The 288,358-nt window shown below is 47.0% G+C and overlaps 1 protein-coding gene and 1 pseudogene across 1 annotated transcript; one reads left to right on the top strand and one right to left on the bottom strand.

Annotated features, from left to right (window-relative positions):
- Positions 1-68,820: 68,820 nt before the first annotated feature.
- Positions 68,821-261,125, bottom strand: LOC146829675 (diacylglycerol O-acyltransferase 2-like). The gene is made up of 8 exons (XM_085608348.1): positions 260,742-261,125; positions 221,598-221,726; positions 211,270-211,377; positions 205,059-205,129; positions 202,433-202,637; positions 118,230-118,404; positions 94,480-94,682; positions 68,821-70,180 (listed from the first exon to the last, which is right to left on the bottom strand). Exons 1-8 carry the CDS (start codon positions 260,779-260,781, stop codon positions 70,026-70,028), a joined length of 1,086 nt encoding a protein of 361 aa, XP_085464474.1. The 5' UTR covers positions 260,782-261,125; the 3' UTR covers positions 68,821-70,025.
- On the top strand, positions 134,225-134,343 carry LOC146829676 (5S ribosomal RNA; annotated as a pseudogene).
- Positions 261,126-288,358: the final 27,233 nt, after the last annotated feature.

Below are 288,358 nucleotides of genomic sequence, written 5' to 3'. Positions count from 1 at the left end.
CACAGCGCCCAGAGCATCTATAACCAGCAAAAACAGAGGAGACACAGCGAAAAATGGAAGGGAGACTCACGCCAATGGTGCCAGGTCTAACACACGTCCCCTCCAGCTGAGATGTAGGGAGAACTACCCATCCCCTGGGAAGTTCTCATCACTAAGGCGGAAAATTCTGGACAGACCATCAGCATTGGCGTGTTCTGTACCAGGGTGATGTTCCACCATAAAGTCCATACCCTGTAGGGAAATGGACCACCTTAACAACTTGGGATTCTCACCCCTCATTTGCATCAACCATCTGAGGGGCCTGTGGTCTGTCTGAGCCCAGAAGTGAGTCCCAAACAGGTATGGTCTCAGCTTCTTCAGTGCCAAGACCACAGCAAATGCCTCACGCTCAATTGCACTCCACCTCTGTTCCCGTGGAAGTAACCTCCTACTGATGAAGGCTACAGGTTGGTCTAGTCCCTCCTCATTCACCTGTGACAGAACAGCCCCCACCCCATGCTCTGAAGCGTCTGTCTGGACAATAAATTCCTTAGCAAAGTTGGGCGCCCGGAGTACGGGTGCTGTACACATGGCAGTCTTGAGGGTATCAAAAGCTTTTTGACAGGTGTCAGTCCAGTTCACAATCTTTGGCTGCTTCTTGGAAGTCAGCTCAGTCAAGGGTGCAACAATGTTGCCATACCCCTTGACAAACCTCCTGTAATAACCTGTGAGTCCTAAGAAGGCCCTCACCTGGGTCTGGGTCCTTGGGGGCTCCCACGCCAGGATGGTTTCAATCTTGGGCTGTAGGGGTGCCACCTGGCCACTCCTTACCTGGTGTCCTAAGTACACCACAGAACCCTGCCCAATCTGGCACTTACTGGCCTTGATTGGGAGGCCGGCTCTGCGCAGCGCCATCAACACTTCCCAGAGGTGGTGTAAGTGGTCCTCCCATGAGGAGCTAAACACTGCAATGTCATCCAGGTAGGCGGCACTGAAATCCTCCAGCCCAGCCAACACCTGGTTGACCAACCTCTGAAAGGTGGCAGGGGGCATTCTTCATTCCAAAGGGCATCACACGGAACTGGTAGTGCCCATCTGGTGTGGAGAATGCTGACCTCTCCTTTGCCCCATCAGTTAAGGCGATCTGCTAGTACCCAGACGTTAGGTCAAACGTGCTGAGGTACCGGGCAGCCCCTAGCTGATCTATGAGCTCATCAGCTCTGGGGATGGGGTGCGCGTCGGTCCTCGTGACCGAATTGAAACCTCGGTAGTCCACACAGAACCTAAGTTCTGGAGTGTCACCAGGCGCTGCAGCCTTTGGTACCAAGACCACAGGGCTGGACCAAGGGCTGCTAGAGGACTCAATCACTCCCAGGGCAAACATTTTGGAGACCTCCTCCTCAATGCAGGCCCTTACCCTGTCAGTCACTCTGTAAGCCTTGTGCTTGACAGGAGGACTGTCCCCGGTATCTACCTCATGGACGCACCAATCAGTGACACCAGGTACCAGGGAAAATAAATCCGGAAATTGCCCCAACAGCTGGTGGCAATCTCTCTGCTGCTCTGGGGTCAGTGTGGTGGAGAGGACCACACCCTCCACTGACCCATCCTTCTCTCCTGCACACAGGAGGTCAGGAAGAGGCTCACTCTCCTCCTCCATCCCTGCATCTGTGGCAAGAAGCATGCCCACTTCAGACCTCTCAAAGTGGGGCTTTAGGCGATTCACATGCAGGACCCGCAGAGGGTTCCTGGGAGATTTAAAGTCCACCAAATAGGTAACTTGACTTTTTCGCTCCACCACCTCAAATGGACCGGTCCACTTATCTTGGAGCACACAGGGCTCCACTGGGGCCAGTACCCAAACCTTCTGACCAGGTTGAAACTCGACCAGAGTGGCATTCTGGTCGTGCCAACGTTTCATCTTCTCCTGGCTGGCTTCCAGATTTGCCTCAGCAATGTTTCTGAAACGCCGAGTCTGGTTCCTGAAGGCCAGGATGTAGCTAAATACATCCTGGGGAGGTTTCCTGGGAGATTGCTTTCAGCCTTCCTTGACCAGACTCAGAGGCCCTCTTACCGGATGGCCATAGAGCAGTTCAAAGGGACTGAACCCTAAGGACTTCTGTGGCACTTCACGGTATGCAAACAGCAGGCATGGCAAGAGGACGTCCCACTTACGCCTCAGGGGCTCTTCCAGGCCCATGATCATGCCCTTCAAGGTCCGGTTGAACCTCTCAACCAGACCGTTACCTTGGGGGTGGTAAGGAGTGGTGTACTTGTAAGTCACCCCACACTCCTTCCACAGAGACTTCATATACTGGGAGATGAAGTTGGTCCCCCTGTCGCTCACCACCTCTCTGGGGAACCCCACACGGGAGAAGATCCCCATCAGTGCACGTTCCACGACGGGGGCCGTCACTGTCCTGAGCGGGATGGCTTCAGGGTACCGGGTGGCATGGTCCACCAAGACCAGGATGTACCTGTTGCCCATGGCTGTCTTGGGGTCCAGAGGCCCCACAATGTCAATGCCCACTCGCTCGAATGGGGTACTAACAACTGGAAAGGGCTGGAGTGGTGCTTTGATCTTCCCCCCACTCTTCCCGCTTGCCTGGCAAGTCTCACAGGTCCTACAATATGTATCTGAACTCTTGCGCATCTGGGGCCAATAAAAGTGGGTGACCAGTCTTTCAAAGGTCTTGGTCTGCCCCAGATGTCCTGCCAATGGAATGTCATGAGCCAACCCCAGTAGGAAGGCTCTGAAGCACTCGGGTACCACCAGCACACGGGCTGACCCCGGCTCAGCAGCCTTAGGCTTGCTATACAGGAGACTGTTCTCCCAATAAATCAGATGTGAACCGGACATATCACCTGCTGCCTGGGCTGCAGCCTGTTGCCGCATACCCTCAAGAGAAGGGCAAGTTCTCTGCTGCTCACAAAACTCCTCCCTGGTGGGCCCCCCTCCCTGCTGCCACTGGGTCAGCTCAGGCAGGTCCCCCAGGTCGGTACTCTGCTCCCCGGTAGGCTCCAGGACATCCCCCTCAGGGTCTGCTCCCTCCTGGGCCGTGGGAACCAAGGGGGCCGGCTTCCCGCGCCCCCTGCCCCTTCTCTCTAAGGCAGGGACCTGGGCCATACTCTCAGGCTCCAGGTCTTTCTCAACACCCTCTTTGGCTGCCATGGACCGAGTGGTAGCACATGCCCACTCAGGCAGACCCAACATTTGCAAGTGAGCTCTCCTCTCCACCGTAGCCCACGGTGAGTTCTCTAAATCATTGCCCAACAGACAGTCCACAGGCATGGCGGGCCTCACAGCCACCTGAAGAGTTCCTGAGACCCCCCCTCACTCAAAGGGAACCTGAGCCACCTCACATTGGCTCTCTGTGTTGTCTGCAGACACTACTGGGTAGAATGCATGGGGCACAACCTGCTCTTTGGATACCAACCGGTAGCTGACAGCAGTTACACTGGCTCCTGTGTCCCTCAGAGCCTCCACTCTATGGCCATTGATGGTTACCCACTGCCTGTATTTTTTAGTGTTATCAGGCAGTGCAGGCTTAGGAACCATTTCAAAGTCTCCTAGTGAGACAAGGGTCAATTCTACGGGGTCCCACCCACCTTGGGCACCCATCTCCTCCTCCCCCAGGGCTACACTAGCAAGCTGGCGGGGCGGTGCACGGGATGGTGCAGGAGTATCCCTTTGGGAACACTGGGGATCAAAGTACCTGTGGCCCACCTGGCCACACTTAAAACGGGTAGGGGGCCCCCTTGGAACAGGCCTACCTGTTGGGGGCATTGGCTTCTTATCTTGGGGAGGCTGGGACACCACTACCTGGTTCCCTTGGGAATTATCTTGGGGCCCTCGGTGGAACTCCCTTGGTTTACCCCTGTCCCCCCCACCTCTCTCCTGGGGACCCTGCCCACCTTTGGCGAAGTCTCCCACTGGACCCTTGCGAACCCGGGTGCTCACCCAGCGGTCCGCCTCCTCAGCAAGCTTCCTAGGGTTAGTCAGCTTGCAATCTATCAGATGCTGGCGTAGCTCAGGAAAACAATTGCTAGAGAAATGCTCCCATGCAATCAAGTCATACAGTTGCTCAAAAGTTTCTACTTTGCTGCCTTTTACCCAGCGCTCCATTGCTCTGCCAAAAAAGACACATATTTAACCCACGTGGTACCCTCTATCTTCTTGCAGGTTCTAAATCTCCGCCTGTACATTTCAGGGGTCAAACCATAGCGGGTAATCAAAGCTTCCTTCATGTGGGCATAAACCATCCTACTTTCTGGGGGTAGGTCCAACAAGGTATCCCTCCCCTCACTCACAAAGTGTCCCCACAACCCCGCTCCCCAATCCTTCTCAGGGACCCGGTGGGACACCACGGCTAATTCATAAGCGGCAAACCATTGCCCAATATCTTCACTTTTATGAAAATCCTTAATAACCTCTTTAGGTATGTATACTCTACTCTCAGTATGCACTACTGGTATGCTGCCACCAGAGGGGGAGATCTCCATACTCTTTTCTTTAATCTCCAACTCCCTCAAAATTCTCTCATGTTCAAATTTCATCTTCATCATCTCAAATTCCAACTTCTTATTCTCTAGGTCTCTCTGACCATCCAATTTAAGCTTAGCCATCTCCATATTATGCCGCCTATCTCTCTCTCTGTCCTCCATCTCTTCTGGAGTCAGGCCCCTTGAGGACACACTAGTGCCCGGGCTGGAAACTGCTTTATCCCCTACCAAATCTACAATTTCTTCCTGCTGCTCTCCTGCATTCTCTCCCCCCTCCACAGGCCCTTCCATATTCCTAGGGGCATCCCTGGCTTCTAACCAGGCCTTCAGCGCCTTGTAATACTCTTCCCTTCTAGTGAGACCTGTGATAGGGACTGTGAAGCGTTTGCAAACATATTTGAGCTGCTTGGCATTGTAGGTTTCTAATTTCTCTTCTTCCCAGGAGAGATCCTCAGAGGCATTGGATCTGGGCTTGCCCATTGTAGCAATAACTGGCAATAACAATAAAAAATAGAATCAAAAATCTCAAAAACGTACGTGGTTATGTTATGGTCTGCACTCACAGTAGTGTACACTATGATTACTGTATGCAATCATAAATGCAAGTCCAGATCCTCACCGCTGACCACCAATGTTAGAAATGGGGGTTTCTAGTTGGCAATGGCTGGCCACTGTCCAAGTAGGGACCCTTCTTCCTAAGTCAGAGTAAGCAGCCTACACCCTTTGACAACCCCTGCTCAACCCTGTGGTAACTTAGCACGAGCAGCTAGGCTTATCTCAGAGGCAGTGTGTGAAGCATTTATGACCATACACAGTAATATAATGAGGAACACTACAAATGGACACCACTCAAGTAGTTATAGAAAATAGGTATATTTTATATAGACTTAATCACAAGACCAATAACAGTAAAAATCCACAATATTAGAAAAATATAATTACTTTTAGAAATGCTGCAAAAATAGTTTAAGGTGCATAAAATGCTGTTCAGTTCAATGCAGTGGTCTCTGCGACCCTTTTACTCACAAAATATCTGGATTCCGTAGCAAAGCAACAAAAATGTCGCTAAGGAGTTGTAGCGATAAATTTCCTCACGCTAACCAGCGATGTGTTGAATCCTTACTGCAAGGGAGGATGATGCGCTGGGTTGCGTGCAGGAGAAAGCGACGAACTTCTTCACGCTAAGCCGGTGATGCGATAAAATCCTTCCCGCGAAGGGAGGATGATGCACCGAGCCTGTTGCGTGTGCGATCTTGCTTGCGATGAAAGAAAATGGCGCTCCGCGAGGGAGCGACGATTCGGATGCGATGCATGGAGGAAAATGGCGAACGCTCGGCATCCGCGCTGCGATGAGCTTGCTGCGATGATTTGGGGTTAGCGAGCGCTTTGGGGCCCGCTAACAAGCAATGCGACAATCTTCGTGATAGCTGGCGTTTTCAGGCCCGCAGTCAGGTGCTGCGACGAACTTCGGGATAGCGGGCGTTTTCAGGGCCGCTGACGGATAATCTTCGGGGTTAGCGAGCGCTCGGCGACAGCTGAGCGACGATTTTTCTCACGCTCACCTGCTGCAGCGGCTCGCTAACGGGAGGTTAGCAACGATTTTCAGCACTCTCTTCTCAGCAGTAGAACTAGAGGCCCTGGAACTCACAGGAGCCTCACCTGCAGATAGAAATCCTCGCTGGGAGGAAACAGGAGGCTGGTAGAGGAGTCTGATGTGCCTGAGATTCCAGCAGGAGGCTAGCTCTCTTCTAGCCCTTGGGTGATTGCTGTAGCAAAAATAAAAGTTCCTTCAAAGTCCTTTTCCTCTTCTGCCAAGTCCAGTAGTAACCACTGCAGGCCAGTCCCAGAAACAGCACACAAGGACAGTCCTTCTCCTGCAGATTCCTGTAGTCACACGGACAGAGGTTCTTCTTGTTGCCCAGGAGCAATACAATTTGTAAGGGTTTGGGCACAAATATTTATACCCCCAAAGTCTTTGTTCTTAGGGGTCACAAGTCTCTGAACCCAGCCAGAACGGGTTCTGCCCAGCCCTGGAGCACTTTGTTTACCAGGCTGCATCCTTCCTTTCAGAAAGAGGGGGTCTGCCTTCAGACGCACAGTGGGAAGTGGAGCCAGCATTCACCTTGCCAGGCACAGCCCTATTCAAGTGCAGGAGCTACCCCTCCCCTCACTCCAAGGCAGATCTCTCTATTCAACCCAGGTCTGACTCAGCCTGCCCTGTCCCTCCAAAACCAGACAGCCAATACACATAATAGCAGAGCAAACTGGAAGGCTTAGGCAAGAAAGTACCTATACTCTAAAAGTGGTAGTTTCAAACACAGAATATAAAAATAACCTTCACTAAAAGATGTATTTTAATATTCCGAGCTCAGGCATACTAAATTCGTTTTTCTACCATGTTCTGCGGGTCAGTTCGGACTATAGAATGTAATAGCCCAGACCTCCCATTCTGGCCTATGGAGAACAGGTAGCCTTACAGTAGTGAAAAACGAAATTGGGTGTAGTTCACTACTAGGACATGCTACACACATCAGGGCATGTCCTACCTTACACATACAATGCGCCCTATCATAAAGGGGGCTTACAGGATGCCAAGGGAAGGTTTAGGGGCTGGGAAGTGGGTGCACTTCACAGCCAAGATGGCAGTTCTGGACTGCACGCAGACACTGCAGTGGCAGGTCTGAGACACACTTTACAAGCTGCTTCTGTGGGTGGCACAAACCAGTGCTGCAGGCCCACCAGCAGCATTCGGTTTACCAGCCCTGGGCACACACGGGCCATGCTACTAGGGACTAACAGGTAAACCAAAAAGGCCAATCATTGATGTACCAATTCACATGTCATCTTTACAAAGGGAGCATTCGCGCTGTGGCACTGAATGGCAGTGGCACAGCGCCCAGAGCATCTATAACCAGCAAAAACAGAGGAGACACAGCGAAAAATGGAAGGGAGACTCACGCCAATGGTGCCAGGTCTAACACACGTCCCCTCCAGCTGAAATGTAGGGAGAACTACCCATCCCCTGGGAAGTTCTCATCACTAAGGCGGAAAAATCTGGAGAGACCATCAGCATTGGCGTGTTCTGTACCAGGGCGATGTTCCACCGTAAAGTCCATACCCTGTAGGGAAATGGACCACCTTAACAACTTGGGATTCTCACCCCTCATTTGCATCAACCATCTGAGGGGCCTGTGGTCTGTCTGAACCCGGAAGTGAGTCCCAAACAGGTATGGTCTCAGCTTCTTCAGTGCCCAGACCACAGCAAATGCCTCACGCTCAACTGCACTCCACCTCTGTTCTCGCGGAAGTAACCTCCTACTGATGAAGGCTACAGGTTAGTCTAGTCCCTCCTCATTCACCTGTGACAGAACAGCCCCCACCCCATGCTCTGAAGCGTCTGTCTGGACAATAAATTCCTTAGCAAAGTTGGGCGCCCGGAGTACGGGTGCTGTACACATGGCAGTCTTGAGGGTATCATAAGCTTTTTGACAGGTGTCAGTCCAGTTCACAATCTTTGGCTGCTTCTTGGAAGTCAGCTCAGTCAAGGGTGCAACAATGTTGCCATACCCCTTGACAAACCTCCTGTAATAACCCGTGAGTCCTAAGAAGGCCCTCACCTGGGTCTGGGTCCTTGGGGGCTCCCACGCGAAAAATGGAAGGGAGACTCACGCCAATGGTGCCAGGTCTAACACCGGGCATCAGTGCCTCCGCCATTACTGTGCACAATGCATTTGAGTGTCTATGTATCGAGCCCCCTAGCACCGGGCATCAGTGCCTCCGCCATTACTGTGCACAATGCAAGAGTGTCTATGAATCGAGCCCCCTGGCACCGGGCATCAATGCCACCGCCATTACTGTGCACAATGCAAGAGTGTCTATGTATCGAGTCCCCTGGCACCGGGCATCAATGCCTCCGCCATTACTGTGCACAATGCATTTGAGTGTCTATGTATCGAGCCCCCTAGCATCGGGCATCAGTGCCTCTGCCATTACTGTGCACAATGCATGTGAGTGTCTATGTATCGAGCCCCCTGGCACTGGGCATCAGTGCCTCCGCCATTACTGTGCACCATGCATGTGAGTGTCTATGTATCGAGCCCCCTGGCATCAGTGCCTCCGCCATTACTGTGCACAATGCAAGAGCGTCTATGTATCGAGCCCCTTAGCACCGGGCATCAGTGCCTCCACCATTACTTTGCACAATGCAGGAGTGTCTATGTATCGAGTCCCCTAGCACCGGGCATCAGTGCCTCCGCCATTACTGTGCACAATGTAAGAGTGTCTATGTATCGAGCCCCCTAGCACCGGGCATCAGTGCCTCCACCATTACTGTGCACAATGCATTTGAGTGTCTATGTATCGAGCCCCCTAGCATCGGGCATCAGTGCCTCCGCCATTACTGTGCACAATGCATTTGAGTGTCTATGTATCGAGCCCCCTAGCATCGGGCATCAGTGCCTCCGCCATTACTGTGCACAATGCATGTGAGTGTCTATGAATCGAGCCCCCTAGCACCGGGCATCAATGCCTCCGCCATTACTGTGCACAATGCAAGAGTATCTATGTATCGAGCCCCCTGGCCCCGGGCATCAGTGCCTCCACCATTACTGTGCACAATGCAAGAGTGTCTATGTATCGAGTCCCCTAGCACCGGGCATCAGTGCCTCCGCCATTACTGTGCACAATGCAAGAGTGTCTATGTATCGAGTCCCCTAGCACCGGGCATCAGTGCCTCCGCCATTACTGTGCACAATGCATGTGAGTGTCTATGAATCGAGCCCCCTAGCACCGGGCATCAGTGCCTCCGCCATTACTGTGCACCATGCATGTGAGTGTCTATGTATCGAGCACCCTGGCACTGGGCATCAGTGCCTCCGCCATTACTGTGCACAATGCAAGAGCGTCTATGTATCGAGCCCCTTAGCACCGGGCATCAGTGCCTCCACCATTACTTTGCACAACGCAGGAGTGTCTATGTATCGAGTCCCCTAGCACCGGGCATCAGTGCCTCCGCCATTACTGTGCACTATGCATGTGAGTGTCTATGTATCGAGCCCCCTGGCATCAGTGACTCCGCCATTACTGTGCACAATGCAAGAGTGTCTATGTATCGAGCCCCCTGGCACCGGGCATCAATGCCTCCGCCATTACTGTGCACAATGCAAGAGTGTCTATGTATTGAGTCCCCTGGCACCGGGCATCAGTGCCTCCGTCTTTATTGTGCACAATGTAAGAGTGCCTATGTATCGAGTCCCCTGGCACCGGGCATTAGTACCTCCGCCATTACTGTGCACAATGCATGTGAGTGTCTATGTATCAAGTCTCCTAGCACAATGGCATCAATGACTCCGCCAATAATGTGCACAATGCAAGAGTGTCTATGTATCGAGTCCCCTAGCACCGGGCATCAGTGCCTCCACCATTACTGTGCACCATGCATGTGAGTGTCTATGAATCGAGCCCCCGGGCACCGGGCATCAATGCCACCGCCATTACTGTGTACAATGCAAGAGTGTCTATGTATCGAGTCCCCTGGCACCGGGCATCAGTGCCTCTGCCATTACTCTGCACAATGCATGTGAGTGTCTATGTCTCGAGTCCCCTGGCACCGGGCATCAGTGCCTCTGCCATTATTGTGCACAATGCAAGAGTGTCTATGGCTGCAAGTTGAGTTATACCGCGCGACGGGCGGGCAGATGGTCACTTTTGTCTTTATTAAAACACATAGAGAACGCAGAAGAAATATTCCGCTTCTACAGAGGTGCAGGGGGGGCTGGGGTAGTTTAGGGTGCACTGGTTGTCTGACATGGCTGTGCACAGTAACATCAGGGTTAATGAGAAACACATTACAGGAGACCCTCCGTGTGTGTTCTCTCATGTTATGATGTGAAATATTCCTTCTGAGGGTCGCCCTTTTCGTTCTGAGGGTCGCCCTTCACTTGCTGAGAGTCATACCATCGTTGTCCTGGGTACTCTTGTCTATGCATGGTATGCGCGTGCCAGGTGTTTCGCTGGCGTGTTCTTGCTTTACAACCAGTTAGAAGTATTTTCCTTGACACAGAATGAGTTAACCTTGTAACTGAGGTCCAGTGATCCTCATTTCATGAACTCATTTGCATTGGTGGAGCAATTATAAATGTTTCACAGTTTTTTATATCATATACATGTTATTGATAATATTTTTGCCATTGTGGAAGGAGTCAATGTCATTCTAAAATATTTGTCAGTCGTTTTGATACAATAGATGTAGAATCCTGTAAGTAGTCATCAACATTATGAAATTATGCTCCGGTCTGTTCTAGTTTCTCCATCAACGTGCGCCATACCCGGGTCGCGCGTAGGGTTAAAGCACTGACTGCATGTAACTACAGCCGTAGATTGGGACTACAGTGATTGGGGTGCTGGAGGGCAGGGTTGAAGGGCATGGACAGAGCCGGCAAGGTCATAGTGCAGGCATTAAAGGGCAGGATTGAGATTCAACGGCACAGCTTTGTAAAGGTTGCAGTATTGGAACCACAACTGGCTCCACTGAGGTGCCAGGGCAGAGCTGTGTGTGGGACATTGGCACATCAAGGCTGCTTTAAACCATGTGTGCCATGCGCTGGCAGACCTCTGAGTTGAAACAACCACACTACACACTGGTCTAACCGGTAAAGACTTTCTAAAGCCCTGGCATCACAAAATGGATGCCACTGCCACAAACATGGGTCTGGTCTCCTGCTGCTGACCGAGACTCCGGCAGGGGAGGCCTGGACAATAGGTTTCCTGTCACAGGGAGGTGTAACCACCTCCCCTGACAGGCAGATGTGTATTGGGGCTGGGCAGGAGCACTCTCTAGTGCTTTGAAGTCCTGCACTGGGGTCACACTTGGTCTCCCTGTGCATAGTCCAGTTCAAACCGGTTGCAGGGGCTACCTGCCCCTGCTCTGGCACGAAACTGGACAAAGGAAATGGGTGTAACCACCCCTCTTTCCAAACCCTCCCATAGGTGGGTCCCCAGAGTATGTCCAACCCCCTATCTTAGTATTAGTATAGGAACCCAGTCCTTGAGACTTTGGATTACCCTGGACAAAACTCTGCAACATATATCCTGGACCTTCGACTTTCTATTTTGACTAGAAGACTGAAGAAATCTCCCTTGGGGTCAAGGAGTGACTCTCCTGCTTGGCAGGCACCAAAGAAGCAACTGACCGGTCTGCATCGCTGAAGCTCCCGCCGGACGCCGAAGTCTTTGCATCACCAGAGGTGGATTTCCAGACTTCCCCAAGGCTACCCTGAGTCCACAGCAAAGCTGAGGCCCGTGGCTATCGTGGGTGACATGGAACCGTGACCCCTGGACACAGTGAACGTTTGCCGGTACATCATCTTCCTGGTCTTCCTTGAAGTTGTGCTTTGGGCTTCGAGTAGCCCCAGCCTTGAGCACCTCCTGCACCGAAGATCTCCGGCCTCCACTCCACGAGTGACCCGTGGGCCAGTTTCCAGTGCGACTGCTCGAGGCTCCTTCACGATTGCTAGCCCATTGGTTAGCGGGTCCCCATGAAGGTAACTCCTTTTCTGCTTGGGCTTCCCTGGTTGCTCCAGATGTGCCCTGACTTACCCTCACTGGGTGAGTCCTCCAGACCTTGCTGGTCTGCACCGACGTCTTTCTTCTATTTCCACTTGACTTGCCGTTGCCAAGGCTTGTTGGGTCCATTCTGGTCGCCGACATCGCAGCACTCGACAGACTTCATGGGCAGCTCAAATCCAGCTCCTGGTTGTCGTTGACGCCTCTTGGACCTTGTGGCTGAAAAGTCAAGACACCCGTCAACTCACCTGAAGCACCCAACATCTGTGGGCATTGGACTATCGTTCCCCTGGTCACTGGTAAGTGACCCAGACTCTGTCCCCTCTGCTTTCAGGTTCCTTCTATCTTCGATCCAGGCTTGGGTCTCTTCGAACACTTCTCCTCTTCATGGCAGCAGCACTTCTTTGCCAGCTTCCATTGAAAACGACGCCGCAATCCGTCACCAAAAGACACCCGGCTTCCCTGGGTGAGGTAACACAAGTACTCCGGTGCTCCCGTGGGTGTTGGCCCTAGACACCTCTAAGTGCAAAAGGGTTTGCTTGTAGTCGTCCTCTAAGTGTCCTTAACTTGTAATTTTCCAACCACGACTTTCCCCATAGAAGTTAACGGTGATTCGCGCCTGTGTTCTAACACTGCACGCGTACCCCGTGGGTCCCCTATTTCACTACCTTGGGGGGTTCCTTGGGGCCCAAGCACTTCTAAAGGCTCTAGGCCTTGTGTCTAGTTCAGTCGTGGTTCTTATACCGCTTTATTGGTATATGGTTTGGTACGCCCCTAGGGCTCAAACGTATATTTGTGCTTTTATTGTTGAATACTGACTTGTAACTTAAGTACTTCGAACTCTAGCCTCATAAAGAGACTAGAGGGGTGTGTTTTATCTTAAATACATATATTTTGAGTATATACCTGGTGTGGTTGTCCTTTCATTTGGTCATTCAAGAGATTATAGACTGGTAAAACAAGCTGCTTTACATTCCTTCAAGACTCAGCCTGAAGGCTGCTCTCCATAGCTACCACTAGGATAGCCTTCAATAAAGGTTGTCTTTAACCTATCACCATAAGGGGTTGTTTGGACTAGTACAGGGTGCCCACTTGAATTAGTGGACAGCATATATCCACTGACAAACAGATTGGATTCATCGAATAGGTGGTAGTTAGAGGCCTTGTACGGGTGGTAAATAGGTTTTGGAACCTACTTTTAGTTAGTATTTTCCTTTTTTTCTTGTATGCTACACCACTACAATCTCCTCACTGTGACAGGCAATCCCTGTCTCCACACCAACCTTTTCACTCTTGAATCGTGGAATATCCAAAGCGCCTGACTACAAAATTGACGGAAGAATATGTAGAGAAATTGGTAAGCTTTCAACAAAATTTAATGAAGGATAGTGTTGAAGGTCATCAGGTAGCATGGTACGTGGATAAAATCGCACAGGCTGTGCAATGTCTTAGAGTGTATTTAAAAGAAAAAAAAACGGTTAAGGTAAAAACACAAGATAGCAAAGGAAGGCCGAGGTGGTTTAACCCTGTATGTCTGAATAAAAAAAGGGCGATTCGTAAAACAGAGCGAGATCAGAGGAAATGTTATGATCATGGGAACTTAGAGATCCTGCTCAACCTGAAGAAAGAATATAAATCCTTAGTAAGGAAGCAGAAAAGGATTTTCAAAGAAAAATGTTGGGCAAATCTACTCGAGACAATAGAAAATAGAAATATAAAAGGATTCTGGAGGTTGATACAGGTTGCCGCAGGAAGGTCTCCGGGTAATATGAGCTGTGTCGTGGAAGAGGTGGCCTGGGTAAATTACTTAGGAAATCTATATAAAGCCAGTAGGATTCCGGAAAAAGATAAGGAAAAATCAAGTTGGACAGTGTGTGTAGAAGGGTTAAAATCAGCATTTAATGAAGAGAAAGTTAAAGAAACAATTAAGAAGTTAAATTTATCTCGTGCAGCAGGCCCCGATAATTTTCCTGCCATCTTAATTAAAACTCAATTAGATTGGTGGGCAGGCTTTTTATCCCATATGTTCATTGCCATTCTGGACTCAGGCTGTATTCCTAAATCCTGGAGAAGTGCCATAATTAAACCCCTACATAAAAAGGGGGAAAGGAAGGACCCAAGGAACTAAAGACTAATTAATTTATTGGATATTGGAGAAAAGGAATAATCCTTGGTAGATTAAAGGAGTGGGTGGAGCGGTGATCGATAGTTCCAATAGAGCAGGGAGGCTTTAAGGAAGGACATTCTACTATCGATCACTGCTTTGCCCTGTGGGCTGTAGCGCGGAAGTCCATGGAGCTGCAGGGCAAGTTGTATTGTTGCTTCGTGGACTTTGGCGCAGCTTTTGATCTGGTGGATAGGGAGTGTTTGTGGGAAACCATGAGAAATTATGAGGTCCCTGCGGATCTTTTGTTGGTAATCCAGGAGCTACACAGCCAAAACTGGGCGCAGGTAATTAAAGACACTTCTGGCGGCCTGACTCCTGAGATAGCAATAAACAATGGATTAAGGCAAGGTTGTGTTTTGGCACCGCTCCTTTTTGCCATATTCTTAGCAGATTTGCCTCTCACCTTGGGTGAGGTGCAAGCCCAAAAGTAAATGGAAGGCATTTGTCCTGTTTGTTGTATGCCGACGATCTAGTAATACTGGATCAAACTGAGATGGGGCTTCAAAGAAAGCTGAATATATTCAGCGAATACTGTACGGCAAAACGACTTACTGTAAACATGGACAAAACAAAAGTCTTGTGCTTTTGGAAGAGAAATATGAAGTTTAATTGGTACTTGGGCCAAACTAAACTAGATGTTGTAAATGAATACAAATACCTTGGAATATGGTTTACGAACTCCTTGAAGTGGGGCATACATCTGGAGGCACAGAAAATAAAAGCACATCTAGCGGTATGTGGGCTGAAAAGATTCAATCACAGTTGTGGTGATATGTCCCATAAGCCTCTTTTGACGGCTTATAAAGCCATGATCCCGCCGCAATTCCAATATGGTTCAGAAGTCATTTGTATTGATGGTAAAAGCTCCTGGGATAAAGAAGAAGGGAAATGTCTGAAATCATTATTGTCGCTTCCCAGCTCGGCAATGATTCAGGCAATCAAAATGGACTTAGGCCTAACTGCGCGGAACATTCAGGTGCAATTAAGTTTTCTCAGATTTTGGAATCGTTTGAGTCGTGGGGAGGTCACAAAGGTGTCCCAATGGTGCATGAAAGAAATTTAGGCCAGTGAGTTAAAGTGGGCTAAGGCCACAAGAAGTAAACTTCAGACCATTTGTGATCACTTGAATGTGAAAATTGACCCCATGACTCTACAAATTAATGTAATAAAGAGTGTACTTAAAATGCAGGGTAAAGAATTGTCTAGAGCAATAGACCGAGAGTATTTGAGCAAGAAAGATTCTGTAAAATTCATGCGTTCTAGCTGGGAGAAAGATTCCAGCTTTCCCTACCTCGATTTATTACCAAACTACTGGTTAAGAATGGAAGTTCTTAGGATAAGAATTGGTATTAACCCAGCCATAATAAATAGCGCAATAAAATCTGTTTTAATGCAACCTGACGGCAACTGCATGTGTAAGATAGGATTGAAATGCAACATTTTACACATTTTATTGGATTGTCGAAGATTTTAAAATTTACGTAAATTATTCCTCCGTCCGATATTTTTAAAATATGGAGTAAGGGCGCGCTTACAAGCATGGGAACTTCTTGCCGAGATGGAAAATTTAGATATTGCAATAGCCATTGGGAAATATATGCAGGGCATATATAAGTTCCCTGCCTCATTAGAGGCGTAAGAGTAGCTAGTGCCTTATAATTGGAAATGAAATTATCCGTTGTAAAATTCTTTTAAAATCGTTAAGAATGATCTTTTAAGGATTTTATGATTCTTAATGTTTAATGTGGAATTTGTATTTTTATTTATATGTTAATGTAAAAGTTGTGGTTTAAAGACCAAATGGTCTAAATAAACATTATTTTTTAACTGAACTGAATTGAACACTCTTGAATCCTGGTTTCTTCCAGGAGTGACTCTTACTGCGATGGATTACTGGTCCGGCCATGCCATAGCCTCGCGGTTTTCCTGCCTACAGACCCAGGGGTATACCCATCTCCTCTTCTGTTGCCTAAATGCTTCCTGCACCTCCACCTTCTTTAGTCTACTTGGACACTTCTCTCCAGAGCCCAAGGGCTGTGAACCTTTGTTCCCATTATGCCATCTTAGCTGGTGGATGCCCCCCCCCCCCCCATGCCTAGTGTGCAGTGCTCTCCCTCCATCCTCATGTAAGTCTTAAATGGCTCCTTTTGGGCAAAACTCTTTCTTGGGGCTATTTGTGTCGGCCCTTTGACGGCTAGCCTTCCTAGACACTCAGTAACAAAAACAAGGAGGTGAGTGGGACGGGGACTGATGGTGCAGCTACACTTCCAAAGGGCAGGCGTCAGGCTCTCCTGCTGGGCAGGTTGGTTCTGCCTGCTAGCTTCCTCAGCGTGACCACACCACGGTTGAAGGAAGGGTAAACATTGATGGCATGTTTGATTAGTGACTGTTTATTACTATTGCTATGAGTCTAATTGCTATTGGATCTGTGTATTGCAGACTACACCCTCTCACGTTTAAATTCAACATTTGATTTAAATTACTCCCATTGACTCTGTTTGTCTTTGATAACAACAGTATTTTTCCTTGCAGAGCTGCGCATCCTAGTCCACCTGTACTCTCTGAACAGAACATAGTGCATGCACCCACCACAATACAGGCATATGTATATGAGTAGGTGGGGAGAAAGAGGGAAGATGTATTTAAAAGGACAAAACAGAGGCTGGCCCTTTATACCTATAGATAGCAAGACCCCTACTCTAAATGACGCAGGCCTTCACCCACCCTAGGGTGGCATGCTCCATCATAAGACCCTCCTCACCCTTCTATCTATGGAAAATAGAGGTGTGGGCTACTCCCTTCGGACGAGGGGAGTTCTTTGGCTGTTTTACAGAAGGGGGTCCTACTGGTTATAGGTGTGTGTGTGCAGAAGAGTGCAGAGGTATCGAAAGGATAAAACTATCTCCCAAGTGACCATTTATTCTCCTCCTCAGTGGGTAGAGGGTAAATGCCTGCAGCATGTAGGATGCCCTGAATGGGCGCCATGGTGGAGTCTGCAAGGCCATAGAGCAGGGTGTTCCCAACATCTTTATGCAGGAGAACACGGGCTTGAATAGCAATTATGAAGGATCTTTCTCACCCCCACTACTGACATTGGCTGAGCACTGCTTGGTACGAAGCAGCTGAGCCCCTCGTCAGGGGCTGGAAGCGCTCTAGAAGCACTCGTACACTGCCATAGTATTTTAAGAAAAAGGTGTACGTGGATTTTGAATGTATGCATATATAGGTCTGGTGATGTATAGTAGGAACCATTATGCGACGCAGACACGTGGTGCATGGTGTAGTGCACTTCCTAGTGTAAAAGAAGCTAATTGAAAGGAATTTTGTGATAAATGGAGCTGGAACAACAGTTCATGCAAATGCATTTGTTGTGGATTCATTGCAGCTAAAAGCTGTTTCTGCACCCCAACAGTCAGTACTTGGAATCGAGCAGTGTGTACTTACATTTTGGTTGATTTTCCGTTTTAATGAGAGTCGGTCAATTCCAGAAACCACGTTTCTCCTCTCCTCTCCTCTCCACCCCCACCCCCCCCCCAAGTCTCTTGTGTATTACTCTTTTTACTTTAAAACGCATATTCACCTCGAAAAAAGTTATAGCCAGAAACGTATTATGTGATGTCTGTAGCGCCCAAAAGCCTTCCAATCACACTGGCCGTTTCCTTTATCGCGCTCCATGTGGCCGCGTCGTAGCCCCTTGGCCCCTCACCCATGTTCCTGCTTAAATCAAGCCTTATATATCTGCTTAACAATATCAATCTGCGATTTGCCCTCTTGGGACTTTTTAGCCCTCATACTAAACGTTTTTCACTCAAAGTGCAATTCTATCTATTTCATTCACACATATTTGTAATTCAAGTGCTTTGAGGTACAGTAATTATTGATCTCCTTCTCTTGGCTCAGTGATTCTATTGAAGAAACCCTTGCACTCTCAAAAATCTCCCAAACCCTCGTGCCTGGCCCGCCTGCAAGCTCTAGAAAGGAGCTATATCTGGTCAGAGTAGAGAAAGTCGTATGAGGTGTAGAAACGACGAAGCCACCTTATGGGGGCAGGGGTGGCTTCCCTCAGCACCTTTGAGGTGGCGGTGGGTGGAATTCAAAGTTCCACATAGAACATTCCAGAGCGGGCACAGGTGCACCAACCACAGGCCACCTGCCGCCAATAACCTCCTGCTTTATTACTGCCATACGCCGCAGAGGCCGGAAAACCAAAGCCCTACACTGAATGAAGGAATGAGTCCTATCGTGTCTAGGCTCTTGGTGTCGCCTTCCCTTCATTTCAAAGACCACGTAGGTTCACGGAGCCAATAAATGATAAACTGAAAACTTAAATTTGCGCAACAGAACGCGACACTTAAAACGTAACGAACTAGGGGGCATATTATCAAGAAACGGCGTTAACATTATCGCCACTTTAGCAGCAGAAAACTGCCGCTAAAGCGGCGAAAACGGGCTTGATAATGTGCCGCAGAGAATTCCCATAGAAGCCCATGTTGACACCAGAACATGGGCTTTAACGCCGTTTCTTGATAATATGCCCCTTAATCACGTACCAAAGAAAAAAAAAGTTGGCATGTAGTGGTGTGTTTTATGACACATCTCAAAATCCCAACAACACAACATAGAATCGGCATTAAAATCCAATCGCAAGGCCTGAAGATCTACGACCTACCGCGTGGCAGTCACATCCACCCAAACATTCATCCCTGCATGGCTTGAGCTCTCCTAGCACAGTCCATTTGCACCGTTTTGCCACTTAAGAAATAATGGATGATCCAAACGATATTTGCACAATGGCAAAGCGTGAACCCACATGTGTTTTCTATGTTTATTTAATAAGAACCAGTTCAGTTTTACGCCATTTTCCCTGGTTGGGTGATAGCAAAGGAAGCAAACAGGTGTATCCCAATTAACAGCGCATATATATTAATTATGCACTGTGGCATAAAAGGCGAACAAGCAGCGTTTAGCTGTATTTGCTGCCTACTTCCCAAAAAAAGTAGACTTTGGACTTCCGCACGAACCGAGGGCTGTCTCTCAGATGGTGACCAGGGAAGTGTATCTGCTTCACTTCTCCTTATCTAACTACCAAACTCCTACAAGTCCAGTTCGCCCCCTTGTGTTTGTCCTGGTGCAGTGCTTTGCTAAAGGTGGCCTCTGGGTTCTGGTGTGGGCCTTCACAGATGTCTTGGGCAAAATACTTGTTTTCCACCAGTGGTATTCGGGCGGGCTTGAGCACTGGTTGCGCCCTGTGCGACAATGATTTTTGGCGCCCCCCCCCCCCTCCCCTTCAATGACCACCTCCACAATGGATTCGTTTATAGGGGGCTCTTGAGCCTGTCGGATATACACGTGCGCGATGTACTGCTGCCGAGAGGTTTTGCTCCTGGCCAATGTTGCGCACCCAATCACATTGCAGTATTTCATGAGCTCACCTCCAGAACTGCCTGTAAGACCTGAAAGCTGCGCGCTTGTGGTCGATATGATAAAACTCTGCTTTAAGATGCACCAATGAAATAAACTCTTCTGGCAGACATGCTGGCTCACTGTGCCCCCTCCTGCCCTGAAGATGTGTCGTGGGTGTTTTGGCCCCACCCGTTTTGAAGGTGAACAGCAGCCCTGGGTGAGTAGCTCACTGGTGTAGACAGTATTTAGAGTGACTGGTGTTAGATCACTCAGTGAATCACTCCTTCGGAGGCCAGCCGTCTCTCACTCATTGCAGCCTCTGCTTCTCCTCCTCTCATGCCACGGAGCATTGGCCAGTGTGAGCCTGACGTCAGTCCCCCCTGCTGGGAGGCCCTAAGAGAACGCCCTGCTGTACGGGGGCTGCATGCAGAGGGCATTCCGTGGGCATTTTCAGTTCCAAACCCACCACTGGGCTCGGTTGAGTGGTGGTGGTGGGCGGCCTGGGGGGGCGGGGGGTGGGGGGGTTGAGCAAATAAGTAAATATGGCCCTTCCTAGAATAGTTCTTTTCACCCGCCCACCCCGCCATCTATCGATTCGTCCACTTTCCTATCCATCCGTTCATGTTTCCAACCTCCCGTCAATTCATCCAGGCAGGCATTCATCCATCCAGGCAGGTAGGCATCCATCCATCCATCTATCCTTCCACCATATCTGCTATCCTTTTACCAACTGATCCTTTGTCCTTTTAATCTGTCCACCCCTTCACCCTTCCATCCATCCACTGTTCATGCTATCTCTAGACAAACCCTTCCTTCCATCCATCCTTTCTTCTTTGTAACTATCCAGCCTTACACCTTTACTTTGTTCTTTTCATCCTCCCTTCCCTTCTCGTGTCCTTTATACTTTCTTTACTTTGTTTTATTCTTTCTTCCTTTTTCTTCCCCTGTCTTTCACTCTTTTCTCCTTCTTCCGCTCTTCCTTTCCAGTTTCTATCATTGCTCCTTCTTTTCTCATATTCTTTTTTCTTTGTTACCTTTCTCTTCTCCCTGTGTTCTGTCTGTTGCTCTCTGTCCTTTATAGCAGGGTCGGACTGGGAGAATACATAGGCCGGGGCAACAAAATAAAAGCGGCTCCTAGCAGCGAAGCAGAGAGTTTAAAAAAAGGTGATAATGTCAGGGAAATCAACAAGAAAACCAGCCCTTCTGGCTTTAACAGTGGCCGAAAATTACTAAAAACCCTTGCCCATACACTGACCTGTCCTGTCAGACCAGCCCATCGGCACTGCCTGACCGCCCCATGGGCCTGCCCCGCCCTGCTTTTAGAAGGTTTCATCATTTACTTCTGTCTCTTTCTCTGAGCTTGACTCACTGATCAGGCCTTGAGACCCACCGCATTCACTGCTGCTCCCACCCTAGGCTCATACCATGTTTAGGAACCTGTCTGCAGGCAGAAGAGGCCAATATAAAACAAATGAGCTTTTAGTGGGTCCCAGATTACCAGGCCATCGGGGGCAGTGGCACCCCAATTTAAAATGTAAAGCATTGGATTCAGACCCCATTCCTCAGTTATGTCCATTGAAGGCCTCTGCCTTACATCACCGCTGCTCACGGCCACAAGGGGGCTCTCGAGTGCAACAAATGGCTCAACATTGCGAGAGGAACGAGAGCTCCAAAACAACTCAACTGTTACCGAGTCTGGGGCTCTGGAAGTCCTCGCACAGAAGCCGGTCTGTTGAAAATACTTGTAAACAGCCTACGGAATAGATGACCTGCGTGTCTGCAAGGCCAGGGCAGGGTTTATGGACTCAAGCGAGTTTGTCTCACAGGTGTTCTAAACCTCTGCTTTCCTCCGTTTTTCGTAATATTCAAGTCCTCTCTGTTTCCGTTTTTGACCAGTCAATTCCCCTCAGGCTGCAGGTTTGTGTCACGTAGTTAATTGCAGAAAGCCTCAGGCCGGAACTTATGTCATTTAATTCAGTACTCAGCATAATCACAGCAACAGCGCCACCTGGAGCATTAATGGCACAACTACAGACCAGGGAAAAGTAAGTTGCTCACACAGACACGTTATTTCATCTACGTCAGGGGTCTCCAGCCTTTTCTGTAGTGACAGCTACTTCTGATCCGTGAACATCATTGTGAGCTACTAAAGGCCAAGCAACTCACGCATTGTTACCAGAGACCCTCCCTTCCCCCGCCCAGCTTCATTGACTGTAAGCCTAATGTCCATACAGCCAAAAACTATGGGTTGAACAAAATACTTTGACCAGGGGCCCTATGACAGGGCTCCCATGTGTCAGTGAGAGCGTGGTCTTTGCGGATGCATGGACATGTGTGTGTATGCCTGGGATATGTGTGTATGGTTGACTGAGAGCCTGTGTTTTATGTACTTGTAGCACAGGAAAAACCTTTCACCATGTGTGGCACCGTTACATGTATAACACAAACATACAACCATTTTTTTTTTTTTAAATAGGAGAAATTTAAAGTGCAGAAAAATGTTCTGCAAAAATGTTCATAATATAGAACATTCTGCACTTTACATTTCTTGCACTTAAAATAAGGGTGAAATTTTCAATTATAAATATGGCACATAGTCTACCAGCCACTGAGAGCAAGATGCCTGCTGAATCTAAAGGCAACATTTTGAAATGGGAGAAAATTGAACTGAAGAGTTAGCTTTATGTGCATATGGATTCTAAAAAACAAAATGTCTCATTTACAAACAGCAGGCATCTTGCTCCCAGCCCCGTCCAGATACAGTGCCATATTTATAACATACCAATACTGCCATTTGTTTAAATCTGAAAAATGTATAGTGAAGAAACATGTTTATGAAACATTAGGACGTAATTGGCTTAATTGTAAATGGAGAAAAACATTAAGACTTAATGTTTCTTAGAACTATTTTTCTTCACTTAAAATTTTTCACATTTAAAAAAAAATTACTGCTTTTTTCAGCTACAAACATGGCACAGTTTTTTTGGCCACCGATAGCAAGCGACCTGCTGTTTGTAAATGCAACACTTTGAAGAGGAAGAAATAAAAACAGCTAACTTAATCATTAAGGAAACTTTTCCTTTTTATTTTCTCTCATTTAAAAGCATTCAGAAACATCATTTTGTTCTCACGCTCCCATATTGAGTTGACAAGGACATTTATTTAAGAGTTAATTACCTCAGTGCTTCAGTTCTTCGCCTCTGTGCTCCAGCCGAGGTCATGAATCTGACTCCAACACTGCTCATTATCAGGCCCTGCTATCTGGAGCCTGATGATGATTGTGGTGAGCCAAACGGCCACTACCAAACATTGTATCAGCATTCACCTGAGGGTCAGGCTCGGCTCCTCGTCTATAAATATATGGTGCCGGGTCACTTGTGGCTCGCGCACGGACTAGCATAACTTGCCTGGGTACTGTGTCTGCATCATCTGCGTACTAGGCCTTAGTGTACCCCTACCCCGACACCACATTGGAGACAAGGGGGTACTCACCCCATGGGTGCAGGCACAAGCTGTAGACATGCAGCTGTGGATGTGAGGCGTTCGGAGGCTGGTGTGCGGATCATCGCTGTGTCCACGTAAGACAGAAGCAGCGAGACATGCAAATGGTGTGCAGCCCGGTGGTGCGGAGGGCCACCCTCAGCAAGTGGAAAGACAGAGGAGAGAAGGATCGCTGTTGGTGCCAGCATGAAGAGGGCGGCGCGATCAAGAGGTGTCCGGCAGGTGAGGAGGCCTCAGAGACATGCCCGAGAGGAGCAAGGCAGCTGTGAGACGCCTGCTGCCAGTGAGAAGTGCCAGCAGTGACCAGAGGAGTCTGGGAGGAGAGGAGGCCTCGGTGGAACATCCGGGTGGAGTGAGGTAGCCGCGCGCAATATCCAGTCCAAGCACGTGTGCAGAGGAAGGGGCGTGGCATCCACACGGCACCGAGGAGAGTGTGTGAGTAGGCCGCAGGAGCAGCGCAGTCTCGCCCAAGGTGAGGAGAGGGCACCCCAGCCACAACAGAGCGGAGTGGGTGACAGCAGGGAGCTGTGACAGCCCTGAAGTGGAAAAAATTAAAATAAAAGAAAGACATAAGGAAATAAAGGAAAGGAAGAGATATAAGGCATAAGATCACATCACACAGGTCCCAGAGAGAAAAGAAAAAAGGGAAAACAAAGAAACAATAGAACAATAAAGAATTAATAAGTGGCAGAAACAAAAAAGAATGTCTGTACAAGAGAATGAGGATCAAGAGTGGCACTGTGACAGAGGTGCACAGTCCCCGTTAGCGGCATTACCACCATTCAGTCAGCTGGCTGACCCTGCTACAGCAGCGCCAAGTGGGGAAAAGGTCAACCATGCGCCACATGGGAGGGGACGAACGGTATGACTTATTCCAGGACTTGCCAAACATGGGAAACCACGATGATAACGATGCAGGGGTAGCTGCGCTCCACAGGTACTTCGATCCTCAACCAAATCCCGATTAGGAACACTTCAAGCTGAGTCAGGCGCTCCAGCATGATAGAGAATCGGGAGACATGTTTTTGCACATCTACGAAAGCTAGCAAGCATGTGCACAGGCACTGATAAGCAACTGGAGATACAAGCGCAACTAATTCAGGTATGCCTGTACGCCAAGCAAGAAAGTGAATCCTCCGTCAGCCAGGAATATCACTAGATGAAATTTTGATTCTGGGCAGATCTCATGAACTAGCTGATGTGTGAGCGGGAGAGGAGGAATCAGCCCTGGGCCACAGGAAACTGACGCATGAGCAGGTGGCACCGGGAACCATCAAAGAGGAGCGGGTGGACGCCATCTGAAGAGAAGCTGGGCGAGGAAGAGTCAAATTCCCAACTGGAGCAACACCAAAAGTGTGTGGGAACTGTGGATTTGCAAGTGACCTGCTGAAGAACTGCCCGGCAACAGGGAAAGCATGCTTGCAGTGTGGGAAGATTGACCATTTCACAAGAGTGTGCCGGAGCGAAGAAAAAACAAAGAAGGCTGGGAAAGTGAGGGCCGTCTCAGAAAGGGAAGAAGAACAAGGCTCACCAGTCATGGTAAGCCAGCAGATGAAACACCTAGAGGAGGAGGAAGACGATGATGGGATAGTGTTCACTGTGTCATTTGCCGGAAGACAGAACCAGAAGAAGAGGCCTCCACCCATCTGCACTGTCGAAGGAAACAGGGCAATGATGAAAGCGCTTATTGACACCGGCGCATCGGTGAATGTACTAGCCGGGGAACAGTACTTGCAACTGAAACCGCATCCACCACTGGAAAAGACCAAGGCCAAGATATTTAACTATGGAGGAGACAGTCCCATACCCCTCCAAGGAGTTATCGAGGTGAATGTGCTAAATGGGCCCACTAATGTACGAACTAAATTCTACGTCATGAAGGAGAGTGCAGGTACTCTGTTAGGGTGTCACACAGCAGAGGATCTGGGATTTGTATTTTTTGTGAGACAAGTACATTGGTCACATGCCAAAGAGATCATGAGTGAGTTTCCACATCTATTCAAGGGCCTGGGATGCCTAAAGGGGGCCAAAGTCAAGTTGCATATCGACAAAACAGTATGACCCGTGGCACTGAGACACCGACAAGTGCCATTTCCCCTATGACCTCATGTTGAGGCGGAACTAGACTGACTAGAGGAAGAATGTGTTATCGAGAAGGTGTCTGGACCAACCCCGTGGGTACTGCACCTCGTCATAGCTCCCAAACCCAAGCAACCGGGGACCATCAGGCTGTGCGTGGATATGCGATTTCCCAACATGGCGATAAAGAGGGAACTGGATATAACCCGGACAATCGATGAGATTGTAACAAACAACAACGGGGCAACGTGGTTTTCCAAGGTGGATTTAAACTCTGGCTATCATCAGCTGTTATTGGACGAAGGACGTCGATATAAAACCACTTTCTCTACATGCGTGGGCCTAAGATGGTTCAAAAGACTGAGTTTCAGAGTATCGTTCGCCGCGGAGGTATTCCAGAATGCCATTAGGGAAACGCTCTCAGGATTGGTGGGTGTCATCAATGTAAGCGATGACGTACTGATATTTTCAGAGACGCTGAAGGAGCACCACACCAGGCTGAGAGGCATGTTACAGCGACTTGAGGAGCAAGTACTTACACTTCACAAGAACAAGTGCTTGTTTTACACCAGTGAGGTGAAGTTCTTTGGGTATTGGTTCTCAAAGGAAGGCTTGCAGGTGGATCCAGCAAAAGTGGAAGCAATCCGAGCAGCAGCCATACAACAAAATCCCATGGAAATGCAAAGCTTCTTCGGGATGGTCAACTACTGCGGGCGGTTTATCCCTCAGTTGGCGATCTTGACGGAGTCCCTACGCAAATTGATTAAAAAAGAAAAGCAGTGGGAGTGGACTGAGGAAATAGCACATGCCTTCAATGAAGTGAAGGGAGCCTTGCTTCGAGGGGCAACCATGGCCTCCTTTAGATCAGGAGGAAGGACTGAATTGATGGTTAATTCCAGCCCGGTGGGGCTGGGAGCCGTCCTCCTACAGCAGAAGAAAGGGAATGAGTGGTTGACCATCCATTGCGTACGCCAGTAGGGCGTTAACGGCAGTGGAAGCGCGGTACGCACAGATTGATAGGGAAGCCCTTGCCATACGATGGGTGTGTCACTATTTCCATATATATCTGTGAAGGCACAAGTTCAAGGTTATTACTGATCACAAGCCTCTCGTGGCTCTGTTTGGCGGATCAGCGAGAAATGGACCACCACGAATAGAAAGGTGGGCAGTGCAGCTACAACAATACGACTTTGATGTTGCCTACCGTCCAGGATCGAGGGATGTATGACGTTACAACGCATGCTATTACAACGCATACCTTTACAACGCATTTTTTACAACGCAAGTACTACTACAACGCATTAATTTACAACGAATACTCTTACAACGCAAAACCTATTAAAATACTGAAAAGTGCTATTACAACGAAATCTATTACAACGCATACCATTACAACGCGATTTATTTTTTTTTTTAAATTAAAAGTTCAATAAAATCTGGCACGGGATGCAGGGAAATTAGGGGTTTTAGGGTGGGGAAGTGTATTAAAATGTGGAGAAAAACTGTACGTAAATCGACTGAAACGCATTACCAAATTAATACTCGAGTATTAAAATTAATACTCGAGTATTAAAATTAATACTCAAAATCCCCCATAAAATTCAGTTTTCACACATTTCACAGTTTTACAAAAATAACGAAAATTAAAATAACAGTACATAGACATTTTTATCATGATTAGATCGGAAAGTAAGTAAACAAAGTAAAACATAAGACACATACACATAGGCGCCATTTTAACCATCTCACTTGTAAAACTTGTCCTACCACAGTTTCTATGTAAACAATACCAAAAGACATGTTTCAAAATGGATGCCAAAACGGAGCAAATGAATCAAAACAATATTTTTTAAAAAGCATTTTTAAATTATCATTTTCCACAGTAAAACAAAGCATTTAAAAAAACACAACGAACGCAGTTTTTAAAAAAATTAATAGTGACACAGAGTAAAACTTATAAATACAAGGAAGACACCATTTTGCACTCAGTTGATTATCAACTAGCAGAGAGACCAGACGTGAAAAGCTGACCCTCTGTCACCTCCACTGCGACCTCCTCAGAGAGAGCACGGAATTCATTCGTAAAAGCATTACAATAGAGCAACTACTAGTAAGTCATTATAATATTTTTAAACGTTGGTTTTGAGGAAAATATATTTTCTTAACCCAAAAAAAATTTAAATAAAATTCTTAATAATAACTTTTAAAATGTACTGTTTCTAATTTATTATCACTAAAAATATACACCAACTTAAAACAAGTTTTTTTTTTTACAAAAACAGAAACTCGGAATATATTGAGATTCAACAATTGGTATACCTAATTGAGCATCACCACCACGTTAACGACTGACATATAAAATTGTGAAGGTAAATGTAATTTATTTGTAATGGTTTTACTTGTAAAATATATTTTAAAAAATTACCTAAAGTGATGTATGGCAATGGTGTGTTTTTTTTAAACCTCAATCTCAGTACATCATAAACGAAAAAATACCATGATGCAGGAGTAACAATTACTAATAAGACTTCAGTTGGGTACTACATCTGGAAAAGCGATTCATATTACTAGGGCAACTATTTCTATTCAAAGTCCTAGAATATTCTGCATTATAGTAATTTAGTGATAGTATCGGATTAACCTTTTTTTTTTTTAGAAAAATGCATTAAATGTGTAATATGTTTTCTTTCACCAATTGTTAATCATACTCCTTTGTCATATATCAAATTGTTTATAAATTGTATTTTTTTTTCCAACCAACCTTGGCTAAGGAACATTAATTTATTCAACTTTTTTTTTCCCCAGAGTACATCTGTACCCAAAAAAAACTTTATCCTGCTGCAAGCATTACCTTGAAGGCACGAAAACAAACAATAACAGAAAAAGGTATGTTACCTTTTCAGTACTATTTTTACTATACAATTTTTTATCCTTCCTTTTGCAATTATTACTCCTCTAACGTACCAAATTAGAAAAATAAAGGATAGTTTAGAGTAACAATATACTATTTCTACTCCAGGAAGGTGCAACATTAGGGAGATTTTTTAATAGTGTAGGGGTACATATCCCTATTTCAACTACAGGAAGGTGCATTGGTTAGTACAGTGTTATGTAGTATTAGTTATATTGTATGTCATTATTAATTTAAATATACTCAGATTTTACATTTCAAACCAACGTAAAAAAAAATTTTATCCTCTTTTTTTTCAAAAGACAACAATTTGATTCCTTACAGAAAGATTCTTTCCACCACACACGTTAAATCTTGAACCAACAGACCAAATCATCTTCAGAAGCCTCATCCAGAAAAGCAAGTTCTACAAAACAAGGTATTGATTTTCATGATGGTTTCTTAACCTTCAATATATTAGACTAGCTATCTCATTGCTAATGTTGAAAAAAAAACCAATTTAATTATGGTTACATTTGCAGAATTCAGAATTTTATTTCATGACTAAAGGATGGTGTAGCATTAGGGAAAGTGTTATCTACTGCAACTTATACCAAATATACAATTTTTAAAAAATTATTGTAAAATCGCATTTCTCAACATCGTTCAGTTTTCTCATTCTTTTCTTTTTTCACTTTCCCAGACATTTATTTTTCCATTCGAAATCCAATCACCTCATAAGTGTCTACTCCAGCCTACACGCCATTCCCACTTAAGAAGAGTCAGCAAGAAAAGCAACTTCGAAAGAAAAAGGTAATTTTATCCAACATTCTAAGGTGAAGCTGTTTTAAAAATGTACCATGCTGTAGGGGTAACAATTACTATTCTAACTCCAGGAAGGTGCAGCAGTAGGGAAAGTGTTGGATGGTGTAGGGGTGCAATTTACTATTCTAACTCCAGGAAGGTGCATCAGTAGGGAATGTGTTGGATGGTGTTGGGGTGCAATTTACTATTCTAACTCCAGGAAGGTGCATCAGTAGGGAATATGTTGGATGGTGTAGGGGTGCAATTTACTATTCTAACTCCAGGAAGGTGCATCAGTAGGGAATGTGTTGGATGGTGTAGGGGTGCAATTTACTATTCTAACTCCAGGAAGGTGCAGCAGTAGGGAAAGTGTTGGATGGTGTAGGGGTGCAAATTACTATTCTAACTCCAGGAAGGTGCAGCAGTAGGAAAAGTGTTGGATGGTGTAGGGGTGCAATTTACTATTCTAACTCCAGGAAGGTGCATCAGTAGGGAATGTGTTGGATGGTGTTGGGGTTAAATTTACTATTCTAACTCCAGGAAGGTGCATCAGTAGGGAATGTGTTGGATGGTGTAGGGGTGCAATTTACTATTCTAACTCCAGGAAGGTGCAGCAGTAGGGAAAGTGTTGGATGGTGTAGGGGTGCAATTTACTATTCTAACTCCAGGAAGGTGCATCAGTAGGGAATGTGTTGGATGGTGTAGGGGTGCAATTTACTATTCTAACTCCAGGAAGGTGCATCAGTAGTGAATGTGTTGGATGGTGTAGGGGTGCAATTTACTATTCTAACTCCAGGAAGGTGCAGCAGTAGGGAAAGTGTTGGATGGTGTAGGGGTGCAAATTACTATTCTAACTCCAGGAAGGTGCAGCAGTAGGAAAAGTGTTGGATGGTGTAGGGGTGCAATTTACTATTCTAACTCCAGGAAGGTGCATCAGTAGGGAATGTGTTGGATGGTGTAGGGGTGCAATTTACTATTCTAACTCCAGGAAGGTGCAGCAGTAGGGAAAGTGTTGGATGGTGTAGGGGTGCAAATTACTATTCTAACTCCAGGAAGGTGCAGCAGTAGGAAAAGTGTTGGATGGTGTAGGGGTGCAATTTACTATTCTAACTCCAGGAAGGTGCAGCAGTAGGAAAAGTGTTGGATGGTGTAGGGGTGCAATTTACTATTCTAACTCCAGGAAGGTGCATCAGTAGGGAATGTGTTGGATGGTGTTGGGGTGCAATTTACTATTCTAACTCCAGGAAGATGCAGCAGTAGGGAAAGTGTTGGATGGTGTAGGGGTGCAATTTACTATTCTAACTCCAGGAAGGTGCATCAGTAGGGAATGTGTTGGATGGTGTAGGGGTGCAATTTACTATTCTAACTCCAGGAAGGTGCAGCAGTAGGGAATGTGTTGGATGGTGTAGGGGTGCAATTTACTATTCTAACTCCAGGAAGGTGCAGCAGTAGGAAAAGTGTTGGATGGTGTAGGGGTGCAATTTACTATTCTAACTCCAGGAAGGTGCAGCAGTAGGGAAAGTGTTGGATGGTGTAGGGGTGCAATTTACTATTCTAACTCCAGGAAGGTGCATCAGTAGGGAATGTGTTGGATGGTGTAAATGTTATGTTTTTGGTAATTTATAAATATATTCAGGCTAATTTTTTTGTGTTTTCTCCTCTTTTCAGATAATGTCTAGCCTGGGAGCTGCCAACTTTATTAAATCCAGGAAGGGCAAAAATTTATTAAACCATGGTGGATACATATATAGTAAGGAAAGAATAAGTTTAACTAGAAATCATTGGAGGTGTGTGCAATACTACACTACCCATTGCAGTGGCAGAGCGGTTACTGTTGATAATTTGGTTGTGAAAACCACAGAACATAACCACTCTGCCTCTGCAATGGATGTAGAAATTCGAGAAACAATAAACGAGATGAAAGCTATTGCAAGCACCTCCAATGATTCTACAGGATCAATTTTAAGAGAGGTTGCACAGCATGTCCCCAGTCATGTTGCTAGTAACATGCCTATAATACCTAATTTGAGAAGAATTATTCAGAGACAAAAGCAGGCAAGTAACATTCAATTATCTACACCACATACTTTCTCTGACATTAGACTTCCTCATGATCTTTCTATTTCTTTTTCTGATGAACCTTTCCTTCTGCATGACAACGAAAACCCTCAGAAACGTATTCTAATTTTTAGTACCCCACGTAACCTTGCTAAGTTAGAAAGTAGTGAAATTTGGATGATGGATGGGACGTTTAAAAGTACACCCCATCCTTTCACTCAAATTTACACTATACATGCTAAAATTAACAATAGTGTAATTCCCTTAGTTTATAGTTTGCTACCTGATAAGACTTCTGCAACATACACTGAACTTTTATCAGTGATTAAAAGTAAAACATCTTCAAGTCCTCGAAAAATAATTATTGATTTTGAATTGAGCATGATCAATGTGATCACTAAAACGTACACGGATACCCAAATTCAGGGATGTTTTTTCCATTTTTCGCAGGCATTTTGGCGTAAATTACAGAAAACATCCCTAGTTGCAGAATATTCTCGGGATAGCAAACTACAATTTGAACTTAAAAAATTAACTGCACTTTGTTTTGTTCCTCCCGATAGTGTGGACGAGTACTACACTGCAATTATAGAATCTGTTTATTATACGAGTAACGAAGAAAAATTGGCACCCATTCTAAATTATTTTGAGGACACATGGATTGGACACCTAAGCAGATCGGGTCGCAGGAGGAAGCCACGATTCCATGTGGAGTGGTGGAACTGCTACACGAGTTGTTTAGAGGGAGAAGCAAAAACAAACAATGCCATTGAGGGATGGCATAACTCCTTCAACCATACAATTGGTAAACCACATCCTAACTTCTACTCATTTTTGGAAACTTTGAAGAAGGAGCAAAGTTTCCAAGAAATGAGAATAGCACAAACACTCGCAGGTAGTCTAAACCCACGAGTAACAGTCAAAACAAGGGAAATGTCTGAGAGACTATTGGCAATTCTACAACAATTTTCGTTGTGTGTGGCTATAGAATACCTGGAAAATCTTTCTAACATTCTTTCTTTTTGAAATAATGTAATTACTTACTTTCCTGCTTTGCTTTAAATTTTACTAATTTTCAAATTACAATTGGCATACCAAGGTATTTTCTAAAAATTTTTTCAAACAAACAAGTCGGGTTCTTTTTTTTTAAAACAAATCTTCATTTCAAGCAAAAACTACCAATGTCTACAAATTTAATGTCCCATAGTTTTTGAACTATTGTTCGACATCGGAACTCCATTAATTAAATTACCGAAAAATTCCAATTTAATTACCGTCAAAACAAATCACCAAAACTCAAACATATGTAAATTCTACAATTCAAACCATATTCCGAAATGCACTTTGCAGCTTAATCATCATTTTGATAACATTCGTTATTTTTCAAAATTTGAAAGTACGAAACTTTTTTGCACTTAGAAATGAAGATCGACATTACTTTTATTACTTCCTACATAAACAAAACAACTTTCTGAACAGTAACTTAATTTTTTTACAGTTACATACTTTTTTTAACTAAATAAATAACTTTTAGCGACCCGACATAGGCATACATTATTGACATTAATGTGGACATGTTTAAAAACAATTTAGTAATCAATTAGTTTTCCCGCAACCTCCCCTTATTCTTTACTCACTATATATGTATCCCTTTTAAAGGTTTATTCTACAATTACAAATTTAAATATTTCCTACCTGGCCGCAGATCAGCTTCCTGCTGCTTCCTCCTCCGATGCTCTGCAAAATGGCGTATTACGTCGACGCTCACGTCATTACGTCATCGCGTGCATCTAAATTTATAGTGGACTACTTTTTTAACTAATCTGTAAATAAATGTTTATAAATGTTAATAAAATATTTATATTTTGTTTTAAAAATGTTACTTACAATGCAAAATTCATTAAAAATATTGTTTATTTTTTCATGATTTTTCTATAAATAAAAAATGTGAAAACAAAAATTGTTTGCTGTCATTATTTTTTCAATAGTTATTTAAACATCAAAATTGTAACTAATTAAATGTTAATTTACTAAATATGTTCCTTACCTCGTCTCTATTGTCTTTTCCCTTCAAAACTTTCTCTTTCTTCACTTTCTGATCCTTCTTTTCTTGTTCCGCGGGTTGTATATTCTGATGCTGCCAAAATAAATAAAGGACAAAGACGCTCATAGACTTCAATGGAAAAGCGTGGGAATTTTTTTTAAAAAAGTAAGTAATTATTTTCTTTTTTTTTTTTAAACTATTATTGTTTTTAAAATGCATTTTTTATTACTCTTTTAATATTTCAACTATTATTATATTTTTAATTTTTTTTAAAAAATTTATCTAATTTTTATAATAAATAATCCAAAAGTACTCTTCTTTTTTTTAAAAAAAATGTTCTATATTTTTTAAACTTATAAATACTCTAGTATTTACATATCTGATTATTTAAATTTTTGATAGATACTGTAGTATTAATATTTTTAAAAAGTACTCACAAACTTTAAATAAATTAAATTTAAAATATGCTGTTTCTTAATTTGAAAAAACCAATGAACTTAATAAATTTAAGAAATACACTTTAATATTTTAAAAATACTCAAGTATTAAAATTTAATTACTCTCTCTTATTTATTTTAAATAAAATATTAAATACTCTTTCAATTTAGAATAATTATCAATTATTTATTTAACTTTATAAATACTCACTATTCACTGTAATATGTATAAAATTAAATATTAAAAAACTCATTCTATTTTGAAAAATACTCAAGTATTAATTTAACTATCCAACAAAACATTTCTAGTATACAAAATACTCAAGTATTAAGTTTCAAGAATTAATATTAAAATACTCAAGTATTAATTTAACTATCCAACAAAACATTCCTATTAGACAAAATACTCAAGTATTAATATTAAAATACTCAAGTATTAATTTAACTATCCAACAAAACTTTTCTACTAGACAAAATACTCAAGTATTAATATTTTGATAAACTACTCACTTTTTTTCTATTACAATTTTTTAAATAAAAAATAATTATACAATATATATTTATTTTAATTAAAATTACAACATTAAAAAATGCGTTGTAATAGTATATGCGTTGTAAAAGTACTTACCATATAACATCTTGCGTTGTAAATGCATGCGTTGTAAATGCATGCGTTGTAAAGGCATTTTCAAATAATGCGTTGTAAAGGTATATGCGTTGTAAAAGTACTTACCATATAATAGCATGCGTTGTAAAAGCATGCGTTGTAAAAGTTTTTGCGTTGTAAAAAATGCGTTGTAATAGCATAGCGTTGTAAAAGTTGCGTTGTAAAGGTGGTTCCCCGGATCGAGCAACCCTGCAGATTATCTGTCAAGGCATCCGATGGGTGACGACCCCACAGCACAGATAGAAACAGATGGAGGAGTAGAGGATTTCGTAAAGTTTATGACTGTAAATGCATGCCTGAGAGCCATGTCAATCGAAGAACTGGTGGAAGCAACGAAAATGGATAGTGGTTTACGAAAAGTAAAGGAAGCTTTAAAGGCGCACCAGTGGAAGGATTTCCTGTGGGGAACAAGGGATCTCATCACAAACCTGTGGAAATGCATGTTCGAGTTCATCAAAAGTGCCGGAGGACTCATATTAAGAGGCCAACAAATAGTGATTCCAAGAAGTCTATGGAGATGCAGAGTAGAACTGGCCCATCAGTGACATCAAGGCCTAGCAAAAACAAAAGCACGGCTGCGGTTGAAAGTTTGGTTTTCTGCGGCCGACAGGCTGGTGGAAGAAAAAGGTGAGGGGATGCAATTCATGCATCATCACAGGAGCTGAGGGAGCGGTCCCTCCTGCCATCACGGAAGCGCCCTGCACAAAGTTGTGGTCGATGGTCAACCTAGATTTTGGTAGCTTTCCGGATAGAAGACTATCCTTGGTAGTGATTGATAGTCATACCAAATTCCCAGTCATGGAGCTCGTACGCTTGACTGCATTTGAATACGTCAAGCCAGCATTGGAGAAGATATTTGCAATGCTAGGAATCCCGGATGAGGTCAAAACGGACAATGGGAAACCCTTCCAAGGGCGGAGTTCAAAGACTATCTACATAGTCTCAATGTTTGCCACCGGAAAATCACTCCTCAGTGGCGGCAAGCAAATGGGGAGGTAGAACATTTTATGAGGACTTTAAACAAGGGATTGTGAATTGGAATAAACCAAGGAGAAAATCTAGAAGTGTGCCTGCACCAGTTTCTAAGGGCATACCAGCAAACTCCGCATTCCACGACAGGTTGTGCTCCCAGTGAGGTACTCATGAAAAGACCAGTAAGAGACCTGGTACCTGTCTGCTCAGAGTGGGCACCAGCTACCCTCGATCTGGAGGCGGTACAGAACAAGCGAAAAACAACCAATGAGCAGGCAAGTAGGGCAAGAAAGGCCCAGGAGGCGAACCTAAGACTGGGTGATTTAGTAGTGGCCAAAGACAGACATCCAGGTGGAAGTACCATTCGAAAAAGAGAAGTGGGAAGTAGTTGGAATTAAAGGAACTATGATCACTGCAAAAAAGAGGGAACGTCCTTGTCAAGAAACAGTTCATGGTTCAAGAAAGCGGGAAACCCCAATAGAGGTGAGAAACCAAACAAGCGAAGAGATAAGAGCTGATTGCCACAGAAATGCAGACAATGATCAAGACATTCATGAACGGAAAGAACATGTATTGAGCTATCTCGCTCAGCCAGAACTGAGTCAACCTATACAGGACACTCCATAAGGGGTAGGTTGTGCTGAGGAATCTTCAGAGCAAGCACGTGGGCATCCGCACCAGCTAAGACCTAATCCTCTACTGAGCCAATGCCTAAAAGACTTTGTATGCTAAGAGGAAAAGGAAGCTGTCTCGGCCACAAGGGTGCACGTCCTCTTGCAGAACTGTAAGAGTTGGGACCTGAAGTAGTATTGAGATGTTCTACATTTTAGTTTGTATTTTTGTTTCAGCCATCAAGGTTAGGAGGGATGTAGTGAGCCAACCGACTACTACCAAACGTATCAGCATTCACCCGAGGGGCTGGGCTCGGATCCTCAGCTTTAAATAAATGGTACCAGGTCGCTCGTGGCTCGCGCACGGACTAGCATAACTTGCCTGGTTACTGTGTCCACGTTGTCTGTGTAATAGGCCTTAGCTACCCTCCAAAGGGTATTCCTACCCCAACACCACAATAATAATGTAAAACAAACACAGCTTACCTTAATTCTAAAAGGAAAATATGACCCTGTGCTTATTTAAAAATGAACTCAAGGCTGTGAGCTACTCTGAAGGTGTCTGAGAACAACTGGTAGCTCCTGATCGACTGGTTGGAGACACTACGTTCTGCATAGTAGTATACAACAGCGCATGCATTGCATAGGTTCTAATCCGCTTTTGTCATCACAGTTTTTTCTTCTGTGAGGAGACCAATGCACGATCCTGCATCGGAGATGCGTCGTGCCCAGGAGGTTCCGATGCTGAGCTGCGAGAAGATGCATCACGCTGCGTCAGTTCTGCAAAAGTGCCCAAGATACACAGCTGGAAAGGCAGAGCACCTTTAGACCCACTTCTAAGGGGGCAAGATGGGGGTTGCACTACTTTGGGGAGCAAAACTCACAGGAGATGGTCCGGGTGCTGGGGTCAAGGTGGTTGGAACCTTTTGTATCCCTGAAGCTCTGATTAAGAGGCCAGCCAACTAGCCCTTGGAGTCACTCTGTTGGTCCTGGGTTCAAGATGCAGGCCCAGTCCTTTTCATTCAAGAAGCAGGGCAGCAGGGCAGCAGGGCAGCAGGGCAGCAGGGCATCAGGGCAGCAGAGTAGCAGAGCAGCAGGGCAGCAGGTCAGCAGGGCAGCAGGGCAGCAGGGTAGCAGTCCTTCTTGCAGCAGAGCAGCACAGCAGTCCTTTTGAGTCTTCCACAGGTCCAGAGGTGTGCTGAAAAGTAGGGTCTGAGGGGCCAATATTTATACTTGGTGACAGCTTTGACGTACGAGAAGGTTATAGAGGCTTCCACCCCCAGAGGTGTTTGGAATTTTCTACCTCCCTGCCCTTGACCCAGTTTGTCTGGGGCACAAAAGACTAGTGTCAACCCCTTTGTGAGTTTGCTGAGGCAGAGCCCTTATGATGTGGAAGTGTGGTAGATGACAGCTCCCACCCCCATCAGGGCAAGGATGGCCCATGCTGCCAACATGTATTCCCCCTTCTGGAAGTAATCTACAAAGACCAGCTGCCAGCTACACCTAGGCATGTGACTCAGAATACAGGCTTTGGGCATCAGATGGTTGGGACAAGAAAATGCCTACTTTCTAAAAGTGCAGAAGAAACAAATGATGGACGGGATGCTGAACAGTGCAAACATTCACCCGCAGTCAATACATCCGAGTTAAATCCATCATCCTTTTGCTCATCATACCACCTCAGTTTGGACCCAGCCATATGCAAATCAGCCTTGACCCTGTGCCTCATGGGAACAGTCCAGCCCGAACTGCCAAGCCAGGACCTACCTGGACCGTAAACAAGCATCCTCGGACCGCTTTCTCCCCTCATTAGCCAGCAACTCTAAGACACCCACTGAAGAAGATTCCCCCCCCAACACCTCTGTTGACTCACTCTAAGCGGAGTAACATATCACTCACGGGTAAGGAGCAGCCAGACCCGCACCGAAAAGGGTCTCCCTCCCTACCCCCTCCGCCTCTGTTGCACTGTCCTTGATCGGTAACATCTCCACATCCTTCCACCACAACTTGTCCACCACCACTGCTATCTTCAGCACTCCGTGCTCATTGGCTGGCCGTCCTGTCTGTCTGCTCCTTCCATTCCATGCTCCTCTTTCTTTCTTTTAGTCCATGTACCACTTCCATTTTTCTCTTTACAGTCCCAGCTTCTTTAGCCCTCTGTGCTTGCAGCTTCATGTCCTTCATTGCTCCTCCTTCTTTCCTCACCCTGTTTCTATCTCCCCTCCTTCCCAGGGTATCCTCCACTGAACCTCCCCTCCTCCTACAACACCAGCCTCACTCCCCTCTCGCCCTCTTCCTTTTACTCTACCAGCCCCGTCCATCTCCCTCCATCTTCTCTTCTTCCCCCATGGCAGAAGTCACCGGGATGAATTTGACACGGTTGTTCTTTCAGACAGCCTAATGCATTGGGGGGGTGATTAAAATGCCACTGATTCATTCTCACGGTTAAGTTATGAGGACGCACTAGGAGGAGACTGGATCACATGAGGTGAATCCAGGTTTGAGTTAAGCTGTTAATGAACCCTCGGGGTGGGATCCTTGCATTCTCTCCATGTAAATGAATCCAATGTTCTCCCATAGCTGACGCTTGAGAGCGAACTGAGGCCCAGTGACAAAGTGATCTGCCCAGGATCACACAATTTGACCAAATTAGTAAACTTGGATTTCAATCCAAGACCTTAAGGTTTAAACTCTGCCACTTGGTCTCCAAAGCACATCTCCGCCCTAGGAACAAAAAATGCAGCCCAAGTCTCTTGCAACTCAATGCAGCATTGGAGAGGCCCTTGGAAGCAGGGTTGGACTGGGATCAAAACCAGGCCCGGGCACTCATGTGTGGATTGTGCTTTTTCGCCACACACTGCTTTCGTGTTTTAAATATTATGAAGGGGGTGGGGGAGTCTCTAAAAGAGGCATGATTTCTTAAATTCACTGAGATTTTTTTTTAAATGCCAATATTTCTAGGACTCTTTGTGCACGGATGAGTTCAGTGTTGTGAACCACACCTGAACATAAGTGGGGCCATTTCTGCCCAACCCCCCCCTGCTCAATCTACATACATTAATGGGTGGACCAGTCAGAGACCAGGAATGCCACCTCTGCCCTGTGGTAAAAGGAATGGTAAGAGAGGCCACTGCCTCGGAACGGCTGCTAAAGCCCCCCCACATGGCGGCATCTGAAGAGGACAAACAGAACCCAAATCGGCCACCACGCTGGCCAAAAATTGGCCCACAGCTGCAACTCCGGTACCGGCCCCTCGCCCATGCCCGAGTGTCCGCCTTACCAACCCGACTCGGCTTGGAAGATCACAGAACGATAAACGCACAGGCCAAATCGTCGATTTGTTTTTGAAAGATCTGAGTTTCGCTTCTGATAACAATGGGGCATATTAGCAAGGCCTTTATCGCCGCTTTAGCGGCACTTTTTGTTGCTAAAGGAGCAATATTTTTATCGCCCTATTAGCAAGCTGTCACTAACAACTGTTAGCGACAGCTTGATGGCGATAGCAGCCGTTTTTTTACCGCTTTGCATGTCCGTGATATTTATCGCTAATGACATGCAAAGTGGGCGTTCCTCACTAAAAGTAATAGGAAGAAGTCACTAACACAACTTCTCCGTATTAGCAATGCCCCCGAAGCGATAAAAAAATTCACGCTAACCGCGATTATCGCTGGATTTTAACACCTGCTAAAATCCTGACTTAGCCATTGTTTTCTATGGGAGGTGGATTCTACGGCTGAATCCTCACCTGCCTATTGGCAACCTTTTCCTTAGCAATGGGAATTCATCGCTGGTATTCCCGCGTTATTGATGGAGAATCACCGCTATCGCTGGTTTATTATCACCTTGGGGATAAACGTTGATAATAACGCGTTATCTCCACAATCTAAACCAGCGATAGCCGGCGATAAAAAATACAGCGCTAAGCGCGCTTTGCGATGATTATCGCAAGTCCTTGCTAATATGGCCCCAAGTCCTGTAAATGGGATTCCCGGAAGGCGATAGTCAATATCCCCCCAGAAGCCTCCGTAGTTACAGCAATCTGCCTGGTTTAACGCCGCCCTACCGTGGCACAACACTTCTGCAGGTTTGTAGTGTCTCAGATCATGTCTGGAAAGTACATTATCTGCCATTTTCAGAGGGAGGGAATTCTGGAAAAAGAAATGTGACAGATTACTTTTAAATGTACATTGGGGCATATCAGCAAGGCGGCGCTATGGAATTATCGCCGCTTTTGCGTCCGTTTTCGGGTGAGAAGCGGCGATAATTTCATCGCCTTATCAGCAAAGACACGCTATTGCATGTTTTGCTGATTTAGCGCCCCTTACAACAACGCCCAGCTTTGCATCTCTAATGAGATGCATAGTGGGCGTTCGGTGCCAAAATAACTGGAGAAATGTCGCAAACCGACATTTTCCCAATTATCAAGCTGCACGCAAACAAGCAAAGGGATGAAGGCTGGGTTGAACCACAACCCCCAGCATTCCCCTTTGCCCCGCCCACTTACGCAGGACTACGCGCCCGGAGGCGCTACTTGACCAGAGGCTCCCTCGGTGGAGCGGGGGGACAACGCTCAGAAGCAGGCAAGCGTGGTTTGAGCGCAACGCAGCACCTACCTGGCTCTTGGGGCACGCATAACCGTCTCCAGCATCGTGTGGATGCCCGGCTCCCCTGCCGCTGCCGCCTCGCGCTACCTGAGGCTGCCGCAGGGTTGAACCACAACCCCCAGCATTCCCCTTTGCCCCGCCCACTTACGTAGGATTACGCGCCCGGAGGCGCTACTTGACCAGAGGCTCCCTCGGTGGAGCGGGGGGACAACGCTCAGAAGCAGGCAAGCGTGGTTTGAGCGTAACGCAGCACCTACCTGGCTCTTGGGGCACGCATAACCGTCTCCAGCATCGTGTGGATGCCCGGCTCCCCTGCCGCTGCCGCCTCGCGCTACCTGAGGCTGCCGCAGGGTTGAACCACAACCCCCAGCATTCCCCTTTGACCCGCCCACTTACGCAGGACTACGCGCCCGGAGGCGCTACTTGACCAGAGGCTCCCTCCGTGTCGCGGGATCACGCGCGGGTCGGCACCGGGAGAAGCCCGGGACAAGGGCGGGACCGTCTGTGGCCGTCCGGGGCCGGAAGAGGCCGGGCCGGGCCACCCCTCCAATAGCTACGGCCATAGAAGGTAATTAGTGTGATTGTGTATAATTGGTAATTAAAATGGTGAAAGGAAAAAGCACCAGATCAAAAACACCCGCTGGTGCTACACTAGACTCATTTTTGGTTAGGGCAACGACTCTGCTGGCACACGAAATAGAGTTGACCGAAAGGAGATTGTCCTTGGAACCTGGATGTCCCTCACTGAGATGCCAGGGTTCGCCCGCTCATTCAAACTCCCAAATTAGTAATCAAGCCTCCCCAGGTATTCCACGAGATCTAGTTGGCATTGAAGATCCTAATCCACATCCGACCCCAAGCGTTGGAGACTGTAATTCAACAACTGACATTCATCCAAGTCCACCGATCTCTATTGAGTCTTTAATATCACCGCCCAAGCAAAGAGAGACCAGAACCAGGAACACGTTGATTGTCCATAACCCCAGGGTCCTCAAAGCGACCTGTGCTACGAAAAAGAATGTTCTGCAAAAAAAACCTACCAAAAAGCTTCATCAGCCTAAAGCAACCCTTTCAACATCCAATCTACCTGTCCCTTATGTCATTGACCAATCCTCAATTTGGGACGATTTACTCAAGAAATTAGACTCCATCATAGACCCGATAATCGACAAATTGGCAAGCATCGAAGTAAGGATCTCCAAGTTGGAGTCACGATTTGATAATTTTCCAGCAATAGCTCAGAATAATGCTATCCTTGATGGTCCTTTATATGGGCCTCAGCCAACTTCAACGGAAAATACTCCTTTGCCAAGGTCTCAAGCCGCCCAACCTTCGATCATAACCTCCCTATCCATAGTGCAACCAGAAATCACTAGGAGCTTACAACTTCCCAATGCCCCCCAAAATAGAACTGAAGGGCCCTGTGCACTACCCCAGTCGGAAACATCTAAAGCTACACTCAATACGATAAATACAATACAAGTACAACCAACATTTCATTTATCTCTTCTAGCGGCTCCTTTGGCATTGGTCCTGGCACAGGTACCTCCGTTATCACCTAATCAAAGTGAGACTACTACCCATTTAATGGACAAATGTGCACACTGGATATCGTCCAATCTTAGTGCCCCTGAATGGGTATGCCAATCACTCGTAAGAAAGATCATCATGGCGAGAAGAGTTGACTGGGTGGGCTCTCAGGAGAAGAAGCTAAAAGGGGACTGTGTTATTGTGCACTTTTCGAGCACTAATGTTTTGCCTGTACTTCTTAGAAACTTTTTCCCCCCTCAAAGGAGATCGTTTGAAATAGTGCCTCTAACATATCATTACTTTTATAATGAACATCAATTTAAAATTCCAAGCTTGACCAGGGTAAAAAACTCTATGGCACAGTCTAGTGCCCCCACCATTGTCAGTTCACCCTGTGTTAATACAGTATCACTGTCCAATAGATTCGAAGCACTTTCCAATTTGGAAGAATGTGATTGACTCAGGAACAATTCTTTACCTCTTACACAAATCCCAAACAAACACATGAAAGTACATGCTAATGCTATTGGACCTTGTTTTAACCTATATACTCCAACCCATTTGTCAACTTATTGTGTATTGCCTAGTTTTAATGAACCAGACGTAAGCGAAGAAGCTAGTAACCCAGCTAATGTGGAGACTCCTTGTACCGAATGTCAACCAACCATAGCCTCCCCCTCAGATCTTAAAATCAGGATCCTATCATGGAATATCGCTGGTATAAATTCAAAGATAGACAACCCAGATTGGTCTAAGTTTATATCAGAACACGATGTTGTATTATTGCAGGAGACCTGGTCGCTTGTGCCTACACAGTTCTCTGGGTTTTCGGCACATACTATAGTAGCAACCAAGGGGAAGAGGGGTAGACCTTATGGGGGCCTCTCCATATGGGTTGCAACACATTTAGATTGCACTATCTCTGAACTAGATCTGTTCTCAGTAGATATTCAAGGTCTGGCTCTTTTATTCAAACCCAATTTTAAACTAATTCTTATTAACGTTTACTCACGTCCATCTAGCCTATCTCAAGATTCTCCGATTTTTGACTTATTATCTACTAGTATACCAGACTTACCTAAACATGACAGACTAATAATTGCGGGTGACTTTAACTGTCAATACGAACCGCTAGTTGATCTCCCATATATATTAGAAAATGAGGAAGATAATTGTAATCTAATACCAGATCCCCAAATCCAGAAGGTAAAGGCTTGGACCCCATTAGTTATGCAAATTAATGCATTTGTCCTTACACATTCATTGAGGGCCTGTAATGGTCGTTTAAAATCAGACCAGCCAGGGAAACCTACCTTTAAAAGGGACAATTATTCCTCTCTAATAGATTATATTTTGGTGGAGGTATCTTCTTGGAATAGCATTGTAGACTTTACCGTTATTTCTAGATTTGACAGTGACCACGATGCGTTGTTGCTTGAGCTATTAATTCCTGTCTCTCAAGCATCTTCTACTATTGGCCCTATGCCTGACCGGAATCTTTCTCTGGTCAATAATAAAAGAAGAATTAGATGGGATGCAGTTAAACGCACCCCGGACAAAATTCTAGAACTTTATGGGCTGATTCTCCCAGCGCTTCTAGAAACGGAAAGGTTATTTACCCCACTTCCAAGCGACTGGGACTTACAAGCGGTAGAATCAACTTACCTGCATCTTGCCTTGGCTCTTAAAATATTTTTTAACCCCCCATCAATTAAGCCCAGGCAAAATCACTTTTTTAATTCCTGGTATACTAAAGAATGTAGGCAGGCAAAATCTGCTCTTATTAATGCAGTAAAAACAAAAAATAAGGCTATATTGAAGCCGTCCAGGAAGCTTTATTACGAGACTATTAAAAACGCAAAAAAATCATGGGAGTTTGAGAAATGGGAGGCCCTCAAAATCGCCCTATCTAATAAGGACATGAGGGGATTTTGGAAAATTATCGCCAATTCGGGCAATAAGGACGAACGATCCCCAACTCTACCGAATATTGCAGCATCTGCCTGGGAAGCCCATTTTAAGTCATTGTACTCAACTGGAGATGATCTGATCCCTATGGAGGGTCCTCCTCAGCTAGCACAACTTGACTCTTTAAATGAAATAACGGCCCAAGAAGTTGAGGGTGCTATCAAAACCCTCTCTACATCTAAAGCACCTGGCCTAGATAAAATCCCCGGGGACCTATATAAAGAAGAACCCTTGATCTGGGTTCCTTATTTATGGACCTTATTTAACGCCATCATAAAAGGTATGAATATCCCAGATACATGGCTAGGAGCTGAAATATTCCCCATTTTTAAAAAAGGATCACCGTTGCTTCCTGCAAACTACAGGCCAATCAGCCTAATAGATGTAGCACAAAAGCTGTTTGCTAGAATTTTACTTAATCGCCTGCATTCCTGGATGGAAGAGATGAATATCTTGAGTGATCTACAGGCAGGATTTAGGAAAAGGGTGTCAACTGTTGACCAGCTCTTAAGGCTACAATTATTATTCTGGAAGACAGTATCAATGGAGGGTGGCAGCCTCTATCTGATATTTGTCGACCTGAAAGCAGCTTTTGATATGGTCCCAAGGGATAAGCTCTGGGAGGTACTGCACAAGCTGGGAGTCCCCTTGGATCTATTAGCTATGATCATTAGACTGCACACTGGCAACTATGCGCAGGTCCGATATGGTAAGGCAGGCCAATTAACCGCGCGCTTTCCAGTCAATAGAGGAGTCAGGCAGGGATGCGTACTAGCCCCTACCCTGTTCTGTCTTTATGTTAACGCTTTGGTTAATCATATTAATAAAACGGACCGTGGTGACTCCCCTAGACTTAATGGTAGAAAGGTTCCAGTCATGCTATTCGCAGACGACACCCTTCTGCTATCTAAATCCCCGATGGGCGTCCAACGTGTTTTAGATAGTTTTTTAGCTTTTTGTATTGACCATGGGCTCGAAATAAACATTTCGAAAACTAAATACATGGTTTTTAACCCAGCTAATACAACTCGGCCTAATCCCACACTCAATGGAACAACTCTAGAAAGGGTCTCACTATTCGATTACCTAGGGATCACACTTTCTGAGTCTTTTTCCTGGGCTCCCCAACTAGACAAAGCAGCAATGCGGCTTGCCCAACTATCTGGCGCGATATTAAGAATGGCTAAATATACCACACACAGGGCCCCTGGCCCCGCAGCAGAAATCTACAAAGTGCAAGTAAGAAATGCAGCTCTATATGGGGCAGAGTTGTGGGGCCATTCTCAGTTGAAAGGTCTTTCTCTATTAGAGAACAAGTTTATTAGACTTTTATTGGGCTTACCGCAAAGCACCCCTCTAGTACCGCTACGCCTTGACCTGGCAATACGACCAATAGATGAAGAAGCTGGCCTACGTCCTTTAACATACTGGCGAAGACTTTGGCTCACAGATGAGCTAGGGTCCTATTGTTGTGATCTTAGTTCAATAATTTCAGTTAGTACTTCCAAGAAGTTTCCCTGGCTTGTCTATATTAAGGAGATGTGCTACAGGATTGGTTTGCCTGAACTCTGGACTAGCCCTGGGGTATTCTGTTTGACGCTCTCTCGTGTCAAACTGGTCCAGGTATATAGGCAGCATAAGCTAAGTGTATTACAACAAAGCACAACTCTTGGCAGTCTTTCGAGACAGTTTTTGTTAAATAAAGACCAGTATATCTTTGAATCATTCCTGAATGAAGTGCACCCATCTCTGGCAAGGACACTATATATCCAATTTAGGATGGGCACCTTACCTCTTAGGGACTTTACTAAGAACTGGTCCAAACAAAGAGAAAAAATTTGCCCTGCCTGTGGAAGGTCGCCTGAGACAATAATTCATGTATTGTTTCTTTGCGTTGCATATAGAGCCCCCAGGAAGTATTGGCTCATTCCTCTATGTAGGAACCTAGGATTTACAAGATGTATCGAAGCCTATCGCATCTTAGCCACCGACACAAGTACTGTTGTAGTGTTTGCTGTTTCACGTTTTTTACATGCAATGTGGATTAAGCGTCTCAAGTACTAAGAAAATTGTATGCTGCTATGTATATTTTCCATGGTCTATTTTAAAATTAATTTTTTTATGTTTTTTACTATGCTCAAGTTTGCTTTTTATATGTATTTTATGCAACTTTTATGATCTTTTGATCGAAATAAAGTTTACAAATGGAAATGGAATGGATGAGAAAAGTAGCGCTAACCACAGTTATCGCTACTCTCCTTACACCTACTTGTAATCTGATTTAAGCAAAACCAAAGGGGATGATGGATGGAGTGTTGAACATTGCAAGCACTCACCCCCAGTCAACTGATCTGGGTTTAATCCATCATCATTCTTTAGCTCACTCCGCCACCCCAGTTCAGACATGGCCATATGCAAATCAGTCTGACCCTGTGCCTCATGGGAACAGTCCAGCCCGAACTGCCAAGCCATGTCTTCCCTGGACCGGAAACAAGCTTCCTAGGACCGGTTTCTGGCTAATCAGCAGTCATCAGCCAGGCTTGCTTGAATCCAGTGGCAAAGTGAGCAAGGGACCCACATCTGGGCATACCCTGCCAACTTAGGTTGAACAAAGCAAAACCAAAGGGGATGATGGACGGAGTGTTGAACATTGCAAGCACTCACGCCCAGTCAACTGATCTGGGTTTAATCCATCATCATTCTTTAGCTCACTCCGCCACCCCAGTTCAGACATGGCCATATGCAAATCAGTCTGACCCTGTGCCTCATGGGAACAGTCCAGCCCGAACTGCCAAGCCATGTCTTCCCTGGACCGGAAACAAGCTTCCTAGGACCGGTTTCTGGCTAATCAGCAGTCATCAGCCAGGCTTGCTTGAATCCAGTGGCAAAGTGAGCAAGGGACCCACATCTGGGCATACCCTGCCAACTTAGGTTGAACAAAGCAAAACCAAAGGGGATGATGGACGGAGTGTTGAACATTGCAAGCACTCACGCCCAGTCAACTGATCTGGGTTTAATCCATCACCGTTCTTTAGCCCACTCTGCGACCCCAGTTCAGACATGGCCATATGCAAATCAGTCTGACCCTGTGCCTCATGGGAACAGTCCAGCACATGGATTCCTATCGCTTGGGAGATAAGCGTTGCTGATAGCATGCTATCTCCGCGATAGAATCCAGCGTTAGCCTGCGATAATTATCCTCGCGCTAAAAGTGCTGAGCGATAATTATCGCAGGCCCTTGCTGATATGCCCCCATTGTTATTTGAATAAAACGAACGATAAATTGCTTCTTAAATTTTTTTGTTTTTTAAGTACCAGTCAGTCTCATCCCCAGCCGGGGCATCCCGAATGCTGAGAATAGTCCCCGGAAACAATTCTGACCCCAGGAATCGATGGAAGATGGCGCATCTGTCTAATGGGCACACTCGGTGAAGCAGTGCCAGTAAGAGACACCGTGATACCAGAGGCCCAGGCTGGACGGGGCCACTAGGTACAGATACCAGGGTCACAGGCTGGACGGGGCCACTAGGTACAGATACCAGGGTCCCAGGCTAGACGGGGGCCACAAGGGACAGATATCAGTGGCCAAGGCTGGACGGGGGCCACGAGGCACAGATACCGGGGGCCCAGGCTGGAGAGGTACAAGAGACGCCGACATACCAAGGGGCAAAGGCCCAGGCTGGTCGAATGCTGCGAGACACAGAGAAAACAGGGGCCCAGGCTGGACAAAGGCAGCGCAGCACTGAGAAGAAGTAGGCCCCAGTGTTCTGAGTGAAATAGGAAGGGAAAAAGAAAGCATTTCTTGTTCAAGGGTGTGGCGCCCTCTAGTGGTTGGAGCGTTGTACGCTGCTTCATTGGTTCCATTAGTTTACACTAACATTTAGCAGCGGGTAGGCTGACAATTCTTGCACTCTGGCTGGGCCTTAAGTGGGCCGCCCCGCTATAGCGGAGAGGCGTCGCCCAACTGCCTTAAAGCAGTGCAAAGGGAAAATAAAATGATAATAACGAACGTTATTATCATTTTTTTTTAATATTGCAGTGACACTGCAGCTGGGTTGTTGGGGTGGGGCAGGGCCGGGCTCCCCTGAAGTGGTGGCTGCACCTTAAGTGCGTATGACGGTTTCACCGGCCGTCTCGGGCGCGGTCAAACAGGCACTTCACATGTTCTCCACAGGCTGTATTGTACAGTCTGGGTGGAGAACATTCACAGGCTCCGAGTTCCTGTCTGAGCGCCGAACCACGATTCTCAGACCAATCACAACGCTGCTGTAAGGCAGCATTCTCATTGCTCAGGGGATTCTGGGAGGCTGTGTGCTTCCTGGTTCCTTCTGGAGGAGAGGCGTCGGCTGGCGACACCGACCCCCAGGTAAGTTTTCTTTTTTTTTTCTTCCTAACCCACCTCCCACCTTTCCCCGCCGCTGTTCCCTACCAGCCGCCACTGGCCGCCCTCCTATCCCCACTGGGTCTCAAACTCGCTAATAATAAAAAATGGACATTGAAACTGGTACCTATCAATGTGCTTAGTTGTATTGGCCAGGGGTGCTCTTCCACTAGGGCCAAAGAGCGTCGCCTACTGCTTTCTCGCAGTGCGAGAAGCAGAAACATAAAATAGTAATAACATTCAGTTATTACCATTTTATGTTTGGTTGCGGGCGGGCGTGCAGGTGGGCCGGGCTGCTCTGCGAGCAGGGCAGGGGAGGAATGGTGTGCCTGCCCACTCCCGAGTGCGCAAAGACTGTTTGGTCGACCCTCTGGGGCCGCCCAAAGCAGTCATATGCACTCTGCCCTTCTCCATGCAGACTGCAGTGCAGCCTGCGTGGAGAACATGGCCTCCCCATAAGCCCCTGGCTGGGCGGCGGCCCGACTAATCACAATGCTGATTTCAGCATTGTGATTGGCTTAGGGGAGGGAGCCTGGCTGCCTTTGTCTGCTTCCTGTTCCTGCCGGAGGCAGGAGAGCAGGAGCAAAGAAGACGCGGGACCCGGCCTGCGGAAAGCTAAGTTTAATTATTTTTTTATTATTAACTCAAACACCCCCTTTATCCCCGCGCGACATCCCCTCCCTGCGCGATCCCCCGCCCCCCCACCTGCGAGCCATGCTGGCTGCGACTGGTAATGGCAATAGTATAATATTGGAGAGGATGTGGTGTAATGTCCAGAGCTACTGACCTTGGAACTGGGGAACTAGGTTCGAGTCTTGGCATCGGCTAAACATCCTGTGATTCTGGGCGAATCACTTTATATCCCCATGACTACCGAAAAATGAATGTATCCTTGTGAAATGTAACTGGTGCTCAGATAGATCGTGGAGAAGTGTGGCTCAATGATTAGAGCGGCAGACCCTGATGCAGAGGTCTTGCCCGGGACCAGGGTTCAATTCCCTGCCTCGGCAGGTCTTGGGCTCAAATATTCCACGGACCTGATAATTCTCGCCTCGGTGCCATTCCAATCATGGAGTCCCACTCTGCAACTCTGGGCAATAGCTTGCTTAATCTCCACAATGGCCCCCACAACGCTAAGGATACCTGGCCTCCACCTTGGGGGTGCCCAGGAGTGGACGCCTCACAGGGAAAACCAGGATGGGTTCCACAGCGGTATTTGTACAAGCGCCTTGAGACCCTTGCGGGTGAGTAGTGTGCTATACAAGTATCAATTTATAGAGCGCCCAAATACCTTCCCGCTGTATAAAACTGCAAAAATACAAACAACAAAACAATGAATGTAAAAACAGTAAGTTAATGACAGCGATTTAGCTCCTGTTTATCTTTCACGTTTTTTTAAATCTTGAATTCGCTAAGGGTTCTAGGATGTTGCGTTTCTATATTTTTTTCTTGTAGCATATTTAGTCAGCTCGAGGTATTTAACTGATAACCCGATTGAGAGCTCGGAGGGGGAGGCTGAAGGCAGTGCGAGTTGCTCACAGTGCCCGTCACTGAGTCAGAAAGGTGTCCAGAACGCAGGCTCTTCCAATCCTTGGCCTCTCTGCCGAGCACTCAGAGCAACAGTCACATATTCCAGTGCAATTGTGTGTAAAGGAGCCACACATTTGTCAAAATACTGATAAGGTCAGCTGATGGGGGAAGGCAGGAGCCCCAACTCTCCTGGGACTTCTGAGGCGTCCCTCTGTACAGAGAAGGTACGTTTTATGTTTTTTGTGCAGGAGTACATGTATGTATGAATGTATGTGTATTTGTTAGTGAGTTTTGTTAATGGATGTGTGTGTGTGCATGTGTGAATGCATGTGTATAAGTGTTTGAGTGTGTGTGGCCCTTCAGACGCCTCCCTTGTAAAATTATCAGCCACCACTGTTGGCTACCGTTGGCGATATTGGGCCTCTTTAGGGGTGGTGATGGCCCCGCAGTCATGGGAGAGTCTCTGCACTCGTGGCGGAGGCCCCGCAGTCATGGGAGAGTCTCTGCACTTGTGGCGGAGGCCCCGCAATCAGGGGGGAGCCTCCGCACTCGTGTTGGAGGCCTCGCAGTTGTGGTGGAGTCTCCGCACTTGTGGCGGAGGCCCCGCAGTCGTGGGGAGTCTCCACACTCATGGTGGAAGCCCCGCAGTTGTGGGGAGTCTCCACACTCGTGGCAGAGGTCCGCAGTCATGGGGGAATCTCTGCCCTTGTGGCGGAGGCTCCGCAGTCATGGGGGAGTCTCTGCACTCGTGGCGGAGGCCCCGCAGTCATAGGGGAGTCTCTACACTCGTGGCGGAGGCCCCGCAGTCATAGGGGAGTCTCTGCACTCGTGGTGGAGGCCCCGCAGTTATGGGGAGTCTCCGCACTCCTGGCAGAGGCCCTGCAGTCATGGAGGAGTCTCGGCACTCGTGGTGGAGGCCCTGCAGTCATGGAGGAGTCTCCGCACTCGTGGTGATGGCCTTGCAGTCATGGGGGAGTCTCTGCACTCGTGGCGGAGGCCCCGCAGTCAGGAGTGAGTCTCCGCACTCCTGGCAGAGGCCCCGCAGTCATAGGGGAGTCTCCGCACTTGTGGTGGAGGTCCTGCAGTCATGGGGGAGTCTCCGCACTCGTGGTGGAGGCCCCGCAGTCATGGGGGAGTCTCCGCACTCCTGGCAGAGGCCCTGCAGTCATGGAGGAGTCTCGGCACTCGTGGTGGACGGGGGGTGGGGGGAGATATCTACTGTGGACATGAAGCCTTCTTTGTACCAGGAGTCTTGCATAAGCATCTTTCTGATGAGGACATGTAATGTGTACTTGAAACATGGCGGACCGGTATCAGTCTGTTATAGTTTCCACGGTTCGTACTATTGACGAAAAATGAATTAAAGAATTTTCTTAAAAACACTGCAGACACCACTTTGAGCTTCGACTCTCAGTCCATGTTGTCTTGTGATTATTGGTCTCAGAGTGAGGTGTGCGTCACCCAAAGCCACACCCCCTCTAGGAGCGATGTGTGCTCCGTCACTCATTTCTCTTTAAATGGCACAGCAGGGTGTACCTCAAAACAGTAAGTGGGAAAATTGGTGATTTAGGGCGGAGTCATACTGTCAAAGCTGCAAGTTACCCACACTCGAAGCTCACATGTAGGTTAGGAGGTCATCACGTGTCTTGAGTTTAATAACCTCCTGTTCAACCAATCACTGTGAACCTCCCTCGTCACACTCTGTGACCCTCCCCCTTCTCCAGGACTGCACATTGTCCCATTTCCTGCTGCTGTGCAAGCTCACACAGTGGCATCTATCGGCCACATGTCCCAGTCACTCATTTCAGAAGAGCTGTGACTACTCTCAAACAATTGTCCCCGCCTCCCTGTCGAAGAAGGGCAACGCTTCACTACTCACAACCACAGCACTGTACAGTGCACATGCGCAGTCACTGAGGACGATTCACAAGGGGGGTCCACACTCGTGGCAGAGGCCGGGCATTCGCGGGGGAGTTTCTGCACTCGTGGCAGAGGCCCCACAGCCGTGGGGGAGTCTCCGCACTTGTGGTAGAGGCCCCGCTGTCATGGGAGAGTCTCTGCACTCGTGGCGAAGGCCCCGCAGTCAGGGGGGAGTCTCCACACTCGTGGCGGAGGCCCCGCAGTCAGGGGGGAGTCTCTACACTCGTGGCAGAGGCCCGGCATTCTCGGGGAGTTTCCACACTCGTGATGGAGGCCCCAGAGTTGTGGGGGAGTCTCCGCACTCGTGGGAGAGGCCCCGCAGTCATGGGGGAGTCTCCGCGCTTGTGGCAGAGGCCCTGCAGTCAGGGGGGAGTCTCTGCACTCGTGGTGATGGCCCCGCAGTCATGGGAGAGTCTCTGCACTCGTGGCGGAGGCCCCGCAGTCAGGGGGGAGTCTCCGCACTCGTGATGGAGTCCTCGCAGTTGTGGTGGAGTCTCCGCACTTGTGGCGGAGGCCCCGCAGTCGTGGGGAGTCTCCACACTCATGGTGGAAGCCCCGCAGTTGTGGGGAGTCTCCACACTCGTGGCAGAGGTCCGCAGTCATGGGGGAATCTCTGCACTTGTGGCGGAGGCCCCGCATTCATGGGGGAGTCTCTGCACTCGTGGCGGAGGCCCCGCAGTCATAGGGGAGTCTCTACACTCGTGGCAGAGGCCCCGCAGTCATAGGGGAGTCTCTGCACTCGTGGTGGAGGCCCCGCAGTTATGGGGGAGTTTTCGCACTCCTGGCAGAGGCCCTGCAGTCATGGAGGAGTCTCGGCACTCGTGGTGGAGGCCCTGCAGTCATGGAGGAGTCTCTGCACTCATGGTGATGGCCCCGCAGTCATGGGGGAGTCTCTGCACTAGTGGCGGAGGCCCCGCAGTCAGGGGGGAGTCTCCGCACTCCTGGCAGAGGCCCCGCAGTCATAGGGGAGTCTCCGCACTTGTGGTGGAGGTCCTGCAGTCATGGGGGAGTCTCCGCACTCGTGGTGGAGGCCCCGCAGTCATGGGGGAGTCTCCGCACTCCTGGCAGAGGCCCTGCAGTCATGGAGGAGTCTCGGCACTCGTGGTGGACGGGGGGAGGGGGGAGAAATCTACTGTGGACATAAAGCCTTCTTTGTACCAGGAGTCTTGCATAAGCTTTTTTCTGATGAGGACATGTAATGTGTACTTGAAACATGGCGGACCGGTATCAGTCTGTTATAGTTTCCACGGTTCGTACTATTGACGAAAAATGAATTAAAGGATTTTCTTAAAAACACTGCAGACACCACTTTGAGCTTCGACTCTCAATCCATGTTGTCTTGTGATTATTGGTCTCAGAGTGAGGTGTGCGTCACCCAAAGCCACACCCCATCAAGGAGCGATGTGTGCTCCGTCACTCATTTCTCTTTAAATGGCACAGCAGGGTGTACCTCAAAACAGTAAGTGGGAAAATTGGTGATTTAGGGCGGAGTCATACTGTCAAAGCTGCAAGTTACCCACACTCGAAGCTCACATGTAGGTTAGGAGGTCATCACGTGTCTTGAGTTTAATAACCTCCTGTTCAACCAATCACTGTGAACCTCCCTCGTCACACTCTGTGACCCTCCCCCTTCTCCAGGACTGCACATTGTCCCATTTCCTGCTGCTGTGCAAGCTCACACAGTGGCATCTATCGGCCACATGTCCCAGTCACTCATTTCAGAAGAGCTGTGACTACTCTCAAACAATTGTCCCCGCCTCCCTGTCGAAGAAGGGCAACGCTTCACCACTCACAACCACAGCACTGTACAGTGCACATGCGCAGTCACTGAGGACGATTCACAAGGGGGGTCCACACTCGTGGCAGAGGCCGGGCATTCGCGGGGGAGTTTCTGCACTCGTGGCAGAGGCCCCACAGCCGTGGGGGAGTCTCCGCACTTCTGGTAGAGGCCCCGCAATCATGGGAGAGTCTCTGCACTCGTGGCGGAGGCCCCGCAGTCAGGGGGGAGGCTCCGCACTCGTGGCAGAGGCCCCGCAGTCAGGGGGGAGTCTCTACACTCGTGGCAGAGGCCCGGCATTCGCGGGGAGTTTCCGCACTCGTGATGGAGGCCCCAGAGTTGTGGGGGAGTCTCCGCACTCGTGGGAGAGGCCCCGCAGTCATGGGGGAGTCTCCGAGCTTGTGGCAGAGGCCCCGCAGTCAGGGGGGAGTCTCTGCACTCGTGGTGATGGCCCCGCAGTCATGGGAGAGTCTCTGCACTCGTGGCGGAGGCCCCGCAGTCAGGGGGGAGTCTCCGCACTCGTGATGGAGGCCTTGCAATTGTGGTGGAGTCTCCGCACTTGTGGCGGAGGCCCCGCAGTCGTGGGGAGTCTCCACACTCATAGTGGAAGCCCCGCAGTTGTGGGGAGTCTCCACACTTGTGGCAGAGGTCCGCAGTCATGGGGAATCTCTGCACTTGTGGCGGAGGCCCCGCAGTCATGGGGGAGTCTCTGCACTCATGGCGGAGGCCCCGCAGTCATAGGGGAGTCTCTACACTCGTGGCGGAGGCCCCGCAGTCATAGGGGAGTCTCTGCACTCGTGGTGGAGGCCCCGCAGTTATGGGGGAGTCTCCGCACTCCTGGCAGAGGCCCTGCAGTCATGGAGGAGTCTCGGCACTCATGGTGGAGGCCCTGCAGTCATGGAGGAGTCTCCGCACTCGTGGTGATGGCCCCGCAGTCATGGGGGAGTCTCTGCACTCGTGGCAGAGGCCCCGCAGTCAGGGGGGAGTCTCCGCACGCCTGGCAGAGGCCCTGCAGTCATAGGGGAGTCTCCGCACTTGTGGTGGAGGTCCTGCAGTCATGGGGGAGTCTCCGCACTCGTGGTGGAGGCCCCGCAGTCATGGGGGAGTCTCAGCACTCCTGGCAGAGGCCCTGCAGTCATGGAGGAGTCTCGGCACTCGTGGTGGAGGCCCTGCAGTCATGGAGGAGTCTCCGCACTCGTGGTGATGGCCCCGCAGTCATGGGGGAGTCTCTGCACTCGTGGCGGAGGCCCCGCAGTCAGGGGGGAGTCTCCGCACTCTTGGCAGAGGCACCGCAGTCATAGGGGAGTCTCCGCACTTGTGGTGGAGGTCCTGCAGTCATGGGGGAATCTCCGCACTTGTGGTGGAGGCCCTGCAGTCATGGAGGAGTCTCCGCACTCGTGGCGGAGGCCCCGCAGTCATAGGGGAGTCTCTGCACTCGTGGTGGAGGCCCCGCAGTCATGGGGGAGTCTCTGCACTCGTGGTGATGGCCCCGCAGTCATGGGGGAGTCTCTGCACTCATGGCGGAGGCCCCGCAGTCAGGGGGGAGTCTCCGCACTCCTGGCAGAGGCCCCGCAGTCATAGGGAGTCTCCGCACTTGTGGCAGAGGCCCCGCAGTCATAGGGGAGTCTATGCACTCGTGGTGATTGCCCCGCAGGCATGGGGGAGTCTCTGCACTCGTGACGGAGGCCCCGCAGTCATGGGGGAGTCTCTGCACTCATGGCGGAGGCCCCGCAGTCAGGGGGGAGTCTCCGCACTCTTGGCAGAGGCCCCGCAGTCATAGGGGAGTCTCCGCACTTGTGGGGGAGGTCCTGCAGTCATGGGGGAATCTCCGCACTCGTGGTGGAGGCCCCGCAGTCATGGGGGAGTCTCTGCACTCGTGGCGGAGGCCCGGCAGTCATAGGGGAGTCTCTGCACTTGTGGTGGAGGCCCCGCAGTCATGGGGGAGTCTCTGCACTCGTGGTGATGGCCCCGCAGTCATGGGGGTGTCTCTGCACTCATGGCGGAGGCCCCGCAGTCAGGGGGGAGTCTCCGCACTCCTGGCAGAGGCCCCGCAGTCATAGGGGAGTCTCCACACTTGTGGCAGAGGCCCCGCAGTCATAGGGGAGTCTATGCACTCGTGGTGATGGCCCCGCAGGCATGGGGGAGTCTCTGCACTCGTGACGGAGGCCCCGCAGTCATGGGGGAGTCTCTGCACTCATGGCGGAGGCCCCGCAGTCAGGGTGGAGTCTCCGCACTCGTGCTGGAGGCCCCGCAGTTCTGGTGGAGTCTCCGCACTTGTGGCGGAGGCCCCGCAGTTGTGGTGGAGTCTCCGCACTTGTGGCAGAAGCGCCGCAGTCGTGGAGGAGTCTCCACACTCAGGGTGCAATCTCCACAATGAGAATTCTCCTCAGTTTTCCTGAACCCAAGAGTCGCTCCTCACACACTCATGCTTGAAAGAGATGCTGCACAAATGGGGAAGAATATGTGCAGAGGTGACAAGTTTAGCACAAAGAGAGACGGGATGACGTGATTAAATGTCCGGCCCCTGAAATAAGATAGGCCTCGGAGTGAAGTAAGGCTCACGGTGATAAAGCCTGTGCCAGGTCCTCTGGTCAAATCTTCTCTTGAGAAGATCCTCATCTTTGAAAAAAGGAAGTTTGCAAAATGACTCCTCTTTCTCCAGTCTTGTTTTTCAGAAACTCTTAAAACACGTTTTTCTTAGCTTCCCGTTAATATTGTCCTACAAATTAGTATTCTATGTTTGGTACTGAGTAGAATATGTTTATCTAACGTTTTCCTTGGCTATTTATTGCTGTTGCAGCTTTCTGATTCTTATGCTATTATTTTGATAATTGTAATTCATTTGTTTCGTCATTTTTCATTTTAAAAATATTTTGTACTTATATTATTAAAACAATTTATCCTTGCAGGGCTTCATTTGTCTTTAGGATTCGGTTTTGCTCTTTACAAAATTCTGAATATGAAATAAAGAACATTAATATAAGATCTAGATACACGTTCCTTGTTGTCCCCCTTGCCAGGTCTTCTAGTTCTTTCAAAGTGCCATGTTTTCTGTTATTAGATGAGCATACATTGTTGGTATCAATGCTTTTCTTTGCCTAGCTCCTCCTTCAGAAGCACATGTATTCTTTGATGGAAACCTTCCTGAGAAATGCTTACTCTATTCTATGGCACCTGCGCAACTAACTGGAGTATTGACGTCATAGTGGAAGGCCCTTTAAATTTCAGCTGGGTCCGTAGGATTGCATTTTGGACATCTATCATAATGGCCTTGTGTATCCCTCATTTGACTCATCCCAAACCTAATTTTACTACTATAATCTTTCTAATCCATTCCTAGAGACTCTTCCCTCCTCCACCTCTCCCTTTACGCATCCCAAACCTCATCTTACTACTATTATCTCCCAAATAACACTTTCTAGACTCTTCCCTCCTCTACCCCTCCTTGGCTCACCACAAACCTCATTTTACTACTATGATCTCCCAAACAACCCTTTCTAAATTCTTTCCTCATGTATACTTCTTTGACTTATCCCGAACCTCATTTTACTAGTTAATCCCTTTCTACTGACTCTTCCCTCCTCAATCTCTACTATTACTCATTCCAAACCTCATCTTTCTTTCGACACTGTCTGCCACCGCACCCTACGCGCACGCCTCCACGACGCTGGAGTCCGAGGCAAAGCACTGGACTGGACCTCCTCCTTCCTCACTGACAGAACACAGAGCGCCCGCCTCCCCCCCCTTCCGATCCAAAGCCTCCAAGATCATCTGCGGCATACCCCAAGGATCATTCCTCAGCCCGACACTGTTCAACATCTACATGGCCCCACTCGCACACGTCGCCAGACTCCACGACCTCAACATCATCTCCTACGCCGACGACACACAGCTGATCCTCTCCCTCACCAAGGACCCTCTCACAGCCAAAACCAACCTACACAAAGGAAGGAAAGCCGTCGCCGAATGGATGAAGAACAGCCGCCTGAAGCTGAACTCAGACAAGACGGAGGTCCTAAACCTCGGTTCCACCCCCACAGCCTGGGACGACTCCTGGTGGCCGACCGCCCTGGGAGCAGCACAGACGCCCACCGACCATGCACGCAACCTGGGATTCATCCTCGACTCAACGCTCTCCATGACCAAGCAAGTCAGCGCCATTTCATCCTCCTGTTTCAACACCCTCCGCATGCTCCGAAAGATCTACAGGTGGATCCCGACAGATACAAGAAGAAAAGTCACCCAGGCCCTCATCAGCAGCAGGCTGGACTACGAAAACGCCCTCTATGCGGGAGCCCCAGCCAAACTGCTGAAACGACTGCAACGCATACAGAACGCCTCCGCACGACTGATCCTCGACATCCCACGCCACAGCCACATCACACCCCACCTGAGAGACCTGCACTGGCTTCCCGTCAACAACAGGATCACCTTCAAGCTCCTCACCCACGCACACAAGACACTCCATGACACTAGACCAGCATACCTCAACTGACGACTCACGTTCTACACCCCGACCACGCCCTGGCTACCGTCCCTCGCATCCGAAGAGCAACCTCCAGCAGCAGATCGTTCTCCTACCCCGCCGCCAAGTCCTGGAACACCCTCCCCATCCCCCTACAGCAGACCGAAGATCTACTAACCTTCAGGAGGCTACTCAAGACCTGGCTCTTCGAGCAGTAGCAGCACCACCCCCCAGCGCCTTGAGACCCTCACGGGTGAGTAGCGCTCTCTACAAATACCTTGACTGATTGATTGATCTTACTATTATGGTCTTCCAAATAACACTTTCTAGACTCTTCTCTCTTCTATCCCTCCATGATCCTATTCAATGGAAGGAAGAGACTCATGTGTCCACCACTCAGGTGGAGAGGTGTGGTACAGTGGTGGAGAGGTGTGGTGCAGCAGCCAGGGCAGCAGACTTCGGATCACAGGGTTCACGGTTCGATCCCTGGCTCTGGCGGCAGCTCAGCACCATGTGACTCTGGGGAATAGCTCACTTAATTTCCACGACGGGCCCCAAGCGCCTTGAGACCTGTAAGGGTGAGTAGTTTGTGCTTTACAAATACAGAGGTTTTACTCAAATGAACTCATATTTCCCTTTGCTAATCCATCACGAATACTTTTTGGGTTCCGGATGAGCGTGATACTTGCCAAAAAGTGCGTCAACGCCTCGTCAGTGGTAGCAAGTGCTGTATAAATACAATTAAAATGACAATTACACCAATGGCCCAGGGTGCAGTGAACAGAACTCAATTCATTTAAATAGCTGCGGGCTGGGGATGCCTTTTGCGGGCAACATAGGGGTGGGTGGCAACGATTAGTTGTTCATCAGGGTGGAGGGCGGGTTGAAGGAGTCCAGCTGCGCTTTTACAGGTCAACTAAACTCCAGACTGGTGTAGGGCACGTGTTTTTTAAACACTGCAACAATGGTTTGTTCGTTTGGAAAAAAACGGAAGCGGTCAGTGCATTCAATACTAATTTTTCTGTTGCTGTTTTCAGCAGAATTTTCTTAGGAACATTTCCTTCAGTAACCTTAAATTGTTGTATTTAAATGAAAACACAGAAACTAGCTCTTGATTTGAGGGTCTTACATATGAGTGCTTCTTGTCTGTTTTTAGCATGTGATAGGATCACAGCAGCCGTCAACACACAGCAAGAACACGTCAAGCACCAGCGAGTCTTCACGGTGACTCTCCACGGCGCCCCCTGTGGCTGGTGGTTTAAGTTCCCAAGGACCTTCACAGGTTTGTTTCTCTCTCTTCATCTATGGACTTCTCCTCAGTATTTCTAGTATCATGAACAGGCAGCGGGTATGGGGAGTCCCGCAGGATCAAGCGTGATACGCATGCGCCTGTGCATCTGGTATATTATGTTATACGCACTTATAGAGCGCATGTACACCGAACGGCTTCTTGGCGCGCTTCAAAGCCAGGCTTCCTTTTAAATCTGGTACTTATACTACCTGCCACCTCCATCACCAAAGGTAGGAGCAGCTTGGATCGATTTGGATGGAGAGAGAGTATTGTTAATGGCTCCTGCAACGAGCAATTATACAGGAACTAATAGTCGCTGGATACAACGTTAGGAGTCAAGCCTGCAGCAGCTGGAGGACTCCGGCCTCCTGGGCTCTGGACATTGGACGGGCCGCCTCACTGCTGGCCACCCTCCTGCGGGGTCCAGCCGGGTCAGGGGGCTTGTGGCCACCTACGAAGCTGCTGAGCTGTGCTGAGCTGCACCCTCTGCCACTCAAAGTAAACACCCCGAGGAGCAGGAGCGCCTGGGTACCACAAGGCGCGTCATTTTCAGGCAGGAGGGTAGGTGGCTTGAGTGACACCCGGCAAGGCTTAGCTTTTGCCCGTAGCCCTTTGAATTGTGGGACTTGTGGTTTTCATATTGTTCATGTCAAATGTGGGCCTAAAAGACCCAAAGTGCAACACCACCTGAATATGTCATACATGCAAGGAGGCCCTTGGCAAGTATGTTTGCTTTGCGAAGGGGTACAACATATGTTGACCAGTGTGACTGGTATCAATTGAGCATTAGAGAGGCAGACATTCATATAACTGCCTTTGGCTTCTCACAAGCATTTGTGGTTTACATACAGCATTTCCTGCCGCTGGTTTGCAGCTTCGAAACACATTATTAACTGGTGTTATCTCACTCATTCTATCATCCTTATGAGAACAAGCCTTTCAGCGTTTTGCCCACCGTGAGTTTGTACCCGTGACCGGCAGGTTGTGATCAAAATACTAATGCAGAGGCTCCAGACCAGAGGCGCAACTAGAGCCCAATTTCGGGGGGGGGGGGGCGGAGCAAAAATTTCGGGGGGGGCTGAACTTTAAGCAATAGGCAGAGTGGAGCTGCAGGGGCTCTTAGAAGGGGTGAAACAACAGCAAGGCCTCATTAACATGCAAATGGTCGTTTAAAGACCTGTGAAGTGCTCGGGTGCGGCTGCTTTTTTGCCCGGGAACACGACGGGGGGGGGGGGGGAGAGGCTGAAGCCCTTTGAGTCCAATGGGTGTTGCGCGCCTGTACCTGACCCCTTCCCTTTGGAGGATAGATTACTTGACGACTACCCTCCCAGCAAGGCAACTTCACTCACGTACCACAAACTGATGAACAACTCCCCTGACACTCTCCAATGTCTACGGGAACACTGGGACCTAGATTTGGGAGGTTTGGAGGATGACGAAAAGACACGCCTGAGGGCCTCGCCTCTCTGAAAGAGACAGAGATTAGGTCTGGGTTTCACTTAGTACAGCTTAAGATGAACCCTGGGCGGGTAGCTCGGCTCCGCCAGCGGAGTTTGCTGAGATTTGCCTACTCCGCGCTCCGTGCCGAACGCGGAGTAGGCAAAAACTCCGCCTCCGTGGCGGAGCGGAGTTAGCCACTCCCTACCCCTCCCAAATGCTGTAAAAGGATTTTAAAAAGGCACCTGTGTTTCTGCCGCCTCCCATGCCAGCCACTCTGCTTCCTGCTACTCTTGCATTCTCCATTGAAAACAATACTACGCTGTACGTCAACGTAGTGTTTTTTACAACGGAGAAGGAGTCAGGAGGATGCGAGGCAGCGAGGAGCAGGGAGGAGAACGCGGCCAGGCTGGGGAGGCGGCAGGAACACAGGTAAGTGCCTTCTTTTTATAATTTCAAAGCATTTGGGAGGGGGGAGGGAGTGGGGAGGGAGCAGAGTGATGCTTAGCTCCAAAGAGTTTTTTAAAAACTCCTTGGAGCTACACATAGAGGCACTACGCCAGCTCCGCCCACCCTTACTTAAGATACTCCGTAGGTCACACTATGCACGCACCGCCATGGTGAAAATGGGTAGGGCAACAGATGCAAACTTCCACCGGCAGCATGGGCAGCAGGGTTCCTTTTATCGTATCATATGAGACTGCCCCGCTGTGCGGAACTATTGGGATGCTGTGGTAAACTATATGAACAATCTATGCAGCAGTAAGATGCCACTCTCGGCCAAGAGATGATTGATCAATATTTGCGACGTAACAGACTTGAATTGTATGGAGCAAACCTGTATGACCATGGGTCTGGGGATCTCCAAGCGCAATATTGCTCGATTGTGTGGGGTGGAAATGGCGCCATGCTTCAGAGACTGGAAGCGAGATATGGACTGATGCATGCTGAGAAGGTGGACAGACGGTCGGGGCTGTCCAAAAAAGTCTACTGCAGATGCTTCATATTGTTCAGAGACCCCAAAAGACGTTTGCTGTGGAGTGAGGGGGACTATGAGCCTTGTAGTGCATTTTTGGGGTTTCATTTTAAATTCCCCTCCCCTAAATCCGGCCATTTTAAAATCTGCAACTCAACTAGTGTAGTATCAAGTGTGATTACTAGTCATACTGGAGTAAGCCTTTACTTCTTGCTATTGCAACTTTTGAGAGACAAGGCTCATACATGCCAATGGACCCAATTCAGGTGTCTGACATTTCCTCTGCTTCAGTACTAACCAATGGCGAAAATCCATTCTCCGAATTTATTTTTCAAAATCTCCCACTTACCTGTTCTAAAATGTTGGTGTGTATGAAGTTTAGAAAATGAACAACTGTAGTATCCAAATGGAATGAAATTATCTCAAACTTTAACTATCAACATACAGCCACAGATACTTGACAATAGATATGAGAATTACCGCTTCACCTAAATAAGCTGGAAATAAACATGGGGCCTCATTTATGGGGATTTGGTGTAGGGCAGCGCAGCAAGGTGAATGCCAAAGTGAAAGGGCAGGAATGCACTGTATTTATCCAATACACGCATTCTATCCTTTCCCCCTGCGCTGGCACTGTTTCGGCAGCCTAGCGCCAATGTAGGCACCCTTGCACCATGGTGCAACCGTGCCTGTGCTGTCAACAGGATTGTTTAAGTGAAGAAGGGGCACCTTCCTGCACAGAAACAATCAATTGAGGCTTGTTCCTGTTTCTGCGTGTGCTGCAGAATGCAGCACACATAGAAAGAGGAATAAACGAGGAGAAGTTATTCCTCCTTGTTATGCCTCATCTTGGGAGGCCTCAGGTTTTGGCACATCCCCATGTTTACATGGTCTTGTAAATCTGGAGAAGCATCAGAATCCATGGGTGGTGCGTGGGAACACCCGCTGCAACACCCATGGACCGCCTCCCGGACGCAGAGTAAGGCGACGCAGCAATTTGCGCTGCCTTGCCGTACCCCATATCTATGAGGCCATTCAAAGCCACACAGGGCAGCTGTGAGGGGCTTCATAGATGTGATTTCCAGGTTTGACCCTCTGGAGCATCACAAAAGGTGACACTACGGCAGTGCCGGGGCTCATAAAAAAAGCCCCATGGTCTTCTGAAGCTGGGCAAGGACCATAACACACTGACACTTCCCTGAGGACAGCAGCCCCTTGGCATCAGAATCGCTGCCAGCTAAGTTGTGGTCTGGTGGACTATTTGGAAATGGGGAACAAGGAGACTTACAATCAGAGATGTAGTCTTGTAGGTTACAAAAGATGTAGGTTTATTAGCTTGGTTCTAGGTTACAGGTAAATCAGTTAAAGCTCCTGCAGCTCAGTCCTTCTCAATGCAGCTGTCCGCTCATCCGAGCTCAAACACTCTCAACGTCCCAATCATCCAATGACCTCACTCACCGGCTGAGCAGCAGGGAACATCAACACTGTGGGGAGAATCCAAAAGATAGCAAGAGGCCACACCACTCAGAGTGGCTTTGAGTGAGGTTTTTCTCACCGAAGCATCACAAAAAGTGATGCTACGGGGCGCACGGCGCTCATAAATATGACCCATGATCTTCTAGCTGGGCCACGACCAAAACACACTGACATTTCCCTGACGAGAGCAGACCCTTGGCGTCAGAATCACTGCCAGCTAAGTTGTGGTCTAGTGGACTATTTGGAAATGGGGATCAAGGAGACTAAGGGCCTAATTATGATGGCGCAGGTTGGAAACTGACCTACATGTAGTCAGTGGTTCCACCTGCCAAATTAGGAAGCGACCGCCATGGAGGCGGTCGGAAACATCACCTTTTCCATTGCGGCTTGTGCTGCGGCCCGGAAAAGTGCTGCAGCACAAGTCGCAGTGGAAAAGGGGATGTTTTGGAACATCCATGCCCGTGTGCCATAATGGAGACCCACAGTGGACAGAGGCCCCGCTAGGGACCCCTAAAGTCCCTTTCCAACAGCCTTTCAATGGCGGTCGGACCACCATGGAAAGGCTGTCAAAAAGGGGCATAGTAATCCCCTTGGCAGTGCCTGCGCAGGCACCGCCCCTATTGTAGGGATCACGATCCGCCCAACAGCCCAATGAGCTCCCTCAGCCTGTCAAAGGCGTCAGTTGGTTCCTCCGACCGCTGCGGTCACACCGACTGCATCATAATGCGGCAGTTGGACCCCTATGCTGGATGGTGGTCAGACCTCTACCAACGGCATGTCGGAGGCAGTGGGACCGCCATCCTAATCAGGGCCTCCGTTCTGAACCCCAGCCTCTCCTGTGGTCAAATTGCGTGCTTTTAAGTATTGATTTTTGCACTTTTTTCACAACCATAAAATTATTTACATAAATGTGTTTTAGAGAAGCAAGCAAAGTAGTTCGCTCCTTATGCATCGTGTTTTAGCAATAGTTACTGTGCATTCATAAAAAAATTGACGTTTTTTAAAAAATTGCAATTAATTTCAAAAAGTGATTTTCTGCAAGGAGAAAATGTCAATGCAAAAAGTATGTAGAAAAGTAGCATTATAATTCATAATGTGCTATTGACTAGGACGAGTTTGGTCCAAGATGTGAGTAGGACACTGCTTGCAAATCCTCCACAGTTAAGAAAAAACAATCTCATATCTTTATTAAATACTAGTCTGCGGGTACCACATCAAATTGAGCATACTCTGGAATCACTTTGAGCAGAAAGAAAGGTATAAAAGGGGATGACGTCTCTCCTTTCAGACTTCACAAACCTAACCTTTTGATTATCAGCTAGTGGTTTAGCAGATCTCTCTTTTATGTTTGCAGCTACTTTTACAGCACGAACCTGGCCAGTGGGGATTAGAGCGCTTTACGACTGAACCAGATTACGTTTCACTTTTGTTTTTCATTTTTAGGCATTGAGAGACAAAGAGACTTATTACGAGCACGGCGTTCCTAGGACTGCGGTACTTGTGGTGGTGGTCCGACCACCGCAACCACTGCTGGTCCGCCTGCAGTATTTCGAGTGTGACAGTCAGACCGCCACAGGACTGCCGCGTCTGCCGGAATCTAGCATCCCGAGGTGGTGTCACAGCGGTAAGGGGTAGGAATATGCTGCCGGTGCAGGACAGGAATCAAACCTGATTCCCCATGTACTAAAGTCAGCACCTCTTACGGATAAGGCCATGTCATCTTCGCCTGCTCTGGATTACACTTGCTAGTAAAAATCCACCTCTATAAGGCAGAGGGACATCTCAGGAGCAGAAAGTCTTCTATCGGCCTATTGGACGATATGGTTGAGAATGTTCAACACATGGGTAGTCTCCTAATGTGGTCAGTTAATGGTCACCATGTGGTGGGTTCTCGGGATATGCAAGATGGAGGCACTGTATGAAAGTGACCTCACAATACACAAGAAGTGGATTAAACAAAATGGATGCCCAAGAATTAGGCAGGGTGTGGGTATAAAAACAGGTCTCCTATGAAAAAGTAGTTAAAACAACATGGAGCTCTAGGTATTATGCAGGAAATAGATGAACCTGGCCCATGAAATGGTTATAACCACAGGCTCCATCAGGGTAACTCAGGAATTAGGAAACCTACGAAGAGTGCTTCTGAATGCTCAACATCTGCTCATGATATGATCAGTTTCATATCACATTAAGGACGTGGGCACTGCATATTGAGCCCATGCTTCCAGGGAATTCAAGAAGTGGTCACCTAAAAGAGAGTGCCACGTTTTATTACAGGCTTTAGGTTCACTAAATGGTTGGGTTACTCAGTGCCTGCAAGACGTTGTCACCAAATCGCTGGTTCAAAGTTTTTATCTGCTGGTCTTGCTGTATGTACAGAACTAGTCACAAGAGGGCCAATCCACACACTACATTTTGCTGAATGTTTAGTAGCACTACACTAGTACTACTCAATTACTCCAAAATGCTGTTCACAAACCTATGAGTGTACATCTACACCTACACCGCTCCTATCTTTTCTATGGGGAGATCCTCACACATGTAACTTTTCTACTTAGGGGCCGATTCCAATCCGGGTCGGAAAGCACTCCGACCGAACCGGATCCGGAGTGTTTTCCGACCGAGCCGGAGTCCTGCAGTCTGACCGAGCGAGTACGATGCGGCCGTATGCTGCCGGACTCGGTTCGGTCGGACTCCCATAGAAGTCAATGGGAGCCGGTCGTACGACGCGTACATGGGCTCCCATTGTCATAGGGCTGCGGGTGACAGGGGGTCCGATGCGGACCCCCAAAGGCAACCACCCGGACAACATTGCGATCCGGACACTCCGGCTCGCTCAGGCCGTCCGACGCGTGCATCGTACTGGCTCAGTCGGGAATCCCATCCATTGCATGCCACGGTTAGCTTACGACCGAGACGTACGGAGCGGTTCAGACCCGGAAACAACTCGGTCGGTGAATTTCATGTAGCTCGCACTGTACTTGCTCGCTCGTACAGCTGTACAAGTCGGCCGGAAAACACGCGTACGGCTCATAGTTATTCCGGCCGGATCGCGTTCGTTGCCCTTCCGACCCGGATTGGAATCATCCCCTAAATAGTAAATATGGGAGGGACCCAGGGAGTGGCTCGAAAAAGGGGCATACTTACTAGAAAAGGACCGATTCCGATTTCGGTCGGAAGGGCACTGAATCGGGTTCGGCTGTAGCGGATCCGATAAGGATGCTACTTTCCCGACCGATCCGTACATGGGTCTGGACGACGAAGTACGATGCGAAGACGCGCACATTTTCCGACCGACTCGTTCCCGGCTCCGACTCAATCCGTCCGACTCGGTCGCACGCAAACTGACACGCGCAATGGAGATGATTCTCGACCAAACTAGTACGATGCTCGAATCGGACAGCCCGACCGAGTCAAAGCGTCCGGCTCGCAAAAGCTCCCGGAGTCGGACTTCGGGGTCCACGTCGAACCACCCGACACCCGCAGCCGTACAACTCGCACACAGGGGGAGACCCATGGGTCTCCCCCACACAGGCATGTATGGCGCAGATGGCACCGACGCGTACCCACTGTAGGGGGCACACTTGTTTGAGACGTACCCATTCAGTCAATGGGAGCGCATGTACGCGTCGTACAACTTGCTCCCATTGACTTCTATGGGAGTCCAACCGAACCGAGTCCGACAGCATACGTGCGCATCGTACTCGCTCGGTCAGACTGTAGGAGTCCGGCTCGGTCAGAAAACACCCCGGATCCGGCTCGGTCGGAGTGCTTTCCGCCCGGATCGGAATCGGCACCTAAATGGGAGTGGTTTAGGGAGCAGTAAGAAGGGCTTAGGTGGGGTTAGCGTGTGGTTTAAAGAGGGACATGCACACACCCACAAAAGAGTAAACTCATTGCTATTCACAGGCTGCACTTCTAAAATACTACAGTCATAAAATGAACCTGAACACTAGTAAATTATTCCTGCTCAGAAGTAGAGTAAATCCAGTACCATATATGGCCAAACATGGATAATGCTATACCCTTTCATAGAAAATAATGGGACTTAAAATAAAACCCCACATTAAATAATGGTAAATTAAATTAAATTAATTTAAACTATTTCAAATAGTTAAACATATAAAAAAATATATGACAGAATGTTAAAAACATCTGAAAAGAAAACATATTCATAATTTAATTGTAAAATATTTTAACATCCTTTTTGAATTTATAAAGTAATGTAACATTATTTTTTACTTAAACATACCTTTTAATATTTCTATACATCACTTTTAATAATTATTAATGCTAAATAAAAAATGTATTTTTACGTAAGGTAGACATTTCTTTTTTAATTCAAATTTCAGAAAAATAATTTGCATTTAATATATGTAAATTATATTTTTAATTCAAAATTAGGTTAATAGTGCTTTTTTAAAGTTTGTAGCATTTTTCTATTGGTTCTACATTTAAAATTTAGATATAACATGATTTTACATTAATATTTACAATATTGTTACTCAGTTAAATAAACTTTTTTACTTTTCTCTATACTTTAATATGGGGGAAGCGTCACTGTTGTGGTGAAGATCTCCTTATGGTTAAGTGTAGGAAAAATGTAAAACGTCTATTAACTGTTATAATATATCAAATAGAAATATTTTATATTAAATACTAATGCAAACTAATTATATATTTTTAAATGGATAAAAAATAAAAAATGCTACAGCACTATAAACCTAATTTAGAATTAAATCTCTAATTCATTTTAATATATGAAATAACTAAAAAATATGTTTCTGAAGTTTTAAGTGATGTGTAGAATTAAAAGTAGTTCAAATATATTTTAAGACATTTTACTGTTTCATTGATTAATACATGCAAAAAAGGTAGTTCAAATATTTCATGATTAAATAAATGATTTATTTTTAGATGCTTTTTAAACATTAATTACATTTATTTATATTTTGACTATTTTAAATAATTTAATTTAACATTATTTCCAACAGGGTTTTAGTTTAAGAGTACGATCATGATGTTGGCAGACAAAGTCATCTCCGTTACCCTGCTGGAGAACTTTACGTCCACCAGGCCAAGACTACTCGTCCCTCCAAATTTATAAATGACCGCCAAGCTTGTGGTCATTTATAAAGCATTGGCAGGAATCGTCATCTCGGAAGTTCCTGCCAATGCCTTTTCCTGTTTGGTCCAGGTTCAGTCAGTGGGACGCAGCCCTGCACCAAATAGTTTACTTTTTTTTATTTTCAAAAAGAAAATCCCTAAAGCTTTTTTATAAACATTAAAAAAAAAAACAATGTGTCCCTTGCCATGGGAGTTGTCTTCCATGGTGAGAGGAGCATTTAGCAGTTTTCACTGCCCCTTACTGCCAGGGTCTTCCTGGCGGTGACGGGTTGTGAAAACTTACCTGTAATTTCACCCATCTAAATTAGGTGGGCGGACTGACAGATACCCCTTTGCCGCTGCAATGGGGTATCCGTACCGCCAAGAATTAAATCGGGTTCTAAGCCCCTACCGCCATTATTTTCTACGGGAAGGTTGCACTACCAGTGGTTGGCCGTGTGGTGCTGGTCTTACTAATGGTTCTTTATATAAGTTTGACTCCACCCCTTTCTCGGGGTGGGGACATGTAAGTCTACAATTTTGAGTAACTTTACACTCGGATTTTGTGAATATATACATGTCAATTACTCACAGGTGTAAGCTACCCTTGCGAAAAACCCATAACTGGTTGCATCTGTGATGCTGCACAAGTTGCCACTATATAACTGGTCCCCAGAATTCTCAGGAACAAAGCATTATGTCATTTATTTGAAGTATGAGCATGAAGCAGTCAAAATGTTTGTTCCCTTGATTTGCAAACAAAGAGACTTTTATCTGGAGAGTGTGGCCACTAACTTCACAAGATGTGATCATGTATCCATTGATTACCTAAAATTTGTAGAATTTTGGGACTGGTTTGGAGTTTGGCGGACAGGTTACTCCATCAAAAATGTGATGGATATTCCATCCGCCCTATTACAAGTGCATTAGAGCATAATTAGAACATAATGGACTGTAATTAGGTGGACATGATATCCGTCACGTTTTTAACGGCATAACCTGTCCACCAAACTCTAAATCAGGCCATTTATCAGTAAATGATTGGTAACTTTTTTATTTAGACCCTAAATAATTCATCCACCAATTTCTGAAAGAAGACATGCAGTTAGCAATAACAACAGCAGCAAGAAGGTTACCCCTCCCCCATCATTAACTTCATGAAGTTCCCACAAAATGATTGGTCCCTCAATATTTGCAAGAAGTGGTTGCTATGTTATTGGTCCCCTACACCTACAGGAAATGGTCATCAACTGATTGGCCTCCTACCAATATTTGCAGAAACTCTTTGCTCAAAATTGGTCCCAAGAGCAAAGGACTGGTCCAAATGACCAATAGGATGTGGTCACTAACTGACTGGCTCTTAATATCTGCAGGGGTTTGCCACTACACTATTTGTCTCTCAAAGCTGGTACAAAGTGGTCACTATATGATGTCTCCTTTAGTACGGAGAGGACATATGATTGATTTACAGAAAGCATTGGCTAAAGAATTGATCATGCAAAATCTGCAGAATATATTCTCTAAATAATTTATCACCACTCCCACAAGTCTCGGCAGGAAGTACACCCCACATCCATCATAGCTTATTGTTCCAAGAAAGTCCACGCATTAGCATTAGAATGAGATGAACACCTCAGCCGCAATTCTCTCAGTCGTGGGGAGCTCGATGTTGCCAACACATGAAAGTCAAGCAAAAGCTCTTGAATTTCATCGAGCGGTAAAATGCAGGCTGCATCAACATCATTTCAAGCACTCTATGTGTCCAATAAGCAAGAGTGGCCTTCCACAGAGGAAGCTCATAGCTCGGTCCATCAATGCTCTCCTCTGTTTGTCACCTTGGCATAGCATTAATCCCGAGAGGTCCAGAAATTTCACAGGGGGCCATCTCAGATGATGCATAACGTCTCACTCTCTGCGAGGCCATATTTGGTCTTGTGACTGTTGAAGAGCTTGACGAGGGACTCGGTGTACATGGTATGGTAGCGCTCCACCATCTCACGGCTCGGATTCTCGTACTTTGGCACAGTGATGGGTTCTCCCACTGCAAGAGAAACACAGAGAAAGAGGACAACAGTCAGAAAATTGCAGCAGGAGAATGGGAGTGATAGAACAGAATGGGAAGCTGTAGAAGACAAATCTGTAAAGCTGTGACTACATTTCATGTCATAATGCAATGTCCTCAAAGATCACCAAGCCTATGATGCGTGCAATAATAAACTTAACAATGGTCACACACTGCAAAACATTCCAGTTTGGCACATGTGCAATCTTGTGACTTCACATCTTATATTGCAACATTATTAAGTAAATTAAAAATAATAACTGATCTATCAGGCCCCATTAGATAGACCCCCCATTAAGATCCTCTGCGGCTTACACTGGAGCTCCAGCCAAGGGTTTGAGAGAACGTTCCGTAGGCCCTGATACACTTTTGTTCCCCAATTAACTCATTACAATAGTTGCTACGTCTTCTAGTGTGTAGGATGTTTATATACGGAAAATGTTAAGCAAAGGGTTAAGAATATAATGCTTGCATATGAACATTGCATATCTAATCCTTCCCGATTTGAGTTTTAACTTAAAAGTACTAGTTAAATCCCATTAAAAGAGTGGAAAAAGATAAATATTGATAAACACAGATTTACAAACATGTTTTCACAAAAATAATAGTTATCATTTTCACATTGTGGAGAGTTTGAAAGAATTTACATAATATTTGGTCGTTTGGTAGTGTTTTTCTTGTTTTTTTGGGGGGAGTTATATAAAGCGCAAACTAGACCAGAAGGTATCAGAGCGCTTTACATGAGCACCAGTTGCGTTACAGACAGACACATTCATTTTTGTTAGGCACGGGAAGATTAAGTGATTTGCCCAAAATCACAGAATATTGAGCATTTCTGCCGAGACTCGAACCCAGTTCCCCAGCTCCAAGGTCAACCCTAGTCGTTAGGCCACACTCCCTCTTCTTCTGGTGCTAATTGGCAAAGTGGCAGGTTCACAAGAATCCTTGATCAAAAGCCAGTGTCCGATACTTTCTAAGAACCAGTTTTCATTGCAGCTTGGTAATCTGTTATCATGGGTGATATCTTCAACCAGCCCTTCCTTCAGGTATGGGGCACCCAGGTGCCTCTCAGTGACTGGAGATTCAATATTATAGATACATGTAGAAAGGTGGAGTATTATGTGGGAATGCTGGTTAGGCCTCACCATGCAATACTCTAACAATATCCCAAAGATGGTCCTTGGATGCACGATAATAAATCCTTAGCTCAGTCCTGGTAGAGCAGCAAAGACCAGTCAGACTTTACTAGAGGAACGTGTTAAGGGTTTCAGAGTACCCGCATGGACTCAATAACACGACTCAATAGAAATCTGACACCAATTTATAAAAATATCACAGATTTTTATACTAATTTAGTCACCAAAATGGATGATATCAGATACAAATAACGAGAGTTATGGACTTTAGAGGAAAACATAAATCACAGCAATTCACTACTGCAGGACTTTTGCACTGTGGTCAATGGGAAAAACTGGTAGTGACAATCAATCAATCAATCTGCCGATTTGTAAAGCGCACTACTCACCCGTTAGGGTCTCAAGGCGCTGGGAGGAGGGGGGGCAACCGCTATTGCTCGAACAGCCAGGTCTTGAGTTGCTTCCTGAAAGAGAGGTGGTCCTGGTTCATCCGTAGGTGGGTGGGGAGGGAGTTCCATGTCTTGGCTGCCAGGTAGGAGAAGGATCTTCCTCCGGCTGTGGCCTTGCGGACACGTGGGACGGTGGCGAAGGCGAGGCTGGCGGAGCAGAGTTGTCTGGTGGGTGTGTAGAATGTGAGGCGGCTGTTGAGGTATTTGGGTCCCATGTTGTGGAGAGCCTTGTGAGCGTGGGTGATGAGTCTGAACGTGATCCTCTTGCTGACGGGGAGCCAGTGCAGGTCTTTCAGATGGGCGGAGATGTGGCTGTGGCGGGGATGTCCAGGATGAGTCGTGCAGAAGCGTTCTGTATGCGCTGGAGTCTCTTCTGGAGTTTGGCTGTGGTTCCCGCGTAGAGGGTGTTCCCGTAGTCCAGTCGGCTGGTGACGATGGGGATCCACCGGAAGATCTTTCGTAGCATGCGCAGGGTGTTGAAACAGGATGATGAGACGACGTTGACTTGCTGGGTCATCGTGAGGGAAGAGTCCAGGATGAAACCCAGGTTGCGTGCGTGGTCCATTGGCTTGGGGGCGGTGCCCAGGGCAGGGGGCCACCAGGAGTCGTCCCAGGCAGAGTGGGATGGTCCCAGGATGAGGATTTCCGTCTTGTCCGAGTTCAGTTTCAGACGGCTGAGCTTCATTCATTCCGCTACGTCTTTCATTCCTTCCTGGAGGTTGACTCTGGCGGTGGTGGGGTCGTTGGCGAGGGAGAGGATCAGCTGGGTGTTGTCGGCGTAGGAGATGATGTTGAGGTTGTGTTGGCGTGCGATGGCTGCGAGGGGGCTCATGTAGATGTTGAAGAGGGTGGGGCTGAGTGAGGATCCTTGCGGGACGCCGCAGATGACTTCGGTGGCCGCGGAGCGGAATGGGGGAGGCAGACTCTCTGGGTTCTTCCGGTGAGGAACGAGATGATCCACTCCAGGGCCGTTCCTTGGATTCCGGTGTTGCTGAGGCAATGTATCAGGTGTTGTGTATGTAGGTCATCTTGCGGTGAAAGAACCAAGCGAGTGAGTCGCAGAGGTCTTGCGAGGGTGTGATGTCGTTGCTGCAGGCGCTGGGGTCGGCGAGCTCTTTGATGATTCTGAAGAGTTCCTTGCTGTGGTGGGTGTTGTTGTCCAGACGTTCTTTGAATGCTGTCCTTTTGGTGGTGCGGATCAGTTGGTGGTGATTGCGGGTGGCGTTTTTGAGGGCTGTCATGTTTTCTGTTGTCTGGTTGCGGTGCCAGGCTTTCTCGAGGGAGCGGCAGGTTTTCTTGGAGCTTTTGAGGTCGTCGGTGAACCACGAGGTTTTCTTGCTGCTTGGTCTGCTGGAAGGGTTCTTCAGTGGTGTGAGGTCATCGGCGCAGTTGGTGAGCCACTGTGTGAGGTTACGTGCTGCTTCGTTGTGTTGGTGGGAGGGTTCTGGCTGAGGGAGGTGGTGAGCTGGTTGGTGGTAATCTTGCTCCAGCCTCTGCGGGGTGCCTGTTGCGGTTGCTGGTGGGTCGTGGTTCTCCTGTAGCTGAAGTGGACGCAGCTGTGGTCTGTCCATTGTAGTTTTGTTGAGTGGTTGAAGGAGATGTGCTTGCTGGAGGAGAAGATAGGGTCAAGCGTGTGGCCGGCGTAGTGGGTGGGGGTGTTCACCAGTTGCTTGAGTCCGAGGTCGGCGAGGTTGTCCAGCAGGGCGGCGGTGTTGCTGTCATTGTTGTTCTCCAGCTGAAAGTTGAGGTCTGCTAGGAGGATGTAGTCTGGGGAGGATAGGGCGTGCGGGCTGACGAAGTCTGCGATGGCTTCGCTAAATTGTGTATGCGGTCCTGGGGGTCTGTAGATGAGGGTGCATCTGAGGGTGGTTTTGGGGTCGGTGTGTATCTGGAAGTGGGGGTGCTCGGCGGTGATGAGGGTGTCGTCGGAGTTGGTCGTGACCCGGATGGTGTCTCTGTGAATGATGGCGATGCCTCCTCCGGTTTGGTTGACGCGGTCCCTCCGGGTGATCTTGTATCCCTCCGGGATGGCTATGGCGATGTCGGGGGCTGAGGCGTCGTTCATCCAGGTTTCTGTGAGGAAGGCGACGTCTGGCGATGTTGTGTCAAGGAGGTCCCAGAGCTCGATGGCGTGCCTGTGGATGGAGCGGGTGTTGAGCAGGATGCACGTGAGGTGATTGTTGCTGGTGTCTGTCCCGGCGGGTGCGGTGTAGGGTCGGAGGCTGGTGAGTTTGCAGGCTAGGCAGGTGAAGGGTCCGTGGGTGCGTTTCGGGGTGGCTAGGTAGCAGGTGGGGATCAGATCGGGGTTGAGTGCGTGGAGGGCGGCGGCCGTGTAGGTCCGGCGTGTGGGCTGGCATCGTCCTGGGCCAGGGGTCCTGGCGCTGGGCGCGGTCCAGGTGTGGACAGGCGCAGACGGGCTTGCCTTTGGCGCGCCAGTGGCGCGGCCGCGCAGCGGTCGCCATAAGAGGGAGGAGGGGAGGAGGGGTCAGCTGGGAGGCGGGAGGGAAGGGGGGGCAGAGCCACACGGGAGGCACCAGCGGGAAAGACGGGGAAGCAGGAGGGAAAAAAGGACCAAGAAGCACGGGACGCTCACACAAATGCGCGGGGTACAGAAAAAAAGAGAAGGAGCGGCACACGAGGCACTCACTCAAAATGCGGGGTATAGAAAAAAGAGGCAAGGGGGGCAGGCACACGAGCAGGCACACGAGTACAGAACAAGGCAGGCCAGGCGGCGATCGAGTAGAGCGCTGATCTGGGAAGGATCTGTCGGCAAAGCGGGCAGGCAGGCAGAGCTGCAGCGGTGGGGAAGTGACCTACCCGAGGGTCAAGGGTCACTGTCTCTGCCGCGCAGCGGTCACCATAAGAGGGAGGAGGGGTCAGCTGGGAGGCGGGAGGAAAAGACGGGGGAAGCGGAAGGGAAAAAAAGGACCAAGAAGCACGGGACGCTCACACATCGGTCTCTTGCAGGTCGAGTTGCATGGAACCCAAGGAGGGTATGGGTGAGCCACAACAGTCATTTAAATTTTCCCTCGCTCAAGAAGTCCGGCTGTAGAGTTGTCCTGGCTGTCCGTTGTGCGGAAGCGGGAGCCACGGGAGAGCTGCTTTTACCACTTACACAGTACTGCTAGGAACTGGATGCAAAGTTTCAACAACGGAGCTGCTGCTGATTTTGAAAGAAGATTGTGCAGACTTCCCTCGAAGTGTAGCATCGAGTAAAGGGGTTAGTTGTCCGACTGGTGAGCAACAAGCATTGGCAGCGGTAAGCACAACAAAAAGCTATTACAACGTACGGAGGTCCCAGGGAACACGGTAGCTACCTGTAATTTCGTGGAAGGAGGGACATTTCCCACAATGCACTGGACCATCTACTTTTGGCAGATTACTCGGAGGGCCAGGTGGCCAGCAATACTTTGGTTCTGGTACGTGGTTTTACCTGAGGACTGCAGGGGGCTAGTGCCAATAGTCCTGGGGAGTCTGGAGTTGCATTTGGCTCTCAAAGGGGTCTCTCTGTCAGGTGGGCTGAACTATGGTCCAGGACGAGTCGCTGTCATACAGTTCCAGGAGTGTTGTCACAGGTGCAGAGTATCGCACATTTGGTTTGAGCAGCTTCTGTTGTCACAGACAGGGGTGTGTTTTTTTGTCCTTCTTGCAAGTCAGATCAGAACTAAGATTCTGGTGTCACGGGTAGCCCTTAAATGCTAGATTTAGGACCATTAGGGGTGGGGTTGCAAGTGGCCAAGGGGCTATTAGCCCCAGCGGCTAATTCGCCCCTGAGGTGACCACATCTGGGGAGGGGGCACCTTTTCTACCCAGAACCCCTATTTCCACCACCTTTAAAAATGGCATAAGTCTTCCTTAGCTGTACAGACCAGGTAGCCCACCCTAGAGGTATGGCTAGCCTCCAAGGGGTGAACAATTCCTGCATAACTAATTTTCCACCTGCCCAGGTGTAAGTGAGCCTGGGGGCAGGGGAAAGGTTGCTTACTTCTTTTGGAGGCAGCCTGGATGCATATCAGAGGCAGTGCCACCTTTAAAGCTCACCTCCTTGATGGGCCACTTCACTAGCCTTCCTGGCAGGGAGGGAGGAGCAACCTCCTTCCTGTCTAGGCCGTTCCTGACTCCTGGGAGAGTTCATGCTCCCTGGCAGGCGGTCAGAATCCAGTCTTGAATGCAGCATTGGTGGGCTGGCAGCCAGACACACAGGAAAGGCTGGGGAACCAAGTGGGCAACCTCTAAGGTAGCCACCTGGGTGCATGCCACACCATCCTCAACACGAGATTTATGTCAGGGGTGAGAAGGCACTTTGTTTGATACCAAACATGACATATTTTGGCGGTACCATAATGGAGCTGGTGACCTCAGGTTTGCGTGGGTGCCTTCCTACGTTATCCTATGAACCGCCTATCACTTATAGCAGCCTTTAATGGTAGAGGCCACTACAGGGACACATACATTTGCACTTACATGTCCACACCTTTAATATAATGCACCCTGCCTCCTGGGCTCAGGAGGCCTTCCTTAGAAGTGACCGACATGTATTAAAAATAGTGCATTGACTTTGCCACACATGGTGAGGTCAAAGAGGAGAGGAGTTTGCCTAACGGCTAGGGCGCTCGACCTCAGACCTGGGGAACTGGGTTCGAGTCTCGGTAATGACGCTGAACATCCTGTGGGCAAATCACTTAATCTCCCTGTGCCTAACAAAAAATGAATGTGTGTCCTCATGTAACGTAACTGGTGCTATGTAAAGCGCTCTGATACCTGATTGGATTCGGGTCAAGTTCGCGCTATATAAAACTCTGCAAACAAAAAAAAAAGATGAGTTTGAGCAGTTTTCACTGCTCCTGCAATCTGTAATGGGAGGCCTGTTGTCACTAGTCTACTTGGGTCACTCAGGGTGGCACAAATAGTGCTTCAGGCCCTGGAAACCTCTTTAACACTCATGCCATGGGTACCACTGGCACTACATACTATGGACTTTTGTGAGGGTTAAAGTATTTGCCAATTGGGGTTACCAATTCACATGTATCAGTTTTTGGGAGAGGGCAGTGGCACTGGGGCCTGGCAGGACGCTCCAGTGCACTATTAATGCCATAAAAATAAACATTGGAGCAACAATTGTGGGGGTGACCATACAAAAAGGGCCATTTCCTACAAAACATGTACCAGTGCTACAAGTTGTAGCTAGGCAGTGATTCAATTCCACCACTCACCTCTAATGCAACTTCACAGAACTAAAAAATCAAAAACAATTATTATGCTATGTGCACCCATATTGTGTATACAATGTGAATGTGTGGTCTTTTATGAACAACAAAGAGACAGTTCAACAGTGTTGCACCTAATAATGTGATACCCACAGTGTTTCTTAAAGTTCATGTTATATTCAATATTTCATTTGGCAACAATCCATATTTTGTGCAGCGATGGATTTTGAGGTGGTTTAGCCCTTGGTGGCAACTTATGTGTGACTCCATCAGGGTGACTTCTCCCTAATCCGATTCCCATCTGCCTCTATCCCTGCTCACCCTTTTTGCTACAGTTGTGGTAGATACTTAAAACAGCCTGACTTCGCCCTGCTTCATTCCCTCCTCTGCTCTCTTGGTGGCTCTTTTCATTCTCTCGACTGCTCTCCCACTGGCTCTTTTCATTCTCTCGACTGCTCTCCCACTGGCTCTTTTCATTCTCTCCTCTGCTCTCCCACTGGCTCTTTTCATTCTCTCCTCTGCTCTCCCACTGGCTCGTTTCATTCTCTCCTCTCCCACTGGCTCTTTTTAGTCCCGCCTCTGCTCTCCCACTGGCTCTTTTCATTTTCTCGACTGCTCTCCCACTGGCTCTTTTCATTCTCTCCTCTGCTCTCCCACTGGCTCTTTTCATTCTCTCCTCTGCTCTCCCACTGGCTTGTTTCATTCTCTCCTCTCCCACTGGCTCTTTTTAGTCCCGCCTCTGCTTTCCCACTGGCTCTTTTCATTCCCGTCCCTGCTTGCCTACTGGCTATTTTCATTTTTTCTCTACTCTCCTGGTAGATATTTTCATTCCCTCCCCTGCTCTCCCGGTTGCTCGTTTCACCCCCTCCCCTGCTTTCCCACTGGCTCATTTTATTTTCTCCTCTGCTCTCCCACTGGCTTTTTTCATGCCCTCTCCTGCTCTTCCACTGGCTCTTTTCATTCTCTCCTCTGCTCTCCCACTGGTTCTTTTTACTCCCTCCTCTGCTCTCCCACTGGCTCTTTTCATTTCCTCCTCTACCCTCCCGGTGGCTCTTTTCATTCCTTCACTGCTCTCCTATTGGCTCTTTTCATTCCCTCTCCTGCTCTTCCATTGACTCTTTTCATCCCCTCCTCTGCTCTCCCGGTGGCTCTTTTCATTCCTTCACTGCTCTCCTACTGGCTCTTTTCATTCCCTCTCCTGCTCTTCCATTGACTGTTTTCATCCCCTCCTCTGCTCTCCCGGTGGCTCTTTTCATTCCCTCTCCTGCTCTTCCATTGACTCTTTTCATCCCCTCCTCTGCTCTCCCGGTGGCTCTTTTCATTCCATCCTCTGCTCTCCCTGTGGCTCTTTTCATTCCTTCACTGCTCTCCTACTGGCTCTTTTCATTCCCTCTCCTGCTCTTCCATTGACTCTTTTCATCCCCTCCTCTGCTCTCCCGGTGGCTCTCTTCATTTCCTCCTCTGCTCTCCCGGTGGCTCTCTTCATTTCCTCCTCTGCTCTCCCGGTGGCTCTCTTCATTTCCTCCTCTGCTCTCCCGGTGGCTCTTTTCATTCCCTCCTCTGCTCTCCTGGTGATCTCATGAGATACTATGTTAAATCGAGTAGGATCAGGGCTGAGGTGTTGCCCTCCTCTAAAGAGCCTCGCAGGTGTTCAGTGACCACCAACAAAGTGGATTCAGTACTATAATGGGATCTAAAGCCATTCTGTGAAGAGTCCAGGATATCATTGGACTCCACAAATTTGGTTAGAATGGAGTTGACATAGGAATCCGTAGTTTTAGCCAGAGGGATAACTTTGGCATGTTTCCATGGGACGGGTACCAGTGCTGTAGACAGTGACAGATTTAACAGCTCACGGCAGACCGGTAGAAGATGTTCTTGACATTTCTGGAACTGGTCTGGTTTAAGTGGATCAGCCGGTGCGCCTGATTTAATTTTACTGCTAAGGGTACGTAGCTCTGTGTAAGAAAGGGGGGGGGGGGGGAAGGAAAGAAGAGAGGAGCCTAGGGGATTCGTCTGTGGCTTTCGGCTCACAAAGCTAGTAGTGGCAGGGAAGTTTTTGTAGATATTCTCTACCTTACTAATAAAATAGTTCGCCAGATCATCACACTGAGTGTTCGAAATGATGGTAGGCTCTGCTACCATGATGGCTTTCCTCAGATCATTGAGATCTGCAATCAGAAGTTCTCCTGGCGAAAGGAGTGGACATCTCTCCAAGCAAAAGTGTCTCCTGTAATCCTTATCTCATCCGTCTCTGTCTTGACTCCTCATCGTTTCATGATAAAGCCAGGGTTTATCATGGAGCGATGAGGACTCAAGGCATTATTTAGGTAGTCAGGAGAGATCTCAAGGCCAAGAGTCCACAAGAGTTTTGTACCAAGGCCAAGAGTAAGGTTGTTGATCAAAAAGTGAGAGTCACACCCAGAGAGTGAGCGTGAATTCCAGTGGTGTATGGTTCACACTATGGGGCCTATTTTTGTTCTGGTTTGTGTCGGTCTTGCACCACACAGCGTGGTGCAAGAGCAACGCAAACCTTGAGTCAGATGTATAAAGCCACTGCATGGCCCCGAGTGGTTTCATAAATCGCGAGTAAAGCAATGCTGCGCAAATCGATGTTGCCTTACTCTGCGCTAGAGAGGCGTTCCATAGGCATTGCGTGGGTGTTCCCTTGCAACTCCCATGGATCTTGACGCTTCCTCAAGTTTACCAGAACTGGTAAACATAAGAATGCACCAAAAAGATACACCTTTCCAGGAGAGGCGTAACAAGGAGGGATATCTTTATTTATCCTCGTCACTTCCTCTTTCTATGTCTGCTACATTCTGCAGCAGACATAGAAAGAGGAAAATGCCTCTCGGGATTGTTTTCTTGAAGGAAGGTGGAACTTCCTGCACAAAAACAATCCTGTATGCAATGCAGGCACCCATGCACCATGGTGCAAGGGTGCCTGCATTGACACTAGACTGCCAAAAGGGCACCAGCGCAGAGGAAAAGGTGGGAAAACGTCATTTTGACTTAAAACATGGCGCATTTCTGCCCTTTCCCAGTCATGCAGTGCAGCACAGCAAGGTGTTGTGCTGAGCTGCACTGCGTGATTTTTTCATAAATAGACCCCTAAAAGAATGAGACTGTGCACCAACGTAAAGGATTCATACCTGATGAGTGAGACATTGCACCAAAGTAAAGGATTCACACCTGATGAGTAAGATTGTGCACTAACATAAAGGATTCACACCTGAAGAGTGAGATTCTGCATTAATGTAAAGGATTCACACCTGATCAGTGAGACTGTGCACCAACGTAAAGGATTCACACCTGGTGAGTGAGACTGTGCACCAAAGAAAAGGATTCATGCCAGATGAGTAAGGTGGGCCCAACTAAAAGGATTCATGCCTGATGAGTGAGACTGTGCACCAAAGAAATGATTCAACCTGGTGAGTGAGACTGTGCACCTACGTAAAGGATTCACACCTGGTGAGTGAGACTGTGCACCAAAGTAAAGGATTCATGCCCGATGAGTGAGGCTGCCCAAATTAAAGGATTCATGCCTGATGAGTGAAACTGTACAACGACGTTAAGGGTTCATGCCTGAAGAGCGAGACTGTACAACGATGTAAAGGATTCATGCCTGAAGAGCGAGACTGTACAACGATGTAAAGGATTCATGCCTGATGAGTGAGACTGTGCACCAACGTAAAGGATTCACACCTGGTGAGTGAGACTGTGCACCAAAGTAAAGGATTCATGCCAGATGAGTGAGGCTGTGCCCAACTTAAAGGATTCACACCTGATGAGTGAAACTGTACCACGACGTAAAGGAATCATGCCTGATGAGTGAGACTGTGCACCAACGTAAAGGATTCACACCTGGTGAATGAGACTGTGCACCAAAGTAAGGGATTCTTGCCAGATGAGTGAGGCTGTGCCCAACTTAAAGGATTCATTGCCTGATGAGAGAGACTGTGCACAAAAGAAACGGATTCACACTTGATGAGTGAAACTGTACAGCGATGTAAAGGGCTCATGCCTGATGAGTGAGACCGTGCCCCAACGTAAATAATTCACACCTGGTGAGTGAGACTGTGTACCAATGTAAAGGATTCATGCCAGATGAGTGAGGCTGTGCAAGAGCTTAAAGGATTCATGCCTGATGAGTGAGACTGTACAACGACGTAAAGGATTCATGCCTGATGAGTGAGACTGTGCATCACCGTAAAGGATTCACACCTGGTGAGTGAGACTGTGCACCAAAGTAAAGGATTCATTCCAGATGAGTGAGTCTGTGCCCAAGTTAAAGGATTCATGCCTGATGAATGAGACTGTGCACCAAAGAAAAGGATTCACACCTGATGAATTAGACTGTGCACCAACGTAAAGGATTCACACCAGGTGAGTGAGACTGTGCACCAATGTAAAGGATTCATGCCAGATGAGTGAGGCTGTGCACCAACTTAAAGCATACATGCCTGATGAGTGCGACTGTGCCCCATCTTAAAGGACTCATGCCTGATGAGTGATACTGTGCACCAAAGAAAAGGATCCACACCTGATGAGTGAGACTGTGCACCAACGTAAAGGATTCACACCTGATGAGTGAGACTGTGCACCAATGTAAAGGTTTCACACCTGGTGAGTAAGTGTGCACCAATGTAAAGGATTCATGCAAGATGAGTGAGGCTGTGCACCAACTTAAAGGACACTTGCCTGATGAGTGGGACTGTGCACCATCTTAAAGGATTCATGCCTGATGAGTGATACTGTGCACCACAGAAAAGGATTCACACCTGATGAGTGAGACTGTGCACCAACATAAAGGATTCACACCTGCTGAGTGAGACTGTGCACCAATGTAAAGGATTCACACCTGGTGAGTGAGACTGTGCACCAATGTAAAGGATTCATGCCAGATGAGTGAGGCTGTGCACCAACTTAAAGGATACATGTCTGATAAGGGAGACTGTGCACCATCTTAAAGGATTCAAGCCTGATGAGTGAGACATTGCACCAAAGTAAAGGATTCATACCTGATGAGTAAGATTGTGCACTAACATAAAGGATTCACACCTGATGAATGAGATTCTGCACTAATTTAAAGGATTCACGCCTGATCAGTGAGACTGTGCACCAACGTAAAGGATTCACTCCTGGTGAGTGAGACTGTGCACCAAGTAAAGGATTCAACCTGGTGAGTGAGACTGTGCACCAACGTAAAGGATTCACACCTGGTGAGTGAGACTGTGCACCAAAGTAAAGGATTCATGCCCGATGAGTGAGGCTGTGCCCAAATTTAAAGGATTCATGCCTGATGAGTGAAACAGTACAACGACGTAAAGGATTCATGCCTGAAGAGCGAGACTGTGCACCAACGTAAAGGATTCACACCTGGTGAATGAGACTGTGTACCAAAGTAAGGGATTCTTGCCAGATGAGTGAGGCTGTGCCCGACTTAAAGGATTCATGCCTGATGAGAGAGACTGTGCACGAAAGAAAAGGATTCACACCTGATGAGTGAAACTGTACAGCGACGTAAAGGGCTCATGCCTGATAAGTGAGACTGTGCCCCAACGTAAAGAATTCACACCTGGTGAGTGAGACTGTGCACCAATGTAAAGGATTCATGCCAGATGAGTGAGGCTGTGCACCAGCTTAAAGGATTCATGCCTGATGAGTGAGACTGTACAACGACGTAAAGGGCTCATGCCTGATAAGTGAGACTGTGCCTCAACGTGAAGGATTCACACTTGGTGAGTGAGACTGTGCACCAAATTAAAGGATTCATTCCAGATGAGTGAGGCTGTGCAAGAGCTTAAAGGATTCATGTCAGATGAGTGAGGCTGTGCCCCATCTTAAAGGATTCATGCCTGATGAGTGATATTGTGCACCAAAGAAAAGGATTCACACCTGATGAGTGAGACTGTGCACCAACGTAAAGGATTCACACCTGATGAGTGAGACTGTGGACCAATGTAAAGGATTCACACCTGGTGAGTGAGAATGTGCACCAATGTAAAGGATTCATGCAAGACGAGTGAGGCTGTGCACCAACTTAAAGGATACTTGCCTGATGAGTGAGACTGTGTCCCATCTTAAAGGATTCATGCCTGATGAGTGATACTGTGCACCAAAGAAAAGGATTCACACCTGATGAGTGAGACTGTGCACCAACGTAAAGGATTCAAACCTGGTGAGTGAGAATGTGCACCAAAGTAAAGGAATCATGCCAGATGAGTGAGACTGTGCACCAACTTAAAAGATGCACGCCTGATGAGTGAGACTGTGTCCCATCTTAAAGGATTCATGCCTGATGAGTGATACTGTGCACCAAAGAAAAGGATTCACACCTGATGAGTGAGACTGTGCACCAACGTAAAGGATTCAAACCTGGTGAGTGAGAATGTGCACCAAAGTAAAGGAATCATGCCAGATGAGTGAGGCTGTGCACCAACTTAAAGGATACATGTCTGATAAGTGAGACTGTGCACCATCTTAAAGGATTCATGCCTGATGAGTGATACTGTGCACCAAATAAAAGGATTCACACCTGATGAGTGAAACTGTGCACCAAAGTAAAGGATTCACACCTGATGAGTGAGAAATTGCACCAAAGTAAAGGATTCACACCTGATGAGGGATACCGTGCACCAATGTAAAGGATTCACACCTGTTGAGTGATACTGTGCACCAATGTAAAGGATTCACACATTGTGCTCCAAGTGAAACTCACACCCAGTGAGAGAGATGGTGCACCAAGGTGAGGGCTTGATACTCAGTGAGTGACCATTATCCAAGGTGTTGCACTCACCCTCTACGAGTGTCACTTGTGTGCAAGAAGTGAAACTCACAACCAGTGACTGAGATGGTGCCCCTATCACGATCCTAGCACCAAATGAGAGAGACTGATGTGAGATTCACATCTAATGTAATGTGTGGAACTCACATCAAATGAGTGAGTGAATTTGTGCTACAAGGTGTGTGACTCACACTCAGCTTCTTGTCCCCATTGGCCGCCTCTCTGTCCCTTGTGCATCCGTCCAGTTCGTATCATGCGCTTTTTGACCCCACTGGTGACTTATCTTCTACCTCGTGTCCTGAGCTCTTTCTTGTCTGGGTCAGTGCTTAATTTGAGGGGGTGGTTTCTGGTGCTTGGCACCTGCACTTAATTGTCAACACCAGCGCTTATACAGTTTGCCACAAGGTGGCGCTGTCTGGAAAATTTAGAGCAACAGTTAATTGTTAATTCAATATATATTAACAAGCATTTACAATGCAATGGTCTCGGCAATATTATAGGTAGAGCTATTGGTATTGCTCATAATTTTGTTATCATTATTGTATCCCTAAATAAATGGCATTGTCATTTCTATTGGCATTAGCTTTTTTTTTGCATATGTGATACCTATTGCATTAGCAGAGAGAGAGAGTGAGGTAGTGAGATAGAGAGAGAGAGAGAGAGAGGTATTGAAATAGAGAGTGAGGTAGTAAGAGAGAGTGAGGTTGCTAGAGAGTGAGGTAGTGAGATAGAGAGTGAGGTAGATAGAGAGTGAGGTAGTGAGATAGAGAGAGTGAGGTAGTGAAAGAGTGAGGTAGTGATGGAGAGTGAGGTAGATAGAGAGTGAGGTAGTGCGATAGAGAGAGTGAGGTAGTGAAAGAGTGAGGTAGTGAGGGAGAGTGAGGTAGATAGAGAGTGAGGTAGTGAGATAGAGAGTGAGGTAGATAGAGAGTGAGGTAGTGAGATAGAGAGAGTGAGGTAGTGAAAGAGTGAGGTAGTGAGGGAGAGGGATGTTGTGAGGTAGTGATATATAAGCATAGAGTGATGTTGTGACTGGCCTTTCTTGTGATTGGACTCAATCCTATTTCACGTTGGATATTACATTTTACAACTAACCTATTATTCACTATGAATATATGCCAGCTACTAATTGCTCATCTTATCTTTCAGAATGACTTGAGTGTAGTATGAAGCCCACAGATTTTAATATCAGTTCATGAGTACATCTGGAGCGATGAGGCTCAGCAGACAGGGTGTACTGGCTGCCCGTGCATAATATGCGTACACCTGGATGCTGTGCTTTGTAGCCATTGCTGCAACCCCAGTACGCATACTTTTGAAATGTATTACGTGTACCTTTTCATACTGTACAGTGCGGTCATATCGCTATTTAATAAAAGTGTTCTAGTGAAATAAGGCAACTGTGGTCATATGTAAAACAGAACGATAGATAACACGGGGTTTTGGAAATACACAAACCTCTCCCATCAGTTGTGCTGCCTCTTTTTCAGTGCATTGAAAAATAAAACCAATACAAAGAGAATAGCTGTGGGAAACAAAAAGCAGCGTGCTAACAGTATAATTTGCCACCCTTCCAAATAATCAGTTCTCACCCCCTCCCACTAACCTTTCCCTGTCAGATTGCGTTGTGACGTCCTTTGTTATTGTAGCTCCACCTCACTCCCATTCGCCCAGCATATCCCACGCCGCACCCAAGCACCGACATGCTTATCTGAGTGTTCTGGTGAGACGGGAGCGCAGCAGCAGGCTGCACTTACTCCTGTCTGGGGGAATGAGACTAACATGCACTTACTCCTCTTCGAGGGGGTGAGGCAGACGTGCAGTTACTCTTTGCTGAGGGGATCAAATGTACCAGGAGTGTACTTACTCCTATCTGAGGGGGTAAAACGGGCGTACACTTACCCTTACTTCTCTCTGAGGGGGGATGAGACGGGCATGCACTCCTCTTCAAGGGGGTGGGGGTTAGGCAGACGTGCACTTACTCCTCTCTGAGGGGGTGAGACGGGCGCGCACTTGATTTACTCCTGCCTTCCAGATTTAGCAGGGCATGCGCAGGTTAGGGGCGTATTGTATCCTGGGCATCTTCCCCTCATTTGAATGAATGAATGATTAAACACCAGAGGGAAGCTGTGCTGACTGCCGATGTTGTGTCTGCAGGGTGATAGTTTAAAAGCTTTTTTTCCCCAAAGGATAAACTGGTACGTGAAATCCTATCCTGGCGAATCCGGTGCCAATGCTGGGTGCCTGCAAGATCGGCCCGCTATACAAACACACTTCACAAACTGAATGCCACGGACGTGGAGTCATCCACACTGCTGGGGTGGGCACAGTTGGCACGGCGTGGCATCCATCTATTTGTTTATGTGAACATTCCACCGTTATAATGGATTTCCGCAACAGCCAATTGAGTCCAAAGGGTGGGCTCGTCAGCGTCCCTTGATGGTCACCTGTAAAAGGGCACCCCTGGAGTACAGCCCCAGCCCACTGGCACCCAGAACGGTGTTTCACGTGAAGATGAAACGCACATTCCCGAATTTTTTTCTAGAATGACTATATAACACCGTCAACACAGGCTCTGGAAACCTAGCACTAACGTATAATATACAATCTATATTGAACTCCTGCATATTACATTATCCAGTAACTATACAGTGGATCGGGCCTGCGCTTGACACCCTGGGTTGTGCATCCTATATTCCAATAGGATCAAAAGAGCTTCCACCGCATGTGTGATCCACTGCATGTGTGTGTGGCAAATATTGCAGATCACACACTGCGATACAATGCTCACGGTCTGCAGTACGGCTGTGTAGGAGTCTAGAAGCCACGCGCCTCCTATATATGGAACGCTCACAAACTGAAGGACTCATATGCTCTCAATGGTTTCACCGCGTGCCAGTGCCACACCAACTGTCAAAGATTTTTTTTTTAACTCAAATACACAAATAGCACGATATCTCGTGACAAATCTGGACCATCATAACATCACCACAATACACAACATCTTTGCAAAAAAGCCTGCAGGAAGGCTCGGTGAGCTGAGCGCTCCCTGCTGACAAATGCGGTGTTCTGAAGATCAAGAGTTCGAATCTGGGAAGGCAGACTCATCCTTTCAACTTTAAATGTATTGCAATACAGAATAGTGACATCTTTCATTTACAGTGCTTAGAAATGGCACTAGTGCTGCTTGTAGCGCCCTATAAAGCGTTGGCTAGGGCGTCCGACCTCGAATCTGGGTTCGAGTCTTGGCAATGACGCAGAACATCCTGTGATTCTGGGCAAATCACTTAATCTCCCAGAGACAAAAATGAATGTGTCCTCATGTAATGCAACTGGTGCTATGTAAAGCGCTCTGAAACCCGATTCGGGTCAAGTTTGCGCTATATAAAACTATGTACAAAAAATATATCTGAACGTAACACAATAACAGGTAACACATCCAACCAAAAGGCAGCAGCACAAACAGGCAAGAGATGCAGTGTGTGTGTGGACATGTATACGGGAGATCAGGTTGTGTGATCTTGGGCCTTTAACGATTGTGAGCGCTTAGAATTAGACTAAATGCTTGGTTGCCGTTTGTCCAAAACTGGATATTTACAATTACAATATATAATGGGTACCTTCATGCCCACTGACAGTTTTGTGACTGAGAACCCTGGCGTCAGGCCCTGTGTTTTTGAAACAGTAATGGTCTGTGTTTAAAATGGACAGCATTTCAATAGGTGCGCCAATTTAAAGCACTACTGTGGGTACATCCAATAATGCCCAGGTCTAACAAATGAACACAAAAAGAAAAGAAATGTGAGTGAAGGAGATACAGAGAGTTCTTCTCAATTCACCATCAGCACTGCCGTAGTGACCAAAGCAGAGAAGATGGAGGCGTAAGCCGCGGGCAGCTGCAAAAACATAAAAACACGCTATTATTGCGTGTCCGATCACAAGGTTATTTTTTTTATACGTGAAAAATGAATTCTTTCATTTACTTGAAGTGCCAGCTAAGAAGTATGGATTACATGAAATGGAGAGTCATGGTTGATCAATTAAACACACATTTGTCAACGTTACTCATTTAAAAAAGCTCCCCTTTGGAATGAGGTTTGAGGTATTTAATCCTTAAGAAAACATTTTACTGTCAGTTTCCAAAAGTAAGGAATTAAATCCTCCCCTTTCAAAACCTTATCTGCAGCCTCGCACAGAGGCCTTTAATTCTAGTTAGGTCTCGCATAAAGCAGCGCATGCGCTGCCTCTGCGAGGCATCAAGTAATAAGTATTACTACTGAAACTCCACCCATTGCATCTCACTTTGTTTTGTCACTTGCCATTGGTTACATCTGGCATTGCTCTTTTTATGTAGCTCATTCATTGGCTGGAGGTCCGAAACGTCACTTCCGTTTTGCTTCCCTTGTGCAGGAAGCAGCACTGACCAACTACAGTTTAGTTCCGCTGCTCCGCATTATCTACTCAATTTGGGACTACTTCCTTGTTTATTTTCAACCGCCGTTCACCACTAGCTGCTGAGTTTGGAAGTGTTGGCATTTACTTTTCCTGTTCCGCCCCCCTCCCGTTGGTCGTGTTATCCATCCTCCCGCCCTCTTTCCCGTTGTCAGTGTCACCGTTCCCTTTGTTCCCGCCCCCCTCCCGCTGTCCGTTTCCCTGTTCACTTTGTTCCGCCCCCCTCCCGTTGAGTGTGTTCTCCATCCTCCCGCCCCTTTCCCATTGTCAGTGCCCCCGTTCCCTTTGTTCCCGCCCCCTCCCGCTGTCTGTTTCCCCGTTCCCTTTGTTCCCGCCCCCTCCCGCTTTCCGTTTCTCCGTTCACTTTGTTCCGCCCCCCCTCCCGTTGAGTGTGTTCTCCATCCTCCCGTCCCTTTCCCATTGTCAGTGCCCCCGTTCCCTTTGTTCCCGCCCCCTCCCGCTGTCTGTTTCCCCGTTCCCTTTGTTCCCGCCCCCCTCCCGCTGTCCGTTGTTTGGCAGCTTGTGGCAGTCATGGAGGCGCGCGCTTGTTTTTTTATGGCCTCAGCGTATTGCGGCTGTTTTAGGTTAGGGACTCCATGCCGCTCCGGCAGAGGCTGAGTTACTCCACCGGCCACTTCCTGAATAACCTGTGCCCTTCCATGTGGTTCACCTACTTTCTGCTCTACTACCACTTGGTGCTGGGCTTCAACACCACCTACGCGTGGGTCCTCCTCCTCCTGGGCCAGGTGGCCGCCGGCATCTGCACCCCTCTCGTGGGCTACGAGGCAGAGAGTTTCCCCGGGTGCAGCCGGTACTGCCGCCGAAAATTCTGGCACGTGGTCGGTAAGTTTGTCGTTTTGCCATTTGTGTAGTGGTGTACATCTTTCAGTGTCAATTGTGAGTACCTCCGATACCCAAAGTCTAAACAAATCGAAGTAAATCATAATGTTAATTTGTTTTCTGGGCGGGTCTGGAAAGGACGTTGTCTTTAAACCTGCCTGCCTGTTTCATTTAGGGATTTATTCCATTCTAGCCCATACCTTTAGGCTTTCAAATTAACAGTAGCTTTCAGTTTTAATGATTTGTGTTTGCCCTAACACCAACAGCAAAAGCCAAAACCAGCTTCCTGCCGTTCCCGCCCCCACCTTCCTTTCTATGCCCTCTCGTGCCTACTGTCCATTCCCTACTCCCAGTGCCCCGTTCCCCTGCTCTGCCCAGGTCCTTGCTCTCTGCTCTCTCTTCTCCCTTCCCCCCCCCCCCGTTTCCGGCTTTCCCATATCGGACGGTGTGTCCAAAAATATTAATTTTTCCAAACTTATCGCTGCCTCCAAACCACTCTTGCCAGGGGCTGTGTTTTTTTGTCTTTTCTAACTTTTGTGGGGTTAGCGGAGGCGTGTCATTACTTAATGGTGTCTGCTGAGTTATAACTGCTCTCAATTGTGGAAAAGTGCTGCTGTATGTGTGAGAACATGGGCTTATTTGCTGTATGTAATACTGTCGGGATGCTCTGCTTGCTCTTGGTAATGTGAGAGGGATTTGCCTGTGTCTATCAAAGAAGGTGGTTCATATGTATGTGAGGGACATCCTGCTTGCTCCTTGATCTTGGGTGTCTGTGTGTTTTTCTTCTTCTTATCTGAGGGAGGCTGTAATATCAGATCATGTTTCAGCAGCGCTGCTTCCCCCATCAGTGTCCAGCTGCCCCTCTGGAGGCTTGCCTCTCACAGTTCAAGGACCCCCACACCCAACAACAGTAATACATGAGTATTTTGCACTCTGTGCATGTTTTACTTAAAGCTTTTCAACTTCTAAAAAAGGTCATTTAGCCCAATAGACTCGGTGCCAGTGCTCCATAAAAACCTCTGTAGGCAGCTGCCTCAGGGTACCACCTCAAAGGGCAAATGCAGAGCGCCAGACTGCAATGAAGAATTTTAAAAATTGCCCTACGTCTTTGGAAGAGTGAGCGCCCAAGTGGCAAACTAAACATTTTGCCGGTAGTTCTGGAAATACTTGCGGCAAGCGGACCAGATTGCACGTACCAGGGCCCATTTTACCCAGGCCAAAGTTAAATGAAGTTAAGCAGCTGAGAGGGAGAGAAGAAGGCGCCCTGTCCAGTGATACCTAGCTTTGTGGTATATTGCATCTGAGTTTGATATGTATTCAGTGTTCTGTCTAATGTGTTCTGTTGGTGGCAGGCGCGCAACACCCATTGGGCTTACCGGGCTTCAGCACCCCACCCCCCCCCTGTCATGTGTGTCAGCCCAGCTGAGACAGCCTCGCGGGCTGGCGCCCGTCTAATTGCAGCCGGATCCGAGTACTTCACAGGTCTTTAAAAGACCATTTACTCGTTAATGAGGCTTTTGTGTTTTCACCCCTTCTTACAGCCACTCTGCCTATGGCTGGAAGACTTAGCCCCCCCCCCCCCGAAATCTTGTCCAGCCCCCCCCCCCCCCCCCGAAATGTGGCTCTAGTTGCCCGCATGGTTGGTGGTGTTTGCTGCCTAAAAGAACAGTTGTGCCAGCCTCAACTTAAAAGTAATAGTATCAACCCTAACACCTTCATGACTTGTACACACAAGTGCAGGTGCTGTATTTGTGCAGTTGTGTACCATTTATGCCACTGTTTCCCAAACTGTGAGTCGCGGCCCACTGGTGGGTTGCAAGCTGGTTTTTGTTGGTTAACAAAAGTCCAGCAAAAAATAAAGATGTATTAACATTTGGTGCCCCACCACCCCAAAATTTGTGTCTATTTGCGCCTCTGACTCCGAGTGTCCCACAAAAGGGTGTAAAGTGAACGGGAATTATCCAATGCAAATAAGAGCCACTAATTATTTGGGAGACTCGGCAGGAACTGGTCTTTGGAAGAAGGGTCAGCGTTTAAGTTAGTATTTCACTATGCTGGATATTTATTGCCATCACATGAGCAAAGTAAAAAAAAAGCATTTGCAATGCAATAGGTCTCACATTGACACAAGTTTCAGCTATTGCTATTATAAATGACTGCGTTTTATTTATGTATTTTTATTAAAAACAAAAAAAAGGCATTGTCATTTACAATGCGAGAGTTTAAGCTATTGGCATTGTAAATGACAATGCCGTTTATTTATCTGTTTTCAAAACCAACACATAGATAAAAGTTTTGTCATTTACAATGCCAATAACTCAAACTTTTGCAAATGCGAGACCTATTGCATTGCAAATGCTTGTTTTTAGCTTGGCACAGCATGCGGCGAGAAGGGTGCTTGAAAGCAAGGACTGGAGGCGCTGGACACGGGCCTGCGCACCCCCTCCCCGTGAGTGCATTCTTCCGGGGTTGACGTGGGGTCTCACATAGAGTGTTTTTCTAACGTGCGCCTGAGGGTTTCTTGGCACAGTATAACAGATGTTTATTACACCTCAAACGTATTCATTTGATCAGCCTCAGGAGGATGAAAGCCCGAGCGGCCCTGCTGTGACAATGGGGTCACACACACTCCCAGTGTCCGCTGAGCCCATCAGCCCGTTCGGCTGGGGAGGCTTCTCCGGATACATGCAAACAATATATATATATATATATATTTTCTACTTTATCTCGCTTTGCTCAAGTTGTGGTGAAATAAATGGGGTGCCGAGTAGAAAGCTGCGGCGCTTGGCTATACGACCCATCCTTGGGAGGGCCTTGGGGGTGAAGAGAGCCTTTTGCATTACCTTTCCCTGGAAGGGGGGGGGGGGGGGGCATGCCTCGGCCTGTGGGCACACACCTCCCCCATCTGTCATCCTGCCTCCCGGGGCCTCAGCAGCCAGGCCTCTTCACGGGACTTCAAGCTAATCCCGCGGCTCCTGCCTGTGACAGGTCATTGTTAAACACCCCTTCCCATTTCCACCCCCTCCCCATTGTCATGAAGGTGTGACTGCAAGGAAGCCCTCCCCCTCTCAACGCTGCCAGCAGCAGCTCTTGGGAGCCATGTATGCTGTTTTCTGAGGTTTGGAAGAGTTGCCAACTTGACACCATGCCTTGAGACATCGGCTTTCATGTCATTAATCAGTGCATTCTGGGACTTGTAGTATTCCGTTACTTCACTAAAAGCAGCTGGTCAAAGTGATCTGTTAACAGTGATTTGTGAAACGAGAGCACACGACTGACTTTGGTTGCACATCCTGCGTGGGCCTTTGCTAAGTTTCTGGGGCTTGCAAGTGTGTTATGCGGGTACTCAAACACACATGGCAAGTACGGATCGCTTGTGACCTTCCGTGTCTAGTGTGTGTAATGGCGGGGTGTCCCTGGCGCTCATAAGAGCTCACTTTATCAGATCGCAGACTCGACAGGTGAACACCGCTGAGAAGGGCACAGGCTAGGGCAAACCACACAAACACGAGACCTGGACCCAAATCTCTACTTCCCCATCATACTGACCAAACTGGGTGCTCTTGGGCACCTCATCCCCGTTTCTCGTGTCAATTATATGCCAAAGTCAGCAGCTCTTAGAAACAGAACAGAACACACACACACACACACACCGAGCAAGGAAGTGTCACATTTCCATTTATTAAGTGAAGGGGCGATAACTCCCGCCCTCACATCCTTGCATCTAGCGAGTGAGGAAACTCAGCGACGCGTTTATTCACTCTAGAGACTGGGTGTCGCGGATTTCAATTCTGGCAAAGCAAACTCCGGGTTTCAGTCTCCTGGGACCGCTTTCATTTAGTTGCGATTTTCCTGTGAACGCGCCTGCGGATTAAACGAACTGCAGATTACTCCCCAAAAAGCTTTTAATAGCTCTAAAATTATTGTTTTACGTCATTTGGTAATGCCGGTGTTATAAACTTAAAGAAGACACGGAAACCAGCACTAAATACATAGTATGACAGACAACTACCTCTGCCATTCCCCCGCGCATCCCAAGCGGTAAACATAGCATTTGAAGCGACTTTTACACTCCATTCCGCTCCCTATATCGATTGCTTCCAGTCTACGGTTTTACGTAGCATTCGCTGCTGTGGTTTCTGTTCATGCAGACCAATGTTCATATCGCACTGACGGAGGCTGCTACCCCACGTCCCCTGGTTCCTTTCAGTAATGTCCACTCCTTCCTTGTCTTCCCCCTAAGCCATTAGCAGCCAATTGATGTTTACTAAGGTGCTTAGTGTGCCGCGGCGCGGACGGCACTGGAAGATAGCGGCCGGGCTGAGGGTGGAGCGCAGCCACCGGGATCCTCGGGAGGAGGCTGTCGGTCTGTGATGTGCACAGGGCAGCCGGGCATGGAGCAGGCTGCACCTGGGAGCTGTGCACAGGATTCCCGAGCCCGGCGCCGCCGCAACGCACTCGGAGCTTCGCGTGATTGCTCAAAAATGGCGGATGGAAGCTTCGAAACTTTTTCGGATTCGGGGGCGTGTTCCTGCTGTTCAAAAGGGCGTGGCTAAAAAGTGGAAAGAACAGCAAGGAACACGCCCCCGAATCTGAAAAAGACGGAGCCTATTTGGAGGGACGGCTCTCTCCTCCAACGGCTGGCCTCCGTTTAGGAAGCCAGCCAATGGAGGAGAAGCTAAAAGAGAGGCGGGCTAAATAGCCACTCTAGAAAACATTAAATCTCCGACTTCCGGTTCTGCCTTCGGCAGACCGGTAGTCCTCGACCTAAAAATGACCATATCCTGCCACCCAAGCCCTTCTTTCTAGCTTTGGAGCCCTGAAATATTTTGAATTGTTACACTTGTAGTAGTGATATGGTTAGTAGTTGAGTTGGTATTACTCCGCTCCGCCACCCGCCTCCACTCCCCCTATTAAGAATTAATTAAAACTACATTAAAAGTAAAAGAATAAAGACATACCTTGGCTGCGGCGTCCCCGGCCTGCCGTCCTCCTTTTCAAAGCCGTCTCAGGGTGAAATGCGCGCGCGCCCGTGCATGCGCATTCCTTGTGAGAAATGTGCATGCGCGCGCGCATGCGCAGATTACCCTGAGATGGCGATGAAGAGGAGGACGGCAACGTGGGGACGCCGCAGTCAAGGGAAGTCTTTATTCTTTTAATGTAGTTTTAATTAATTCTTAATAGGGAGGTAGAGGCGAGGGCTGGTCAACTCCGCTCCGCTGCGGAGTGTGCAGAGATTTGCCTACTCCGCGTTCTCCACGGAATGTGGAGTAGGCAAATCTCCGCACACTCCGCGAGCGGAGCGGAGCTCTCCACCCACGCCTAAACATAATGCTTAAATGTAACCCCCCCTGCCTTTGTAGTCCAGCACACGGGATCCTGAACACAGACAGAAGTAACTTACTGACAGTGCTGATGGGCTTGGAATAAGGCAGGAACCCCTTGGAGTGCGCAGAGATCAGACCCCTGCCGTAGAAGAAGCAGGGAGCGAACCCCACCATCTTCCGGAACCGCTGCTGGATAGCCTTCATCCAGCTACCCTCCTCGAAGACCACCTGCTGGTACAGCTCGTTCTCGCCAAAGGAGAAGGCGGGGACCAGATCAGCCCTGCAAGAAGCAACAGCATGCGGTGAGAAAGAGAAGAGTGTACCACCTGTGCAGCAAAGCAGGGGTGGGGGGATGCACAGGCGGTGAACACTGAACCGCCCATGTCCCTGCACCCCTGTGAAGGTTGGTGCCCTTGAACTGTCTGCTGCCCTAACACCTCCCCACATATCCTGTTCAAAGACTAGGAGCTCACTCCTACTGCACCCAGTACAAACTCCCTAGTAAGTCACCCCTCAAATTCAACAGACGTAGCCTGCTCCTGCAGGGTCGAACCGTTGACGCAATATTAGTGCACTGTTTTTATTTTGATTCTGGACCATTTCACCCTGTGTCAGAGTGTGTGCCAACCACTTTTGCATCCTGGACTTGTCACTGTTTATGTACATAGACTGTATAGCACAAGTTGAGGAATGAAACCAATCTTTTGGTGGTAAAAATAATTTTCTCCAAGGAAGTAGAGGTCCACACTTCCCCCTTGAGGGACCACAGTTTTTCTTTATTACTTGCGTGTTGTAAGCTTAATCTGCGTGCAACAAAACCGTCCACATCTCTAGTTACTTCGGGGCAGATTTACACGCCCCCTGTGACACTTTTTTGCCGCCGTTGCGTCACTTCTGTGATGCAGCAGCAGCGTAAACCATGCGCCACGTTGCGCCTTATTTACAACGTGACGCATCTAGGGAGATGCGTCACGTTGTAAAGCCCTGCGCCACATGAAACCTACGTTAGGTTTCATGTGGGCGTTCCTGCGCAGGGTGGGCGTTCTGTCTCAGGAACGCCTCGTAAAAGTGATGCAGTGAAATATACAAGATTTCACTGAGTCACTTTTCCATCCACGCTGTGTCAAAACCCTGCGCCTGCTTGAAGCAGGCGTAAGGAGTGACGCAGCATGTTAGGCATAGGGCGCCCCCGAGCATTGCTGGAGTTGTGTTGCGCTTGCGACACGACTCCAGCAATGCGCCGCCATTACGCCATCAGACGCAACACGCATCGCCCTATCCTTGCTCCACGGTGCGCCGCATTGTAAATGCGACGCATTTGTGGTGGCGCAGGGAGGGAATTGCATGTTGCATCTTTTCTGGCGCATCCCTGCTGATTTGCAGCGATGCGCCAGAAAATCTGCCCCTTCGACTCTCACACGATCACCCCTCCATTCCAAGAACTTCCCAGGGACCTGGATTGGCCAAAAGACACCATCACCCAAGCTGCTCATCACAGATTCTACCACCTTCTCTCTTTCATCCAGACCTCATGCAGCAAAGAGGCCTTGGGATCCTCTTGAAATATGAGCTCATCACCTCTCCCCCATCACTGACCTTTGCTTCTCCCAGACTCAGTCTTGAAAATCGCCATCGCTATCCTCGCTCCATCCTGCCGCCATGTTGTGACCCTCAGATGACTTGAATGTGATACTGGACTCTGCACCTCATGCCACTTTTGTGGTCTTGGTTGACTTCATTTAGATCTGAAACAACTCCAGCCGGCCTCCCTTTTCAACCACCTCCTACCCCGAACATCGGGTTTTCAATCTCCTCATACCTGGCTTGTACCCTAATTAGTAGGCGGAGTTCGCTGAGTTTTGCACACTCTGCACTCCATGCTATTTGAGTATTGCGGAGTTCCGGCAAAACTCTGCCAAGCGCTGCGTGGTAGAGATTTTTCTCACACGCAACTTGCCAGGCAAACAAAAGTTTGCATCTCCTGCTAGAACGACTCCTGATGAGATTTTCACAACACAGGCAGTTATGGCAGGCCATGACCGTTCGTGGTGAGAAAACTGCAGCTTGAGTAGAAAATCTACTCGAGCTGCAGAAAGAAGGAGCGCCCTCTGGCAGCTGCATGGTGCCATTCACACAAATTTTACAGTGCCAAAAGAGCTCCTGGCGCCAAAAATCAGCGCAACGTGCCGAATACTGCCCACCTGCAGAACTCTGCAGAATTTCACAGTTTCTATGTACCTCCGCTGAATTCTGAGGGGTGAAACTGCGTGAGCTCCGCCCACCACTACTAATCAGCCAGCTGCAGTCAGGGTTCTGCCATCTGGATTCCACAAAGATGGCCCTGCCGCGCCTCAAGCTTCATCACCTTCACTCATCATAATCAGCCTTTCTCCACTCTCTCATCCTCTTTGACTTTTCAGTAGCTCTGACACTTTCGCCCGTGATACCACGTTAGCAACCCTTGACTTCCAGGGGATCGCAGGCCCGGCTTTGGAGCGGCTCTCCTCTTATCGGAGCAGTTTCGTCTTCTGATGCTCTGCTCTTTCACAACTCCCTTCTCTACCCGCCACCATCCCCGTCTTAGGGGGAACAACCTTTACAACGCAACTTTTACAACGCACTACCTTTACAACGCATTTTGTACAACGCATAATCCATTACAACGCATGACATTACAACGCATGACACTACAACGCATTTTTAAAAACTACCTTTACAACGCATTCCATTACAACGCATACTACCATTACAACGCATACCATTACAACGCATAATATTACACTACACTATCCAACACTTACCCTACTGTTGCACCCCCTGGAGTTAGAATAGTAATTTTTACCCCTATACTATCCAACACTTACCCTACTGTTGCACCCCCTGGAGTTAGAATAGTAATTTTTACCCCTATACTATCCAACACTTACCCTACTGTTGCACCCCCTGGAGTTAGAATAGTAATTTTTACCCCTATACTATCCAACACTTACCCTACTGTTGCACCCCCTGGAGTTAGAATAGTAATTTTTACCCCTATACTATCCAACACTTACCCTACTGATGCACCCCCTGGAGTTAGAATAGTAATTTTTACCCCTATACTATCCAACACTTACCCCACTGTTGCACCCCCTGGAGTTAGAATAGTAATTTTTACCCCTATACTATCCAACACTTACCCTACTGTTGCACCCCCTGGAGTTAGAATAGTAATTTTTACCCCTATACTATCCAACACTTACCCTACTGATGCACCCCCTGGAGTTAGAATAGTAATTTTTACCCCTATACTATCCAACACTTACCCCACTGTTGCACCCCCTGGAGTTAGAATAGTAATTTTTACCCCTATACTATCCAACACTTACCCTACTGTTGCACCCCCTGGAGTTAGAATAGTAATTTTTACCCCTATACTATCCAACACTTACCCTACTGTTGCACCCCCTGGAGTTAGAATAGTAATTTTTACCCCTATACTATCCAACACTTACCCTACTGTTGCACCCCCTGGAGTTAGAATAGTAATTTTTACTCCTATACTATCCAACACTTACCCTACTGTTGCACCCCCTGGAGTTAGAAAAGTAACTTTTACCCCTATACTATCTAATACTTACCTTAAATGCAATTTAATATTATGCGTTGTAATGGTATGCGTTGTAAAGGTATTATGCGTTGTAATGGAAATGCGTTGTAAAGGTAGTTTTTAAAAATGCGTTGTAGTGTCATGCGTTGTAATGTCATGCGTTGTAATGGATTATGCGTTGTAAAAAATGCGTTGTAAGTGCATGCGTTGTAAAAGTGTGCGTTGTAACGTCATACATCCCCGTCTTAGTCCCTCTTCTCCATTTACACACTGCTCTTGGAGACATCATTTCCTTTCTTTGGTTCTCCTATCTCATAAATGCACATGAGCACTAATCTCTACTTTCCTTTCTCTCAGACCGATCCTGCATCTAATCTTTCAGACTCTCTTTTGGCCACTAACGCTCACCTCTAACACTTAAATTCCCACGTTTCTTGACTTTTCTGCCAACCACTCTTACTTTTTCCATCTCCTTCCCACACTCCCTGACCACCTATACCAGAAAATCTGGTTACTGCAAGTGGTGGAGTTTGATAAGTAGTATTGACTGAAAAGGAGTACAACGTACGATTAGGGAGGAGGGGCACTCATCAGCTAGGGTAGGGGTAACTTTAAACTCAAGGAGGAGGGGGTGCATTGAGCTTGGTACCTGGTGGAGAGCCAGCTGGTGCTTTGAGGTGTTGTACGTGGTATGACTTTGTCCAAGGTGAGAAGATATGTTGGGGAGACTTCTTAGTAGGACAAATATTGGGGGGACTTCTTAGTGGCCAAATATCGGGGAGACTTCTTAGTAGCCCAAATATTGGGGAGACATCTTAGTAGGCCAAATATTGGGGAGACTTCGTAGAAGGTCAAATATTGGGGAGACTTCTTATTAGGCCAGATATTGGTGAGACTTCTTAGTGGCCAAATATTGGGGAGACTTCTTAGTGGCCAAATATTAGGGAGACGTCTTAGTGGCCAAATATTGGGGAGACTTCTTAGTAGGCCAAATATCGAGGAGACTTCATAGTAGGCCAAATATTGGGGAGACTTCTTAGAAGGTCACATATAGGTGAGACCTCTTAGTAGCCAAATATTGGGGAGACTTCTTAGTAGGCCAAATATCCGGGAGACTTCTTAGTGGTCAAATATCCAGAAGACTTCATAGTCGGCCAAATATCGGGGAGACTTCTTAGTAGGCCAAATATCGGGGAGACTTCTTAATGGTCAAATTTTGGGGAGACTTCTTAGTGGGCAAATATTGGAAAGACATCTTAAAAGGCCAACTATTGGGGAGACGTCTTAGTGGCCAAATATTGGGGAGACTTCTTAGGCCAAATATTGGGGAGACCTCATAGTAGGCCAAATATTGGGGAGACTTCATAGTAGGCCAAATATTGGGGTGACTTCTTAGTAGGCCAAATATCGGGGAGACTTCTTAGTAAGCCAAATACTGGGGAGACGCCTTAGTAGGCCGCAGTAATCACGTTTAATAATCGCCGGAGTGTTTCTGACAGTTCTTGTGCTCATGTTGAGCAGGTGGAACCTTCCACCAGTTGAGAATATAAATCAATACTTCCAGTTGCCACCAGGGTCAGGTCATGGCCCTGCCAACTCACTGGACCTCCAAACCTTCCCATTCATCCTATGACTGACCTCACAATCTCTTCCACCGGGCGTTGACCCCAAAACATGTAAATATTAATTATTCTTTAAATAGAGGCAATCTAAATACCTTCTATAACATTCTCTCTCAGTCTATGTTTCACCAGTGTCCATACCGTATATCATCCATAAATTTAAGAATAATCACCAAATGATGAGCATGTGTTCATGTGCCCACTGGTTACCAAGTACAACACTTCTGTCTAAAGGGTTCCCAAGATTCAGCAAAGATGGATGGATGGATGGATGGATGGATGGATGGATGGATGGATGGGTGGATGAATGGAATGACAAATAGGGAGAAATGTGTAAATACTGTTTGCAAAGGTAGTCAGTCAGACAGACAAACAATTATATGAGCTAAGTGGTGGAATGATGAATGAATAGATGTCATGAAGGGTTAGCAAAGGCAATACACAACAAACAGATGGATAAACGATCAATATGTAGATTAGATACTGTAATATAATACAGCATTATGAGGCATAACTTAAAAGACTGTACTTTACAAAACATAGCGTAAGGTAACTTAAAATAGCATAAAATAACATTGGTAGAGCACACATTGTCACTGAGGTACCTTGAAACTATTGACAGATAAAGAATATTTATTGATGAGGGTAGAGACATCCGAGTTGATAGACCAATGCCACAGAGAGAGAGAGAAGGAGGGCAAGAAAGAGTGATAGGCAGATAGACAGAGAAAGCTACCAGAGAGATGAATATGACTGTATAGATACAAAGAGAGAGACAAGCAGTAGGGTGGTAGAAATAAGCAGGACATTTGCAAACAGGGCAATAAATCATTGGAGTGGGATTAAAAATAAGAGAGGTAAATACTTGGTGAAGTTCACAATTTACGTCATTCACCAGGGCAACAATATTTCAGTAGGGAAGGGACACTTTTCTGATAGACTCCATCGCGTGATCTACTTCATTGTGTTCTCGGAGATCAATAAGAGTATAAAGAAGCATTGGCAATGCCAAAAGGTCTGGCCTATGAATGGAAGTGCCGTCATTGATGAGTTTAGGCACTCAGTAAGTCATCATCCATGCACTCTGTCAGTTATCTTTGCACTGACACATCCGTTTATCCATCCACTGATTCATTCTCATATTCACCCTATGACACAATCACAATAAAACACACACAAAACCAACAACACATTCAAGCCAATTTAAAAAATACAAATCGAAAAAAGAATGCATGTTGCCATCTAAACATCGCGGGAATAAGGTTGGAATAACAAAACTAAATATAACAATGAGTGTTTGTCTTCCAGTGCTGTTATACATAATCTATTGTTGTTTTAACGCTCCAGAATGGCAGCACATTTTAGAACCAATATGTTCTCTACCTTGGAGTGGTAAAACCATGATGCACTATGGACAACAGCTTTTCATAATGATAATGGTAATGATAGTGTTAACAATTTTAAGATTTCAGATTAACATGTGATGTGGTCAAATGTCTCATTGTAAGGAAGACAGTTATCTGTTTTAGTCCTGAAGAAGGTGGATTTTATTAAATCTTCTTCACCGAAACATGTAGACAAAATATTGTTTTTACTATATATATGCACTGGTGATTTTTACATAAGGATTACGTTTTATAAATGCTCAGTGACAGTGAAATAATTGTGTACATGTTAAAAGACATGTTGATTGGTTTAATTCAATTTTTTCTTTTTATTCATTTTTTGTAACGATTTGGTTGTATGAATTTAATTTTAATAAGATGTATTATACTTTAATCAGACTAAAAGCAGCTATATTTTTCTAGCACTTTGGAATTACAATTTGTTAATGTTTGTGATTAAGGTTATTTATTGTGGGGCTGTGGGAACTGATTGCATGTGTATCTGTGATTTAGGTTTGATTGTACATTGAAGGAAGCTGACCGTTGTCTGGCTCAAGAGGCTCTCAGCTGTGACCTCCTTGTCTAGTCTTCCTCCTCCCAGTCCTTACTAATGAGGCTGCCGTCTTCAGTGGTAGACCCCGGTTACTTAAGTAGCACAAAATATAGTCTATCTCTGAAACGCAGCCCATCTTCCTAGCACAATTCTAAAGGTGGAGCTGTCGCCAGGATCAGACTGCTGTCTTCGACTCGTCTGGAGCTCGGGTTACTTACTGAAGGTAAGCTCTTCTAAGTTGTTGTTGGATTGGCTGAGCTCTAGCCAGCGCTCGTTTCATGTCTGTGCACTGTAGGCCTGCAGTAGGGGTGTTGTCAGTGCTCAGTTTCTAAAAACATAAGTGCCAGGTCCCTCGTCAGGAGGCTACTGCAGTGTGCACCACCCATTGCCCCCGCCAGCGCTGCCAATGACAGTACCTTCAAAACTTCTATCCATTCCACTCCTACAAGTGTGAGATTTAAGAATTTTCCAGGTCCCCAAAGCTGTAAGAATGTCTAGGGCGGCAACTATTAGTCATTTTAATGTATATTAAATTAATAAACAACTTTTGTTGCACTTGTCTCTAAAATAAACAAACAGCGCCACCATGTGGTAGACTGTCATAACTGCCGGTGTTGGCAGTTAAGTACCGGTGCCGAGCTCTGGAAACCACTGGCTCAAATTAAGCACTGGGTGTTGATTTTCTCCTGATTCAGCTCGACTGCTTAACCACGGTACCTGGGGTGGGCAAAAGAGTCTTGTACTGTTTCAGGTTCACCCTCCTGGTGGTCATGGAGGTGCTAACAACACAATGGATGGCCCTCACCTCACATGTTTCAAAAGCGGCGAGGAGTGCTTTGCCTGCTGCTGGGCTGGCACAATGGAGGAAGCAGGGATAAGAGGCAGCCCTCGGAGGAGTCAGTTGAGGAAGGTGAGGTTGCCCCATCCCTCACAGCAGCATCTGCAGGCAATGATCAATAAAGGAGCTGCTGCTGATCTGAGAGACCTTGAGCCTCCTGCACCAGGGAGAGTTCCTTTGTTGGATGAAGACCAGACAGAGGAAGACACTGAACAAAGAGGAGATATGTGCAGGGCCTGAGATGAAGGAACCAGTGTAGCATTTTGGATGTCCTGATCCAGTGATGCGCGAAGAAGAGGGCGCTTTTGCTCGATATTATAGGGAGGACCTAAGGCTCGTCTGGTCTTTACAGCACTAAGGAAAGTCTTACAGAGGCAATGGAAAGTCATTCTCCCTGGGTTTCCTGCTTGTAAAGACCCTTCAAAACATTTTCAGGGCTGTAAAGGTAGATAAGCTCGTGGCGGGTTTGGCATCTGATGACCCCTCGTATCTGAAGATGCGACTCCTGGATTCAGTAAACAAAGAGGTGGAGGCTGCAGTAGAAGGGCTTTTAGTGCACCAGAATTATTCGTGTCCGCTCTTCTTATTCCTATGCAGTGTAGCGCTTGATGCAGAATCTTCAGAAGTTAGCAGAGGAACTTCAAGAAAGTGCTGATGTTGCTCCAAGTTTGGCTGTCATTGAGCAAGAAGTAAGGTCCCTCGCTCATGTCTATGTTGACTGTTAGCGAGCCTCGATTTCAAGATCCATCGTCTCTGCATAAAGCGCATTTGGCTGCACTCATGCAGCGCAGAAGTCCCCGTTGAGACACCTTCCATTCCCAGGAACGAAGCGCCTTGGTGCGAAGTTGGAGGAGTTTGTTCAGAAAATGTGCAGAGGATAGAAGACTAAGGCCGCCCACTAATCCTCTTCCAGAGGGTGCTGGTTTGGAGCAAAGAGAAGATTTGGTCCAATTCAAGACCATTCCAAGCTATCCAGTCCTTTCCAAGGAGGGGCGCGGCTGGGAAGTCCTTCCCTCAGGTCTGACCCACACAACCTGCTCCCCCAAACCAAAAGATATTACTATGTGGGGCTGGTAAGAGGTCGACATTCTCTGTTCTACAAGGATTCCAAAAAGTCAACCTCAGATGCCTGGGTGTTGGTATCATGAAAGAGGGTTACGGGATAGAGTTCCAGTCCATGCTGGGAAGTGTTCCAGGGTAACCCCTTGAAAGGTCAGACAGTTCTTCAGGGAGTCCAGGACTTGTAGAAGTCACCCCTAGTTCCAGTGCCAAAGTCTAAGGGGAGGAAGGGGTGGTGCTTCCTCATATTTCTTGTCAGAAACCCATCTGGAAAGTAGAAGCCGATTCTGGATTTGAAGGAGATAAACCCATCTTTCAAAGCAGCTCTTTCAAAATGATAACACCACAGACAATTCTGCCTTCATGTATCAGGGACACATGCTGGCGTCCCTGGGCTTGCTGGATGCACACTTACATTCTTCCATCCATTCTCAAAGGTACATGAGATTCTGCATTTGTGGACGCTTCTATCAGTTCAAAGTACTACTTTTCGGCCTTCTCTCCCACCAAAGGTTGTCACCAAGATTCTGGCACCTTGGTGTGTATCCTACATGGCGGAGGAATTCAGCTTTTCCCCTCTTTGGATGATTTATTAAACCCTCCTCTTCTTTTTCGGAGGCACAAGAAGATGTCAGAGAAGTGTCAGAAGTTCCCTAGATGCACAGATGTTTGCTCCGCCTCATGACTTATCGGGTGACTCCAGCACAGACACCTCTATACAGAGGTGTCCCACATAAGACAGATGTGGGGAAGGTTTCTCCTCCCCTAAGAGAGAAAAGTGAAACTGAAATAGAGCTGAGGGAAAAGTATCTATTCTATTTAGCAAGGATTGGGAGAGAGTCCAGAGTGAGATCCCAGAGTGAGAGCCCAGGAGAGAGTCCAGGGTGAGATCCCAGGGTGAGAGCCCAGGAGAGATCCCAGGGTGAGATCCCAGGGTGGGAGTCCGGGGTGAGAGTCCAGGGTGAGATCCTAGGGTGAGAGTCTGGGGTGAGAGTCCAGGGTGAGATCCCAGGGTGGGAGTCCGGGGTGAGAGTCCAGGGTGAGATCCTAGGGTGACAGTCTGGGGTGAGAGTCCAGGGTGAGATCCTAGGGTGAGATCCTAGGGTGAGAGTCTGGGGTGAGAGTCCAGGGTGAGATCCCAGGGTGAGAGTCCAGGGTGAGAGTCCAGGGAGAGATCTCAGGGTGAGATCCCAGGGTGAGAGTCCAGGGAGAGAGTCAAGGGAGAGATCCCAGGGTGACACTCCGGGGTGAGAGTCCGTGGTGAGAGTCCAGGGTGAGATCCCAGAGTGAGATCCCAGGGTGAGAGTCCAGGGTGAGAGTTCAGAGTGAGATCCCAGGGTGAGAGCCCAGGGAGAGTCCAGGGTGAGATCCCGGGGTGAGAGTCCGGGGTGAGAGCCCAGGGTGCGAGCCCAGGGTGAGAGCCCAGGGTGAGATCCCAGGGTGAGAGTCCAGGGTGAGATCCCAGGGTGAGAGTCCAGGGTAAGAGTGTGGGGTGAGATCCCAGGGTGAGAATCCAGGGTGAGAGTCCAGGGTGAGATCCCGGGGTGAGAGTCCGGGGTGAGAGCCCAGGGTGCGAGCCCAGGGTGAGAGCCCAGGGTGAGATCCCAGGGTGAGAGTCCAGGGCGAGATCCCAGGGCGAGATCCCAGGGCGAGATCCCAGGGAGAGATCCCAGGGTGACAGTCCGGGGTGAGAGTCCAGGGTGAGAGCCCAGGGTGATATCTCAGGGTGAGAGCACAGAGTGAGAGGCTATGGTGAGATGGCATCATGTTTAGCCATTGTCCTTTATGCTTGTTTTCATCCTCACCCTCCGAGGCAGCGTGTACGTCTGTGGCGCAGCTGGCCACAGGGTTATGGGTAATCTCTCAGATTTTCAACAACAGAGCAGTGGTTGAATTTCGAGAATTTGGATAAGATTGTGGGGCACATTTACAATGAAGTGGCGTAGCGCGGCGTTAGCCTCCTTGGTTTATAATATTATGGCGCAGCCCGTCATTTCCGCCTGCGTTGGTGCTAAACTTAGCAACCTACCGCCAACGCAGGCCCCCTTGCACCATAGCGTAAGGGTGACTGTGTTGAAGGGAAGATTGTTTATGTGCAGGAAAGGACACCTTTCTGCACATAAACAGTCAATGGCGTTTTGCTGTTTTTATGTGTGCTGCACACCGCAGCAGGTAAGTTTGCTTGTCTTTCTTTCTGTTTTTCCAACCCCTCAACAGTCCCCTGCCACTCTTCCCCATCATCCGCCACTGCCAAGGGGTTGCTTTCCGCCTTCCCTACTATTCCCATTCTTGCGAGAGAACTCAGAAAAAGCAAGAAGGAAAAAGCTGAGAGCCCCTGTCTCTACTGACTCTGGAACCAGCCAAAGCTTTTCCTTGCACCTTCACAGGAGTTCCAGCCCCTCTACGAGCCCTTCTGTTGTTGGAGCAATCTCTGCTGTGGCTCTGGTTGGGGTTTGGAAATTGAGAGGAAGAGACTAGTTGAACAAAGGTCTTCAGAGGACAAGGCGCAAAGGCAATCCAAGTGTCTAGAAGACCATCCCGGTCCGCTGTTATTCTAGAGAATTTGGAAAAAGTTTGCTATCTGGTGTATATCTAAGGGTTTGAGGTCATAATGCTGTCCTTTTATGTTAGTCCTGATATTTTTTATGATTGTTTTTTGCTCGGTTTATCAATATAAACCTTTTGTACTCTGTGAGCTGCTATGAAAGCTTTTGGAGTTTTTTCATCAAAAAAGTAGTTGTGTGCTCTCTTGTTCCAAGCTGGGATTGAGCACTACTTTAAGAGCATCCCAGGATCCTACTTTTGAGCCCCTTGATCCAATTACACATAAATATTCAAGGTTGAACTGGTTTTCCTAGTGGAAGTAACATCTGGTCGATGTCCGTAGGAAAATTGGGGCTCGTGAGCTCCAGGACCCCTTGTTGAAGTTTTTTCCTGATATGGTGGTTCTTGTGCCTGACAAGTCTTTCTTACCGAGGATGTTTTCATCCTTTCCTTTGCAAGAGGAAATTGAAGGAAATTGCCCTTCCGTGTTTTTTCCCTTCTCCTATTTTAGAAGAGCAAGAAAGAGGCCCCTCTTTGATGCCCGCAGGACTCTGTCAAACTACATTTCCAGAACTTCAGAATTTGTGGAGTTTCAATATCTTTCGTGGTTCACTCTCTATGGCGGATCCTGTGTTTGTGCAATCCAGTGTTTACAGTGCATCATGTGCAGCTGTGGTTCACTCTATACTGTGGATCCTGTGTTTGTGCAATCCAGTGTTTACAGTTCATCCTGTGTAGCTGTGATTCACTCTATACTGTGGATCCTGTGTTTGTGCAATCCAGTGTTTACAGTGCATCCTGTGCAGCTGTGGTTCACTCTATACTGTGGATCCTGTGTTTGTGCAATCCAGTGTTTACAGTTCATCCTGTGTAGCTGTGGTTCACTCTATACTGCGGATCCTCTGTTAGTGCAATCCAGTGTTTACAGTGCATCCTGTGCAGCTGTGGTTCACTCTATACTGTGGATCCTGTGTTTGTGCAATCCAGTGTTTACAGTTCATCCTGTGTAGCTGTGGTTCACTCTATACTGCGGATCCTCTGTTAGTGCAATCCAGTGTTTACAGTGCATCCTGTGCAGCTGTGGTTCACTCTCTACTGTGGATCCTGTGTTTGTGCAATCCAGTGTTTACAGTTCATCCTGTGTAGCTGTGGTTCACTCTATACTGCGGATCCTCTGTTAGTGCAATCCAGTGTTTACAGTGCATCCTGTGCAGCTGTGGTTCACTCTATACTGTGGATCCTGTGTTTGTGCAATCCAGTGTTTACAGTTCATCCTGTGTAGCTGTGATTCACTCTATACTGCGGATCCTGTGTTAGTGCAATCCAGTGTTTACAGTGCATCCTGTGCAGCTGTGGTTCACTCCATACCGTGGATCCTGTGTTAGTGCAATCCAGTGTTTACAGTGCATCCTGTGTAGCTGTGGTTCACTCCATACTGTGGATCCTGTGTTAGTGCAATCCAGTGTTTACAGTGCATCCTGTGTAGCTGTAGTTCACTCTATACGGTGGATCCTGTGTTTGTGCAATCCAGTGTTTACAGTGCATCCTGTGTAGCTGTAGTTCACTCTCTATGGTGGATCCTGTGCTAGTGCAATCCAGTGTTTACAGTGCATCCTGTGCAGCTGTGGTTCACTCTATACTGTGGATCCTGTGTTTGTGCAATCCAGTGTTTACAGTTCATCCTGTGTAGCTGTGATTCACTCTATACTGTGGATCCTGTGTTAGTGCAATCCAGTGTTTACAGTGCATCCTGTCCAGCTGTGGTTCACTCTATACTGTGGATCCTGTGTTTGTGCAATCCAGTGTTTACAGTGCATCCTGTGTAGCTGTGGTTCACTCCATACTGTGGATCCTGTGTTAGTGCAATCCAGTGTTTACAGTGCATCCTGTGTAGCTGTAGTTCACTCTATACGGTGGATCCTGTGTTAGTGCAATCCAGTGTTTACAGTGCATCCTGTGTAGCTGTAGTTCACTCTCTATGGTGGATCCTGTGTTAGTGCAATCCAGTGTTTACAGTGCATCTCGTGTAGCTGTGGTTCACTCTCTACTGTGGATCCTGTGTTAGTGCAAACCAGTGTTTACAGTGTATCCTGTGTAGCTGTAGTTCACTCCATACTGTGGATTCTGTGTTAGTGCAATCCAGTGATTACTGTGCATCCTGTGTAGCTGTGGTTCACTCCATACTGTGGATCCTGTGTTAGTGCAATCCAGTGTTTACAGTGCATCCTGTGTAGCTGTAATTCACTCTATACTGTGGATCCTGTGTTAGTGCAATCCAGTGTTTACAGTGCATCCTGTGTAGCTGTGGTTCACTCTATACGGTGGATCCTGTGTTTGTGCAATCCAGTGTTTACACTACATCCTGTGTAGCTGTAGTTCACTCCATACTGTGGATCCTGTGTTAGTGCAATCCAGTGTTTACAGTGCATCCTCTGCAGCTGTGGTTCACTCTATACTGTGGATCCTGTGTTTGTGCAATCCAGTGTTTACAGTGCATCCTGTGTAGCTGTGGTTCACTCCATACCGTGGATCCTGTGTTAGTGCAATCCAGTGTTTACAGTGCATCCTGTGTAGCTGTGGTTCACTCTATACGGTGGATCCTGTGTTTGTGCAATCCAGTGTTTACAGTGCATCCTGTGTAGCTGTAGTTCACTCTCTATGGTGGATCCTGTGCTAGTGCAATCCAGTGTTTACAGTGCATCCTGTGTAGCTGTAGTTCACTCCATACTGTGGATCCTGTGTTAGTGCAATCCAGTGTTTACAGTGCATCCTGTGTAGCTGTGGTTCACTCCATACTGTGGATCCTGTGTTAGTGCAATCCAGTGTTTACAGTGCATCCTGTGTAGCTGTGGTTCACTCCATACCGTGGATCCTGTGTTAGTGCAATCCAGTGTTTACAGTGCATCCTGTGTAGCTGTAGTTCACTCCATACTGTGGATCCTGTGTTAGTGCAATCCAGTGTTTACAGTGCATCCAGTGCAGCTGTAGTTCACTCTCTATGGTGGATCCTGTGCTAGTGCAATCCAGTGTTTACAGTGCATCCTGTGTAGCTGTGGTTCACTCTCTACTGTGGATCCTGTGTTAGTGCAATCCAGTGTTTACAGTGCATCCTGTGTAGCTGTGGTTCACTCTATACTGTGGATCCTGTGTTAGTGCCATCCAGTGTTTACAGTGCATCCTGTGTAGCTGTGGTTCACTCTATACTGTGGATCCTGTGTTAGTGCAATCCAGTGTTTACAGTGCATCCTGTGTAGCTGTAGTTCGCTCTCTACTGTGGATTCTGTGTTAGTGCAATCCAGTGTTTACAGTGCATCCTGTGTAGCTGTGGTTTACTCCATACTGTGGATCCTGTGTTAGTGCAATCCAGTGTTTACAGTGCATCCTGTGTAGCTGTAATTCACTCTATACTGTGGATCCTGTGTTAGTGCAATCCAGTGTTTACAGTGCATCCTGTGTAACTGTGGTTCACTCTATACGGTGGATCCTGTGTTTGTGCAATCCAGTGTTTACAGTACATCCTGTGTAGCTGTAGTTCACTCCATACTGTGGATCCTGTGTTAGTGCAATCCAGTGTTTACAGTGCATCCTCTGCAGCTGTGGTTCACTCTATACTGTGGATCCTGTGTTTGTGCAATCCAGTGTTTACAGTGCATCCTGTGTAGCTGTGGTTCACTCCATACCGTGGATCCTGTGTTAGTGCAATCCAGTGTTTACAGTGCATCCTGTGTAGCTGTGGTTCACTCTATACGGTGGATCCTGTGTTTGTGCAATCCAGTGTTTACAGTGCATCCTGTGTAGCTGTAGTTCACTCTCTATGGTGGATCCTGTGCTAGTGCAATCCAGTGTTTACAGTGCATCCTGTGTAGCTGTGGTTCACTCCATACTGTGGATCCTGTGTTAGTGCAATCCAGTGTTTACAGTGCATCCTGTGTAGCTGTGGTTCACTCCATACCGTGGATCCTGTGTTAGTGCAATCCAGTGTTTACAGTGCATCCTGTGTAGCTGTAGTTCACTCCATACTGTGGATCCTGTGTTAGTGCAATCCAGTGTTTACAGTGCATCCAGTGCAGCTGTAGTTCACTCTCTATGGTGGATCCTGTGCTAGTGCAATCCAGTGTTTACAGTGCATCCTGTGTAGCTGTGGTTCACTCTCTACTGTGGATCCTGTGTTAGTGCAACCCAGTGTTTACAGTGCATCCTGTGTAGCTGTGGTTCACTCTATACTGTGGATCCTGTGTTAGTGCAATCCAGTGTTTACAGTGCATCCTGTGTAGCTGTAGTTCGCTCTCTACTGTGGATCCTGTGTTAGTGCAATCCAGTGTTTACAGTGCATCCTGTGTAGCTGTAATTCACTCTATACTGTGGATCCTGTGTTAGTGCAATCCAGTGTTTACAGTGCATCCTGTGTAGCTGTGGTTCACTCTATACTGTGGATCCTGTGTTAGTGCAATCCAGTGTTTACAGGGCATCCAGTGTAGCTGTGGTTCACTCTATATGGCGGATCCTGTGTTAGTGCAATCCAGTGTTTACAGTGCATCCTGTGTAGCTGTGGTTCACTCTATACTGTGGATCCTGTATCGGTGTAGTTCACTGTAGATGGTGGATTCTTTGCAGGTGTAGTTCAATTTATACGGTGTATCCCATGTAGGTGTACTTCACTCTATATTGTGGACCTCGTGTAAGTGTAATTTACTCTTTACAGTGTATCCCATATAGGTGCAATTCAGCCCATATGGCAGATCCTGTGTAGGCGTAGTTAACGCTATGCAGTGGATCATGTGTAGGTGTTGTTCAGTTTATGTGGTGGATTCCCTGTAGTTCATTATATATGGTGGATCCAGGTTGCGGGTAATTTACTGCTCACAGTGTATACCGTGCAGATGTAGCTCACTCTATATGGTAGATCCCATGTAGGTGTAGTTCAATTCTTATGCCGGATTCTTTGCAGGTGTAGCTCAGTCTATATAGAAGATCCCATGTAGGTGTAGTTCAATGTTTATGGTGGATTCTTTGCAGGTGTAGCTCAGTCTATATAGAAGATCCCATGTAGGTAGAGTTCACTTTGTACGGCAGGTCCTCCCACAGCTCTGTTCCCATCCTGACAGCCCAGGTTGGGAATAACATCTTGGAGCTGACCTGGACAACAGTCAGCTCCACTGTCCAGTTACACACATATATAAAGCTGTTCCCACCACACGTCCTGGTGGAGGCTGTAATCTTAGAGCCCTTGTGGTGTTGACTGATTGTTCCTTTCCCAATGTTCACATATGGTTGTTTACAAATCATCAGTTCTTGTTTCTTTCTTCACACCCACTCATCTGCAGATGGTATCTTGTAAGTATCTAGGGGCTGTGGCGAACAGCGTATTTCATGGTGGTAAGGCTATTGTACCACCTCTTTATGCCCTTCTTCCATATCACCTTGAATGAAGCCCAAGTGTTGGTTATTCCTCCTGTGCTGCAGACGTGCTCAAGGTCGTTGCTGACAATCACTGATGGTCTTTTTGATATTATTTGCTCAGCTTTCTTACACTGCCCTCTGGTGCCCTTTGGGGCATGGCACTATGCAATCAGTGGGGTCTGCCACTATGAAGCCATTGGGGTCTGGCACTGTGCACTTATTGGGGCTGGCACAGGGCACCTGTTGGGGCCTGGTATGATACACCCATTGGGCTGGCACTCTGCACTTGTTGGGGCCTAGCACTATGCACTACTGTAAGTACCAGACAAGTCTCACAGTGCCCTCCGGTGGCTTGTGACACAACTGGAGTGTGGGCACTTAGACTATGGCTTAAAGCTGATTCATTAAGAACAAGCTGCCAACACTTTCCAAACTGCTATACTGTCGTATGTTGATGTAATGATACTTACATTTGCATTTCAGTCCTAATTTGTAACGGTCACAGGTTCACATAAAGAGTCAGTTGTGAAAATTGGCTTGTGTCAGCGAAACACTATTGTAACACATCACAAGAGAAGCTGAGATAGCATTAGAATAAAAAAAAGAATTATGTGAGCCCCTCGATCATTTACCAGGATCACACATCTGTGTGCGCTGCCCTTTCTGTACATCTATTGTAAGGTGCGTGGACATATCATTTTACGTTGTGACACATGCGGCTCCTTGGTGGGACAGATCTTGATTGTCAGTGACATTCTCACGTGTCTGCTCAGTGCACCGTAGGGTCTGGACTTTAATACATATAGTGTGATGTCATGATTGCTTTGTTGTAGCGTTACATTACTTGTCGCCTTTCTCCCCCTTGTCATTTCATCCTTTCTTGTGTGTGCATTGTCATTGTCACGTTGAAAGTTCGGGGACCATTAGGCTATTTACTGAGCTGCCTTGACTGCAAAGACATGTATTGAAGGTACCTCTGTGCCTCCTTACTGCAGTGCTTAATTTGAGCCAGTGGTTTCCGGGGCTCGGCACCAGCACTTAATTGTCAACACCGACACTTATGACGGATTCCACAGGGTGGCGCTGTTTGTGTGATTTAGAGATGAGCGCAACAACAGTTGTTTATTAATGCAATATACATTAAAACAATTAATAAGTACCGCCCAAGCCATTCTTATAGCTTTGGGGGTCTGAAATAGTATTGAATTGTCACACTTTTAGGAGTGTAATAGTAGTTGTGTTGGTGCTGTCATTGGTGGTGCTGGCAGGGGCAGTGTGGGGTGCCAGCAGTGGTGGCCTCCTGAGGAGGGCCCTGGCACTTACTGTTTTTTTACATATTAAGCAGTGTGTTACTGCTAGGTAGGTAGGTGGTCTGCGGGAACGGCTCATAAGCCTTCTTTATGTCTTCAATTAATGTTTTGTTGTGATTTCTATTTTAGCTTTGCATACTGTCGCAAAATAATGAATACTTCAACATTTGTGACACATTTGTTCCAAAGCTGGGCAATTTCCTACGTGTGGGAATTGTAAACCACACGCACTGCACTGTTTTTTCTCCTTATTGACTATTCACTTTTTCATATTGATCTGCCATTTGTCGAAGTTGTTCTCGTGTCTTTAAGCGTGTGTGATCCATGTTTGCTGCATTACTCTTTGCTCTTACTTCTGTACGAGCCATCTTTATAATGGCCGGTAGATCATATGTCTTCTCTAATAGCTTTTTTCTGAACTCTGTTGAGTTGCACCCTTCAGTTATTGTAGGTCTTATAGCTTCCTCAGTATTGAATTTATCAAATGTACAGAATGTGACTAGTTTACCCAACCTAGTGATAACATCTACTCATCTTCTGTTTGACTAGCAGTATTGAAAGTGTCTCTCACAAAGGCTTTAAGTCGTTGTGGGTGAAATCTTTCATTAAGACCTTTTATTAGTCCTTTGTAAGTATTTGCATCTTCTTTAGAAAATATCAAAATTAAATCTTCTACTTCTTCTCCTATTAAATTAAGTAATAAGTCTCTAGATCAATTAACAATATTTGTTGCATGTGGCCTTCAGAGAACGTTCAAATCTTCTTGTCCGTCCTTCCTATCTTGGAGCTAAAGTTTACTGATCGAACATGTGGAAAGGAATCCGCCTGCGACAAATAACAGAAGAAACATGTTCTTGCTCGCTCTCCCTTTCAATGCATTTGTTCAGTCTCTGTTAGTTTTAAAGATGTTGATGTTGATTTTTATTCTTAGAGAAGAAAACAAAATGTAATAGGTTTTGATATTTGTTTTGTTTGCCTTATTTTGATATTGAAATGTGCCCTTTTATTTTCCTTAACATTATTTGATTGTTTAAATGCAAAATCCGACTAGAAACCAAAGGGCCTGATTATGATACTGGGTGACGGAACCGCCGACCATCACGGCAGTTGGAAACCGCCTGACATGAAGGCGGTCGTTCCAACCACCACAATGTGGTAGGGCCACTGGCGTGGCGGTTGGAAACTGTTCTTTTCCATTGGGGCTTGTGGTGCGACGCAGGTACAGGGCCACAGCACATGCGGCAATGGAACAGGACAAGATGCGCACATCCATGCACCGTGTGCAATGCACCAATTGGTGCATGGCTTTATGTGGAAGCACTACATGTGCCCCAGGAGTAGTACTGAAGCTGTCGGGTCAAAGTGGTGGTGGTTGTCATTGTGCGTGTTGGGGAAAGGAACTACCGTGGCTGGAGGGGAAGTACAGCAGCAGTTGTTGCGGAGTCTGAGGTCCAGGGCTCAAAGCTCAGCGGTGGTGTATCTGCAAGTTGCGGGAGTGCCAGGGTTCTTGGTGCTGGGTGTGGTCCAGGTGCGGACGAGCGAAAACAGGCTTGCCTTGGATGCGCCATTGGCAGGCATGCTGTGCCACTGCACTGAGGCCTCCATCAAGTAGGTCCTAGGAAGAGACAAGTGTGCTGGGAAGCGGGAGCGGCAAAAACGGCAGGAAAAATACAAACGGCTCAGAAAAAAACAACAAGTACAGTGGTACGGGTAAAGATAGCAACAATGTATCAAACAGAAAAAGTTAAACAAAAAATTAACAACACTGCTACAACAAAAATCCGTCTGTTATGGTTAAACAAAATAATGACAAACAATTGCAATGCTAAAGGCTAAAGTTAGAGGCAAAATAGTAGAATGGCAGTATGCTAACTAAGCATTAAACAAGGACTGAGTGGCAATGCGGGGAAATCAAGCGGCAGCAGGGAGACACGATAGGCAGAGTCACCGAGGCCTGCTGATCGTGCAGCAAGAGGGAGGTGGCTTAAAGGCCTGCTCTGCATTGCTCCCTTTCAGCTGGAAACAGGTAAAAAAGGAAAGAGAATATATTACTAAGCACCTGTGGTATGTAAAATGTACTTTACATAGTTCTTATGGATATAGACAACTATGTAATATTTGATTTTATTACATATACTTCAGTTGACAAAAAGATATATTTAAATAGGAGGATTATGCAATGAAAGTTCTGACATCACGATTTTAACATACAAATTATTGAAACCTAGGAGGACAGTAGGTGAATCCTGAGGCTTTGAGCATCTATAACCCTACATGAAGCTTGAAGTTATCATTACAGCCTTAATATAGCAAGCCTCTGTAAAAGACATACCCACTTCGAGTCTCAATCTGAATATGCTTTGTTGAGAGAATACCATTAAGAAACTGAATTGACTGAGGACCAGATGCACATTGTTGAGGATGCAAATGGCCTGATTCATAGAGTCGGGCTGTTAGCAAACTCAAAAATGCTTTTTTAAATGTACAAAAACCAAATTGTGATTTAGGGGCATATGTATCAAACGATTTTGGATTCACAAACGCTGCGATTCGCAAAAAAACAGCGTTTGCAAATACAAAATCGCAAAATGAAATGTATGAGCCATTTTCGCATCGCATTATTAAGGAATCGCTAATTTTGCGATTCCTTAATTTTGCATAAGTATTTAAGGAATCGCAAATTGCGATTCCTTAAATGCTATGTAACACGCACCCAAGGTGTGCGATTTCTCCTTAAGAAATCGCAAATTACCACCAACTTCAAGTTGGTGGTAATTTGCGATTTCTTTGAAAAATGCACTTTTTGGCATTTTTCAAAGTGCCATGTGGCGCACATACATGCCCTTAGGGCATGTATGTGTGCCATAGGCGCACACATGCTAATTTCAGGGGTGCATCAGGGTGTCATCATGACACCCTTGCACCTTTGAAATTATTCTCAATTTGCGATTAGCAAATTGCGATTCGCAATTTAAGAATGACTTCCCATTCATTGCTATGGGCCTCCTGGCCCATAGGAATGAATGGGAAGGTATTCCTTAATTGCAATTTCGCAATTTGCTAATCGCAATTAAGGAATTTTAAGAATTCGCAAAATATGTGCGAATTTTTAAATACATCCCGTTTTGCAATTCTCAAATAGCGATTCTCAAAAAATCGCTATTTGAGATTCGCAAATGGAGATTTTGATACATATGCCCCTTAGTAACTTGTTACCGAACGACAATTTATGTTTGCAACCTAATTCCAATTCGGTATTTCAAAGAGCGTGTTTACAGTGCCCCTTCCAAATACCGAATCGCAGTGATATATATTAATGTTTTGCAAAACAGTAATACTTTACCACAAACCCAATTGCAAATGGGAAGGCACCTCTTTTCCTTTGAGAATATTCAGCAAAATATTTAAGCGCAAACAGTGGTCACACGGACCACTGCCTGCTCTTAAAAAATTCAACTTGCACCTTTTTATTTCCTTTTTTAAAACACATTTCGGTTTCCTTTAAGGAAGATGGGCTACATTTCTTTTTTTAAAATTGCTTTATTTAAAAGTAATTATGGAGCAATTGTGGAGAAGTGTGGCTCAATGGTTAGAGCGGCAGACCCTGTTGCAGAGGTGTGGCCCGGGACCAGGGTTCAATTCCCGCCTCGGCGGGTCTTGGGCTCAATTTCCTCGGACCTGTTAATTCTCGCCTCAGTGCCTATTCTAATCATGGGTCCCACTCTGCAACTCTGGGCAATAGCTTGCTTAATCTCCACAACGGCCCCAACAGCGCTGGGATGCCTGTCTTCACCTTGGGGGTGCCCAGGAGTGGACATTTGTTACACAGCGGTATGAGTACAGTGCCAGGACACCCTAGGGTAACAGTGCGCTATACAAGTACAACACATTTACATTTACAGATATAGTGCTCTGCTGATCCAAGCAGGCCACCATCCCTGTGTGATGGCCATCATTCCTAATGGGCCGTAAACTGCTGTCTACTTCATTAATATTAGAATAGCGATTTCCTAAATGCGAACTCGGAGATAATCACAATTAAAAAACTGCAGTTCGTAATAGCGAAGGGCCAGGGCAGGCTGAAGCAGAGAGCGAGACAGCTGCCAGAGGCAGTCACAGACCAGGGCTGGATGAAGCAAAGACAGGCAGTGACAGGCCAGGACTGGGTGAAGCTGAGAAAGACAGCTGCCAGAGGCAGCCCGGCTAAAGCAGGGCGAGACAGCTGCCAGAGGCAGTCACAAGCCAGGGCCAGCTGAAGCAGAGAGAAACAGCTGCCAGAGGCAGTCAAGGGCCAGTGCCGGCCACAGCAGAGAGAGACTGCTGCAAGAGGCAGCCATTGACCAGGGCCAGCTGAAGCAGAGAGACAGGTGCCAGAGGCAGTTAGGGGCCAGGGCTGGCTGAAGCAGAGAAAGGCAGCTAGCAGAGAAAGGCAGCTGCCAGAGAGAGCCATCGGCCAGGGCCAGCTGAAGCAGAGAGAGAGACAGCTGCCAGAGGCAGCCAAGGGCCAGGGCAGGCTGAAGCAGAGAGAGACAGCTGCCAGAGATAGCCAAGGGCCAGGGTAGGCTGAAACAGAGAGAGACAGCTGCCAGAGGCAGTCAAGGGCCAGGGCTAGCTAAAGCTGAGAGAGAGCCAGCTGCCAGAGTCAGTCAAGGTGCAGAGCTGGCTAAATCAGGGAGAGGCAGCTGCCAGAGGCAGTCACAGGCCAGGGCCAGCTAAAACAGAGAGAGAGACAGCTGCCAGAGGCAACCATGGGCCACGGCCTGCTGAAGCAGAGAAAGAGTGACAGCCGCCAGAGGCAGCCAAGGGCCAGGACCAGCTAAAGCTGAGAGAGAGACAGCTGCCAGAGTCAGTCAAGGTGCAAGGCCGGCTAAAGCAGGGCGAGACAGCTGCCAGAGGCAGTTACAGGCCAGGGCCAGCTGAAACAGAGAGAGAGACCGCTGCCAGAGACAGCCACAGGCCACGGGCGGCTGAAGCAGAGAGAAAGAGACAGCTGCCAGAGGCAGTCAAGGGCCAGGGCTAGCTGAAGCAGAGAGACAACTGCCAGAGGCAGTCAAGCGCCAGGGCCAGCTGAAGTAGAGAGAGACAGCTGCCAGAGGCAACCGTGGGCCATGGCTGGCTGAAGCAGAGAGAGACAGCTGCCATAGACAGTCACAGGCCACGGGCGGCTGAAGCAGAGAGAGAGAGACAGCTGCCAGAGGCAGTCAAGGGCCAGGGCCGGCTGAAGCAGAGAGAGAGAGACAGCTGCCAGAGGCAACCGTGGGCCAGGGCTGTCTGAAGCAGAGAGAGACAGCTGCCAGAGGCAGTCAAGCACCAGGGCCAGCCGAAGCAGAGAGGCAGCTGTGAGAGGCAGTCACGGGTCCTGGCCAGTTCCAGCGAAAGCAGGGAGGCAGCTACATTTTGTGATGGAGACAAAAGGGACCTTGACACTGGCTTCTCAGGGGAGAGGCTGAGGCTAAGGCAGAGAGATAGAACAGACCAGTGAGGAGGGGAGGGAGCGTGGATACGGAATAACTGACACTTCACAAACCCGTGCTGTAGCGCCATCTTCACGAATCCCTTGCGTTCCTTGAGTATTATAGTCGTCACTCCGGGTTTGCAGGACAAGGACTCGGCGGCGCCCCCAATAACTATGGCCACGGCGTTCCCAGTGCCATTCTGGGACAGCAAGAACTCAATGGAGCTTCGGTTCACAGGGCACAGACCTTGGAAGAAACGACATTTTTGTTATTTTTGTTACTTGTTTCAAGTATTCTTTGTCCCCACTCCTTCCTCTCTGCAGTGGCTACTGTCTAATAGAGCAGCAGAGAAAACCCAACCTAATCTGTGTGTATTCAAACAATCATTGTTTATTCAGCCTTTTCGTTCTCCCTGCCTTCCCATGTAGGAAGCTGCCTCCTTCCATATCATTCAGTTCCTCATTACCCCACTGCAGAAGAGTCACCATCTAATGCCCAGCACCAAGGGCCGTCACATACGTTAAATACTGTAAAACATGCTTCCAATCCAAAGGTCTGAGATGCTTCCATACTGCACCAATGCACCCACCCCGGAAGTAAAACGGGAGATTGAGGAAGTACATTTTAGGGAATCTGTATGTAAATGGTGTCGTGTTCTCTGCCCCTAGGAACAAGCCGGAGTCAGGTAAGGGTTTTTATATTCTTCATTGTTACAATTGTGTTGGCCGCTGCTGATGCTGCCCACATGTGACACGTCCTCCTGCCCTCCTTGATCTGGTCCCCTCCCCACTCCCTTGACCGGAAGGGGTGTCCGGTTTCTGTCCCCTCCCCACCAGTCGGGTACAGGGTCCTAGTGCCCCTTTACCCAGGTCACAACATCTCCCCTTTTGTTGCAAGAAATTGACAGTGAGATTGGTGAGAGAGATAGAGCTATAGAGATAGAGAGAGATAGAGAGAAAGAGAGAGAGAGAGAAACACGTTTCGTTGTCCCCACCATTACATTTCTTCAATCAGTCTTTTTGGACTTTTGCTCTCTCTTTTTGGATAAGGTCCTTTCCTGTCTTTCTGCAATTCTTCATCTAGTCTCTCATCTGTGTCTGTGTTTACTGCTGCTGTGTCCTCTCTGTCTTCATCCATGATCTTTAGTTCCTTGAAGTGAGAGCTGTTCCTTGTTATTTGGTAGGGGCCTGCTGCCGCTATTATCATAGGCTCCTTGACATGTGTCACTGTCAACGGTTCTTTTGAGAACGGACTGTCTGACTTTCTCAGTTGCTGCTGACGCACCACCACTGAGTCCCCTTGCTTGAGGTGCGATGGAGTGGCATGTCTCCTAGTGTCAGCGTACACTTTCATTTTCTCTTTGGCCTCGTGGTCTCTGACAGCAATGCTGCTGTGTTCTGGTGGCTCCGTTGCTTCTAGTTGTGGTAGCCTCGTCCTGGTTGTTCTGCCCAGCACCAATTCAGCGGGGCATCGTCCTGTGGAGCTGTGAGGGGTGTTTCGAAAATCTCTTAGTACTTGACAGAGTGCCTGTCCTATTGATTGATAAGAGCTTTGCTCTTTGGACAGCCTTCTTTATGTTCCCCATCTTTATGTTCCCCATCTTCCTGTGATGAATGCCTAGGTAGTCCATGAATTTTCAAAACTCCTCCCCTGAGAATGGCGGACCATTGTCCGTTTTTAGTGTTTGTGGGGAGCCCCAGGCAGCGAATATGTCGTCCAGTATTGGCAGTGTTGTGTTTGCTGATGTCGATGAGACTTATTGCACGATAGGAAATCTTGAATATTCGTCAATGATCACGAGCAAGTAGTTGCCCGTGTCTAGAGGTCCACAGAAGTCTGATGCCAGTGCTGTCCACACTGCCCTTGGGAGTTCCAACATTTGGAGTGGTTCAGGCTTTGCTGGCTGCCCTGTCGTTTGGCAGATGTGGCAATTTATGATAGTGTCCTCCACCATATTGTCTAGGCCAGGGAACCATACTTTCTCCCGTAGCAGTTTCTTTGTCGCGGCCATGCCTCTGTGAGATTCGTGTGCCAAGTTTACAGTTTATCTGCGTAGAGTACTGGGCATAACTATTCTTGTTTCTCTCATTACTATTTCGTTCACAGTCTCTGATAGTTCTTCATGAATTTTTTTGAATGCTAGCATCTCCTCCTTGTTGACTCTTTCATGATGCTGTTGTTGTTGACGTGTCTCCATCTCTGCTGTCTTGTCACCACTTTCACCGCTTGCATCGTGGCATCCTTCCCTGTTTCTTGCTCAAGTTCCGCTATCGTTATTGATGCCGGAGTGTTCTGTTTTAGCACAAAGGTTAGATATTCCTCTGCTATTGATGTGTTCTCAGGTGTCTGCGGCAAGGGATGTCGTGACATGTAATCAGCCGGGTTGTGTTCTTTTCCCGGTTTGTGCAGGATCTTGAATTCATAGTCCATCAGCCTTATGCCCCATCGCTCAATGCGTGGTGGTATCTGTGCATTTGGATTGCCGTATATTGCAACCAGGACCTGATGGTCTGTTACGATGGTGAATGGTTTCCCATAGATGAACATGTGGTAGTGTTCACATGTGTCAGCAAAAAAGGGGACAAGAGGGTAAGATTAATGAGGTCCAGTGTACATACCCTATTAACTAGTACAACCCATCCCAGGTCCGGCGGCAGGGGTAGGTTCATCAGCATTTGCGTCCACCGACGCGGGACCCATATTGGAGTCCTTTTCTCCGCCGGTCACTGCTGCAAGATTCTCTTGTTAGCAGGATAGGTTACTTTCAAGCACCTGTTAGGTATGTGATATTTACACTAACCTTCTTTGTAGATAGTTCTATTTCTTGATCCTGAAGAAGTGCCATGACCATTGTTTTGGCTACCAAGGCACGAAACATGTTGATCTTTGTGAGTGTAGGGCATACATAACTAGTTGCATAATCACTAGTGCTTATACCCACCTCAATTTATTTTGGTTTTAATTAGGCTGTTCACCACGTAAATAAACCTTATCTGTGGACCAACAGTACCTATTTTACACATTTTCTTCACATCTACATTTTCTAGGGCCCCTTACCCCCACAGCACCCTACGGCAGGAACAAAAGATCCCCGCCAAAGAGCCCCATTCGTGGAAGCCCGTCAGGAATTGCAGCGCCGACCTGACGAGGGGCAGGCTCAAATGATGAAGCATGACACCTAGCTTGCTGGGTGTGTGAGAGCCCTAGTTCCAACTAAGGGTCTTCCCCCTCCCCCCTCCCCTTACACATGATAATCTAACTCTTCCTACTCTCTCCGACCAGAGGAACTTTGTACCTTTTTTTGTTGTAGTAGTGTTCACATACCCATACTACTGCTAGGCTCTCTTTTTTTTCTGGCTGCGAGTATGCCCTCTCAATGTCAGACAGACTTTTGCTTGCATATGGCACAATCTTTTGTGGTGAGTCGCTGCCCGGCATGTGTTGTGAAAGAATTGCTCCTAATCCTACCGGGCTGGTGTCCACCGTCAGTTCCGTGCACAGCAGTGGATCGAAATAGGCAAGATGGTCCACCGCTATTACAGCATGTCTGATGGCCTCAAACGCCCTGTTGCACTCTTGTGTCCATATGAATTTCTGACCCTGCTTCGTTAGTTCTTGAAGCGGTGTGCTCACCGTGGCAAAGTCTTTTTTGTATCGAGCACAGTAGCTGGCAAGCCAAAGAAATGACCTCACTTCTGTGACTTCTGTTGGAGGACTCGCTTTTTTCAGCGTCTCTACCTTGCTGTAGTCTGGTCTCATTCCGTGTTTGGAGAAGATGTGTCCGAAGAACACCAGTTCATTTCTCCCTAGTTCGCACTTATCTTCATTCAGCGTTAGGCCTGTTTTTTCCAGATGCAAGCATACTTCCCGCAAAGCTCTGTCATGCTCTTCATCTGATTGACCAAACACCAAAATGTCGTCACTGTAGTTTAGGCTGTTCTTTACTGGCCTTATTACCTGCCTTATGGTCACCTGAAATATCTCCGCTGCCTTTGAGATGCCAAAACTCAATCATTTGTAGCTAAACAGGCCCATGTGTGTGGAGAATGTGGTAATGTACCTTGACTGTGGGTCAAGCTCCAGTTGATGATATCCTTTGCACAGGTCCAGCTTTGAAAACCGGCATGCGCCCATGAGGCAACTGATCATGTCATTGAGGTGTGGTCCAGGGTGTCTTTCCCTTTCAATTGCTGTGTTTGGTATCCTTATGTCTACACATATGCGAATATTGGATGTGTTCTTCTTTGGAACTGCCACTATTGGCAACACCCATGGGGTCGGCCCGTCTGCAGGCTCTATTATGGTTCAGTGACTTAATATCGAGAGACAAAATATCGACTACACAAAATATCGACGCAAAAATATAGAAGGACAGAATATCGACTCCCTATCTACAAACAGGTAAGTACTAAAATATCGATTCCAAAATATAGAATGTTAAAATATAGTTAGCTAAAATATCGAATTTTTTAAATGTATTAAAAATTATATAAAAGTAATTAAATACTAAACACAATTAAATAAAACATACATAATATATTATAAATAAGCTTAAAATGTAAACATAATAAAAGTAATGTAAAAAAGTAGAGATTTTGTTGGATAGTGAGAGCGTAAAAATTACTATTCCCACTCCAGTGAGTGCAACAGTAGGGAAAGCGTTGAATAGCATAGGGGTAAAAATTACTATTCCCACTCCAGTGAGTGCAACAGTAGGGAAAAGGTTGGATAGCGTAGGGGTAAAATTTACTATTCCCACTCCAAAGAGTGCAACAGTAGGGAAAGCGTTGGATAGCGGGAGGATAAAAATGACTATTCCCACTCCAGTGAGTGCAACAGTAGGGAAAGCGTTGGATAGCGTAGGGGTAAAAATTACTATTCCCACTCCAGTGAGTGCAACAGTAGGGAAAACGTTGGATAGAGTAGGGGTAAAAATTACTATTCCCACTCCAGTGAGTGCAACTGTAGGGAAAACGTTGGATAGCGTAGGGGTAAAAATTACTATTCCCACTCCAAAGAGTGCAACAGTAGGGAAAGTGTTGGATAGCGGGAGGATACAATTTACTATTCCCACTCCAGAGAGTGCAACAGTAGGGAAAGCGTTGGATAGCAAGAAGGGAAAAATTACTATTCCCACTCCAGTGAGTGCAACAGTAGAGAAAGCATTGGATAGCGTAGGGGTACAAATTACTATTCCCGCTCCAGTGAATGCAACAGTAGGGAAAACGCTGGATAGTGTAGGGGTAAAAATTACTATTCCCACTCCAAAGAGTGTAACAGTAGGGAAAGAGTTGGATAGCGGGACGGTAAAAAATACTATTCCCACTCCTGAGAGTGCAAAAGTAGGGAAAGTAATGATTTATTTTGAAAATAAGATTACATTAATTATCAATACCAATAAAAAGTTAATTAAAAATAGTTACCAATTAATAACAATTAATTACCATTGAAAAAAATAAATTAGCAATTAATAATAATTAATTAATAATTAATAATTAATTATCAATTTTTATCAATACACATAAAAAAAATTATTATTTACTTTATTATAATTAATTTACTTCCCACCCAATTCCCCTATAAACCCACAACCCACTCCCAATAATGAAAAATACAATTAACATTATCAATTATTCAATTAATAAAAATAATTTTGCAATTAATAAATATTATACATTCATACAAATTATTTACCCATTAATACAAATTAATTACCAATTAATAATTAATTACCAATTAATTATCAATACACATAAATAAAAAAATAATTATTTACTTTATTACAATAAAATTACTTCCCACCCAATTCCCCTACAAACCCACAACCCGCTCCTAATAATAAAAAATACAATTAATATAATAATCAATTAATCAATTAATATAAATTAATTACCAATTAATAAAAATTAATTACCAATTTATATTTAATTATCAATCAATTAATTATCAAAACATATAAATCTAATTAATATTTAATTAACCATAATTAAATTACTTCCCACCCTATTCTCCTATAAACCCACAACCCGCTACGGAATTAAATTACGCAAAAATCAAATTATATAACATTCATTAGTTTAAATAAATTAAACATACATTACAAAAATAATACATAATGTTTACACATATACTACCATAAATAACACTAAAAAAAATTCGATATTATAAATATCTTCTTCTTTAAATCTTTATTTCGGCAATATTTCAGCCATAAAAGAGTACACAACATGTTATACACATTAAAATTACAGTGTTAAAAGAGCATCTAAAATGACATAGGCAAATGCAAATCAGGAATGTAAATCAATGTCAGTATTAATATTAATTTTAGGACACACATTGTATCTGTAACTGGCGTTACACAAGCAGAAAACATGCCCGGCTACTAGGCAGTATTAGATAGTATAAAACTCCTTTTAATCCAGAAAGCATGCAGATACTTGGCTAAGGCAAATACAATGTGACCTGCAGTTTCAGTCTTAAAAACCCTTAATGCGTCCGAGCATTTCCTAAATCCAAGGTTCCTACAGATAGGTACGATCCAATTCTGCCTTGCTCTGCTATAGAGTGGACAGAAAAAAAGAATGTGACTTTCATCCTCTTTGATCATGTCACAACCAATACAGTGTGAGGACCTAGTCGGGTACCATTTGCTTGTTAAACACGCTAGGGGGAGTGCACCAAACCTCCATTGTATGTATAGCTTCCTAGCCATAACAGGGAAAATTACATCCAAAAAATCTTCGAATGAATAAACAGATTTGATCTCTATGAATGCTTTCACCATGGTACCATTCTTTGAATCATGGAGCCACGCATTAGAGCATCGAAATCGGTATAACTCAGTGAATGTTTTCCCAGGGATCTCTCTGCAAGCTATTGCTGGATTCACCCACATATCTGCAAGACCCAGATTCGTAAATTCATCTTTGATATAGGAAAGCCAGGGGATATGTGCTGCCCTGCCTAATCTCAGTATTTCTTGGAGCTCTGTTTTGTACTGCTCCAGCTCCAGCCAGATCCTCCTCCAAAACCTGAGAGGTTTGATGGCTAGTTCCTCCTGGATGGGGAGTATACCTAAGTCAAGCCCCAGCGGTAGTAGGGGTGTACTTTGGGGGAGCGCGAGCAGTTGTCTCAGGAAGTTGTTCTCAACCTTAGTCAGTCCTGGTCTATTAACGTGCCCCCATAGTTCCCCTCCGTATAGTGCAGCCGCTCTGGCCCTCATCTTGTAGATTTCAAGACTAGGGCTGATGGGTTTAAGAGTAGAGGCATTTGTCATCTTTAAGATTCCCCCAGCTATTTGGGTCAGTTTAAGTTGGGATTTTGCAAGATGTGGGCCCCAGGAAAGTTTTTCACCTAGGGTAACACCAAGATATTGAAAGGTGTGAACTCTCTCGAGTGCAACTGAATCAAGGGTAGGTGGTGGCCTAGTGTGTATTGGGGGATTAAAAATCATGTATTTGGTCTTATCTACATTGATCTGTAGTCCGTGCTCCCTACAGAAGTTGCTAAAACCCTCCAATATACGTTGGATGCCCATTGGTGTCTTGGAAAGGAGCAGGGTGTCATCCGCAAACATTATGGCTGCTACTTTCCTACCTGCCAACCTGGGTGCATCGTTGTTAGGGACTGCATCCAGGCTGGCAATCAATCCATTCACATAGATACAGAACAGAGTAGGGGCCAAGACACACCCTTGCCTAACTCCCTTGTTTACAGCAAACCTGTCAGACAATACACCTCCTCTTGCACACCTGACCTGGGCAAAATTCTCAGTATGTAACCTCACCAATATACCCAGTAAGGAGATGGGTACACCCAGATCGCGTAAAACAGCCCAAAGTTTGCCCCTAGGAACAGTGTCAAACGCAGAGCGTAAATCAACAAATACCATGTGGAGACTGCCACCCTCCAACGACACAGTCTTCCAGTATAACATTACTAGGCGGAAGATCTGGTCCATGGTAGATGTTTTACTTCTGAAACCAGCCTGATAGGGAGAAAGGATATCATTCTCATTGATCCAGTCCTGCAAGCGATCTAAAATAAGTCTTGCCATTATTTTTTGGGGGACGTCAATGAGGCTGATAGGCCTATAATTAACGGGGAGCAGGGGAGAACCCTTCTTATATATCGGTACGATTTCCGCTCCCAACCAAGAGTCCGGGACCTCCGTACCGTGCAAAATTGAGTTGAAGAGTGCACAAAGGTACGGTGCCCATATCTTAGGCTGATCTTTGAGCAAATCCCCGGGTATCTTATCTATGCCCGGTGCTTTACCCATTGCCAGTTTCCCTATGGCAGTCGTAACATCATCTACGGTGAATTCCAGGGCTTCGGCATCCCCCGCAGACGAAAGCCGAAAAGGCAAGGGATCTAGATCAGAAGTGGCAGCATAAAGAGTTTTAAAATGGGATTCCCACACCCCCGGGTCAAGATTAGCTTCGATGGCATTGCGGGGTTCCGCGCACCCAGAATTCACAATGGCCCAGAATCTGCTCAATTCCTTGTTTGCAAGGGCTGATGATAAACTTTCCCATCTCTCCCAATCCCAATCTATCTTAGCCTGTTTTAAAACTTGTTTGTGGGCAACCCTAAGTGAACAGATTGTTAGCTTGTCACTGCCGGTTTTGATGGCATTAATCAAGACAGTTTTAGCACTCCTGCATGCGGCATTATACCAGGATGGCGGGATAGTCCTTGGTTGCCTAGCAGGAACTATAGGGTTTAGAAAGCCTGCAAGGGTATCAACTAATTCCCGGTGGACATTGAGGAAGCGTGCAGAGTTATCCTCGGACTGCCCTTTGTCCCAGATATCACTTGCCATCTTGAGCAGGGGGAGAATAGATGAGTGTAAGCTTGGCAATGCATCCCGCCTTTCACATAGGGTTTCCCACTTAACCCTCCTCCTGTTGTTGGTAAGAACCAATCCTAGTTCAACAGCTGGTTCCGTATGGGCTTTAGCAGAGTTTGGCATTTCCATTCTCAACAGTAGGGCGTTATGATCGCTGTCCGATCTATTCACGACCTCCAAATCCATAATTTTAGACCATAACCTGGTCTGGACCAAAAAGTAGTCCAGATGGGATTCATTGTCTTTTTTGTTATAGGTGCATTTGGATGGAATGTCCGAAGGCATTCGGCCATTAACCGCCCTAACTGAAAACTGCAAGGTTAAAGTCATGACCTGGATAGCCAATGGGGTCCATGCCTTTGCATAGGTGGACCTGCACTGTGGGATACCCCAAAACTCATCTTCTTCCTGCAATGCCCCCTCACCCAGCCCTGGAAGGGGCTCAAAGTGGCAATTAAAATCTCCTGCAATCACACAGTTAATATCATGGTCCAAGGATTCCAGGAAAGATGATAGTTCCCCTACGGTGTTTGATTCTTTAGCCATAGCAGTAGGGCGTGAATATACATTCACAACTGCCAATTTATATGAGTTGGGCCAGGACAGTTGGACACAAAGGATGTCATCCGAATTGGTCTGGATCAAATCCACACTGCAACCCAGGTGTACACCTATCCATGTTGTCAGGCCACCAGAAGGGCGGCCCTTGCCTCCCCACCGAGCTGCGATGTTAAAGGAAGCAAACCCGGCTCTATGAACCACCTCCCTGGCCCAGGTCTCCTGCAATAGAATCACGTCAGCAGTGTCCACAAAAGAGCCCCATTCAGGACATGCTAGCTTATTTGTTAGGCCTGCCACATTCCATGATAGTAAGTTCATACATTGGTGGCGAAGTGTGTGCTGGGATGGGGGATCTGGTACAGACGAAATGCTACTCCTCTGGTGGGGATCAATTCTCCCTATAAGGGTGGAACTAGCACTATGGGAGGCGGCTGACATTGGAAGGGAAGCAGAAAACTGCAGGGGGTGCGCTTGGGGATTGCCATTAGTACTACTGTAACTGGTCTCCCCTGTACTAGTGGTGCAGCCCATGGTGTCAAAAGTCAAATTCCCTTCCTCATGCAGCCCAGGGGGTTCTAAACCTAGAATACTATCCCCCATAGAACCCTGAGCTACCTGGGTTGGCTTGGCCAGTCAATCGACCTGGTCGAGGCAGTTAAACCTGTTTGAGCAAATAGGATAAGCCCATTCTGCGTCGGAGGGCAGATGCCTTGATTTCCCAGCACCTCCCCTTTGTCTATGCGGAATATATGTCCAACCGCTCTCTTCTATCCTCAGATGATCATTTGGGTAGAAGTAGGAGAGGGGGCGCACCCCAATGTTGGTGTCTAAGCGGGGTTTTTTCCAGTTGCAGATATAATCTGCTGTCCTGGCATCCCGGAAGTTAACTATGACACAGTCGCCAGTTAAGTTTTTAGGAGTGTGCCCTACCCACCCCACCCTTCTAACCATGATGATCTCACAACTAACCTGCGGTGGCAGGGGCCTATGGTTTGAGAGCCAGTGGATTACCTTGTTTTTTAGGTTCAGGAACTCCTCAGTATTATGATCATTCATTTCAGGAACCCCTGTTAGGACAACCATGTATGGGCTAGCTTCCGGGGGCAGGTCTATTCTAGAAGTCATCCTAGTAGCCTTATCCTGGGTTCGCTTTCTCACTGTCCTCATATTGTCACTATTATTACCCAAGGGGGCCTCTCCCAAGGTGTTACTATCTGTGTGATGGTCAGTAAGAGGCCTAACTCCATGATGTTCTAGTGAGGGAGTGTTAAGTGTGGCTGGAATTGCCAGTGATGTAGCTTTCGGGACAGATGGTAGCCGTGGAGCTATGCAATGGGCCGCCGGGACTGGTAAGGCCCCGGCTATAGTGGTACAGTGGCAATTGCAAAAGCATGCAGGGAATACTTTATTGTTGTTGGCACCCTCAGTGTGATCCTTAATTCCTTGTTCAAGCTTAGTCAGAAGGGTGACTATTCCCTCCAACCTGGATTCCAGGGGTGCCAGTAGCGCACGCAGCATTAGATCTAATTGTTGCGGAACTATTGCGTCCCCTTGTGACTGTGTCATCAATTCAGGCAGAGCTGATGCCTGAGCAGGGTGATCCCCAGGAGACTTAAAGGAAGACGAAGCTGGAGGGAGGGAGCAGCTACCCTGACCATCTCTAGCCACCGAGTCTGCCATTAAAGCTGCACCATGGTGTGCAGATTTAGCTCCCCCTGGCTTAGAGCGAACTTGCCTGGTGGCTTTTGACTTGGAGTTTGCGGACAGCCCTACCTTAGTGGCCCTTTTTTCCCGTAGAATCGGTCCCGACCTAGTCACTGGGGGGGATGTAGTTCTAAGGTTGACCACAGGGTCGTTGTCACTAGAAGCTTCACTGCTAGAAGTCTCATCAATAAATTGGGTAAGAGGAAGGGCATTACTACCAGTGCCATTTGGGGTGCGTGCAGATGCAAGGAGGCCCAAGGAAGATCTTCTTGCTAGGGCCAGATCCTGCGACACTCTGCGCTCCATAAGGACAATACCCTGGTCAATCACCGAGTTGGCTCTAACTATGAATTGATCTAGTGTACCAGTGAGATTGCCTTTAGTCGCTTGTTTCCTACCCTCTTTGGCTGCCATGCTCAATTAGGATGCAACACAGTGCACAGTTACTCTAATATAGCAGCGATGTGTCCTCCACAAGACAATATGAACAATACAACCACATGCAATAGAAATGACATGTAATGAACACATACGCACTAAAGCCGTAGGTAGCCCGGTCCGGTCTCTCTCGGTCTCGAACGGGCTACAACGGGCCCGCCCTTGGCCCGGGCTTCGCCCGCGCTGCGATCCGCGCTGCGGATTCACATGGACATAGTTAAATAGTAAGGAGGGCGGGTCTTCAGGAAGAGGAGCAGGTGAGCCTGGTTAGCGGAGCGCAATGCTCCCCGGTCCTCGCAGTCCTGTTGTGTTCAGGCGATCCTGGAGCCCCACAGCAGCGTAGCGTCCTTGCACAGGGAGAGAAAGGGAAACCCAACCTTCGTAGCACAAGCCGAGTTTTTAAATGGTGATGGAGCCTTCGAGCGGCTCCCGCGCAGCGGGGGCCGCGAGGCGTAGCGTGACCTGGGCAAGATGGTCAACGGGAAGAGGAGCAGGTGAGCCTGGTTAGCGGAGCGCAATGCTCCCCGGTCCTCGCAGTCCTGTTGTGTTCAGGCGATCCTGGAGCCCCACAGCAGCGTAGCGTCCTTGCACAGGGAGAGAAAGGGAAACCCAACCTTCGTAGCACAAGCCGAGTTTTTAAATGGTGATGGAGCCTTCGAGCGGCACCCGCGCAGTGGGGGCCGCAAGGCGTAGCGTGACGTGGGCAAGATGGTCAACGGGAAGAGGAGCAGGTGAGCCTGGTTAGCGGAGCGCAATGCTCCCCGGTCCTCGCAGTCCTGTTGTGTTCAGGCGATCCTGGAGCCCCACAGCAGCATAGCGTCCAATCTGAAGGCAGCAAGTCTTGACGACCAGCCGGTCGATAACCGGATCAGCTCTATATTTTGTAATTTGATATTATAGTAATCTATATTTTAACATTTGAAATTATGTAATTTTATATTTTTAAATTCTATATTATGGAAATCGATATTTCGTACCCCAATTTCGATATTCTGACCTATCCATATTTTGATAATTCGATATTCTGTCCACACTATATTTTAACATCGATATTCTGGGCAGTCGATATTTTGGAATTGATATTTAGGGTGTTCACCCTCTATCATGTCTTGGCTCAGCAGGCTTTGTATTTCCTCTTCTACCTGTGGCTCCAGGTGTATCAGCACTCGTCGGTGATGCTGAGCCACACGTTTTATTGCTTCATTGATGTGCAGTGTTATTTGCCGTCCTTTTAGTTTGCCTAGGCCTTGTAGTATTGCCGGATAGTCTTGCAGAATGTTCTGTTTCTCTGACATGTGGTACGTCATTGCGAGGAGACCCATCACCTGCGCCGTGACGTTGCTTAGCAGACATGGTGCTGGAATGTCTCCCCGTAGCACATGTATTTCTTCTTTGCTTGACCTGTCTTTGTACATCAGTGTCTCTGTAAACTGTCCTATGTTGACCACTGGTTTCTTCGAGCCCCAGGTGAATACATCAACAGTGGACGGTGATAAAGCGGTTTTGTTTTCATCTTTTCATATTCTGATATACACATTATGTTGCATGTGGCCCCACTGTCTAGCACGAATCGTGTACTGTGTCTTCCTACATCAACGTCCACAGTCGCTGTTTTCTTTACCTGATGTTTCTCTATTAGATGAATGCGCTCTCGCTCTCTGTTTTCCACAGGGACATCAGACATCAGATATAGTCGTTCCACGTTCTCTTGTACTGCTTCTCCGTCTGATTCAGCTGAACAACTGAGATTTGCCGTTCCCATGTGCCTGGCACATCTGTTCGTTGCCGTCCATGGTCTTCCCAGTCTTCCTCGCTCAATTTTAAATTGTGCACCCATGCACGCGCTTGCAAAATGATTATCTCTGTTGCATTTCCTGCATTTTTGACCCATTGCCGGGCATGCACCGATGTGTGGAATCTCTAGTCCGCATCTATAGCATGTTCTCTCATGCGGCTTTCTTGGCTGTGGCGCATTGTTTTCTTTCTTCCTGTTGCTTCCAATCATGCGGTTAGTTTTTTCTAGTCTTCTTTCTTTTCCCAGTTCCATCTGCCTTGCATGTGTTGTTGCTCTTGCTTCCGCCCGGTACATGGTCAGAATTTTCTCCAGCGAGGTCGGTTCCTTCAAAATTAGTATGCGGAGTTCCACAGACTGACAGCCTTCAATGATGCGCAGTCGAATTGCCTGTTCGTTGTCAAACTTATCGAATTCGCAGTATGTGACCAACTTACGCAGTCTTGCTGCAAAGTCGTCGAGGGACTCCTCTGCTTGTTGGCACGCAATGGTGAAGGTGTATCTTTCGAAATCAATGTTTCTTTGCGGGTCAAACTTGTTTGTGAGGCACTTTATAAGTCCCTTAGATGTTGTTGCTTGATCTTGAGGAAATGTTACTAGCAGGTCTTCCACTTCATCCCCTACGAATCCCGACTTCGTCTCCTGTTGTCATGTTCTCTGCCCCTAGGAACAAGCCAGAGTCAGGTAAGAGTCTTTAAATTCTTTATTGTTACAGTTGTGTTGGCCGCTGCTGATGCTGCCCACATGTGCCTCGTCCTCCTGCCCTCCTTGTTCTGGTCCCCTCCCCACTCCCTTGACCGGAAGTGGTGTCCGGTTTCTGTCCCCTCCCCACCAGTTGGGTAGAGGGTCCTAGTGCCCCTTTACCCAGGTCACGACAAATGGGATGGTGGCCAATGAGAAAGCATCCCAGAACCCCTGCCGTCTGCACCCAGGAATGCTGAGCTACGAGGCTGGAGACAATGAAGTACAAACTGATAAAACAGGATAAAAGGGCTTGTGTTCGAATGAACTGAAGGGCTGCAGGAATCTGTGCTAAAAAATCAAATCTTTTGGTTAAAACAACAACTTATCAAAAGCGAAATATATGAATCCAAAAGCCATTAAATGCGCATTTGCATTAAAATTGTAATTGGTTTGAATTTACAATTTGTATTTTTAAATCGTGGGTCCGTTGCCCCCTTCCTGCCTGTCTGGGTCCATTACCTAAATATCGTGGGAGTAAAGCCTAGTGGTGTCCAACATCTCAAGAACGTAAATATATGCGGGTCAGTATGAGTTTACTGTATGTAACTCCACTTATGTGTGCTTTGACCACATATATATCTTCAAAGTACGTAAATGTGGAATTGAGAATATTAAATCTATACTTACCTCCAAATACTTACCTTCTCAATATTATATATTTAGGCTACAGTATTTGGGCATTCTTTTATATTTTCTTATTCATACTTTGCTATTGTGTCATACACCCCCCCTTGCCGAACCTCCCCTTTGCTCTCTTCTTTTTCATCATATTTTTCCTTCCTTCTAGTTTTTCTATTTTCCTCTTCTTGTGCCCCCCCCCCGCCCCCTGCTCCTCTTTGATGCCCTACACCCATTACTTCCTAATTGCTATCCAGTGGCGTGACAAAGGCACCCGCAGTGTGGGGGAGCCGGAGCTCCAGGGCGCCCCCTCAGCACAGTAGTCTGGCTTAAGAGCTCATGAGTGAGTCCGCAGGGGAACCCCTCCATGTACTTTGTAGCCCCCCCCCAGGGTTCGTTACGCCACTGTTGCTACCCCCGATTCCATGTCCCATCTCTGTTGTACTCTGTTCTTAGATTCTGAGGTTCCCTGCGGTTCACGCAGTTTGCCCACATATAAGGGCAGCCATCTCAGTGCCGCATTCGGCAGTTCACAGCCCTCTAGTGGTGGGGACCCTGGGGAGTCCACCCCAAAGTTCGGCGCTGAGGCCGTGTCACTTCCGGCGTGCAGAGGTTCGGGTGAGGTACTTATACCTGCCCACACCCACTGACCTCTCTCTTTGTCACTCCTGTTCACACGTCAGGTGGTGTCGTGACAGGTCTGGAGTCGTCCTTTGGCGTGTTTTTGCAGTGAGTTTGCCCCTTCCCCTGGGTGCCATTGTCTCTGCGTGGGTTTGCTTCTCCCCCTCCCCTTTCCCACATTGGCGGCCGGCTGCCCTGCCCATGGTCTGCTTGCGGGTCGTGCGCGTTTGGGCAGCGTCGTTGCACGGGCCGGGAAAGGGGGCACCGGGGTGGGCACGTATGGCGAGCGGGTAGCCAACGGTGTTTGATGTTGCATCCCGGGCGCCCAGCCTCTGCAGATTCAGCCCCCCTGGGGTGGGCACCCATTTCTTGGGGGTTGGGCGGCCATCAGGGCAGTTGCGGTTTTAAGTTGTGCTGGACTGAGTCAGAGCCTGGTCAGAACCTGGGGGGTCTGGCCTGTGTTGCCTCAAGGGGCCACGTGCTACTCCAGGCCTTGAATGGTGGAGTGGCAACTTGGGTGGTTGCACAGGCCCCGGTGCCACTTGGTGTTGCGTGTTGTCCCCAGGGGGTCACATGCCTGCCTCGGTCCTCCAGCATTGTGGAGGCCCATCGGGCTGCTGCTTGGGTTCGAGGCCTCCTGGCGCTGCGGCAGAGCACTCACGTGGGGGGGGGCCTGCCTTTATGCACCGAGGGGGGTGCGTCCCTTGGACAGGCTCTCCTCGCTTGCCGCCTTGTTCTATGGCAATACCACTCAGAAAGCACATGCTCTCGTCTGTTCTCAGAAGTTAAGCAGGGTTGGGCCTGGTTAGTACCTGGATGGGAGACTGCCAGGGAATACCAGGTGCTGTAGGCTTTTCCTTCGTGGAGCCGCTGGCCTCGTGGTTCGGGTTGCGCATGCTGGGCGTAACGGCGTGTTCAGCCATGGAGGGGGCACGTCCCTTAGGTGGGCTGTGCTTGCTTGCCACCTGGTTCTATGGCTAAACCACTCAGAAAGCACCTGCTCTCGCTTGATCTCAAAAGTTAAGCAGGGTTCGGCCTTGTTAGCACCTAGATGAAGCCTGCCTGGGAATACCAGGGGCTGTAGGCTTTTCTTCAGTGGAGCCGTTGGCCTTGCAGTTTGGGTTGTGCCTGCTTAGTGTGACTGCGTGTCCAGCCACAGATCGTTTATTATCCTACAACCCCTGCTTTCGATCCGATGGGGTGAATCCCAGCAGCCCGTCCTGTAGGGGTGGCGCAGGGGGTGGGAAGACAGGTATGAGCATGGTACTTAGTGAGTCAGTGCTTAATTATCACTCAGCTAAAGTCCAGCACAAGATTGAATGTGCAGTGTTTACCTTGTTTACCGGGATCAGGCGTTGGGTGTATCAGACGCGGGTGTGTCCCTTTGTTCCATCCAGTGCACAGTCTCGGGCACACCCCCCGGTGGAAAACTAGAGCAATGCTTTATTCCTAGGAGTAAATGTTTATCTTAATTTTCCCCGTTGTGTACTGCAGCCTTGCCTCAACCAACACGTAAGTCGTGGCACATAGGGTACACGTGTAGACCCCAGGCGAAACTGTCCGGAGTAGCAAGGTGCAGTAGGATAACATATACCTATCTTTCACACCCCCCAAGGTTGTGCTTTGAGAGTCATCGTGGAATGTCCTCTTGGGCAGACCGACAAGATACCAGTGTTGTCATCAGTTGACACGGTACCCATTTGGAAAGTAAGTATTGCAGGGATGGGGGGACAATGATCAAGGAAAACTGGGATGCATAAAACCAAACATGGGACCAGTCCAAAACAAGGGTCATGGAGGGCGTGGGGGCCTTTTTCACCCACATTTCTCTCTCCCTGCAGGATCTTCAAAATCTAAGGCTAATGCGCAAGGGCATGGATAGCCAGGGCTCACAACCCCACCCCTATTCTCACAGATAGCAACAGCCGGCGAGTCCCAGCCCAGCATGTCACAGGATGCAGTCTGGGCAGCGTTCATGGAGATGGCGAAGGCAAAAGGCTTAGATTGAGCGAAGGGCATAATGAATGCGCAAGAGTCAGAGGACTCCGGGGTCGAAGTCGACAGATCCAGAGCTCAACTGCCGGCGCAAGCAGACGTAGGGCCCAGGAGGCCGAAATGGGTCCGCAGGCCAACAAACAAGGAATTCCCAGCTGAGGCCCCTGTGTCGAAGGCTAGAGCCCAGGCGACGTAGCACAAGAAACCGATGGTGGCAGTGCCAACAGACACTTTTAGCACAACACCAACAAGCACAGAGTCCATGGACAAAATGGGAAAGCTGAAGGACTCAATGATGGACTTTAATACGCGTTTCGCCAACCCGGGGTCTCAGCCCCCTCACAACGGCTCAACCACTGGGGGGGGGGGAAGGTGCACTGGCGATTGTGAAAGTGTGGGGTGATCAAGCTAGTGAGAAGCAGGCACGGTGCATGGTTTCTCTCCCAGCCCCTGTGATACCAACCACTCAGGCGGAAAGGGAGTCACCGACAACTCAGACAGCAGGCTACATCCGCCGCAAGCTGCAGCCCCCCAGCACCAAACAACCAACCCATCGCCTCGGTGGTCTCCACCGTCCAGCCAGCTGGGGCACAGGGCCTGACGCACACAGCATTGAGGCAGACCACCCGGTCAATACACCAAGTACAGGGCCCCCCCAACTTGAATGAGGCATCAAAGGCAACACCCCCTTGTGGTGGAGAAACTGCCTTTGATTACGGTTGCACCTCTGGTATCGGTTCGCTGTTTGCTAGCATGACTGGTGCAATTAGCAGCTAATGAAGGGATTTGGTGACGTGAATTTGTGGATATATTCACACTACTGATGCATGGATGGATGGGTTTGACACAAGAAGGATGGGCGGGAAGGAGGAGGTCAATAAGGGGAGATCCCAGGCATGGCTAGACAAAACCATTGAAAACTGGCTAGAGGTATTCTCCATCCTGTCAGCAGTAGTGATGGACAAAGACCCGGAACAGAGCCATGGGCCCTTCCAGTATTCCGGCACCATTCAAAATAAGGACATAAAGTCAGGAGGCACTGGGTGGTTTAATCACTATAGGGAGTTCAGAAAGAAGATGGCCATGTACCCTTAACTAGGCTGGGATCAGAAAGAGGTCCCGCTCTGAATGGAGCACATGGGCGAATTCACCCCACCCCAGAAGGACTCATTCAGCAAAAACCCGAACTGGCAAGCATCATTTAAGGCGCAGAGCCAAGCAGGGAGACACTACTTCAGCAGCCCTTTCGAGGCACACGCGGAGCAGCCGGTCACAAGTGGGGGTACCAAATGTCCCCCCCTGGGCACTTGCAGACTATTCAATGCCGGGTCCTGCTCCTGGGGGAAAGCTTGCAAATTCTCCCATAGCTGCAACAAATGTGGGGCCCCACACCCAGCAGCGTCCTGCAACGGCAGGTGGGAGACACCCCCTCCGCACAACAACAGACAGGACAGATAAGCATGGACCGGTAGACAAGCCCCCACCCCCGTAACCACCCTTTGCAACCCAGCATGAAATACAGCTGCCACCAGCGCAGACAAGGGCTCTTCTTTCATCCCAGGCAGCTTCCTATCCATCACCAGCTCAGGGAAAGGCCCCTCACTGTTAAACTTACGCAACCTCCTCCCATTGCTCAGAAAATACCCCAACACCAAAGACGGCCTATTGCTGGCGAATGGTTTTGTAGAAGGCTTCAGGATTCCTTACATAGGCCCATTGGGAAGCAGGTATGCAGACAACCTGAGGTCTGCTAAAGAGCTCCCCTCCGTACAGGAGAAGGTCGCAAAGGAACTAGCATCAGGGTGGGTGGTCAGGACCATTCCTCTATTCCTCGCTGGACAACTTTGTGCTTTATCCCCTGGGAGTGGTACCCAAGTAAGAGCCAGGGAGTTTCAGATTGATACACCACTTGTGACACCCTGAGGGTATTTCTGTGATCCACTGGTTGTAGGGCGGGCTTTGTTCTGTCACTTACTGCTTGTTCGACGTGACAGTGGACATGGTAAGGAGAGAGGGCAAGGGGGCTTGGTTAGCAAAGGAGGACATTGAATCAGCATTCTGGCAGCTGCCAGTTCACCCAGGCAGCCACCCCCTGCTGGGTTTTAAGTTGGAAGGACAGTTTTATTACAACAGGTGCATGCCGATGAGTTGCGCAGTATCCTGTGCCTACTTCTGTAGTGGAGACAGGGTTTTATGTCCACGCATTGTTCTGTTAGCATAAGCGCTTTAGAAGTTAAACGCCATCTTGCCACTTTGCTGCTTTTGCACACAACACTACAGGTAGCTGTTATTACAAGTAAAACTGCTTGCTTGCTTTTCCTTCACATGAGAACGGTCTGTTGTTCACATCCCGAGACGTGCCCCGTGACCTTCTCTGAACACTGTGTGCAGAAGCCGTCAAGGTCAAATAACAATGTATGCTGTTGAATTCAGGTTGATCGGCCTAGGCTCTAGACACAACAAGCAAACAGCTGCAAATATCTGAAACTCGGGTGCCTTTAATATTGCATTTGCATGCATGATTCAGGCACTTGGAGAAAACCTTTCCAGACACAGAGAGCAGAGCTGATCCTGTGATGTGATTCACCTAAGCTGATCTTTGAGGTATGGGGTTCCCCATTCAAACCTAGAGACCTTCTATTAGTTTATAAAACTAGTTTACTAGCCAAGGGAGGGTGGTTCACAAAGTATTATAGGACCTGTTTTCCACTATCATTTTTAATATGATTTTTCCCTTCATTTGCTATGAAATTGTAACAATGCTGATGGTTTTATTTCTAATCATTTGTCTGCTTATGTTAGCCAAAGTACTGCACCTTAGAGCACGTAGTTAAAAATAAACATTTTAAACTTTTCCGTGTCTCTGATTAGTCTTGTTATGTACTGATATGAGAATAATAACGAAAAGGTGTTTCTGATTCCCACCATTCCTGAGAGTACTCTAAGTCGCTTGTTCTGGGTTGTTTAATCATTGGTAGCTTTGAGATGATACGGAGAACGAATGAGACACTGATGCTAGTCGGATAGGGGTTCTGGGTACTGAGGTGAGTTTTTTGCATACCACAATTCACTGAGGTCCTGGTTTCCTGTGCATAGTTCTGTGCATGAGCAGAATCCCCTCAACATGGCACACCTAACGTTTTGGTCTTATGATTGAGACGCCTTAGTAGTGCTTATATTTGTCCACAACGCCCTCACTCTCGTTTCCGGTTGACGGGAGTGACGATTTAAAGCTACCTATATAGTTGATTTATAGGTTCATTCAAGCTTGACAATTAAAAAGGTTTTCTTTTTCTATTACCACCCTTTTTGTGCTACGGGTTAATATAGATTGTTATTTCTTCTCTGCGTCCTTATGGCTGAAGTTGCTATTACAGCGCATAGTCGCGCACCTCTCCGGCGTCATTTGACACAGTTCGGGGTGCCAGACAATGGAATGTCTATTATCTTTGTAGTGAGTGCCGATGCATTGTTCCACTATGAGCTGTTTTACTCTTGGGTTACTCTTCTGGAGGTGAATGCGGATGATAAGACGTTTCACGCATACACTCCTACGGCTGTTCCAGCTAATTACACGCCATATAGGACGCAAGAGATTCCTATTTCTGCTTGGCAGCATCGTATTTGGTTCAATGGCACCCTCCCCCACACCGTTACACTGGTTCGGTTAGGTCGCTTGTCTATTCCAGGGGCCACTTGGCCAGTCTTGGGTGGGTTCACACCACATACACGATATTTGCTCGCACCGCTGGATGACTTACGTCAACTCCACACCGCCTTGATTGCAGTGCATAGGGCTTTAGTGCAATACGTCTCTCGCAATGTCCAGGTGGGGGCACCTGGGGTTGCAACGCAACCAGCTGGCCAAGCCGGGATTACTATTAGTCCTGTCATGGTTAATTCGGTGATGGGCAAGCGCCCCCAGAATAAGGACGATATGCCTTATTGGACTGCTGAGAAATTTGACCAGCTGGAGGCGGTATTTCCAAATTCTACTCCTGTGGAAAAACACAGGATCCTTACCATTAGTTTGCAGAAAGACTTGGTCCCAGAGGTAACTGATTGTGAGAACTGGGGTAAAGTGTTTGCAGCAGTCTACTCGAAGTGCTTCGGCACACCGTCTATGACTGTACTGCCCTCGTTGATCAAGCGTGTTCAGGATGGGCACGGTCCGGAGGCGGCAGTCGAGCTGGGAATGAGGCTTGTCGGCGTGTTCAACGTATTTGCTGATCTCACCCTTGCTAACGTCAAGGGAGATGCAGTTAACTTTCAAGTGTCGAATGAGCTGCGCCTCGTCGCCGACGTCGATAAACCACGACAGTTACCAAGAATTATTGCGGAGGCTTATAAGAACATTGGCCGCAATAGTTTGGGGGTTAAGCCTTTTGCTAAAACAACAGTGCAACCGCAAACTCAGATGGTTAAGTCTACTAAAGACGACCGTCCAGCTTTTCCTAAACAAAATTGGAAAACTAAGAAACAGGGGAAGCAGCAACAGAAACAGGGGTCTCATCCCGCGTCACCAGTACAAGTGACTACTGAACGCACTTATGAATTGCACGATCGCACTAGAATTAGTTCTCCTGATAGATTTCAGGTTCCTGAACAACGTTCTCCTCGTTCTTCACAGGAAACATCGGTCTCACAGTCCGGTGGAGGAGAACGTGGCAAAGGTCGGGGTGCCCCACAAGGATGTGAACAGCCCCGCCCGGCTGATGGTAAAGGCAAGCAGGAAGAGTTTGCACGTCAACGACCCCCGTTTCAGAAAAAGAAGGTTGCTGCACTAACAGCGAGGTATGCCACAGATAGTGAGAACACAGCTTCGGAACCTGACTTGGCACTAACGCTGCTAGACAGCACAGCGGAGGTTACAATAGTGCGGCAAGCACTGCGTCCATATCTGAAGGCGACAGCAACCGACACATTTATTACTGTAGAAACTGCTGACACTAGAGTAGCTCCCCCTGACAGACTATATGACATAGTCCTTTTAATTGAAGGTGACATACAACGTACCATAAAAGGGATTTTTTGGGAAAACCTCACCTCTAAATATTACATTTTGCTAGCAGAGGCGAACTGGCCCCCAGCTTTTGTTTTGGCCGCTCCTAGAGGGGAGGAGGTAATCCTCCCATCTTTCGCGCACACTGTGCCGAAGGAGCAAGCTCAGAACTTTGCAGAAGAGTGGGCACAGGTGCTCGCTCCGGCTTTGCACCGTACTCAGGTTGGGTGGGATAAATTATCACCAAGCCATGAGATTCCGTTACGGTCTATGCCACAGCCACAAACCTAATATCCTATGCGCCGCAAAGCTAGATCTCACGTCGCTGAAATCCTTGATCGATTGGAATATCAAGGTGTAATTGAAACGTGTGTGTCACCCAAGAATAATCCTCTTTTCACTGTAACCAAACCTGATGGGTCATACCGCCTAGTTTTGGATTATCGGCATTTGAACTCTCATTGTCTAACCTGCGCGGTACAAAATGCCCTGGTTGATAGTCTCGTGAGAAAAAGGTTTAAAACCACACTTGATATCTCCAATGGCTTTTATAGCCATAACCTGTTCTCTACTAGCAGTCAATGGACAGCCTTTACTTCAGGCAGTAAACAAAAACAGTTTAAAAGATTAGCCATGGGCTACAAAAACAGTCCAAGTGTCTTTGCCGCACGTGTAGTCTCTCTGATGGAGAGCATTGACCCTGATGCGTACTCGTATGTTGACGATATCTATCTCACAGACAACGAATTATGGCCGCATCTGTGTCGCGTTAACTGCATCATTGTCATGTTTGAGGACTTCGGTTACAAATTTAACTTTGCAAAATCACACATTGCGGAGTTTACAGTGTTGTTTTTGGGATATGAACTTTCCTGATGAAATGCGCATGTTTGCGCGCGCCAACAACTCAGAAAAAACTACAATCGTTGCTGGGTTTTTTGAATTTCGGGCATACTTACATTCCCGATTATGCCCGCCGTATCAAGCCGCTATATGCCTTGGTTCAACCTACTTTTTCCAACTCGAGCTGGCTGCCAGAACATTCAGCTCTCCTGCAATCTTTGCAGGCTGATCTTCTTGCTTCTAAATACTTACTGATTCGTGATAACCACACAAACCTGGTAATAAGAATTGTGCCTGGCGCAGTGGGTTTCACGTACTTAAAGTTCAATGAGGGTGACACAGTCCCTATTGCTTACAAGTCGCACCTGTACACTTCGGCTGAAATGCGCTTTTCCAATGTCGAAAAAGTTTTGACTACAGTACAGATGGCGATTCTGAAAGAGAGAGCGCTGTTGCAAGGGAAACGCATGTTGGTTGTCACACCTTATCCAGTCTGTTAGAATCCGGGTTCTCTGGTTTGCACAGGTAGGTACTTGTGACAAGCAGGGAACCTTTCCTCTAGTCAGGGTAAGGGGTTACACTACTAAAACAACCCCTGCTCACCCTCTAGGTAGCTTGGCGCGAGCAGACAAGGCTTATCTCAGAGCGTTATAGGTTAAGCATTTGTGAACACATACAGTAACCAAGTGACAACACTACAAATGGACACCACACAGGTAGTTATATTAAAAATAAGGATTCTTTATATAGGACTATCACAAGACCATTAAACGATTAAAAATACACAATACGGTTGCTTAGTTGGTAGAAGATTGCTTAGTTTCTCTTAAGTTCTTAAATGCGACACTTTAAGTCAATGTACCTTAGATGCGACACGCAGGGCAACGAAAGTGTTGCAGCGATGCAGTTGCGTTGAAGTTCTTGGTGCAAAAGAAATAAAGACGGGATCTTCCAGATGCGTTACGCTTCTCCGATGTTGCGAGAAGGCTCGACTCGATGCGTCAGCTACAGCGGCGTCACCCTTGACAAGATGCGACGACAGCGGCCTTGGCAGCGGCACTCTTCTCCGACGTTGCGAGACGCTTCCGCTCGATGCGATGCTGCAGCGGCGACACCCCTTCTGCGAGACGCGAGGACAGCGGCCCCGATGGCGGCACGCTTCTCCGTGGATGCGAGGCGCTTTTCTGGTTGCGGTGCAATGCGACAACTACGAAGGCTGCGATGGCGACACACTTCCTCCTCGATGCGAGACTCTTCTCTCGACGCGGTGCAATGCGACAGCTACGATGGCTGCGATGGCGACACGCTTCTTCGGCGTTGCGAGACACTTCCGGAATGATGCGAGACGCTTCCGCTCGATGCGATGCTGCAGCAGCGACACTCTCTGCGAGATGCGACGGCAACAGCTCCGATGGCGGCACGCTTCTCTTCCTTGCGTCGCGCTTCCAGCTCCTTGCGACACGCAGTCCCTCAGAAGGCCCAACAACAGCAGCAGGCACTTCCACAAGACTTTGGGGAGCTGGGGGTGAAGTCCACTGGTCCTGGGACTTCGTTCAGGGGGCAAGCTCAGTTCAAGCCCTTGGAGATCTTTTCAAAGCACAAGTTGAAGTAAAGTCTTTAGCAGTCTTTTTCCTCTCCTTCAGCAGCAAGGCAACAACTGCAGGCCAATCCCCCAGGTCAGGGACAGTTACTCCTCCTACAGCTTTCCCAGTTCCTTCTCCTCTGGCAGAGGTTCTTCTTGTTTCAGCAGGATCTAATTTCTTGGGAGCAGGGTCCCAATACTTATACCCCTAATTCCTTTGTTCCTCTGGGGTTGAGGGGCCTGTGCCCAGTCCAAACCAGTTCTTGAGCACTCTGTTGACATGACTCTGCCTTTCTATTCAGGGTGCAGGGCAGAGACATCAGCCGCTCCGCAGGAGGTGGAGCCAGCATTGTGGTAGCAGAGCACAACCCTATTCAGAGCCCAGGTGCACTCCTCCCACCCATCTGGCTGCCAATCTTCCTATTCACCACCAGGCTACCTAGCCCTGCCCCTCTGGGTTTCCCCAGCCCTGTCACTCACACAACCAGACAGGCAGATACACATCATAGCAGAGGCGGGCTAAAATGGTCAGGCAAGCAAATGCCAACTTTCTAAAAGTGGCATTTCCAAACACAGAATATTAAAATAAACTTTACTTAAAGATGTATTTTATTATTCTGAGTTCAGGCATACTAAACTCGAATTTCTACCATGTTCCCTGGTTCTGTTAGTGTCATAGAATGTAACAATTCTAACAGCCCATTCTGGCCTATGGAGAACAGGTAGCCTTACAATAGTGAAAAACGAACATGGCTGTAATTCACTATTCGGACATGCCACACACATCAGGGCTTGTCCTACCTTAGGCTTACAATGCACCCTGCCCTTGGGCCTACCATAGGGGTGACTGATATGAAGTTAAGGGAAGGTTTAGGGACTGGCAAGTGTGTGCACTTACCCAGTCAGCATGACAGTACCAGACTGCACGCAGGCTCTGCAATGGCAGACCTTAGATACATTTTACCAGGCCACTTCTGTGGGTGGCACAACCAGTGCTGCAAGCCCACCAGCAGCATTTGTATTTACAAGCCCTGGGCACCCCTGGTGCACTTTACTGGGGTCTGACAGTAAACCAAATAAGCCAATCATGGAATCCAACCAACATATACATTTTAAATAGGGAGCACTTGCACTGTGGCACTGGTTGGCAGTGGCACAGTGCTCTGAGCATCTAACACCAGCAAAACACATGAGGCACAGTGACAAAAAAGTGGAAGGGAGACTCACGCCAAGGTGCCAGGTCTAACACAGCCCTAGAGGCAGTGACAAAAGCCAGAGTACCAAATTCTAAAGCTTTGCATCCGCGTTGGATACAATGGGCCTCTTCTTTGACATCTCCGGATGTCACTTTTATCGTTGATGCCTCATTGCAGACTCAGGAGTATTTGCAGTATGAATTTGTTCATCCAGCTCCTCTGTCCTTGCGCCCGCTTGAGGATTACCGTTGTATCATTTACACTGACGGTTCGGCGCAACCGGCGACGGAATCTAAGCATGCTTATTCAGCGGCATGCACAATAGAGGCTGGTACTTTCGTAAATGGTGAATTCACGTCTGATGTCGTGCACACGCAGACATTGGGTGATTGTACCGCGCAGTTGGCAGAGCTTCGTGCTCTGGTGCTTGCACTAGAGTTTGCTGATCCTCGAGTGACTACTCTTATAGTGAGTGACTCTTTTTACTGTGTTCAGTCTTACAACGACAATTTATTCTTTTGGTCTCAAAATGAATATCGTGATTCCAAAGGTAGCACAATCAAACATAAAATGCTTTGGGTTCGAGTCGCAGAACTTAAACAACGTCTGCCGCTCGTGAATGTAATTCACACTCTTGGGCACCAGCACATCGGGGTACACGCTGTTGGCAACAGTTTAGCTGACGAAGCAGTGAAAACAGCAGTGGCAACATCTCTAGTAGCAGCAGTTACAAGATCCAAAAGTAAGATTGATGATGACATTTTGGCAGCAATTGCTGCAACAGAGAAGGGTAATAATTACCCTTGTGGTTTCCCTTCTAAATACTCTTATCATTTAAGTCCTGATAAAGTTCCCTATGTGAGAATTAACGATGTTGGTGACAGATTGGTTCCCAACGCGGACTGCAGACTTTCCTTGACAACAGCAGCTCACGAAGGTATGTCTTCTGTGCATGCCGGCGTTTCAGCGAATGTTACTATCCTACAACAACGTTACTGGTGGCGCGGATTGTATAAACATACTCGTGCTTATGTCCTTAATTGTGACATTTGCCAGCAGATTAAACCTTCTACTGCTGCGCATCCACCTCAAACACAGTTGTACATATCTAATAAACCACTTGGGTGTGTTTATTTAGATCACTGTGTTCCTTTCTCCTCTGATACTGTGTATAAGTACAACTTAGTTGCAGTGGTACCCTTCATTCGGACCAGGGTCCAGCGTTCGCCTCTAAGGCGTACAAGGATGCCATGAGATCTTTGGGGGTCCAAGTCAAATTTTCGTCTCCATACCGGCATGAGGGCAATAGCGTTGTGGAGCAAATTAACCCTGACATCTAGGGTTTTAGGTACTGGCAGGAACTGGTTGGCCCATTTGTATAGCGTTCAACGTGCACTTAATAATCTCCCTAGAAGGTCTCTGGGTGGGCGGACCCCAATACGAAATGCTCTTTGGCATAAAGATGTTTGTCCCGGGTCTTGATGATCTAGACATGGCGGCGTCGGCCGCTCCCTTTCACGTAGATGATCATTCTGCTGTATTACAGAATCTACAAGAGACCCGAGACAGTCTTACAAAGGAACACTTGCCCTCCACAACTGATGCTGCACTTCAAATTCCGGTAGTTGGCTGGCGACCTCGAGTTGGTGACCTGGTCTGTGAGAAGGTGGAGAACAACAAGGAGTTTGGCCCCTCTTATCGTGCACCGGTTCCAGTGCTTGGCGTGCAGGGTACAAGAATAGTCATTTTACCTCCACTTCCTGGTCACAAGGATAACAGGTACATCTCCATTGACAATGTCAAACTACAACGAGTGGCCGATTCTTCTTAGTATGACTCCAGCGGTCTCTTGTCCAGCAATGCTGAGAAATTCTGTTTTGGCTCCGGCAAATACCAACAGGCCTGACGTTGCCATCGAGATGCATACAGTTACAAATCCTTTATTGCCTCCACCGGCTGGTGGTCCAGTTGAAGATACTGAGTATACTTATCCCACAGATGTGTCGTTGCCTGGTTTACAATCAAGTGCAGTTGACCAGTCACGTTTTTCATTTGACACTCACTCTATAACTTCGAATGCCCCATCGAAAATTTCTATTTTTGCTGTTTGGTTTAAAATACATTTTTTAATTCCCCTTTGGACTTAAATTTGGCTGGGGCTCATATCTATTTTTTTGTTTATGTCGATTGGATTTGTGGTTGAATTTTTCCGTCTGGTAAATGGACACTATCTAACCGAAAGATCTGCAATTAGATTAATTGATGGAACTTTGGCACCCCACTCCTCATCACACATTATGAAAAGGGACCAGACTTTTGTGAATATTACTGCCTGGCCTGTGTTAGATGGGATTGTGTGGGATGCTGTAAAATTTCAAAATCATAGTCCCACAGAGGTGATTAATGTCCCCAATGTACTTCGTGTTTCTATGGGGGATGTTGTGAAACAAAACATATGCTCTGATGATTGGGATGTCCAAGCTGTAGAGGCTCTTTTTTCTGATTTGAAATATTATGCTGCTTTTGATGCTGAAGATTTGTATTTAGACACAGCAAATTATGGAGAGTTGTTTTGCTACCAACACTATGGCAATCATTTCCTGCATAAAGCAAATACATTTAGAGATATCGTCAATTATACACAATGGGAACATTGTCCAGCTCCCGTTCAAGGCAGCTCCAAAACTTTGGTGAAAAAAATTACATATTTTACCGATTTCAGTGTGTCTAAACCTGAAGCCTTTTATTTTAAAATAGCTGCTGAGTCAGCTTCCAAAGTTAGACTGACCCCCACTAAATTATTGTATTCAAAGTCCTTTATGGATGACTTTGCTATAGGGGGCTATTGATCTTAAATCTGTTTAGGGTTCTAGAATTTGGCAGGTAGAAGGTTCTGAGGCTTTGCATCGTGCATGCCTTATCCCGAACCACATGTTGTTTTGAACTCTACCATTTTTCAGACCATCTGCTTTGGATTGGCTACTTCGAAAAAGATGAATTCCCCCACTATTCCTGATCTGGGCCCTTATCCGACCTGGGATAATCACACAGATCTGTCTATGGATGACTTCCAGTCATTCATTACTAATACATCCTTCAATATTTCCAACTTAGATCCTGAAGGATGGCTCTTATGGCAGAAAAGTTCTGATTCCTGTCAACATTGTTTTTTGGGTCTGCACCCCGGCTATACACAGGTTAGAACTGACCCCCGATTTGAATCTTCCCATTCTGTTACTACCTATTCTGTAGGAAAATTATGTCAAAACTGGCTTACACATTCCACCTTAGCGTCAGTTAAACACCATTTATCCAAATTAAATGACAAAGTAGATTTGAATGATTTTGTTAAGGGCCCTGTGGGTGGCAGGTCCAAAAGATGGGTGTATGCTGTTCACAACAAAGTTTTTAAATTATCTCAAATTGAAGATATTCTAGATTAAGAGCTATTGATCAGGCACATTTGGAGAAAGTGCTTGCTGTCATTGATAATAGCATTAACACCCTTTCTTCGAGAATTTACACATTAGATAATATTTTTTCATCTGTTGTGGATATTGTGCAGGATGATATGTCTGTTTTATACCATGGTCAAAATCAATTGCGTTCTATAATGCAGTTTGCATGGGCTTTACAAAAATTGAAGGCTGGGAAAGTTCCCTGGGACTACATGAACACATCATCTTTATTCCTGCCGTTTTAATCTGACTGATAAACAACAGTTCATGTCCATGAAGGATGCAACATACTCATTATTGCATATTGAAAAGTTGGAACCTTTACCATTCTCTGTGACCAAATCGAACTCAGCTGTGTGGCTTATCCATGGATTAATCACTTTACCATTTCCACTGTTTAAGTTCAGTTCATGTATGAAACACTATGCCTTAGGCAGATACGCACCATTGGGTACCGCTTTCCTGCATGAAGTTTGGTCACTCCCATTTACATACAGGTGCCTGAGAGAGGGTAAAGAGGTTTATTTAAAAGGAGAGGAATGCACTTCCACACCTGATCACTCAGTAGTCTGTAGGAACATCCAATTGCATGGCGTATGCAACGTTCACGCCAAGAATTTGGCTTGCATTTTAAAGGGAAATCCTGTGCCAGCGATCACACCCACTTTCACGTTATTAGCAAACTGTAGTTATTTGCTTTTGAATAATGAAGCATGCTGCGGGATGCTAGTAGGGATTCCGTACATTGTAACTGTCTCACAGTGAGTAGTCTGTTGTAAGAATGTCCTTTTCCCACCCCCGCATGGGAGACTGGATGTATCCATCTGGCCTTCCATACCAACCTTGAAAGCAGAGTTCAACAAGATGAGCAGAATAAGGGCTCTATTGTCTCAAAAAGAAGTCGCCCTGACTTCCTCCCGTTAAGCATTTGTCCTTCAAGTAGCAAAAACCCGCACTGAGGTGCATGCGCGTTTAAATACTGATCTCCCACTTCATTTCGGTGCTCTGATTCACACTATATTCAATGCCTCGTCAACAACTGGCTAAGTGCATTTTTTCAAAGTTATGGGCTCCGGCCTTGTGACCTCGTTCCAAACAATATTTGGTGTGATGCCAGCATTTTTTCATTCTATTTTTTCCAGCGTCTTCGACAGGCTTCCGTTAATTCTCGCCTTGACTGCTGGTGTGTGGCTGTTGATTTGTTTTCTCCGCAATGGCTGCACGATCTTTGCCACACGACAGCCGGCCACGGCTGCTTCAACTGCACAACCGGATACTTGACTACTATGGAACACTACCACTGGCCACTTTGAGCATAGCCTATGGATTGTCCTTCCGGTTCTCATATTTTACTTGCATGCAACCTGTTTTCCATTGTCTCGATTGTCCATTCGAATGGGCTCTGGATTTGTGCCTGTCGAACATGCCGTCTCCTGCCCCGGATTATGATCGACTAATGAGTCTCTTAGTGGCTCATGAGTTGGATTGTTCTGGTATCGGGATTATGGCCTGTGGAGCGGCGCACAGAATCCTAGGGAATTGGGATATATATGCTGCAGCCCATGACTTCCTGATGCAAAGTTATCTTGAAGAACACGCAGGTTGTCCTCTGATGGTGCTAGAGGCTCCGGTTGTCAAAGAACATGTATGTTCATTTACTTTACTTGACTGGATGGCTGACTCATTTAATGAACATTACAATGACTTCCTCTTGGAGGCAGTTGTAACATATTGTGCCTACACGTTGATGGATTAAATTGGCAGTTGTCCATCTTCCGCGCGTCCTAATCCAGATTTTTTAATTTTTCTTTTTTTACTCCACATTGGGCTGTATACCGCCCATGAGAGATGTTTTCATTTTTTTACTTTTCCCAACACATTTTTCGAACTTTCACTACCAATTATATGGATTGGCAATATATGGACTTGGTTCTGTCTCACTCGAACTTGAACTCTGCGTTCCTACATTGCTTCCCTATTCTATTCGTGGTTCGATCAAGGGAGGGTGTAGTGGAGACAGGGTTTTATGTGCACACATTGCTCTGTTAGCATAAGCGCTTTAGAAGTTAAACGCCATCTTGCCACTTTGCTGCTTTTGCACACGACACTACAGGTAGCTGTTATTACAAGTAAAAATGCTTGCTTGCTCTTTCTTCACATGTCTGAACACCGTGTGCAGAAGCCGTCAAGGTCAAATAACAATGTATGCTGTTGAATTCAGGTTGATCGGCCCACGTTCTAGACACAACAAGCACACAGCTGCAAATATCTGAAACTCGGGTGCCTTTAATATTGCATTTGCATGCATGATTCAGGCACTTGGAGAAAACCTTTCCAGACACAGAGAGCAGAGCTGATCCTGTGATGTGATTCACCTAAGCTGATCTTTGAGGTATGGGGTTCCCCATTAAAACCTAGAGACCTTCAATTAGTTTATAAAACTAGTTTACTAGCCAAGGGATGGTGATTCACAAAGTATTATAGGACCTGTTTTCCACTATCATTTTTAATATGATTTATCCCTTCATTTTCTATGGAATTGTAACAATGCTGATGGTTTTTATTTCTAATCATTTGTCTGCTTATGTTAGCCAAAGTACTGCACCTTAGAGCACGTAGTTAAAAATAAACATTTTAAACTTTTCCGTGTCTCTGATTACTCTTGTTGTGTACTGATATGAGAATAATAACGAAAAGGTGTTTCTGATTCCCACCATTCCTGAGAGTACTCTAAGTTGCTTGTTCTGGGTTGTCTAATCATTGGTAGCTTCGAGATGATACAGAGAACACTGATGCTAGTCGGATAGGGGTTCTGGGTACTGAGGTGAGTTTTTTGGTACACCACAATTCACTGAGGTCCTGGTTTCCTGTGCATAGTTCTGTGCATGAGCAGAATCCCCGCAACACTTCGAGGTATGCAGCTGCTTCTTGCAATGGGCACTCCCATGGTCTTATGCTGTAAAGATTTGGACGATCTTTTGTTCATTGGGGAGGAGGGGACACGGGACTGCATGAAGAGAACGAAAATCTGGGAAAGGAACCTAGAAAACATCAATCCGGCCGACCTTGCATCCGCTAGTCGCATCCTCACGCCAGCTCCGGATGGATCAAACAATGTACAGGATCTGGCCAATCACTACTTTAACTCTATGAACAGGGTTCTGGACACCTTAGCCCCATTACAATTAAAAAGAGTCACCAAAAAGAATTCAAACCCCTGGTATGATGGCAGACTAAATGAAGACAGAAGAGCACTGAGAGCGATTGAAAGACAATGGAGAACAGCCCCATCCACTGCCCACCTCAAACTACTAAGATGCACCAGAAATGCCTACTACAGAAGGATTCGACGCTCAAAAGCTGATTTCATAGGTGTACAACTAGACCAAGCCAAGAATCGCCTCAAAAAATTGTTTGAAATAATCAATACTCAGTCTAAGGGTGGCCCCCACTCCCCCCAAGCCAATCCAGATTCAATCCCCAACTGTGAGGATCTTGCCTCCTTTTTCACAACAAAGACTGACAAATTAAAGACAGACCTACTTAATGATCTATTATCCATTACCGATACACACTCAATCCCCTCACGGTCCTCACCAAGTGCCCCGCTTAACTGTCCCATAATACACAACCTCAAGAACAATGCCTCCTGGACTACCTTCAACCTCTACAGCGAAGAAACTATCCTAAACACGCTCACCACTCTGAATCCTTCCAATCATTTCACAGACCCCCTTCCAGCATCCCACTCAAAGACCTTCATGCCACTGCTAGTGCCCCTATGGACTAGAATCATAAATTCCTCTCTCTTGCAAGGAACCATCCCTGACATCCTCAAAACCGGTCAGGTAACCCCCATCCGTAAGAAAGTCGCAGCAGACCCATCAGACCTAAACAACTATCGCCCAATATCCAATATCTCAACCTTGGCCAAACTACTCGAAAAATGTGTCCACATGCAGCTTAGTAAGCACATAGACCACTTCAACCTGCTCGACTAATTCCAATCAGGCTTTCGATCAGGGCATAGTACAGAATCAGCCATGACCCACATAATTGATGACACGTTACAAATACTGGACCAAAACAAAGCATGCTTGCTAATCCTACTTGACCTCTCTTCAGCGTTCGACACTGTCAAACATGACAATCTACTGAACCTCCTGAAGCTTAGAATGGGGCTATCCGGAACAGTGTTAAACTGGTTCACTTCCTTCCTCCAAAACAGAACACAAAGATTCAAGATCAACCAATCTTTTTCCAACCCCACCCCAGTCACCTTGGGAGTACCCCAGGGCTCTTCCCTCTCCCCGACACTCTTCAATCCGTTTATGGAACCACTCACAGAGCTTCTCAGCCTCGAAAATATCCAATATCACATGTACGCAGATGACACACAACTCTACATTAAGATCCAATCTCTTGACGACATCAAGTCCCTGAACTCATCGCTCCAAAAGACACAGACATGGCTAGCTAAGAATCATCTAAAGCTAAACACACTAAAAACAGAATTCCTCCTAATCGCTCCCCCCAACCAAACAGTGACCATCCGTGAGTGGATGAAGCACCTAACTGCACTCGACGGTCAACCTATCGTCATTGATTCCGCTAAATCTCTAGGAATAACCCTGGATAATAAGCTAAACATGCAGAAGCACATCAGTGCTGCAACAAAAGGAGCAAACTTTCAGATCAACACACTGAGAAAATTGAAACCCTTCATTCCCGCAATGGACTTCAAACAGGCGGTTCAATCCCTAGTAATTCCCAGAGTTGACTATGGGAGCGTCGCTCTCTGTGGTCTCCCCAAGGCAACGACCGCCCCTCTCAGAGCATCAATCAATACAGCCGCCAGACTCGTTACAGGCACTAAAAGAAACTGCCACATCTCCCCTGACCTACATGCCCTAAACTGGCTACCTTTTGAGGCCAGGATCCAGTTAAAAATCGCCTGTATGACTCATAAGGCACTACACCACAAAACCCCTAGGTACCTAGCTGAAAAACTGGTATTATCAGGTGGTAACAGATCTACCAGGAGTTCTAACAAGCTTTTGCTGAAACCGCAACGTTTCTCCAAGAAAAAAACGTACAATCGTACCTTCTCAGGAATGGCCCCCAGGATATGGAATGCCCTACCCCCAGAAACGAGACGCAATCCATCTACGGCTTTTTAAAAAAAAGAAGTGAAATCGATTCTCATGTCCAAATTCACTTGAACCCTAGCTATTTGCATTTCTCTGTATTATGCACCTTGTATACACATAACACTGTATTTATATGTACACATTTTTTCCTATGTCTGTTATGTGAAGCGCTCTGATACCCGCAAGGGTCTTGTTCGCGCTATACAAAACCATCTAAATAAATAAAATAAATAAAATGGTGGCACTGCAGAATTTCCAGGGACTGACTGAACACCTACGGGTCCCTTTGGCACCTGGGAAGACGGAGGACCCAGTGCATGTCTTGACAATTCTGCGCATTGAGCTAGACATGGTGGAGGGTGTGTCCAGACTACCAGTGGGCAAGGTGCAGGCCCTGGTCCAGGACATCCAGACAACTTTGGCAAAGGACACAGCGTCCGTGGGCGCCATTCAGAGCCTTCTGTGTAAACAAAAGTTTGCAGCAAGGGTGATCCCAGCGGGTAGGGGGATTACCAGAAGGCTTGCCAGTGCCACAGCTAGGGTTAAAAAGAAACACCACCTAGTCAGACTGAGCAAAGGGTTGAAGCAGGACCTCAGGATGTGGGTGGAATTCTCTGTTGATTTCAATGGCACACTGATATGGAGAGCACCCTGGGCGGGCAGCCCCCAATTGTGCCTGTTTACAGAAGCATCAGGCAGGGAAGGCTTTGGCACAATAATGGGGAGTGAGTGGTGTGCACAGAAATAGCCTAACTGATGGCACAAAAGGAAGATTACAGCAAATGTCACAGTTTTGGAACTATTCCCCATAGTGGCAGCCCTCCTTCTATGGCCATTGGCCTTGGCGGCAAAAAGGGTTTTGTTTTGGTTGGATAACATAGCAGTGGCTCAGGCCATAAATGCACAATCTGCAAAGTGTCCTCTGGTACTCTGCCTACTGAGGGAACTGGTGAGGGCTTGCCTGTATAACAACATAAAGTTTCAGGCTCGGCACATTCAAGGGGTTAAGAATGTGGCAGCTCATTTTCAGTGGCTCTGTTTCTAGGAAGCTTGGCCGCGTGCGAGAGCAGAGATGACTCTTTTCCCTGCACACCTCTGGCACCTACTACAGTGGACCAGTGTTTAATGGAACTGGGCGAACTGTCTCTCACACCGGGAACCAGGAGGCGGTACAAGTCCTGCGTCTCCACTTTCTGCAGGGTGTCAGGGGCATGAGGCGGGGCTACAGTAACACTGGAGGACAGGGTGCAACATGTTGTTCTATGGGCCAAGGATCAAGGCAAGAGCCACTCCTGGATCATGGGACACTTAGCTGCAGTGAGCCACCACGCAAAACTCAGGGGGCAACAGGACCCTGCCAGGGTGTTCCCCATAAGGGCGGCGCTTAAGGGATGGGCTAGACAGGAGACACGGGTACCAGACTCCAGATCACATATTGAATTCCCCACACTACAGGGTATGACAGATGAAGTGTGTGGGGCCACATATTCTACATATGAGGCCAGCCTTCTCGCTGCTGCATTCAGCCTGGCATTTTTGGGGGGGCCTTCAGAGTCAGCGAGTTGGTAGCCAGATCTAAGAGGGATGGGTCAGGTGATGCTATATGCAGACAGGACATTCAGGGCGTTATTTATGAAGCCCTGCATCACATTTACGCCACTGTTGCATCCATTCTTGTGACGCAAGGCAGCATAAATACTGCGCCACATTGCTCTATTTTTACAAAGTGACGCATCTAGGCAGATGCGTCACTTCTTAAACCCCTGTGCTGGGACACAGTTCTAGGACACCATTGCGTCAAAACCTTACGCCTCCCTCATGGCAGATGTAAGGGTGACCCAGGCCCTTTCACATGTGAAAGGACACATTTCACATGCTACAATGCCTAGCCTCTCACTGTCGACGGCCACTGCACCACCTAAAGCGCCATGAAACCGCATGGTATAAGTGCGCTCAATAAATGCTTTTAAATTAAAAAAAAAAAAAAATTAAATTCAAATTCAAATTCAAAGGACACGTTGCTAGAGTTGTGTCTGTTTTCAGATACACCCCAGCAATGTGTCACTTTTGTGCCTACAGATGCGTCAGTAATATTCACATATCTGTAACTCCTTGCGACATGATGCACAGTACTGTAAATACGGCGCATCCATGGTGTCGCAAGGGGGGCACACTGAGAAGTGCTGCATCACTGCTTTGTAGCAGTGATATGACAATCCTCATAAATAAGGCCCTCAGGGCCTTATTTATGAAGCCCTGCGTCACATTTACGTCGCTGTTGCGTCCATTTTGTGACGCTGCGGTGGCGTAAACAATGCGCCACGTTGCTCCATATTTATAAAGTTATGCATCTAGGTAGATGTGACACTTCCTAAACCCCAGCGCTACATTATACCTGCGACAGGTATAATGTATGCAGGCTGGGCGTTCCCCCACAACAAAACCTTGTAGAAGTGGCACATTGAAATCTATAAGATTTCAGTGCGCCACTTCTAGGACGCCATTGCGTCAAAACTTTATGCCTGCCTTGTGGTAAATAATTTAATTACCGGGACTTAATTTGGTACAGAAACATAATGAAAATAGCTCAGTAAATAAGAGGCAGAATCCGTGGTATTAGAGGTTCGGAATGGGCTTTATTCCAGAGGTCGATTATAATCGGTTGCTCCAGGTTCCATCACCACGAAGGTTCAGGAAGTGAAGTACATACGTTATTGATAATCAATTACTTTTATACAATAAGCATTACAGTGAGGCCAATACAAGAGGCGTAACAATTGATAGTGGAGATAATATATTCATACGTGGCAAAGATAGGCGTAACTGGGTGTGTTTACAGAACGTCATCAGATGTGATGTCATAAGAGGGTGGTTACATGGAAGAATTTCGCAATGTCAGCAGAAATACTTGGCAGAAATGCGCGCGCAGCAGCATGACGTGTGATTGACGTGCAACTAGGGGGTGAAGGGGACTTGACATTTAGCTCTACATGTGGCGACAGAAGTCTGGAGGGTCAAGTCAACCTAATCCCAAATCATATCTAACATCCTATGTTTAAAGAACTAAGTTATCCAAAAGAGAGGTTTCTTCGAGTAGAATCTTATTCTATACTGACTATACTGACTATTAGTGCGTGTACAAGCGTCTAAGTGTCTATGCTAGATGCGAGGGCGGAATCTTCCATAGTAACAGGGCTATGAATTACTTGCATGAAGACAGAGAAGTCGGGCCTTTGCTTGGTAGCTGGAAGAATGTTTACTTAAGCTACTAGACAGGAATGCATTGGGCAGGGAGCGGAGCAGATAATTTTCGAAGGTGAAATACAGTTCTTGGCAGGCAGCAAGCTGATGTCAGGCATCGTGAGCCGCGCAGAGGATGAGACAAAGTTCATGGTCACAGATGCAGGCTCGGACTGGAGCTTCAGAGACAGAAAGCAAGAAAACCTTGATGACAGAATCAGGGCCTACTTGCCTGGACTGTAAATGGCATAAGTGAACCATATAAAGGCGGTGGCCTTTCGTACTTAGGAATGGAATATCCGGCCCATTCATGGCGGATCTGAAAGGGGACATGTTAACGGTGGACGCACATGTATTTGCGTCTTCATAACTGGAACTGGAGGGAACATACATGTACTTGTAACATGCACATAGAACCGTTGGGGTCCAAGATAGGGGACATAACTGACCAGAAAAATCCATATTTCCACATTCCCTCCTTGTCCCCTACTTGCCCGTCAAGAGATATCAATCTTCATTAATCCATTGATCTGTTCATATAGCATCATTTGTTCTTCTTTCTTCTTCCGGGATCTTGAATGAAAATCTTGATGTGGAATGCACGATGTGGCACACAGACCACAAATCGCTGGTCCACATTGCAGGCATAAGCAGCAACTGAATAATATGAGAAGGCCAATACCTAGGAAGGATAGAACTCTCCATCCCCAGGCTGATATCACGCTCCAAAACCAACCGGACCAAGTCCAGGTGCCTGGATTCTGGTGTATCTGGCTTACAATCTTATGAAGGCGGGTTATGGCCTTATATACAGATGGCGAATTTTCTGGTATGAAAATGCAACAGCTTGATCCGATGACCCTACAAGCTCCGCCCCTATCGGCCAGGATGACGTCAAGGACAAGACGATTTTGAAGCAAAACAATCCGCATAGCAGACTGTTCTTCTGTTAAATTGCCTAAGGCGGAAATAGTTTCGTTCACTACTGCTTCAAGGGTTCTAGTTAATCTACGTATCAGCTTACTATTAGTAACGGTACCTATATAGGGAAAGAGACCTTTATTGAAATCTGTGTATTTTTCCCATGCTGTTTCAGTGTAGTCGACTATTGGGAGATCTCTCCTTTCTCTATTGTGTACTAAATGAATATTTCTGTGATAATCAGGAGGAGCTAGAAAAACAGGTGGCAAAAGGAATCCAATGTAGCAAGTACCATCCCAATCTAGAGGCAAACGTACATATGCCGTCTGACCACATATGAAATAGGAATGGCGGGAAGCTCTAAATGTAGACTTGCCTTGATCACTAAATTCTACTACAGTGGTGCATTTACTATGGCCCATGTGTATGGAACCATTCTTTCTTATACATAATTCACCTTTTACTGGAAGTATTGACATAGCGGGCAGAGTTGAAGTAGCTTCGGATTCGACATTCAAGATCAGGAGATTAAGCGTAAAGTTACCTAATCCATATACTTCATTTTCTAGATCAGTTCCTGTTCCTTTGGGAAGTCCCTCCTTGTTGGGGTGGCAGACCTTAAGTAAAACTAAGTTCAGATTTCCCCATACCCCATTGTCTTGATAAACTGCAGATTTCGAATCTTGGGAATTAATTAAACTAAACCATGCTCCACAGGAGCCGTTGTGGGTGAACGGGTATGGAAAAAGAGGTAGAATTCCTTTATAATTCTGATAGGGAGGGAGTCGGCCACATATCCAACAATTTGTAGCATTGCTAACCTGATGGGAATGATGTAACATATTAATAAAAGTGTTATTGCGCAGCGCAAATCTGTATGACAACTCAAGCGGAGGTAATTTACTAAAAGAATGTTCAGCAGTAACATTGTAAACATGTCTAGAAATAGGATAATATATGTGCAACAATATACTTGCAGTAATTATTAAAAGACTTAAGAAAAACAAGATTAATAATGTCACTATGCAGTGACTACGCAGTGATTTACAGTACGCCTGTCGTTTCAACATTTTTCGGGTGTTTTCTCTATTCAGGTCCAAGGGATACATGTCAGAGACAATTCAACCGCTTCACCTTGGAGAGGACTTAAACAATCAAATTGCTCGACTGATTGGGCCTGAGCTTTAATTTATAATGTTCAGAGTCACTTTTTTTCCACAAAAGGAAGTTTTGAGTCAATGGGTGAAGACACACAAGGTGAGGTATTCACATCTGATTCTAGTCCATGAAATTTCTTGATATGACTTGAATGAATCCATCCCTTTCTGCCTTCGATCTTCACGGCTGTTCTTGTGGTGAGCAACACCAGCTGAGGTGACCTCCACCTAGGTTCCAGCTGAGTTTTGCGATCAAAATTCCTCACGAGGACCAGGTCCCCCGGAACCACGTCATGGGGTTTCACCTCGGTGTTGTCAGGAAAAGCTGCAGCTACCTGTGAACGACAAGATTGTAGTGCAGACATCAAGGAAGCCAAGTAATCTGTCAGCATATTACAGTCAATATCAGTTATTTTGCGTGGTATAGGCGTCCCCCACATATTTGGTGGTCTGCCGAAGATCACTTCATACGGGGATAGCCCTGTTCGAGAGTGTGCTACCATTCTTGTGTAAAAGAGTGCAACTGGTAATGCTACTACCCAGTCGACACCTTTCTCTCTGCATATTTTGGATAATCTTATTTTCAGAGTCTGATTATGTCTTTCTACGAGACCTGCTGCTTCGGGGTGTCGGACACAGTGGAATTTCCACTGATAGCCTAACAAAAGTGAAACGTGTTTCATTAATTCGGATGAGAACGGCTGGCCGTTATCTGAGTGAACAACACGTGGTAAACCGTATCGTGGGAAGAATTCTCGAACCAACTGTTTGGCAGTAGTCGGGGCAGTGTAATCTGAAACCGGGTATGCCTCCGTCCAACGGGAAAGAGCACACACAACTACGAGAGCATATTTGAATCCTCTACATCGTTCCATCTGGATATAATCCATCTGGAGGACTTCAAAAGGATGATCAGGAGGATGAAATCCACCCTGTTCTACGGGAACGCTTTTTCCTGGGTTGAGCTGGCAACAGATCATGCAGGTACGAACTTTTTGTTTCGCTGCTGCTCGTAAATGCTTGTTGAACCAAATATGTTGAATGCTATCTAGCATAGCTTTTTCTCCTAGATGGGCGGGACTATGTACCGTGTTAATTATAACTTGGACCATTGAATCAGGAAGGAACCACACAGACTTTTCCTTCATCAACCATCCTTGATCCGTTTGGATCCCTCCTAATTCCGTCCATTTCTTTATTTCTTCTGGTGTAGCATGTGTCTGTATATCAATTACGTCAAGAGTAGGATCTTTAACCGTCATACAATGTGTTGGCGTCGGGACTATTGTCTTTGTCATATCGGATGTTTGAGTTTGAGCAGTCTGTTTAGCTGTTCTGTCAGCTAGATCATTGCCTTGAGAAATGATATCAGTAATTTTCGTATGAGCTTTACATTTCATAATCGATATTGCAATGGGCAAATGTATTGCATCTAATAAGGCATGAATGAGGGGTCCGTGCTGAATGTGGGCACCGTGAGAAGTTAAATAACCTCTCTCTCGCCACAGCACGCCGAAGTCATGTACGACTCCGAATGCATAACGTGAATCAGTGTATATGTTGACTTTTTTATTTGCGGCTTGAATACAGGCTTGTGTCAGAGCGACGAGCTCTGCTGCTTGAGCGGACAAGGTATTTATACACTTGGTTTCAATAATTTCAGTGTCTGTGGTGACTGCGTAAGCGGCCACTAACTCTCCTGTACTTGCTCTCATACATGAACCATCTACATACAACGTCAGGTCTGGATCTGACAATGGAACATCTGTCAAGTCTTGTCTGGGTTTCGTCGTGATTGTAATAACATCAATACAATCGTGAGCTAATGGGTCTGTTCCATTTACAGGTAAAAGTGTGGCAGGATTCAATGTGTTACAACGTCTGATTTCTATATGTGGCTGAAACAATGTTAGTTCGTACCCTGTAAGTCTTGCTATAGTCAAGTGTTGTGTTTGCGTTCGGTTCACAAGAACCTCTACTGCGTGTGGTACTTGTACTGTCAATGGATGTCCTAACACTATGGCATCGCTTTGTCTGATTGCTAAAGCTGTCGCTGCCACTGATTTTAGGCACGCAGGCAGAGCCTGAGCTACGGGATCTAATGTACTAGAAAAATAAGCACACGGTTTGTGTGATCCTGCTTGTTCCTGTGTGAGTACTGACAAGGCAGTCCCTTCTCGTTCTGTAACAAAGAGTGTAAAATGTTTTCTGTAACATGGTGTTGCTAAAACAGGTGCTTGACATAGAGCTTTCTTTAAGCTTTCAAAAACTTGTGTGTGTTCCTGAGTCCAAGGGAGAACAGTCGATGTGGCTGCCTCCTGTGTTGTCAACTGAATGAGTGGTTTTGCTAGAAATGCATACTGAGGGATCCACTGTCTACAATATGAAGTGAGGCCTATGAAAGCCCGCACCTCCTTTTGCGTCTTGGGTATTGGCATGTTAGCTATTAACTGAATGCGGTCGGGTGTAAGCTGCCTTCCCTCCTTGGACAGCGAGTGACCAAGGTAAATAACTCGCTGGACACAGAATTGCAGCTTAGAAGGGGACACCTTGTGCCCTTTTTCGGCTAGAAATTGTAAAACTGTCAGTGATGCTTTTTCACATTCAGGTTCGCTTCGGGCGGTGATCAGCAGATCATCGACATATTGAAGCAAAGCAGTGTTAACTGGCATGTGGATACTGTAAAGTTCACGTTTCAGTGCTTGGCTATAGATGCTGGGGCTTTCTGTAAATCCTTGAGGTGCGCGTGAGAATTTAAAGCTACGTCCATTTAAACTAAATCCGAACAAATATTGGCTTTCCGGATCTATTGGGACGCTGAAAAAGGCATTTTTGAGATCAATTACAGTAAAGAATGTTGCTTCGGAATCAATAGCTGTCAGTAATGATGAGATATCGGGGACCACAGGGAATTGTGGCACAATGCACTTGTTTAATTCGCGCAGATCAATAATCAATCGATATACTGGCGGGGCCTTCGGATCTGTTCGTTTGAGAATCGGAATTATCGGTGAATTACATACATTGGAGTCTGTTTCTACAACCACTCCTTGGGCAATGAGCTCGTCAGTGATTTGTAGTAAAGCCACTACAGCATCTGGTGGTAACTTGTATTGTCGCATTCGTGGTAGTACCACTCCTGCCTTTAGTGTAACTCGATAGGGTGTAATATTCATGCAACCAACATCAGTAGGGCCTTGTGCCCATAGATGTGTAGGTAAAGTCTGCAATCGGGGATCCATGTCTCTAGACACATAATGACCTTTAAAATCACGTAAAAACAATCTTACTCCTTCCGGAGAACAACATATTATAGCTCCAAGAGCCTTCTGTGTTTTTATTCCTAACAGGTTTTCTGGACATGATTTAGTAAGCAATAAATCTGTAGTTCGGGTCAAAGGTCCTATCGTAAGTGGAAGAGGTTGTGACACTTCATTAACAATAGGTTTTCCTGAAAAACCAAGGGAAATATTCTGTGAGCCTGAGAGGGGTGCCCCTGGAACTTCACTACGTTTTATAGTTGTTCGACTTGCCCCTGTATCGAGTAAAAATTTTCTGTCTTGGCCTAATAATTCACTATGCACATAAGGTCCTTCTTGATCTACAGGGATCTCGATAAGGGGTAAGTCAACTTCCCTCTCTAGGCTTGTTCATGCATATCGTTGATAATCAGGATAGTCATACTGTGCGGTCTGGTACAGTTGTCGTGTCGTGGTTTGCGTGGCAGCAACAGGCAGCGCTGGTGCAGCTGGCACAAACTGTATAGACTGTGGTGGAGCTGGCATGGACTGTGCATGCTGCAAAGCTCCTTGTTCATTCTGATCCTGTCTAAGTGGCCGTGGTCTTTCTTTTGTAATACCCGTGGCGATATTACGCTTCAGGACTGGGCAATCGTGTACATGATGACCTAGTTGTTTACAATAGTTGCATGTCCCTTTTACAGGTCCTGCTAAATCGCCAGAATGTGTCGTACCCTTTTTATGTCCTTCAGCTGGAACTGTCTGGGAGACTAGCATTTTCATTTTCGTGTCTTTCATGCGTCTTTGTTCATGATCTTGTTCCTCTCTAATTCTATTGTGATGATACTGTAACATTTGTAACATTTGTGATGGAGTGTTACCTTGCCATGTACTCTCGAATTTTAATACTCTATTCTTCACTTGGGGCAAGGAATTTTCAACTAATTTTGTCACAAACAGATGTGGGTATGATTCGCTACTTGCTTTTATACCACTATTTATACCAAAACATTTTTCAAATCGTGCATAGAAATCACTAGTGTCTTCATCTTGCTTTTGTTTACAGGCTGAAATTGCACCCCAGTCTTCCTTTTTTGTGGTTAATAAACGTGGCAGTACCTGTACTAGTAAACCTGGTAGTGCTTTAGTTTTGTCCCCAAGCCCTGAACCTGGACCTCGGGCCTTTTCTTCATTTTCTAATGCTGTCCAATCTATCTTTTGGTCTCCTACCTCCCACTCTTTTTCCTTGAGTTTTTCATAAATGCCAGCAGGCATCAATACCTTTAATATTGTCATAATGTCGGGATAGGTATACTCTCCCATGAGTAACATGTCTTTAATTTCTCGGTGGAAACCCGCTGGGTCTTTGTCATGACTGGGTACCACTTTCTTCATTTCTAACAATTCTATTTTTGATATTGGCGTATACACATATACACGTTTAAACTGATTGTCCTCGCCCTTTATTGGGTGCACTTCTCGTAAGGGATTCTGTCTGTCCATGTAATACATGGTTCTTTCCTTGATGGGCAGTGAGACATGTTCTGGGCATATAAAAAGAATGTACTGCTTTCTTGATTCTAGTATTTCTTTAATTAGCTTAGTACCTGAACCTTTCCATCTATTCGTGAGTAATTCGGTCAATATTTCAGGTAAGGGACCAGGATCTGAATGTTGGCTTTTATATAGTATAAGAAGTTGTTGAACCATATAAATCCCAGCTAAACGCTGTTCATCTGGGGTGAGATTCAAAAATGTGTGCGCTATTGTGTCATCACTATACTTCCCGGGACTGTCAACCCAATGAACTGCTGACCTGGCTAATTCTTGTTCATCCATAGAATCGAGAAAATGATAACCCCTTCGTTCTCGGAGTAATTTATCTGCTGCTTGGAATGAATGCTCGTTAGACCTTATATTTATTATTGGTGTTTGAAAATTCCTGTTATTTTCTAGACATATCGGTCGTATCGGATCAGTAAGACATCTAGTACTATTACAATATTTTCTTCTACCTACATAGGCTATAGTTTCTGACTGTCCTGTGGGCAGTCCTGATGCTTCTTCCTCGCTTTGTTCGAACTGGTCTACCGCTAATCTTTCTTCGTGTAGGCGTTCTATTTCTTTACGGATCTTTCTGCACATAGCTATTATACAGTTTTGCTTATCATGTCTCCCTTCTGATATATTCTGGCTCCATCTGGTAAGAGTTTGCATTGCTTCCGGGTCTACCCCCGGTCGGTCTTGATTTCTGATCACACAATTTATGAGGAAACGCAACAGTTCCCCCTGTATTTCCACTTTCTGGTATTCCATAGCTCTGCTAATACATTCAGAATCTCGCCCGGTTTGGACAAAATGATATATATTATCTAGATGTGCAGTCATTCCCGGTAATTTCCCTAAATACACTGCGGCTCGTCTGATACGTAATGATGCTAGGGTCATTTCGTCCTCTTTTCCAGGCACAGGGTCATATCTACAATCTATAAGAAGTTCCTTAAGCGTACGGGCATTTATGAGTTTGGGGGTACGTGAATGTGCTGACTCTTGAAAAGTAAGTTTATTTATTCTAGGTGGCGTAGAAAAGATATTGGTAGCACCTCCGGTAGCCCCATCTGGGGTATCGGGTGTGAAAGGATTCGTTGAACGTGATACAGCAACTATAGGCGTGGATACAGCTATAGAAGTAGCTGTAGGGACAGATGCAGAAACAGATGTGCTTGCCGGAACTTGTGTCAGAACTTGATGCTGTAAGGGTACAGGTACAGGATCTTGGCGTTGAACCTCCCCGGCCAACGGTCTATGTGGGGCGGGGTTAGCATACTCGGGAGCTGCGTCATCTAAGTATGAGGAAAGAAAAACATCTTCTGCGGTTCTAGGATGCCCCTTAGGATGTACCTTTATTGGAAATAATGGGGTTGGCAAGTCTTTTGGTATCCCTGGAGTAGCCTTAGGTAATCCTTCAGCCAGAAGGGGATACATACCATTCATAAGGGCATTTCTTTGTCTGTCTACTTGTTCTGATTTCACTCGTGCACCTTCTTTAATTAATAGATTTTCTCGGACTTCATTTGAATTTTCTTTACTCTTCTCTTCCTGTCTACGTGCTTTTTCTGTACGTCTATATGATTCTTTACGCCATAATTCAATGGCGTCTTTCTGTGATTGTCTAGCTTTCTTTTTCCATAATTCTTCCTCTACTTTCACGATGCACTCTGCATCCCAGGTCCCCGCTGCGGGCCACCTCTGACTTTCTGGTAATTCCTTAGTGTAGTCTACCCATAGATCGAGAAATAATATGGCGTCTAGGCCATGTTTATGATACATGAAGTACCCTGGAGTGTCCCCAGGAGGAATGGGAACAGCTTCTTCGAGTACCCCTTTTCTGGTTGTGATCTGTCTTAATTTCGAAAAGAGCGGCATATTGAGAACTGATCTGATACTTGATCTTGAACAAACTTAATACAGTAATCACAATAATGAACAGTCATTCATACCACAATATGCAGAACGTACTATAAACATTTAACATTTAACATTTAACTGAGCAACAGTAATGATGACGATGATCTAAAAAAACTTAATCATTAAACATGATACTCGACTTGAACTGAATTATTCTGAATTTATATACTTGATATACTAGATATACTGCTAAACAGTACAGATACACTGCTGAAACAGTGCAGACCGGATTTGTGTACCCAAACCCGTCTGGACCGGCACAACTTATGTGCACGCCAGAACGCCTCCCCAGTAATGGTACTCACCGGGTAGCTCGGAAACGGAAGGCCTCAGAAACTGGACTGAACTTGAACCGGACTGGACTCGACTCGAACGCTTCGGACACTGGACTCGACTTGGGACTTCGGAAACTGGTGGGCCTCTGTATACCTCGGATCTTGCTCTCTCAGCTAGGCTCTGGTCGGGATACTTCGCACTTCTCACCGCCTCGTCTGGGTGTTGATCGCAGCCTCAGTCGCCCCCGCTTGACCGGAGGGAGATACAGGAAATCCTGCTGGTACGCGTTGTTGTCCGTCCAGTTGTGGCAGGAGACCGGGCCTGCAACGCACCGCCGGCGCGTGAGATGAGAAAGTGTCCCTGTTCGGGCGCCATTTATGTGGTAAATAATTGAATTACCGGGACTTAATTTGGTACAGAAACATAATGAAAATAGCTCAGTAAATAAGAGGCAGAATCCGTGGTATTAGAGGTTCGGAATGGGCTTTATTCCAGAGGTCGATTATAATCGGTTGCTCCAGGTTCCATCACCACGAAGGTTCAGGAAGTGAAGTACATACGTTATTGATAATCAATTACTTTTATACAATAAGCATTACAGTGAGGCCAATACAAGAGGCGTAACAATTGATAGTGGAGATAATATATTCATACGTGGCAAAGATAGGCGTAACTGGGTGTGTTTACAGAACGTCATCAGATGTGATGTCATAAGAGGGTGGTTACATGGAAGAATTTCGCAATGTCAGCAGAAATACTTGGCAGAAATGCGCGCGCAGCAGCATGACGTGTGATTGACGTGCAACTAGGGAGTGAAGGGGACTTGACATTTAGCTCTACATGTGGCGACAGAAGTCTGGAGGGTCAAGTCAACCTAATCCCAAATCATATCTAACATCCTATGTTTAAAGAACTAAGTTATCCAAAAGAGAGGTTTCTTCGAGTAGAATCTTATTCTATACTGACTATACTGACTATTAGTGCGTGTACAAGCGTCTAAGTGTCTATGCTAGATGCGAGGGCGGAATCTTCCATAGTAACAGGGCTATGAATTACTTGCATGAAGACAGAGAAGTCGGGCCTTTGCTTGGTAGCTGGAAGAATGTTTACTTAAGCTACTAGACAGGAATGCATTGGGCAGGGAGCGGAGCAGATAATTTTCGAAGGTGAAATACAGTTCTTGGCAGGCAGCAAGCTGATGTCAGGCATCGTGAGCCGCGCAGAGGATGAGACAAAGTTCATGGTCACAGATGCAGGCTCGGACTGGAGCTTCAGAGACAGAAAGCAAGAAAAGCTTGATGACAGAATCAGGGCCTACTTGCCTGGACTGTAAATGGCATAAGTGAACCATATAAAGGCGGTGGCCTTTCGTACTTAGGAATGGAATATCCGGCCCATTCATGGCGGATCTGAAAGGGGACATGTTAACGGTGGACGCACATGTATTTGCGTCTTCATAACTGGAACTGGAGGGAACATACATGTACTTGTAACATGCACATAGAACCGTTGGGGTCCAAGATAGGGGACATAACTGACCAGAAAAATCCATATTTCCACAGCCTCATGGCAGGCATAAGGGTGACACAGGCCCTTTCACATGGGACTTGCCCCATATGAAAGGACACATTGCTGGAGTTGCATCTGTTTTCAGACACACCCCAGCAATGCGTCACTTTTTCGCCAACAGATACGTCAGTAATATTCACGTATCTGCAACTCCTTGCGACATGATGCGGCGTACTGTAAATACGGCGCATCCATGGTGTCGCAAAGGGGGTACACTGAAAAGTGTTACATCACTGCTATGTCTCTGCTATGCAACACTTCTCATAAATAAGTCCCTCAGTTGTTAGGAGACTCTTTAAGAATATCTGTGAGAAGATCTAAAACGGACCAGGCAGGGCAGAGGAAAGACATAGTGCTACATCCTCTGGGTGACAGGAGGTATCTCCCTGTGGGGCTGGTCTCAGACCGCATGGCTCTCCGCCCCAACACAGGGGGATACCTGTTAATACATGTGGACCTCATTCCCCTCACCAAATTCCAAGCTGAGCTGGTTATGAGGTAATGCCTTGAGTTTTCAGGAAACTCTGGGCCGGGAAAGCGTTTTTCCAGCCATTCCTTCCGGATTAGAGCGGCCACCTTAGCCTTAAAGGTGGGCCTTACCCCCGACCACTTTAAGAAGGTGTGGCGGTGGGACTCCCAGCGCTATAAGTGCTAAATTCGCCTATGAGGGGTCATAAAGGAAAAAGGGGGCGAACAATGTAAATTAGTGTGATTTGTAGAAGTGTGTCAGCTTACGGAGTGCAGTGTTTATTGTTTACCTACATTGTGGATCTGTAGTTGTAATCGTGTATGCTCAGGATTCACAATGGTGTATTGTGTTTGTAAAATTGAATGGTGTGTACAAATTCACATTTCTTTATTTTGTCAGGGTTCAAGGTGTGGGTGATCGGCCACTCATGCATCACTAGGTTGGCACAATGGGCATAGACCAGAACCTGGAGGCACGGGTTCTACCGCACACAGATAGCTTGGATGGGGTCCCCGGGCATGCGGTGGCACAGCTTGCTCAACAAGCTGCAGCAGAGACTAGCTGGAAGGAACCTCCTCCTAACATTTTAGTCATTCACCTCGGTGGCAACGACCTTACGTCTCTGGGGCGAGGTGCACTAATACAGGCAATGAAAGCCACCATGGGCGAGATTAGCAAATGCGTTGGTCAATGCGAGTTATGGTGGCCAGAGATCACCCCGCGGAGGGTCTGGCACGGGGCCAGGTCGGGGGAGGCCTTCTATCATTCCCGCAGAAGGGTAAACAGCGCCATGCGCAGGTTCACGGAGCAGAGGGGCTTTGGCTTCATAAGACATGGCCTAATAGATGCCAACACCAAAGGGTATTTTGAGGAGGACGGGGTACACCTGTCAAAGGTGGGCATGGACTAGTTCTTGTTGGACCTGGGCGAAGCCCTGGTAACAGCGGGTTGTAAGTGAAGGGAGTTGCCTGCCTTGGTGGGAGAGCCCTGGATTTGACAGCTACCACATCCAGAGCAATGGCGGAGTTAAGGGCAACCCGGAGACTGACTTGTACATACGGGTACCATCTTCAGGAGCACAACAGGGGTGCCCCATTCCAAACCCCATGAGCCTTAACGGCAGGAACCTGGATGAAAACATCAGAACCCTGCTAGTCATTCGGGCGGTTGTAAGCCTGAGCAACCGGGGGCTTGCCTTGCAACGCTCCGCCCCTAAAAAGGCATGAGTAAGGTCATGGACTGGGGGTCCATGTTAATTTACGGGGCAAAATCCCCCAGGTTGATGGAAGCCCGTATTGGGTTGGCCACAGTGCAGTTCGGCTCATCAGACGTGCTGGGCAGCTTAGGTCAGTCACTGCTGCCTGTCCTTGGGTCACCCGTAAATTAACCCACCATGCTGGCGTACTTCTTGTATGTAATAAACATGCAGGATATTGATTACCAACAAACCTGCTTTTGTGTGGTTATTTATGCAGTGCATGGTTTGTTCATCATGCGTGGCAGGGTGGCCTCACTCCAGCACCGTTCTAATGCCATCCATCAGCGAGACATTTTCATCTGGTTTGAACTCCCGATGCACATCTGTAGGAGTTTATTAAGGTTACGCATTCCATGTCATTTCATGATGGTGTCATGATGAAGCGAACACTTTTATTTCACACTTCAAACACTAAAATACCATTTTTAAAAGTTAGCATCAAGTTTTTCTAAATGCTAAATTAGCATTCCCAGGTGTATTATTTTAGAGTTGGTTTCGAGCCGCATCAAGAGTCAGTCGTCACCAAAGGTAGAGCTTGTAATTCTCCCTTCCATCATCTTCTCTTACAACCATAGTATCAAACCCTGGGTGAACGGCCTCCAGGCCGCCGCCTGGCCACAGCTTGCGTAGAGTGTTTGTCTCCTGGTGACATTCATCCAGTCGTTCTTCTGCATTTTATAGTTTGGATTTCTTGTTGCTACATTTTCAAAGTAAATCGTGTTTTTAACTCCCACACAGTCCTCAGCTCAGGTGCAAGCAATGTCTCGAGATACCTCTCGGGTCTGTTCCCGGATTTATTTCCCAGGGAGTCCTGGATTCAATAAGGGGCATATCAGCAACAGCCGGCAATAATTATCGCTAAGCGCAGTTAGCGCTAGGATAATTATCGCCGGCTAGCGTGGATTTTTATCGCTGAGATAGCGTGCTATTAGCAACGCTTATCTCAAAAGCGATCAAAATCCTCACGCTAACTGCCTAACGTGAGACTATCGCTGGAAACCCAGTGATAATCTCACGCAATGTTGCGTTAGCTTGATGATAGGACCTTACAAACTTAGCCATGATATCCACCTTCCATAGGATATCATGGCTAAGTCAGTCCTGAAGCAGGCGTAAGGAAAGTAGCGATAACAGGGGTTATCGCTACTTTTCTTGCTGCTATGCTTCATAGCGTGGGGCTTGGTGATAGGAGAAATGTCGCTTAGCGACATTTCTCCTGTTAGGTCAGGTCAGGAACGCCCACTTTGCATCTCATTAGAGATGCAAAGCTGGGCGTTAGGAATTAGTGCGTTAATGCAAGGTTTCACGCGTTAGCGTGAGCTTGCTATTAGGCGATAAATGTATCGTCGCTTTTCAGCCAAAAACGGCCGCAAAAGCGGCAATAATTCTATCGCCTCGCCTTGCTGATATGCCCCTTATTTTGAATCAAACTCAGAGCTGCATGTAAACTGGTTGTGTTGCGCAAGGGAAAAAACACAACACAGATCCATAGATACTAAGTGTGGCCGCTGCTGATGCCGCCTCTGCGCTGGTGCTCACACAAGGCTGCCTTGTGCAGTGCACAGCGTTCCACAATGGTGAGTGGGCTCTGTGTAGCATAGGATTTCTACTGGAAGCATACAAGCCCTGTACAATTTTCTGAGCATAGACAACCTCAGAAGGTTAGCATGCAGTGGATGTGTGCCGTGCACTGCAACATACATGCATGGGAATATTTCCTCTTGTTGCTCCTCTTTGAGTAGGTGTGCTCTGGCTCTCTTAGTAGATCAGGCTTTGCATTAAAACCAGTGCTTAATTTCAGCCTGTGCTTGGAAGTAGTATGTAAATACCACAGGAGCGGCCCGTCGACCAAATAGGACAGAGGTTTCAACTATTGAAGTATCAGTGATCGAGTCTGGCCAGATAATCCTGCCCAATCCCAGCCGCGGCCCGGGCAGGTAAGAGTGGTAGGGCGGTGGGGCCGGGTTGGGATGAGATGGATTTCAACAGACGACGACGAGGTAAAATAATTTATTTATTTAATTTTCCCTCATCGTGGTCTGTCGAATTCCAACCCGGGCCCACCACCATTACCTGCAGGGGCAGCGGCTGCCTAATCCTGGCACGATTCGTGGGCCAGATTGGATTGCTTGCGTGAGTGCTCCTCCTCAGGAAGGGCTTCCTCTTCATGACTTGCCATTTTTTTTGTTGGTGGCCTGGAATCTTCTAATTGTTGCACGTGTCCGTCTGACATTCATAGTTGGGATAGCGGGTGTCTCAATCCCTTTACTTTCTCCTTACAACCATTTGACAACAGCAGGAGTTGCTGTTTACAGGACTGCCCTGTGAGACGTTTCCACGCGCATCAACTGATTTTTCAATACAAGTTGAGCAATTCCAAGAATTCTATGCATTGATGATCTACATTAAAAATAGGGCTCCCGGTTTTATGGTATTTATTTTTTGGACATTTCCATCTGAATTTATCCATATTTATTTTTGTCAACTCTATTTATACTTATCCATATTTATTATGGGGTTTGTGAAAAATATAAAGCTGAAACTGGTATATTTCCACATTTATTTAGCCAATAAATATGCATTCATACTTGAACGACTGGCAGGTTTCAGTGACATGAACACCCGTAGATGATAAATCAATGCACTTATATGATAATATGCACATTTCAGTATCACCCTTGTGCATATCTACTGCTGTTTAAGCCTGTTTACTAAAATTCCTTTTTTTAACCCCTTTACCTATCAATCCACACAGTTATTGGCCTGGCAGTCGTGGCAAGGTGTATTTAGAATCATTCAAAAAAGCACCCAATTTCCGTTTTTTTCCACATTTAAAATAAATACAGGCAAGAAAATAAATGGTTTTCTAACTGTATTTATCTGTAAAAATCAGGAAAAACGGAAAACAGGGAGCCTTAATTATAAAGCTACGCTTAGTGTGCTCAGTTACACCCTGCATTTGTCCTGATGATGCCCCTTTAACGTGGCATGGGTCAAAACATCGTCACCAACCACCCTGAGAAGGGTTTTGATTAACTAATAATTGTGCAGGCTAGTGATATCCATTGAACAATACTTTGATCCTTTGTGGACTATGCACTTTCATTAGCGCACATAGCCTTGAAGTTACTGCCATTTTAAAAAAACATTTTTTATTGTGATCACTTTTTCACGTCCACTGCACAAGTGTTTCAGCACTTTGTATTCACATTATACCGAGTACCTGTATTTTTGACACATTTCTACTGTCTGTTATATATGTATAAAGCGATATCTTTGCTCAAATTGTGGTTTGTAATCGTATCGTCAACTTAGCATCTTTAGATGCTTCACAATACATTGCTTAAGTATTATACAAATCTTCTAAAATTGGCGTTTAATGATAACAATATTAAGAATATATTTTATAAAGCGCATAACTCCCTCACATGATATGTCCCAGCAGAAGCCGGACTCCGCACCCTATGCACCACTTCAAACTCTCAAACCTCATGCCTCAAAAACCAGGTTTTAAGTCTCCTCCTGGAAGCTCTTCGGATTGCACCCGATGAAGCGGCGGCCCAAGGCGTTCCATCACCTTGGCCCCAGGTGACCAGAAGAACCACCTGTCTTTACCCTAGGAACATAGGAACAATGGCTAGCATCTCCCCTGCGGATCTTAAGTCCCTTAAAGGTTCATAGGGTTTACTAGGGAATGAAGGTATCCTGTCCCTTTATTCGTAAACGCCTAGTGATAGAAGCACAGTGCTTTGAAAAAAGCTGACCTCTGCCTATTCTGCAGCCAGTGTCATTCCCTCAGCGCAGACCCAATGTTCGCAGCCTCTGCACATTCAGTAGTAGGCGTGCAGCTGAGTTTTGCACTCTCTGGAGTCTTTTCATTCTTCCCTGAGTAGCTCCAAGATATAGGATATTGCAATAATCAAGGTTTTGATCACAGTAATGTTGGCAGATCCCTAGTGGTAGTAGTAGTAAAATTTATTGTTTCTGATTAATTAAAACCATTACAAGATCATAGTAAGTACATATTTCATCAATTTTTAAATTTGAGAGCAGTCTTAAAAGGAAAATGGGTTAAAAAAATAAAAGTTCAAGAAATGTTCATAATTCCTTGTTTTTCTGTACACCTTCATCTGTTTTAGGTTGTTTGAGCTTAACTAGTTTCAGAAATTTTACCAACAGACCATTCAGATGTAAAAGTCTTGGGTCAAAGCATGCAATGACTGCTTGTCTCCGGGTACGTATGTTAAGTTCGTTGAAGGTGGTTTTCAGGAGAGCTACTCTTTCCTCTTTTAGCTTTTTGCAGGAGCATATCAGGTGTTCCATATCTTCTTTCCCTGAGCCACACAGCCTACATGTGGGCCCACAATCTTTTCTCAGCCAGGGTTGTAAGTGGGGTGTGGCTGGTAAGATTCCAAGCCTATGTTTTAAAAATGCTTCTTTTGATTTCCTGCAATAACCCAGCCCGAAGTATGCCTGTAGCCCGGGCGATTTGTAAGAGCTCATTATCATCCATGCGTGGCGTCTGTGGGCAAAAGTAGCTTTGTCCTCTATAAAGGAGAGTCGCTTTATGTTCTTATTTACAACACGTTTAAATTGTGCGTTCGAAAGGGAAGTTTCCCATAGATCTTTTAGACCTGTCTTTGCTAGTGACTCCTCTAGGTAGTTTTTTGCAAGTGCAGTGGAGCTGCCACGCAGGTTTTCCCAGAGCTGGTGATTCAGTGTGTTTTCAGGCGAGATCTTTATTTTATACCAGCATTTGATGTATGATCCTCGCCTAGCGAGTAATTGCTTGGTTAAACCAAATTCTAGCCGGATTTGAGCCTGTGAGGTGTATGATGGTAGATTTAAGAGGACTCTGTAAGCTTTTGAGATAGTTGTGTCCAGCAGTTTTGCGTCTGTACCTCTTAAGGCTTCACTACCATAGGTAATTGATGACTCAATTTTTGCTTGTGCAACACGCAGTAGTGGCAGAAGAGTTGGCCCAGACAGATTGGTTTTAAGTTGTCTGAGAGTTGTTGCGATCAGCATACCTTTCCTCTTGGTGGCCTCAAGATGTCTTGAAAACTGGCCACCCCTGTCGACAATGACGCCAAGATATTTGTATTCAGAGCAGTTCTCAATTGCCCTTGTGCCAAAGGACCAAGAGAAGGATTTTTTTTCCTTGGATATTGTCAGTGTTTTGGTTTTTTCAATGTTGACTTCGAGCAGATTGTCCTCAGCATATCAGTGTAGTACGTTGATAAGGTGTTGCAGGCCTACCTTAGTGTGACTGATCAAAACCACGTCGTCTGCATAGGATATGCTGGGCAGGGTTCGGCCCCCCAAACGAGGGGCGTGTGCGTTGCAGGCCTCTAGAGCTGGTGGCAGATCAGCTGTATATAGGTTGAAGAGAGTTGGTGCTAAAACGCACCCCTGCTTGAGGCCTATTGTTGTTGGTATGCGCCTTGAAAGGTGGGTGCCTTTTCCGAGCTTCACTTGGACCCAGTTCTATCAAAAGATTTAAGAGTGGTGCAGGAATCCCCCATAAAGCTAGTTTCTTCCACAGATTTGCTCGATTGACATTATCGAAGGCTGCTTTGAAATCTACGAAACAGAAGTGGAGGCTTTGTTTGGTCTGTTTTGCTTTATCAATGAGTAGTGATAAAGCTAAAAGGTTTGTGGTTGTTCCAGCATCTCTGCAAAATCCTGTTTGGCTGGGCGGAATTAAGTTGTTCTTGGTAGCCCAATCACGCAGCTGAATCAATAGTAGCCCTGCAAAGTACTTTGCCTCGATGTCCAATAGAGCGATCAGGCGATAATGTTTTGGAAGAGCTCTGTCGCCTGCTTTATATATTGGTGAGATGACTGAGCCCTTCCATGATGCTGGGAGACCCCCGGACAGGCTGGCCGAGATGAAGAGAGGGGTCAGAATTTCTGACCAGTACCCCGGATCGTGTTTAAAGAGAGCAGGTGGTATTCCATTTGGCCCTGGCGCTCCATCTTTCCTCCCTTTGGAAATTAGTTCCCTGATTATAACAGCGCTGATTTCAGGTGCTGCCTCTTCATGTAGTGTTATTGTTTGCTGTGGGTTGGTCGCCTGAGCATCCTGGCGCTTAATTGTCCCTACAGCCTGCTGATTAAAATGGGTATCTAAAAAGAGTTCCCAGGAGTCATCAGTTACATAAGATGTTATTCCTCCATGTTTGGGGTTTAAGAATTTATTCAGGGTGGACCAGAAGCACGCACTGTTGTTTGCTTTAATGTCATAGTGAAGTTTAGCCCAAAAGTCATCTTCTTGGCATCTTTTGATCTGCCATTTGAGTTTTTTAAGGTCAGCCTTTCGTCTGCGGAGCTGTTGGAGAGTGCTCATGCCCCCCTGGTGTGTCCTCTGCAGCCTTAGCAGTCTATTTATGGCATTTTTTTGATGTTTCAGGGCCGATTTCTGAGCACTGGATATCTTCCCTATAGTCATTGAGCCGTGAGATGGGTGATGCCGAACTGTGGTAGCGTAAAGGTTTGAAAACGCATCCGTGAAGGTCTCCCATAGGGCTATGGGATTGCCCATGGGGTAGTTCAGACTGTTTAATTGAGATTTTGCTACTGAAAGTACCTCCTTTGTATTTGCCACTGAGGATTTGATTCTTTTGAGATTTATTGTGTGACAAGCCTGGGATCCTATAGGATTGGGGAGGGTTAAGTCTGGAGAGGCCAGAATGGAGACTTCCTGAGGTCGGTGGTCACTGTCTCCTTTATCTCCTAGGCTGAAGTTTAGTATATGTTGGAAAAAGGGGAGAGATACTAGAGTGTAGTCAATTGTGGAGGACATGTTGCTGGAGTGGAATGAGGCGGCAGATGGTGAATCGTCTGCAAATCTTCCATTTAAGACTCTCAGCCCTAAGTGCTCCATCTCTTCTAGAAGCTCCTTTCCCATTTTGGTGATTTTTCCCTGGCCATTGGTGGATTGGGTTGGAATATTCCAGTAGAAGGACTGGGCTTGAATGTCATTGTTTGTGGATGAGCCTAGAATATATTGATTGAAGTCCCCCGACAGAATAAATTTAGAGGTAGTTTGCGTGGACATCAGTTGATGCAGGTAGTCCAATAGGAGTTTCGACTCCTGTTTTTTCTTTTTTGGGTTTATGTAGGTGTTGATCACCAATACCTCTTCTTTTTTCCCTTTAAGGTTTAATTCGATCTTTACTGCGGGACAAAGCTGTGTTAGTTTGTGCTTGGAGGTGGGGCACATCAGCTCTTATTTTTACTCAACAGGCTTAGATCCGAAGCAAGAGAGAGAAAAATACAAAAGGAGGAAAGGAGAAGGAAGAAAAGGGCATAAAAGCAAAGTCAACGAGAGAATGCCTTGGATGAAGTAGACCATGCAAGAGTGAGATAGGGAGGCAGGTAGAATCTGGTGGAGGAGTAAAGAGGCACGAAGGGGAAACGTGAGGAGAGGAGGTGGCCGAACGGCTAGGGCGGTCGACCTCGAATCTGGGGAACCAAGTCTCGGCAATGACGCTGAACATCCTGTGATTCTGGGCAAATCACTTAATCTTCCCGTGCCTAACAAAAATGAATGTGTCCTCATGTAACGCAACTGGTGCTATGTAAAGCGCTCTGATACCCGATACCTTCCAGTCAAGTTCGCGCTATATAAAACTGCGTAAAAAAAAATCATGACTACGCAACCTTTTCATTCGGCAATCGCGACATTAGACACTTCTGGCTTCAGCCTTCTGAGCAAAACCTTGGGCCACAGCACTTATTCTTAAGGTCGGACCGGGACAGCAAAAGGCCCAGGTGCCCAGATATAAGTGGCCCCATTAGTGAATTAGATAGCTAAGAAAGTGGCTCATGTTTGCAACTTGGGGCAGTTTTGAACTTGTGAAGACACGCTGTATAAAATTGACCCATTAGACGATAAACCCGTCCCACAAACAGCCAAACACCGGCCCACACCCTGACCTGCCAGACCGGCCCGTCGGGCTCTGTTTGACTGCCCTACAGGTCAGTTGATCTTTGCTTATTATTTTACAAACTAAGCACTGATTAAAACCTTTGGATATTTTCGGAGATTTGCCCCAGTAACACGACTCGACACAAAGTGGTTTTGCTGTGAGTACAGTGCCCCTTTCCACCACAGACCCCTTTAAATAACGTGTCGCATTGTGCCGCTTTGCACAAGTGACAGCTTCAGAGATTCTGGGCCATAATGTGTCAGTGAGTCTACCCCAGCCCATCAGGCTTGTGGCCGCACAATCACCCAGGAAGAAGCCAGGGAAACATTCCAAACAAAAAACCTATCAAAGAACATTGAAATGCTACAGTGGAATCAGTGCGATTGCGTCATGTGCTTACAATGTTTAACAGTTCCAGAGAATGTGGATTTCCTAAAGTCTTGGCAGGTGTAACAACATAGTTGACTACACCATAAAAACATGAATCAATGCAGTAATGGAAACATAGTTATATATTCTTTCTAGCTGTCGAGTGATTTACAAAAATAAAATTCCAATGATTAAGTATGTCTGTGACGTCACTTCAGTTTTTGGGGAGATGTACCCTGAGGTTCCTTTGGAAATGAGGAATTACAGAGCAAGCTGTACCCTGAGGTGCCCTCAGAATAGAGGAATTACAGTGAAAGCTGTACCCTGAGGTACAATCATAAACGAGGAATTACAGAGAAAGATGTACCCTGAGGGACCTTCGGAAATGAGGAATCACAGATAAAGCTGCACCCTGAGGGATCTTCGGAAACGAGGAACTACAGAGAAAGCTGTACCCTGAGGTACCTTCGGAAATGAGGAATTACATAGAAAGATGTACCCTGAGGGACCTTCGGAAATTATTAATTACAGAAAAAACTGTACCCTGAGGTACCTTCAGAAATGAGGAATTACAGAGCAAACTGTACCCTGAGGCACCTTCAGAGGTGATGAATTACAGAGAAAGCTGTACTCGAGGCGCCCTCAGAAATGAGGAATTACGGAGAAAGCTGTACTCTGAGGTGCCTTCAGAAATGAGGAATTACAGAGTAAACTGTACCCTGAGGCATCTTCAGAAATGAGGAATTACAGAGCAAACTGTACCCTGAGGCACCTTCAGAAACGAGGAATTACAGAGAAAGCTGTACCCTGAGGTGGCTTCAGAAATGAGGAATTACCAGAGCAATCAGGAATACCGAACCCTATTGTCGTGGTACTTTCTCATTTTGCCACGGAGTTCCACATGGACATTTCTGGGTGTCTGGATGAAGTACCCCGTTTCCACACACCTAGCAGCAGTCTCATGGTTGTCAGCCTTGTGCTGTGCTCGAGACACTTTGAACGTTTTGAAGAGTTTGCCTGTGCTGTTATATGCTGTACTCTGAAAAAAGAATTGCAAAGTGTGGACTGACAGTGAAAGCAGACAGCACCATTAATCAGACACGCGGTGTTTCGTATCTGGGCACCCCTGCTGGTCCAGCTGGCATCTGTTTAGATGGCACTCATCACATGGCACGAGCCAAGGGACCTGGACGGGAGAATGCCCCATGTGCCAAAGTACATGAAATAAATGCTGCCTGAGAATAACCTGCTGGCAAGGCGAGCTGGCACTTCTGGGTGAGTCTACAAGTCTAGTTATCTAGGCACCCAGTCAAAGTTCTGGGTGCTTCAGGGCCACGCCTACATTGTGGCTCAGGTTGGAAGAGGCACGTGCCACCTTCGACGGCAACCGTGAGTGGTTTTGGGAGCTGGAAAAAATGTTGTGGGAACAGGAGTTAGGGAACATGGTCTGCTTCCCTTTCTATGGAAAATGTGGAAGCGGGTCCATTTTACGTCATCGGCGGCTGCGCTGAAGCATCTCTGGTGCATCCCACAGAGGTCCCTCTGTTCGGCCTACCATGGCACAGCGTACCCGGGTCATGCAAGGAGCTGATGGATTGCCCTCTATACCCTGTATGCCCTGTAAGCAGGCTGGTCAAGTGGTGACAGTCAGCACCTTGTCTAGTTTGCGAGCTCTCTGATTGGTTGCTGGTGTGTCTTGGAATGATGGTGTGGAAGAGATAGTTGGGAGTAGTCCGATGAACCTTGACCCTGAAGCTATGAACGGTTGGGTCGAGAAGCACACATACCATGCTCCTCTTTAGGTCCCACGGTAGTTTACATACTCCAGAAAGGAACTTGTTTTTAGTTGGGAGTTGCCCAGGGGTTCTTTGTGTCTTCCTCACGGAGAGGACCCCAAGGTAGCAAGCTTTGACCATGAGAGGCTGTCGCTCAGCATGAACTCAGAGATGGCTGCGACTAGACTTGGAGATAACATGACCCCCGGTGAGATCCATGACGCAAACAGTGTTCGGGGTTTGAGCACTGCTGAAGTGTATAAAATAGACAGGGGGTAGCGGTGGCACAGAAAGTCGCACATCAGAAGAACAAAGAAGTGTAAAGTTGGGCAGCGTGTTTGCAAATTCCAAGTATGAAAAATAATTCGTTCAGGTGCCACTCAGGGTAACAGACACCTTGGGTGTTGATGCAAGGTTCTCCGAAAAGATTGCCGTGCTAAACTTTAGACAGACAGATGTACCCCGGCACTCAACAATATTACTACAACATTGATTTTTTATAATTGAAATACAAGATCCAATGTATTCTATCGATCGCTCAAATCACCGGATATGACAATATTGTCATATCCTGTCGGGATACATCTGTCCACCGCTGAAGTGTGGTTGGATGGCCAGTATGAAAAGTTCCATCCTTTGAACCGTCCCACAGAACGTGGACGAAGGAGAGATGAGAGGTTCCTTTTAAATTGTACATCGCTAACTGAAACTAAGGGGCATATCAACAACAATCGGCGATAATTATCGCTAAGCGCACTTAGCGCTAGGATAATTATCGCCGGTGTTGGACTTGGCCCTTTTTCCCTCATTTTTTTCGTTTTTGTAATGTTAAGGTGCAGGTGCTTACTTCTCCCAAGATGGCTGCCACAGACCCCTGCTACTGCAGGGTGGTCGTTTTTCATAGTAGCACCCTAGCTGCCAGGAGCTGGCTGGGACCCACAACAATGTTGCGACACCAGCCCTCCTTTTTGTCCCATAGTTAGAGTGGGGAAGCTCCTGGAAGAAGCTGGAACCTTCTAGAAGGGAGGTGGGGTTTTACTTTTGCCGCCTTGGCTAGAGGTCACCTGACCTAGGGCTACTTAAGAGTGGGAGGGAAACTTTTGTGGTGAGTTGGCCATTGGGGTGAAGCAGAGCTGGAAGAATCCACCAGGAGTGTAGGCGGTAGGGCCTAGCCAGGGACTTATGCCTCTGAGAGTGACAGGATTTAGGTACTGCCTCTTAAGTGAGGGAGGTGCCCTGTGAATCCCACTGATCTTGCCCAGTAGTAGGAGGACCCAGAGACTCTCTGCCAACCTGACTAGGAAGGATCTAGTCGCCCTCTCCATCCCTACCCCTGTAACAGAACCCCTTAAGGGCGCCAGATACATCTGCGCCACAAGACTTCATCTGTCAACTGAGAACTGAAATCTAACTTCAAGAACTGAAACTGCATGACAAGAGCGAGCTGTAAGCCTTGAATGCCAGAGCTGAGACTGCGTGTCCAAGCTACTCTAGTGAACAAAATACTAAGCCGATTGCCAAGACACCGGGGATTGACCAGGTACTAGCGCTGTGACCCCCGCGCTTCCTACCCTGGTCTGGGACCCCCGGCAGCGTGCTCCGCTGAGCACTTTACCCCCATCCTTAATTTGAGCCCCCCCCCCCTGCGACGACGAAGCCAGCGCGCTCACCGCCGCGGCCTGGAGGCCTGGAGGAGTGCCCTGCTGTGTCGCGAGGCCCAGGCGAAGCCCGGGGCCCCGTCGCTGCCGTCGCAGCCGTGTGAGGAGGTGCGCAAGGTCGGGGCCGAGTTTCCCCAACGTCGTGAGGACGGACGCCTGCTGACGCCGAGACGGAGGTAAGCCCGGAGGCCGAGATCCCCCCTGGTGCGCCCCCTGCTGGTCTGGAAACCACACCGCACTTGGCCCGGGTTGTCCCCTCCGTGGGAGTCCCCTCCCCTGCCTGCGCGACGGAGAGACCCCGCCGAGGGATCCTGTCCGTGTCCCCCCTTCTGTAATACTGAGCGCGGTGCTCTGTGAACTGCACCGGAGCATAGGGACCCGCTCCTCAAGTCCGGTCACCCTCCCCGCTGGAAGCCGCCCAAAGAACTGACTGACATTACCCTCGTGTGGCGCTTCCCGCCACCGACCCTGCTTCCCCAGCCGGAGAGACAAGGAATGCGGGTAGCGCACTGTGTTATATGCTCTGCTCGAAAGTAAATTACATGCCAAGGAACGCGAGTAGCGCACTGTGTTATATGCTCTGCTCGAAAGTAATTACCTGCCAAGGAATGCGAGTAGCGCACTGTGTTATATGCTCTGCTCGAAAGTAATTACATGCCAAGGAACGCGAGTAGCGCACTGTGTTATATGCTCTGCTCGAAAGTAATTACCTGCCAAGGAACGCGAGTAGCGCACTGTGTTATATGCTCTGCTCGACCGTAGTTACATGCCCAGGAATGCGAGTAGCGCATTGTGTTATATGATCTGCTCGAAGGTAATGATATGCAACTGATTACGAGTAACGCGTTGTGATAACTGTTCTACGCAAACGTTTCCACATGCAACTGATTGCGCGTAGCGCTGTGTTTTATGTGCCTTGCTTCACAGTACTAGGGGCCAGTGGTCACGAGGAGCGCTCAGTTCGACAGGCGCCATGTTGATGAACCCAATGTTTCCCCTTACAAGTATTACGCTGTGTTAGACGGCCTGTTCAGGGACAGACTTTACGTAAGCGCGCACCGCGCTGGAATCTCCCGCATTTAACCAGCGGGCGTGGGTACATGAACGAGGTTAGGCACTGCATAGATATCACCAAGAGTGTCGCATGTACTGAACGATGGTATTGTGATTCATGTATTACCTTGTTATTTCCTGAACTGCAACTGACCAGCTATACTTGGATAAACTTGAAGTATTTGCATAATTTAAACAGTGTGGCGTCCCTTATTGTGTGTGACTCTAGTCCATGAGAAGCGTGTGGTGTATGGTTGCTTAACACATAGCCCTCTGGTTGCCCGACCGGCTCGCGCCACGTTACCGCCCTTAGGGCCTGGTGAACCCAGGTTCCTACATTGTTGGCCAGCGGTGGGATCCTTGGGACTTGTGACCATACAGCACCCTTCCGTGAGGCGAAGGGCGCCACAATTAAACGCCTATCCTACATTTTTTTGTTCCACAGCTCAGAAACCATTGTTGCTGGATCATTAGTTCCACTGTCCAGGTAGAGAGTGCAAGAAACCTGGTTAACCACTAACTGTTGCCTACACCCTAGGAATTTTCTCCTTAGTGTCTAGGTCCCCACCTGCCAGAATGGAATCCCGGTTAGCTGACCTCGAGGGGTACACAGTGAAGCAACTAAGGGAGTTTGCGCAGGAGTTGGGGGTGCCTGGGATGCGGAGGGCCAAAGCGCCGGAACTCCGTACCGCCATTAGGGCATGGGTAGAAGCCCACCCAGAAGGGAGAGGGGATGAGGGACAGGGGGCGCCAGACGCACCTCAGGAGGAGAGCGCCCAAGAAGTCCTAGACATTGTGAACATAGAGGAGTCTGAAAATGTGCCCCCAGGGAGACGTTCTGGGGCCAGTAGTAGGACAGGGTCTAGTAGGAGCGCGTCTCCAAAGGAGTATGAGGACAGAAGGGAAGAGAGGCAATTAAAATGGGAGCTAGCCAAGTTGGAGCATGAAAAAGAAAGGGAAAGAGAGAATAGGAAATGGGCAATGGAGGAGAAGAAGATGGCGCACGAGCTTCGGATGAAGGAGTTGGAGCTGCGTGCCCTCCAGATGAGTGTGTCCAGTGAGGACACTGGTGGCAGCATACCGGAAGCTCCACAGGAGCTAGGATTTTATTTACCCCAGGATGACATCACTAGGGTGTCTGAGGAGGCATTGGGGTGTGAACCTGAAGGGGGTGGTGCAGGGATCTCCCAACCCAGCGAGGTGGGAGGAGTGGCAGATAGCCCAGCTAGGTCCCAGGGAGAGAGGGTTGTAGGGCCTCACGACCTATCTGTAGGAAGGCGTGAGACGGGGAGGTGTCCCGAGGTGCCCCAACCGAAGTCTCAGGGCCTGGAGAGTTCCGCAAGGGAGCCCCAGGTTGGGAGCCTAGGCTGTCCCGATGTGCCATCCAGTGCAGGGGAGCCCCTAGTGTCAGGAGGACCCAGGGCGACTGTAACCAGCGCGCCTGAAGTTCTGGGGTTGGCCCAGTCGCAGGGTTTAGATCCTGTGCTGGGATGCCAGGCTCAGGGGTTGCCTGACCTGGCGGGTGGGGCCTCTGTTAACAGGGTCCCCCCGAAATTGACTTCCAGGGGTACCTTTCCCAGTGGGAGGGTGCGGAACTCTGGGAGGGGGTGCAGAGGGAGGAAGGTCTCGCCTCGGGCACCGACTCAGCCTAAGGGTTTAGACCCTAGGTTGAGGAATCAGTTGAAGGGTCAAGGCCCTGTACTGAGGAGGAAGTGGTGGTCTGAGGGTGCCTCGCAGGATAGGGTGAGGAACCCCAGAAGGAGAGTTAGGGGGAGGAGAGCCTCGCCCCTGAAGGCTGGTCAGCCTAAGGGTGTGAACCCCAGGAGGAAGGACCAGAGGCAGTTTAGGACTGCAAGGAGGAGGACCGGAGTGGTCAACAGGCACTACAGGCCTGGGGCTACTGCCCCCCACTCCGCGAGATCACCCGGGCCAGAGACATCTGGACGGCCCAGGGGCCGGTCCTGGCCACAACTAGCTAGGGAGCCCCAGTGGGGTGGTTTCGTTGGTCCAGGGAGGTTTGTTAGGGAACCATCGGGTTCCAGAGCGGAGGAGAACCTGCGGGTGCTCCTGCCGTTGCGGGCCTGCGTCCACCTTTTCTCGCCCCAAGCAGGGAAGACCATCAAGGCATTGATCGGTCTACCCTGGCTTTCGGCTGGAAGGGGGTTATGTTGGACTTGGCCCTTTTTCCCTCATTTTTTTCGTTTTTGTAATGTTAAGGTGCAGGTGCTTACTTCTCCCCAAGATGGCTGCCACAGACCCCTGCTACTGCAGGGTGGTCGTTTTTCATAGTAGCACCCTAGCTGCCAGGAGCTGGCTGGGACCCACAACAATGTTGCGACACCAGCCCGCCTTTTTGTCCCATAGTTAGAGTGGGGAAGCTCCTGGAAGAAGCTGGAACCTTCTAGAAGGGAGGTGGGGTTTTACTTTTGCCGCCTTGGCTAGAGGTCACCTGACCTAGGGCTACTTAAGAGTGGGAGGGAAACTTTTGTGGTGAGTTGGCCATTGGGGTGAAGCAGAGCTGGAAGAATCCACCAGGAGTGTAGGCGGTAGGGCCTAGCCAGGGACTTATGCCTCTGAGAGTGACAGGATTTAGGTACTGCCTCTTAAGTGAGTGAGGTGCCCTGTGAATCCCACTGATCTTGCCCAGTAGTAGGAGGACCCAGAGACTCTCTGCCAACCTGACTAGGAAGGATCTAGTCGCCCTCTCCATCCCTACCCCTGTAACAGAACCCCTTAAGGGCGCCAGATACATCTGCGCCACAAGACTTCATCTGTCAACTGAGAACTGAAATCTAACTTCAAGAACTGAAACTGCACGACAAGAGCGAGCTGTAAGCCTTGAATGCCAGAGCTGAGACTGCGTGTCCAAGCTACTCTAGTGAACAAAATACTAAGCCGATTGCCAAGACACCGGGGATCGACCAGGTACTAGCGCTGTGACCCCCGCACTTCCTACCCTGGTCTGGGACCCCCGGCAGCGTGCTCCGCTGAGCACTTTACCCCATCCTTAATTTGAGCCCCCCCCTGCGACGACGAAGCCAGCGCGCTCACCGCCGCGGCCTGGAGGCCTGGAGGAGTGCCCTGCTGTGTCGCGAGGCCCAGGCGAAGCCCGGGGCCCCGTCGCTGCCGTCGCAGCCGTGTGAGGAGGTGCGCAAGGTCGGGGCCGAGTTCCCCCAACGTCGTGAGGACGGACGCCTGCTGACGCCGAGACGGAGGTAAGCCCGGAGGCCGAGATCCCCCCTGGTGCGCCCCCTGCTGGTCTGGAAACCACACCGCACTTGGCCCGGGTTGTCCCCTCCGTGGGAGTCCCCTCCCCTGCCTGCGCGACGGAGAGACCCCGCCGAGGGATCCTGTCCGTGTCCCCCCTTCTGTAATACTGAGCGCGGTGCTCTGTGAACTGCACCGGAGCATAGGGACCCGCTCCTCAAGTCCGGTCACCCTCCCCGCTGGAAGCCGCCCAAAGAACTGACTGACATTACCCTCGTGTGGCGCTTCCCGCCACCGACCCTGCTTCCCCAGCCGGAGAGACAAGGAATGCGGGTAGCGCACTGTGTTATATGCTCTGCTCGAAAGTAAATTACATACCAAGGAACGCGAGTAGCGCACTGTGTTATATGCTCTGCTCGAAAGTAATTACCTGCCAAGGAATGCGAGTAGCGCACTGTGTTATATGCTCTGCTCGAAAGTAATTACATGCCAAGGAACGCGAGTAGCGCACTGTGTTATATGCTCTGCTCGAAAGTAATTACCTGCCAAGGAACGCGAGTAGCGCACTGTGTTATATGCTCTGCTCGACCGTAGTTACATGCCCAGGAATGCGAGTAGCGCATTGTGTTATATGCTCTGCTCGAAGGTAATGATATGCAACTGATTACGAGTAACGCGTTGTGATAACTGTTCTACGCAAACGTTTCCACATGCAACTGATTGCGCGTAGCGCTGTGTTTTATGTGCCTTGCTTCACAGTACTAGGGGCCAGTGGTCACGAGGAGCGCTCAGTTCGACAGGCGCCATGTTGATGAACCCAATGTTTCCCCTTACAAGTATTACGCTGTGTTAGACGGCCTGTTCAGGGACAGACTTTACGTAAGCGCGCACCGCGCTGGAATCTCCCGCATTTAACCAGCGGGCGTGGGTACATGAACGAGGTTAGGCACTGCATAGATATCACCAAGAGTGTCGCATGTACTGAACGATGGTATTGTGATTCATGTATTACCTTGTTATTTCCTGAACTGCAACTGACCAGCTATACTTGGATAAACTTGAAGTATTTGCATAATTTAAACAGTGTGGCGTCCCTTATTGTGTGTGACTCTAGTCCATGAGAAGCGTGTGGTGTATGGTTGCTTAACACATAGCCCTCTGGTTGCCCGACCGGCTCGCGCCACGTTACCGCCCTTAGGGCCTGGTGAACCCAGGTTCCTACAGCCGGCTAGCGTGGATTTTTATCGCTGAGATAGCGTGCTATTAGCAATGCTTATCTCAATAGCGATAAAAATCTACACGCTAACAGGCTAACGTGAGATTATCGCTGGAAACCCAGCGATAATCTCACGTTACCTTGTTGATAGGGACAGGCAAACTTAGCCATGATATCCTCCTTCCATAGGATATCATGGCTAAGTCTGAAAATTAGCAGACGTAAAAAAGCAGCGTTATCTGCGGTTAGCGCTGCTTTTTTTGTCTCTAACAGGGTTAGCGATATTCTTGATAATAGGAGAAATGTCGCTTAGCGACATTTCTCCTATTATTTTACTCTGGAACGCCCCCTTTGCATCTCATTAGAGATGCAAGGGGAAGCGTAGAGTAAAAGGGTGCTAACATGCAAATTTGTATGTTAGCACCCTGTTGTTGATAGGGCGCTAGTTTTATCTCTCCTTTTTTGGCTTTTTAAAGCCAAAAAAGCAGAGATAAACCCTTGTTGATATGCCCCTCAGTTCTTAGTGAAATTAAACTTAAAGTGCATCTTCACTTATGGAAAACAGTCAAGTCCATCCCCACCCCCTTCTCTCCCACAGTGTTGCAAAGTTGATTAAATAAGCTCACGCGCATGAGGAAAGGGTTCCAAGCATCCTCTCTCGGGAGAGTTTTTTTTGTAATCCATCAGAAGGACAAAGAAATGAAGTTCTAAGGTATTAGATAACTTCTTCTGCTGCCCCCAGAGGGTTTAAACTTCAAACAGCGCTTGAAAGGGGAGGCCATGTGAATGGCTTCGGATGGTTGCGTTGTCCCACCTGGTAATGGGGAGATGAAAGCATGTCCGCTGTCACACGTGATGAGGCATGTAGGCTCTCTCAGGAGGGTTCCTGACATACCTTTGAGCACGGAAACGAGCTGGAGTATTACCTGCAAGAATATCATGAGCAATATTCCATTTTTGTGAACATTGATCCACGGTCAGATCAATGCACCTGTAGGTGCTTCGAGGGCACAAACTAAACTCAAGAGCCAGACGGATCAGTGCAAATAATGAAGACAATCGGACCAGAAGGGGAGGACAACAGATAAGAGCAGGGACTGCAGGGGCATGGCCGTGAGCCAGAGCAAGAAAGCAAGGAAAATGGGACTGAAACTCTGAGGCTAAGATGCCACAGGGCAGACTCGTGTCTCCCTGTCTAATGACCCTCACAGAGTGCATGAAAAGCGCCGCAGGGTGGGCGATGGGGCTGTGGAAGGGCGATAAAACTGGAGATGAGGGAACACCCACCGACAAGCTGGTAACTGAGCACCCTACTACAGTGCGGGGCAGGAGACAAATCTAAGCATTTTAACGGCTATGTGTTACTTTCTTCACTATGTTTCAAGAGAGTAAGAGCTTGTGTGTGTGTGAGAGAGAGAGAGAGAGAGAGAGAGATAAAGTGTGAGAGAAAGAGAGAGAGAGACAGAGTGAGACAGAGCGACAGAGAGAGAGTGTGAGAGAGAGCGACAGAGAAAGAGAGAGAGAGAGAGAAAGAGTGACACAGAGAGGGAGAGAGCGACGGAGAGTAACGAAGAGCGACGGAGAAAGAGAAACAACGAGTGTATGTGTGCGTGTGTGTGTTTGTGTGTGTGGGCATGTGTAACCCACACTGTGGGGATCGGTTCGGTCCTCATAGCCTGGGTAAACCATACAAAAAAAACCTGACAAACACTATCACAAAGTGCGAAAGAGAGAGCGACGGGGCGAGAGAGAGACAGTAAGAGAGAGACAGAGAAAGTAAGAGACAGAGAAAGTGAGAGAGAGAGTGAGAGAGAGAGGGGGTGACAGAGTGAGGGAGAGAGCAACGCAGAGAGAGAGAGCAAGAGTGAGAGAGACAGAGCGACGGAGAGTGTGTGTGTGAGAGAGTGAGAGAGGAAGAGAGAGAGACACACACAGTGTGTGTGTGTGTGTGTGTGAGAGAGAGAGAGAGCGAGAAGAGAGAGAGACAGAGAGAGCGAGATCACGAGAGAAAACATTCTAGCAGCCTGTGCGTAGGAGAGGGTAGAATGTGATGTTTGTGGGCCCCGGGCCCGGATCTACTTCTTCTGAATAAACAATACCTTTCTCCTCCAGGAAGGCAACAGGAGCCTGTTTCATGAACCCCCACCTCAGCATCCCCCACACCACACCAGCAGGGGGGAGTAGAGCCCTCATGAAGGCCTCCATTCTAATGACACACAGCCCTCAGCTTACCACACAACGACAACACAGGCCTTCCTGGGGCTCTCGGGAGAGTGCTACGCCGCTGCTGTGAGTACTCTCGGTGCATGGCGAATGCTCACCCGCCTGTTCCTGCTCCTTGTAAGGAGTCAGTTATGTGAGTGACTCCTCAGCTGATTTATGGAACAATTCACAAAGATGTTCACAGAAGTACATCTGAGGTGCAGTGAGTTGTAAATGATACATGCGTAGCTCATATACAAGTCCAACATGACACACATGCAAGTTTTGTCTCCCTGGTTCATACAAGCATTCTCTAACGTGGACAAATGTAGGATGTGACGAGGTGGGAGTTCCCTGGGGGTAACTAAAAAACATTCGCAATGTCGTAGAAAGCATTCTTTTTGTAATAGGCTTTGGGGAATTCTCATAAGTTACAATTACATTGACCTGGTGAAGTTGGTTGAAAAGTGGTGAAACCAGCACTAATAACCAGATGAACTGAGTCCAGGAAGAGCGGCATGCATGAGAACAGAGCATACTGAGGGCAAGAAGAGGAAACAGACGTAAATACAACATTTTGAGCTTTGCGGACTAGGCCCTTGTAAGTTATATAATGAGGAGAATATGCCTGTTATGTGAGAGAGTCAGTTGTCTAATATCAGATGACCCTAAAGCATCCTTAGATGTGAGGGACTGGCGTCTCTTGACATCCAGCATCTCTGCGGCGGCCGGTCTGCCCGCTGTCTGATTTGGGACACGTGCCAAGAGATATTGCATTTATAACCTAAGGTAACCCTGCAGCACAGGGGAGTTGGCAGCTGTGCATGGATAGTTTGCATCTGAACGCGAGCCCTGGTGAGCTGGTCAGATTAGTGTCCCACAAGGTCACCCAAATAATAGCAGCGAGCCAGTGAGGATGCCGACACTCCTGACAGACCCCGACAGTCCATGGCTGGTCCAAGAGCTGGCAGTGCATAGGGTGAATGGGTCAGACATGGACTTATGCTGTCTCAATACCTGGCCCCTGTAAGGTAGGGTGGGTGCTGGTAATCAGTTTGTCTTGGCACTGGAGTGTGACGGTGTCTAGACCCTGTGCACACAACACAATGGCTGTTCTTCAACCTTGTGGCCTCTCATTGCCCAAGAGCTGACCTCAATGTCAAGGTCTATGAAGGGACAGCAGCCCAACCTTGCCTTATTGATTGCTCTGCCCACTTGTTGCTGCTGAAGTCTGATACTCATAGGTCACACATGCACACAACAACATGACTTTGAAAAAATGCAGTGGAAGAGCCCGAGGTCTGCAGTAGTATGCCATGGTTTGTTCAGAGTATGAGAAAAGATGGTGATGTAGTGATGTGATGTGTCTGTGTAGGCATGGACTGAGTAGCCATGCTGTAGACAGTTGAGTGTGGATGCTGTAGAGTGCTGAGTGTGGATCCTATAGAATGTTGAGTGTGGATGCTGTGGAATATTGAGTGTGGATGCTGTGGAATGTTGAGTGTGGATACTATAGAATATTGAGTGTGGATGCTGTGGAATGTTGAGTGTGGATGCTGTGGAATGTTGAGTGTGGATACTATAGAATATTGAGTGTGGATGCTGTGGAATGTTGAGTGTGGATACTATAGAATATTGAGTGTGGATGCTGTAGAGTGTTAAGTGTGGATCCTATAGAATATTTGAGTGTGGATGCTGTGGAACGTTGAGTGGGGATGCTGTGGAATGTTGAGTGTGGATGCTGTGGAATGTTGAGTGTGGATGCTGTAGAGTGTTGAGTGTGGATCCTATAGAATATTGAGTGTGGATGCTGTGGAACGTTGAGTGGGGATGCTGCAGAATGTACCATTTTGCACTCTATGTGATCTAGCTCAGTTTGCACCAAAGCTAAGATATTCACAATGCTCCCAGACCCAGATTACTGAGGTAGGTACCTATAAGTAGATGCCAACCCACAGCCTACTGAGAAGCCTCCTGGAACTGTCAAATAAATTGAGTGAAAACCCTGCATTCTCTACTATCAAAACCAGTGCTCTGTGTGAGATAGTATCTTCCACGTCCCCTTGACCTGATGACTCTCCCCCAAAGGTACTTGCCTACTCGCCCCTTGATTGTGAGTCCTCAGCAGAAACTGATGATAATGTATGGAAAATCTTGAAGTCCCTCAAAAAATCCTCCTGATCATGGAATTTTTCTAAGCCAAAAGTACATAGCTGGTTAGCCTGGGTCTCGTCCTTAGCCTGGGTCTCGCAGTACAAAGATGCTTCGCCTGGGTCTCACAGTCGACACGTCGTTAGCCTGGTTAGCCTGGGTCTCACAGTACAAACGTGGTTAGCCTGGGTCTTACAGTACAAGGTTGATAGCCTGTTTAGCCTGGGTCTTACAGTGCAAACATGGTTAGCCTGGTTAGCTTGGGTCTCTCACTACTACCATGGTTAGCCTTGCTAGCCTGGGTCTCAATGTACAAAAATGGTTAGCCTTGGTCTCACAGTGCTAAAGTGGTTAGTCTGGGTCTCAGTGTCGAAATGTGGTTAGCCTGGGCCTCACAGTGCAAACACAGTTTCCTTGATTTCTCTAGGTCTCAAAGTACAAACGTGGTTAGTCTGGTTAGCCTGGGTCTTGCAGTAAAAGCGTGTTTAGCCTGAGTCTCACAGTACAAACATGGCTAGCCTGGGTCTCACAGTACAAACGTGGTTAGCTTAAGTCTCACAATACAAACGTGGCTAGCCTGGGTCTCACAGTACAAACATGGTTAGCCTGGGTCTCACAGTACAAACATGGTTAGCCTGGGTCTCACAGTACAAACACGGCTAGCCTGGGTCTCACAGTACAAACACGGTTAGCCTAGATCTCACAGTACAAACACGGTTAGCCTGGGTCTCACAGTACAAACATGGCTAGCCTGGGTCTCACAGTCCAAACGTGGTTAGCTTAAGTCTCACAGTACAAACGTGGTTAGCCGGGGTCTCAGTCTACAAATGTGGTTAGCTTTTGTCACACAGTACAAAAGTGGTAGGCCTGGTTAGCCTGGGTCTCACAGTGCAAACATGGTTAGGTGGGTTAGCCTGGGTCTCATGGTACAATTGTGGTTAGCAACGGTCTCCCAGTACAAACATGGCTATCCTGAGTCTCACAGTACAAACGGGGTTAGCCTAGGTCTCACAGTACAAACAAAGACTATTTCAGGCCACCACAGCTATAAGAATGGCCCTGGCGGCAATCAATAGTCCTTTTTGATGTATGCTGAATGAACAACTCTTGTTGCACTGATCTTTAAATTAGACAGACAGCGCCACCATATGGCAAACTGTTACTAGCTCTGGTGTTGACAATTCAGTGCTGGTGCCAAGCACCGGAAACCCCCAACTCAAATTAAGCACTGGGATTAGATATACAGAAGACTAATAATGAATTAAATTCTGCATAACAATTGAACATCTGTTTGAGTGGTATTATCAGCCATAAATGTATCCTATTTATAAAGCGCAAACATGAGTTATTGGCCAGAGTTACATGATGCTGGGCTGAGCTGCCTCCAGGGATCGAACCGTGAACCCCGTGTTCCAGAGTCAGCCACTTTGGCCGCTGCGCCACACCTCTCCCCTAGGAATCCATCTTTTATGTGTGCTGATAGAAAGATGTTAAGGCCTTGTTGAGACTTCTGTAGGATGAGCAACAGAAACCACTCACAGGCCCCAGGAAAGAAGGCGGTGAGAGGCAGGCACTGGGAGAGCTGGGCAGAAGTCTGCCTGAAGAAATGGTTTTTAGCAATCTCCTGTATTTCAGAAAGTCAGATTCCACTGTAGAGACAGAGCTAGAGAGCTCCACAGAGATGGGCCTTGCATGTGAAAGGTCACTTCGCCACATTTCTTGTTACAAGCCAGAGGGAGGAACACTAAGTTAAGATCGAAAGGCATTCCCATCTGTTGTGAAGGTGATGAACATTAGAATTTACAGGGAAGTCAGAATGTGGCTGTGTCAGGCTTCCTGAAGGAGGCGGATGCATTTGGAATGTTGTCTTTCCTGTATGGAGACCAGCAGAGTCTTCCCCGCAGGTGAGAGGTGGTCCTGTTGTTGCAGCTGGACAGGGAGGAGCAGGGGGTCTTGGGCTCTTTGGGGTTTAGATATTGGTTTGTTATGGAGTCCAGTGTGAAGGCGATTGAAATAGTGAAGATGAGAGACATCTTCTGCAGAGATGGGGGATGCTTCTCTTACACAAAACACTAGGGAGTGGCAAAATATTCAAAGCTTTGAAATACTTTCCCTACGAAAGTTAAGAAAATGCATATCAAACAACATCTTGTTTGGTCGGTCAGAATCAGCAGTTCCTCCAGAACTGAACCGGGCAGCCCCACACAACACCGCATGACACGACCTGCCCCACAGTCAGCACCTCGCCCCTTATACTGCACGAACAGGGATCGTGCTGGCAGGCGAGCGAGCGAGCAGAGCCCGTTCGCCCATTGGCCACCCTCCCACATCTATCCAGTCAGGTGCTGTGGCACTTCAGGTGGCATTGGGCAATGGGCATCCAATAGCCCATTCAGTTCCTAATTCCTACATTACTAGGGTCAGGTTCGAGTTGGAGAGTGTGGAACTTGGGGAAGGTGTTTGTGCAGCAGCCATGGTGGCTCGAGTGATAATTTATTTACAAATTAAAACTATACCATGGCACAACCAATGTGACATAATGCAGTTTCATGGTGCCCAGCTTGTGCTACTCTGTCCACCCAACACAACCTAATGTCACCGGCATAGTGCTGCCAGCAGCTGCATCCTGGTCATTATGAAAGGATGACTGAAAACTGGCCAACTATACCATAAAACTGGCCCATCACACCACAGAACTGGCCCACACACAATGACAAAACTGGCCCACCACGCCACAAAACTGTCCCACACACAATCACAAAACTGACCCACCACACCACAGAACTGGCCCACACACAATCACAAAATTGGCCCACCACACCACAAAACTGGCCCACACACAATCACAAAACTGACCCACCACACCACAAAGGTGACCCACCACACCACAAAACTGTCCCACCACACAATCACAATACTGACCCATCACACCACAGAACTGGCCCACACACAATCACAAAACTGACCCACCACACCACAAAGGTGACCCACTACACCACAGTACTGGCCCACACACAATCACAAAACTGGCCCACCACGCCACAAAACTGACCCACCACACCACAAATGTGTACCACTACACCACAGAACTGGCCCACACACAATCACAAAACTGGCCAACACACAATCTCAAAATGGACCCACCACACAATAAAACAGACCCACCACACCACAGAACAGGCCCACAAATAGCCATGAAACCAGTAATCACTGACATATCAGACTGGCCCTTCTAACACTGCTAGATTGGCACGTGACTCCTCTGCCTATCCCTCTACAAGTGTTGCATTTCTGCCCAAAAGGTGGACACATTTTTCTTGTGGATGGATACCTGCTATGCGTCTCACCACAACAAGTTCAAGCAGGAATTTCTTGTATATCTGTAAACCCTAACCGCCCTCTTCCAACCCTGCCTAGAGTGGCATGTCTTCTATTATTGGGGCCAACGAAGCAGCACAGCACACAGTGTCCTACTCAAGGGGGCGTGGATAAGGAAGCCATCATATCGGACGCAATCAAAGGGAGCTCCAATGATCGCCATGCTCCTGCCAGGGACCCATCACAAATAACGGAATTGGTCTCCCGCGGCCCCCTGCCCCTGGCTCTGCGCACCGATCTAACCTTCCTGTTCAGGAAATGACTAGCAGAAGGGTAGGGCTGTGATGGGCGGCCTGGACCTGCGCCCCTTGCACCTGAGGCGGAAGCCCCACTGTGACTGGACCATGGACGGCACTTGTAGGGATACGATGTGGTGGCGATGTAGCGGTCGTGACACTGCTGAGGTGAGGAGAGGAGAGGGGTAGACGGGGTAGACGGGAGACGGGAGGAGCGGGTGACCTGGCTCAGAGTAACGCTGACCCGAGGTGCAGACGCGGGCAGCCGCTGAGATGCAGGCAGAGATGAACTCAGACTCACGCCATTCCCACATAAAGCCCCAATAATAGCGGCCCAGACCGAGGAGCCCATGCCAGTCTGCCTGGGGCCCATCAACCCAGATACGGACACCATCGCAGACTGCCACATCCGAACAGCTGATGTTTCAAACTACTTTGGAAGTTATGTGATGGGTGTCTGCTCTGTATGATTTATGGACTAAGCGTACAAGTGAGGGGCTTCACCAGGAATCTGCACTGGGCTCCCACAGCTGCAATACTATCGGACATTCCTGTTGGTGCGGCCTCACCCCCTTTAAAGCTCCCCCTCCTTAAAGCAACCCTATGTGACCACAGTGTTCCTCACACAAAACCACAGCCATCTCACAACCAAGGACCGATATCTGAGGGATTCATCTGCTGTGGACACAGACCAAATGGCATCCTGGGTGCCCACATTGAGCATTAGGAATTTTTATATCCTGCACCGCACTAACACTAGCATACTGCAACAGGAGAATTAGCACTCTACTCTGCGGGGAACACCTGGCTGCATGTACTGTGGAATGTCACCTCCTTACAGCCCTTCACTACGCTTGTGGGGTGAAGTGACGACTGGGGGACACGCACTGCTCTACTACTGGGAAGTGACACGCAATTGAGCTCCAGGGGAACTCGGCAGCTCGACGACTGGTCTGTGTCTTCACGCACCAACCCAGTGCACCCTAAACACAGGGGCAGCTCGTGCTGCCACACTGCCCGTGCTTCTTGATGGAAAGCGGGCCCCTGTAACCAAAACGGACTTAGAATAACTGGTACGTGCTAGGTATAACAACGCAGGTCACCCAGAGCATGCCTGCTTGACCTCCAGCGGGACTACAGCATTCACACAATGACATGGATACCACTGTGGCCACTGCCGCCCCCTTCCCTACTTTCCTTTGAAGAGAAACTGGGCTTGGTCTGTGAGGCGGTGGAAAACCTGGCACAGCACTGGAATCAACGAGAACCTCACTCGAGACCAAGATAGATGCAGTTACAGCAGACTAAACATTGCTCCATGCTGATTCTGACCATCGCAAACTAGCAGAGATGGTCCATGATGCTGAACAGTCCATTGAGATCATACAACCGGAAACCTGTGACATGGACGCCTCACTATGCTTACTGTCGAATCGTGTGGTGATGCTGGAACAAAAGGTAGAAGACATGGCTGGTCGATCGCGATGTAAGAACGTGTGAGTGGTGGGTCTGTCAGAGGGCACGGAGGGATCAGACGCAATCACATATGTGGAACAGTGGATGTGGCAGTTGCTAACTCAAGATGCTCTTTCACAGTACACAACAGAACCTGCCCGCTGCCCCAACAGGTTGCCAACCCCAGACCGTTTTTAGGTCCAGCCTAGCGCAGCGCACAAGCGCTGCACTAGTAGATGACCTTTTGGAATCGCTCTGCACTTTTCAAACACTCGTGCTTGTGGTGGCATCCACCTTGCAGGAGCGAGCAGCGGCATGCAGGGGCCATCTGTTTCCAATTAGCGTGGCCGTGCGCGCTTGTTGACATTTCTCTACTCTTGCTCCCCTGCCTGTCTCACCCTCGCCCTCCCTTGTCAACTGTATTTCTTCTTTGATTCCATTTCCCAGCGGCCTGGCACCCGGCCAGGAACATTGCAACTGATGACTTTTTTTAATCACCGTGTCGTCATGGGGTTCTAATTATTTAGGATCAATACATTCGTAAAGGGCCTTAGACAGCGCATAGATAAAGGAATTGTTTAAGAGTTGCTTTTTGTGCCACAAAAACCGATTGTAAATGAATATGATGATAATTAATCGGTTTCAACTTTATTTCTGTGGTGCCAGGAGAGTGGAATGCTTCGCTCATTTCTGTATGCTATTTTTCCCAAGTCTAAAAGGAAAAACATTTCCCCAATGAAATGGGGCGCCTGGTTATTTTGCAGCCGTCTAATCCGGTGCCAATAATGGACATGAAATTGGTCCGTAACACGACAGACCAACAAAACCATGTTCTTCCTTGTTGCACGGCAACCAGCAGGCACAAGTAAACGGAGACAAAGTGAAGACCAAACAAATACAAAACCATCGAGACACATTTTTGAGCTTCGGGTCTTACAAACGACAACATAAGGCAGCGACGTGCTCGTTACTGCGGATGTATGCCGCATACATGTGCCTGCGCGTCAGGCGGTGAAGCCGTGAGCGGAAAGAGATGTGTTCTGTAGGGGCATAAAACCATGCATCCTGAATTCCTTTCCATCACATGCCACGGGAGATATATGACGAATGGGCCCCAGGAGAGCAGTTTTTATCGCCTTAGGATGGAATGGCTTATAGGCATGCGACACTCCATCACGGCAGCGAGCTGGCAGGTTGAGAGGCTGAAGGCGCTGCACTGATTCCGCTGTATAGCATGCACACTCGAACAGGATATGTGTTTGCTTTTCTATGTGGCAATGCTAAGAGGTTAAACAAGCATTGGCATAGCCAATAGGTCTCGCCTTTGGGACCTTATAAGTGTTTAGTTATCCAGCACAATATCCTTGGTGCAACAACATCAACGGTTGCATGGCTAAACACTTATAAGGTCCCAAAGGCGAGACCTATTGGCTATGCTAATGCTTGTTATTTCATGTGCTGCACTACACAAATGCTATTCTAACAGAGACTCAGAAACTGCATGAGGCCAAAGTTGACAATGTCACAATTATGTTTCTTCTGGATTATACTGTTGCAGTACAAAGGCACTCTTTCCTTACAGCCAAGCGACATTTGCGCGAACTTGAAATCAAGCATTTTCTGTTATTTTCAGCAAATCTGTGTGATGCGACAGATGGGAAGACCCACTTCTTCGATACACCCGAGGAGGTCTGGGACTGGCTGGAATCCACAGGAAGCTCCACAAATGGCAGATCAGCACACATGGGCACTACCAATCGAGATGGGGTGGAATGGCAGCAAATCCCAAAACAAGGTGTCCTAAATTAAAGGCTGTCCCCGATTTGGAGCAGATGATGCAAGAACATAGACGGGCTTTACAAACCGCCGCAGCACTGGGTGAACGTGACAGGAGTTCTGGAGCAGATGAAGACTCAGTCCGACTGCTCAGTGATGATTGCTCTTCGACCACATGCTCTTTCAGGACTGATTCAACCACCCTTCCAGTCATTACTCCACAGGCGGCCCATGACATTATTTGACACCTGCCATTAGTGCTGAGCACACTCTGCAGTCCTTATGCTCTTCTTACCTGTACCTGAGACTGCCATCCTTGACGAAATACATCAGGTTTGTCGTATCTTGCAGGTATGAAGTATAATATTCTGTTAACTGAGACTACAACTCCCAGTAGCCATCAATAATTACAGCTGTACTTACAGTGTAAGGCGCATCTTGTATACCAATGTACAGTATGGGTCCCTGGACATATCATTCCGCTCTAGCGGGGTGACCATCTATTGGCACCTTTAGCCCACTGTTAGGTTACTGCCTACTTGCCTTTGCTCAACAGAAGTTAACACTCCTTTGGGTGGACACAAGACATGTTTCTGTTCTTTTGGCATTTGCAAAGCTGAGATTGTTGTTGAAATGTGTTTAATTGTTTGCAATGACCCACATCTTCTCCAAGCTCTGCCTCTCACATTATATAATGTCACTTTTATGCCCAAGACTCCTTGCCCATATTGGCGAGACATTGGCACCGGGGAATGGCCGACCCCACATACCACTCATGGCACACTTTAACATACCGTGGAATGTCCAGGGCATGCACACACCATTGCATCGTTACTCCATAAATGCATACTTAAAAAGGCATCCGATACACCTGGCACAGCTGCAAGAAACACACCTCACGCAAATAGAAATCAATAGACTACAACGGCGATGGAGGGGTCAGTTCCACGCCACCAACTTTTCTAGTTTTGGCCACGGAACATTACTGTAGATCAGATCCGGCACCCCATCTACAACAGAATACACGATTATACACGATTATAGACCCTGAGAGCTGCTATTTGCTGGTACGAGGATGACTAGACGGCCGTCCTGTACTGTAGGGCTCTATGCACCAAATACGGACCAGGTTCCCTTTTATCAAACACCCTCACACACTTTCTCAGTGGAATGGCTTACCATGGTTACTTGGCAGAGACTTTAATATTGTTTTGGACACCACTTTGCATCAATCCTTTCCTCCACTTCCTCACACACTGGTCACCGCTAATGCCCACATGTTAACTGATTGACTCCAGCAGTGGCACCTTGTAAGCTCATGGAGACACCGCAACCCGGTAGTGAAAGTTTACTCCTTTTATTCTGCCCCACACAAATTACATGTCCGTATCGACAAAACCAGGGCCACCACATCAATACTCCCCTCCATAACAAAAGTAGACTACTTAGGGTGCACACACTCTGATTATAATTCCCAACTATTATGTTTGCAATGGGAGACCACAATCCCCCCCATTCCCACTTGGAGCTTTAAACCAGCTTTATAAGTAGACCCCCCCCCTTCACTTCCGTGGTCCAATGGGCATAATGGTTGATGACTATTTCCCCCAAGACCCTGCTAGAGCGCAAAATGGGTATGCTCCACCCAATCCCAGTGTTTCTCTCATGCTGGGAGAAGCGCTGGGATTGGGTGGGGTTTGGGAGTCTGTGCCGTTGGGAAATGTAGTGTCGTCGGGATGGGAGCAGTGGAGGAGCGCGGCGCGGAAGGAGAAGATCACAGAGGCCGGCAGGAAAGCTACATTTCTCTTTTTATTATTACTTTTTTCTTTTACGCCCCCCCCCCCACCTCTGGTTGACACCAGCCTCCCCTGTTGTTAGCGTGGCTTATCCGCCAAGCCCAACCCCACAGACCCATTACAACATTAGGATTAAGCACAGACACACTTCTGTACACCCAAAATGACATACAGGAATAGCTGACCCAACACTACACCAGAGTCTATCGGTCAGTCACTGACTCCAACCTTGACAAACACAGATATAGCGTTTTTCGCTAATCTCACTATACCCAGCATTCTGGCTGCCGAACGGATGGAATTAGATGAGCCCGTAACCTTGACTGAAGTCTGGAACACTAGTAAGGCCCTGCAAATAGTAAAAACCCGGGACGAGAAAGCCTGCGGGCTTAATTATATAAGGCGTATTACGCTGGACTCCTAGAGAGTGGCAACTGTCATATCTTTACCTAAACCCAATAAAAATCCTCAACTTGCTGACTCATATAGGCTGCTAGCGTTACTTAAGATACTGATTAGAAAATGTTAGCAAAAATCCTTGAGGACCACCTGGCACCCCTGGTCCAGAAACTGAAGCACCCAGACCAGAAGGGTTCTGACCCCACACCTACTACTACTTTCAATCTCTGCTGGTTTTTCAGGATCATGAATAAGGCTCCCTGTTTTCCGTTTTTACTTATTTTTACAGATAAATACAGACAAAAAACATTTATTTTTTTGTCTGTATTTATTTTTAAATGTGGATAAAAACGGAAATTGGAGTGCTTTTTGAGTAATTCTAAACACTGTTTACCATGACTGCCAGGCCAATAGATGTGTGGATTGATAGATAAGGGGGTTAAAAAAGAAAGGAATTTTAGTTAAGAGGCTTTAACAGCAGTAGATATGCACAAGGTTGATTAAGAAATTTGCATATTTTCATATAATTCACTGATTTATCTTCTGCGGGTGTTCACTGCACTGAAACCTGGCAGACATTCAAGCATGAGCGCATATTTATCAGTTAAATAAATGTGGAAATATACTAATTTCAGCTTACTTTTTGCATGAAACACAAAATAAATATGGATAAATACAGACGGAAATGGTAAAAAAATAAATACCATAAAACCGGGATCCCTAATCATGAAGTACACCTCCAACACCTGACTGTTTGGTATTGGAGCTCGAGAAGATCTTTGACTCGCTAGATTGGTATTATTTTTTTGCTGTATTGGCCCAATATGAAATTGGTGATCGTTTCCTTGGGCTGGGGAAATTGTTGTATACTAACCCGTCAATCAGAGTCAAAACAGAACCCCTCCTATCAGCAGATATCACTATCCACAGAGGCACATGTCAAGGCTGTCCGTTGTGCCCGAAACTGTTCTCTCAAGCTATTGAACCCTTGGCGTTAATGCTACGTCATCAGGGGGCTCTATTGGGGGGTTACAGTAGGCAATGGCCTACATGTGGTCTCCTTGTACGCCGACGACATCCTAATATACCTTCAGTACGTATGCGATGTTCCCACCTCAATCAATTCCATTCTAACACAATTCGCTGACATAGCAGGCCTAAGGGTCAACTGGGCGAAGTCAGGCATATTCCCCTTCCACCCGCATACAGGCAACCCTGACTTGGAGATGGGAGGGGTGTGACTGGACTGGCAACTGCACACCTTTCGGTATCTAGGCATACAGATATACCACATCGAAGCGGATCTGTTTGATGGTAACATTTCAAGAGCAGTGACGACGTTACTTGCACAGATGACATTTTGGCGCACACTGCCATTAGCGGTCATGGGGAGGGTGTCTGTATTCAAGATGGTGGTTTTACCCCGCCTCCTTTACTTTTTCACCGATCTTCCCCTCTTATATTCCAGCTGTGTTCTTTCGGAAATTTTAACAACAGAACAGAGACTTTATCTGGAACGCATCAAGATGTAGGGTAGCCCTAGTGAAACTCTGTTCCACAGCTGCAGGCCTAGCGGCCCCACAGTTCTAAGACTACAATTTAACCCCTCAAATGCAGTGGTTTGTGCAATGGTTGTTGGCTCGTTACTTATCCGATTCGGCTACATCCAACGCTGGATGGCCCTCATGTGCAATAACGCACTTATTTCATCCCTGCACGAAAATGCGACCACCGGAACCGCTCTTATTAGATATAGCGCACAGATGCTATCAGAGGTGCTTACACATTACCAGACACTTTCTACCTTATGTGCCAGGGCTGGCATTACTGGGCACTCCTAGAACTATGGGTCCGATGACGTCAACGGAGCTGACAGCATGGCAAGCTGCAGGCTTCCATCTTTAGGTGACCTCTACAGAGATAGCAGCATACGAGACACTGTTGGCTCTCTATGGCTGTCCCCAGCACACTTCTTAGTCCACCAATCCCTACTTGCCATGCTTCAACATCATTGGGGAGACATAACCCTAGAAAATCTGACCCACCTCACGGTGCAATATTTACAAGTGACAGGGAGGGCAGACATCTCACGCGAGTCGACACTGGGAGACAGACGTGTCCCAGCCTTGCACTGACAAAGAAGGGCTTCACTCCTGGAGGGCCCACAACACATCCAAGGCAATGCTCATTTCAAACTCATACATTACTAGATAGTACACAGGGCTTATCTTACCCCTGCTAAGATTAGTAAATATTACGGAAGGACAGCTGCTCCATGCCCACAATGCCTAGGTATAGACGCTGACTTACTACACGTGCTGTGGACATGCCCATACCCTACACACTTATCAGTGCTGTCAATGGGGCATTAACTAATTGTGCTGAGCGCCCACACTCTCACCATTGGCAGATATGTCTACTTGGGCTATATCGCAGGAGTTAAAAACATAAGGTGGCCTCCCATTTTCTGGATTTGGAAATCTCCTAAGCCCCCGACATTTAAGGCTTGGTAGCGTTCAATGTGCAATTGGGCACAGGCCGAAAGTGTGGCACTACGCAAAGAGGACACACTGGGAGTGCATAAATATCCCATTGCCACATACTGGGACTCCATCCTACCTACCTTACAAACTGCCCATACAGAGGAGACAGCTGAGAACCCCGGGTCTATGACTTTCTTGTGCCGACACACTACCCCCGCCATCTGCCCATCCCCCGCCACACTCCTTTCTTTATATTAGATAGCATTGCTATTGGACTCAGTCCCATAGAATACAGAAGGCGATAGAACAGCCATGGAGATATCAAACGCTGTGGTCTATTTTGTTAATGGTTTATATCATTATAGTTCACTGTTTGCAATAAAATGGTAGTCTGAACAATATTTTGATGGTACATTGCACATATTGGAAATAGCCACACACACAACTTTTATATTCCCATGTTCCTACACATGTGAACTTACTTCTCAGCTCACAGACTCGTATTTGTGCAATTGCCCACATGTTGGGAACATGTAAAACATCAGTCATCCCTAATGTGCAATTCTGAATGATTTTCTTATACTATGTACTGTACTAAATGTCATGTCTCCCTTTGCAATAATACTCACTGTATTGTACAGTTAACAATTAGTTGTATGTATCTGTAAAGAGAACACTGACGCAATCAATCTAAAAAAACAAGAAAATATTATTCTATGAACAGATTTAAACAAAAAATAAATAAAAATACCCTACTCGATGAATCGTGTGGCAGACTCGTGGCTGAATCCACCACCCATACCAGTCTTTTGCATTGCCTCACAGGCTGGCTCAGCTGTGGGTGGCATAGCAGGGATTTACATTCATGTTTCAATAAGATTCGAGCCAGTAAGTGGGTTCCACTCTTTGACCTATACCCTGATCAGAATTCAAATGAGCCAATCAAAATCCTTGCTACTTGACCAATGAATGCCTGTGGCCTGCCTATGTCAGCGCACCTTCTGCGCGTCACAACAGAGAGTAGGGCTCACCTCCGCTCATCATGTACTCCCGGAGGACCGGAAGCCGGAAGTTGCCGGCCAGTGTCGCCAGGAAGGGTCGGATGCCAGGAAATTTCTCAGAGAATCCGGTGGACTCGGTGATGAAGTTGCAGAATGCGCCAATGCAGAGGATTCCGTGGGGGTGGCACCCGATGATGTAGTTGCGGCTAGGCAAGAGGGGGTGGGTCTTCACCAGCTGGAGGGAGGAAAATCACATGGGTTAGGGAGTGAAAAGTAAACATAAAGTGAACAGGGAGGAGGAGAAGGAGAAATATGATTCAGGCACAGTTCATAAGAGGGCGTTTGAGAAGGTATTGTCTCCATCCAACCTCTGCAATGCATGTCAAAAACACATGCTGTAGCCGAGGCTGGACATCCCTGTGTAGCTTCCAAAGAATAGGTGTGCAAAGTGAGAGCAAATTTCCCCCAAATATTGCAGGAGGCTCATTTATTATTCTAACTTTGGTCCTGGAATATTTTAGGTAAAGTTGGAAATTCCTGAGATATTTTTGTGAAGGGTTGAAAAGTAGTCATTTTGAATCGGAGAAAGTGCTGCCCTGAAAGTGCAGCCAGGGCAGAAAACCAGGAATGCCTGTTCAAGTCAGGACACACAAGCGGCCTGAAGACTGATATTTCATAGAGGGTCTTCAAAATGATAACAGCAATTGTGCTTCATGACAATAGACCTGTTTTTGACCTCCGCGGATGGGTTACTCTGTCACAAACGTGACGAATATCCCATCTACTGTATTACAAGTGCATTGTATCCATTGGTACCAGTAGCGGCCCCTGGTGGGAGTGCGATGGGGCGGGGGAAGGGCAGGGTGGGGGGTAGTAAACACTGGAATATGGATGAACGGAGGTAAGTAAACAATTAAATAAATAAAACGAATTTCGTTGCGCACGCTGCAATGATCTTGCCAATAAATGCTAGTTGAATGATGGGCTGGTAGTCGGCGAGGTCATCGGGGGTCTACTGTAGGTTTCTTTAGGAGTGGGAAGATCTGGCCTGACTGGAGAGCTTCTGGGAAAGTGCCGTGAGTGAGTACGCATTGACAATGGTGAGAAACGGTGAGAGTGTCCCTAGAGAGAGCTTTGATGATGGGTGAGCGTCAGTGGTCATCTTTAGAGGTATTGACTTTGAGAGAGTTAAGTATGTCAGTGAGATCTGTGAGAAAAAGGGATTTGAAGGATGAGTTTTGCAGGATTCTACAAGGGGTGTGGGCATAGGAAATGAAGCTGGCTTGGTGTTGTTGACGTGCTGTTGAATGTTCTCTATTTCTCACTGAAAAAGATGTTGATGGCTTTGCACTTTTCTGTGGAGTGAGGAATAGGTAGATCTGGCATGAGCTGTCTTAATCAGCGTTGTTCTTCTGATAGTGGCTTCATTGATGGTGTTGTTACAATACTTTACTTTGGCAGGTGTGATGAGCTGTCTTGTGTTGCACGGAGTGACTTCCGTACAATAAGGTCATCAAGAGTTCTGTTTTTCCTCCTTCTTCTATCTTCTCTGTGGATGGATCATTTATTGTTAGTAATTTCTTTAGAGTACCAGGGTGCTGAAGGCTTTCGCTTTCGCTTGCACTTGCGTTTGTGGTAATTGAAGCACGGATTTCCACATAGTTTTCAAAAAAGCGTAGAAGTTGTTTGAAGGGTGTTGGCATCAGACGTGGAGTAAATAGGGAGAGATGAGTTCATGCATTTAATTGTCGATGGAGAATTCTTTGAAGGATCTGAAGATTTGGTCTTCTCTTTTTGTGTTGACCTTGGTTTGATGGTAGGGTGCTGAGAAGGGAGAGACGGATGGCAAACTGGTCGATCCAGTCCACGGGTTATGGGTGACCTTCATTAAATGGTTGGTGATATTAAGAAAACTAGTTCAAGAACTTGGACTTTGGAGTGTGTTGTTTGTGCGACGTGCTGTATCATATTGAGCGTATCAGTGAGGTTGAAGAGGGTGTACCTTGTGTTTTCAGGTTGTGTTATCTGGTACGTGGAAGTCACTCAAGAAGGCTGATGAACGAGGTGATGAGGAGATCTTTTCATAATGGATTCTATCATGTCAATTCTCCCACCATTCCCAAACTAAGTCATAAAATTCTCGTATATGAGAGCTCACAGAACATTAGTAAGATTGTACATGTGAATGTAAATGTCTAAGCGAAGTCTTTTACTGCTGTTCAACTAACTTTTCCTGGTCTTCTTCTAAGAGAACCCCTGAATGAAATAGTAATCATATAAGAACGAAAAGGATAAAACCTATAAACTTTATGTCAAGGTACACATAGTCCTTTTTTATTCCCATTTGCAGATATGTGATCTTTACTGTAGTTGTGTGTCTAAACACGCAAAGCTAGTATTCTGCTTTTGTTGGCACTCACTCCACGTGTTGTGCTACCTCAATAGTTGAAGCACACAAATCCACAAACCACAAAGAGAGATTTAGCAAACTTCACAGAAGTCAGACTTGCATCGCACTTAATGTGATCAATACAGCTTATTGAAAACAAAGAACTGACAGTGTAAGACCTGAGGCACATTTTCAATGTGTAAGAGAGGCGGCTACTGCTTCTTTGCACCTTGTACAACCTGTAAAAATATCCACTTGGGTTCTCACCTGAATAGGGAAATAATCCCGAAAATAGTTCCAGACGGTCCAGTTCCGGACCCAAGAGGACCGTCTTCCTCCTGGAAAACAGAAAAGATGTTAGAGGGTGTGGCACACCATCCGGATCCAAGGAAAGTGAGTGACAAATTAGTGAAACAATACGCTACATTGGGGTATTTGGCGTAGGTCCAGGAGAGCAAGATCAAGGACAGATTTTCAGAATACCCACTGAATAAGTAATTCCCAATTCAATTCGGCTTAATCGTGTGTAAACCTATTTCTTGTGGATTTTTTGAAAAATGTAAATGTATTCATCCCTTGTGGTCATATGTTGGACATTCCTACTATAGAACAACTATACACTCACCCGACTGTAGTAAGTGGAGATGTGCGAAATCACATCTACATCTACATCCTGCTGTAGATGGCTTTTCTAAAGAAGGGTCTGGCATTTTCATTTACTGTCCTTGTTTTCAAGGTGTGTCTCCTTCACAGCTGTGACTCCATGTGTCCTAGAGACAGCCAAGTCTCCCAGAAGTACTGGAATATCACAGCAAACACCCAAAGAAAGCGAGACCTACTGAAGGGCTCACTCATAGGCACTTACCCACTGTATGGGAGCTCTCCATCCACCATGCCCTGTCTCACAATATATGAAGGGCCAACCAGATTTACACAAAAATTGTAAGGCATGGCCGCACACCCTCTCTGGGTGTCATGCTTCATCATTGGCCATGCCCCATTCACTGGAGAAATTTCTAGTAGATGAATGGGCGCTGTGTGGTTATGGGGAGTAGTTTTTTTGGGGGGGAGGACGCAGCTTACTGGAACTAGGACCTAGACAACTTAAAAATCCCAATACACTGAACCCCGGAATCTCTATTTAATATAATGGATGAGCCTCTGGGATGATTAAAAACTATAGTGATGTGTGGGACTGACCATTTTCCCTTTGTCGTAATGGGTGGACGTGTTCCAGCCTACAGAGCAGTCCTACTAGGGGTCCCGGGATTTCTAGATCCCTACTTCCTAACTCTTATCTGTGGTGAAGTACTTTCAATAATCAGTAAGCAATCATCCTATACTTATTAGTACCGTCCTGCTGGGCAATGCTCGCTGTCTGTGAGTTATGACGGTCATGTGAATTGTGAAAAACGTACAACACAAATCATAATTACACTGGAGCAATGCACTTATTTAGAGACACCACCAGAAATAAAATGATCAAAATGACAAACATTACACAAACATAGAAGGTGCTTGTTTCCATTCCATGCTCATGAGGACTATTCGTAGGAGGCGGAATTACCGACTGCGCATCCATATTGAAAGTTCACAAGTCCAGTTGACACACAAACAAAATTAACAAACTGAAAGAATAAAAGTTTTCACTGCTGTCTCCGCAAGTGTAGTGCACCATTTGTTAACATCTAAAAAAGTAAAAGTCATCACTGTCGGAAAAACATCCTGGAAAACAACTCAAAATAAGCAATGTCATCACCGTTGTCTCTGCAAGCGTTGTACACCAATTTTCCCAATATTTATAAATAAACTAAAACAACACAAGTAGCCACTGTTGTCACTGCATTTTATTCATGAATTAATTTATTAATTTTCCTCCTTGGCTAGATCTGTTGCCCTTGCACCACCGGGTACTTATTCTTTTCCTACACACTTCCAAACGAAGGAGTCCTGGTCCTCTTTCTATGACCATGCTACAAGTCCTGGTTCTCTTTCTATCACCATGCCACAAGTCCTGGTCCTCTTTCTATGACCATGCCACAAGTCCTGGTCCTCTTTCTATGACCATGCCACAAGTCCTGGTTCTCTTTCTATAACCATGCCACAAGTCCTGGTCCTCTTTCTATGACCATGCCACAAGTCCTGGTCCTCTTTCTATGACCATGACACAAGTCCTGGTTCTCTTTCTATAACCATGCCACAAGTCCTGGTCCTCTTTCTATAACCATGCCACAAGTCCTGGTCCTCTTTCTATGACCATGCCACAAGTCCTGGTCCTCTTTCTATAACCATGCCACAAGTCCTGGTCCTCTTTCTATGACCCTGCTGTAATGTTGTGGGGCCCTAGGCCCCCATGCACTAATAATGACACGGACGCAGTATCTTAGTTGGTAGAACTGGCCCAGGGCATGTGCACCCAGCCCCTTTTATTGTCAGGGTCACATGTCCAGTGACGCTGGAGGTGGATGGGTGTGGGGTGGAGTGTAAGCCAACCCTCGGGGAGTGGCTGGTAACAGAACAACTAGATCAGTGACCAGCAGGTCACTACATCCCTCCAAAACTTTATTCGAATTGGAACAACAATGTCCAACCTGTTGGAGAGAATAAAATAATAACAGAAAACATCCACTGAGTCTGTTCAGCTGCTTGCATAAACAAGTCGATGGTACAACTGTAGCTTGGATCACCAGTTCGGCTTCGCACAGTTCAGTAGTGCCCTGCGGGTCCGGTCCTACTTTGACTCAATGCGTTTAAAGTTGACACCAAAGTCTCTCTATGTACAGTTCTCTGTGACGGTGCAGGTGGAGTGATAGCGAATCTGGTAGATGTCACGTTTTCAGTTAAAGATAGTGGTATTAATCATAGGTGTCTTAGGCGCTAAAAGGGAAATTCACATTTATAAATTAACATACAATTAATCTGACGGTGCTGTAAGGTATAGAGAAACCACCAACTCTACACAGAAGAGCAAGAGCTCTACGTAACAGTTCAACAAATCCCCAGCACTCGTATTAATCAAAATTTCAAAACAGTTGTGACGTGTGAGTCAGAAACAACAATAGCAATAAATTTCTTGTGCGAGGTTTAGTCTTCCTTGTTCTTTATTTTCAATGGGACATCCTAGTCACAGCCAACACGTGTTTCGTCGTGTAGGGGCATTAACCCACGACTTCCTCAAGGCTATTTTCTATTCAATTGGTACCTTTAATATGTGGTTAAAATTCCAGACCACATAGGGGTCAAATCCAAGACTGGAACATTCAAAATTCGTGGTTCCTTAGCCAGTGAAGCGTAAGTATTGCGCTGAGCCAACTTATCAGTCGGTTTCACGTTATCTTTTCCAATTCCCATCTAAAAGTATCCGGCGAGCCGAGTGCAGCTGTCCGTGGATTCCGATTTCTCCATGTCACGTTTTCACCAATCATTCCTAGTAGTTGTAGCATCTTCACAAAGGCAGCAGTGCTTCTAGCTACAGCATGGCGGAGTAGTTAAAAACATCCCTCTCTCACCTGAATGCCCCTCTCGCCACCCTCGAGGTATGTAGAGGAAGTCCCACACTCAAGGCCTTCGCTCCACCTGAAGGGTAATTGTTTCCTAATAAGATTACTCCTGCCACCAAGGACGAGATCTTCATCGTACTAGGACCTGCAGGAGAGCAGCAGTAGACTCATCTCTCGTGGCGAGACCCGCTCTCACTGGCGTTCTTAGGCCTTTGTCCCTGGGTCGCCACGGTCTGGTGTGGAGTGGTCGGATCCTCTTCTTCAGGGCGTCCAAGCAGTCTCACCGTCCATTCTCCCGTGTGACCCCAAAGGTGGTTGTCACAAATGGTCCAGCTTGCTCGCCTCTGCCATCACCAAGTTTGCTTGGCGTTACGAAGACTCCTGGATAGCTAGGTTCTCAAAGTGCCACCGATGTTTCCAAGGTACTGTGCTCCATTCCAGACGTTCTTGCACTTTGTGTGCGAGATGTCTGATCCCACACTCGTCTTCATTTCTCTACATCTTGGAATTTCATCTGCGGTGGCGTCATGCCACACCATTTCCTCTTTCTTGTTCTTTCACTTCGTGACAGGGTCTAGTTCCATGAGGTCTTGCACTTCTTCTCTGACCAGGCCTCTCCATGTGACGTGCACTTTACTAGGGTTTCCCTGGTCCTATCCTACCCCTAGGACAATGCATTATTTTCGTCCGGTGACCAGACCTGTCGTTGCGGCGACCTTCTTCCATTCACTACTTCTCGTAGGCCCTCATATCCTGACTTCTGGTCAATCTTGTCAGACCTCTCCTCTGTCATCTTCACTGACCTCCCCTTGGTCATCTTCTCGGTCCTTTCTCAGGTCATCGCTTCTCTGGTCTCTTCTCAGGTCACTGCTTCTCTGGCCTCTTCTCAGGTCACCGTTTCGCTGAACTCTGGCAGGTCGTCTTCTCCCTGGTCTCTTGCAGGTCATCCTCGCCGACCTCTGGCAGGTCATCCTCGCCGACCTCTGGCAGGTTGTCTTTGCCGACCTCTGGCAGGTCATCCTTTCGCTTTATGGCTCCAAACTCGTACCATCAGGGTCTAGGGTACTATCTTCGGCCCAACTTCTCTCCTTGCGCTCTCCATCCTTCATCTGATGGTACTCCAGCTTCGGGTGGCTTGCGGACCTACTTTTTCTACTTGTGGTGGCGTCCCTTTGCCGCTGGACACACCTGCTGCGCACTTACATCAGTCTTGGCTAGTTTGAGTTTCTCCCTCCAGGGACCACAGTCCGTTCTCAGATGCCTCTCTGCACACAGCAGCTCAGGGCCACAGTGTTCCTGTCCACGCTGCCCCATGCACTAATAATGACACGGACGCAGTATCTTAGTTGGTAGAACTGGCCCAGGGCACGTGTGCCTGGCCCCTTCTATAGTCAGGCTCACATGTCCTGTGACGCCTGTGGTGGATGGGTGTGGGGTGTAAGCCAGCCCTCAGGGAGTGGCTGGTAACAGAACAATTAGAACAGTGACCAGCAGGTCACGACACCAGCCACGCCACACATCGAGGTACTTCCTTATGTGGTACTTCCATATTGACTACAGGCAATTGCGTTAGTCCCTCTTTGATGCCCACGATGAAATGGGCGGAACCTCAACAGCACCAGAACAACAACCCACATGGCAAGACAGCACAGCACGGCAACCCTCACTTCAGTATTTGAGGAGAGGTTGATGGCATCAAAGCGGTTGCAATGCTATGCGCTGGCCACATCCCTTGAACGCCACAACCACAGATGCAGCGTTGCGCCCTGTCGTGGCAAACAAAGGGTCTTGAAGCTTACGTTCGATCCTGACACGCTCTGCCAAAGAGCAAGCTCGTGCAAGGCGCTGTCCTGACAAACCAATAATCTCGAGCGACACCAGCGCTAAACTAGTTCACGCACCCCAGCTCATTATAACACAGTTTGCCCTAAAAAATGTGTCAATTACATCCGGTAGACTTGCCTTGTTAGACGTGCATTTTGCCAAAAGCCTATGATTGTGTATAATAATAGACTGCACTTTAAATGTTTTTGATTGGTAGAGCATAATCCTAAAAGGACCTAAGTATGCATTATCTAAATAAACATTTAGTTGTACATAGCAGGGAAAACTCCCTGGTATATGAGTCCTGAGGGTGTGCATCTCCAAAGGTTTTTTTATTACCTGATATAAGGTCATTAAAAAGAGGTTGAAAAAGTAGATGCCAGGGGTTGGGGGGCATACCTCCCAAACTCCCTCCATATGCACCATGAGCCTTGGTACAGAATTTCTAGGCAGCTGTAAGCAAGACAAAGCATCATCGATGCAGAAGGAGGCGATGGAGTGGTGTCTCCGGCGGTGACCCTCTCTTCTTTGAAATCCTTCCTGATGAGGATTGTCAATGGTTCAAGTGGCAGAGTGGAGAGTAAGGGTGAGAGCGGGCATCCCTGTCCAGTGTTACGTTCTATAGTCCACCCATCTGATATTGTCCTGCTGCTCCGGACCCAGGCACTAGGATTTGTACACAGCAAATTCATCAATCCCCGAAAGACCAAAATCCTCGAGCCTCAGGACTTCCACCAGATAGACCCAGTTTAAGGTGCCCAAAAACCTCTTTTATGATTGGCTGCTAACAATGCCAGTTCTTCCCTATCTGTCGCCAAAAGCAATACTAGTGTTAACCTTTGTATATTCATTGCTGTGCTGTGACCCGGTATAGAACCACAGTGCTCCTCATGGATCAAACCATTAAGCATGGATACCACAAGATACAGGAAGACCGAATATTGTTACTACTGGGTGTCGAGCTTTCTTTTTAGAATATTTGTAAATACAATTCATTTGTACTTTGTGACTTACGGTGTTACGTTATGTACCTCGTGTTTCTACAGTGTTTACATATAAATTATCTTTATTCATCCTTTAATAAAATACATAAATAAATGTAAAATAAAATGGCTTATGCCCACGTGAATGAATTTGTGCATGTCCAGCATTACCTTGCTGCGGCGTGTTCCAGTCCAGCAGAATCCAGGTTAGGTAGAGGATGGACACTGGCCAGAAGACTGTGAATGCCAGATAGATGAGGATCAGCAGAAAAATAATTCCTGTGAGGAGAACAGGGTACAGTGAGTGCACCAACAAACCACCTGAGTGAGTGATCACAGCTACGACCCTACTGCGCGTCGCTTCCACAGACAAGCGCCCAACATCCAGCGAGGTAAGAGGGCTCTGACACTGCCAGGTATTGGTTGGGGAGCCCCTTTGGACAGATAACTTTCTATAAGTCATATTTATCAGTCTTTGTTTATCTTAATATGATTATATCTCTCTACGCATCTGTACCTCCTGCATAAACCTCGAGTAGGAATATTTTTTTACTTTGGGCCCTGAAGGAAGTTCATAGAGGTGTTCACAGATTATGGGGTGTATCCAGCAGGTTGTAGTGTCTTGGCCAAAATGGGCGCCTCACAAAAGCAAAGAAAGGTAAACATTACAAACCCAATTGAAAAAATGCATTTTGTAGTACATAAGTAGTACTACCCTAGTACTACTCACACATTACAAAATGCAATGCACAAACAATATTTCCCACCATCCATCTGCACAGAAAGTTACATCACTGGTTTCCCACCAAAGCGCTCTTTAGAAGAAGCCAGACAAGTGGCCTTTATTCCTCATCACCCATCTGCAAAGGAGCTAAGTTCACTGCATTTCTCATCATCCACCTGCACAGGATGTTGCATGACCTCCTCTCACTTCTCCTTACTTCAGCCACCTCGTTCGTGTGTCTTCAGCAAAGGACAGACCCAGACAATGACATTTCCAGTTTTGGCCTATTATGACCAGGAAGAGCATTGGGCAGAACCCCTGTTTCTCTGAAACCTACACGGTATGATATATAATCTTGACTGCCACCCAGCAACCCATACTGCCAATCCCAATAACCACTTTCAAACTCACAACATATAAACCCAACCTCATACCTAGCCCACTAACTGCCTTGCACCAGCGCGGCCCGTGCAGGTAAGAGCGGTAGGGTGGTGGGCTGGATGGGGGAGGGGATCACAACAGACGCCGCCGAGGAAAAATAAATTATTTATTTAATTTTTCCTTGTGGTCATCTGTCAAATCCCCCCGGCCCCACTGCTCTTACCTACACAGGCCGCGGCTGCCGTGCACCCTTAAACCACAGAACACACACTTCAAACAATGCTCATTAACAATTGTTCGGAGGTACTCAAACCACCAGATATCGCAGACCTCCTCACCTACCACAAGCTTGACATCTTTTTCATCACAGAAACATGGTTCACCCCCACATCCTCACACAACCTAGATGTCCTTCTTTCTAAGGCTACAGCATCCATTGGGTGGACCACACACATCTGAAGGGAGGAGGTCTTGCTGTCATCCATAAGTCCTTCTAGTCCTGCACCCAAGGCGGGTAAGAAACACTTGACTCCTTGGAGTTGCTGACTTGTCATTTCACACTGTCTGTAACTCAGGCCACTGCCTTCCATCTCATTTACAGGCCTTCCACGCAGAACAAGGACTTCACTGATGAATTCTCGGACCTCCTTGCCATCTCATTCATCTAATACAACCATGCCATCATCTTGGATGATTTCAACCTCCCAAACAAAAAAACCTCAAAAAAATAAGAGACACCCACCTCAGCCTCCTCAACACGTGCAACGTGGTGTCACACATCAGCCAAACAACGCACTTTAAAGGTCAGATCCTCGACCTTGCCTTTTCACCATCCCTAACCATTCAATGCGAACCACCCATACTCCTGGACTGACCACTTTAATATGCTTATCTCCTTGCTCAGCAGTCTATAAACTAATGAAGATCAACCTAAAATGTCAAGACCAAACCATCAGATCCTTCAAAGACTTCTCCACTGATAATTTAATGCATGAAATTATTTCTCGCACACCAACTCCAGGTCCAACAACCATATAAATGGCTTAAATGTTTTTGGGGAAAACTATGTGAACATCTATGCTCAAACAAAAACAAGCAATTGCATGGCAACCTTCAGCACCCTGGAATTTCTTAACAACATTACTAACAATGAACTCTACATCTCCCAGTCAGTCTGCATAGCCCAGTTTACGGCACCAAAGTTATAAACCACCTGTGGTGTCCCGCAGGGCTCCTCACTATCCCCTCATCTGTTTAATCTCCACCTCCTCCCTCTGATCTGGTCCCTCAAAGAGAGGAAAGTCGCCACCTTTAATTACGCTGATGACCTGCAACTAATGTTTACTATTGACAACTCGTCTGAATCAACCCTCGAATTTCAGACTACCATGCTGCACATCCGCCAATGGATGGACAGCAACCATTTAAAGCTTAACCCAGGTAAGACCGAATTGGTCCTTACGGGGGGCGGCCACAACTCCTGGGGCCCACACTTCTGGCCAATGGAACTGGGACCCTCCCCCCACCCCTTGCCCCCTTCAAAAAGTCTTGGCGTCACAATAAATAATGACCTGACAATAAAAACCCAAGTTGGCTCTGTGATCTCAACCTGCTTCTTCCAACTAAGGAAGATTAGAAAGATCAGCAGACTACTCACACGGGAAGCATTGATACAGGTTGTGATAGCCACGGTCATGTCTCACTTAGACTACGCAAACTCAGCATACTTTGGAATGCCACCATTCCTAACCAAACATCTACAGCCGGTGCAGAATCAAGCGGCCAGACTGATCTACCAGCAACCTAGGTGACAACATGTCACTCCGCTCCTGAGGAATCTGCATTGGCTCCCCGTCCCCCAGCATTGCGCCTTCAAAGTAGGCTGCCTGGTCTTTAAATCCCTACAGGGCCGGAGCCCCAAATTCATTGATAGCCTTATTTAGAGGTGTACTCTCACGCAACCTACGCTCGGCTCACCTTCACCTCCTGGCAACTCCCTCCTTCAAGCTGAAGCGGCAGGGGGCTGCAGGTTCGCAAGTCTGGCATACAGACTCTGGAACTCCCTTACCCTTGAAATCAGATCATGTACAGACCTGCTGAGCTTCAGAAAATCCCTTAAGACATGGCTGTCGAATCAAGCATACGAATAAACTCCAACAGGGTTCGGCACTTCCTAGAAACAGCGCCATGAAGCCAATCGGTGTACATGCGCTTTACAAGAATTTTATAACATAACATCTATATACAGGAAAGGAAATGGAATAAAAACAGAACTCATGGTGACATTGTTATATGGAGGTCCCTCTGCACAACATGCAGACAACGAAATCATCCAGAGAAAAGTATTACAGTAACACCATCAATGAAGCCAATAACAGAAGCAGAACGGGTCTCACAACAATCAAGCACCTTTAAAACCTACCCGATCCGTCTATCCAACACTCCACAGACAAGTGTAATGTAATGAACCTCTTCTTTGATGAAACAAATAAAGAAAATCCGAGGGCACATCAACACCACCAAGTCTACTTCTTGTCTTACATCCACCCTTTGTGTAGGCTTCCACAATGGTCATCCTTCAAAGTCTGGTGTCACAGTTCATGCCAACCTGCTCAATTTCCCAAAAACCACTTCCTACAAAGATGATGTGTTACCCTTGTCCTCCATCAAAGCTCTCTCCATGGAAGCTTTCTCATCCCCACTCACCATTGTCAATGCCTCTCTCACTCAAGGCATCTTCACAGAAGCTCTCATGACCGGTCAGATCCCACTCCCAAATAAACCTACATTAGACCCTGATGACCTTGCCAACTACTGGCCTAGAACTCATCTACCCATCATCTGCAAAATAATTGGAAAAGTAGTCTACACTCAACCCCAAGATCACATCAATGCTAATCATCTCCTGCATGACTACTAGTACAGCTTCAGATCATGCTTCAGCACAGAGACCACTACCTTAGACATCATAGACGACACCCTCCTTATCCAAGATGAAGACGCCCCCGCCTGCTGATATTGTTGCCTTAGAAACAACCAACCACCCATCTCTCATCCATACCCTGGAGTTCAAATGAGATTCACTAGTATTGTCTCTCAGTGGTTCTCCCCCTACCTTTCCTGTCGACACTAGTTTGCTGGCATGGGGACCGTCAGGTCCAATAAGACCTGCATCACCTGTAGAGTCCTGTAAGGTTCCATTCTGTCTACTGTCATCTTCAGTCTCGACATGGAGTCCCCTGGGACACTACTCACAAATAACAGCATCAAAACTCACCAACTACTAACAGATAGCATTAAGACAAACCAACTACTCACAGATACCAGCATCAAGGCTCACCAGCTACTCACAGATACCAGCATCAAGACTCACCAACTACTCACAGATAGCAGCATCAGGAATCACAAATATGCTGATGGTACACAACTCTTCTAGAAAGTCATCTTTGCCCCAGACATCCAATGTCTCAAACACTGCCTGCATCTCTCGTAGACCTGGGTGTCCAGCACCTACCTGAAGCCCTACTCAACCAAGATAGAATTCCTGGGTTTTGCCAAAACAACAAGCAAGAAATAGTACAAAATGGCTCCATTACATGAACCTTGACATCTTCAAACCCCAAGTTTCACAGAATTATCACGTCACTTGGATTCATCTTGGACACAAGCCTCATCCTCAAGGAAACGGTACCAAAAACAAAGATGCCCTGGTAGCAGCTCTTATAAGAAAGAGTGAAACTGTTTTTTCTGGAAAGGTCCATCAAAACATCTGTTCAAGCCCTTGTACTCTCACATCTGGATGGTGGTGACACCCTCCTCTCTTGCCTCACAGGCACACAGACACCCCTTGAAGTCATCCCGCACACAGCAGCACATCCCATCCAGGGCCTCACTAAATATATGAACATCACCTCTACCCTGATGGATCTCCATTGGCTCTGCTTACGGGAGCCCACCATCTTCAAAATCAGCTGCGTTATTTACAAAGCTATCACAATCAGCACCCCCATTTATCTTGCGGACAAACTCACAATTTCTTGTGGCTCTCAGCACAATTGGAGCCAGGTCACCATCAGACTGTAAATTAGGAAGTGTAAAGAGAAAAAGAAAGCAACATGTCTTTCCTATGCATGCACCCGAGATCTGGAACAACATCCCCTTATCCATAAGGGCTGCCCCAACACTGCTTGAATTTAGGTAAGAGCTGGAGACGCAACTTGTTAAATAACACTACATAACAAGGCAGTAACAATTCACAAACCAGCTACCTCTACTGTCAATAGTTGACGGTCTCCTTCACTTTGACCGAATTCCTCACTCTGCTGCCTTTTTGGCTCAGTATAATTATTGCTTCATTATTGAATTTTATATTAAAATTTAATAATACACGTAATTTAAACAAAAAAAGTTAAACTATTAAACCTCAATTACAAAAGAAAAACTATTTAAATTTTACAAATTTTAACAAAATTTAGAAAATATTAAATAAAAATAACATTTTTAGTAAGGGTGCGTAATACTTTTAAAGGAGGTAAACATTTTAAAGATGGAGATGTGGCCTAGTGGCTAGAGCTGCCAACTTTGGAAACACCTTATCTAGCTTGAATTCTGGCCTTGGCAGCTAGATTCAACATTGGGTGATTCTGGGCAAAGCACCTATCCTCTTGTACGTAAAAGTGTGTAAAACAAATTTTTGTAATCCTTGCTTGATTGTACATGAACTTGTAAGATGTCTCCCAACGCCATGTAATATACATTGTATGGTTGGTTCACGCTGTATATCTTACATACATATTGTTTAAAACTGTATTATTTAGAAATGCAAATATAATTAAACTGATTTATTATTTAATATACATTTAAGTTGATAAGCTAATGTAGTGTAACAGTTTATTGTAATCGCTCTAGACTAATAACATTTTCTAAATTAATTTAAATTTATTTTGTACATTAAAATATTTTGATTTTTTTAATAGAATAATAAACTTTAATACATTTACCTTACTGTACCATATGGAGATCTTTCCCTCGGTGATGGAGATGTCCACCAAGAAGTGAAAAGCTACAAACAGTAACTTTACACTCATAAATTATGTTATACGAGGCTCCACCCCCTGATCTGGTAAGTCGACACCTAGATGTAACTTTCCACTCGGAAATGTTGAATAGCAAAAAAAAGTGGAGAGCGCCACCTCGGTTTAGTAGTCAACATACACTACACACTCATATTTAACAGGTGAATCCGGCCCTTCGAGTTTGCAGGGGCCCATAAATTCTATTCAGCCACTCGACATGTTGAGTGGAATAAGACTAGGTTGAGGGCGAGAGTTATACTGTCCACTGACATGTTCTACACTGTTCACCTGCAGATTCAGTCCACCAGCAAATTCTATACTGTCCACCGGCAGCTTCTATACTGTTCACTGGCAGATTTTATAGTGTCCTTCTGCAGATTCTATACTGTCCATCTGCAGATTCTGTACTGTTCACCTGCTGATTCTATACTGTCCATCAGCAGATTCTATACTGTCCACTGCAGATTTATACTGTCCATCTGCAGATTTATACTGTCCATCTGCAGTTTCTATACTCTCCGCCTGCAGATTCTAAACTGTCCATCTGCAGATTCTATACTGTCCACCTGTAAATTCTGTACTGTCTAGCTGCAGATTCTATACTGTTCACCTGCAGATTCTATACTGTCCACCAACAGATACTATACTGTCCATCCGCAGATTCTATACTGTCCAACTGTAGATTCTATACTGTCCACCGGCAAATTCTATACTGTCCACCGGCAGATTCTATACTGTCCACTGGCAGATGCTATACTGTCCACCATCACATTCTATACTGTCCATCTGCAGATTCTATACTGTTGACTAGCAGATTCTATACTGACCACCTGCAAATTCTATACTGTCCACCAGCAGATTCTATACTGTCCACTGGCAGATTATATACTGTCTACCTGCAGATTCTATACTGTTTACTTGTAGATTCTATACTGTCCATCTGCAGATTCTGTACTGTTATCTTGTAGATTCTATGCTGTTCACCTGAAGATGCTATACTGTTTACTGGCAAATTCCATACTGCCCACTGGCAGATTCTAAACTGTCTACCTGCAGATTATATACTGTCCACTGGCAGATGCTATACTGGTCACTTGTAGATGCTATACTGGTCACTTGTAGATTCTATACTGTTCATCTGCAGATTCTATACTGTTCAGTGGCAGATTCTATACTGCCCACTGGCAGATTCTATACTGTCTACCTGCAGATTCTATACTGTCCACTGGCAGATGCTATACTGGTCACTTGTAGATTCTATACTGTTAACCTGCAGATTCTATACTGTCCACCGGAAGATGCTATACTGTCCACTGGCAGATTCTATACTGTCCATCTGCCGATTCAATACTGTCCACCTGTAAATTCTGTACTGTCTATCTGCAGATACTATACTGTCCTTCTGCAGATTCTATACTGTCCAACTGTAGATTCTATACTGTCCAGTGGCAAATTCTATACTGTCCACCGGCAGATTCTATACTGTCCACTGGCAGATTCTATACTGTCCACCATCACATTCTATACTGTCCACCTGCAGATTCTATACTGTTGACTAGCAGATTCTATACTGTCCACCTGCAAATTCTATACTGCCCACCGGCAGATTCTATACTGTCAACCAGCAGATTCTATACTGTCCACTGGCACATTATATACTGTCTACCTGCAGATTCTATACTGTTTACTTGTAGATTCTATACTGTCCATCTGCAGATTCTGTACTGTTCACTTGTAGATTCTATGCTGTTCACCTGAAGATTCTATACTGTTTACTGGCAAATTCTATACTGCCCACTGGCAGATTCTAAACGGTCTACCTGCAGATTCTATTCTGTCCACTGGCAGATGCTATACTGGTCACTTGTAGATGCTATACTGGTCACTTGTAGATTCTATACTGTTCATCTGCAGATTCTATACTGTTCAGTGGCAGATTCTATACTTCCCACTGGCAGATTCTATACTGTCTACCTGCAGATTCTATACTGTCCACTGGCAGATGCTATACTGGTCACTTGTAGATTCTATACTGTTAACCTGCAGATTCTATACTGTCCACCGGCAGATGCTATACTGTCCACTGGCAGATTCTATCCCGTCCGTTTACAGATTCCTTACAGGTCACTCACAGTTTTGCAATCTTCTGTTTAGACTGCAGTCTCTTAGGGGAATAGAAAGATTTGTGCAGGAAGGTAAAGCTGAAACCCACTTGCAGCCAGGAGCAGGGCATGTGTGAGTACTAACTTCGGTTTGTTTTATCACAGAAAAGGAACATTAAAGGGTGTTTCTTTCTCTAAGTCCGCCCCATGTTTTGCTGCTCAGCTCTTCTTTTCTGTAAACTGGTCTGTGGAATCTGAATGCGGTGAATGCAGAAACGTCATGTAAAACCAGATCTGCAACAAATGATTGTCCTCAAGATGGACAAAGAAATGTTTCATTCTAAGTTAGGCAGGTACACAGACAACCCCCCAGCATTCAGTGCTGCGCTGCATCGCTTCCACAGACCATTCAGTCCACTCTGCTCAATGGGTCACCTCCACAGACATCTGCCCAGTGCTCTGTGCTCAGCGGCATCATGTCCAAATCAACAACCACTCAAATCTCAATGTTGAGCCACACCTCATCTACAGACAACCACCTAACCTTTAGTGCTGATGAAGCACAGACCACCTTCACACCTAGTCCAACTCCCAATGTTGAGCCACACCTCATCTACAGACAACCACCAAACCTTTAGGGCTGAAGCACTGACCACCTTCACACCTAGTCCATCACTGTCGAATCACACCTCATCTGCAGACAACCACCTAACTTTACTGCTGAAGCACAAACCACCTTCACACCTAGTCCAACTCTCCGTGTTGCGCCACACCTCATCTGCAGACAACCACCAAACCTTTAGGGCTGAAGCACAGACCACCTTCACACCTAGTCCAACTCTCAATGTTGAGCCACACCTCATCTACAGACAACCACCTAACGTTTAGTGATGATGAAGCACAGACTACCTTCACACCTAGTCCAACTCTCAATGTTGAACCACAGCTCATCTGTAGACAACCAACAAACCTTTAGGGCTGAAGCACAGACCACCTTCACACCTAGTCCAACTCTCAATGTTGAACCACAGCTCATCTGCAGACAACCACCAAACCTTTAGGACTGAAGCACAGACCACCTTCACACCTAGTCCAACTCTCAATGTTGAACCACACCTCATCTGCAGACAACCACCAAACCTTTAGGGCTAAAGCACAGACCACCTTCACACCTAGTCCAAATCTCAATGTTGAGCCACACCTCATCTGCAGACAACCACCAAACCTTTAGTGCTGAAGCACTGACCACCTTCACACCTAGCCCAACTCTCACTGTTGAACTACACCTCATCTGCAGACAACCACCAAACCTTTAGGGCTGAAGCACTGACCACCTTCACATCTAGTCCAACTCTCAATGTTGAGCCACACCTCATCTGCAGACAACCACCAAACCTTTAGGGCTGAAGAACAGACCACCTTCACACCTAGTCCAACTCTCAATGTTGAGTCACACCTCATCTGCAGACAACCACCTAACTTTTAGTGCTGATGAAGTACAGACCACCTTCACACCTAGTCAAACTCTCAATGTTGAGCCACACCTCATCTGCAGACAACCACCAAACCTTTAGGGCTGAAGCACTGACCACCCTCACACCTAGCCCAACTCTCAATGTTGAGCCACACCTCATCTGCAGACAACCACCAAACCTTTAGGGCTGAAGCACTGACCACCCTCACACCTAGCCCAACTCTCAATGTTGAGCCACACCTCATCTGCAGAGAATCACCAAACCTTTAGGGCCGAAGCACAGACCACCTTCACACCTAGTCCAGCTCTCAATGTTGAGCCACACCTCATCTACAGACAACCACCAAACCTTTAGTGCTGAAGCACTGACCACCTTCACACCTAGTCCAACTCTTACTGTTGAGCCACACCTCATCTACAGAAAACCACCAAACCTTTAGGACTGAAGCACCGACCACCTTCACACCTAGCCCAACTCTCAATGTTGAGCCACACCTCATCTGCAGACAACCACCTAACTTTACTGCTGAAGCACAGACCACCTTCGCACCTAGCCCAACTCTCACTGTTGAGCCTCACTTCATCTGCAGACAACCACCTAACCTTTAGGGCTGAAGCACTGACCACCTTCACACCCCGTTCGCTGTGGCTGAGAAGAACTGCTGTGATAGAAGGACACTAGCAGCAGGAGGTGGATTAAACACTTTATAAACAAAGGCCTGAGGCCCATCCTTGACACTCACCCATCACCAGGAAGGTGAAGAGCCACTGCAGGACAGAGATCAGCTGTAAACATCCGGTGAACTCCACCCTGGGCAGCCAGGTGTCCACGGAGAGGTTGCGCAGCGCTGATTGGACACTGGCTCTGCTTCCTGGAATCCAAAAGAGAGTGAGGTTATATCCGGCCTTATCAGCTCATTGATCTATTGACATGATCAAGGGTGGGGGCGGTAACAGCCCCTTTTAAATGCTAAATCAATGTTTCTGTTCTGGGGTCAGGCGTGCTTCAGGCCAAGGGGATGTGGCTCAGCACACCCAATGCCCAGCTTTAGCCAAGATAGTCTGTTTGTAAGAATATGTCAACATCATGGCACACTCAGTATACAAACAATACCTGATTAACCAGGTACGTTGTGTTGGTATGGTGAAAGAGGAAATCAATAAGTTTACACAGAAAGCAAACAGGCCTGGGATGAGAACACACATTTTCAGACCTGCACCTGACCACAAACAATCCATTTGCGCATTATTTAATACAGCACTGAGGGAGGAGAGTCAAGACTGCGTTTTTGACCCATGTCCTTCGCAGTCCTAAAGAAAGTGTCCTCATGGCAATAAGAGAATTTCCACCTTATTGCTGCACCTCTGGGTCATTTTGATATTACAGAAGATGCTGCAGATGTTTGTACGGTCACTTCTGTAATATACATTCTATGGGCTCAAATTCTACACTTGTGCCAGCCCAAAGGGGTGCACTCTCATTTACATGGGGCATGACCTCATGCATATGCAGGAACCCCTTTGACCCTGCACCAGTGCTGTGTTTCGGGCACTGGTGCAGGCATAGGATGCAGCAGGTCACCAGGAGCCGTAACGACGCTGTGTATCAACGGCGGAGAGCCCTCTCTGCCAAACGGAAAGTCCACGGGCCTGTTTACTGGCTTACATACTCCTCCGACAGCATGACAGAGTAAAGGCCATCAGATGTTTGGCCATTTAACTGTCTACCTGATTTAGAGTGGATGGTCCAATGGCTATACAGGCCATTAGAGGCCTGCTCCTGTGTTAAAGGCCTGAGCTGGAGGCAAGAGCATTTAACAAGGGAGCGGGCATTGAATTGCCGGTATAGCCCGCTACCAAAGGTTAGAAGACTATTAGAACATTTTGCAAATAGATGACAGAATGTATTAATTTGTAAAACAAAGGCCTCACGGAGCCAGATGAGGCTGAAATCCCTGCGGGCTCCGTGAGGCCTTTATTTACAGCAACAGCTGTGAATGACAACATTGGAATGTTGGAGCTCCCAGCTTCTACCGGCCATTAGAAGCCCAGATCACTCCATTGTCTTCAATGGAGCCTCAACATTCCAATGTTCTAATATCCCTTACCATTGCGAAAAAGCCGGCAGTAAGGGGCAGTAAAAATATTTGCATTTTTCCACACAAGGAGAGAAAACTGCCCCCACAGAAAAGGGAGAAAAGAGGTGTGGGGAGCTGAATCCCAGAACATGAATTTTCCTTTGAAATTCCCACAAGGGAGGAGGGCCATCACAAAGGCCACATTTGTGCCCATCACTGCAAGCCATAGCCACAGGTCACTTTATACTTCTAACTGGCTGAAAGTCACTGACAGCCCAGAATCACAAGATGTTGAGCCGACGCCGAATCTCTTCGACCCCATGTTGAGTTTATTGTCCTGCCCCTCCGAACACAAGAAAGTGCTATGTCGTGGCCTGCGCTGGGTGCATCAGAGCACTTTTTTCATTGACTTTCAGCCATGCTGAACAGCAGATGTATTGCTAGACTACATGGCTAAAAGACATTCACATTGACAAGGCCAATGGCTCAGACATTGCTGAGAACTATTGGCTTTGCCAGTGCTTGTTCAGTGTTGAAGGAGTCTTGCTAAACAAATGTGGAAGTGATGGAGAGAAGCAGTTATGGAACTTTGAAGTGAAGCGAGATGTGGTGTACTGGCCAGAGCTGCCAACAGTGGAAACTGCGGAACCAGGTTCAAATCTCAGGGTCGCTGAACAGTTTGTGATTCTGGGCAAATCACTTATGCCTCCCCCTACCTACGACAATGAATGTGTCAGTGTGTAATGTAACTGGTGAGCACTTAAAGCACTCCAATACCATCGGCTGGTGTCAGTATCATGGCGAGATGAAGGACGAAAGAAGCGCTTAAATACCATCGGAACGTGATAAAAAAAAAATCAATAAAAACAGCAGCGACGAGGGAGGTAGTGGGAGGACGGGTCAAGCAGGAAAGCAGATGAGAATATGGAGATGGGCAAGTATAGATAGGAGAGGGCGGGAGGAAGCAACAATGAAAGGGTAAAACAAAATACCTTAATTGAAGCAGAATGAGGAGTAAAAATGAATGTGTCATTATGGAATGTAACTGGTGAGCACTTAAAGCGCTCCAATACCATTGACTCGTGTTCCCGCTATTGCAAGATGAGGGACAGAGCGAGCGCTCCAATACCATTGGATCGTGCCAAAAAATAAATAAACAAGTGCTGTTCATATTTTAACAACTTTTTAAGAAATGCATTCGTTTATGTACATGCATTTCAGTGGCATGTGTGTATGTATACAAGGGAGACCAGGCAAGACGGAGGATGGAACGAGAGATGACATCAAGTATCAGCTTGGCTCCTTTGAAGAGAATTCAAGTTAAGCAACTATGGCGCACAGAAACGCTTCACCGGCAAATGTAAAAAAAATAAGAAAGAGTCTAAATGGGAAAAATTTGAAGAAATAGGAGTCCCACCCTATGAAGTGAGAAACAACAAGGTGAGACATGAACAGTTCAAACATTTTGCACAGGAGAAACGTGGCTATGCAATTACAGCAGACGACACTGGTACTTTAGAAGCTCTGGCATGCCCTGTGATCAGCATACCCGATTCACTTGAGGTCTGTATTTTCAACAATGAACACCATTGCTGAACAACTAAAAATGGTGTAAACATGCACACACGTCTAGTACCCACGTGAACAGAAAATAAACAGAGACTACACGTGTGCCAATTAATAGCAGCTGTGCATACATGCTCTAGTCAGCACGTCAGCTACACACTAACAGGACATTAAAAGGCAGCACACCCCCACTCACTAGAACAAAACAGACTACAATGGGGGTTTAAAGGAGTGACGGGGTCGGGAGAGGGAGTGCTTTGTGGACAAGCAAGCACTGGGAGGTACGGCAGAGCTAGCAAAATGGGAGGGAGGAGATTGAAACAGAAAGCAGCCATGAAAGGGAAAAGAAGCGATGGGGAGGACAGGGCAAGCACCAGCAGGTGCGATGGAGCAAGCAGTGACAGAAGGGAGGAGGTGGGGAAAGGAAAAGCAGCAACGATGGGAAAAGCAGTGAAGGTGGAAGGGGATGGTCTATAGACAGGGTATGAGGGCGGATGGGAGGAGACAGAGCTGCTAAAAGCATGAGCACTGTGTAAAGTGCTGAAAAAGAAAGAAAAAAGTAGGTCCTGAAATGGTCGTAAAAACGAAAGCAGGGGATGTTTACAAGGACTTGGTCCGTGCTCTGGGGAGGGCTAAACACAAGAAGAGGCATGACCATGCATGGCAGGGACAAAAGGTGACAAAGATGAGACAGATGATGGAGCGAGCAAATGGGAAGCTGGTGGGTGGGATAAAGTCCACAGATTAAACACACCCTGTGCACCCCCTTCCCTTAGAACAGCAGCCCAGAGGGATGGAGTCCTCAGGGCTAGATTTGGCTTGAGGAGAGGCCGCACGCCCCTACCCGGAGGATGGGGTTGCCCGAGACAGTTATGGTCTATCAAGTAACTATAACTTGTGCCCTTAAGAAAGTATAACTTCGCCTTCACCATGCACTGCTAATTACCTCCCATATTACATCACTCATGACATGTTCTACGACATCATTGATACCTTCATTGTAAAACCAGTTTTTCCTGAGGACCATAATTTAGATGCTCAATGATCGATTGGATCGGGTTACTACCAGAAGAAGACCAGAGCTAAAACTAGGTTACTGTGACAAATGTGTAATTACAAGATCCCCCACTCGACTCCTCCATGGGGAAATTAACCCCCAAAATTAGGGACGTACAAACAGACAAGGAAATTCCTATGAGTGAATCTAACCAGAAATTAGGATTCTGGTATTGTTTATTCCATCACAAATGTGTGCGTGTGTTTATGCTAGACAATAGAGAACAATATAGGGACAATAAGGAATCCCAATTGGTCCTGAAGAATGCTACGAACCCCTTGAGGGCCCCCCATGACTGAAACATGTCGACCTAGATTAGACGGGAGTATCTAACTAAACTCATCTGTCCCTTTACTTTTTAATCAACCCTCCCCTGTCACAAGTAAAATTTGAAGTATATACATGGCAAGAGTTAGTGCTTTTTATTCAGACAACCCTCTCCTTGTTCCCGCAAAGACCCATCTTAAAACACCTTGAGAAAGGGTCTGGGCCCCCACTAGACAATTCTTTCACGAGCTCAAGATGTGCAATGATGAAGCATGACACCCAGGGGGTGTGTGAGGCCATCCTGTCATTTTTTGTGAGAGACTGTAGAGACACCACCCACAATAACCGGGCAGATACCAAAAACCACGCATGATTGAGGACTGCCTCACGAAGTAAGGGTGGTACGCCCCAAAAAGGTAAGTCTCTAGGGCACATTTGCTTTTTGTGTGTATATAACTCTGCTCACACAAATTGAAATTCCAGTTTACAGTCATGAATGCCATGGGTAGAGCTTCCAGCTCACCTGAGTAAACTCAAGAAGTGTGGTTGAAAGGGGAGGAAATCAGTGGGAGAGGAATGGATGTGCAACTGTTCTGAGAACACCTACAAGGTCTGCACTTGGTGAGATTCCCAAGCCAGTTGTAGGTAGTTCCCCACCCTAAAAACACTAGTAAATTTACATCAACAAAATGTTGGCAGAAGAGTAGAAAATTACCGTGTACCACACCCAACGTTAACTTGGATACAGATAAAGTAAAAAATTGGCAAATCTGACTTTTTGGCATTATACAAGGAGCCAATGAATTTAAAGACAGTTGTTGTCTTCCTTGAATGCCTAAAAGTGTAGATATTCCCACATGTGACATTGTAACAGGTGTACAGTGTCACATATGTAAATTGAACATAAAACTGTATTTGTACACAATATATTTTTCTGCCCAAGAAAGTATTCCTTCCCACTGAGAAACTCTCCACTAAACTTCCAACATGTCTGGAGATGTTCTCTCTCCTCCCTGTTCCCATCCTGAGACCACTTTAATGCCTGGCCAACCCAGAGGTACATCTGTGTGCTTCACACTTTGGTAAGCAACCTCCAAATCACAGGTGAACATGCACAAGCACAAACAAAAGTCGTGTTCACCTACCAACGTCACCTTCCCTAAGGTGAAGCAAGACAGCGGTCTTATCAGTGCTTAATTTTTAAAATAATAAGTGCCTGGTCCCAAGTCCTCGGGAGGGCACTGCTGCTTGTGTTACCTCAGGTCACTGCCAGCGCTGTCGAACACCTGTACCTACAACACCTTCTTACCAATACAGTCCTATAAGTGTTACAATCTGGACTGTACCAGGTGACCGAGCCCCGTAAGAATGGCCTGAGCACCCTGGTGTTATTTTTTTAATCATGTATTGACCACGCCCTGGGAAAAACCCTCTGCCGATCACAGACGAACACCGCGCACTGCATAGCGTTCACCAACCGTTGGGGATCGGAGGTACGTATGGAAATATGATATTACTTTACCTTACATACGCCCTAGAATTTCACTGAAAAAAACAAAGTGTAAAGTGGTGTTATAGTTAGATGCAAATGACAGTTAAAACATACCGTTTAAGAGTAACAAAACCACTGAAATTCACCAGTTATACTTATCTCAAGTAACCATAACTTGAGTCCTAAAGTAACTAAAAAAAATGAAATAAAAAAATATATAACTCATGCCCTTGCCATAGGGTGCTAATTACTGCACATACTACATCACTCATGACATGTTCTATGACATCAGTGATAACATCACTGCAAAGTCTGAGATAACATCTTTGATAACAACCCTGAGCATGGTATTTATTTTTCTTTTGAGAGTTTTATATAGCGCTAACAAGAACCTTGCGGGTATCAGAGCGCTTTACAAGAAAGATGTAGGGAGCAGATACAAATATAGTAGACAAATATATGATTGAGTCTAGTTCACAGAACGAGCTAACAATAGATAACCTATACATTACAAGTTTATATACCTAATTTTTAGACAACATATTGTCCCTGAGAATATAGTTCAAATCATGTTGAGAGAGGTCCAACACAGGGTAGTAGCTAAAAGTCTAGGTATAAAAATAGTTCACGTAACCTTAGACATGAGGATCACTTTCACTTATTTTTAAAAAAAGGAAGTTTCTGTCCCGTTTCTGGTGGTAAGGTATTCCAGATCCTGGGAGCCATTCCTGAGAAGGATCGGTTATATGTTTTTTTCTTGCCAAATCTTTGGGGTTTCAGAAGAAGATTCCTGGAGCTCCTGGTGGATCTGTTACCACACAAGAGTGTCAGTTTTTGTGTTAGATAACTTGGGGTATTGTGGTGTAGGGCCTTGTGCGTCATACATGCAATTTTCAGAAGAAGAGTAGCCAGTTGAGAGCTCTAAGGTCCGGAGAGATATGACAGTTACTTTTGGAGCCTGTGGTCAGTCTAGCCGCTGTGTTGATTATGGCTCTTAGCGGGGCCGTCGTTGATCTGGGAAGGCCGCAAAGGGCGACACCCCCATATTCTACTCTTGGAATTACCAAGGCTTGCGCTGCCTGTTGAAGTCATATGCAGGCACAAAGGGTTTCAGTTTTATCAGGGTGTTTATTTGAAAGTTTGCTCCTTTTGTAGAGGCGCTGATGTGTTTCTGCATGTTAAGGTTTCTGTCCAGCGTTATTCCCAGTGATTTCGCTGAATCGACAATGAGTGGTTAACCTTTGAGTGCTGTTAGGTGATTCAGCCAGTCATGAATGATGGTAGAATGGTTGGGGGAAGCGATTAGGAGGAATTTAGTTTTGAGGGTGTTTAGTTTCAAATGATTTTCGGTCAGCCAGAACTGAGGTCTTTGCAGCGATGAGTTGAGAGATTTGATGTCCTCAAGTGAATGGATCTTTATGTAGAGTTGCGTATCATCTGCGTACATGTGATAGTGGACCTTAGATGCGTTGAGAAGTTCGGTGAGTGGTTCCATAAAGAGGTTGAAAAGAGTGGATGAGAGGCATGATCCTTGCGGTACTCCTAGAGTGACTGGGACGGGTTTGTATAAGGAATTGTTGATCTTTAATCTTTGTGATCTGTTTTGGAGGAAGGAGGTGAACCTAGTAAGTACAGAGCCGGATAAATCCATTCTGTGTTTTAGGAGGTCTAGCAAGTTGTCATGTTTGACTATGTCAAAGACCGATGATAGGTCAAGCAAGATTAGTAGACAGATTTCGTTGTGGTCAAGGATTTTTAGTGCATCATCTATTATGAGTGTCATGGCTGATTCTGTATTGTGACCTGCTAGGAAGCCAGATTGGTATTGGTTGAGCAGGTTGAAATGGTCTATGTGGGTGCCCAACTGTGTAGGAACACATTTTTCTGGAGTTTGGCCAGAGTGGGGATGTTGGATATTGGGCGAAAGTTGTTTAAGTCCGATGGATCCGCCGCTGGTTTCTTTAAGATAGGGAATACCTGTCCTGCTTTAAGAATATTTGGGATGGTTCCTTGAAGGAGAGATGTGTTTATGGTCTTGGTCCACAGAGGTAGTACCAGTGGTATTAAGTATTTTAGGTAGTTTGCGTGGAGGGGGTCTGTGAAGTGGTTGGAAGGATTCAGGGCTGTCAGAATTTTTTGTATAGATTCTTCACTGTTAAAGTTGAAGGAGGACTATGACGCGTTGTTTTTGAGGTCGAACTTTGAGGAGCCGAGGGATGGGGCTAGTGATGTGGGAGTGGGATAGACTGTCTGAATGTCGGTGAGAGTTATTAGGTCATTGAGCAGGTCCGTCTTTATGCTTTCCGTTTTCTTAGTAAACAATGTGGCAAATTCCTCGCAATTGGGAATTATGTCTGGTTTATCTTGGTGGTGGGGGGGGGTGCATCCTTAGTTTGCGCCTTGATTAATTTGAATAGTATTTTGAGTCGGTTCTTGGTAAGGTTTAATTGAGTGCTGAAGAAGTCAGCTTTAGATTATCTGATTTTTCTGAAATAGGCGTTTCTCGTGGTTCTTAGTAACTTGAGGTGGTCAGAGGATGGGACAGATCTCCACCGTCGTTCGACGATTAATCTGAGGGATCTTCTGTCTTCATTTAACCTGCCATCATACCATGGTTTTTAGTCTTTTGTGGTAACTCTTTTCAGCTGCAGGGGAGCTAGGTTGTCTAGTAACATGTTCATGGAGTGGAAGTTGTGGTTGGACAGACTATGAACATGGGATGATCCTTCAGGGGGGATCAAGCTGTTAGGGGTGGAGGTTGAGAGTACGTTGGAACTGAGAGTTTTCATATCACGCTTCCAAATTTGTGTTCTCGTGGGTTGTACAGCGGGTACTTTAGCTGATTCACTGATTATGAATGTAATGACGTGGTGGTCAGACCAGTCACACAGGAGAATCAATTCTAGCAAAGTCGAGTCAGCTTTAGAAATTACCAAATCAACAGTTGCGCCTTTATCATGTGTGGTACTGTTGCAGATTTGGGTACGGTTAAGGTCTGTGAGGAAAGCTTTGAGGCTGATGACCCCTGGGTCATTCACGTCATCCCAATGGAGATTGAAGTCCTCCAGGAATATTTGAGTCTTATGAAGTTCGACATTAGTAGCTAGGATATCCACTAGGTCTTCGATGAAGGAGAGGTTATCTCCTGGAGGGTGGTAGAATGTATGTACTGAGCATATTGGCTTGTTATTACTAGTGATAACTAGGGAGAGGTATTCGCAGGAAGATAATAATGGGAAGTGGGATCAGTTCACTGTTAGATTGCTTCGATGTATGCACGCGATACCACTGCCTGGCCTGTCCGTTATATCTAGTCTTGTCATGCCATAGTTTGGGGGGTACCAGTATGTCTAGAATGGGCGTAGACGATTCACTTAGCCATGTTTCGGTCAGAATTAGTAGGTCTGGTTCATAGGTGAGAATGAGGTCAGCTATATCAGTTGCATGTCTTGATGCCGACCTGCAGTTTAGAAGTATGCATTTTAGTTCTCACTTGATGTATGTTATGTTGGGTTCAGGTATGAGGGGGACTCTAATGAGGTTGTTTACAACTATACCTCTAGAGTTGTGTCTTGTAGCTCGATGTATATCCGGGGAGATGGAATGGATTGGGGAATGTTTCAGCAAGTTAACTGGATGTTCACTATTAAGTGGGAGAACCGGTAGCTCGTAGGAACGGAGAAGGGTGCTTAAGTCTTTGGCTGATAGAGGGTTTATCTTCCGGATCGTCCGGGATGAAACATCTGTGTGGGTCACTGTTCTCCATCTAGGCGGCTCATGTTTCAGTGATCTTGCGTGTGGTTGTTGGGTGAGTTTCGGGTGTTTGCTATGGAGGAACGTTCTGGGTGCTAGTTCTGGGTGTGAGAAATTGGGTTGTTGTAGAATCAGGCTGTGAAGCGTATGGAGGTCCTCTCTGACTTGTGGTAGAGATAATAGTATCTCATCTAGTTTGTGGTCAAGAGTTAGATGTAGCCTATTTGATGTATGAATTTGTGTGAGGGAGGACCGGTTGAGCCATGAGTGTCATATTGGGGGGATCCATAGACAGGTCCGTTGTAATGCAATCTTTCTGTGTGTTTTTCGATGAAGATGGGGGGTGAAGTTGCAGGTTGTGAGGTGGTTTGGGTGTGGTTGATGTGTAGGCTGGTTGGAATAGTGGTGTTGTGAGACGGGGAGTGGGTAAATGCCGGAGGAGAGGAGGTAAGGGACTGAGGTGTAATTGGGACAGTGTGAGTGGTGGTGGGGTTGGGGGTCGAGTAGGTGTTGGGGTGAGTTGTATCATCTCGAAACTGTGGGGGGAAGAGGTGTGAGATGTGGGAGGGAGGGTGGGGGTATTGGGGGCTGGAGAGGGTGAGGCGGTGTGTAAGTGGTTAATGAGTGGGGCAGTGGGAATAGTGTTGGAGGGAGACAGGCATGGGGGAAATGCTGCAGGTGAGGAGGTAAGGTTCAGAGGTGTAAATGGGGCAGAGTGACTGGTAGTGGTGTTGGGGAGTCAAGTAGGGGTTGAGGTGAATTGTGTCCTCGCAGTTGTGAGGAGGTATAGATGTGAGATGTGGGTGGGAGAGTGGGGGTATTGGAGAGTGGAGGGGTGGGGGTGGTAAGGCGTCATACAGGGCGGTAGGGGTGTGGGCTGTGATTGGGACAATGGGAGTATTGGGGGTGATGGGGTCCTCATATGACAGGGGGAAGTGCGTGTCATCGCTAGAGGTGACTGATAGGTCTGGGGTGTGTGTATATGCAGGATGGGATGTCAAGGGGATCAGACTTAAAGGAGAGTCTGCTAGGGAGTCAGTCAAGTCAAGTCAGAGAATCTTATATAGCGCACATATCACCGCTAGGTCTCCTGGCGCTTGCAGAGATTCCAGAACCTGAGGACACATCCAATTACGTTATTTCTGGTCAAACAGCCGTGTTTTCAATTCTTTGTGGAAGCGCTGGTTATCCGCAATAGAAAGAAGATGAAACGGCAACTTGTTCCAGAGATGAGGGGCGGGAAAAGAAAAGGATCGCCCCCCATTGCGTGTGGTGCGGACGCAGAGTGGGGTAAGAAGAGATTTTGAGCTAGATCTTAGTGTTCTTTCTGGCTGATATCTTTTAAGTTTTTTTTGCTAAATAGCCTGGCCCAGTGCCATAAATACTTTTATGAGTTAGGCACAGGATTTTAAAGTGACCTCTTTTCCTAACTGGAAGCCAATGGAGAGACCTCAGACTTGGGACTGAAGGAGATCTTGGTGGTAAATTTAAGATCAGTCTGGCCGCAGTATTATGCAAAATTTGCAGTTTAGAAAAGAGGTCTTCATTTAGGGAAGCTAGTAAGGTATTCCCATAATCCATACGGCTTACAATTAGGCCCTGGACCAGAGGCTTCCTGGCTTTAATAGGTAGCCATTTAAAGATTTTGCGTAGCTTCCTCAAAATCCCATAACAAGTGCCCAGCACAAGATTAACATGATTTTTCATGGATAACTTGTTAACAATCGTTATTCCTAGGATGCAGACTACTTGTTTAGGGGATGGGCATGGGCCCAGGGCCTGGGGCAACCAGCTGCTAGACCAAAACTCTTCGGCCCTGCCGAACAGAATGATCTCAGTTTTACAGCCATTCAGCTGTAATTTATTATTGCCCATCCAGTTGTTAATGTGGGTCATACCGTTTTTAAACCGGATCATAGTGTCTGTAGGGTCAGGACCGAAAGTGATCAGTAGCTGGGTGTCATCGGCATATGACACGACTTCAAACCCGTAAGACCTGATTATCCTGGGCAGAAGTGTTACATAAAGATTAAAAAGCATAGGGCTCAAGATTGACCCCTGGGGAACACCGATGCTTACTGGTCTGCTGCATGAGGCCAGGTATCTATATGTACAGTGGTGGAGCGATCCTTTAGGTAGTTTTTAAACTAATCCAGGGCTTTCCCTCGGACCCCCATTTCCCAGAGCCGTTGTTCTAGAATGTCATGGGAGATGGTGTCGAAGGCGGCAGACAGGTCTAAAAGAACCAGCATAGCTGATTCTCTTTTATCCAAAGCCAACCTGATGTTATCAACCATCTCTACTACTGCCATTTCGGTACTATGGGCCGACCGAAATCCTGATTGTGATGGGTCAAGAAGTCCATGACTTTCGAGATGGACAGTAAGCTGTTTATTTACCAAGGAATCGAGCGCCTTGCCGAAATAAGGCAGTAGCGAGATGGGACAGTAATTGCCTGGTTCCCTGGGATCTGAGGTTGGCTTTTTCAGAATAGGTCTGAGTTGAGCTGTTTTCCATCTTTTGGGCACCATCTCTTGATCTAGTGACATATTAAAAATCTCTGTTAACTTTGTTATCAACAGGGGAGCTAGTTGCATAAAGAAGAGGGGAGGTAGCGGATCTGCTGGGGAGCCTGATTTGATTCTAGTGATGGCTTCTGAAACCTGTTTGCCGGTCACAGTTTTAAATTCGCCCAGCAAAGGAAACAGCAATTGGCTATTCGCCACTGAGCGCGAATAAATATTGTTTACATTGTCTTGGGGGAAGGATCTATAAATGGCTTTAACCTTTTCGTCAAAAAAGGTGGATAGTCTATCGACCCATTCATGTGTGGAGGGAAGGGTACGAAGGTTGGCCTGAGGCGTAGTGAACTTATTCAGAATTTTATAGAACTCTTTACTAGATTTAGCAGCATTACTGATCCTCGCTGTTAAATAGGACTTTTTGGCCTGTTTAATATTGTTTAAATAGGTACGATGAATTAATTTATATCTGATTTGATCTTCGGTAGTTTTAGTTTTCCTCCAGTGCCGTTCGGCAGCTCTGCAGGAGAGTTTCTCAGTTTTCAGCGCTGATGTAAACCATGGAGATGCTTTGCCTTTAATCTTGACTCTTGACATAGGTGCGTCTATGTTTAGTCAGTAAGTTGGCAGAGGTTGCTGTCAGCTAGGAGGGTGAGATGGGGTCTAGTGACTTTATCCTTGATAAAAGGAAAGATGTTATCAAGAAGGTTTAGGTTGCGGCCCAAGGATTGCATGAGGATGATTCCATTATGATAGATGGTAATTGTTGCTGCTGCTTTGTAGAGTGGGGAGGGGGTGATAGATAGCGAGAGGCCATGTGCTGTTTTCCTCGTGGAGGTGATCGAGACTAGGGCGAGAAAGGCTTTCCTCCATTGTGCTCTTCTTTTGGTATAAAAGATGATGTAATTTGTTATGTGTCCTTTGTTTGTTGAGAAGCAGGGGTCGGAGATGGGGGTTTTGGGGTGAGATTTTAAGAGATTGTGTTTAAAGCTTTTGGCTGCTTTTTTCAAAAGGTTGGGGGGGGGGGGTAAATAATGGAATAAGTGTGAAGACCTGTGCGCTCCATAGTTGAAATGTAGGTTGTGAGTGGGGTGGGGTAGGACAGGGTGAGAACGTGGGGCATTGTGCACTATGAAGTGTGGGTGCTAGGGCATGAGTTAGAGTTACTTCAGGGCACAAGTTATAGCTACTTAAGATAACTATAACTGGTGAATTTCAGTAGTTTTATTCGTTTTTATACTGTCTGTTTTAACTGGCATTTTCACCTAACTGTAACATCCCTGTAACCTTTGTGTTTCTCAGTGAGTTTTCAAGGCATTTTTAAGGTAAAGTAATATTTTATTTCCATACTTACCTCCATCTCCACCGGGCGACCCACCCCATGTGGTGCTCTTTGTTCATCCATGATCGGCAGAGGGTTGTTTTGAGGGCCTGTCAATACATGGTTACAAATAACATCACCAGGGTGCTTAGACAGTTCTTCTGGGGATCGGTCACCTAGTACATTCCAAAATGTAACACTTGTAGGACTGTAATGGTAAGAAGGTGTTGTTGGTACTGGTGTCCGACAGCCCTGGTAGGGCCCTAAGGTGACACAAGCAGAGGTAGCCTCCCGAGGAATAGCTTTGGTCCTAGAACTTATTATTTTACAAATTACGTACCGATATGACTGCTACCTTGCTTCACCTTAGAGAAGCTACGCTGGCAGGTGAACATCACTTTTGTTTGTGTTTGCACAAATTCACCCGTGATTCAGAGGTTGCTACGGTTTTATTTTTGATGCAAAGTAACATATTATTACCATACCTAACTATAATGTCACTTTAACCTTTTTTTTTTCAATAAAAAAGAAAATATCTATCTATCTATCTATCTATCTATCTATCTATCTATCTATATATATAAATACATACAGAGCAGCTCTCATGCCCCACCCCCTTGACCTGCTCATGATTCTCCTCTCAATAGATAACATAAGTTGTAAACATATTTTTGCAACATATATCATTAACATGAGCCACGTGCGGACACATCATATAATCTGTCCTGAGTCATACATGATATCTGAAGTGCACGCGCTCAGATGGAGCGTTCATCAGAGTTATTCTCTTATCGCGCGTGATGAGATAGCGGGCTAATGGACGTGGCCAGGGAACTCCCACAGGCAAGGATCCCGCAGTCCTGAAGGAGTGCGTGAGTAAACATCGCTCTTTGCACTTTTAATATCGGTTCCGATGTGACAGACACAAATTAGATAAGAGGTTATGGTTCTGTTATTCAATTAATAATACGCTGCATTTTTCAGTCTTAAACACACATACACCCTAATGGCAGTTTATTATTTCACTACTGACAGCAGTCACATATTAACCATATTACCGAAGTGGAGAGGTGTGGCTCACTGGTTAGAGGCGGCAGATCCGCAAGCAGAGAATCAGCCAGGGACCAGGGTTCAATTCCTGACGCGGCAGGGTTGTGGACCAGGGTCAAAACGGACTCGATAATTCTCGCCTCGGTACCTACTCTAACCAGGAACACACTCGGCAACTCTGGGCATTAGCTTGCCTCATCTCCACAACGGCCCCCCACATTCGCCGGGGATGCCTGGTTTCACCTTGGAGATACCCAGGAGGGACCATCTCACAGGGATAGCCAGGACAGGTTCCCCAGCGGTCTACAGCGCCACGACGCCTCAGGGCAGCAGTGCGCTTTACAAGACATTTACATTTACATTAACACTCTCACGCTGCCGACAGCACTGGCTCGCCAGTCACAGCGTAGCAGTTTCACCCTATCGACTGCACTCTCACACCCCTCACAGACTAACAGTCACACACTACTGCAAGCACTCTCACCTGCCTCACGGAGTAGCAGTACAAAAAGCACTCCCATAGAGAACACAGACTAACAGTTTCATACGACTGACTGCACTCTCACACCTCTCGGAGTAGCAGTCTCACAATACCAACAGCACTCTTAATGCCATTCGCGGTTTTATATTACTGACTGCATCCTTGCGCTCCTCAGCACTCTCACGGCCTTCACAGTTTCACGTTATTGCCAGCACTCTCACATTCCTCACAGACCTACAGTCCAAGCAGGAGATGCGGGGCCCAAACGCAGGCGTTGAGCCTTTTAATACGGATGTCCCAGGGCCCGGCCTCCTATGGGCGCCGAGCTCCAGCGCCAAGAAACCCTTCAGCACGTAACTCTCAGTAGTAGCACGAGTCGAGCAGTCCAAGGCTTCTCGGCGAGGAGGTAGGTGCAGGGTGAACACAGTCTCAGCTCAAAATACGCCCTGCAACCCCAATAAATGATCCTCCAGTCAAATATTAGCTTTTTTTGTAAAAAGGAGTATTTATCTACTAACACGGAGTACAATACCACACACTGCATATAATATACACAGTCTTCTTATAGTAGGCCCACTAGCATTACCTGTGTCAGCTCTTGTCCCACTTCCCCATCTATGAATGATGGTTATTTCCCATTCACATATGGCGACATCCAAGCTAGACCCCACCAATGAGTTCAAGTCTTAGAAGTTCCATGAGGGCTTTTAGCCTGGGCACGTCGGTCAGAAAACGTTACTGCAGGACCTGGCGGCCCAGTATCAGTGTTACTTGCGCTTGCAGAGTTGTTTTTTTGGGATTCCCCGGGAACGCATTTCCAGCCCTGCTTTGACCTGGTCTCTGGAATCTGTGGCTGAGGTGGCAGATGTCCGAATTGCTCCTCCTATCCATCCAGGGGTAAGACTTCTTTTTTGTCTGGGGACAGGTCTTGGGTGCTCCCTGACTTAGGTAGGTGAAACTTGATTCCCTCTCTGCTAGCAATTACGGCTGCACTCTGTCCTAGGGTGATGGTCCCCTTTTTAGGTCGATCCTAGCGCAGCGCACATGCGTTGCACTATGGGAGGCTTCTTGTGAGCACTCCAAACTTCCCTGAGACTTCTCCATGTGGGTCTGGCAACTCCCACACATTCCATTGGCCTTTGTGTGTGCCTTTCAATAATGAAAGCACGCAAATGGCCAAAGACTGGTGCATGTCCCACCTTTTCTCTAAACGTTCACTCCCATGGCGTTTTGGTCTCGGGAGCGAGCAGCGGCGCGCGGGGTGGCAGCTGCATTCCTCCCTTGTTGTTGTGGATCATGTTACTAATTAACACAGCGTGGTCGCTTTCACTTTCGCGGCCGCGCTTGTTCTTTTAGTTAAAGATCTGAAAAAGCAAGATGGGGCAATGTTGCAGCACTAGAGGGACGGAAGGGTGCGGAAACGAAGTGCTGCACTCAGTCTCACACTGTGTAAAGACTTTAGCTCCTAGAATCCTTCCGAGGTCAGGGCGTGCGCGCTCCTCTGACACTTATGTCTTTCGTTTTTAACTGTCCGTTTGTGTTTACAACTGGTAAGGATCCAAGTGTCCGACTCCTTCCCTACCCATCCAAACATGCCGCATAATTCCCGTTTGCTTTTAATGTCTAGGCAGCAATTTTACATTCCCATTTCACCTTTCCTCACAAAGCACTTTAAAGTTAGACATGTTGCTTTGCAGCTGTTGTTTACTAAAAGCGCATCTCTTGAATCGTACAAAGGCTCTTGTGAGCATCTGCCAAGGATGAAGCAAGGATGAGGTGTGTGCATTACAGGGTTATTCCCGTACAGGAAGCCGGGCAGGAGTCGAGCGGGGGGTGCGCACAGCTTTACTCTTACACAGCAGGCAGATGCGGCCTGTGAAAGAAAGCTGGGTGGGGGTGCACACACTGTTGGCGAGTAAGCAGAGGCAGGGTGTGTTCAGCACGGTTCACTTGTGTACGGTAAGCAGGGATGTGACATGTACATTACAGTTTACTTTCAGAGAGAGGGCACGGGGAGTGCATTGCAGATTGGAAGCAGGTGGTGCATATATGACATTTTACTAGGGTAAATTATGTATTTCAGTCTGGAGTTGCACTTTTAGAAAGTAGGCAGGGCTCCGATGCGTGCAGTACAGCTTTACTTTACAAAGTAAGCAGGGCTCCGGTGCGCGCAGTACAGCTTTACTTCACAAAGGAAGCAGGGCTCTGATGCACACAGTACAGCTTTACTTTACAAAGGAAAGAGGCGGGGTGTACTTTACACCTTTACATGTGTGTGGTCGGCAGAGATGTGATGTCCTCTATACAGTTTCATTTTTGTAAAGTGTGTAAATAACGGTTTACCATTATAAATATAATATATATTTGTCAGTTTTATGTATGTAAAATAAGCAGGGCACTCTGTACATCGCTGTACTTTTCTACAGTATGCAGGTATATAAAGGGTACATATTAGTTTTACGTGTGCACTGTAAGCAGCGGGTGGTGTGTGTGTGTTACCAACATATTACTACCTGCATTCAGAGGGTTACTTACCCTTCACTTCTAGTTACAAAGCATGGATGAAATGCGCACATTACAGTTTTACTTTTATGAACTGTGCCAGGCAGCTTTAATCGGGGTGTGTGCATTTCAGGGTTACTCGTGTCAACAGGGCTGTGAGTGCACGTTCTATTTTTGTTTATGTAAAGTAAGAACGGATACATTGTCTAAAATGACAGTTTTACTTATGCACCATAATTAGAGAAGGGGCGTGTACATAGCAGTGCAGCTCCCATAAAGGAAGCGGGGATATGGAGTAATAATGTTTGTACTTTGGTGTATATCAATGCTTTACTTCTCTAAAGTGATCAGCCCTTGATGTGTGCATTAAAGTTCTACTTCTGTAAGCGAGGATGGGATTGGTCTGCTGCAGCGCCACTTGGGTCAAGTCAGCAAGAGGGATGTGTACGTCCCAGGTTCATTGGTGGAAAGTTAGCAAAGGTAACAAGCTTACTTCTATAAAGGAAGAGGGGTATGAAACAACAGGCAACAGAGGCTAGTGAGTGAACGTTACAGCTTTACTCCTGTACAGTCAGCAGGGATATGAAATAACAGGTGTGACCTGAGACGACTGAGAGTGCCAATACCTCTCGCTAAACACTTAGAACATCCCAAAGGCGAGACCTATTGGCTATGCCAATGCTTGTTTTATTCTGACACCTCTTGATGTGCAGGGAGTTCTCACAGGACACACAGGTGACAGTCCTTAGTTTTCTCCGCGATCCCCTTCAGTCATATAGGGATCCCTTACTAACAAATAACGAGGTGACGGTCTGTTCAAGATCCGCACTAAACAGGATGGCAGATCTCCCTGGCAGTATACCACTAGAGCATGACCCTTCCTCCCAGCCCCGGCCCCCTCCTGGCATCAGGGGGTCACACAATGCACATGGGCAACCAGCCCAATTGGTGCGGCGGTCCAGTCCTCTCCACGGCCCGCACCTGGCATACGGGGGTTGCACAGAGCACATAAGTACACTGTTCTCCTCAGACAAGAATCTCACACTTCGCGCCCGGGATCCTCTCAGTGGGACCGTCAGTGGACTTCACTTCCTCCATGCAATCTCCTTTCCTCACAGGGCCCACTGCTATTGGCTCCAGCCGTAGCTGGTGCTCTGCCCTCCGGGTGAGTGTTCTAGATTCTCCTGAGTGATGTTCCCTCGCCCAGCATGTAGACCGGCAGACCCTTGATGCCCAGCCCTGGTCAAAACAGGCTGGGCTTGTGCTGAGCTTCTCCACGCTGATGTACAGCTTCCGCTTATCAATTTGGGAGTGTAAAGCTCCCCTTTGTATAATCCGTTTCCAGAAACATTTGATTTAGTGATTCTCTCTTTGAAGGTTGTGTTCTGCGGGTTGACCACTTTGAAGTGCCCACTCCTCTGTTGTGCCCCTCCTCCAGAGAGCAGTCTATCACGCCAGGACAGTCTCCAAACTTGATAGCCATAAAACACTCGCCATGGGGGTGATTAGAGGTTCACGCCTTGAACTCCGCCTCAGTGATATGCGCATCAAAAGGTTACCAAAGGACCCCTACCCTACTCTTTATGGTTCTTTTATCAGCCCCATCTCCTTCCTCAGATGTGCCCAGGCCCTTTTGACTAGTGACCTCCTTTCAGAATCAAAGAGTCCCTATTGATGTGCACCAAAGAGCCCGGCTCTTCCTTCCCCCAGTGCATCTCCCATCCAGCTCTCAGGAACGCAGCAAATTACAAATACGTCCGGGGGAAACCATTATCCTATCTCCTACATACAATACACCTAGTGCATAGGGCACGTGATGCCAAGAGTTCACTAGGAATCCACACGGGGGTGCAGTACGTAGGGCACATGACGCCAAGTGTTCACTATTAATCCACAGGAAGATGCAGTGCATAGGGCGTGTGACGCCAAGAGTTCACTATGAATCCACAGGGGGGTGTTGTGCGTAGGGTGCATGATGTCAAGAGTTCACTATGAATCCACAGGGGGGTGCAGTGTGTAGGGCTTGTGATGCCAAGAGTTCACTATGAATCTACAGGGGGTGCAGTGCGTAGTACGCGTGACACCAAGAGTTCACTATGGATATACAGGGGTGTGGAGCGTGTAGGGCACGTGACACCAAGTGTTAACTATGGATTTACAGGGGCGGGGAGCGCGTAGGGCACATGATACCAAGAGTTCACTATGGATTCACAGGGGCGTGGAGCGCGTAGGGCACGTGACATCAAGAGTTCACTATGGAGTCACAGGGGTGTGGAGCGTGTAGGGCACGTGACACCAAGAGTTAACTATGGATTCACAGGGGCGTGGAGTGCATAGGGCACGTGACATCAAGAGTTCACTATGGATTCACAGGGGATGGAGAACGTAGGTCACGTGACACCAAGAGCTCACTATGGATTCACGGGGGTGGAGTGTGTATGGCACGTGTCCTTGTACTCCACCTCCCTCGCTCAGCCTTCCCTGAGCTTGCGTATGAGTTTCCCTCACCAGCTGTTAGATCTAGGGCCATATCAGGGGTTGACCATGGTGATGGCCTATACATATGCTAAACAGCCCATGCTCTTGCACATCTGAAGCAGGTGCAGAATATAATGTCAGGTTCAGCGTCACTCCAAATGAAACGAGCATACGAAGGCGCATGCAGAGGTATGCACTCTCTGGCTCAAGCTCAACGTAGATGGAGCAGAGATTCTGATTCTTGGCGGCTCTTCCATCTCTCTGGTCCCTGGCCTTGGTGGCTTCTAAGCGTGGCCCCACTCCTGCTCCCTCCTCTATTGGTCGCGACCTTGGTGTCCCTTCTGAATCTGCTCTCTTTTCCACCTCATATTACCCAAACCTTCCCTACCTGCTTCTTCTTCTTCCATCTTCCACGGAAACCCATCCATGGTCCCGGCAGTCTTGCTGTTGCAAACATCGACACCAAACTGCACAAAATGTTACCGCTCGTCTCAGAGAACGGCAAGGAACGGAAGTTCAACAAGCAGCACCTGAGGGAATGCCAGCTCCTTGGAAGAGAATAGAGGTTTTCAAAGTACTATAATAAGGGAATAGGAGCAGGCTGATGCAGGGCCCAGAGTGCTGGTGAGCAAAATAGTAAGGGCCACATTCATCAATAATTCATGCAGCGCAGCAAGTCACCATACTGCGCTGGGTAAAGGGGCAGGAATGCACTGTATTTAACATAATACAGTGCATTTCTGTCCTTTCCTTGCACTGATAACCTTTTGGATGCCTAGCGCCAATGCAGGCATCCTTGTGCCGAGCTGCAAGGGTGCCAGCATTGTAAGCAGGGTTGTGTTTTTGTGCAGAAAGGGCCACCTTCCTGCACAAAAGCAATGCTTTGAGGCCTTTTCCTCTTTCTATGTGTGCTGCAGAGTTCAACACAGTCTCTCACCGCACCCTAATACACAGACTCCATGACGCTGGGATGCGGGACAAGGCCCTCGACTGGATCTACTCCTTCCTCTCAGGCAGAACGCAGCGGGTTAGACTCCCCCCTTTCTTTTCAGACCCTACACCTACCACCTGAGGAGTCCCCCAAGAGTCCTCCCTCAGCCCGACGCTCTTCAATGTCTACATGGCTCCGCTCGCCCCCATTCAACATTGTGTCGTATGCAGCCAACACCCAACTCATCCTCTCCTTATCCAACGAACCCAACACCGCCAGACACAACTTTCAAGAAGGCATGGCAGCCGTCGCCAAATGGATGAAAATCCGCCAAGTGCGCCTAGCCACTCACAAACCACTCTTCTAAGGGTTTACGACACAGGTTGACCCAGCCCATTACCTTGCTACCAGTGCATGCCAACAGAATCGTTCCCAAACCATTGATCTCCTGCCCGCAAGCTCTTTCCTCTTATATGGTGATTGAAACTCCTCCAAGGGTTTACGACTCAGGTTGATCTAGCCCCACTACCATGCTACCAGCGCATGCCAACAGAATCGTTCCCAAACCATTGACCTCCTGCCCGCAATCTCTTCCCTCTTATATGGCTATTGAAACTCTGCACCACAGAGCAGCCAAACTAACTCAGGGCATCCATAACTCCATTCTGGAACTAAAGAACCTCCTTCACCTCAACGAACTCTCCATCTCGAATTTCAAGCTCCCGCAGAACTCTACTCCTCCCCTTTCACCGAGCCCCTCCATCACCCATTACCGCTATCCCCGAGACACCTTCGCCCTCGCAAGCAGCCCTGCCACCTCTCGGAGGAGGAAATTCTAGCCCTCATCCTTACTTACAAATCTGCCCCAGTAACCCCAAGTCCACTAGACTTGAGTGATGAAACACGCTGTCCGCACGGTTGCAATCAACCCCAACAGATCAGCTACCCTCCGCAACAGAGGAGTTGTTGATAGAAACCTAGCGCTAGTACCCTTTTCCGCCCCATCTCACGACACTCACCCCGACCCCTCCTCTGTCCGGCCTCCTAATTAGCTGCCGCTGAGCAGTAAAGCATGCCGCTGATGTCACCGATCTCATCCTGAGCCAAAAATCTGTCTTAGCAATCCTGACCGAATCTAGGCTCAATGAATCCTCATCTCCCTGCCTAGATCTCTTAGTCCCTCCCACCTATAATATCGCAAGGCTGGACAGGCAATCAAAGAAAAAGGGGGAGGAATTGCGTGCATCTACCAGTCTAACCTCCTCGTAACTAAACTTCTGGCAGATTCCCCAGACTCCTGCGAATACCTTGCACTTTCCATATACAGCAACGCCGCCCAACTGTGTAGACTGCACATCTTTTACCATCCCCCAGGCATAATTGACACCTTCACTGACCACTTCATGGAAATAATCACAGCCAAGGCTTCCCCAAATTTTAAAGACATTTTCTGTGGTGACTTCAATCTGCACTAGAACGACCTCAAGGACCCTCAGGTCAACGTCATCAAAGACTTCCTGGCCGACCAAGCCCTTACCCCAGCCTGCACACTCCCAACACACTCGGAAAGGCGCCACTCTAGACTGCATTATCACTAAGGAATCAGAGGTCAGGCTTCTCTCTATGGACCAATGCAACTGGTCTGACCCCCATTCTATCACCTTCCTTTTACCTGGCACACACAAGACAAAGGCACCGCAACCTGTGATTCCAAAATGTTGGGTTAGAGACACCAAGAACCTTGATCACGGAATACTGGCTTCACGCTGCGAGACTAACCCCCCCTTATATCACAACGGTCAACAACCTCACTGAACATTATTCCACGACCATATCTAACATTCTTGATGATCTTGCTCCGCTAAAACTAAAAAGAACCCAAATCAAAGACAGAAACCCCTGGTTCAACGGATCCCTCAACAATGAGAGGAGATCCCTCCGGCAGACAGAAAGAAACTGGAGACAGCACCCGTCAGCAGCCTATCTAAAACTTCTCCACCAGACCAGAAATGCCTATAATAGGAACATCCTCAATTCAAAAAAAGAATTCTTCAGAACAGAACTGGGGAACGCAAACAACAGACCTCGCAAGCTCTTCGAAATGGTCAAACACCAATCTAACAAACTGCTAAAACCTCTAAAGAAACCCCTAAATCTCTAATATCATTCGAGGAATTTTCCTCCTTCTTCTCCGACAAAATTACTGCCCTAAGAAACAAACTTAGATCCGCCACCTACTCCCAACCCCCTCCGGAACTGCCTCATCTCTCCGTGCTGCACCCCCAGACAACACCCAAAAATCAAGCGTACTGGTCCAACTTCAATGTTTATGACGAACATTCCGTCTGGAAAATTCTATCCTCCTTAAACCCGAACAGCCACTTTAATGACCCACTCCCCTTTGATTGCTTAGCTGCCGTCTCTCAATATATCATTCCTAGTTGAATTGCAATAATCAACGCCACCCTTCTTCAGGGGTCAATATCTGACTCTCTTAAAGCCGGCCAAATCATCCCCATCTTTAAAAAACCTATGCTGAATCCTGCTTCCCCTGACAACTTTAGACCTACTTCTAATATCCCACTCCTAGCTAAAGTTCTGGAGAAATGTGTGCAACAACAGCTGAGCCAACACACCACCAACTTCCACCTACTAGACGACTTGCAATCCGTATTCAGGGCTGGGCACAGCACAGAAACCACCCTCCTCCACATCGTGGATGATGCCCTCCAAGCCCTTGACCAAGACAAAACCTGTCTCCTAATCCTCTTAGATCTATCCTCGGCTTTAGATACGGTCAACCACGAAAAACTCCTTGAACGCCTCAAACTCAGGATGGTACTGGATGGCACCGTTCTTGATTGATTTAGGTCCTTCCTCCAGAACCCCTCACGGTAACTTGTCCGCTCCCTATCGGCTCACGGTTGGAGTCCCCCAAGGATCAACCCTGTCCCCTACCCTCTTCGATCTTTACCTCGAACCGCTAGCAGAAGTACTACGCACCACCAATATCTCCTACCACATGTATGCCGACGACACCCAGATCTACATCAATATCTCTTCTCCTGAGGAGATTCTTTCCCTGAATGAGGCCTTGAAGTTGAGTGTCTAATGGCTCACCTTTATCCAGCTCAAACTTAACACAAAAAAAACAGAATTTCCTCTGATCTCCCCACCCAAAACCAACCCTGACATTCAGGAATGGGTTAAGGTGATCACAGCTTTAAACTGCCCACCGACCATAGAGGACTCTGCCAAATCCCTTGGAATAACCCTAGACTGCAGCTTGAATATGCGTGACCAAATCAACTCAATGGCCAAAACAGCCAGATTTCATCTGAGCTATCTAAGAAAACTGAAACCTTTCCTTGACACTCCCGACCTAAAAATGGCAGTCCAGGCACTAGTCATCTCGAGACTGGAATATGGTTGCTCTACCCTCTCCGGTCTACCCAAGATTTCCCTGGCCCCATTAAAAGCCTGCCTCAACGCGGTCGCCAGACTCCTCACAGGCTCAAAGAAATTCGACCACATCTCACCACACCTGAAAGCTCAGAACTGGCTTCCTCTTGAGGCTAGAATCCTACTTAAACTGGCATACATCACTCACAAGACTCTATACACTAATTCCTCTGCATTTCTCGCCCAGAAACTCGTGGTATCCGAAGGAGACAGAAACTCCCGGTCCGCCAGAGACCTCTTGCTCCAACCAGCACGCTTGCGAGAAAAAAAACTTACAATCGGCCCTTCTCTGGGGTTGCACCAAGAAAATGGAACTCACTCCCGTCTGCCATTAGAGGAATTCTGACTCTGGCATACTTTAAAAAGGAGGCAGAACCTTCCTAATGGGAAAATTCCTCTCCTAACTCTTGCATTGCAATTACCTCAGCAACTTTGTTCTACTTCCTATTACTGCCACACCTTGGATTATCGGGATGCTATCCACCTGTCACCTCCGGGCATCCCACCCTGGGATCTGGGACCTCTCGTTCGTGTAAAATGTATATACCTGTTTTTATCCCAAATGTTTCCACCCCCGTCCTAAATCTTTTGTATGCAATTTGTTAATCCTGTAAAGCGCTCTGATACCCTAACACAGAGGTCTTCAAACTGTGGGGCGCGACCCCCAGGGGGGTCGTGGAGTCCTACGAAGGGGGTCGCAGATTCACCAGCTTCACTTGTCCCTGTAAAAAGACAGCTGTCCTGGGACAGTAATTGAGATCGTTATCAGCTACTTGCCTAAATGAAAGGCAAATGCGCTGGTAATCTGCAAGTGTAAAGGATGCCTGGGAGCAGCTCTGGCTCTTTGTGAAGACAAAGATGTGTGTTTTTTTTAGTTGAAGCACAAAGAGTTAACTACTGGGCTGAGAAGTTCTTGCTTTTAATTTTAACTGCATTTACACAGCCCTTAGTGCCCCTAAAGAGGTGTTGAAGGGACATTTATGTTAAAAACAGAAAACTGCATTACATACGCTCTGGTATTATTCAAACATACATTTTGAAAGCACCATTTTATTGTAAAACTATTCACACGTTTTGCAGCATTGTATCTTACCCTGTGTGTAGTGCAAGTATAACAAATGTACTTACATATTCACAGTGCTTTACGTCACAGGCTGTGACTTCGTAGCACTAAAAATACACATCACTATTCTCCACTGCACCAATCAAGATTTAATTCTGTGGTTCTCTGGTTACACACAGACCGCTGCAGTGCATTAACTAATAGATGTTTCATAATGGACTACAGTCCATTTCCCACTGAGCAATAACTTATTTTATTTATTTTTCATTTACACTGCCCATTATTTTATATGTAGATACCTGAAGGTGAAAGACCTAAAAACTTACAGAATATTTTGGGCTTATTTATGAGAAGCTTGCATTGCCAGAGCATCACTTTTTGTTGATGCTCCGGTGGCGCAAGCATCTCAACCATACCTATGAGGCAGTGCAAAGTCACCCTGCATGGCTTTGCATTGCCTCATAGATATGGAGTAATCAGTCAGACATAGCAGCGCAAGCCACTGTGTTGCCTTACTCTGCGTCAAGGATCACGTAAACCTGGGGCAGCTCCAAAAACTGACGCCTCTCCAGTGGAGGCGTAACGAGGAAAAATGTTTTAATTTCTCCTAGTTTTTTCCTCTTTCCATGTGTGCTGCATTCTGCAGCTCTCATAGAAATAGGAAAACGCCCCTCAGGATTGTTTTGGTGAAGGAAGGTGCCTCTTCCCGTACAAAAACAATTCTGCCTACGTTGGTGCTAGGCAGCAATTTGGGAAGGGAAAAGGACTGGAATGCACCGTATTTCATAATTACAGTGTATTCCTGCCCTTTCACATTGGCTACACCCCTACACTCAATGACCTTTGGTTTGCTAAACACTGTTTAATACAATTTCCCCAGCGTAAAAATATTTGCTGTGGTAATTGGGGGCTGTTAGAAATGGGGGTCTCTAGTTGGCAATGGTTTGCACCTTTGTCCAAGTAGGGACCCTTCCTTCTAGTCAGGGTAAGAGGGATACACTACTGAAATAACCCCTGCTCACCCCCTTGGTAGCTTGGCATGAGCAGTCAGGCTTATTTCAGAAGCAGTGTGTAAAGGATTTGCACATAACCAACAGCAATACACTGAAAACACTACGAAAGGACACCACACCAGTTTAGAAAAATATCCAATACTTTATATATTCAAAACAAGACTAAAACGTTACAAATCCAACATACAGTACTTAAAAATATGCACTTTGCGGGGAGCTGGCGTCGGTCGGTTGGTCCAGACTGTGGTGTGGGACGGGGCAGTGTGTCGCAAGACTTACGAGCAGTGCCCCAAGCCACGGTGTGGTCATGGTTGTCGAAGTCAGTGACTGCGTCGGTGAGACCAGGACGGCGAAGTGAATCGAGGCAGTGCGGAGTGCAGTGCCCACAGGTCACGGTGCAAGCAGCAGCTTGGCGATCGTCATCAGTGAGACCAGGGTTGCGGTGCAAGATGCAGCGGTGCCCTCTGCGGTGCCTTCAGGGCATGGAGCCAGCGGCAGAGTCAGTGACGGAGTCGGTTGCTTTTCCCCCTCTGTCGCAACTGAAACCACGTTCCAGAGGCGGTATTTTCAAACACAGAACATAAAAATCATCTTTACTAAAAGATGCATTTTTATATTCTGAGTTCAGGCATGCTAAACCCCATTTCTCTATCTTGTCCCAATGGGAAGATATGCTCATAAGATGTTATAAGTAAACTCCCATTATCCTACGAGACAGATAGCCTTTCCACAGTGAAAAATGAAACTCACTGTAATTCACTACCAGGACATGTCACACACACCAGTACATGACATACCCTTAATATACACGGCACCCTGCCCATAGGGGTACCTTGGGCCTACCTTAGGGGTGCCTTACATGTAAGAAAAGTGAAGATTAGGGCTTGGCAAGTGGGTGCACTTGCCAGGTCGACATGGCAGTTACAAACCGCGCAGACTCTGCAATGGCAGGTCTGATAACCCTTTTCAGGGCTGCATGGGTGAGTGGCACAATCAGTACTGCAGGCCCATCAGCAGCATTTGATTTACAGGCCCCGGCACCCTCAGTGCACTTTACTGTGGACTTACCAGTAAATCAAACAAGCCAATCATGGAAACACCAATCCATAATACAATTTACAATAGGAGCACTTTCACTTTAACACTGAACAGCAGTGAGAACGTACGCAGAGACACTGAACCAGCAAAAACAGAGTCAAAACTAGGTCAGAAAGGAAAAAAACACGGGATACATGCCAAAAGATAGCAGGTATAACAGGGGCATTAATAGTTATCGATAGATCTCGATGATGAGAAGAACCAGTTTCTAGAAAATATTGTCCGAAGGGGTCCTTACACCTAAGAAGGTTTGACAAGGGGGTCTCGACATCAAAAAGTTTAAAGACCACTGCCCTAACAGGTCAAGTTTGCGCTCTAGAAAACACTAAAATAATAATAAATAATCCCAGGCTTCCCCTGGGTGGGGGTGAGCGGTGCAGGCTGAGGTCCCGCTGCAGGTGTGGGGAGCTTGGCCTAGGCTTTCGAATTTACCACACATGACAGGAGTGTGTAACAAAAAATTAGACCTCATGTCAATATGAGAGCACTGTTCACTGCACTATTTTTGAGTCTTGAAGCTATCGAAAACTAGAAGAATGCCGATAAAGTACCACAAGAATGTTGTAAAAAAAATGGGAGTTCCAGGTCTGCTTTCTGGGCCTTTTCACTGTTTTGTATAAGTCCTTTCTTTGTTTTGTTGCCGGTTGCAAGTCAGCAGTGCTCTGAAGAACAGCTCCTCGTCCGTGATTGGCAGCTGCTATGGATCCAGTGTCGGAGGCAGCCCGTGGTCCCTGCTCTACCGTGCTGAGGGGTGGGGGCGGGGCGGGGCACAGAATCCTTGCAGCAGCGCGCCCTTTACGCGTAGCTCCATCTAGCGCGTCCTTTACGCGTAGCTTCGTCCAGCTCGGCCTTTACGCGTAGCTTCGTCCAGCTCGTCCTTTCCGCGTAGCTTCGCCTCCTGTAGATAACGGGTGGTAAAGGGCCGCCCTGCATGTTATTGTCTCAGGGCAGCACCTGTTGTGTTCTTTATCTGAAAGAACCTTTCGACTCCCGAAGCCCTGAACAGATGAGTCCGAGGTTTTCGGAAGCCCGAGAGGTGTTGTTCCGCAGGTGGGAGATAAGGCCGAAGGGCCTGTCCCCCTCGTGGCCTTGACTCCGGGGCAGCTGTGCACATTAATAGTTTGCTAAACGTTATCTCTCTCTCGAGTGCTGGATCCCCACCTCCCCTCCCCCACACACAAACCCAGAGCAGTGGCCCCACCGTGGATGACAGCCCGCTGCGAGGACGGGTCAGGGAGCTGCTCTCTTTGGAATAACTGTGAACCTATTACCCCTGTTCACCTCATGCAGGCCCAGTGAGGCCACAGGTTATAGATACATTTCAGAAGGTGAAACCTGGAGCAGCCTGGCAGCTTCCAGCCAGACCGGGCCAACCAGGCTTCACCAAGCACTGGTAAAGACATCTCTTGCTGAGCTTGGATCCAATGCCTTTATCTTGTACCGAGCAAGGAAATCTTGCTGGACGTTTGGTGAATTCCTGCTTAATTTTAAAGTGGGACATTTGCATATGGGCTTAATTGAGGAATCTTCATAATCGCAAATAAATCCCCTCTCACAACTGGAACTCTCCCATGGGTGAAATGTGGTCGTTTTCTCCATCATTCTTCCCCGGCTTGTCTCTCATGACCTCTTTCTGTGTGTACATCTCTCTGACTGGAAACTTACTGGCCTCTTTCTATGTCTGCACTTCTCTGACGAGACACTCTCAGCAGGAGAGACATCGAAGGGAAGGGAGACAGGAAATAACAGAGTTAAAGAGGATGGGACAGCGAGAGACTCTAAGTAGCAGGAGAAGGGAGTGGTAGATGAGGTAGAGATACAGGTAAGGAGAAGCACAAGATAAAGGTAAAGGTGAGGGAGCCAGAGAGTAGGTTAAAGAGAGGCAGGAAGAGGTCGGTAGAGTAAAAGAGCTTGAGACCCATGTAAACTCTTAGCGTGAGGTAGAGTGGTAGAGAAAGCCCAAGACCGGTTGGGGGAGATGTTGCGAGGAAGAGAGGCTCGGGCACACCGAGACATGAGACAGAGAGAAGTGAGATAGAAAAAGTGTGACTTAGAATTAGATAGAGAGGAAGAGAAACACAGTGGTCGAGGGACTAAAACAGAAAGAACAGGAGGCGAGGTCGAGAGATGAAGCGGGGGAGTAAAGTAACTGGTGTTTGAGGTAATGTGAGAGTGCAATAGTTTGAGTAGCGAGTACCGAGGCAGTGAGACAAGTGTGTGATAGAGAAACTAGATGCAGAGGGTGAAGTAAAAAGAGGCAAGTTAGACACAGGATCGATAAGGTAAAGCATAGAGAGCGAGAGAGCCCTTGCGATACACGGTGATATGAGAGTTGGGTGTGAGGCAGAGAGAGTTTGAGGGTAGGGAGGTACTGACTTAGAGGTACGCCCCGATGACGGTAGGAGGGAGATAAGGTTGTGAGAGAGAGATGGGGTCAATAGAGAGGAGATAAAGAGACCAGACGTAAAATTAAAAGAGAACCTTTTTTGTACAGACACTATTAATGTCACAACAGGAGACAGACCCCTGACTGTCCTGATAACTTCACCTGGGGGCTTTTTGAAAGCCGGGGGTCCTGGGTCATTGTAACTGTGCCTATGCCTTCAAACAGCCAACAGCTATGCCCCCCCTCAAGGAGTGGGGGTGGCTACTGAATGACTAGCAGTGGAGCAAAGCTTGTAGTGAGAGGCTACCCTGGGCCCTGGTATTGTATTGTAATTGCATTTATATGGCACTTACTACCCCTGGCTAGGCGCGGAGGCGCTTCGGGGCAGGTAGCACGCTACTCCATGATCCAAAGTTAGCGGTGAATCCGCTCGTTGATAATACATTTGTAAATATGTTGGTTATTGGGTTGGTCTTGTGCTCCGAGGTCAATGAAGCGATTCCTCCACTTTCTAGTGGTGGAGGCAGTTAGCAGGCGTTAGGGGTGGTATTAGAGTGAGTTCATGCAAGTGGAAAAAAGGGATGAGTAAACGGCGTGAAGGAGGTTAGATATTGTGAGATTGTCAGGAGACTTCACACACAAGAGGAAATTGGGATTGATGGAGCGGGATGAAGAGGTAGGTCCCAAAAGGTGAGATCCTGCAGGAAAGGTTACTCAGAAGAAGAGTTTATGGTTTGTAGGTAGGGGGTGAGGTTACTTTACTGGAGCGTAGTAGAGTAAGGAGGCAGGCATGTGAGTAAGGAACACTCACAGGCTCCTAGGCAGGCAGAGTATGGGGAGTAAAGAGAGTATCATGCAAATAACAAGGCAGGGAAGGGAATAACCACCAGCTATAATCAGGCTCATTTTCATGCAGGGTTTTTAGGAATGTTGACAGAGGATGCAACCCGGAGAAACATAAAGAGTAGACAAGAAAGGCTAGAAGTTGATGAGCTGTGGGCAGGCGATGTGAGTGGTCGCATCTTGGGTTGTAGATGGGTTTGATACAGTCTATCCGTTTTGTACTTAGATATTGTACATGATAGAAATTTGTATTTTTCTGCCCTAAACTTTCTGAGGCCTTCCAGGTGTTTTCAGCTGCCTGGGCCTGTTAATTGTTCCCCTATCAGGAATGCATATTAGCCCAGACAGTGAACAATAGGACCTGGGTGTAGCTGGGAGAGGGCCATACTGCCAGGATTGGCAGGGCAAAGCTGTTCCGTGCCCCACTTACATGTGAAAGGAGCTGCCTCGGCCTACCCACAAAGAACCTGACGCCAGGCTTTTGTCACCCCAAACATCTTTAGACCTGGGCAGGGAGGTAGGACATTCCAGAAATATCTGTGGGGTGAAAACTTCAGATGTTTTTTTATACCTCAAAGCTGGAACCAGGTATAAATAGCAGACCCTGGGACCCACCCTTCAGTGCACTTCTGGACCTGCAGAAGACTACGGAAGGACTGCCTTGTCCTCCAAAGATCTGCCCTGCTGCTTGAGGCCTGCCTTGCTTCTCAAAGGACTCCTGTGTTGCTACCAAAGAACTGCCCTGCTGCTTGAGGCCTGCCTTGCTTCTCAAAGGACTCCTGTGTTGCTACCAAAGAACTGCCCTGCTGCTTGAGGCCTGCCTTGCTTCTCAAAGGACTCCTGTGTTGCTACCAAAGAACTGCCCTGCTGCTTGAGGCCTGCCTTGCTTCTCAAAGGACTCCTGTGTTGCTACCAAAGAACTGCCCTGCTGCTTGAGGCCTGCCTTGCTTCTCAAAGGACTCCTGTGTTGCTACCAAAGAACTGCCCTGCTGCTTGAGGCCTGCCTTGCTTCTCAAAGGACTCCTGTGTTGCTACCAAAGAACTGCCCTGCTGCTTGAGGCCTGCCTTGCTTCTCAAAGGACTCCTGTGTTGCTACCAAAGAACTGCCCTGCTGCTTGAGGCCTGCCTTGCTTCTCAAAGGACTCCTGTGTTGCTACCAAAGAACTGCCCTGCTGCTTGAGGCCTGCCTTGCGTCTCAAAGGACTGCTGTGTTGCTACCAAAGATCTGCCCTGCTGCTTGAGGCCTGCCTTGCTTCTCAAAGGACTGCCTTGTCCTCCAAAGGACTGACCCGGCTGAATGGGGCCTGCCTTGCTTCTCAAAGGACTGCTGTGTTGCTACCAAAGATCTGCCCGGCTGCTTGAGGCCTGCCTTGCTTCTCAAAGGACTGCTGTGTTGCTACCAAAGATCTGCCCTGCTGCTTGAGGCCTGCCTTGCTTCTCAAAGGACTGCTGTGTTGCTACCAAAGATCTGCCCTGCTGCTTGAGGACTGCCTTGCTTCTCAAAGGACTGCTGTGTTGCTACCAAAGATCTGCCCTGCTGCTTGAGGCCTGCCTTGCTTCTCAAAGGACTGCTGTGTTGCTACCAAAGATCTGCCCGGCTGCTTGAGGCCTGCCTTGCTTCTCAAAGGACTGCTGTGTTGCTACCAAAGATCTGCCCTGCTGCTTGAGGCCTGCCTTGCTTCTCAAAGGACTGCCTTGTCCTCCAAAGGACTGACCCGGCTGAATGGGGCCTGCCTTGCTTCTCAAAGGACTGCTGTGTTGCTACCAAAGATCTGCCCGGCTGCTTGAGGCCTGCCTTGCTTCTCAAAGGACTGCTGTGTTGCTACCAAAGATCTGCCCTGCTGCTTGAGGCCTGCCTTGCTTCTCAAAGGACTGCTGTGTTGCTACCAAAGATCTGCCCTGCTGCTTGAGGACTGCCTTGCTTCTCAAAGGACTGCTGTGTTGCTACCAAAGATCTGCCCTGCTGCTTGAGGCCTGCCTTGCTTCTCAAAGGACTGCTGTGTTGCTACCAAAGATCTGCCCGGCTGCTTGGGGCCTGCCTTGCTTCTCAAAGGACTGCTGTGTTGCTACCAAAGATCTGCCCTGCTGCTTGGGGCCTGCCTTGCTTCTCAAAGGACTGCTGTGTTGCTACCAAAGAACTGCCCTGCTGCTTGGGGCCTGCCTTGCTCTTTAGAGGGTTACCCTGCTGCTTGAGGCCCGTCATGCTGCTTGAAGGAGAGAGGGCCATTGCCTTGAACCCAGAACTTCTAGAGTGACTCCAAGGGTAAGTTGGCTGACTTTCCGTTCCGAGCTACATGGACACAACAGGCTCCAGAGGCCTCCCTGCAACTGCCCATCTGACCTACTGGCCCTGCCTGGAACTGCATCACTTGAAAACATCACTAATGGCGCTCGAAATCGCATCATTGATGACCACACTGTGCTTGATGGGGGTCCGTGTTATAGTTACATCAGTTAATGATAACTGGTGAATTTCATTCGTTTTTAGAGTTTAAAATGCTATGTTTTGCCTTACTATAGTGTCACTTTATCCTTTGTTTTTTCTAAAAATCGCTTATAGAGATGCCACCGGACCCTACTCATCAGAACTAGAACAGATTTTATGGGGTAGAATCAGAAAGGCCTTCTCCACTCGAGGGGTAGAGCTGAAAAGGCCGGTGCCCCTGACCTGTGATTAGGACTGACGCACTGACTGGCCTCGAAGACAGGCACAATGTGCGTAACAAGGTATTGCGATGACGACCACTAACTTCGGATTACAGAGTAGCGAGCTACATGCTAAAAACACATAATCGTCTCGTTAAGAGTAGTACGCGCTTCATAAACCGCGGGCCACATTTATGGTATTTTGTCACAGGAAAGCGCAGCGAGGCACCGTGCTACGCCGCCCGATGCCAAAGTGAAAGGGCGGGAATGCACCGTATGAAGCAAGATGGTGCGTTTCAGTCCTTTCTCCCTGTGCTGGTGGCGTTTCGTCAGCCTCGCGCCAACGTAAGCGCCCTTGCACCATGATGCAACGGTGCCTCCGGTTCAAGGCAGAATTGTTTTTGTGGAAACTTCCTGCACAAAAACAACCCAGCCAGGCATTTTCCTCTTTCCATGTCTGCAGCACACATGGGAAGAGGAAGAAACTATGAGAATTTAAATATATTTCTCCTCGTTGCGCCTCACCTCGGGAGGCGTACGGATTTGACGCTTCCGCAGGTTGACATGACTTTGTAAATCTGGGGCAGCGTCAGATTCCATGGGTGTTGCTTGGGAAAGCCCACCGCAACGCCCATGGAACGCCTCCGGGGTGCAGAGGAAGGCAGCGCAGCAATTTGCGCTGCATCGCCTTACGCGTGATTTATAAGGGCCACTAAAAGCCATGCAGGGTGGCTTTGTGTGGCTTCATATATTTTTATTGGGGCCCCGCATCACGCATGTAGCACTTTACATGGTGCAAAAGTGGCACAGGGCTCTCATAAAGAAGTCCCCCCAATTACAACACAATAAACAGAGGCAGGGCCCACTGCAGCCAGCCTGGCCTTCATGCCTTGAGTGCACGAGCCCAGGCTCGAACCTCTGGTAACAAAACCACATTCACCGGTGAAACGATGAACACAGCACATAGTAAAGTTGTTGCAACTAAAGAACGCAAAGCACTGATTCACAAGTGCGCTTGCCACCCTCGTAGAACACAGGGACCCAAAAAGGCACACGTTTGGTAGTCACTAAATGTAAAGTTACATGGAAAATGAATTTACTCGCTAGTAATCTTAGATCATCACATGGGTGAGTAAATGTTCCCCAAGAGGCTTGTTGTGGGCATACCCAGGCGGGGTTGCCTACCTCAGCAGGTGCAGACCCACACACTTCCGAGTGTGTGCACATGTACAAACACTTCTAGGCACAATATCACCCCGGATACTCCCGTCAAGGGCAGGAGTAAGACCCTATTCAGCGACGAAGGGGAGAGAAGTCTCCATAATTGGTCGGGTGCAGAGGAAAGGGTTTGCCAAAAGAGAAACAAAGCTTGTTAAGAGGCATCTGGGTGGCGCGAGCACTCGGGCACTAAAGTACATTTGTACATGTATGCCCACGTGGAGGTATGCCCTCGCATGTGAGTAGCACTAGGACGGGGACCCAAAGAGTACGCTCTGACGTCACAGGCAGTGCCTCTCAGGTGGCAAACATTAAGTGCCGGTGTAAAGAACGCTGCCCTCAAGACCGCACCAGAAACATCCTCTGGGTTAGGTACCGGAAGCGGATGTGTGAGCTGACATGTTTGCTCACAAGTGCCAAGGCGTGCACCCTTCAATGATTCATACACTACGAGTGAAAAGACGCGCAGCACCTCTATTTAAAGGGATAATTAAGGTGACAGAGATGACGTAGGTTCTCTACAACATGCATTATCTGTAGCCTGAGGTAGTGAGGTGGGCTCGAAGAGAGACTGCCTGAATCTCACCCCACTAATTGGCTGACTGAGAGCTGAACAACAACGTCTGAGTTTTAATCCCGGCTGCACCATTCGACCACATTGTGTTATCCTGCACAATAGATCTGTCTCCCTATGGTTAGGTTCATATTGCTGGGACATTTTGAAGCGCTAAGAAATGGACTCAAAAGGAGTAGAAAGCATTTCCGAAAACGTAGCTTTCGAGAAAATGTTTAATGGCGCGCTCGGCTTTCTGTGGGTGTATTTGTACACACAAGCAACTGACTCAAGGTCAGCAGCAGTGCGAGCTTCATCCCCTGCAGTGCAAGCTTCACCACCTGCACTGCGAGCTTCATCCCTAGCAATGCAAGCTTCACCACCTGCACTGCGAGCTTCACCCCAGCAGTGCAAGCTTCACCACCTGCACTGCGAGCGTCATCCCCAGCAGTGCAAGCTTCAGCACCTGCACTGCGAACTTCATCCCCAGCAGTGCAAGCTTCGCCACCTGCACTGCGAGCTTCATCCCCAGCAGTGCAAGCTTCACCACCTGCACTGAGCACTTCATCCTCAGCAGTGCAAGTTTCACCACCTGCACTGCAAACTTCATGCCCAGCAGTGCAAGCTTCACAACCTGAACTGCGTGCTTCATCCCCAGCAATGCAAGCTTCACCCCCTGCACTGCGAGCGTCATCCCAGCAGTGCAAGTTTCACGACCTGCACTGCGAGCGTCATCCCCAGCAGTGCAAGCTCCACCACCTGCACTGCGAGCTTCATCCCCAGCAGTGCAAGCTTCACCACCTGCACTGAGCGCTTCATCCCTAGCAGTGTAAGCTTCACCACCTGCACTGTGAGCATCATACCCAGCAGTGCAAGCTTCACCACCTACACTGCGAGCTTCAACCCCAGCAGTGCAAGCTTCACCACCAGCACTGCGAGCTTCATCCCCAGCAGTGCAAGCTTCACCGCCTACACTGCGAGCGTCATCCCCAGCAGTGCAAGCTTCACCACCTGCATTGAGCACTTCATCCCCAGCAGTGCAAGTTTCACCACCTGCACTGCGAGCTTCATCCCCAGCAGTGCAGGCTTCACAACCTGAACTGCGAACTTCATCCCCAGCAGTGCAAGCATCACCACCTGCACTGCGAGCTTCATCTCCAGCAGTGCAAGCTTCACCACCTGCACTGAGCGCTTCATCCCCAGCAGTGCAAGCTTCACGACCGGCACTGCGACCTTCACCCCCAGGAGTGCACGTTTCAGCATCTGAGGTGCGACCTTCACCCCCAGCAGTGCTAGTTTCAGTATCTGAGGTGCGAGCTTCAACCCCAGCAGTGCAAGCAAGCAAGCTTCATCCTCTGCAGTGCAAGCTTCACAACCTGAGCACACACATCTGTGCAGCACAGCCAGCTGCTATGCATCCTCCTTACATAAAGAACAAATACAGCATGAGACACACACATGTCCCCTCCCCACCCCGCACAAGGGCAGCAGCTCGTGCTGTGCGGTGGCAATAGCAGGGAATGTTTCTTGTAAAGAAAGATAGTGCAGCACGCATATCGGCAGGATACACAGAACAGGTACAGAGGGACGGTATTAGTGCAGGCCTCTGTCACACACAGCAGTGCAGGGTCTCTTCACACACAGAATAAATAGGAATCAGCGCAAACTTCATTAATGCAACCTGCGTCTCCATGCAAGTCACAAAGTGTTGATGTATTTATGTTAAAACCACCTAAACCATCTATCCTCTGTCCCCATAGCATATTTCAAAGTACGCTGATCAGTCTCCTCCAGTAAAACTGGCCGCAGTTAGGACCCCCTCCTCCTCCAGCCTATCTTGGCCCCCAGGGGCCCACAAACAGCACTTGCTAACAATGGCTTTAAGACAGGGCAGGTAAGTCTTGGTAGAGTTTGTGTTGCAAGACTTTAATAATACCTTCCGGCACTAGTTTACGCCCCTAGCTTTAAATTCCTCCACTAGCTTCTACTCTAGCTTAACTCCCTGCACTAGCTTGCACCCCTAGCTTAACTCCCTGCACTAGCTTGCACCCCTAGCTTAACTCCCTGCACTAGCTTGCACCCCTAGCTTAACTCCCTGCACTAGCTTGCACCCCTAGCTTAACTCCCTGCACTAGCTTGCACCCCTAGCTTAACTCCCTGCACTAGCTTGCACCCCTAGCTTGACTCCTTGCACTAGCTAGCTTGCACCCCTAGCTTAACTCCCTGCACTAGCTTGCACCCCTAGCTTAACTCCCTGCACTAGCTTGCACCCCTAGCTTAACTCCCTGCACTAGCTTGCACCCCTAGCTTAACTCCCTGCACTAGCTTGCACCCCTAGCTTGACTCCTTGCACTAGCTAGCTTGCACCCCTAGCTTAACTCCCTGCACTAGCTTGCACCCCTAGCTTAACTCCCTGCACTAGCTTGCACCCCTAGCTTGACTCCTTGCACTAGCTTGCACCCCTAGCTTAACTTCCTGCACTAGCTTGCACCCCTAGGGGATATGTACAAGAGAAGTGTACTTTTTTACAAGGATATGGTGCAAGCTTGCGTTTCCCCCTGCGCTGGCGCAACACTTAGCAGTGTAGCACCAACGCAGGCCCCCTTGCAGCATAGTGCAAGGGTGTCTAAGTGCAGGGGAGGATTGTTTCTGTACAGGAAGGTGTCCCTTCCTTCACATAAACATTCCTAAAATGCCATTTTGTCACTTTTATGTGTGTTGCTTCATGCAGCACACACAGAAGTCCCAAAATGACATTTTTTACAGATTGTTTACGCACAGGAAGGGGCACCTTCCTGTACATAAACAAACCATGCCATGCAGCACACATTGGAAAAAGCAAAAACGAGGAGAAATAATGTATTTCTCCTGGTTTCACCAAGTTAAACCCAGGTTTTCCCTGGTCTTCATTTTGCGCGTGCCTCCTATGTTCTCTGGCCTTGTACATAGGGGGCAGCGTCAAATACAATGGGTGTAGTGGTGGGACGCCCACCGCAACACCCGCTGCCCTCCCCTTTCACGCTAACCATAGTGTGAAAGGGGCCTTATTTCAAGGCAGCGTTAAGCTAAGTAAATAAGGCAAAGCCCCTGTCGCCACCACAGCGGCGTTAAAAGTGACGTTGTGGTGGCGTTAGGGGCTTGTACATATGCCCCTTAGTTTAACTTTCCAGCACTGATTTACGCCCCTAATTTAACTATCTGCACTAGCTAGCACCTCTAGCTTAACTTCCTGCACTAGCTTGCACCCTAGCTTACCTTCCTGCACTATCTAGCACCCTAGCCTAACTTCCAGCACTAGTTTACACCCCTTGTTTAACTGCCTGCACTAGCTTGCACCCTAGCTTACCTTCCAGCACTAGTTTACACCCCTTGTTTAACTTCCAGCACTAGTTTACACCCCTTGTTTAACTGCCTGCACTAGCTTGCACCCTAGCTTACCTTCCAGCACTAGTTTACACCCCTTGTTTAACTTCCTGCACTAGGTTGCACCCTAGCTTACCTTCCAGCACTAGTTTACACCCCTTGTTTAACTTCCTGCACAAGCTTGCACCCTAGCTTCCCTTCCTGCACTAGTTTACACCCCTTGTTTAACTCCCTGCACTAGCTTGCACCCTAGCTTCCCTTCCTGCACTAGTTTACACCCCTTGTTTAACCGCCTGCACTAGCTTGCACCCTAGCTTCCCTTCCTGCACTAGTTTACACCCCTTGTTTAACTGCCTGCACTAGCTTGCACCCTAGCTTCCCTTCCTGCACTAGTTTACACCCCTTGTTTAACTCCCTGCACTAGCTTGCACCCTAGCTTCCATTCCTTCACTAGTTTACACCCCTTGTTTAACCGCCTGCACTAGCTTGCACCCTAGCTTACCTTCCTGCACTAGTTTACACCCCCAGTTTAACTTCCTGCTCTAGATTAAACCCCTTTACACACTTTGCCTCCTTGGTGTAGTACGACTGAGCACATGTTATGAACTTGGCTATTGCGCTCATAATTCTGGAAGCTCACAGTATCCGAGAGTACCCGAAAGTCACCAAAATGTGCCATGTTGGAAAAACAGAAAACAAAATGCGAATAAATGGACGTGCCAGGCAGTGGGCAGAGCCTCTTACCTCGCAGGTCCTGCGAATAGGCCGCCATGATGGTCTTCATGGCGTCTGCAGACCCCCGCGGGTCCGGACCTCTAGTCCCACATCCAACTCAACGCCTCGTCCAGTCTCTGCCACAAGTGCCCAGGGACCCGACTCTTAAAGTCCCCAAAGCCCAGCTCTGGGAAGTGCCAAGTCCTGGGGGCGGAGAGGTGGGCCAGGACAGGTGGGCCAGACACACCGGTGGTGCCGGCAATGTCAACCCTCCATCCAGGCAAGGTGTTGAAGCCTTGTCTGTGGGTGCCCAGTGACCGCCTCTGCCACCCCTCCAGCGAGGGAATGGTACATTCCCTGACAGTGTTGCAAGGACCAGTGACACTGCTGCGTGCCGATGGACTCCGACCAACTGGAGAAGCGCCAGCTTCGTGGTTCATTTATCTGCTGGAGGAGGGCGCTGCACCTTCTCCAGCCCAGGTCAAGGCCGCCGTGACGTCACCGCCCCAAACCCAGGCCGACGTCCACACTCACTGGTGCAAGCGGAGCGAGGCTACGGCGCCAATTGGGTTTGGAAGAGGGTGGGAACTTGGAAGTCACCCCATATCTGCACACAATATAACTGTAGTGTGGCATTTAAATGTTAAGGAAAGAGAAGTATTTTTTAATGTACGACTTTAGACCCTGCTGCGCCAAACAAGTGCTTAAACCCTGCCCTTGTGTATGCAATGCGTCGAAGTGAACGGCCACTTTTAACTTATGCACTGAGCGGGAATCTGGAACAGCCTTAAAATGAAAATACCCCCCACCCTACTTTGAAGGAAAGCGCTTCTGGCACCAAGCAAGCGAAGCACGTCATCGTCACCCTCCCCAGAAGGGCTCTCTTCTCTCTTCCATCCATGCATTTAATTCATTCATTCTTTCATCCTAACATCCGCCCACTGCTGTCCAGCATTTCACCTTTACATGTCATCCATTCATATATTCTGTCATCTATCGTTCAGTGTTTCATCTCCAAACCTGTCCATCAAACCTATACATCAAGCCTGTCCATCCATCCATCATCCCTCTATCTACCCTTCCAGTCATCCACTCCACCCACCCTTCCACTCATCCATCCACGCTGCCTTTCACAAATCCATCCATCCATTCATCCAAACTTACACCCATCGACACTTAAATCCACCCTTTCACTCATCCTTCCATCCTTTCACGCAGTCATCCACCCTTTCACCCATCCAAGTATTCTTTCATTCATTCATCCTTTCTCTCATTTGTCCAGCCATCTCTCTATCCACCCTTTCACTCACCCATTCATCCAGCCTTTCACCGACACATCGAACCATCCATCCTTCCTTTCACCCACTCACTCACCCACCTTTTCACGTTAATGACGAGCCGTTGTGTGCTCAGCTGCAGACAGAAGAGGCACATCAGGAACTACCCCCCCCCCCTCCCCCAGGTTGGATTGGGATTAGAAACCGGCCCTGGCACGCAAAAAAAAGTGGCCCACATTTGCATATTGCCTTTCCGCAAAACACTGCTTCAGCGAAGTTTTATATACATCTGAAAACAAGTGAGGCCACTTCTGCTCAGGCCCCCCGCCCCTACTCAGTATGCACACATTAATGGGCCGGCCCAGAGAATGAAAGGGAATGACACCTCTGCCCGTTGATAAAAGGGAGGTAATGGACGCCCATCTGCCTCCAGAAAGGCCACTCAGGTACCCAATGGGCTGCTGGCGACATCTGAATACACCAGACACAGACCAAATCAGCCCCTAGGCTGCCAAAACAGCAGCCCATGCCTGGAACTTCGATACCCGCCCCTCAGCCATTGCCCGAGTGCCCGTTCTACCAATCCGACCCTCCACTGTAGCTGCTAAAGCAAGGGGGGTTCACAACGCCCTGATCAACACAGTCAAATGAGACTGTCTCCATCAATCGATCTCTGCGCCCAGCTGTTCCTCGGACTCTATCCCTGCCTCACCACTCCCAATTTTTCTGTCTACCTCTTCTCTACGTCATCAGACCTGCCAACGTAAAAATATTTTTCATCATGTGAGCAGAGGGCGGGGCCTTGGAGGGGGCGGGGCTTTGTGCTGAAAACTACCTAAGAGGCACTCTGACACCCACCAATCCCAACAACGCCCAAAAAAATATTAAAATAAGCAAAAACAAAGGAGTGCAGATGTCCTGGGGTGTTCTCACACCCCTTAATGGACACTGACTGCTTCCAGCTTCCAGAGAGTAGCTGGAAAGGCCGTCTTTGTAAAACTTTTCAGCTTGTCTTCCCTGACACCGGGCGATATCAACACCATAACACAAGGATATCGGCATTACAGGCAGGAGTGTTTTTGGGCAGGAAAGGATAACTTTTGGCACAAAACAACCCTTAGAGACATGTTTCTCTTTCTATGTGTGCTGCAGAATATGCAGAACACATGGAAAGAGGAATCAAGGAGAAATAAAGATATTTCTCCTTGTTACACCTCTGTCGAGTAGGCGTGCCATTTTCGCGCAAACTCAGGTTTACAAGTGTTTGTAAATATGGGTTTCCATCAAAATACATAGGTTGAGGCATGGGAATGCCGCTGCTCCACCGATGTAACCCTCCCCGACGCAAAGTAAGCCACGCATGGCAGTACCACACCCTGCCTTGCGCTACTTTGCATTTAATAAACCAAGCAAAGCGGCTTTGTGTGGCTTAGTAAATGCAAAAAAGGATTTTGAGTTGGGGCTGCTCCATTGAAGTGATGCAACTCAGACGCAAAATCATAATAAATCTGGGTCTTGCCTCTTTGTACCTCTCCCATCGCTTTCTACCTCCACTTCACCTTTCTTTGGGTCTGGCTAACTTGTATATCATCTCTCTCACTACCTTACCAATCACCACCTTCTTGCCTTTTCCTCTACCTCCTTCCCTAGCTACCCTCTCTGACTACATGTGTCACCTCAATCACCCCCTTTCTGTCTCATGCCTCTATTATTACTTCATATCACCTCTACTACCTCAACCATCACTTTTGACCTCTTTGCCTACCTGTAGCGCTGTGTACCTACCCCATCCCTCGATCTCTACTCTCCCTACTTCAACCCTCACTTTTTATCTCTTTCCCTACCTTTAGCGCTATGTGCCTACCCCATCCCTCGATCTCTACTCTCCCTACTTCAACCCTCACTTTTTATCTCTTTCCCTACCTTTAGCGCTATGTGCCTACCCCATCGCTCGATCTCTACTCTCCCTACCTCAACCCTCACTTTTTATCTCTTTCCCTACCTTTAGCGCTATGTGCCTACCCCATCCCTCGATCTCTACTCTCCCTACCTCAACCCTCACTTTTTATCTCTTTCCCTACCTTTAGCGCTATGTGCCTACCCCATCCCTCGATCTCTACTCTCCCTACCTCAACCCTCACTTTTTATCTCTTTCCCTACCTTTGGCGCTATGTGCCTACCACATCTATTGATCTCTACTCTCCCTACTTCAACCCTCTCTCTGCATCTAGTTGCATCTCACATCTCTGCATCTCTCTTCCCTCTACTTCCCCTCTCATTCAATCTCATCTGTCTTTGTCTCACCTCTATCTATCCCTCACCTCTCTCCCTTATCACTCTTTCAACTCTTTCACTCACCTCTGCCTCATTTGTCTCTGTATCTCAAAACTCTTTCACTCAGTTTTTTCTATTTGTTACTTGTTGTTTTTGGCAAATAACAGGAATTCTATCCTGGTGGGGTCAAGTTGCAGGCAGGCACTGGACATTCAGGTCTGCACGAGGTGCAGGCAGTGTCTGGGGAGTTGGATGTCTGAAGCAGAGAAGGCTTTCAAGTAAAGTTGTGCATCATCTGCATATTGGTGACTCTTGATGTTGTTTAGTGTACGCAAAGCCCAAAGGGGCTCTATTTAGAGGAGGAACATGAAAAGGGAAGGTATGGAATCCTGCAGTACGGCACAGGTGGCAGGGATCTGTTGGCACCTGGAGGTGCCCATGTGAACAAACTAGTGTCAGTTGGGAAGGCTCGAGGACGTCCAGAGAAGGACATTGTCGGCTAATCCTATTCAAGACTCCAGGGTGTGGAAGGGGGGGGGGGGGGGGGGATCAACTTGGTGGACGGCACCTGAAAGGTCCAGCAATATCAGGAGGCAGAGCTCATCTTCACCGGTGTCAGGAGGGAGTCATCTATGAGGTGTGAGGTAGCGGTCTCCGGGCTGCAGCCTGATGCGGAGCCAGATTGGTAGATTTCAGAACAGGGATGTATTGAGTGAGACGACCCAAAAACAATCTTCTGGACCCCAGAAATATGGTTCTGTGGTAGCAAAGCCATGTGATGAATGAATACAAGTGTGTGAGGAATGAATACAAGTGTGTGAGGAATGAATACAAGTGTGTGAGGAATGAATACAAGTGTGTGAGGAATGAATACAAGTGTGTGAGGAATGAATACAAGTGTGCGAGGAATGAATACAAGTGTGTGAGGAATGAATACAAGTGTGCGAGGAATTAATACAAGTGTGTGAGGAATGAATACAAGTGTGCGAGGAATGAATACAAGTGTAGGATGAATTAATACAAGTGTGCGAGGAATTAATACAAGTGTGTGAGGAAAGAATACAAGTGTGTGAGGAATTAATACAAGTGTGCGAGCAATTAATACAAGTGTGTGAGGAATGAATACAAGTGTGTGAGGAAAGAATACAAGTGTGTGAGGAATTAATACAAGTGTGCGAGCAATTAATACAAGTGTGTGAGGAATGAATACAAGTGTGTGAGGAAAGAATACAAGTGTGTGAGGAATTAATACAAGTGTGCGAGCAATTAATACAAGTGTGTGAGGAATGAATACAAGTGTGTGAGGAATTAATACAAGTGTGTGACAAATTAATACAAGTGTGCAAGGAATTAATACAAGTGTGCGAGGAATTAATACAAGTGTGCGAGGAATTAATACAAGTGTGTGAGGAATTAATACAAGTGTTCGAGGAATTAATACAAGTGTTTGAGTAATTAATACGAGTGTGTGAGGAATGAATACAAGCATGCGAGGTGAAAAGAATGGAGGGAGGGAGCTAGAAAGAAATGAGGTTCAGGTGAGACTGGGACATCAGGAGGATGAATTTGCGGTGAGACTGCAATGGGTTTAGGTTGAGGTGAGGTTGAAATGAAGCTGTTGTGGGGGTAAGGTTGAGCTGGAGATGAGATGCTAGGATGAGGGTGGACAAGGAGTGAATGAGGTGAAGATGTGATGAGATTAGGTTGCAGAGGCTTGAGGCAGAGGCAAGAGGAGGATATAAGGTGACTATGAAGATATGAAGGGGTGAGGTTTGACAGAGGTACATGATGCATCAGGTGCACAACTTTACATGACTGGTGTCAGGGAGCAGCAGTGCTTAATTTGAGCCGGTGGTTTCAGGTGCTCGGCACAGACACTTAATTCTCAGCACCGGCACATGGTGGCGCCGTTTGTTTCATTTAGAGACAAGCACAACAATCGTTTATTAATTAAATATACACTATGAATGACTAATACCTGCTTCCCAAGCCATTCTTTTAGATTTGGGGTCCTGTAATTGTCAGAATTCTCCCACATGTAGGGGTGTGAAGGTTATTAGTGGTGTTGTTACGGTAACTGGCAGTGCGGACTGTGGCGATGGGTGGTGCAAGCAGAAGTGGCCTCTTGTCTTGGGCCCTGCCACTTATGTTTTTTACAAATTAAGCACTGGAGCAGTCAGGACAGGGGTAGCACCAGAGCCTGTCTGCTACTCCTCTTCTTCTAGGATCTTGACCATCATCTGCGTAGGTGAAAAGGAACCGCCTCCCGCTGCCCATGGGCTGGGGACAGTGTCTCCAGGTCAAACATGAATCAATGTAACATTTAGGAATGAACTACATAGGAGGATTAAGATGGTTTGAGGGGCGCTGATACCTTGGCAACTAACCTGCAACATGCAGGTGATTCTAGTCACATTCTCTTCACAAACTTGGGCGTACAAATGCTTCCAAATGGAGGACATTCCGCAATTGTCCAACTGAACCTTGCGACTGCCTTTTATATTGAAAAATTGGCTGCGGTCTCTTTTATTGTCTGGATCAAATGAAGCCATTTGGGGCTTTTTTCCACTGAACTATCTACATAACATTTAAATCAATGACCTGCATGTTACAGGTTATGCTTTGTAGCAGGCACATTTACCATCTAAGCTATCTAGTGGTGAATCTACCCTGTGAATACTGGGTTATGTTTGCTAGGAAATACAGAATGCGGCGCTGCAAGCCATCTTGCTGCAGCGAGCTGCGTCATCAGGAAAGTGCATGGATGCGTTGTATTTACAGCACTACAATGCATCTCTGTGCCTTCCTCCGCGCTTGTGCACAATTGGCTGCCTAGCGCCAACGCAGGCACCCTTGCACCATATTGCAAGGATGCCTGCGCAGCTGCGATGATTGTTTTTGTGCAAGAAGGTCTCCCTTCCTGCACAAAAACAATCATTGATGGCCTTCTCCTCTTTCTCTGTTTGCTGCGCAATGCAGCACACACAGAAAGAGCAAACAACGAAGAGAAATAAAGGTACATCTCCTAGTTGCATCACTTTAATACCTCCCCTGGAGAGGCGATAGAATCTGACGCATTCCAAGGTTTACGAAAACCCTTGTAAATCTGGGACGGCGTCACAATCTACGGGTTTTGCGTGGGAACACCCACAGCAACACCCATGGAATGCCCCTTTCACGCAGAGTAATGCATGAAAGAGAGCCCTATTTACAAGGCTATGAAAACTCTCGCAGGGACGCTTGGCATGGCCTAGTAAATATGGCTCAGCATTGTGCGCCACTGCGGCATAAAAAAAGGGTCGCTCTGGTGGCTCCGCGGCCTTGTAAATATGACCCACAGAGCGCACAGATCTCTCCACACATGCATTAACCACCAGTTATCTTACCTCAATTTCTGCCCCTGCAGCAGGTGCCTAACCCCATAAGATATTTTCAAATGCAGCTTGTTTGGGGAGAATTAAGTGAGCCAAAACAAGTTTGCTGTCACTTTGTCCTAGTTGCCAATTTCTTTGGTGCAGCATTAAAAATATATATATAAATTGACTTTAAAACTTGTTCCTCATGAGTCCCCTCCTGACTTCATCCCTTTTCTGATCCACACCATGACCCCAATGTATGGGATCTTGGAGTAAATTGTTTTCATTTCCATAACTCCTACTACATATTTTAAGACCCACTTGTAGCATCAGACAGGTGAGATGGAAGAGAGACTCTGCCCTGTGCTTGTAGAATTTTTATTTCGTACTGCATGCTCCTCTCGTTTGCTTTATCAAACTTAACCCTAGCTATTAATAATTTTATTCTTGGAAAATAAAATTTAATCAGAACTGTTGAAAAGGCTTAGAAGGTTGGCAAAGAGAACAAGTGGCAACGGGAAAGGGGGAAGGTCCATGTCTTTCGTGAATATGCCGCCTTATCCTGCTTTTATGCTTTCCATTCTGGTACCTGTAGTTTCCATATGCTACTCAAATTGCAGGACTACAAGCCCCAGAATGCAAGACAGGACTGCTTGAGCACCTTCTAACTAATGCATGGTGAGAATGTAAATTGTATATTTCATGTTGTTTGTATAGAGATTCGTGTTTTTTTTTACCTCCTTTTAAAACGTAGGCAAGCCTTAGCACTATTGAACACTGCACTGCCATTCTGTTATCCTGTGTTGTACCTTGCACATTTTAGCCTAACTGTTCTAGTAAGCAGTTCCATGCTTAATTTGAGGCGGTGGTTTCCGGTACTCCATAGCCGCACTTAATTGCCAACATGGGGCCCTAGGACAGCCTGCCACATGGGGGCGCTGTTTGTGTTTCTTAGAGCTGACCACAACAACAGCTGTTTATTAATTCAACATGCATTAAAAGGACTAATCCCTGCCTCCGAGCTATTCTTATAGCGCTGGGGGCCTGGAATAGCCTGAAGGGCCACACTTGAAGAGTGTCATTTTCGTAGGTGTGTTTGTAGTGTCACCGGCAGGGCTGGTGCGGTAATGAGTGGGGGAAGCTGCAGAGGGTCCTGACACAGCCCTGGCACTTAGTATTTTACAAATTTGGCACCTCTCTTCTGAAGTTGGCACAAGGAAGCAAAAACTGGAGGTCAGAAGTTTCACCATTCGACTCTGTATCAAGTAGTCAAGGTCTCTCGCTCTTCTCACGAGAAACGCCGAGTTCCAGTCACGAGCGCCTGTCTGCAGTGTGTCGTGTCCCTTCCCCCGTATAAATGTAGCACCGGAGTGTATGGATTTTAGCATTAACCGCTCCAGCTGCCCGGGGGTGCAGCTCTGGCCGTGGTTTTGATGTTCGGCCCTCCGCCTGTTTTTAAAGCTTGCTGGCTTTCTTGCATTCAGCATGTGTCGGACTTCTGTGAGCTATCCCAGTGTCTGTTTTCACAAGGACCCTTGAAACGACAGGCGCTTGATTCTGACAGGCAGGTCAGAGTAGTTTTAATGTTCTGGCATCTGAGCTTCGATGCGCTTTGAACTCTCACAGTGACAAGGATATCTCCTGTCCAGCACGTTTTTTTAAAACCAGTTCTATCCCCGGCTTGTGATTCATATTTCCACAAGACATTTTGCACAGTGCAACAAGAACGTATATGATAGCGACAACAGTTGGAGTTTCTAATTTAAACAAGCATTGGCATAGCCAATAGGTCTCGCCTTTGGGACCTTATAAGTATTTAATTATGCAGCAGAATATCCTTGGTGCAACAACATCAGCTGTTGCATGGCTAAACACTTATGAGGTCCCAAAGGCGAGACCTATTGGCTATGCCAATGCTTGTTTAAATTAGAAACGCCAACTGTTGTCGCTGGTTTTCTATGTTGCCTCAATCACCGGTTGTGACTCATTGGTTATACTGCATATGCGCGTGCTACTGTACACGGGACAGACATCACCCGGTGCATAAAACACATTACTTAGGGTGCATGCAGAGTTTACAGAAGACATGCATGCACAGGACACGTGCAGGGAAAACCATAAGGGCGCGCTCTGGGAGGGGGCGATTCATGAGGACTTGTGTGAAAAAGAGGTGGCTTGGAGTTTTTCGTTCATGATATGGGTTAACTACTCCCAGCTCTGGACCCCATTCTGTCATTTATCTTACCTGGTCCCTAGTCCATCCTCTTCTCTCGCACTCTCCCCCCCACATCCGAGCTCCATCCATTACAGACCAGATGCTCTTAGCCCAGCTCGGATAATTCTCCGCACCTGGTCCCTCCCTGACTGGTACCTAAATCCAACGCCCTTTAGCTCCAATTCCCGTCTGAGCTCTGCCCCTGACAGGCCTGGTGCCCTGGGCCCGATCCTGACCATTCTCCCAGCCTCTCCCTAAATCCACCGTTCCCTCTCACCCATCTGTATCCAAGCCGATCCCTTACAAGCTCAGACCTTATGTCCACCGTCCAGATGCACGCGTGACGAGGGGGAGGGGCGCTTCACATCCACAGGATGAGGGTCCAGTGTTTGTCTTGCGCTTGTACCCACAACACTGTTATGGGACCGCAGGACGTGTAGGGAAATATACGGCTAACACCCACTGACGTGAACCTTCTGTGCAGTCACATTTACAGGATTGTGTTAAAGCATTTACACAGCTCTTACTACCCTTGTGCATGGTGCTGCAGCGCGTGCCTACATTTGTTTCACGGTGCACCATGTCGGATGTGTGCTTGGAAAGATGCAGTCTTTGATTTTACCTTATGTGTGAAGTGTTTCCATGTGGGGTGTGAGGTTAGAAAGATGCTGTCTTTGATTTTACCTTATGTGTGAAGTGTTTCCATGTGGGGTGTGTGGTTAGAAAGATGTGGTCTTTGATTTTACCTTATGTGTGAAGTGTTTCCATGTGGGGTGTGTGGTTAGAAAGATGCGGGCTTTGATTTTGGCTTATGTGTGAAGTGTTTCCATGTGGGGTGTGTGGTTAGAAAGATGTGGTCTTTGATTTTACCTTATGTGTGAAGTGTTTCCATGTGGGGTGTGTGGTTAGAAAGATGCAGGCTTTGATTTTACCTTGTGTGTGAAGTGTTTCCATGTGGGGTGTGTGGTTAGAAAGATGCGGGCTTTGATTTTACCTTATGTGTGAAGTGTTTCCATGTGGGGTGTGTGGTTAGAAAGATGCGGGCTTTGATTTTACTTTATGTGTGAGTGTTTCCATGTGGGGTGTGTGGTTAGAAAGATGCGGTCTTTGATTTTACCTTATGTGTGAAGTGTTTCCATGTGGGGTGTGTGGTTAGAAAGATGCGGGCTTTGATTTTACCTTATGTGTGAGTGTTTCCAAGTGGGGTGTGTGGTTAGAAAGATGCGGTCTTTGATTTTACCTTATGTGTGAAGTGTTTCCATGTGGAGTGTGTGGTTAGAAAGATGCAGGCTTTGATTTTACCTTATGTGTGAAGTGTTTCCATGTGGGGTGTGTGGTTAGAAAGATGCCGGCTTTGATTTTACCTTATGTGTGAAGTGTTTCCATGTCGGATCAGTGGTTAGAAAGATGCGGTCTTTGATTTTACCATATGTGTGAAGTGTTTCCATGTGGGGTGTGTGGTTAGAAAGATGCGGTCTTTGATTTTGGCTTATGTGTGAAGTGTTTCCATGTGGGGTGTGTGGTTAGAAAGATGCGGTCTTTGATTTTACCTTATGCGTGAAGTGTTTCCATGTGGGGTGTGTGGTTACAAAGATGCAGGCTTTGATTTTACCTTATGTGTGAAGTGTTTCCATGTGGGGTGTGTGGTTAGAAAGATGCGGGCTTTGATTTTACCTTATGTGTGAAGTGTTTCCATGTGGGGTGTGTGGTTAGAAAGATGCAGGCTTTGATTTTACTTTATGTGTGAGTGTTTCCATGTGGGGTGTGTGGTTAGAAAGATGCGGTCTTTGATTTTACCTTATGTGTGAAGTGTTTCCATGTGGGGTGTGTGGTTAGAAAGATGCGGGCTTTGATTTTACCCTATGTGTGAGTGTTTCCATGTGGGGTGTGTGGTTAGAAAGATGCGGTCTTTGATTTTCCCTAATGTGTGAAGTGTTTCCATGTGGGGTGTGTGGTTAGAAAGATGCGGGCTTTGATTTTACCTTATGTGTGAGTGTTTCCATGTGGGGTGTGTGGTTAGAAAGATGCGGTCTTTGATTTTACCTTATGTGTGAAGTGTTTCCATGTGGGGTGTGTGTTTAGAAAGATGCCGGCTTTGATTTTACCTTATGTGTGAAGTGTTTCCATGTCGGATCAGTGGTTAGAAAGATGCGGTCTTTGATTTTACCTTAGGTGTGAAGTGTTTCCATGTGGGGTGTGTGGTTAGAAAGATGCGGTCTTTGATTTTGGCTTATGTGTGAAGTGTTTCCATGTGGGGTGTGTGGTTAGAAAGATGCGGTCTTTGATTTTACCTTATGTGTAAAGTGTTTCCATGTGGGGTGTGTGGTTAGAAAGATGCGGTCTTTGATTATTCCTTATGTGTGAAGTGTTTCCATGTGGGGTGTGTGGTTAGAAAGATGCAGGCTTTGATTTTACCTTATGTGTGAAGTGTTTCCATGTGGGGTGTGTGGTTAGAAAGATGCGGTCTTTGATTTTACCTTATGTGTGAAGTGTTTCCATGTTGTGCGTTATTCACCACCGAGGTGGGTTATCATGTTATGGGACACAGCGCGTAGCAGTGAGGTGGATGTAGAAGTGTGAGATGCAGATGTGCGGTTTTATGGCTTGCAGTAGCTCTTAAATTTGAACAGATATGCAGGTCCCTTTATGGTATTTCATATGATATAGTCGGTTTAGCAGCTTACTGCACTGGGTTGTCCAATCAGAGATTATATGTATAGTTGTAGTCCTGAGCAGGCACGGTTGAGAGGAGAGGGAAGTGGAGAGATCTGTTAGGATGGGCATTTTTATCATCCTATATCTGTTACGTTAAATTGATTTGTAGAGCACAACTTATCACACGCGAGGGAATCCAGGCACTGGGGAAGAAGCAAAAGTCGGGCGGAGCTCCTAGCTGAACAGCGAGGTCTTCAGTTTCTTGCAGAAGTTGAGTAGGGATGAGGAGAACCTGATCTGTTGCCGGAGGTCATTCCAGGTCTTGCTTCTGCAGATGCGGGGGACTCATGCAAGGGCGAGTGAGGCTGAGCATAGATTTCTCAATCGATGGTAGAATTGAAGTCGGTTGTTGGGGTGTGGAAGTCTGGTGGGCTTTCTATGAAAGGAAACAATGGCTCATGTGGGTTGATACTCAATAATATGATTTACAACAAAAATCACAATAAATAAAAGGGTTAAATGTGGCGTCAGAAAGAGAAGTTAGCCTCACACGTCAGACATTAGGTAGAAAAACATTTTTTATATATTTTACAATAAACGAGCACTTTGAAAAATACAAAAACAATTTCACAATATACAAACAAATAACAATCTTAATAACAAAAACAAAGCACAGTCTTAGTACACATTTGTGAAAAGTGTCCCACTGAAACCAGTGAATAAACCTAAGAAGAAGGAATAACAAACAAATACCACATACAACGGTTTCAATTTATCGTTATAAAGGCGATCAAAAGAAGACAATAGAATGATCTGTGACACTTGTTCATTTCAAGTGTCAAAAAATATTTTTTGATTCGCCTATCTCGTCAACGGCGTTTCGACCCTGTCTGAAGTAAAGGGTCTCTTCAGGACAATCTAATATGGGAACACCTGGTCGGCAAGCGTTTCAAATATTGTGAATATATGGTGTCACCGTGCTTAATGTGAAAGAAATAACTCACAAGGCGCCCAGGCTGGGTGCCCTATGAGGGACGACTCAATTGGAAGCCGATAAATAATTTCAGTCCTGTTTGCATAAACAGACTCGGCGTAACGTTCAATTCGTGTATGGGACAAACACGTAGCCTCACGGTAAGGACTGCGCAATGGCTGTCATTCAGTATTGTAGATTGAAATAAACTATCTCTATCTGTCATTAACGTGTAAATTCACCGCGTTACGCTTCAGCTGGGGAACAATCTCCGATCTGCATAGTACAATTTTGATCGCCTTTATAATGATAAATTGAAACCGTTGTATGTGGTATTTGTTTGTTATTCCTTCTTCTTATGTTTATTCACTGGTTTCATTGGGACACTTTTCACAAATGTGTACTAAGACTGTGCTTTGTTTTTGTTATTAAGATTGTTATTTGTTTGTATATTGTGAAATTTTTTTTTGTATTTTTCAAAGTGCTCGTTTATTGTAAAATATATAAAAAATGTTTTTCTACCTAATGTCTGACGTGTGAGGCTAACTTCTCTTTCTGACGCCACATTTAACCCTTTTATTTATTGTGATTTTTGTTGTAAATCATATTATTGAGTATCAACCCACATGAGCCATTGTTTCCTTTCATAAACGTTCACCCAGGCTCTTTGTGAGTAGGGTTTCCTTGTTCCTTGGTTAGATTGGTGGGCTTTCTAGGCTTTCTAGGCGTGGACCAGCAGTTTGTTTTGGCATTGTTTCTGGATGGGCAGCCAGTGCAGTTCAGTTAGGTAGGGAGAGATGTGGGCGCTTCGGGAGACGTCTAGGATGAGTCTGGCAGCAGTGTTTTGGGTGGTCTGGAGTCTTTGATTGAGCTGGTTGGAGACGCCAGCATAGAGTGCATTGCCGTAGTCCAGTCTGCTGGTGATGAGGGCCTGGGGACAGTACATCTCATGTGAGTGGGGAGCGCATTGAAGATCTTGCGGAGCATTCAGAGTATGAGCAAGCAGGATGAGGTCATGGCGTTCACCCGTTTAGACATCATGAGTTTGTGTACAGGATGATCCCGAGGTTTAAGGCATGGTCTGTGGGGGTTGACTTGGGTCTCAGTTTCACTGGCCACTGGGAGGAGTCCCACGGAGAGCTCTTGTTTCCAAAGATCAGGATCTCTGAGCGAGATGTAAAGAAGTGGTCAGGTTGTATAGATATTTGCGACCAGCAGTGGTGGACTATATAAAAGTCCTTCAGAACTGTCCAGCAACATGTGGCAGATCTCTTCAGTTGTTCCATGCCCTCTTCATTTGGTGATGATTTGTATTTTAGCTGCACGGTGCTCATGGTGAACAACCCTCAATGTGTCTTGAGTGAATTTCGGTATGCGTTACAATTTACTACCAACTACTGTGTATTACGGTCTTAGTATTATTTTGGGTCATAACTGTTATATATGCAAGTAAATAACTATATAATGCCACGGCGAACCATAGGCCAGGCCTTTTTTGCTTACGCATATCGAAAGCAGTTTGCTGGTTGAGATGTTTCCAAGTCGTGGGTTGTAAACTGAGGATTGGGCTTGAGGATGCAACGGTTTCCTGGGCTCCAGTGCCGGGGAAGTGCGTGGTGCAGTTATCTAGGAAATAGCCATGTTTTCAACTGTTTTTTGAAGTGTGTTGGCTCCTGGGTGCTTCGAATGCTGGCTCGTAGGGAGTTCCAGAGGTTGGTGGCTTGTACTGAGAAAGCAGCGCCTCCTACGGATTTCTTATGCTAAGATGATATGAGAAGTGGTGCAAGCCTGGAGCGCAGTGTTCTGTTTGGTTTTGTTGCAGAGTGCCTTCAACATTGCCCTTCTAGCTAGAGGTAGCCAGTGGAGCGCTGGCAGGACTGGAGTCATGAGTTCTGTGGGGTGAAGGCAGAGAAGAAGCCTTGAGGCTCCATTTTGTATGAGTTCTATTTTGGCTATAATAAATGTGGGTACATCAAGGTATAGACTGTTGCAATAGTCAAGCTTGCAGATTATGAGTGTGAGTATGGCTCGCATTTTATGTTGGTATCCAAGGTATGGGATGATGCATCATAGTCGCTTCTTTGCGTAGAAGGCACTCCTCGTGATGAACAAGTTACTCCATTTTCGCCTTTTCTGGTAGACTCACTCTACCTGCAGATTCCTCGGCCCAGAACAAAACCTAGGTATCAAACCGGATTTCAAATGTGATCCTCAAATGACGCATCAGACGAGAGCGTCCAGGTGGGCGGTATCTCCCCTCCTGAACCACCAAAGGTGACATGCTTGGTTCCAAAGCGTTCATGTCTATGCCAGCTGTGCTGTAACAGCTAAACGTCCTCACAGGCAGCTGTCAAAGGCTTCAGTTTTTCCTTCAACATTTTATGGTGAATCATTGATTCCTCCATTTGCTAATGGTGACTATTGATTTATCCTAATACTAACAATGGGATTTGTATAGCATGGCTAATCACCCTTGAGGGTCTCTAGACGCTATTTCTAGGTGCGGGGAGTCTAAGGGCCTGATTTAGATCTATGAAGAACGTGGCTTTTAGATCCTTCAATGGATGGTGATGGATGGGTGGAACTGGGAGGAACACAGATGGGTGGCATAGGGACGTTGAAAAAGGGAGCAACACACATGGGTCTCGTGGATGGGTGGAAAAGAAAGTGAGACTAATAAGCGTTGGTGGAACAGAGAACAAGAAGGATGGGTGGAACAGAGAACAAGAAAGATGGGTGGACCAGTCAACAAGAAGCATGATTAGAACAGTGAATAAGAAGCACAAGTAGAATAGTTCACAAGAAGGATGGGTGGAACAGGAAGGATGGGTGGCATAAGAGAACAATGAGGATGGGTGGAACAGTGAGCAAAACAAATTAGTGGAACAGGGAGTGATATGGATGGGTGGAACAAGGAGTGAGCAGGATGGGTGGAACAAGCAGTGAGAAGGTTGGGTGGAACAAGGAGCGAGTCAGATGGGTAGACGAGTGGGCAAAACAAAATGGGTGGAATGAGTGAGACCATATGGGTGGAACAAGGAGCAAGATGGAAGGGTGGAACAGGGAGCAAGATGGATGGATGGAACTGTGAGGAAAAGGATGGGTGGAACAGTAAGGAAAAGGATGGGTGGAGCAGGGAGTAAGATGAGTGGGACAGGGAGTGATATGGATGGATGGGTGGAACAAGGAGTGAGAAGGATGGGTGGAACTGTGAGGAAAAGGATGGGTGGAACAGTAAGGAAAAGGATGGGTGGAGCAGGGAGTAAGATGAGTGGAACAGGGAGTGATATGGATGGGTGGAACAAGGAGTGAGAAGGATGGGTGGAACAAGGAGCGAGAAGGTTGGGTGGAACAAGGAGCGAGTCAGATGGGTAGAACAGTGGGCAAAACAAATGGGTGGAACAGGGAGTGAGACCGTATGGGTGGAACAATTAGCAACATGGATGGGTGGAACAGGGAGCGAGATGGATGGGTGGAACAGGGAGCGAATTGGATGGGTGAAACAAGGAGCGAGATTGATGGGTGGAACAGGGAGTGAGATGGAACAGGTAGAGAGATGGATGGGTGAAAAAGGGAGCGAGATGGATGGGTGAAACAGGGAGCGAGATGGATGGGTGGAACAGGGAGCGAGATGGATGGGTGGAACAGGGAGCGAGATGGATGGGTGGAACAGGGAGCAAGATGGATGGGTGAAACAAGGAGCGAGATGGATGGGTGGAACAGGGAGCGAGATGGATGGGTGGAACAGGGAGCGAGATGGAAGGGTGGAACAAGGAGCGAGATGGATGGGTGTAACAGGGAGTGAGATGGATGGATGGAACAGGAAGAGAGATGGATGGGTGAAAAAGGGAGCGAGATGGATGGGTGAAACAGGGAGCGAGATGGATGGGTGAAAAAGGGAGTGAGATGGATGGGTGAAACAGGGAGTGAGATGGATGGATGGATGGATGGAACAGGAAGAGAGATGGATGGGTGAAAAAGGGAGCGAGATGGATGGGTGAAAAAGGGAGCGAGATGGATGGGTGAAACAGGGAGCGAGATGGATGGGTGAAACAGGGAGCGAGATGGATGGGTGAAACAGGGAGCGAGATGGATGGGTGGAACAGGGAGTGAATGGATGGGTGGAACAGGGAGTGAATGGATGGGTGGAACAAGGATCGAGATGGATGGGTGGAACAGGGAGTGAATGGATGGGAGGAACAAGGATCGAGATGGATGGGTGGAACAGGGAGAGAGATGAATGGGTGGAACAGGGAGCGAGATGAATGAGTGGAACAGGGAGCGAGATGAATGAGTGGAACAGGGAGCGAGATGGATGGGTGGAACAGGGAGCGAGATGGATGGGTGAAACAGGGAGCGAGATGGATCGGTGAAACAGGGAGCGAGATGGATGGGTGAAACAGGGAGCGAGATGGATGGGTGAAACAGGGAGCGAGATGGATGGCTGGGTAAAACAGGGAGCGAGATGGATGGGTGGAACAGGGAGAGAGATGGATGGGTGGAACAGGGAGGGTGATGGATGGGTGGAACAGGGAGGGTGATGGATGGGTGGAACAGGAGAGATGGATGGGTGGAACAGGGAGGGTGATGGATGGGTGGAACAGGGAGGGTGATGGATGGGTGGAACAGGGAGGGTGATTGTCAGGCCTCCAGAGAACGAAGAGGCGACAATGGGAGCAACGTTGGGGTCTTTCGGCCGCCCAAGACTGAACAGATGGGCAAAGGAAAATTCATGGACTGAATTAAATAGAAAAAGGAACTCCAAGATGGCGGCCGCGCTGGAAGCATAGCGGCAGTCTAGTCTTTCTCCCCACAGGTGTTCCGAGGTTAGGAGAGGCGCGCGCTCCTAGAGGACGACGCACTTCACTGAGGTAATTCAGAGAGAGAGCAGTTAGAGATTAGAGTTCCTGAGCAGATTAGAGAGAGCAGCTGTAGAGTTAATTGATAACGTCAGAGTAACTGAATAGTTTCCACGTCAGAATTCTTTCACAATTCCGAGAGAAGCACAGAGGAGATTCTGAAGAATTTCTGAGACAAAAGATGAAGAATTCACTTCAACCTTCGTGAAGACTTCCAATCATCTCCGTTGATCTCGAGCAGATATTTGGAGGTCGTTGGCGCCATCCGGTGACAGACAAAAGAAGACCGAAGCTAAGTACTTTTAAGGGGCTTGGGAAAATCAAATGTAAAGTATATGACAGAAGAGAATTCTTAGAAGACGTACCTGTTAGTCCTAGTCTTCTGTAATACGCCCCGAGGAATAAAAAGACATGTTACAATAGAGACAAGAAATAAACAATATAATAAATATACTCACCATAGTTCTCTAGAACCGTGTAGCTGGAAATAAGGAAAAGCAAGGAACACACTAGCTTAGCGCAAGAATAGTATAGAGTAAAAAATCACTTCAAGAAGAATACACGGAAGAAGAGGACAGCTAGAAATATCCGCTCCTGAAGTAAGCCAAAGAACAATACATTTCTAGTTTTAAATATTTATTCGAAAAAAGGGAAAAGGTTATGAGATAGAATTAACAGAAGGATGTTTTGTAGAGAAAAGAGTTGGAAGGAAGAACCAGAATCACAGAAAAGAATGGAAAGAAAAATCACCACACAACAAGACAGACATACAAAAGAGGGGCACAGAGCTTGAAACCCAGGGTAGGTGAAAATACGAAGAGAGGGAGAGAGTGTAGAAGCAGAAGGGAACAAGAAAGTTATTGTGTTGTCTTCTTGTTTAAGGTTCTCATTTACAAGAGCTGACAACAGCATAGGAAGAAGCTGAGAAGGATAGCGGAGAACCGGAGTTTCAGGACCAGTCTCTTCTTTGTTTATTATTTTATCCACTCTCCCCTTCCCCCTGCAGGGTGGTTTCGGAGTCCAGGTGAATATTACTGGAACTCCGGTTGCCTTGTAGAGGGAGTTGGGAATTAGCATCTCTGTTCCTGTGCAAGCACTTCAGATAAACTATCTCGTGGTTCTGACAGAGTGAAGTGCCCAAGTGATATACTTGCACCTGGACAGAGATGGCAGAAGGAATAAACTTACAGACTCTGGGAGTAGTGTTAGAGACCATTCAAAAGGAGTTAGTGGCGGTAAGAGAGGAAAACCAAAACTTGAGGGAGGAGGTGATGAACTCGAGAAAAGAGACAGCTGAGTTAGTTCAACGAGTCAAGCAACCCTTCGGTTCAGGGAGGGACGCGTTAGGTCCATCTACTGAAGACCCAAATAGAATAACCACACAAGTAATCCATTCATTGTCCCCAGTTATTCCGTTGGCTCCTCCCGAGCGTTTTAGTGGGGACCCACAAAAGGCACAGCTATTCATCACGCAGTGCTCTTTGCATTTCATGTGTCGCCCTTCCATCTTCCCTGATGCGCAGTCTAGGGTGGCCTTTGTTTTATCGTACTTGAGTGGATATGCGGCGTCCTGGTCAATGCCTCTGGTTTCCCGGGATGATCCTCTGCTACAAAACTATGAAAACTTCAAGCAAGAATTTCTTCGAATTTTCGACAGACGAAGAATATCTCAAGCAGTAGATAATTAATTATTGGACCTGAGACAGGGAAATCGAGATCTAGTAGCTTATCTGGCCCAATTCAATAAGTTAGTCGTGGAAACAGACTGGCCGGAAAGCAAAAGAGCTGCAGTTTTTTATAGAGGTTTAAGAGACGAACTTAAAGATGTTTTGGCACAAATACCAAATAGACCCACAGGAATCTCAGAATTAGTGGACCTGGTGGTCTTGGAAATAGACTTTCGTCAAGGAGAGAGAAGAGGAGAAAAAAGGAAGGACTTCAGGCCAATAGCTCCAAGATTTGACCGGAAGGAAACAAGGCAGTGGAAGGACAAATGAATTCGGAACCCATGCAAATTGGAACGATAAGAGGTCCCCTAACCAAAGAAGAGAAAGAGAAAAGAAGGGCAGGAAATCTTTGTATGTATTGTGGCTCCAGTGGGCATTTTGTTAGGGGTTGTCCAAGAAAACCGAAGACCCCCTTTAAGCCGAAGGAAAACTCGCAGCACCACCAGTAGAGGGAGTTGGACCGGTGGATGCTAATCAGAAGTCAACTCCAAAAGAACATCAAGTGGCTAACACTCTACAGTCGTCAGCTCCACATCTAATTCTATCCATGGTACTCAAGTTCCGGCAAGAAACGTTGACAGAAGTTTCAGTGATGATAGATTCCGGAGCCACCGGAAACTTTTGTGATATAAAATTTGCTGCCAAGGTGGGGTTACGAGCTATCTTGAAACCCAAGAGTGAACCGGTTCGGGCTGTAGATGGGACGAATCTCTCATCTGGACCAATAGTGAGTCATACTGAACAGGTACAATTGATTTACTGTGATGGACACGAAGAACTCATTCAATTCAATCTAATTGACGCACCACAGTTTCAACTTATCCTGGGCCTTCCATGGCTCACGGAGCATAACCCAACAATAAACTGGAGCACAAGAACCATAGTGATGGATTCAGAATATTGTCGAAAAAATTGTTTTGAAACAAAAGAAGGAACTAGATAGTGTAATCCAGCTCAGGCCTTGTGCACAGCGGAGATGTCTGTCTGTGCGATAGACTCCCAGAAGATTCCGTCGGAATATGAAGATTTTGCCGATGTTTTTGACGAAATAGAAGCAGAACAATTGCCACCTCACCGGGTTTATGATTGTAAAATAGATCTAGAGCCAGGTTGTAATCTCCCCTGCAGTCGGGTATACGCGTTGACAGAAAAAGAACATCATCACTTGAAGGAATACTTGGATAAATATCTTGCGAATGGATTCATTCGTCCATCCCAGTCACCCGTATCTTCGCCTCTTTTCTTCGTGACCAAAAAGCAGGAGGGAGATCTCAGAACCTGTATAGACTATCGCGCAATCAATAAGATCACCAAAAAGAACCGATACCCGCTTCCTCTGATTTCTGTTTTATTGGATCAGTTGAAGGGAGCGCAGATTTATACAAAACTAGATCTTAGAGGAGCCTACCATCTTGTGAGGATACGCGAGGGGGATGAATGGAAGACAACCTTCAGGACTCGATTTGGGCTGTTTGAATATCAAGTTATGCCTTACGGTCTGTGCAACGCCCCGGCTGCCTTCCAGCATTTCATCAACGATGTTCTCAGTGAGTATATTGATCAATGCGCAATAGTGTACATCGACGACATTTTAATCTATTCGTCAGACACGAGTCAAAACCAGGAACAAGTAAGGAGAGTGCTACAGAAGCTTAGAGAAAACAAATTATTTGTAAAATTGGAGAAATGTGCATTCGGGGTCTCCCAAGTGGAATTTTTGGGTTTTGTTTTATCTCTGGCTGGAATGAAAATGGATGAGCAGAAGGTGAAGGCCGTGGTAGGTTGGAAATCCCCAGAGTGTGTCAAGGAGGTCCAGAGTTTCATCGGGTTCGCGAACTTCTATCGAAGATTTATAAGCAAATTTTCACGAAAAATATTACCCTTGACGCGTCTACTGAGAAAAGGAGTGCATTTTGAATGGACGGAAGAAACGGAGAGAGCCTTTCAACTCCTAAAAAAAGACTTCACGACCGCACCGATACTCCTACATGCTGACCCTACTGAACCTTTTTATGTGGAAACGGACGCCTCAGATCTGGCAGTTGGAGGGGTATTATCCCAACGGCATAAGGTAACCGGTCAATTACATCCAGTCGCCTACAGATCACGAAAACTAACACCTGCAGAGATAAATTACACCATAACAGAAAAAGAGTTACTGGCAATCAAGGATGCATTTAAAGAGTGGCGACACTATCTCATGGGGGCTCAGCATCAAGTGACAGTCTTCACCGACCACAGAAATTTGAAATTTTTGAAGTCTGCCCAGACACTAACACCAAGACAACTCCGTTGGTCATTGTACTTCGCGGACTATGATTTCGTGATTACCTATAGACCAGGAGCCCAGAATGGGAAAGCGGACGCTCTATCCAGATTGGGAACAAATGACCAGAAGAATCAAATCAAAGATCAAACAATAATTCCGAGTGACAAAATAATTGGAGCTACAATATCTTCGGACTTAAAGGAGCAGATCCTCAAACGAATGAGCCCAGAGGAAATACAGGAATGGGTTGAGGAAGACAAGGAAAGAAACATTCAGCAACAGTTGCCTTACTTTAAGGAAGCTCTCTACTTGCCAACCCCGGAGTTACGGAATCAGGTGATGGCTGAATGTCACGACAATCTTTTGGCAGGGCACAAAGGAGAAACGAAAACAGAAGAGTTGATCAAGAGACATTATTGGTGGCCGCATATGACCAGAGACATTGAGGAGTACGTTAGAACTTGTGAGATCTGCGCACAGGGGAAATCGGAACGGCAGGCCGCCAAAGGGTTGTTGCAACCTCTACCCACTCCACCATATCCATGGCATACAGTTACATTAGATCTAATAGTGGATTTACCTTCAAGTTTGGGTTATAATACTATTCTAGTGTTCGTAGATGCATTTTCTAAGATGGCACACTTTATGGCCCTAAAGGGAATTCAAACAGCCAAACAGTTAGCCCACCACTTCACTACACAAATTGTAAAGATACATGGGGTCCCCAAGGTCATTATTTCTGATAGGGGAACACAATTCGTATCTCATTTTTGGAAAGCCTTTGTGGGTGGATTGGGAATTGAAGCCAAGTATTCGACTAGCTATCATCCAGAGACAGACGGGCAAACTGAGAGAGCGAATCAGGAGTTAGAGCAGTACTTGAGGCTGTTCCTTCTGAAGCAAGAAGGAGAGTGGTCAGAGTTGTTATGGGCGGCAGAATTCGCACATAACAACGCCAAAAATGTCTCGGCAGGTTATTCCCCATTTTAGTTAAATTATGGGAGACACCCAAATGCAACTATTAGACAAACGGATATTTCCGTTCCAGCAGTAAAAGATCTAGTGACCCATCTGGGTAGGGTCCATCAAACTGCTAAACAAAATTTAGAACAGGCAAAACAGAAATACAAACAATATGCAGATTAAAAGAGACGAGAGGGTCCTTCCCTAGAAAAAGGAGATAGAGTCTGGTTAAGCACAAAGAACCTTAGACTAAAAGGAAACAGGAAATTTCAGCCCAGATTCATAGGACCATATCTGATAGAAGAGAAAACCTCACCAGTTAACTACCAGTTAAAATTACCTCCTAAATTGAAAATTCATCCTGTTTTTCATGTTTCCTTGTTAAAAAAGGCATCAGCAGGCTTACGCAATGAATTGACACCAAAACCCATTCAGAATCAGGGGTTGAGTACGAGGTGAAAGAAATTCTAGATTCCAAAGTGGTAAAAGGAAAGTTATATTACTTGATAGACTGGAGGGGCTATGGTCCTGAGGAGCGGTCTTGGGAACTAGAATCAGATGTTCATGCTCCTAGATTGGTGAAATCATTTCATCAAAGATTCCCAAACAAACCAGGAATGAGAGGACCTCCTTTGTTGGGGGGTACTGTCAGGCCTCCAGAGAACGAAGAGGCGACAATGGGAGCAACGTTGGGGTCTTTCGGCCGCCCAAGACTGAACAGATGGGCAAAGGAAAATTCATGGACTGAATTAAATAGAAAAAGGAACTCCAAGATGGCGGCCGCGCTGGAAGCATAGCGGCAGTCTAGTCTTTCTCCCCACAGGTGTTCCGAGGTTAGGAGAGGCGCGCGCTCCTAGAGGACGACGCACTTCACTGAGGTAATTCAGAGAGAGAGCAGTTAGAGATTAGAGTTCCTGAGCAGATTAGAGAGAGCAGCTGTAGAGTTAATTGATAACGTCAGAGTAACTGAATAGTTTCCACGTCAGAATTCTTTCACAATTCCGAGAGAAGCACAGAGGAGATTCTGAAGAATTTCTGAGACAAAAGATGAAGAATTCACTTCAACCTTCGTGAAGACTTCCAATCATCTCCGTTGATCTCGAGCAGATATTTGGAGGTCGTTGGCACCATCCGGTGACAGACAAAAGAAGACCGAAGCTAAGTACTTTTAAAGGGCTTGGGAAAATCAAATGTAAAGTATATGACAGAAGAGAATTCTTAGAAGACGTACCTGTTAGTCCTAGTCTTCTGTAATACGCCCCGAGGAATAAAAAGACATGTTACAATAGAGACAAGAAATAAACAATATAATAAATATACTCACCATAGTTCTCTAGAACCGTGTAGCTGGAAATAAGGAAAAGCAAGGAACACACTAGCTTAGTGCAAGAATAGTATAGAGTAAAAAATCACTTCAAGAAGAATACACGGAAGAAGAGGACAGCTAGAAATATCCACTCCTGAAGTAAGCCAAAGAACAATACATTTCTAGTTTTAAATATTTATTCGAAAAAAGGGAAAAGGTTATGAGATAGAATTAACAGAAGGATGTTTTGTAGAGAAAAGAGTTGGAAGGAAGAACCAGAATCACAGAAAAGAATGGAAAGAAAAATCACCACACAACAAGACAGACATACAAAAGAGGGGCACAGAGCTTGAAACCCAGGGTAGGTGAAAATACGAAGAGAGGGAGAGAGTGTAGAAGCAGAAGGGAACAAGAAAGCTATTGTGTTGTCTTCTTGTTTAAGGTTCTCATTTACAAGAGCTGACAACAGCATAGGAAGAAGCTGAGAAGGATAGCGGAGAACCGGAGTTTCAGGACCAGTCTCTTCTTTGTTTATTATTTTATCCACTCCCCCCTTCCCCCTGCAGGGTGGTTTCGGAGCCAAGGTGAATATTACTGGAACTCCGGTTGCCTTGTAGAGGGAGTTGGGAATTAGCATCTCTGTTCCTGTGCAAGCACTTCAGATAAACTATCTCGTGGTTCTGACAGTGATGGATGGGTCGAACAGGGAGGGTGATGGATGGGTGGAACAGAGAGTGAGATGGATGGGTGGAACAGAGAGTGAGATGGATGGGTAGAACAGGGAGCAAGATGGATGGGTGGAACAGGGAGAAAGAAGGATGGGTGGAACAGGGAGAAAGAAGGATGGGTGGAACAGAGATAGAGATGAATGTGTGAAACAGGGAGCAAGATAGATGGGTTAAACAGGGAGTGAGTTGAATGGGCGGGACAGGGAGCGAGATGGATGGATGGAACAGGGATCGAGGTGGATGGGTGGAACAGGGATCGAGGTGGATGGGTGGAACAAGGAGCGAGATGGATGGGTGGAACAGGGAGAAAGATGGATGGGTGGAACAGGGAGCGAGATGGATGGTGGAACAGGGATCGAGGTGGATGGGTGGAACAGGGATCGAGGTGGATGGGTGGAACAGGGATCGAGGTGGATGGGTGGAACAAGGATCGAGGTGGATGGGTGGAACAAGGAGCGAGATGGATGGGTGGAACAAGGAGCGAGATGGATGGGTGGAACAAGGAACGAGATGGATGGGTGGAACAGGGAGCGAGATGGATGGGTGGAACAGGGAGCGAGATGGATGGGTGGAACAAGGATCGAGATGGATGGGTGGAACAGGGAGAGAGATGGATGGGTGAGGAAGAGAGATGGATGGGTGAGGGAGCGAGATGGATGGGTGGAACAGGGAGCGAGATGGATGGGTGGAACAGGGAGCGAGATGGATGGGTGAAACAGGGAGCGAGATGGATGGGTGAAACAGGGAGCGAGATTGATGGGTGCAAAAGGGAGTGAGATGATTGGGTGGAACAGGGAGCAAGATGGATGGGCAAAACAAAAATTGAGATGGATCGTTGGAACAGGGAGCGAGATGGATGGGTAGAACAGGAAGCGAGATGGATAGGTGGAACAGGAAGCGAGATGGATGGGTGGAACAGGAAGCGAGATGGATGGGTGGAACAGGAAGCAAGATGGATGGGTGGAACAGGGAGTGAATGGATAGATGAAACAGGGAGTGAGATGTATGAGTGGAACAGGGAGCAAGATGGATGTGTGGAACAAGGAGCAAGATGGATGGGTGGAATTGTGAGGAAAAGGATGGGTGGAACATGGAGGGCAATAAATGGGTGGAAAAGTGACCCCGATGGATGGGTGGTCCACAGAGTTGTATCCAAATTGCTCTAAACTTTGGTCCTGAAACAGTTATTGCACTTCCTCTAGGCTTTTTCCTATTGGATCTCATTCAGCACATTGGCCAAGCTTGCCTAGAACCTCTGCATCTAGTGGGAGAGTCGAGGAGAGCTGGCTATTGTAGCCACGTTGTCCCCCTCCACCTTAAATTATTTAACGAAGGTACAAAGCATGTTTAGTCTATTACTTTGTTCCACCAGACGCCGCTGGAGTGCCTAGAGGCCAGAGACAGTGCTGGTCAAGCCTTTTAAGGTTTTGACACATCCCCATTCCCTTATCATTCTTTGAAACTTCTGAATATGAGATTTGGGGAGTTCTGTACACACAATAATACCTTTGTTTGCCATCAAAAGGAGCAGCAATTTTACTGACTCTTTAATGGCAGTGGCGTAGCTAGGTCAGGTGGTGCCCAGTGCGGAAAATTTCCTGTCACCCCTGGCTTGACAAAATGACAAAAATATGTATTTAAAACACATATTTTTTTTCCCATTTTGTCAAGCAGGGGCTGACAAGTGTCATCACTGAGGGGGGTGAAAAAATGGCAAAAATATTTGTTTAAAACACATATTTTTGCCATTTTGTCCCCCTCCTCAGTAATGATGCCCGGGGCGGCCCACACCCACCACATCCCCCTTCCTACGCCACTGTTTAATGGTACGTTTTTTAATGGTGGGACCACTTTCAGTGATGTTGGTTGGTGAGTCACACACCTAGCGCCTGAATGAACCAATCCTAAGTGATGGCAAATGTGTGGCAAAGTGCCTGAAACAGAAAAATGGTTGAGGGAATAGTCGCACGGTGCATCGTGGAGCCATTCCCTCAACCGAGAATAGTTGTTTTCAGTTTGCATGTGTACTGGGATGGAGTACACACCATGGTTTGCACAACATAAATAGAATAAAACATACAGAACATTGTTAAATAAACAAGAATGAAATTGTAGGAACTCTGCACAGAAAGTGCCTGGAACACCAATAGTCTTAAAAGGAGAAAAGAGCAGGGAAGGGAGCAGCGGTTTAGTAACATTTTACGTTTTTTCAAAATGAACAATTACGCAACCCTTTGCATATGGATTTTCCCCACATTGCCATTAGCTACAACCGCTTCTGTAAAGCAGGTTAAAAATGAATACATTCCCTTCGTTCTTGTAGACACAGCGCTAAGCACATAGGAGAAGTACTTTGTGTTGTGAATCAGAATCCCTAGCATGTTTCTCTTTCTCTCACTTCTCTAGGCTATCTTTCTTGTTGCGGTATCAATTGTACCCTTGTCTGATCAGTCTTACTCTCACTTGTGTGCCCTTCCTCACCCCTCTTCTTTGATCCTTTTTTAAAACCTGAAATCCGTACCTCTTTCTCCTCTGGGTCCATGATGAACAATGACTTACCTTTGGTAACGCTCTTTCGGGTGGATACTCTCACTGCAGATTCCTCACCTTCTGAATATTCTGCAAGCCTCAGACAATCTGTAAACTCTCAAGCAGCACCCCTGCACACCAGAAGGTGGCAGCATGCAGCTCCACATTGCCATTGTTCCACTTCAGGAGTGGCATCCAGACATGCAAACAAGCACCACGCTGACTTCAGTTGCTTTCTAAGCTGTTTGTGCCCCCAGACGCAGAGCCCAACAGTAAGCTGGCTATGACCAGTGTACACATTGCTAGACTTGGGACCTTACTAGACGGAAAATGAGTCCAGGTCCCAGAACGAGGAGGATGAGAGGGTCAGCGAGGACTCTGCAGTTTGATAGAATAGTCACCAGAAAGATTACTGAAAGTTGGTGGATATTTCTAATTGCAGATTCCTCACCTTTTAGATAAATACCAAAGCAGTACTGTGGAAATGTGACTTTTAATGGGCACACCGGTGCAGGG

Source organism: Triturus cristatus, chromosome 5_2 (genome assembly GCF_964204655.1).
Source record: "Triturus cristatus chromosome 5_2, aTriCri1.1, whole genome shotgun sequence".
Taxonomy (NCBI): Eukaryota; Metazoa; Chordata; class Amphibia; order Caudata; family Salamandridae; genus Triturus; species Triturus cristatus.
The sequence above is the reverse complement of the archived record's forward strand: the minus strand, read 5'-3'. Positions and strand labels throughout refer to the sequence as shown.

Coding starts and splice junctions, on each gene's coding strand:
- LOC146829675 (XM_085608348.1), bottom strand. CDS start 260,781: ATGAAGACCATCATGGCGGCCTATTCGCAGGACCTGCGAG. Junction 118,405..202,432: donor GGAGTACATGATGAGCGGAG/GTGAGCCCTACT, acceptor GTTTCTTCCAAG/GTCTGTGCCCTGTGAACCGA. Junction 70,181..94,479: donor CAAGCCCATCAGCACTGTCA/GTAAGTTACTTC, acceptor TTTCTCTTGCAG/TGGGAGAACCCATCACTGTG.